Below are 288,358 nucleotides of genomic sequence, written 5' to 3'. Positions count from 1 at the left end.
CCAGGAATATCCGCAGTCGATCAAACAACTTGAAAATAACTTAACCAAACCTTTTGATGTAAGAAAAGCATCCAGTGAGGTGCTGCGCTGTGATGAGATTTCTTTAACATCGTTTTAGGAAGAATATTGCAGAGCTTCCACTTTAAAACTAAAGGCACTATCTCTCAAAAGCCTGTCCAATAATCGGAAGAACGCACGGTGATGTCAATAGTGCTTTTGTGATTATTGAAACACAATCGCTAAGATCAAACGAAGAATTACTTTTGCCAACCGCTGTTTTTGAGGGCTAAGAAAGCCATTGAGAAAGCTTTCTCTCGAGCAACCAAGTGTTTCACTTTAAAAGACCCTTATCATCCCGTCCTTCTATACTGTGCAGAAGCAGAAAGAAAAGTTGTTCGCGTATGCATGAAAGGTGAGTAGGGGATGATAAAAGGACGAGCTGTTCGGGCTGTTCAGCGGCTAAGGCTTCACCAGAAGGGTACAAGTTGAAACTAACTTCGCCTAAGTTAGAGTGTTCGACTGGAGACATCTAGCTAAAGACCGATCTAGGTGGAGAAGTTTTTTCGGTGAAGCGCTAGTGCACAGGACTCAAACGCCTCTTTAAGTAAGTAAGCAAGTTAAGACCCTATATTGCGTTTTCCAATAGGGACCTGACAATTTTAAGTTTGATTTGTGAATGCACCCTTTCACGAAAATCATCGAACTGTCATTTTGATATCAATTTTTTCAGAAAACTCAACTTCTTCATCAAGGTAAATTCCACGAATGAGGAACGTCTAAAAGTTATAATAATTTTCTACCAACATTCGGAGTCAGTGGCTGCAACTTTAAGGACATGAACTTCATTTTTAGATTTTATTTCTCATTCTAGCAGACAGGCTTAGTGCAAACATTTGAGTTTATATATTCGTTGTGTTAAGTTGCTGTGTCAGGGAGACAACGGGTTAGCTGCAGTGTGAAAAATATCGCTTGCGTTCAAACGTTGTTCGTAGCAAACGATACAAATCATTCAATTCCACGGCGTTATCAATTGGGTACAGCTAAGACCGCATTATGGTTTACACCAATACAGAATCAAGCTTACTTCGGAATTAAAGTCGATTAACCATCTCAAAAAAGATGATCCTCTAAACTGCACCAACTAAAGAGGAATCAGTCTACTTAGCATCGATTACAAAATCTTCTCTGCAGTAATATGTAAACGTCTAAAGCCCATCCTCAACAACCTGATAGGTCCTTATCAGTGTGGTTTTAGACCAGGAAAGTCCACAGTCGATCAAATATTCACATTACGGCAGATCCTGGAAAAAAATCCAAGAACACCAAATCGACACCCAACATTTTTTTATCAATTTTAAGGTTGCGTATGGCAGCATGTGTACAAAAATGGGTTTAACGGTTAATGAGGGAAAAACAAAGTACATGCTGTAGTCAAGAAAGGACCTAGAACACCGACGTCTTGGTCAAAACGTCACCATCAACAGACGTAACTTTGAGGTAGTCAAGGACTTCGTCTACTTAGGCTACGCTGTAAACGCTGAAAACAACACCAGCGCTGAGATCAAACGCAGAATAACTCGTGCTAACCGCTGCTTCTTTGGGCTTAGAAACAAATTGAGTGGTAAAGTCCCCTCTCGAAAGACCAAAGTGTTGCTATATAAGACCCTTATCATCCCCGTCCTGCTATACGGTGCTGAAGCATGGACTGTGACAAAAGCGGATGAAAGGACCTTGGGTCGGTTCGAGAGAAAAGTTTTTCGTGTGATCTACGGTCCCGTATGCATCGAAGGGGAGTGGAAGAGAAGCTGGAAAGACGAGCTGTATTGGCTGTTCAGTGACGCACGTAGATTTCGCCGTAAGGTTAAAAATACAACGACTAAGATGGTTGGGTCACGGAAGACCTGGATTCAAGTGGCACGCACAAGTGGAAAATGATCTCACCCAACTTGGAGCGCGAAACTGGAGACATCTAGCTAGGGACCGAGCTAGATGGAGAAGTTTGTTGGGTGAGGCCCTAGTTCGCACAGGACTGTAGGGCCTCCTTAAGAAAGTAAGCAAGTGAGAACTGTTTGAAGCAACGTTAGTTCTCCGATCAGACACTAAAGAAGATGTGTCAACATGACAAATGTCATCGCAAAATCATCTTCAGTGAGAATCTCCTTTTAGGCTGCAGCACCTATAAAATCGATTTATTTAAGAGACAGTTTTTAAGATTGACGAATGTTAGAAGAGCTCAGCAAGTATGTGTGGCCGACTGGAAGCTTGTCCCCCATTGCCATGAATAAAGTCGGGGTGTATAACTTGTTTATTTCCACCAAACTTGTTTTAAAACATTCATCTTGAAAGTTTTGCATTATTACCAATTCTAAAAATGACTTAAACATTTTAGTAATCATGAACAAATTTGGCAGAAGAAGTATTAAGTAGTATTATGGGGCTTTTGCCACATTACATTATCTTGTACATTTGAGACGATCTCCATTTCGGAGTATGATTTTGCCATCGTGTGTGTTAGATACAGTTTGTTTTCTAAACACTGATAGAAATTTCAAATTGAAGGTCCCGATGTATAGCTCCATTGTTGGAACATAAGTTTGTTCTGAATAGATACGTCAGAGTTCTTTCCTATTAACGACTATATTTTTTTGATCTCCAAGTGTAGCTCTTCCTTTTGTTATTGATCGGTTCTTTCTATATCTTTCCACCATCCAAAGTTATTCCAAGGTATTTGGAAGTATTGGAGTAAGTTAGTTCTGTACTCTTTTTAGAAATCGCAAAAATGACGTATCAAACTAAATTTGCATAACTTTCGCATCCACACACAAACTTTATCGACAGCATTTTGCTATTTTTAAGTAGCCTTTACAACGGAACAAGATTGGTCCAACGAAACTGCCTTGCGGTAGACCAGCATCTAGTTTCATTAGTTTTGAGTAATTTTGGCCATACTGGACTCTTGAGAGCTTCTTTTGTACCATAAGATTTCATAGTACTGCTACTACCTGGGAAGCTCCCCATACATTTTGTACTCAAGTCCCAAGTGTCAAATCTTGCCAAAGGGCTTGTTTTCTTTCCAGTACCTTTTCCATCATATCCGTAATTCGATGTACTTGGTATTTATAAAATGTTTATTTCTTAAACTAGATTGATGTTTTGGAATAAGTCTTCTTTCTAATATTATTTTACTGAGTATTTTCAGTAGTTGTTTTTCGAAAACTTTTATAATGATTTGGTTATGGTAATAAATTTAACGAATGTTCGTTGGGGAATTGAAAACAATTTAAGCATCTAAGAATGTACAAAAGAAGAAAGAAAGGTCGGATGTCGGGCTATTTATTCACACAGACAGATACAAATAAAAGACCTACTTAGCTACAAAATTAAAAAAATAATATGCACTGACAACTCGTGTGTCCATAAATTCAAACTGTTTTATTACATTACATCATCGCCATACTTTTACTTAAAGTACCTAATTAAAAGCATTTTAATGTCTTTAAAACTGTTCTCTAAATTAATCTAACAAAGCTTTATTGCCGAAGCTAATTCGTTGTGAGTTTTGACTGAGAAAAAAGTGAAATAAAATTTCTATTTTAGTAATAAAATAAAATATAAATATGGAAAACACTTATTTTTGTGTACCTGCATCCAAGTTTTTACAAAATATTTTATTTTTGGAAATTGGCAAATAGCAAAATTTGAAAATCGGGAATGTGTTAACTAAGACGTGCTGTAACTCTTTGCCCTGATTTGTATTTAGTGTTTATATAATTAGCACGCATAAATCTTTATTTTTAAAGTTTTAAGTGTTTTGGCATTTATTTTTAGGGTGAGTACCTACTTAGGGAAACTGAAGAAACGTGCGGAATATTTAAAAAAAAAAAAAACTGATATATTTTTCTACATTTTAAACAAACTTACTTACTTACTTACTTAAGGTGGCGCTACAGTCCGGGGTGGACCTGGGCCTCAACCAACATGCGTCTCCAGCCAGCTTGGTCCCTAGCTAGCTGTCTCCAGTTTCGCACGCAAAGTTGGTTGAGGTCCTCTCCCACCTGGGTGCGCCACCTGAGTTGCGGTCTTCCTCTACTGCGCCGTCCCTCAAGATTGGATTCGAAGACCTTCCGGGATGGAGCGTTGATGTCCATCCGCTCTACATGACCTAGCCATCTAAGCCGTTGGACTTTAATTCTGCTAACTAGGTCAGTGTCGCTGTACAGCCCGTACAGTTCGTCGTTATATCTTCTCCTCCATTCTCCATCTATGCGTACGGGACCAAAAATTACCCGAAAATTTTTTCTCTCGAAGCATCCTAAGACGCTCTCATCCTTCTTTGACAGGGTCCAGGCCTCAGCGCCATAAATGAGAACCGGGATGATGAGTTTCTTATAGATGGTAGTTTTAGATGCTCGAGAGAGGACTTTACTTCCCAATTGCCTTCTAAGTCCAAAGAAGCAGCGATTTGCCAGAGTTATTCTTCATTTGATTTCAGCGCTGGTGTCGTTGTCTGTATCAATAGCGGTAGACAAAGTCCTTAACTACCTCAAAGCTATAGCTGTCCATGGTGACGTTTTGTCCAAAACGTCGTTGTTCAGTGTCCTTTTTTGATGACAGCATATACTTCGTCTTGCCCTCATTGACCACTAAACCCATCTTCTTCGCTTCCGTGGCAATGTTCAAAAACGCTCCACTGACATCACGCTTTGATCTTCCAATTATGTCAATATCATCTGCGTATCCGAGTAATTGGATGGACCTTTGGAAGATTGTGCCTCTAGTGTTGACTGTTGAGTTTTGCGCTATTCTTTCCAGAACGATGTTGAAGAAGTCGCATGACAGTGCATCGCCTTGTCTAAAACCTTTTTTGACATCAAATGCATCGGTAAGATCTTTTCCGACCTTGATAGAGCAGCGCGCATTCTCCATCGTCATTCTGCACAAACGGATAAGTTTGACAGGGATGCCAAAACTAGACATTGCTCGGTAGAGCTCTTCCCTATAGATGCTGTCATACGCGGCTTTAAAATCGATAAAGAGATGGTGGGTATCGATTTGAAGCTCCTGCGTTTTTTCCAAGATCTGCCGTAGTGTGAATATTTGGTCGATAGTGGACTTTCCTGGTCTGAAGCCACAGTGCTAAGAACCAAACAGGTTCTTGACGAATGGCTTCAGACGTTCACATAATACGGCAGAGAGGATCTTATACACAATGTTAAGGAGACTGATGCCTCTGTAGTTGGCGCAATTTAGAGGAAGGATCTCTTTTCTTATGTATCGGGCATACTATGCTAAGATTCCACTCATCGGGCATGCTTTCTTCCGACCATATTTTGCAGATGAGTTGATGCATGCTCCCTACAAAGTCATCGCCTGCTGCTTTCAATAGTTCGGCGGTGATGCCGTGAGCTCCAGCAGCTTTGTTTGACTTCAGTTAAGATATAGCTATCTTCACTTCGTCGTGGTCGGGTAGACGGAATTGTTGATCTGCGTCGCCTAGGTTGAGTGGTTCTATCTCCCTTACAGCGGACTTCAGTTCGTCAGCGCTGTTATATAATTTGAAGAGGTGGTTTTTCCATGTTCTCAACATCGACTGCTGTTCTACTACGATGTTCCAATGATCGTCCTTACAGCCCCTTGGGAGGCTTTTTTTACCTTTGGGTAAAATTTACTAACCTCATTCCTGTTGAGACATCCCTCTATCTCCTCTATCGCGCGCTTCTCATGTTTTTTTTTTCCTTCTAAGAAGATGGTGTTCCTCTTTCATCTTCTGTTTGTAGAGCTCACGAGCAGCTCTAGTCCTTTTGTGCAGCGCCGTTTTGTATGCCTCTTGTTGCGCTGCGTGCGCTTGCCGGCATTCGTCGTCAAACCAGGGGTTTCGCTGTGGTGGCGGCCGTGTGAAACCTAGCACTTCAGAGACGGCATCTCTGATGGCTGCAAGGCAATGTTGCCACTGGTTTTCAATGCTTAATGCAGGCAGCATATTACTTCTTAAAAGGTTAGTAGAGACTCGATTGGAAAAGGACATGGCAGTCTCTTGCGATTGTAGCCGTCTAACGTCAAATCTTCTCACAGTACTTCCTTGTTTTGGCTTGGATCGGGATATCCGTATCCGTACCTTGGCTACAACGAGGTAGTGGTCCGAGTCAATGTTGGCCTCTCGGAATGTTCGGATATCCTGGATACTGGAGAAGTGTCGTGCGTCGATCGCAATGTGGTCAATCTGGTTGACGGTTAATTGATCAGGAGATTTCCATGTCCCCTTGTGGATATTAAGATGCGTGAACTGCGTACTAGCTACCAGAACGTCTCGCCCCGCAGCGAAATCGACCAGCCTGAATCCGTTGTCGGAGGTGGTGTCGTTCAGGCTGTATCTTCCGATTATGCCACCAAAGATGTCTTCTCTTCCTAGCTTATCATTAAAATCTCCTAAGACAATTTGAATGTCATAGCCATGGCACTGCTCATATGTCTTGTCCAAGAGCTCGAAGAATATGTCTTTGGTGTCTTCATCTTTCTCCTCTGTTTAGGCATGCGCGCATATTAGGCTTATGTTGGCGAATTTAGCCTTGATTCGAATTGTAGCAAATATGTATATATCGCAGTCTTTAGTTTGCGTTTGCCCGGTCCATCCCATTGTACTTCTTCCATGGCGGTAATATCTGCCTTGCAGCAGTTTAGGGCTTCTGCTAATTGTTCGGGTGCACGTGGTCGTAGATATATGAAGTTCGTTGTCCTTATTTCGTTTGCGTGAGTTGTCAACAGTGAATCCGTCCATATCCGAGGCTTGTTGGTGCTTCGCAACTACGTGGCCAGCAAGTAACCCTGACGGCACAACCTCTAACCTGGAGGGCCAGATCCTTAGTATAACTCCAAGGAAGCGGAGCCGGATAAACCGCTCCTTATAGGCCTTGGCTCCGAATATGTTGAAGAAGCCCTATAAGGTATTCACTAAGTAGTTCAACCTTACTAGAACTGTAGACGCCACCGTTGATTCCATCTCGAGAATTCGTCCGCTGCCGCCTGGATAAGGAGAGGTGCCTTAGTGGAAACATATCTCCCCCCTCTTCCTCGTTTGCTGCCCCAACAACTTTCCCCTGGGATTGGAACCCAATCTCCAATTGAGGTACTAGGAACCCGATGTTCACCGCTGGGAGGTGAGAGTAAGAGTTGATAGACAGAGGTGGGTTTTGAGAAAAACCTGTGAACGCTTGTGTCCTCTGAATGCACATGTCTACCATTGGAACCTTCAGCCACACATTTAAAATATCAAGGGGTTCTTTTAACAGTCTTTCACATTCCTGGGTTGAATCCACTTCAACAAATAATAGGGAATCTGCAAACAAAGCAAGCTCACAATTTTTAATAATTTTATTAATGTCATTTATGTAGCAGTTAAGCAGTAATGGCCCAAGTATTGATCCTTGCGGGACTCCCAGATTAATAGGTTCAGAATCTGATATATATGGCATTATTAACTTCCCATAGGAAGTTATTGTAATGGATCCGATTTTCCTAATTGAAAATTTTGACATTTCTCGATGTTTCAAGGTCCCTAGAGTCGAAATAAAAGATTTTTAGAAAGATGTCTGTGCGTGCGTGTGTACGTACGTTCGTACGTCCGTACGTTCGCGACGTCCATAGCTCTAGAACCAGAAAAGATATCGAATTCAAATAAATTTTGTTATACAGATAATAAGGCAGAAAGATGCAGAAAGGGCTCTCAAAAAAAATTGCGTGGGTGGTTTTTTTACCATAGCAGTTTGAAAAAAAGGTGAAAATTTTGGCTAATCCTAAATATCTTACGAACCAAAAACGCTAGAGACTTGAATTAAATTTTATATAATATATTGTAACGTGATACCGAAGAATTATATTTTTTGAAAAAAAATCCATTTAACGGTTATTTTTATAAATCTAAAAAACTGAAAAAAAAAAAATTTGTCACCACCAAAATCTTACGACTTAAATATGATTTCATTTCCAAAACAATTTTGTGAAACGAAGAATAATATTTTTTAAATCTGATAAAATTTTGAGAAAAATCGAATTGACAGTTATTCTACAAAAAATAAAAACCTAAAAAAAATGAATAAAAGTTGGTAAAAATTGATTTTCGACTCAAATATCTCTTTAATTTACACTTATCTTTAAAAAAATATTGTTGTTAACATTTAGTAAAATTTTGAAAAAAATCGAATTGATAGTTTTTGTACAAAAAATTAAAAACCTAAAAAAAAATTAACAAAAGTTGGTAAAAATTGATTTCCGACTCAAATATTTTTTCAAAAATTGTAGATATTGGCTTTAAACTACTTTTTTCTTTCAAAAATTATTTGCTTCAAACTTATTTTATTTCACAAAAATTATTGTTTTCGATATTCAGTAATTATTATATAAAAGTCCGTTTTTTCATAAAAAATAAAATCTACAAAAATAGTACGCAAATTTGGTAAAAATTGATACGAGTACATAAAGACAAACTTTTAAGCAAGACAAATGGACAAACGGGATGGGAAGTTATCAGTGTAGGTCGCATTCCAACCTCTTTTCTTTTTTATTGGAAATAATGCTGGATACCGGGATCGCTATATTATGTGGAACAACAGTCTTTAGAGAACCAGGGCCTAGTGACTACAGCTCTCAGCCATTCGAGGGGAGAAATACTCTTAGAAAATTCTAAAAAAAACACTTGGGCTGCACAGGCAGCGATCGAACCCAAGACCTCTGGCATGACAGTCCTATACGTACTAGCCATCACGCCACGAAAACTTATACTTCCTATGGGAAGTTAAAAATTTGTTTAAAACAAATGTAGCGAGGGTATAAAACAATTATAATATAACAAACAACATAATTTTATTAAACTAAATTTATTGATTCTCAAAAATTCAATTGTATTCGTATTTGTAATCCTTATTTTTTTTGATAGCAACAAAAAGCACCAATTCCAAATTCAAAACAACGTTTCCTATAAAAAGAATATTTTTGTATCACACTGTTGTACATCATTGTGCATCATTTCCGACAGACAGGAATTGATTTTTTAAAAAACTGACTTCAAATTATGTTTTTTTTTTCACGTAACGAACAAATGGTAGATATACAATACCATATCCCATCAGATCAGTACTATTCCAAAGAGCTGATTGAAATCCGTGTACATAGTATAGAACACGTTATTGATTGAATATGTCTTGTGTTCATACCAATGCTAAAAATGTATCCATTTGTAAAATAAACATGCCTCAAGGATAAAAGCACATGGAGCAGCAACCTTTGAACTTTTCTTTAATCTATTGTGTACCTATCGTGTATAGCTAACTTAAGAGTATTATGTCAATATGTTTACAAGGTTTTAAGACGAGATATGGTATGTACAATGCACATACGTGCTAACAAATTATCCTTAAAATGTTTATAATACAAAATGAATCTACATATATAATAAATAATACCGAAATATTGATGCTTGTACTGGTTTTGAATATCCTTAGATTGAATCATGGAATAATTGAACATTCGTGCGGTACGATTCAAGCATAAATATCTTCTCTACTTGAGAATTACTGGAACTAGAATTGGAAATTTGGAAATTTATAACAATGACAAGCCGATGAGGTGATAAAATACACTATAGTCATCCAATGAATAAGACCATTTCTCGAAATTACAGTTTCATGAAATTGAGTATTCATCAACTTGATAGTCCATCCGCTGTGTGTCCGTAAGCCAGCCTTGTCTGTCCTATTGAAAGTCCTGTCATTAATGTGATATAAATTTAATTGATAAAAGTTGACTGTCACGTGACTATCATTTCCTCATCAAAGAAAAAGGCAACAAAAAAGAAAATGACATCACTGGAATGAATATCAATAGAGGTTTTCATTGATGTGGGCAAATTTAGATTTAACTTTTTGGAATAGTGTAACTCCGTGTACGTGTAAGCAATCTGTCAGATCTGTCAAATTTCCAGATAATTTTTTGTTTTAATTGTATTGTAATTAAGCTACAATATGGTTTGTGCTCTAAAACATACACGCATTTGTCTTTATACCGAAGTCCAAATCTGTACAGAAATTCAACTTTTAACGAATTTGATGCTCTGTCTGACTCCATTCAAAGAATTGTTGCCCATTATCCTCACACTGAAATAGTCATTGCGAGCGATTTCAATGCACACAATTCTTCTTGGCTTCAATATTCTGGCCAGTCAATACCGGAAGACAAAGTTGAGATCTTAGCTGAGTTAAAACAATTAACTCAGCTTTTCGATGAGCTTACTCGAATCCCTGACGTTGCAGGTCAATCCGCTAACACCCTAGACTTGTTTCTTACCTCTGAAGTCTGACCCTAATAAATCTACAATCAGTGTATGACCGGTTCTAGGCACATCAAACCACTGTATCGTATCTACAAAATTCTCATGTCAAAAAACACAGTTAAAGAAAAAACTCCTATGAGAACCGTTTGGCAATATGAGAAAGCCAACTGGGACGGTCTCAATGAATTCTTCAGGAACTTTAACTGGTCACTATTCTTCCTCGATAGTGACGTGGATTCCAGCGCAGATATGGTAACAAATTTAATTCTTTGTGGAATGAGAAATTTTATCCCGAATTGGGTGAAATCTATCAAACCCAAAGAGAACTCATGGTTTGATTCCAGCTGTAAAGAGGGTATTAGGTTCAGAGGTGTAAGTTGCCGTTGTTTTAAAGCCAACCCGACTGAGGAAAAACGGAATAAGTTCAAACCAGCTAGAAAGACCTGTAATGGTCATATTCGACGAACCAAATTTTTGCATGATCAGAAATTAAGGCAAAAAATACTACAATGTCCCGAAGGTAGTAAAAATGTCTAGTCATTTGTTAAAAACGTAGGAAACACCACGTCATCCTCGGTTTCAACGCTCGTCCACAATGTCACTCCCTATGTAAGCCCGATTGATAAAGCCTATTTGCTTCCGGCACATTTTGCTGTTAATTCGACGCTACCAGAAAGTGTCATGAGTCTTCCTGTTCTTGAGAGCGTAAATGATTCTATGGGACGAATCTTCGAGTGGGAAACTCGTGCAGTCGCAAGAGTACTGAAAGACCTTGACATACACAAATCCCCTGGCCCATATAGTATTCCCCTTATTGTTCTAAAGAGGTGTTCTTCAACGCTGGCAAAACCACTGCGTAAGCTTATCCACCTGTCTTATTCCACACAAACTGCGTTTGTCCAGCCTGTCCCAAAAAAAGGCGAATCCTCCTCCCCCTCAAACTATCGTCCAATTTCACTTACGTCCCTTCTTTCCAAGGTCATGGAAACGCTGATTAATTTTTGGGTTAAGAAATATCTTGAAGAACGAAAGCTTCTTAAAGACCGACAGAATGGCTTTCGTAGCAATAGGTCCACTAGTGTTCTCATGGTTTATCTCACCGAACAGTGGAACAAATGTTTACATCATTTTGGAGAAAGTAAGATTATTGCACTTGATATTTCAAAAGCATTTGATAGAGTTTGGCACCAAGCTCTCTTATCGAAAATGAGTGCTTTTGGTATTGATGAATCTCTTCTTCGTTGGATTAGAAATTACCTTTCTTACCGTTCAATACAAGTTATATTAGATGGTTTCAAGTCTGAAATTCATAAAATAAATGTTGGTGTCCCCCAGGGCTCCGTTGTGTCTCAGACTCTCTTCCTTTTATTCATAAATGATCTCTTGTCCGTCACTCTAATCCATTAAACTGTTTCGTCGACGACAGTACCCTCAGCTTTTCATATTCGTTTCTAGATTCACATGCTTGTCCGTCGGATGTGGAACTTCAACGGCAGCGTATGATAAGCTCATTAAATTCTGATCTTGACAGCATTCCAATGGGGAATCTAAAACCGTGTAGAATTTAATGCTTCGAAAACTCAATGCTGTCTCCTGTCGTTAAAGCGTAACCCACCCCCGATGCCACTATCTATGAGTGGCACTTGCATCCAGGAAACGAATGAACTTTCAGTACTCAGTAAGTGTATTATGGAATAATCACATATTCGATAATGCCAAAAATGCTGCCAGGTGCTTAGGACTTCTCCGACGATGCAAGAAATTTTTCACCCCTTCTGATCTGGCTATAATCTACAAAGCATATCTGAGAAGGTGCCCCTAAAACAAGTATAAATCTCTTGGATAGAATTAAAAAAAGGGCTTTAAAAATTATAGGCGACAGAACTATAATTTAAACTTTTACATCGCTAGAACACCGTCGAAATGTTTCATGCCTTTCGTTGTTTTATCGATATTTTTACAAACAATGTTTTGTCGAATTAGCCAGTTGCATTCCACCCCTTAAACCTTTCATCCGTAATACTCGCACCTCTAGGAATGTTCATCATTTTACCCTTGAGCTCAATTTCGGGCGTACTGTCAAGTATAGAGATTTTTTCTTCAATCGCACATCGAGAATGTGGAATGCTTTAGCCAACTCTGTTTTTCCCTCCCATTTTGATGTTCAGAACTTTAAAACCAATGTGCACCGGTATCTCCTTTTAAATCCTTCCCTATTTTCCTAATACTCGCACTGTGTTTAAATACAAACATATAAAGGGTACTTATAACCCTTGAGTGCTTGTGAATTATAAAATAAAAGAATTATCACATATAGAGTGCTAAAACTGCGGAAAATTCCAGATCTGCAGATTTGATCCCAAATCAAAAATAAATCAATTTTTTTCCCATTGAATGCAAAACTAGGGAAATTTGTCTTTTGACAGATCTTTATCAAAATAAATTGATATAGTTTGCCAATGGAAAACCCCATAAGCATAAGTTTTTGTAAAAGAAATGGTATTATTTGACCTAAGAAATACCTACACTTTATCACTGAAAATAATCAACATTAACAGATTAACGATAATTAAGTTCCAATCACCGACTTGAAATTTATATTCTCATTTCATTACTTGCTAACATTCTTCATTCATGAACTTCACCATAACCTTCATATACTCTTTTTTACTTGGTATTTTGATATCAACATTTTGTTTAAAGGTGTGCTTACAGTGAAAGTTCAAAGTTGTCAATTATTCCCAATTTAATTTAAGTTAAATGTGCTTTAATTTAAGAAACTTAAGGAGAATATTTAAAGAGATGGAATCATATCCTAAGGACTCAAAAATACTCGCTAGCGAATGTAACCGGTGTTTTTTTTATAGAATTGTTAATACTTTTCATATTTTTGACAGATGTTACTTGATTATTGCTCTGTTTGGTTTGACATTTTACATTGAATAGACTTACTCCTGAACAACGTTTGAAAATCGTGCAAATTTATTACTAAAATAATTATTTAGTTAAAGTGACGCATTTAAACAATCAATTCATTGAAGGAAACTTTTGTTGAGCTCATTTTATCGAGTAGTGACCTTCAAAACTATGCGATTCAACAACGCGAAACAGTTTGTTGTATGATTATGTTAAATAAGTTACCTACTCAGATAAGCGCGAGACATTTTACGCCTTAGAAGATAATATTCGACGTGTTATTGCTGATATGTGTTTTGAAAAAAAATGTCGGAAATTGGGTTCCAGCTAGCAACGCCCCAAAATTTTCTGAAATCAGAATAGAAAACATAATGACAAACCCTTAACTCTATAATAGATCTGAATTCGTGGTCTTAACGAATTGGAATACTGCATTTAAGGCTTTATTTCTATTAAAATATCAAAATATTAAAGTTTTTGTCAGCCATGGTATACCAAAAAGCCTAAAATGTTCCGAAATAAGACAATCCCTTAATATGCTCAAATCTCTCTCTAATTATTTGTAAGCTGAATATCTTATAGTTCTGGAAAGGAATTCTTAAACTTGACTTGAAAAACTTTTGAAAATTCTTCAATATAAAAATGAAATCTGATGACTATCCAAGATAATTTAATTCTCCAGAAATTTTTAACGCTTTCAGCAATTTTTCATTGACATTCCCGTAAAAATAGATGTTCATTTTTAACTTTACTTGCGAGACTGTCCTACTACTACCTTCAAAAGTGTTTAAATGACTTTAAACAAAATCTTGCGTTACTTGGACTAACGTAAATATAATTGTTCTTCTGAAACTAAAAGAAATCGACAAATTTTCTTGAATTAATGGAAATCAGTAGAAGAATCTCTAAGCTCAGGAAAATTCCCAACCGTATGGAAGGCATTTATTAAATCAGTTTTTAAAAAGTGAAACAAGTCTGACGTTAATAATTACAGAACAATCTGTTAAGTATCCTGTATTCCTAGGCTTTTTCAATAAGATGATTTTGATAGCTTGCATTTTAACTGCTGAAATGTTACATGTTTTCCAAATCAACAATGTTCAACAGTTAATAATCTATTAGCATTTTTACATAAGTTGTGCTAAAATAGACTAGAAATTGGACAAGACAAAATAAATAAATTGGGTGGCGCAACAGTGCGTTTGAGAACTCCTGCCTAGTGACTGACAACTCTCAACCATTCATGTGTGCGAGTACTGTTGTCAGGGATGGAAGGGACTCACAGTTTTAAGCCGAATCCGAACGGCAAATTTGAGAAAGCATTTTTCATGCCAAGAATTACTCTCGGAGAATTTGTCAAGTCCTCGCAGGAGGCTGTACCCGTGAAAAAAAAATTTAAGGTGGCATAAGCAGGGATCGAATCCAAGACCTCTCGTATGACAGTCCAAAGCACTAGCCATCATGCCACGGGACAAGAGCTCAACAATATTTGAACTGATTTATTGTAAGGCTTTTGTCCAACTTTCTCATGATATCGTAACATTTAAGCTGAAGTCAATTGAGTCTCATCCTCAATCAATTAAATTTCTTTTTATCTTCAAAACAGGTCTTATCAAAGTTAAATTCAGAAGTTCTTTCTCAAACTTATTCCAAAATCAGGAGTTCCCATGGGTAGTCAGTTAGGGCCTCTACTCTTTATTTAAGCTATCAATAGAATCGTACCAGAGGCATTGACATTTTAATCTATGCGGATGATATGAAAATCATCTACTAAAGTTTTTTTAATTGGTAAAAAAAGATTGAGCTAAACCTTAACCTAATACTTAGATACTTTTAGCTTAATTGATTATAAAATATCGATCTGGAAATTCTTTTTAATTTCTCGTAAATTATTAGTAAAGCCAACTAAATGTTTGGTTTTGTTAATCGCTGGTATATAACACTTTGGTCCTTCCCCATATTGGATACGCATTCTAGGTGTGAAATACTTTTAACGAGATCCATAAGAATAGGATAAAATTTGTTCAATGCAACTTCATACGTTTCGCCTTAAGAGGGCTAAAACGCCCTGATCCTTACAACCTTCCTTCTTATGAATATTTGATAAAGCTTCTTTAAATGTAGGATTGGTGCAATTATATCAGAAGTCTTTTGTAATTCGGCTGGTATTTTTCCATCTGGTCCTGCAGCTTTAAATGGTTTGAAGCTGTTGAGAGCCCATTGTAGCTTATCCTTTGTGGTCAGACCTTGTGGATATGTTGTATTTGAACTTGAACGTATATAACTGTTGCAAGTTTCGGTAAGAGAACTACCAGGAAAGTGAGTGTCCAATAGTAAGTTCAGCGATTCATTACTTGAATTTGTCCAGGAGCCGTCTGTATTTTTCAAGCAGCTTGGCATAGCTGGATTAGTTGAAAGAATTTTCCGTAACCTAGATGCTCAGAAGTTTCTTCTATCATGCCACAGAAGGATCGCCAAGAAGATCGCTTGGATTTCCTTAGTGCCTTCTTGTAGATTCTTAGGGATTCTTTTTAGGAGTCCCAATGAGAGGCTAGTCTTGCAGCTTTAGTCCGGTTGAAAAGTTTCCTGCATTCCTTTCTGAGCGAGTCAAGCTCTGAGGCCCACCATTGTGGTTTCCTCTTTCCTCTTATGTGTATAAGTGGGCAAGCAATTCCTACCGATCTGTTCATAGCTGAGGTAAGGGCATTGACTTTGTTGTCAAGTTCATTAGCGTTAGAGGAAGGACTAGATAGTCCAGGTTCTAGTAAACTCTGTAATGTGTTCCTGTATGAAGCCCAGTCAGTTTTCCGATAGTTTCGAAAAGTCAATGGACTCGGGTTATCATCCACATTTATATTGAACTGGTTATATCTATGACCAGAGAACGAGTGTTCTTTAGATACTCTCCAGTCCAAGATCATATGGTGTACACTATCTGAGAAAAGAGTTATGTCTAAGACTTCTTGTCGAGTTTTAGTTATGAAGGTTGGTTCATTTCCAACATTACTTACTAAGAGGTTAGTACCAAGAATACAATCAAAAAGAGACTCAACATTGTCGTTGATACTCGTACTGCCCCATACAGTATGATGAGCGTTAGCATCGCTCCCAATAATTAGACGGATCCTTTGCCTTTCCGCTTCATCGACGACTTTTTCCAGGGTTTTTCCAGGGAGAAGGCCAAGGTAGTCATGCCAAAGATGCGCCGACACCAGTCAGAAACTTCCTTTGGTTGTTTCCAGCCTAGCTACGGTGGTATCTTTGTCACTGAAACGATGGAGTAAAAATACATTAATGCTACGTTTAACTAGTATGCAAGATCTAGGTTCACCTTTATCTGTCACACAAAGTGTGTAGTATCCAGGAGTCCTGAGTCCTCGAACAACGGATCCTACAATCCATGGCTCTTAGATCAGAACAATGTCTTCCCCGTTTCTCGCCAGACAGAGAAGAAGTGAGACCGAGGCCTTTATGGAGTGTTGGAGATTAATCTGTACTAACTGCAGCATTTTGGGTACAATTAGGCAGATCAACCGCCACCACGGTTTTGTTCTGATCCTCTGAGTCTGAGGATGAAGCCAAGAGTTCGTCCTCGCTCAGAAGGATCATGTTAAGGTCGTCCTCAGTCTTCATTAAGGATGGACTGTCTAAGACTTTTGTAGAGGGTGGAGTCGCGATTGGAGAGGACATGGGTGCATCGTCACCCTCTGTTAGGAGAGAAGAAGACGCGACGCACGTCCCAGGTTCACCAACCGCTAGTTCACCTTCGGTTGTTTTTGGAGGCCCGCTTTCCGCGTTAACCTCATCTTTTTTATATATTCGAATTTTAATGGTTTCGAAACCATAGTTTATGTAGCCCTCGTTTAGGGCTAGAGGAGCCAAGGATTCTTTATTGAGTACCACAAAGGCGCTCCTATAAAGACCCTTCACTTCCTCTAGCTTGGCTATTTTCCTGTTATGCGTCGGAAGGGACGGGTTGCACACTTTGACCATTTCGAGAATGTCCTCGATACCAGCAGGTTTGATTGGTATCCAGATGCGGACTCTAGGTCTGCTAGGAATGTCTTCCACAGCGACAACCTCGAGCTTCGCACCTGGCCACACTTCACCTAACCGGCTGACAGCAAGCTTGTAAAGGTCACAAGATCTCTGGTCGCCACAAACCATGAGTTTGAAATGGCCTTGATGCCAACCCATATCGCTTATGGAAGGAAGTGATCCTGGAAGCTCTCTCAAAATGTTCAAAAAGCCACCCGAGAGCTTAACCTTGACCAACTTCCAACGATCAGCCGATATTGTGCCATTATCATAGCTCCTTTCAATGACCGCAACCACGACTTTGCCCTTCGCGACGTCACTGAAACTCGATTGTTTCCTAATGGGATTGAGGGGGGTGCTGGTATTATGCACCTGAGGCCGTTTTGGTGTCGGTGCGGCCCCCTCAAGAGACCTTTCTCTTTTGGACGTAGAGTCCTTATTGGATCTTGTTGTAGCAGGTATGCTTTTGGCCCATTCGACGCTAGCGGTTTGCTGCGGTGTCTTTTCAGCCCCCGATGATGCACCAGAGGCCTTCAAGATTTTCGCCGCTTGCCGCCTTTGTCTATAAAGGCCTTTTGAGAGTTTTCCATTTCTGGAAGTATTCTCACTAGTAGTGGCAGGGCCATTTTTCACAACCCTGCCACTACTGAAATTAGGTATCGCTACCTTTTTATTCTCGTTGCTACCAACAACAGAGGAGGGTCCATGGTTAGCCACTACTCCCTTCTCTGTGTTGGCCGCAAGAGATACGACAGCAGGCTTTGACACCAAGCTGCCGCACGGTCCTGAAGAGATACCGGTCTCACATGTGTTATTGTTTTTGTTGTTTGTTTTGTTCATATTTGGTCCCACGAGACGCGAAGAAAAAAGGTCCTTCTGCACAGAGATTCGCATGTACAGATAAGGCTAGTTAATCCGGAGGTCGCCAGGTATCCGGATACTCCGTTAGAGACTGAGCTATTTTTGAATTGGGACCCTAGCCAGACTGATCATCGGCACGAGTCGTTTAACACCTTAGATCCAGCCCAATAATGATGAGAGGTGGTTGGGGAGGAAGAGAAAGGGTGGGGAGTCAGTTGATGTTAATTCATCATTCTGACGTGTAAGGAAAAGATTGGGATTCGGTAACAACAATTCAGCTAGGTTACCTAGAGTGAGAAGGAGTATAGGAGGTAGGACCGTTGCTAGCTTTTTCGCCATTACAAACGTGGGAGGTGGGATGGGAGTTGGTGACATGAGCGTAGGCTGGTATGCCTTGTTTATGTGGGAGTGGATGATGATTTTGGGAAGGTAGAGGGATAAGAACGTCCTTTAGTTTCAGGACTCATCTGGAGAAAATTCTCGAGAATCATTGACCTTACTTAGGTTATAGTATTCCAAAAACCATAGAGATTGATGGAAAAACAATTAAGCAAACATGAAGACTTTGTCGGGATCACCTCACAGATAAAAAAGATGATGAAATCTTACAAGTCATGACATGGCCACTACAATCATCGCATATTAACCCTATAAAGTTTTTGTGGGAGGAGCTAGTTAGAACGGTGCACGTTGACAATTCTTTGGTCGTCAAATATAGCTTTTTTAAGCTTTCTTACGCAAAGCATTCGTCTAAAAAAACACCCTCTACATTAAATCGTTTAAGTCATCAGAAAAATCTGATAAATCAAATTTAACTTGATGACTCAACCAAATCCTTATCTAAGAACAAAATACTCCTTCCATATCTTTTGGCAGTACGCAGCATCTAGGTAGGTACCTTTTTGGTAATCAAATTTTTTGAACATTTTGGTTTTTCCATTATCTTCTCTTATTGGTTTATGACTTTATCTAAAGTTCCGATCCTTAAAAATAAACGTTCACCCATTAGATACCCTTCGCATTTCTTATTTTCATATCAAATCCCATTAGCAGAGAAAAATCATCTTATACCTACAAAATCCCCAAAAGATTATGTTACGAAAGTTTCAAATTAATTTATCGAGTTGTAATTTTATCATTTCCTCGCATTAGAGCTTAAATTCTTCCCACTCACTCTAAAAGTCTGAATAATATGTAACTTACCTATTCCAAAAAAAAGAAAAAAACATTATCAAAATACCCACTCTTTCGTTTTGTATATAGTCCTTTGCCTTTCAATCCTCAATGACCCACCCCAACATTTCAAGCATAAATAAAATCAATAATAATCATCCCCCAACCCTTATATCAATCCAAATGGAAACGGGGTGGAATGTCTATATTATGGACTATACGGGATAGGGACTTACGCTCACAATTTACAAAAAGTGGTTGGTTAAGCCAAAAGTAAATATCTATCCAGGATCCAGAGGCTGAACAAAAATACACTAAACAATTGCTTCTTTTGTGCTCGTTTTCCCATTTGGGATAACATACCCATCATCAAGGGGTGACGACTGCCAACGCCGACAACGACGTCGACGAACGAGACGAACGAGACGAGACGATGGAGAGGCTATGAACAAAAAGAAGAAAAAAAGCTTTAATATTTGCAGCATGTTGGTGAACTTTGGTATACGACTATCTTCCGTTAGGCTTTGACTGGGCCTGGGGTGGTCCCAATGTGTCGGGTGAAGAAGAACCACCAACTTTTGTAAATAAATACGACACGTGTAACTGCTTTTTTTTGGCCAAGGGTTGGGGCTCTGGGGGGCTGTGACATTACTTTGTAGATTGCTATTGGGGGAAAAGATTAAACTTGATTCTTTTTTTGTTCGTTTTTTTTGTGCTCGATTTTCATCGAAACAAAATCAAAAAGTGAGGGTTAAAAGTTTACACAAAAAAATGTTTAACCCAAAAAATAAGAACGGAGACAAACAACGCAACGTGAGGAAGATTTAATGATTTGCCTTTAATACGAAAAGAATTTTTTGTGAAATAATCTGATCACCTGGCAGGAACTGCAACATGGCATTGCATCCATCCAGAATAAAAAGACATCTTAAAACAATAGTCTTCCATCCAGCCCCAAACAAGCGACAGTTGCACTTAAACAGGCTATAAGCTCCACAGCTCACACACATGTGCGAGAAGCAGTTGTTGCTTATTTGTGTATAATGTGCTTGGAATGTGATATGTTTCGTAAGAATTATAGAGCACGATATAAGTTGCTATGGTTGGTCCTAGAATACCACAAGTTTAAGTATGTATTAACATTTGATTTTCGTATGATACCGAACCAAATGTTATAAAACTTTTCACCAAATGTCATTTTTTTAAATTGACACATTCGAAAATTTGCTGTTTTTTATATTGTATTAATGAAGATGAAATGTTTGACTGTTAACAGTCGAATTGTTTTTTCCTGAACACCGTTTAATTTCATAAATATGATTTAAAATCATGAAAATGAATATAAAAATAAACCAGCATTGTGTTCGTATATGCGTTTCGGCCCGATTTAATATGCGTCAAGACAAGGTGTAATTGTCATCTTCTGATGAGCCCAACCATTACATCCAAAAACTAGCAGAAAAGTATGGATTGTCTGTTTCTGGTGTAAGGCAAAATTATTTTAATTTTGTACAACGAGTAACTGTTGTCAACTTTAAAAATTCTTGTGGAAGGAAAAGGAAGACTACAGCTGTTTATAACCGAAGAATAAAAATTAAGACTCGAAAAAATCTTCGGCCAGAAGCATCAAAGAAGACCTGGAGTTATCCATTACATCACCAAGGTCTGTTCAAAGACGACTGAATGAAAGTGGCTTAAGAAATTTTTTTGCGAAGAAAAAGCCTTTACTTCGGCCAATTAATATACAAAAACGGCATGAAAGTTTTGGGAGCACGTAATTTGGTCCCATGAGTCCAAATTTGAATTAAAAAATGTAAAAGCCAAAAAAAACGAGTTTGGTGCAAACCATCGGAAAGACTGAGCTAAAGGTGTATTTAAAAAACCGTCAAACATGGAGGAGGGTCGGTTATGGTCTGGGGATGTTTTTAATTTAGTCGATTGACACTAAATTAACGGGTTCTATTTACGTCAATATTGTAAGATTGCTTCTACTTCAAAAATGTCTTTGGGAAATTATTTTTTTCAACAAGATAATGACCCAAAGCATACAAGCAGAATTGCAAAAGATATTTTTGCTCAAAACAATAGTGACTTTCTAGAATGGCCACCTCAATCCCTAGACCTTAGCCCTATTGAGGACATTTGGTTCATTTTGGATGACAGGATACCTTTGGATGAGCGTCTTTTTGGGAGAGTATCCAAATGAATTGGAGAGAATTTTTTAAAAATCTTTATGCAGTATGCCCAAACGTCTTGTTGAAGTTATTCAAAATAAAGGCGGAGACACTCGTTATTAATTTTTATTTACTTCATCCAACTGTTTTTTGAATATTTTATAGTATTTAAGTACATATTTTGAATTTGCACTTTATTTTGTCTTTTTTTTAATTTTTCAATATCTTTTCTTTCTTAACTACAATTTTGTAAATAACTTATCATTTATTTATAAAATAGCATTAAAATCATGGTTTAACCAAATTTTGGAAGTAAAATTTAATATAATATATGTATTTAAATGATAATATTTCACGCCGACTTAAGATTTGGGATTTTCACTTTACTATTTTTGTTGCTCAATGTTTAATTTATTTAAATGACAAATAATTGCTTTTCGAGTGGCAACAAAAGGAATAATGAAAGTATTTGACGGTCGTTCGGAGTTTTGACAGCTGTCATATAAATATGCTCAATTTGGCCTTTTCATCGTCCATAGCTCAAGAACCAGTAGTGATATCGACTTCAAGTAAGTTTTGTTATGCAGATAAAAATGCAGAAAGGACTTTAAAAAAATTAAGTGGGTGGTTTTTTTACCATAAGGTGAACATTTTGGTTATTTATAAATCAAGAACACTGCAAAAAATATTTGTCACCTCCAATATTTTACGAACAAAATTAATTGTATCTCCAAAATAATTTTGTGCATCGAAGAACAACGTTTTTGATAAAATTAAAAAAAAAAAACGAATCAACAAAAAATAAAAGCCTAAACAAAACATTACTAACATTAATTTCTGACTCAAATATCTTTTCAAGAATTTAAGATTATGGCTTCAAATTAATTTTGTCTTATAACAAATCTTTTTTTTCAACATTCGGTAAAATTTTGAGAAAAATCGAATTCACAAAATGTTCTTACAAAAAATAAAAACCTAACTTACTTTCGACTCAAATATCCTTCCAAAAATAAAAAAATATGGGCTTCAAACTTATTTATCTCACAGAAAATATTATTTTCAACATTCAGTAAATTATTATTCTCATCAAGTTTTCAATCATTAGAACTCTTATTTAAATCTCAGATTGAGGTAAAACTTCAATTTATTAGACCCTCATAAGTGTGGGTCTAGGATATTAAAACTCGGTTTAGGAATGTTTTTATTTCTTCGAAATGCCTAATTTTTACATTTATTCCGGTTTTGGATTAAGTACTTCAAAGAAATTTTATGAGCAGTAGTTAAATATTTTTTGAAAATAAATAATCATAAACGGTTTGGCAAAAAGTCATAAATCGGAACTTCATAATGTTATATGTTGTTGACGCTGATAGTTTCATAAAGTGTAAAATTTGCATAACCCATTGAACTATTTACTTCTCGTGCGCTTTAAATTATAACTAAATAAAATGCACGACTGGGTCGGACGCACTCTCCTGAATGTAAAGAGTCTGTTTAAAAAAGTACCTATTTAAGATTTAAAAATATACCTGTTATATAAGTTTGTCTTGAAAGATTTAAATGTCATTTTATTTGTTAAAAAAAAAAGAGGCTGGGGTGCGACCCAAACTGATAACTTTCCATCCCGTCTGTCGATTTGTCTTGCTTACAAGTTTGTCTATATGTACTCATTATCAATTTTCACCAAATTTGCGTACTATTTTTTTGTAGATTTTATTTTTTTATGAAAAAACGGATTGTTGGATTTTTATATAAAAATTACTGAATAACGAAAACAATATTTTCTGTGAAATAAAATTAGTTTGAAGCCAATATTTTTAATTTTTGAAAAGCTATTTGAGTCGAAAATAAATTTTTACCAACTTTTATTTATTTATTTGATTCGAAAATCAATTTTTACCAACTTTTATACATATTTTTGTAGGTTCTTATTTTTTGTGAAAAAAACTGTCAATTCGATTACTCTCAAACTTTGTCATAGTGTTGGAAACAATATTTTTTATAAGTAAAAATTAATAAGAAACTATAATCTCAAATTTTTGAAAAGATGTTTAAGTCGAAAATCATTTTTTACCAACTTTTGTTAATTTTTGTCGGTTTTTAATTTTTTGTAAAAAAAACTTTCAATTCGACTTTTTTTCAAAATTTTATCAGATGTCAAAAACACTATTCTTCGTTGCACAAAATTATTTTGGAGATGAAATCATACTTAAGTCTTAAAATTTTGGATGTGACAAATTTTTTTTTCAGTTTTTTTGATTTATAAAAAAACCGTTAAATGGAATTTTTCCAAAAAATATACTTGTTTGATATCACATTACAGTTTATTATATAAAGTTTAATTCAAGGGCCCTATTATGACTTGCGAGTCGCAAGAAAAATTTAATAAATGTGACTATTTGGTATTACCGTTTGCGAATCGCCTAGTTGATATTCGCCTAAAATGTCAAAAAAATAGCGAATTGAAATCTCGCTCTATTACCACTAGCGAACGTTCGCTTTTATCTGTCAGAATCGGTCGAACTGTAATTCTTCGTGACTTGAAGAAATTTACTGTTAAATTTGAAATCGGTGGTTGTTTGTTTTTTTTATTTTGTTTTGAGAATAATTTTGGAAAATAAAGCAAAATGAGTTGCACTGGAAATAGAAAAAGGTAATGAATGCTTAAAATTAATGAATGCTTAACAATTGCAAAAATAATATAGAATTTTATTTGTATACCTAGCATAAAAAGAACCAACTCCAACCAATTTTCAAAGCTCGTTGAAATTATGGAGACAAACCCCGAAAATGTGAAAGGTATAGGATCTTTCGGATCTTCAAAAAAAAACCAAGCCTAGTATTTTTGAAAAAAAAAAATTGTTCTTAAAAATAGCCCATTTACTTCTTTACCTACGATTGGAATATATTCACACCTAGATATCTTGACCGCTCTCCATTCAACCACCAGCTTTCCAAAAGATCCTTTAATTCACTATGATTCCACACAAAAGAGTCATGTGTTGAACCTGGATATCTGGAATCAATAAATCTTATAATTCCATTATTGTCACAGGCCATGAAATGAAAAAAGTTTGAGTGAAATAATAAGAATCAATCTCTATGTATCTAACTAACCACCACTAACATTCAAACTATAAAATCCTTTTCTGTTTAAAAATTGATGTTGTAGCTGAACAGGAGCGATTATTCCAATGTGAGTCCCATCTACACAGCCCACTATTCCGGGTAATCTGGCCTTTCAAAAAAGTAATTTCTTGCTTCTTGTTTTTCAGAGGTAGACATGTCTGCCTTTATCCACACAGGACAAATTTTCACTTCAAGTAAATCAAGCACTTCACTTAGAACTACTGAAACTGTGAATGCGCGAGACCCAGCTCAAAGTCACTTCCCACACCATTTTGGTAGCTTCCACTGCCTAGAAAACGCAACGCACATGCAAGTTTTATATATGGTGGAATTGCAGAACTTTGAGTAGTTTTAAATCGTGGTGTAATGATGTTTAAAATATAACCAAATGCATGCTTATTAACGCGAAAATATGACACAAACCTATAAAAAGAACAATTTAATTAAACTGAAATAGAATTCACGATTTTATTCTTACAAATTATCTGGAAGTTGAAGTGGGTTGGAGTTGTCCCTTAAACTTCTTCGTAATCTACACACCAATACTTTCTCCGGTCTTTCGTTTTCATCTTCATCTTCAAAAAATATATCAACACTACTTATCATATTTTGTTTTATTTATTTTACTTTTTTCCAAATTGTAAACAATATATCATCAACAATAATTTTCAGTCTTTGACGTTTCACCGAGTCATGACATATTTCACTTCTTAAAGTTGGTAATATTGTTTTCAAAAGCGAACGTCGAAGTTCGCCTTTCATACGACTCGCGAGTCATAATAGGGCCCCAAGTCTCTAGCGTTTTTGGTTCGTAAGATATTTAGGGTTAACCAAAATTTTCACCTTTTTTCAAACTGCTATATAAAAAAACCACCCACACAATTTTCTTGAGAGCCCTTTCTGCATTTTTCTGCCTTATTATCTGTACAACAAAATTAATTTGAAATCGATATCTCTTCTGGTTCTTGAGCTATGGACAATGAAAAAAACGTCGCGAACGTACGGACGTACGGACGTACGAACGTACGTACGCACGCACGCACAGGCATCTTTCTAAAAATCTTTTATTTCGACTCTAGGGACCTTGAAGCGTCGAGAAATGTCAAAATTTTCAATTTGACAAATCGGACCCATTACAATAACTTCCTATGGGAAGTTAAAAAACCTCGTGATTCATCCCAAGACACAACTCATCCTAGGACAGTTCATGCAGGAAATGAAAAATACTTGTAAGCATACTTAACGAAAAAAAATTTTTGTGTATTCAACTAGTTCGTCCAAAGCTTTTTCCTTTATATAGCTTTATTAACTTCCCATAGGAAGTTATTGTAATGGGTCCGATTTGTCAAATTGAAAATTTTGACATTTCTCGACGTTTCAAGGTCCCTAGAGTCGAAATAAAAGATTTTTAGAAAGATGTCTGTGCGTGCGTGTGTACGTACGTTTGTACGTCCGTACGTCCGTACGTCCGTACGTCCGTACGTTCGCGACGTTTTTTTCGTTGTCCATAGCTCAAGAACCAGAAGAGATATCGACTTCAAATAAATTTTGTTATACAGATAATAAGGCAGAAAGATGCAGAAAGGGCTCTCAAGAAAATTGCGTGGGTGGTTTTTTTACTATAGCAGTTTGAAAAAATGGTGAAAATTTTGGTTAACCCTAAATATCTTACGAACCAAAAACGCTAAAGACTTGAATTAAATTCTATATAATAGATTGTAACGTGATACCAAACAGGTATATTTTTTGAAAAAAATCAATATAACGGTTTTTTTTTTTAATCAATAAAACTGAAAAAAAAACTTTGTCACCTCCAAAATTTTACGACTGAAATATGATTTTATCTCTAAAACAATTTTGTGCAACGAAGAATAATGTTTTTGACATCTGATGAAATTTTGAGAAAAATCTAATTGACAGTTTTTTTATAAAAAATAAAAATCTAAAAAAAAACATTATACAAAGTTCGTAAAAATTGAATATCGATTCAAATATCTTTTCAAAAACTTGAAATTAAGGCTTCAATTTTATTTTATCTTATAAGAAATATTGTTTTCAACATTCTGAAAAATTTTGAGAAAAATCGAATTGACAGTTTTTTTTACAAAAAATAAAAACCTAAACAAAAAATGTATAAAAGTTGGTAAAAATTGATTTTCGACTCAAATATCTTTTCAAAACTTTGAGATATTGGCTTTTATTTACTTTTATCTTTCAAAAAATCTTGTTGTCAACATTCAGTTAAAGTTTGAAAAAAATCGAATTGACAGTTTTTTTACAAAAAATAAAAACCTAAAAAAAATGTATAAAAGTTGGTAAAAATTGATTTTCGACTCGAATATCTTTTCAAAACTTTGAGATATTGGCTTTAATTTACTTTTATCTTTCAAAAAATTTTGTTGTCAACATACAATTAAAGTTTGAAAAAAATCGAATTGACAGTTTTTTTTACAAAAAATAAAAACCTAAACAAAAAATGTATAAAAGTTGGTAAAAATTGATTTTCGACTCAAATATCTTTTCAAAACTTTGAGATATTGGCTTTTATTTACTTTTATCTTTCAAAAAATCTTGTTGTCAACATTCAGTTAAAGTTTGAAAAAAATCGAATTGACAGTTTTTTTACAAAAAATAAAAACCTAAAAAAAAAATTATAAAAGTTGGTAAAAATTGATTTTCGACTCAAATATCTTTTCAAAACTTTGAGATATTGGCTTTAATTATCTTTTATCTTTAAAAAAATCTTGTTGTCAACATACAATTAAAGTTTGAAAAAAATCGGATTGATAGTTTTCTTTACAAAAACTAAAAACCTAAAAAAAATAATTTATAAAAGTTGGTAAAAATTGATTTTTGACTCAAATATCTTTTCAAAACTTTGAGATATTGGCTTTAATTATCTTTTAACTTTCAAAAAATCTTGTTGTCAACATACAATTAAAGTTTGAAAAAAATCGAATTGATAGTTTTTTTACAAAAAATAAAAACCTAAAAAAAATAATTTATAAAAGTTGGTAAAAATTGATTTTCGACTCAAATATCTTTTCAAAACTTTGAGATATTGGCTTTAATTTACTTTTATCTTTCAAAAAATCTTGCTGTCAACATTCAATTAAAGTTTGAAAAAAATCGAATTGACAGTTTTTTTACAAAAAATAAAAACCTAAAAAAAATGTATAAAAGTTGGTAAAAATTGATTTTCGACTCAAATATCTCTTTAAAAATTTTAAGTATTGGCTTTAAAGTAATTTTATCTCATAAGAAATATTGTTGGTAAAATTTTTAAAAAATCGAATTGACAGTTTTTTTTTACAAAAAATAAAACTCTAAAATAAAACAATACCAAGTTTTACTTGGTAAAAATTTACTTTCGGCTCAAACAGCTTTTCAAAACTTAAAAATATTGGCTTGAAACTTATTTTATTTCACAAAAAATATTGTTTTCGATATTCAGTAATTTTAATATAAAAATCCAACAGTCCGTTTTTTCATATAAAAAATAAAATCTACAAAAAGAGTACCCAAATTTGGTAAAAATTGATACGAGTACATAAAGACAAACTTTTAAGCAAGACATCGACAGACGGGATGGGAAGTTATCAGTGTGGGTCGCATCCCAGCCTCTTTTTTTAATTTCATATTAGAAGAACCAGGATGGAAAACAAATTATCTGAAGATAAGAAAGAGGCAGAACATGTAATATACCAATATTTAAATTGTAAAGCGGATAAACAATTGTTGATTGGCGTGCTCAGCTTTATGCAGATAGATATATAGACATGTTTATGTTGATAATGAAGGAATGTTCCTTCTTTTCTACAACTTTTCAGCTTAAACATGGAGTTATTACGTTCAGGTTCGTTAAATTTTGAAAGAAATAAGCATACGAACAAGTACAAGAAATTGCTATTCATGTGTTGTTTGCAGTCAGGCTCTTTTGCGTTTTGGACGTTTAGGTGTTACATTTAATGCAGTTGAAATAGTTTAAAAAAAATGTTAAGATTCAAAATTTTACCTGAAAAATAAGCTCGCCTTCAAAAATTAGTGTTTTTTTTTTTTAAATTATTTTTTTATATATACAATTTTTCAATTTTGTTCTAAAAAGAATTTGGTATGCAGTTCTTTAGTGATTTTAAATATACGCTCTACATTTGAATTTCGTAAATAAAAGTTGACCCGGTTTTAAGATATCGAATTAAAAAAGAAAAAAATTCAAAATTTTTTTAAAAATCCAAACAATACAAAATTGCACTTTTAATAATCAAATATTGTTAAGGCAATATAATAGCTTATTCAAAAAAAAATTTATTGAAATCAGTTCACAAGTTCCTGAGAAAATTAAAAAACAAAATAACGGTCCTATCAGCTGAACCTTTCCTGAGTCATACAAAAATATAATTTCTTATTAAAACGAGCCAAATTAAAAAATAAAATTTTAAAGAAAATTAAAAAAAAAAATCTATCGGTTTGTTTTTGAGAAAATACGACCGGACGGAATCGCGGGACGCACTTTTTTCATGTAGTTCCTATATGTTGCAAGTAAAAATTAAACACGAAAACACATTTTTTTTTCGAAAAAAGTGAGAATACCAAAAGCAAATCCAACAAAAACTAACAAGCATTTTTGCAAAAGTGTTTTTAAACCGAGCTTTGTGTGTATTGATGTAATGTATATATTGATGTTTGCCTAGACGTCGCGTCGCTTCGTTCGTTCCTCTTCATGATAGTAGTATTCCATTCCATATACAAAGGAACCGAGTTCTACAGACATGACTAGATGTGAAGATATGCTCGAGTTCTAAATATTTGAAAAATGAAGAAACTGTCAGAAATAAGAGAAATAAAAAAAAATTATTCGTCGCGAATAATTGTAATCTTATTGTAGCGAACTGTCAAACACAATTGGCGTTCCACATACGATCCACATTTCAGCGATGTAAATTTTTGATCAGCGCGTAATCTCAAGTCATGAGCCTGGGGCGTTACCTTCAAGATCACACGCCTTGGGGCTATGGTTAGTGCGTAGAGCTGTCATGTCACAGATCTTGGGTTCAATCCTTGCTTGTGCCATCTAAAGTAATGTTCATGTGTACTGCGAGGAATTGATAAATACTCCAAGAGTTATTGTTGTCATGTAAAGTACTTTCTCAACTAAGCCGTTAGAATTCGACTTAAAACTCTAGGTCCCCACCATCTCTTACAACATTAATCGCACACATAAGTGGTTGAGAGTTGTAAGTCACTATAGGACATAGTTCTCAACGAACTTTTGTAAAGTAAAGAGTATCGGAGACAAGACAGTTCTCTAGTGCAAACCAGCTTTTATTTTGTGTTCATCAGATTTCAAACCATCCAATACTACTTGAATGAGATACGAAAGGTTATTTTTAACCCAAAAGAGAATATCTACATTTATCAACATCAAATGCACCCATTTTCGAAACGGCAGCTTGATGCCAAAGTCTATCAAATGCCTTCCAAGTATAAAGAGCAATAATCCAGCTTTCTAAATATTTGTATCTTTATAACAGGAGGTTAGAATGCTTATAGTTGTTTATCCATCCCGTCGTCGTTGAATATCATTCCACATGAATCAAAGATAAACTTATAAGAATGTAACGAGACTTGACAAACACTTCTTCTAAAAAGCTTACTTCAGGTATTCATACTGTTAAATATCGTGATAAGACCACGGGTATTACCCACCAACTTTTTACCGAAACGTGCCTTCTTAATTCTTTCCCAACAGACTCATATTCATCGGTTTTATTTCTGCAGAATGTCAATGGAGAACACACGCCGCCGCTGCCGGCCGGCTAGCCGCTCACTTAACGAGTTCATGCGCCGTCATTAGACCATACTTTATTTATTTTCCGTATAAAGCTCGCACTTAACTTATTTAAGTATTTTTTTTTATAAAATGTCTCTTATTCTTAGTCCTTTTGTAGCAAGAAATCACAATACTTCATAATATCACAAGATATTTTTATGCGAAAACGCCTTATGTCTAACTAACGCCTATTTATTTTTAAGTGCAGACAAAATTGTCAATAAATGAAGCTTAGATTTAAAAGAAGTTAAGTTTATTCCTGTTAAAAGATCCCTTTTTCCGTCTCCTGTTATAGGTTTTTCTGTGGAACGAGGCATTGGAATAAGAGTGACAGGTATCTATAGATTTCTGATAGATATGTTGGTATGTACAATGCAAACCAAAGTCAAGATGGTTTTTGAAGGTCAATCAGGACAACCCCAACAAGGAGATGTTGTCATCGAGAAATGATTCAAAATATCAGTATTTCATGATTCTAATTTAACATAATTACACTTAATTCAACTTATAAGTTTAAAAAAAGCAAAACATCTTATTATTTACATATCTAATAATAGACAGTGCACATTTCCTAGGTCACGGCCTAAACAAAAAAATAATAAACAAAAGTCTTCCGAAATCAGAAGCCGTTTCAATGTTCTATTGTTGAAACAAAAATAGTAGTCTCAAAGTTTCTATAAACACGATATGCTCAACAGCACACATGCTATAAGCTCTGGCAACATTTCGTTAAAAGCACAAAACATGCGTCAACTTCCATATAATTTCATGTTAATGTCCAAAAGCGTTGCAAGCACAAATGTTTGACATTGGCTCTGTATCAATATACCGCTAAGCTTTCATTCACATCTGCCGTCTTTGTAGTTGCATTTCTCACATTACGCTACATACACTATACACATGTTTATTTTAGTATACATAAGTTAAATAAAGTATCTTACACGTGCGGCAGCAAAAAGTTATAAACTAAGAGCAACAACCAAACGAAAATGACACATCAAATAAAAATACGAAGAAGAGTTACGGCTTACGGCTTACGGGCGGCTACGGCATTATACGATACTATCATCAAGTCATGCTTTGACGCTTTTGAGAATCGCTTGTTTAGATTTTATAAAGTTCAATCTTCTGTAGGTTTTTGTTTTGTTTGTGTCTAAAAATGTATTTATCCCTGTCAAACTGTTGTAGTATTTATGTGTTTTAATTTGTGATAAGTATTAACGAAGATATAAATAACGGTTGCCACACTCTGTGCTTTGTTTCGAACAAAAGGTGAACTGGAGATATATAATTACATACAATTTTACGGTAGATATTAAAACATTCGACATTCTCTAGGTCGAGCTCTCACGCGAGGAATAATAAGTTTAGGAACCAATAGCGCTAGAGACTTGAATTAAATTTTATATTTTTAATTGTAATGTGATACCAAACAAATATATTTCGGCAAAAAAAATATTTGTCACCTTGAATATTTTGAGAACAAAATATGATTTTATCTCCAAGTTAAATTTAAAAAAAAAAATCAACACATAAAAAAAGATTAATAAAAGTTGGTAAAAATCGATTTTCGACTCAAATATCTGTTGAAAAATTTGAGATAAAGGCGCCATCTTAATTGTATCTTATGAAAAATGTTATTTTCAACATTCAGAAAAGTTTTGAGAAAAATCGAATTGAAAGTTTTTGTACAAAAAAATAAAATTTTAGAAAAAAATTACAAAATCTTAGTAAAAATTTACGTTCGACTCAGAAAATATTGTTTTCAAAATTCAGTAATTTTTTTTATAAAAATCCAACAGTCAGTTTTTTCATAAAAAATTAAGATCTACACAAAATTGTTAAGAACTCATGTTCGGTTTTCGATATCTCGTGAACAATAGAATATATTGACTTCAAATTAGTTTCATTCATTCAATTTATATTTGTTTATATTAGAAATGCAAACTTTTTAGAAATGCTACTATAAAATTGGTAACAATCAGGTTTCGACTAAAAATCTCGTTAGTTTATTGGTTCGTGAGATATGTAGGGTAAACCAAAATATTTTCACCTTTTTAAAAACTACTATGGTAAAAACAACACCCACTCAATTTTCTTGAGAGCCCTTTCTGCATCTTTCTGCCTTATTATCTGTATAACAAAATTTATTTGAAGTCGATATCTCTTCTGGTTCTTGAGTTATGGACTACGAAAAAACGTCGCAAACGCACGGTCGTACGAACGTTCGTATACACACACGCACCGACATTTTTCTAAAAATCTTTTATTTCGACTCTAGGGACGTTGAACCGTTGAGAAATGTCAAAATGTATAATTCGACCAATCGAACCCATTACACTTGCTATTGGAAGTTAATAAACAAAAAGTTCTTACTTCTATGGATCATTAATTAATTATTGTAATTCATTATAATATAATAATTTTCTCTGCAAAATTATTTTTAAAAAAATAGTAATTTTTTATTGATACGTATTTCATATTGGCTGAAGTATTCACATGTTGAATGACTTCTATTTTAAAAATACTGTTTTGAACCTCACCTGGCACATCTTTTGTCAATTCGAACGCTGTTTGCAATATTTCAATAACATTTTCGATATCATTCTTTTCTGACATTTCGATGTTTCGGTTTATTCATCAGCTTTCACTGCCGCCATCGTAAGCATCATCAGCATGAACTATTTCTTCCAAAATTGTTCCGCTATCCAGTATTTCTGTAGCTACAATACCGTCATGGACTTCAAAAATATTGCAATCAGTATAGTTAGTCAAGTCCTCTCCATTTAATATATCAGTTGGTTGAGCGGAATATCATCTTATCGTTCCAAATCTCGTCTTTGAAGCCGGCCATTTTAAAATAATTTTCAACTGTTAAAGAAGTTACATCCTGTAAACACGGCTTTAAAACTTGATGTACATAGTCGTAAAGTGTTATCTAATAGTCCTTTTTTGTGTTTTCCCAAACACTTAAGAACTTAATTAGTATACGGCGGGCGGCGCTGCGCGGCGTTTATAATAAACTTTCAAATTTTAAATAATGCCCGTGTATATTCGTTAAACGATGTTGGGGGGGGGGGGGGGTAAATACTCTAGTTTTACAAACTTGAATTTACCTTCGACTTGTTTTGGGTGAGCAGTTATCGTGAAAAATAATACCTTCCGCTTTGATCGTCCAAACTTTAAATTAAGCTTTAAAAGCCAAAAATCAAAAAGATCTGTTGTAATACAAGAATGTTGATGGCTATATAATCAACTGGCAAAGATTTTATTTTATTAAAACACCGAAGATTTTTGTTCTTTCCAAAGAATAAGAGCTTAAGATTATCTGAGCCTGTCATGTTGGACCCTACAAGCCATGTTACTCTTTATTTACTCTGCCTCTCTCCAAAAAATGTTCCCCTTTCGACATTAAAAATTTCTTCCTGCTTAAATCCTCGGGCAACTTCTATTGTTTCCATTAAACTTTTAATGATACTATGCCTGTTTTTATAACTGGCTAGCCACCCATAACTTGCATTAAAATTAGGAAATCCTAAGCTACCTGCAAATGTCAGCGCTTTATTTTCTAAGATTCGACAGCTTACATGTAAACTAATGCCATGCATACTTTCGAACCATTTGATAATAGACTTGTTAACACTTTCATGATCACAAACTTTATTCCGTTTAAGGTGAACACTAATATAAGCACAATTTTCTTAAGTTCTTAATTATTCTCTTTTAATCCATATCGAAGAACACTTTTGTAAAATTTAAATTTAATAATTTTCGTTTTGTTATGTGCAAACGGCTCATACAAAAAATCGACTTAGAGGGATTGAAAAAGTCCAAGAATATAAAGAGTTTTTTTCGAGTTAGAGGGAATTTCGACTTAGAGAAAGTTCGACTATATATTATATTGACTATCGAATAGGCTTAACGTGACAATAGGATTGCCATATTCTTCGCACTTATGTATTAACCAGAAAACTTTTGGTGTTGCATTTTTTGATAAAGCTAGAACCACCTTAAGCCGGGTAAACAAGCAACATCAAGCTTGAATCAATCGCTACAAGAAGTTGTCGAAAATGGAGCCTTTCCGCTGAAATTTATTCGAGCCAGCAACGAAGGGGTATTTCACAAAATCATTTTTAAAACATAATGGAAAACCCTTATCTTTATAAAAAGCTAAGTTCTTGACCATAACACTATTTATGAATGTAAGTTTCAAATGTTTGTCTTAAAACTTCGTTGGTTGAATAAGAATTATTTCCATAATTTGATAAAGACACATGTTGATGCAGTAAAGAACTATTTCATAGTTAAATTAACAAATCAAAACATTATTAACAAAAACATAACAATAAAAATAATATTAATTAACATACATACCTAAATCAACAACTATGTCGACTTTGAAATCTTTGATACAACTTATTGAACAATTTACATACAGTTAAAAATTAGAATAAAATAATAAAATATTACTTTTGACAAGTAAAATCGTTAATACTAGATGTGAATATATACAGTGTTTTGAAAAGTGTCAAGACGGTAAAAAAGGTCTGGCAAAAGCAATGGCGGATCCACGGGGGGGGGGTCGTAGGGGTCATGACCCCCCTGGGAGATAATTTGTTTGCTTTTTCATAGGAATTCCCTTCAATTCAAAATTAATCGTATTGCGTTAATGAATATGACCCCCATTATATTCCGAATTATTTATTTTTTGTATATGAAAACAACGTTTGTATTTTACTTCCTTAAACTTTGTTGCTAAAAGTACTACTTTTGCCTGAAGATTGGACCAAGAACATAATATGAATCGGATATTCAGCCCTATTCCAAAAACACAGCACAAATTCATTAATTTTTGATCAATTGACGATCCAGGGGGGGTCATATGAGCCAAAAAGCTTATACAGTTAAGTTGTCATGCTATAAATTATTTTCAAAAAAATTGTTTCTAAGAAAAAGAGCAAATATTCAGGTCCTTAAAAAGAAACCTTGAATAACAGATCATCAATTTTATATTAAGTTGCCTTTGAATTCCTTAAACAAGCCTTCAATTTTATCATTACATTTTTTTGACACACATAAATAGTGATTATTGACGTTATTTTTACTGCGACATATAGGAACTATATAGCAAGTTTTGCATTAGTAAACAATTTCAAACTAGAGTTTTTAATCAAATATGACATTACGAAGAAGTCGAACAAAGTGGGTACCTCGATTCCTTCCTTCCGTCTGTCTGTCTTTCCTGGCCCCTACAATCCAAACAATTGTGTTGATTGAAATTAAGATTTTTAGTTTATTAATGTAAGGAGTTTTTATCATTTTATTAATAAAAAAAATAACAACAGTCCCCACACAAATTTTTTGGTTCAAACATGTGATTTTTCTAAAACTTTCTCAAAATTTTGTGTTCTTAATTTGGTTTCTTTCTACAAGAAAACATATTTTCGTATTGCTCCATGGAACGATTTCAAAATTCTTCTTTTTCTGTGCAAGCTCTTGGCGATGATCAAATTGATGATGATTTTTTATGATCAAAAATTTATTTTTTTTATTTTTAATAAAATACTAATTTTGTTCACAAAACTCGATATCTCAGAAAGGGGACAACATTTTTTTACGAAATTTAAATGTTCATATATTTATAAGCTCTTCATTAAGTGCTTATACCAACAATATTTTTAATACAAAATTTAAAATGATCTTCGAAAAAAATAAGTTAATCTAGATTTTTTGACGAATAAAATGACATTTAAATTTTTGAGAAGAACTTATTTTGGAGGTACATTTTTAAATCTTAAAATATAGGCAATGTATTGAAAAATACTTTTTGAAAGAAATTATCAAGTTCTTGCGACCCATTCGTGCATTTTATTTCTTTCAAAATTGGTTTTCTGTTGAATATAAAAGATCTTAAAAAATTAAATAAATCTACTTTTGAAGTCAATTTGTTTGGATGCTCTAGAACCGAGATTCAAACACGAATTTCAATAAGACAAATGCCCCAAAAAATTAAGCGACACTTTTGTGAAACTAATGGCTAAGTGAAAAACATTATAAACGTTTCATATCTATTGATATAAAAGCTTTGAAACGTGTAATTTGTGAGTACTACAAAACTTTTCTTCCCAACTTATTTGTTTGCTTACCTTACTTTGTTTTAATTTATTTTTTTTAGAGAAATTATGTACTTAAATGCAACTATTTCCCTAAATTCAAGAACCAAACCTTTTTTTTCTCTATAATTTTTAAGTTTTGTTGACGCCATTATAAGATCAAAATACGAGTAAGCTGATTGATAACGATAGTAATAAGAGACTCCTGGAAATTTAGTTAAAAAAAAAACTACGTCAAAAAAAGCCCGACATTTTTACATACCAGATCCTTTCTCATTTTCTGAATTTTTAAATTTTTGCAGCGTTCTTCACATTAATAGAAATTAAAACAAGAAAAGTGTGTTTTGTTTTTTAAAAAGCAACGTTTCAAAACAATTTCAATCAATAAGGTATTGTATTTTAGCTCCTAAATATGGCACATTCAAAAAACAGTTGGAATCTTGGAATTCTTTCATATGAGTCTTCCAAATTGTTAGATCAAACCTTGCTTGACAACAGTGTTCTAAATAATTTGATAACTAAAGTTGTCATTTTAGAAATTAAAGAACATTTTTAAGCGGTGAGTAAAAACTCATCTAAGTGTGTGACCCCCCCCCCTGATGAAAAGTCTGGATCCGTCCTTGCGCAAAAGTAGTTATTATTGTGGCTAAGTTTGTGAATAACATGCATATACGACATACGTGTCTCAAATGCTAAATTTAACGTGATTGAAATAAGCATTTTAAGAAAACTTGAGTCGTGTGAAGGCTGTAGGGAGTTCCTGCCAGTCCATGCTAAATAATTGTTTAAGTAGATATGATGTTAAAATTTGTGTTTAACGAGCTTAGTGTTGCATTCGACAAAACAACATTGTATCATAGTTCATAAATGAGACAATTTTACAAATAAATAAATTTACCGATGTTTTGAGTCAGCTATGACTTCATCTTTTAAGAGCGTTACAAATTTTCAGCAATGAAACATTTTTGCCATTTTTTGCGTCATTTTTCAGATAAACACGGTCAAGTTTTTCAAGAAACAACGCTTTATCCACAGAAGATATAACTGGAGTATGGTGTAGTTTTTTACGATAATACCGTAGAGGTAGCATAAAGGCTATTTTTCGAGATTATACATTGTACATTTATGCTACAATTCATCTAGCAGGTGTACATTGAAAAACCCTATGTTAAAAAAATATTTCTAACGTGTCTTATACCTAGAATATTTCTAAAGAAATGTGTATTTATCGTTTTGGGCTTGGAACTTTTTATTTTCAACAGAATTTGGCACTTTGTATTGCTAGTTTTTCAGTGGAGTGGCAACCGTGCTCCCATCTCGTTATAGCTCTTAAAGGCAGTAGGTAGAGGCATTATTCGCAAAATTTTACACGACCATCTCCACCGCCATGACATGACACATATGTACATAGATGATGAGAGATGAAACATGCGAGTTAGAATTGAGGGTGAGCCGACGAACCGACGCATTCAAAAAAAAGAAAAAAACGCGAAAACAAAAGCTTTGACATTATCTGCACGTGTCGTCTTTCTTCTTTTCACACCCGCATCCGTCTTGTTCAGTTAAGTAAACACTAAGCAGTCAGTTCAGTCTTTGTCGTTCCCATCATTAATTTCTTCTATATTGCTAAACAGAGGCGGCGAGGCTGTCTGATTGTTCTTTATTTGTGCTTTTATTTTCAGGTCGAGTCACTTTTGTGTACAGACAAGAAACAGAGCTGTCGCGATAGTATAAAAATTTGGTTTGTAAAAAATTGAAAACAATTTTAAAACCATTTTATTTTTGTGAAGGTTTAAGATATTGGTAAACAATTTTATAAGTTCTGCGAAAATCAATCGTAACTTACTTCCTTCATCCAAATAAAATGACATTAAGCCATTTTTAACAATTTACTAAGCTTAAAAGATGATTTACCTTATTTAAAATATCTTACTATCTTTTAAAAATTTGAACAACTTAAAATCGCCGAACCGCTACATTAAGTTTTAGCAATTTGTTAAATCCATGTCATCTGTGAATTAATTTTATAAGAGATGCAATTCATTTTATAAGAGATGTGGATAAATTGATCTGGTCAACAAAATTGGAATTTCAACTAATTGGTCCGTTTAGGAGTGTTTGGTTTATCTATTTAGACGAACTGTCACTGTTAGACATGTGAATTAGCAGTTAACCAGTCGGCAAAACGAAAGAAAGATTTAAAATATTTTAGTATTTGTAGTAAGCTAGCAAACCCGGCAAACTCCGTTTTGCCACCAAAATTTGCAATTGAGTTGAACTTCTCTAAGTAAAAAATGGAAGTGAATCCAAAGTAAATACTGAGTCGAAGCGTTATAATTGTCCTCAAATTATCCGTTTCATTGAATTGCTCTTTGGTGAACCAGTGTACATCATTATTCTTTGCGGCGAGAATTGGTTGTTGACTTAATCAAGCATAATCCTGAGAATTCTCACTAATGTTTGCGAAAACATTTTCAATAAGAGCTGATTGAGAGTCTACAAATCAGCAAAAGTCGTTGGTAAGAGTAATTAATCCCGTTTTCGCATCAACTGCCTCTTTTCCATTTCCAAAAGTTAACAATTGTTTGGAAAATTGTGCAGCACTTTGATCATTTTAAAGTTGAACTCTCATTTTAGTGGTTAGCAATAATGTTTTTACGTTATTCCAAAAAAAAAATTGCACTTTAACTTTGATATTTTGATTATTATCTTCCTTTGCGACATTCACGCTTCTGACATTGCACCGAGTACATATAACAACGTGTGTCACCATAAACTCGATACTTAGTAAGCACATCCATAATAACCTTTAGTTTTTGCCAAAATACTCTGGCGATTATATCATGGCGATCTAGCGGTTTTTGGCCCGGGTCCAATTCGCGTTTAATTTCCGTCCACTTGGGATTCCATGTGAACGTAATAAATAAATCCGGAGTTCCAGATTTGATTTAGAATATAGGGTCCTTAAAACAAAAACTTAAAAAAAAATTCAATTCCCCAAATGGGAAGCTTAACGGAGTTGCCAGCTTTTGTGTTGAAATTTTTCCTGATTTTTGTCTGCTATAAACCTTACGGAGCCTAAGACCTTTCCAAAGAATGCAAACCCGTGGAAATCGGTTGGAGTTATAGCGTCAGGAAGGAAAACCCTACTTATTTTTATATTATAGATTGCTTAATATTTAGAAAATTGCTATTTAGTAAAATGTTAAGTTTTTAACAATAAATTGTTAAAAATGTTGCATTGCAAGAAAAGGGCGGGATGAACTCAAATAACTTATCAGCAAATCATTTACTCCTTTTACTTTTCATGCACCTTACAAGAATTTCATTTCATCAAATGAGGTTAGTGAGCATATGGATTTTATCAGAAATAAAAGAGAGCTACTCACTTCAAAGTTAGCAAAATTTACATGTCCTTAAATAAAGGGTGTTTTTAAAACATGTGGTTTGCGACGAAGAAATAAAACGCACATACATCTATATTTTTAATATTATTGCCAAGAATCTAGCTTTATTATAAGGATATGGGTCTTCTATTAGATATGTTTTAAAAATTACTTTTTGAAAGTGGCCACCGTGGCTAACTCGAATGTATACAATGTGAGAGGTCCAATGTAGTACCCGTGGCTTGATGATTAGTGCGTTGGACTGTCATGCGAGAGGTCTTGCGTTCGATTCCTGCCTATGCCACCTAAAGTTTTGGTCACGGGTACTGCCTCTTGCGAGGAATTGACAAATTCTTCAAGACTAATTCTTGTCATGAAAAAGTGCTTTCTCAAATTAGCCGTTCGGATTCGGCATCTAAGCTGTAGGTCCCCTCCATCCCTGTAATTACTCGCACACAGGAATGGTTGAGAGTTGTAAGTCACTAGACCCTGGTTCTGTACGGTTCTCTACGCCACGATTACATCAAGTGACAGCTGCCAAAAAGACCAACTCCGAAAAAGTACTGCCAGTTTAAAAACCATTCATCTACGTTATAATGAATGTTACACTAAAGATCTGTCCATTTAAAAATCTGCATTTTAAGATTTAAAAATGTACCTGCAAAAAAGTTTGCTTTCAAACCTTTTTTCAATTTTTTTGTAGTACAGACAAATTATTCAAATGAATTCATTAGCTCTTAAAAAAACTTAAAAACAAAGTAACGGTACTAAGGTTACCCGCCCTTACCAAGTAAAGAACACATTTTTAAAAGAGAATTTGATAAAAATCTATCTGTTCACTTTTAAGAAAATTCGATTTGTTTATTGTTGACCTAACAACTTGTATGAGTACTTCTGTTATTTTTGTCTTAAGATAATAAAAATAACAAACCCGACGCGAAGTTGTTTAAAAACCTTTTTCAAAATTTGAAGTCAACCAACAGATCAGGACAGACAGATAGACGGAATCGGGGCACTCACTTTTATCGACGTATCCAGCATCGTAATGTCATGTTTAATTAAAATTTTGATATAGACATTTTTTACGAATGCCCCTGCATTAACAATTCGGATCGCTTTTTGGGGTTCATATGCAGCTCCACCAACCTTTCAGAACCCCATTCACGCACTTAACAAAACAAAATAAATTTCAAAACAACAGAAACAGAAATATCATAGTCAAAACAGTGTTTTGAGGTTGAGAGATTTTGTTGTTTTTCGGATTTTTAATTTTTTTTAGGAAACATTTATTTCGAGGAAAGTTCACAATGAGTACAAAAAAGCTTTCCAAGTGAAATAAAATACCCCGGGAGATTCCCGATAGGACCCACTGTGAAAAAGTCTATAATACAATATGGAACACAAGACAATTTTGTTATATTTTTAATTAAGTTTGATCTTGAATATCCTATGAAATTGAAAATAAACAAATTGAACAAGTATTTATACGTTCGCAAATTTTGTTTTTTAAATGTTACGTATAGTCCGCACAGTGGCCCGTTTAGAACTTTTTGGTTGCAAAAATCATATCTCCTAAGCGAATAAAGATATTGCTTTAATTTTTTTTATCTTAAACGAAATTTCCAAGGCTATACAAATTGTGACTTTCAACAAAAAATAACTGTTTACAGGGTGTTTCAGAAATGTGTGTTAATATAAGAAGATTTAACAAAGGTCATAAACATAGCAGTATTTTAATGCGCAATCGTCAAAATCAATTTTTGAAGTAATCTGAGTTAATTGAAACAGTAGAGCAAAAAGAAAAAGGACCAATTCGAGTGAAACTGTGGGGAAAAAAAGTTTTTTTTTAATTTTAAGGATTTTTTTTAATTATCCAGTATTCAAGAGTACATAATGTATTTTGGTGATATATCAAAAGTCAAAAAGTAGAAAAAGAAATAAAGACAAAAGCAATTTAATATATAAAGAGTACTGAAAGACCTTGACATACACAAATCCGCTGGCCCGGATTGTATCTCCCCAATTGTTCTGAAGAGGTGTTCTTCATCGCTGGCAAAACCACTGCGTAAACTTTTCCATCTTTCCTACTCTACAGGTCTTTTTCCGAGCGGATGGAAAATAGCATTTGTCCAGCCTGTCCCTAAAAAAGGCGAATCCTCCTCTCCCTCTAACTATCGTCCAATAGCACTCAAGTTCCTTTCTTTCCAAGGTCATGGAAACGCTGATAATTTAACAGCTCAAGAAATATCTCGAAGAACGGAAGCTTGTTAATGACCGACAGTATGGTTTTCGTAGCAATAGGTCCACTGGTGATCTCATGGTCCATCTCACCGAACAGTGGAACAAATCTTTACATCGTTTTGGAGAAAGTAAGATTATTGCACTTGATATTTCAAAAGCATTTGATAGAGTTTGGCACCAAGCTCTCTTATCGAAAATGCGTGCTTTTGGTGTTGATGAATCTCTTCTTCGTTGGATTAGAAATTACCTTTCCAACCGTTCAATACAAGTTGTATTGGATGGTTACAAGTCTGAAATTCTTAAAATAAATGCTGGTGTTCCCCAGGGATCCGTTTTGTCTCCGACACTCTTTCTTATATTCATAAATGATCTTATGTCTGCCACTTCTAATCCATTAACCTGTTTCGCCGATGACAGTACCCTCAGCTTCTCATACTCGTTTATAGATTCACATCCTTGTCCTTCGGATGTGGAACTTCAACGGCAGCGTATGATAAGCTCATTAAATTCTGATCTTGACAGCATTGTACAATGGGGAAACAAAAACCGTGTAGAATTTAATGCTTCGAAAACTCAATGCTGTCTCCTGTCGTTAAAGCGTAACATACCCCCGATGCCACTATCTATGAGTGGCACTTGCATCCAAGAAACTAATCAACTGTCAGTACTTGGTATGTGTATCACAGATCACCTTTTATGGAACGATCATATATTTGATATTGCCAAAAATGCTGCCAGGTGCTTAGGATTTCTCCGACGGTGCAAGAAATTTTTCACCCCTTCTGATCTGGCTGTAATTTACAAAGCCTTCATCCGTCCAAAGCTTGAATATAATTCGCATATCTGGGCAGGTGCCCCCAAAACAAGTTTAAATCTCTTGGATAGAATACAAAAAAGGGCTTTAAAAATGATAGGCGATAGAACTATAATTGAAACATTTACATCGCTAAAACACCGCCGCAATGTTTCATGCCTTTCGTTGTTTTATCGATATTTTTACAAACAATGTTCTGTTGAACTAGCCAGTTGCATTCCACCCCTTAAACGATTCAGCCGTAATACTCGCACTTCCAGGAATGTTTACCCTTGAGCTCAATTTCGGGCGTACTGTCAAGTATAAAGATTCTTTCTTAAATCGCACATCGAGAATGTGGAATGCTTTAGCCAACTCTGTTTTTCCCTCCCATTTTGATGTTCAGAACTTTAAGACCAATGTGCACCGGTATCTCCTTTGTAATCCTTCCCTATTTTCCTAATGCTCGCACTGTGTTTAAATATAAACATATAAAGGGTATTAACAACCCCTTGAGTGATTGCAAATTATAAAAAAAAAAAAAAAAAAAAACACTAAATTTCTTTAAAACTATCATCTTAGTCTGGGTAAATGTGTAATAAACTCATCATTTCTGGAAAGTATCGTTCTTGCAGATCTTTTTAGCTTCTCATATGTCTGAAGGAAGAAATAAGTGGATCCGGAGAAGTTGCAAGCATGTTAAATAGGTCTTCATTCTACCGAATCCTTGAAACTTTACAAGTATTCTGATCGATATTAATTGTAATCTTCATTTTTGCATTCCTAGGATTCTTTTGACAGTTCTCCAAGTTGTAGTGATTGATATTCAATGATATTTTGACTATGAACCAATATTTTGTGTAGAGTAGGTGTGAGCAGTTTTTCAGGATACCTTAATTTTAAAAGCTCTGCTGTTTTCTTAGTATATTGCCCAAATTTAACTGCATTCACTACTTCTCTGCAATTCCAAACGTTCAATATTACTTTGATCCTTATTTTAAGTTCTTCATTAACTCCAGTTATAAACCTTGCTTTGGTTTATCCGCATCAAGACAAAGCTTATTGCGAAATCGCCTTTGGGTCTCTTGTTTTCTTCTTTTTTTCGCCTCCTTGGTTCCAACCGATTCATCAGTACCTTTTCCTTTATTTCGTTTAATACTTTTCCGTCATCATAGTTAAAAAGAACTCGTGATTCACAGTTATAGTTGTTCCTTCATTAAATTTGTATATTGTTGGTTGAATATCTGCTATTTGACTTTTGATAATTATTTACTGTGGTATTTATGATGTCACTAGTCTCTTTAACATATTGGAACATAATGAACAAATGCACTATTTAAAATTGTATTACAGGTGTAAAAAATTAGCCATAAATCTCTTGAAAATCTTAGGTAATAAACATAAAACAAAAATGATTCAATCTTTTTTAAATAAAATCATCTTTTTTTGAATCCACCACTTACAAAACAGACAAATCGTACTTTCAAAGAATTTTCCATGGAAAAAGAGGGGGGGGGGAATGAATGACTTCATCAATTGAAATCTGCCTGTTCGATGCAAAATGCCGCAGTTGCTCTTTTGGATTTATGTTAAGAAATATATTAGGAATCTGAATCAGTTAAGATCTTAGCGCAACTCGTTGAACCTTTTTTTCTATCCAATTTGAAGTCGAAAAAGTTTGCAAAAAGTAATGTTTCCAAAAATATTGATTTAAACAATTAGAACATACATATTTATTTTTTTTTAATTATCGATCAAAATAATGACACAGCATATTATGAAAACAAAAACGAAAAGCGTTTCGAAGCCCTTTTTCTAGTTTTTACATTCAAAGTGAAAAAAAATTATCATCATAAAAAATCTTCAACTTTGTCCTGCTCTATACACTATACAATAACCCGAAATGAATATGTTGTTTTTATTATAGACCCACTCGAAAAATGAATATTGCAAGCAGTCTTGCATTAACGGACCACTGTTCGCCGCACAGTGGGGCAGAAATGGCAATTTTATGATATCAATTATTTTTTAAGGTAAAAATGCTATTATGATGGCAGTTTGTGTTTTTATGACAAAGGTAGTAGTTTATTGAAACCTCTGCTACAGTTTTAAATTTCGGGAATATTGTATAAATTAACCTGGAATTGCTTATTTAAAAAGTTTTAATTGATTGGTCAAGGGTCAGGGAATTGAAAGTGTTAGAATGGTTATTCACAATTTTTTCAGTTGTATGGTCCAGGAGATTTTGTATAGGAACTTGAGCTTCAATTTCAATGACTTCTACGTTTTGTGGGTAGCAATTCTTGAACCTCTTGTTTTTGATTGGAACAGTATTTCGTAACTCTGCCGTGCGCTTTCATTTTGTCTGCTCACTACTGTTGGCAAAATCAAGTGCAGGGCGTCCAACGGATGGGAGATATTTTTTGAACGAAAAATTTTTACTGAGCCAACATTTTTCAGACGAAAAAAAAAAACGTTTTTTCATTCGGTATGAGCAATCCCATTTAATTATGAACTGGAATTAAAAATGTTTTAAAGCTACCTTTAAATTATTGCTCTGACTTGGGCTACAAAAACTTTTATTTTTTATGTAGGATTCAACATCTGAGAACTTATGATCAATGTTTCTTTGTTTGCTCAAAAAATAAATTTCGCCCAATTTTTTTCTTGAGCATTGGAAATTTTGGTCTTCAGAACCTTAAAACAAGTTGCAAAGTGCAAAATGATAAATGGTTTTCAAAAAAGTAAGTAGTAGGCAAAATAACATTTAATTTAGTGTAGATGTCAATTTACTTAATTTTTTTATTTAAGGCTCAAAATTGTATATAAAATGTTATAAATATAAAATATTTTTTTGGTAAAGTAAACATTTTTCACACCCTTTTTTCATTTAAATACTTGTTTGAAAAGTTCAAAAATATTGTTAACTTGCAATTTAGAACGGAAAAGGAGCAGAGAAATTGTATTGAAATACTATTCGTATAACAATTTGGAGATAATTTTTTTAAAACAAAAATTGAAACACTTAAAAACTATTTTAAAAAAAGAGGCTGGGATGCGACCCACACTAATAACTTCCCATCCGGTCTGTCGATTTGTCCTGCTTAAAAGTTTGTCTATATGTACTCGTATCAGTTTTATAAAAAAAACTGTTAATTCGATTTTTCTCAAAATTTTATCGAATGTTTAGAACAATATTTCTTATAAGATAAAATAAAATTGAAGCCAATATTTCAAATTTTTGAAAAGATATTTGAGTCGAAAATCAATTTTTACCAACTTTTATCCATTTTTTTTAGGTTTTTATTTTTTTTAAACTGTCAATTCGATTTTTCTCAACATTTTCAAAAATGTTGGAAACAATATTTTTTATAAGATAAAATAAGCTTGAAGCCCAAATTTAAAATTTTTGAAAAGATATTTGAATCGATATTCAATTTTTACGAACTTTGAGTAATGTTTTTTTTAGATTTTTATTTTTTATAAAAAAAACTGTCAATTCGATTTTTCTCAAAATTATACCATATGTCAAAAACATTATTCTTCGTTGCACAAAATTGTTTAGGAGATGAAATCATATTTCAGTCGTAAGATTTTGGAGGTGACAAATTGTTTTTTTCAGTTTTATTGATTTATAAAAAAAAACGTTATATTGATTTTTTTTCAAAAAATATACCTGTTTGGTATCACGTTACAATATATTATATAAAATTTAATTCAAGTCTCTAGCGTTTTTGGTTCGTAAGATATTTAGGGTTAACCAAAATTTTCACCTTTTTTCAAACTGCTATGGTAAAAAAACTACCCACACAATTTTTTTGAGACCCCTTTCTGCATCTTTCTGCCTTATTATCTGTATAACAAAATTTATTTGAAGTCGATATCTCTTCTGGTTCTTGAGCTATGGAGGACGAAAAAAACGTCGCGAACGTTCGGACGTACGAACGTACGAACACACGCACGCACAGACTTCTTTCTAAAAATTTTTTATTTCGACTCTAGGGACCTTGAAACGTCGAGAAATGTCAAAATTTTCAATTTGACAAACCGGACCCATTACAATAACAATAATAAGTTAATAAAATTTAGCTATCAGAATTTGTATAGTGTTCCCACAATTTTGTAAAATAAATTTTTAAAAAGAAGTAAACAATTTTTCTGCTTTTTAAATACTCTAACTTTATTTTAAAAAATTGAAAACAAATATTTGAGGCAAAAGTCAAGCACTTTTGTTTTTTTTTTTTGGTAGTATAGGTATATTGTTCCTAAAACTTTTCCCTTTTTCAGACCTGCTTGACTTTTGCCCCAACAGAAGTTATGAAGTGAAAAGTAAGAAAAGCCTTCACAATTTTTTTTCTTTTCATTTCAATTATTTCAACACAAAGATTTCTTTTTTATATTTTAAACTTCAATCATAATCTACATACCTTCATCTAGGTGTGACATTATTTGAAACTTTTTTCCGATCTTAATTTTGATTTTATGGATAAAACTAAAGTTAATCTTTTTTAGCACTTTTTAAATAAGCGATTTTTGCACATTAAAAGTCTACTTTGATGGGCTGTCTAGCCTTGTCTACGAGACATAAAAAAAAATCAAGCTCTTCGTATCAGATTTTCCCGGTACTTTAAGAGAGCGAACTTTATAATCCCGTTGCTTTAATTTTGAAAGGTGACCTTTTTATCATCACCATGTATGGAGCTGCCCCACTGTGCGCCGGTGTATACACTTCATAAATCAAACAACGGTGTTTGCTTTGACTTCATAATTTACTCTCATTGTTTTTTTCGATAGTTCGAGACCATCCATCGAACCAATGTAATGTAGTTAGGGATTAAGGGGACGTATAGTTTTCAAGCCGAATCAAAACGGCTAAATTGAGAAAGCACTTTTCATGACAAAAATTACTATTGGAGTTCAGATCCTCGCAAAAGACAATTCAATAGAAAAAACTTTAAATGGCACAGGCAGGGATTGAACCAAAGACCTCTGGCATGCCGCACTTACCATCAAGCTTGCTTCCTTGGACCCGAAATGATCTCGGCGTTAAAGTCTTGTCAAAATATACCGATGCCCTGTTATGGTGCATTGGTTCGATGGATGGTCTCGAACTATCGAAAAAAACAATGAGAGTAAATTATGAAGTCAAAGCAAACACCGTTGTTTGATTTATGAAGTGTATACAGAGTTCTAAATCACTAGGCCGTACTTCTCTATAGACTGTTTTGCTACCTACATTATTTTTTATAAAGGTCACATTTGTAGCGAAATTCGTAGTAAAAGACCCCAAAGTTAACTCCATTTTTCGGTTATAATTCTGAGTCTAGTAGATAGGAATTTTCAAACAAAATTGAAAGCCATATTGTATAATAAAAAGTAGAAAACAATACTTACGCTTCAGTTATTATGTACGGTCTAAACACTTAATTATCAACGGTTCATAATTGATTTAAAAAACTTTTTTAATATATATTTTATTATAATAATAATTATTTATATTTTTGGTAGATATAATTATTTTACGTCAATAAATAATAATAGTAATAATAATAAATTAATTTAAATTTTATAATTACGAATCGAAGAAGCTTCTAGATTGCTATTGTTGTGCGGTGTCTTTTGCCTTTTTGATTTTACCAGAAACCCGATGATTTACCTCCTGGAGGGTTTCGGACTTTTATACAAGATCGATTTCCAATCGTGTCTAACTCCTCTGTTACAATAAAAAAAACAAATAGAAACGTTAAATAACAGTTTGTTTTAGCATGTTTCTTAAAATAACTCACCACTAATGGAAAATGTAGATTCTTGCATATTTCTCTGTCCATCAATGCGATGGCCCCGACATGAGGGAGTACTGGCCAAAGAACCTTCACCACCTACCATGCCAGCACTTGCGGAAATCATGGCCCTTGTCAATGGTTCCTGGTACGGAATTTCGATTTCCAAGGCGTCACAAAGGTTAAGCTTTTTGGTACCATTAGTAATTTCTTCTTCATGGTGAGTTGTTTCTTCGTGCTTAACCTTACCCTCGAGAGCGTCATAGACAAATGCAGGACGTACCTCGCAAGGCACAAATTTACCATGCCCTTCGGCAACACGAACTATATCGTTTTCCACACAAATACGACCACGTACGATTACAACTTCAGGAACTCCATGGCAAACCATGCCTTCAAAAATATTGAAATCGCAAGCATGATGATGGGTGTCTTTGGAAATTTTGCGTGTCATATTTGGATCCCAGATAACTACATCAGCATCTGAGCCAGCAGCAATGCGACCTTTTTGAGGATACAAATTGAATATCTTAGCTGCGTTTGTACTGGTAACGGCAACAAAACGACATGGATCCAAAAGACCAGCATGAACACCCTTTTCCCAAACAATCGACATACGATCTTCGACGCCATTAACGCCATTTGGAATTTTCGAGAAGTTTCCTTTTCCGATTTCTTTTTGATTCTTGTTGAATGTGCAATTGTCACTGCCTGTTGTTTGGAGATCATCACTAAAGAATAAGGAAATTGTATGTGTTAATAAGGATTTTTAGTGTTAGGAATTTGTTAAGTAATAGATCTTGTTAATAAACGTTTTGTTGACAGTCACAAGAACAAAGATGTTATTGGGATGGTTAGTTGAATGTAAGTTTTGTTGATTATTTTAAGCCAAAAATTAAACTATTGTAAGATAAATGCTTATGACGTTTTCGACCCAACTTGCAAGCATTGCCTCGCTTAACCTAGAGATGTTAAATTTTGAGGAATAAGGATTTTAGATAAAGTCATTACAGTCATATTATTGAATCTACATCTGTCAAATTGTCTGTCATTTATTTAGTCGTATTGTAACAGGTGTCTTTTTTTAGACGTTTGGTTTTCAATACTTTGTTCGAAATTTGTGTTTTTGACAGCTGTCATTTAATTTATGCTCAGCTGCGATTTGCCATTTTAAAATGAAGCAATCAATTTATTGAAGAAACCTGGGGAGCGCAATACTTCGCATTGTGAGCCTGTGGAGTGGTCTTAAAATCGTCCGATTTGGGAATAATTTATGTTTGGTTTTATGAAATTTTTTGTTTACGCAGATAAGCCAAAACGATTGACGCCTTTGAAGAAAACGCGTTATTGCTCACGCATCGTCCAATCACTGCTTTAAGTAGTCGAAAACTAGCCCTGGACGTTGTATTTCTTCAACGTCTATGATTTATAGTGTTGAACAAGTAAATCAATTGTTTTATAATCGAATTTTTCCATAAAGTTTCCTTAAATTTTGCAATGATGTTACACAATCTCAAAATAAGTTGCTTTAAGGTTCCTTTTTTGTTTTCGTTTAAAATCCAGGTTTTGTCTTATGACAAGTTGTTATGTGATGCATTTAAACTGACAATTAGCAGGCTTAGACAACATAAGGGGCTCATTTGCAGTCAAGTGAATTCTTTTAACGTACATTTCGGGCACAACTAGTTAGGTTTTTAAAGGTAATATATTTTAAGTTTGGAACTTTACTTCACTAACCTTCAGTTAATCGTGCCAAAAACTATCGTTTTCTCTAAAACACATTATTTAGGCAAGCTACAAATCGACCATGACTTGTTATTTTTATAGTGAAAGAATATTACTCATTCCTTTTCCAATTCGACAAGAAACTCTTTTACACAAAACATTAAATGGAATTGTGCAGAAAATAAATAAATTACAGAGTTATAAAGTTCAGCTTTGAGTTGAAAGAAATAAAATGATCAGCTGTCATTTTGACATAAGTAGACTTGACTTGATAGTTAGGGAGATTTTTCTTAATTAACTTTCCAGTCAACTTTACAATAAAGTTGTTTTGATGAGAAGTCAGTTTTTTGGCAGCCAATCCTACACTAGAAACTTGGTATACTTTCAAGACCTTTATGTAGTCTAAACTTGCCCAGTAAAATTGATTTAAATCTCGCCACCTTGATTTTAGAAAGAATTGTTCCTAAAATTAATTAGAAACAAAAACTGTTTTATGCTTGTTAACAAAATACGTAATGAAAATAACTTGTTAAATGGTGGATGCAAAATAATACAAATCACATTGGTTGGATAAAGAGAGAAGTTCAAATATACTGACGTTTTCAAAAATGCAGATTATAGGAAATCGGATGAAGATTATAGTGAAGACGAGCATGTTTATTTTTATAGCATCTTCGTCTGCATCAGTGTTGCCAAAATTTTGCAAGTGTTACAAAAGCTTTATATTTCTTCTTATATTTTATTTGTTTTTCTAGCATTGGTTACATTTTCTTCATATTGCAATGTTTTTCTTCTATGCGGGGTCCGCCAAATAACTTCTTTTTTTTTAAATGCTATAAAAAACATCGAGCTTCGGCTTTGTGGCATGTAGTGCCGCCGGCCGCTGCGCCGCACCGTCCTGTTGAAACCAAATGCTGCCAATATCCTTCTCTTCAATTTTTGTCAACAAAAATTCGTTCAACATGACCCGATAAAGTATCTTGCACATGAGCTACGAACTGCGAACATGAGTTTTATTACTATTCGTATGCAGCGACGAATTGTCAATTATAAAATAATTACCCTTTTCAACAAACAAAACAAGTGGGGTATAATTTTGAGGTTAAGTTGAACGCGAACAATTTATTCGTTGCAGTGTGGATTGTATGTGGAACGCAAATAGAGTTTGACAGTTCGTAGCAAACACACTGCAATTCCTTACTGCCCAATTGTTTTGACAAAATGGTCTTATTATAGAGAACGAAATGCAAATTTTTTTATCCTAACATAATTGTCAATTGATTTCTTATAATTTAAATGTGCTTTTGTTTGAAATTTTTAAAATCACGTTTGTTCGTCCATTCGTTCATTAGTTGTTCGCTCTCATGTGCAAGGCCCTTAACTCCTTGTTTATTTTCGAAGAAAAATATCCCAATTATGCCTCTGGACCCAAGTCCGCGACAAACAGTGACTCGTTTTGGGTGCATCGGCTTTTCAATGAATGCGTGCGGGTTTCCTGTGCCCCAAATGTGACAATTTTGCTTTTTTACATACCCTCCAAGATCAAAACGAGCTTCATTCGAAAATATGATTTTTTTTTGGCAAAATCGGCATTTTCTCTTAGCGTTTTTCCCAGCGCTGTTCAAGCGTATGCACAACCATATTCGTTCAGCGGGAGGATACAACTAATTATCTGTCAAATCAGACATGAGCTAAGTGTTACCATTCACGAAATATGGCGGACCCGAAATTAGTGAGAAAATTTTCCAAGTTTTAATTCAAAGTATGTTTTAGCTCTCATTTTAAGACTATCGAAAAGCAATGGGTACCTCATTATCCACCTTATTTCTTTAAAAGCTATGATTTTTTTTTTTTTTATGTAGGTAAGGTACATATAAACTTTCGTTAAGGCACTGAAATGTCAAAAAGTTATAGTAATTTATAGGAAGTAAAAAAAGTTAAAATTAGGCGTTTTTTATTGGTAAATTTATACGCAGTGCAGAAAATCTTACACACTAAAGCCTAGTACATACTTCCTCGTGAAGTGAACGTTCGCCAGTGGAGAAAGTGAACTTTTGACATTGCTCACTGGTACACACTTGTGAGTACACGTTGTGAACATGAACAAACCAAATGTCAAAGCTTCACCAACAGTTCCCGTACATTTTGCACGTGAATTGCCCGTGAACGAAAACTCTCCACTTTGTTCTCCACTCAGCTTCACGAGCAAGTTCACGGGTGAACCAAAAACTGAAATTTGTATGGGTTCACGAGATGGTTCACAAGTATGTACTAGGCTTAAACAACAACAAGGAAATAGTGCGAATAAATAAGGCAGTAAAAATAGTGCATATAATGGCTGAAACGCATATACGCTTCAGCTTCGGGTTCGTCTCCGTTACGTTAGGCCTGCTCCGAGGTTGCTTTGAATGACATTTCTATTATTTCATCCCTCCAAAGAGAAAATATTTTGTTTGTTGACATTTTTTTTTCTGTCAAGCAAAGCAAATGATCAGATAATTGAACTAAAGCTTCCGTTTGGAGTCGCATTACGTTACATTACGTTCTTTTCCTTACGATTGTCAAATGAAACGTGAGGTCGAAGCTCCATTGTGATAGCATGCATTGAATTCCTATGGCTGAACTCGCAAACGTCAGGCGAAGCCGAAGCTGAAGCGTGTTTGTGTTTCAGCCATAAATAGTTCAGATAAAGTTTTGGAATGCTTGGAATAGAATGACATTTCATCCAGTTAAAGAAATATTTTTTACCTAAAGGTTGGCAGGATTTTTTCTTGTGCTCTGTTTTCACTAGAACAAAAATAAATTGGTTTGAAATATTAATCTACGATTAGACTGTCAACGTAAATATTTAATGCGTTGACTACTTGACATCACCCAAAAGTCATCAATAATCACAGTGCTATCTCTAAATTTTTTGATGTGTGAGTTAGGACTCGCCCAAATCAAAGCGAAAACAAATTTTCTTCATTGGTCGAGTTTAAAGGCTCTCCCAAACCAACGCGAAAGTGGCATATTCGCTGACGCGTCATTTTTGTTATTATTGTGATTGATTCGCCCTGATTCGCTTCGCGTCAGTTATGGCAGTGTAAGTTTATTTTGAGAAGAGAAAGTTTAATTGTGGCGCTGTATGTTTCACGTTGATTTGTTTCCTTTCACACAGGAAAACTGAGTTGTCAGCAACTGGGAGCTTGTAGGCAAGACAGGCTTATGTTCGTTGTGTCCATACGATGAAGAGAAAATCAATCTGCACATCCCTATCTCACACCCTTGAAATCTATCTATCTTTCACACATACAATACAAAATCTTTCAAGTTGAATCCAAGAATATTGTTTGCATTTGGGCTGTAATCTAACCATCTCTCTCTTTTTCACTCGCATATAATCTACCTGTCTCACTGCTTGCACCTAACATTACAAATTTAATGTGGACAGGCACTCTTATGTCATTTCAATCTTTCAATTCATACTTAACTCTATTCTGACTGGACCTGCATGTACACATTAACTTGAATTCTTATTCAACTTTACACAAAAACAACGAAGATACCAACTTGGAGATTTAAAATAAGAGTGCATATAATAGCCGCGTTTTATTATCACCGTGATCTGATCCGGATCAGATCATGATAATAAAACAGCATTGGATCATCATATTTTTTATTATTTAAAGTTTGGTAGCAGTGTCAAATTCGTTCTTTCAAAAGTGACATTTCGAAGCAAAAAAAAATTAAACAAATACCCAAAATGGAAGCTGCTGTGGTTGATCGAAGTATTCATTTTAATTTTTATTTCTTTTCTCTATTAAAAACTTTTATAATTTGCAGTTTTTATTTGAAAGTGATAAAAGCGAAGAATCAAACAATTCAATTTTATCCCTATTGAATCTTATCGATGATTATTCAAGTTCCAGTTGTAGCTCCACAACTTCTGAAAATGTGCAAATCACAAAAATCAAAAAATGTTGAAAATACTTTTACTTGGGAATTATTTGAAATCATTCTTTAAATTAAAAATGGTTGTAAGAAACACTTAGGTGACATAAATTAGAACTCAGAACCGTCTAAACCATCTCAATAAAGAGACTAGTTTTGAAATGACGACGGTGGGTTGTATGTAACACTTTTAAGAATTTTGTATGATTTTCTCTTGAAATTCTTGGAAGTGTTACATAGGTACAAACCACTGTCATTTCAAAACTAGTCTCTTTATTGAGATGGTTTAGACGGTTCTGAGTTCTAATTTATGTCACCTAAGTGTTTCTTACAACCATTTTTAATTTAAAGAATAATTTCAAAAAAATCCCATGTAAAAGTATTTTCAACATTTTTTTCTGCTGCAGCTTTCTCGATTTTATTTATGTTTTTTGACATTTAAAGCAGGGTTGCCCATAGAACATTTTGCTCAATGATTTTTTTTGTTCCTTTTTTTTGGGGGAAAATAATACCCATAAATTATGTCAAATATACATTTTTTTGGACTTAATTATTTGAATTTCACCAATTAATTAGTTTTGTTAAAATATCTAATTATTTCATGGATTATATACCAAATAAATAAATATAAAACTTCTCGCTGTTTATTTAAAAAAATATTTTATTTCAGTCAAATTAAAATGTTTATATGGCAATACAGGTTTTATTTAATTTGTTTGCAATGATACCAACATTTACATGTGAAATCACAATGATAGAACGCTCCTTGTTGTGAAAAAAAGAATTAAAATTTGGATCTCAAATTGAGATCCAAACACAAAGCAGGATCTTGTGTTGTTGTTGTAATGCATGTAAATCCAAGATCCGGATCAGATCATGGTGATAATAAAACGCGGCTAATAGTGAACATATGTTTTATTCACACTTTCCATTACTGCACTTATTTTCCATTACTGCACTAGCTATAATTTACCAATAAAATACGCTTATTGTTGTATTCTCTCCCACTTTTTGGTTTTGACATATTTGTCTAAAAAGTTTTGTTTAAGACGTTTTCTTAAGTGGGCACAGAACACGTTCAACTTAAATAAACATTGGATACTGAGTTTGAAAATTCAAATGTTTTCCTATAATTTGTTTCGCATGATGCAAGTTTTGCTTCAGCGGGCTACTTTTGTCACTTTATTAGGATCTAGTTAATTTTGTTTCTAAGCTGTGCTCACATTTAAATTTTAGATTCTGTATCCTAAATTTGCGATAAAATTAAGTTTTCCCTTGTTAAATACTTTTAATCATCAATAAACATTAAAAAAAATTTGAAATAAATTCCATCACCAACTGTCATTAATTTAAATTTGTTTAACAATTTGTATGCTTTCAAACATTCAAATTGGTTATAAAAAAAAATGTTTAAAAATCATATTCAGAAGGATTTAAAGGACATGAACATTTATACTTACTACGCCAGTGACTTCATTAATTGCCTTGGCGTTTCGGCTGGTTCTCGAATTGGAGGACTTGTTAAATAAATAGCTTGATCTGATTTGTGTACACCATTCATAGAACGTCCTATCGAACTGGCCAAAGTCTCCCCATACACACAATATCCACTACGACGAGCACGACCAATTATTTCGGCCGATGCTTTACATGTTACACAGGTTACATAAAGCGGAGCTTTCATCTATTTTGTGTTTTAAGTTTTTTTTAAAGTAATGTAAACAAAGAAAATGGAAGTTTGTTTTTTACGTATGGAATAAAGCTGATTATTTAGTTAATTGTATGATTAGTTGTTATTAATATAATTATTAGATATGTACAGCTTAGAGGCGACACAAAAATGTTATATACAAAGCAAGCAACACACACAAAAAGACTAAAATGGATTTTTCTTCAAACGATAATGCCATAATTTTGAACTTTCTGACATACTCACTTTGCCAATAATTGCATCATAAATTGTGGGGTTGTAGGATCTGGTCGCAATGGCGGACTTAAGATATGTGCGGCTGCATGATGCCAACATTCATTTAAACAATGTGTTCCATCTGTACCAAGAGCTGCTGCCAATGTTTCGCCATAGATTCCACGATTTTTATAACGGAATCTGGCACGGGCAAGCTCTATGCCAGCAGATTTACTCATCACATGCACTACGTACAGTGGACAATCAGCCTAATTCATATTATTTTTTGTATATATTTACATAGTGCAATAAATAAATCATAAAATAAATAATTAAAATAAGGATTTTAAACAAAACCAATAAGAACTTAAAAGAAAGTATCCATATTGCCATCACTAAAATTTCTTACACTATATGCATCTTTATACTGTACAAAAAGCTATATTTAAATTAGAGAAAAGTTTACGAAAATATTGAGCTACTGCAACACAAATTTAAGGTCCGTTTGTTTACCTTGACGATCCTCACGAAAAAGTAAAAACATAGCTGGTGACCTATAAGTTATCTGTCAAAAAATAAACTCTTAATTTTTTTCATACTCGCTCTTCAAGAAAGATCAGACCTCATTTCCTCTCGTTATAATGTGACAGAAGCTGTCAGAGAAATTTGTATCCTATTCAATCATGTCAATGAGGTGGTTAAAATATTGAATGGAATTTAAATTAATTTTCAAAAATGGGGCTTTTTTTGCAAAAATATCTGCATTGAAGTATGGTTTTACAATAAATACAAATAAAAACTTTTCATTCAGATAAAAGTAGAAGTTCTATTCAACTTCGGAAATTAATTTTGACGTTTTTCTCGATTATAAATGTTGGTGTAATTTTTAATTCTTGTGTGTATCAAAGGCATGTTCGTAGAGTAAAGGCCAAACTTTAATAGGCATATGGGCGAATAAGTAAACGTGCCAATACAAAAGAATCTCAATAGGAGTGAACATAATGGAGTCTAGCTCCGTTTCGTTCAATTTTTCTCAATTTCGTTAAATTAAGCAAACTTAAAGCATTATTCACATGAGCACGACCAACCACCAACGAATGAACGAATATTCGTCGATTTTGACATTTCTTTCACATGAGAGTTTTTAATTCGTCGCGAATAAAGCTTGACTTTGACCACTGAAACCAAAACAAGAGTGATTTGTTTAGGTTAAGTACGCGCGATTATTTTATTCGTTGCGAATGTGGATAATGTGGAACGCGAATAAAGTTTGACAGTTCGTATCAACTTAAATTTTTTTCGCGACCAATAAATTTGTTTTCTTAAATTTATTAATATATGATATTGAAAAGTAAAAGTATGCATCATAAATCAAGTAGAAACTATATTGCTATCGTTTTGTGAAGTATTTGTGTTGAAATATGTCTTCAAACGTATACAAACTCACATTTTGTAAGTCATTTGTCGTTCGTTTGTCGCGCTCATGTGAATGTTGCTTAAGGCCCAACTATAATAGATTTAACCGAAAGTAAGCTAATGTCAAAACCGAACGAAAAGTTATCGGAAGTTTTCGTCAAAACAAAAAATAACCATAATGGATTCAAGTAACTTAAGCAAATGCGTTTCAAATTTCACATTTGCTTAAGCTCGAGGCATTTAAATGGCTCTTGAGTAATTGCGCGAAAGTTAGGGAAATTTAGCGAAACTGAGCAAAAGCTCAGCTGGCTTAAGCTCGGTTAAGTCTATTATAGTTGAGCCTTTATGCAAGAGCATAAGTCTCTCGCCGCATAAGTAAAATCTGACATGTAGATACGTGAGCAAAATTGCATTATGGCTATCCGCAGTAATTTCACAAACTTAAGTGAATTTTCGTAATCGCAAAACACACGAGTAGGCATCGTCAGGTTAAATTTTAATAGAGATGTTATTCGCGTTTACCTATACTTATAGCCAAATAAGCATTCTTATTCATTATCTACTACATTAGGTTAGGTTAAAGTGGCTGCGGATTAAGAATCCACACACTTAGGCCAAAAGAAAAGGCCCATTTGATACCACATGAATCTAGAGAAATACTTCCCACTAGTCGAACCATTTTGAGCTTTTTATAAAGCGAAGGAGATATTTGATATCCTTGTTAGCTAGTACACTGGGATTATCAAAAGAGTATTCTCAAAGATGAAGTTGGTAAATTGTACCTTTTAGCAGAAGTTTACATGTAGCTTTCGGTATACCTATCTTCTCTCTTTCAGGTGAAATAGGTATGACGGTTCCATTTTTAGCGAGTTTATCTGCTCTGTGATGTCTCTGTGGCCCGACACCCAACAGAGGAGAATGTTAAATTGCTGCGCCATCTCCATAAGAGACGATCGACAATCAAGGGCCGTTAGAGATTTGGTTGAGACACCGTCAAGAGATTTGATAGCAGCCTGACTGTCTGAGAAGATGCGGATAACAGAAGTTGATATTGCGTTTTCTCTTAGCCAAGAGAGAACCTCTTTGATCGGTAAAATTTCCGCTTGGAAGACGCTACAATGATTAGGGAGGCGGAATAAGATGATTTGATTAAACTTTTCTGTTTACACACCACTACCAACTCCCTCAATTGTCTTGGATCCAACTCTATAAAAATGGATGCATTTGTCATCCAGGAGTTTTTTGTCTTCCCATTCATTTTTGGATGGAATGGATACCTTGAAGTTTTTTCCAAATTGGGGTTTTGGAATAGTGCAGTCTATGTACTTTGGTATAGAACCAAAGAGGTTCAAAATGATGGAGTGCCTTACATTGTTGTTGGTCCATTGAGATGAGGCGTTGAGTCTTATAGCTGTACTCGCTGACACTTGTTTGCTGAATATGTCGAGGGGTGTCAAATGGAGGAGAGTGTTTAACGCTGCTGAGGGTGTAGTTCTTAATGCCCCGCTTATGCAGAGACATGCAGTGAGTTGGACTCTGCTGAGTTTGTCGTAGTATGTGACTTTCTCCAGTGCAGTCCACCATACTGCAACCCCGTACATAAGTATTGGTTGGATGATCGATCTGTATTGCCAATAGGTTATGCGAGGTTGAAAACCCCATTTACTTCCTTCCTATGGCTTTCTTGCAAAGGAAAAGAGCTGCTGTAGCTTTTTTAACTCTAGTGAGCATATTGAGTGCATTTTGGAGGAGGTCTCTCAGTGTAGTAGGATGTTCCCCTGTGACGGCGATAGCAACATCATCGGCATACGCAACCACTCTGTAGCCTTCCCTCTCAGGGATATTAGTAGTTCGTTAATCACTATATGTTACACAGGAGAGGGGACAGAACACCACCTTGCGGAGTGCCTCTACGGACAGACCTTTTCGTACAAAAATCCCTCATCTTAGAATTGATATCTACTACATTAGCTATCAAAAAAAAACATTGAAGTGAAATTAAGCAAATGTGTGACCCTTTTTACCTGACAAATAGGTTTCTTTTTGTATGCTGTCAAAATGATGTCGTTCAGTTTTCCAACAATACAATTTAATCGAACGTTAGCTTTTAACCTGACTGTTAAAATGATTAATGGTATATCGAAACATTTAGAGCACAGTTAAATATTTAAATAAGCTTCAATTTTGATTATTGGTAAGGCTCAGAGTTCATGATAGTAGACCCCTTCCATTAAACTTCATGTTTACTACATCGTATTGAGTTGAGTTGTAAAACTAACCAAATATCAGAAAAGGAATAACCGCCTAAACACGATGGGTGAAGCTTAAAAAAACACTTGAATTAAAAGCTGTCATTAAGCAATAAGCGCGTATTTTGAAGCAAAGGACGTCCACAACAGTAAAGAATTGAAGTTTGAAGCTGTCAAAAAAAACAATCTATGAGTCAATTTTGTGCGGGAGTTTAGTTGTCGCGCTCTATTTGTTGAATAAATTAATTATTTTTATTGATTGTTTTACAGTTCAACTTGTGTTGAACTACAAAAATCTACACTACATCAAGTCAAGTGTGCTGTTCTAGTACTTTTCAATTTTGACAGTACCTAACACCAACTTTAACTTTTCCATTATGTAAGTAAATTCGAAAAACAACAAATAATAAGAAATGTCAAATATATGCACAAGACATTTATTTCACGTTGACCCATGAGTGTTGACTCTTTGATGCGCTCTTTTAACTCTTAGGGCAAGACTCAAATTTGACAGCGCTTTTTAGTTCAAATTTCATAAATTATAAAGTGTTTGTACTTGAAAGTAAATTTATTAAAAACGATTTTAAAAAAGAGTGAATTTCATAAAACCAAGTGCAAGGAAGCAAACTTTACTTCCACAAACATAAATTTAACAAATAAAATTAAGCATTTGAAATAGTGTTTTTTCACAAATTTATAGCTCAAAGGTATGTAAAAGTTGACCAAAAATTCGATCTCACCCTTTGGCATATGCCAAAGACGATATTAACTGAAACGGAATAGCAAAATAACAAATGCCCAAAAACAAAATGTCAAAATCAATGGTGTAACAAAAACATAGTTCGAAAAGAGTAGCGGCTCATAAGTCATCGTTTGCTAGTATTTATTTCTGTTTCATTCTTCTTTTCTCTTTCGCACTTCATTCATACAAGACTTAACATTCGCCGTGTAATGCCAGACTTGTTCAGCAGTTTTTTTATTTTCCAATAAGAGAGCTTATACGCCTTTTACTGCTTTTTGAGATTCATTGTTTTATCTGCAGGGCTGCGCTGTGGACAGCATTTGTCTTCATCTTCAAATTTGTTATAGGTAGGTCGAAATGGCGACCTCAAGGCAACCTAGCCTGAGACCCAATTAGCGCTATATTGCGCCGTTTTCATACCAAAAACTCGTTTGACCTGTGATTGAAAGGGATAGATTTATAGAGAAGCTTCATAGCGATTATGTAAGAGCCATTTTGTCGCATTGAGAAAAAAGATTAGGTCTCTAATCTTTGTCTCAGATAGCTTATCAAGTTCGTGAAAGAATGCTTTTCCAAAGTATTTCATTCTAGTGTTTGCCAAAGCAGGACATTTGCAGAGGAAATAGATTATCGTTTACTTTATCTTTGGTCACTACAACTACGGCTAAAGATACCCAACTTCTCTGCATGAACTCCTATAGGCCAATGTCCGGAGCAAACCACAACAATCCTGGCTATGTCTTGCCTTGGCCTGCATAGAAGATAGTTTTTACGGGTTTTATTATAGGTGGGCCATATCTTCCTAGATATAATGCATTTGGGTAAATTGCTCCACCTTCGGTTTGGTAGATAGAAAAGATTTTTCTCTTTATAGCACCAAGAGCAATGTTAACCATTTCCGCAAGTGAGCTATGAAGGGCTGATCCGTGCCTGGCTAGCTCGTCAGCCCGTTCATTTCCCACGATACCACTATGGCCCGGAACCCATATAAGGGTGACACCGAGGTTAATATTCAGGCTCGCAAGCTCATCGCGACATTGCTGGACCAATTTAGGATGTGGCCGAGTTTATGGCTATGACAGCTGCCTGAATGTCTGTAAAGATAGCCGCATTTCGGTTTTGGTTTGTGTTTTGTTTAAGTATCTTATACATGCCTCCCTTATTGCCAGCAGTTCAGCCTGAAAAACGCTAGCAAAGTCAGGAAGCCTAAAGGATTTGGCTACATTTAGGGACTCAGAAAAGATCCCAGAACCAACTCCGCACTCCATCTTTGGAGTTGGTAAAGATGGTTGTGTCGAAACCTATCGACGCGATGTCATCCTCCAAATTTTCTCTGGATGGGAAAATAACCTTAAAACCCTTACTAAGGCTCAAAGTAGGAGTGCAGCAGTCAGTGTCTACCCGGATAATATCTGAGGGAATCAATTTCGTTGTATTGTTGATTCCTTCAGCCTAATAGCGCTGCAGGAAACTATGTATTTAATAAAAAGGTCGATTAGTAGAAGATCCAAAATAACTTTTAAGGCGTCAGTTGCGTCCGACATTTCGGGTCTAAACATCTTATTAACCTTATTGTCAGCATTGGGGTTTTCATGTAGTTACGCTGATGCAACTTTACTTGAGTTGAAGAGGAAGACGCTCCAGCACCAATTGAGATGGTTAATGAACAACTAGAGTGTGAAGACATGGAATTAGAAGTAGTTGAATGTTACTCTGTCCGCGATGGGAACCGAAACAACGAGTAAAATGGTTCGGGATCTTCAAAACGAATAAAAGTGTAAATTTTTTGGTTGAACAAACACTTTTTTACATATATATGTACATATAATATATAGTAATAGAATTTAAACCTTCTTGTTTTTTAATAAATACATTGGTTAAAAAAAAATCATAAAAACTACAAAAATATATAAAAGATAATATCTCAGAGTCTATACGACCTAGCAAAACTTGTTTAGTCTTAAACTTTAGCTATTGACCTCAACTCCAAATGACAATATGCAAATATTGGCGTAGGATTTACCATTTACTTGCTATCAAGCAAAAACCGACTAAAAATCTGTACTTTCAACATTTTTGAGGAAAATTCTCAAAAGTCAAAGAGCTCTAGGTATCTCGGGAACTATTCGAGCTAGAAATCATTTTAGTCTCGAATTGTAGGTAATTTAATATATTTTAAAAAAGTTACACACTTTGTTTATCTCAAACCAATACTTAAGAAGATATTTTGAAAACACAGAAAAAAGTAAAAAAAAAATTTAGCAGTTTTTTTCAAGATGGCGGCGCCCGCGGTGGTGGGGTTAATTAGAAAACTTGGATTTTACAACAGCGAACCAACCTAAACAACATATCCAAAAATCGAAACTCCCCTAATTTATGTAACCATTCGGGTTTTATGGTGACAATTTGACAAATATCTCATTTAACTTTAAATGGAATCCCAAAAACACATGACTTATATCTTTACGAAAGAAGTAACTATAAGTTTAACTTTGAGAACAGTTTACAGGTCAACATACCTTTTCCGTTGAACTAATGCATCCAAGTTTATAAACGCGATGAACATCGCGAATAAAACGTTCTTGGACGTTCAAAATATTTAATTTTTTTTTTCCCCGTATTCCCCTATGTTTTACTTTTTTTGCTCAAAACACTTCAAAAGTGTCGGAAAGTATGGGCTACTAATTTCAAAGAATAAAATTTAACGAACACATTTTTAGTTTTAAAAACTATAAGAGAAGTGAGAATTGTCAACAATGCGTATTTTTTGACCTTTTTAATTTAACATCAACCATAACCAACATATAATTTGAAAATTTTACAATATCTTGCCTAATTAAATTATAAAACTTATTTTTGAATTAAAAAACCATTTTCACTAATACCATGCAATTATTTAATATGTATTTACATATTCATAAAACAAAAATGTATGAATTAATGTTTCACAACTTCTTTTTTGTTTGTAATTGTAGAAAAATCCAACGAACTATAGCTACTCTACATAAATCATATTTACCTAAAAATATATGCAAATAAAGATAAAAGTTTCTACAAAATAAACTAAAAACAAAAATCATAAACCAAAGTAAATAAATATGACTTTATGTAATAATGCAACCTACATAACCTACTTATATAATTTGCTAGCGTCCTGATTTTGTTTATATACAACAATACAATTTAACATTAACTACAAATAAAACCAAGTTAAGTTTACCTGATGAGCTAGGATACAGGCACGATTAACAGCTTCCGCTTCAACTTCTTCTTGGCGGGAAAGTTCATGCCCTTCCGGTCCAGTAACACCAGCTGAGAGAAGTTTTGTCACATTTTTCGCTATTATATCACCATTTTCTGCATGAACCTTTTTGAAAAAATAAGAAAATATTAATAAAAACTCTTATGTAAATATTTTTGCTAGACTTACTTGAGCAATGGCGCCCAACGAACGAATTCTTTCGAATGTTTCTAATAGCTCAGTATCGTTTAATTGATACAAACCCTTGTAAGCCATAAACATCTTAAACGAATTCACACCTAATTCGTCGCACATGATTTTCATTTCATCAGAAACCGATTTCGACCACCAAGTTATGCCCATATGGAGTCCATAATCACAGCAAACCTTTGGGTCAGCCCATGCACGCCACTTATCGTATGCCTCCACAAGGGATTCTCCTTTATCGGGCAAAACGAAGTCAACTATAAAAATAGAAAATAACAAACTTATATTAAAAGTGTTTGAGGAAATGAAAATAAAATTGATTACTAATAGTTGTTGTGCCACCGGCAACAGCTGCTTTAGTGCCATGGTAGAAATCGTCTACAGACACAGCTCCGCCAAATTTCAATTGGAAGTGAGTATGTGGATCAATGCCACCAGGAATAATTAATTTGCCAGCTGCATCAATAGTCTTGACTCCACCGGGTACGCCAATTTCAGAGGCGGGACCGACGAACCTGGAATGGGATAAATAGAAGTTGAAAAGTGCATGTAAACATTTTTTTTTATAATAATGGAAAATTTATATGAAATGTTCTGAAATCCCCGATGTTCAAATGGTAGACATGTGCATTCAAGAGGACACAAGCGTCCACAGGTTTTGTCTCAAAACCCACCTCTGTCTATCAACTACTACTCTCACCTCACCGCGGTGAACATCGGGTGCCTAGTACCTCAACTGGAGATTGGGTTCCAACCCCCGTGAAAAGTTGTTGGGGGCAGCAAACGAGAGAGGGGGGGAGAGGTGTTTCTACTAAGGCACCTCTCCTTATCCAGGCGGCAGCGGACGAATTCTCGAGATGGAATCAACGGTGGCGTCTACAGTTCCAGTAAGGTTGAACTACTTAGTGAACACCTTATAGGGCTTCTTCGACATATTCGGAGCCCAGGCCTGTAAGGAGCGGTTTATCCGGCTCCCCTTCCTTGGAGTTATACTAAGGATCTGGTTGGGGGTTGTGCCGTCGGGGTGACTTCCTGGTCACGTAAAAAATACCTTTAAATGCGGAGCACCAACAAGCCTCGGATATGGACGGATTCCCTTTTGACAACGAGCTTCGGATATGTACGTGGAATTTTAGGTCCCTTAACAGACCACGTGCTCCGAACAATTAGCGAAAGCCCTAAACTGCTGCAAGGCAGATATTACCGCCATCCAAGAAGTTCGATTGGATGGACCGGGCAAACGCAAACTAAAAGACTGTGATATATACTACGGCGACTGCTACCTAGAATTACACAGCGTCTATTTGTGTGTGGATTTGTTGTTGGAACTAGACTCAGGCAAAAAGTCTTGAGTTTCAACAGTGTGAGCGAGCGCATCACGACAATCCGCATCAAGGCTAAATACGCCAACATAAGCTTAATATGCGCGCATGCCCCAACAGAGGAGGAAGATGAAGACACCAAGGACATATTCTTCGAGCTCTTGGACAAGACATATGAGCAGTGCCCTGGCTATGACATTAAAACTGTCTTAGGAGATTTTAATGGCAAGATAGGAAGAGAAGACATCTTTGGTGGCATAATCGGAAGATACACCCTGCACAACACCACCTCCGACAATGGATTCAGGCTGGCCGATTTCACTGCGGGGTAAGACGTTCTGGTAGCTAGTACGCAGTTCACACAACTCAATACCCACAAGGGGACATGGAAATCTCCTGATCAATCAACTGTCAACCAGATTGACCACATTGCGATCGACGCACGACACTTCTCCAGTATACAGGATATCCGAACATTCCGAGAGCCCAACATTGACTCGGACCACTACCTCATTGTAGCCAAGGAAGTATTGTGAGAAGGTTCGACGTTAGACGGCTACAATCGCAAGAGACTGCCATGTCCTTTTCCAATCGAGTCTCTAATAACCTTTTAAGAAGTCCTATGCTGCCTGCATTAAGCATTGAAAACCAGTGGCAACATTGCTCTGCAGCCATCAGAGATGCCGCCTCTGAAGTGCTAGGTTTCACACGGCCACAACAGCGAAACCCCTGGTTTGACGACGAATGCCGGCAAGCGCACGCAGCGAAACAAGAGGCATACAAAACGGCGCTGCACGAAAGGACTAGAGCTGCTCGCGAGCTCTACGAGCAGAAGAGGAGAGAGGAACACCGCCTTCTTAGACGGAAAAAAAGAGAGCATGAGAAGCGCGCGATCGAGGAGATAGAGGGATGTCACAACAGGAATGAGGTTCGTAAATTTTACCAAAAGGTAATAAAAACCTCCCAAGGGTATCAGCCACGAACCGAAAGCCTGTAAAGACGATCAGGGGAACATAGTAGTAGAACCGCAGTCGATGTTGAGAATATGGAAAGATCACTTCTCCAAATTATATAAGGGCGATGACGAACCGGATTCCGCTGTACGGGAGATAGAACCACTCAACCTCGGCGACGCAGATCAACAATTCCGCCTACCCGACCTTGACGAAGTGAAGATAGCTATATCTAGACTTAAGTCAATCAAAGCTGCTGGAGCTGACGGCATCGCTGCCGAACTATTCAAAGCAGCAGGCAATGACTTGGTACGGAGCATGCACCAACTCATCTGCAAAATATGGTCGGAAGAAAGCATGCCCGATGAGTGGAATCTCAGCATAGTTTGCCCGATACATAAGAAAGGAGACCCTCTAAACTGCGCCAACTACAGAAGCATCAGTCTCCTTAACATTTCGTTTAAAATCCTCTCTGCCGTATTATGTGAACGCCTGAAGCCATTCGTCAACGACCTGATTGGTCCTTATCAGTGTGGCTTCAGACCAGGAGAGTCCACTATCGACCAAATATTCACAATACGGCAGATCTTGGAAAAAACCCAGGAGCTTCAAATCGATACCAACCATCTCTTTATCGATTTTAAAGCCGCGTATGACAGCATCTATAGGGAAGAGCTCCACCGAGCAATGTCTAGTTTTGGCATCCCTGTCAAACTTATCCGTTTGTGCAGAATGACGATGGAGAATCCATGCTTCTCTATCAAGGTCGGAATAGATCTTACCGATGCATTTGATGTCAAAAAGGTTTTATACAAGGCAATGCACTGTCATGCGACTTCTTCAACATCGTTCTGGAAAGAATTGTGCAAAACTCAACCGCCAACACTAGAGGCACAATCTTCCAAAGGTCTATCCAATTACTCGGATACGCAGATGATATTGACATAATTGGAAGATCAAAGCGTGATGTCAGTGGAGGGTTTTTGAGCATTGCGACGGAAGCGAAGAAGATGGGTTTAGCGGTCAATGAGGGCAAGACCAAGTATATGCTGTCATAAAAAAAGGACATTGAACAACGACATCATGGATAAAACGTCACCATGGGCAGCTAGTAGGTAGTTAGGACTTTGTCTACCTAGGCACCGCTATTAACACAGACGACACCAGCGCTGAAATCAAACGAAGAATTACTCTTGCAAATCGCTGCTTCTTTGGACTTAGAAGCCAATTGAGAAGTAAAGTCCTCTCTTGAGCATGTAAATTACCATCTATAAGGCACTCATCATCCCGGTTCTCATTTATGGCGCTGAGGCCTGGACCCTGTCAAAGAAAGATGAGACCGTCTTAGGATGCTTCGAGAGAAAAATTCTTCGGGTGATTTTTGGTCCCGTACGCATAGATGGAGAATGAAGGAGAAGATATAACGACGAACTGTACGGGCTGTACAGCGACACTGACCTAGTTAGCAGAATTAAAGTCCAACGGCTTAGATGGCTAGGTCATGTAGAGCGGATGGACATCAACGCTCCAGCCCGATAGGTCTTCAAATCTAATCCCGAGGGACGGCGCAGTAGAGGAAGACCACGACTCAGGTGGCGCACCCAGGTGGGAGAGGACCTCAACCAACTTGGCGTGCGAAACTGGAGACAGCTAGCTAGGGACCGAGCTGGCTGTAGACGGTTGTTGGTTGCGGCCCAGGTCCGCCCCGGACTGTAGCGCCACCTTAAGAAAGTAAGTAAGTAAGTTCTGAAATCCGGTCTTATTTCCAGAGATATAAACAAGAATGATATTTTTAGAAAGACAGGATGTTTCAATTTTCCCAAACTGCCCAAATGGTGTTCCACGCTACATTTTGTATTTTAGTTTTTGGTAGAAAATAGCACTTATGTACGTGAGAGTAAAATAATTTCACCAAATTTTGTATCTGTCAAAAGTCATATTGTGGTACGAAAATTGACCATTATTATCATCGTCCGTTTAGTTAACTTAGCATTGATTAAAATGGCAAGACATTTTTGCCAAAAAACCGTTCCATTCTTTTTTGGCAGTTTTCTCTTCAAAATGTGACAGACTAACAATTTCAGACCAAAAATCATGGGAACAAACCTATTCATTTAATTTTAAAACATATATTTTTGCTTATAATAATTTACTCTAGAAACAAAAGGTAGCAATCATTTCAGTTTACAAGAGGGCAATTGAGTTTAATTAGCTGAGTTTAAAAGTGTGTTTTATTTTCCTTAACTCCAGTTTTAGTAAATAATTCGATTTTATAAACTTACTTAATAATACCATCTTCGATGTAGACATCAGCTTTAAAGGTGCTGTCATGATTAACAACTTGGCCATTTTTTATGTAAACACGATTTTGAGCACTCTGAAAAAAAAACAAATGATATTATGAATTAATTTAAGGGCTTATTTAGCTATGAACCATATAAGTAATTTATTTTTGAAAATACACATATATGTTAAAAAATAAAATACAAGGGTTTTATATAAAATAACTTTTACAACTATTTAGGTAGTGTTTTCTTAGACGTTTGGTTTTTAGTCTGGCAATACTCATCACTGTCTTTTTGACAGGTGTATTTTGATTTATGCTCTGTTTGTTTCGGTTTTTCATAACGAATACACTTACTGGCTGAACACAATGGTTGCGTTCAATTTCGTGTTGGATAGCGTATCTTTGATAGGTGGATTTTTAGATACCTTGCTGAACGAGTTGGATAGCTGTATTGAGATTGCTGTCAAGGAATAAAAACAGCTTTCAGCTGTTCACAAAAAAAACAGAGAAACATTTAAGCTTCGAAGTCATAATTGTTGTAAGATAAAACATTTAATAGATAATCAACTGATTCGTCGGACGATGACGAATTGATAGGTGCGTAACAATTTAATAAATAAGATATAACGTCAATCTGTAATCTATGTATTGTAATATTCGGCTTGGTCCGACCATTAAAACTTATTCACACTTTTAAATAAAACACAATTTGACTTTATTTAAATTATTCCAAACTTATTTATTGAACACTTTCAATTAATACTTTTCAAACAGAGTCTTTACTTTCAATTATTACTTTTTAAACACAGTCTTTACTTCATTATGAGCGCCTATTTATATACCTCAAATCGGTTCGTGAAAATACTAGGTTGTTCTCGATGCTTTACGAATCTAGTTCTCCTCTTAATCACTAGATGTTGTTTGACCCGCCACGTCTACTGCAATCCTTTCGAAGGTTGCCCCGACATTTGGCTGTGGTTCTTTTTGTTCGGGCCTTTGGTGGCAGCACAGGTATCGCATTTTCGGCACCGCTTCTCGACATCTTCCCTTGCATATAGCCAGTAAAATCGTTGTCGAACCTTTTGCAGCGTCTTGTTCACTCCCAGATGGCCTCTCAAAACTCCATCATGCAACTCTCGCAGAACGTCCATAATCTTCGATCTCGGTAAGACTAGCTGCATTACATAAGACTTTCCATCTGCTGATTTCCATTTACGTCGAAGGACACCCTCTTGGACATGAAACGAGTCCCACTGAGCCCAAAAGGCCTTCAGAATCGGACTTCTATCGAAGATATAAGTCCATTCTGGTTTTTCCTGGTGTTCCTTTCATGCGAGGATGGGTTCGATATCTGAGTCTTCTTGTTGAGCTTTCCTCAACTTGTCGTTGCTCCAGCCATAAATAGGATCGGCTCTTGTTCGTTGAGCAGTAACCACTTCTTTTCCTTCTTGTCGTCTACAATGCTTACAATCTTGCCTATACGGTCTGCTTTTGTTGTCACGTTTCGTTTGGTAAACCTGGAGCCAATGGTACCAGAAACCTGCTTCTGCCCCTTAAAGTTGGTTCTTATTCGTTCTACCGGGTGGGAAACAACTTCGGAAGCAACGTTGTTGGTGTTAATTTGACCAATTAAATTATTTCTGTTTCCAAAGTGTTGCCATGAGGTTCGTCTTCGCGGTAATCTGCACTTTCGCTGTAGATGCCCTGTCTTATTGTAGTTCCAGCATCGTGCTTGTCCGCCTCACAGGCTCCTTTTACAGTAGCCTTCTGACAAGAGCATTCTTGGACTTCTAATTTTCTTACGCGATGCACGTTTTGGGAAGCTTGTTCTGCAGCTTCCATCGTCAGAACGAAAGCCAATGCTTCTGGTAGTGTTCGCTTTCCGGCAGTGCGTATAGCCCTTTGGAAATTTATGTCGCCCACAGCTCTCACAAAGGCTTCAACAGCAAGTTAATTTATTATTTCGTTACCAACTGTTGGGTACGCCAAGTGAACCAATCGCTCGATATCTGCCTGAAGTTGTTGCAGAGTTTCACCTCTTGTCTCTGTCCTATTGTAACTCGGAAGACTTCTGCCATGTGGCTATTCCCAAACCGCTGTTCGATTGCGTTTGCCAGAACTGCGAAGTCACCACTTTTTTCTGCTGGGATGGTTTGTAGCAGTTCAGCAGCAGATCCACTTAAAGCAAGTGTAAGAGCAATGTATTTTTCGTGATCGTCCCAGCCGTTTGTTAACGCTGATGCTTCAAACTGTTTCTTGTAGATTGACCACGAAATCTGACCATCAAAGCTTGGAGGATTCACTTCTCTCTTCCTTGGGCACTCACCAAAAGGTTCTCGAGCTTTCATCTTTTGCACTTTTTCTAGTTCATTTGTTAGGGTTTCTATTTGTTTTTTTTTATTTTCTCGAAACGTGCATTTTGTTTTTTGACGAGCTTTCGACAGTTTTGATTTTCTCTTCGAAGTCCGCGAACCTGCCTTCTTAAAGGTTTTTCTGTTCGTCGAACCGCTCTAAAATATTCTGCAGTTCTTGCTTTTGCTCACTTCTTTGGGCTTCTAGATGTTTCAGGACATCATTTTTATTTTCTTCAAATTTGGGTAAAAGAACTGACACCATGTTAAATAAGGCAACATTTGCATTTACCTCTTCTAATTCGAAAGCAAACGTAGCTAGGTCTTTATTTTGCTGCTCCAGATATTCCTGTAGCCGTTTAACGAGTTCGATTTTTACGCCTGTCTCACTTAAACCACGTTTGCTTAGTTCGGCCTTTAGCTCAGGGACAGTCTTTCAAAACATTACTGATTTTTTTTTTAATTTTTAATTTCACTACTTTACACAAAACAGTTTAATCACTGCTCACTGTTTTTGTTCTCAATAAGTTTTAATCCCATTTCTGACACCAATGTAATATTCGGCTTGGTCCGACAATTAAAACTTATTTACACTTTTAAATAAAATACAATTTTACTGTATTTAAATTTTTCCAAACTTGTTCTCGATGCTTAACGAATCTAGTTCCCCTCTTAATCACTAGATGTATGCGCTGAATGTTCTCGAAGCGAGTTCGCCTCTTAATCACTAGATGCTTAACGAAGCGAGTTCTCCTCTTAATCACTAGATGTTACCCCTTATTTTATTCTACTATAACACGATATTAAAAGAGATAAAGAGTTTATACATATTACAGTATATTAAATTTACTCTTAGCTCTTTGCGAAATCTCCGGTTTTAAATGATTTACGTTTAACAGAAGCGAGGACTATTATGAAGTGACAATACCTAGGTATAGTTAAATTCCTAGGTATTGCCTCTAAAATTCGGAGGCAAACAGCTTCTTCATCGTCTATTATGTACAGAAAATCTCAGCTGTTTTTGATCAGCTGTTATTTAACACGTTAAACACTAACAAAAAGCTATCCGGATACCCTATCTGTTTGAGATTGAATGCAGCCAATAGTGAACCTGAAGCTGTGGTACATTTGACTTGATGCTATGCAGACTTTTGACATTTCAATGGGTTCGTTCAACACAATTATCTTCATTTACGTTTCGAAAAGAACTCGCTTTGGGATTGTAAAATGTGTTTCAGAACTTATGCTATGTGAACGGAGGACAAACCGATATGGGGTTAACTTACTTAAAGGACAGGCCGATTGGCATTTGGCATGATGATGTTTTGCGTTCACACACATCAAACGATTTTCATAAAGCCTATTTTCCAGCGAAATTAAATTAAATTAATTAAATTAAATATTTATATGCCGGATTAAATATGTTTTGCCGGATTTATACGAGTTATACGAGGAAAAACTTCAAACTGCAATTCTTGTCGCGCTTCACTTAAAAATGCGCGTTTTCAATGACAGCTTCTGATTCAAGCATTTTTTTAAGCTCCAAGCTTTACCCATTGTGTTCAGGCGGTTACTCCTGAGCAAAGCTTGCAAAATCTTGTAAATTTATTACTACGAGACGGCGTTACATGCCACACAGCCAACGATCAATTTATTGAAGGAAACCTTTAGTGAACTCACTATCTTGTGTTGAGGGGACTGTAAAGATGCCGCCAGGATTGTGCGATTAGACACCGTTGGACTATTTTTATGGGGTCGTAGGAAGTCACTTTTCTACGCAGATAAGCCCGAGACGACTGACACCCTGGAACAGAATATTGCTGACATACGGCCGAGCCATGGCGGTCATTTCCCCAAAATCATAATTAAAACATATTGGCAACCCATATCTCTTTAATAAAGCAATATTCTTGGCCACACCATTTTATTATAGGTATGCGTTTTATTTCTACTTGAAAAGTACACGATTTTGCGAAACAACACTTCAAACTGAATACTCTTCCCTTCTTTAAATAACTCTTTGAGATTTTGAGAATAATGTCGACAGACAATGTGTCCCCAAGAATAATTTTATTTGGGTTTTTGGGTAACCACATGCATTTAGTCGCATTCTAAAGCTGTCTCGTCTCCCTGAAATTTAATGTGCCACAATCAGACATACTAGCGCACATTCGGTGCACACAAAAGATATTTGAATTTTGTACTTATTTTAGGTCAATTTAAATTTAATTAAATTACTTCTCTAAAATCTTTTTAAAAAAAATCACAAAGATTACGGAGTGCAATGAATATACTGCTTTGGGAATCATTACGCTAATTTTGTTATTTCTACCACAGTAAAAGTGTCACTCAAAAAATAATAACAAGTGTCAATGTCAATACCATATTGTTTTTCAAAAATAAAAACATGACAATTCCCACAAATGAGTTCTTGATAATGTAACTTCATGAATTTTATTTTTTAGGCTTTGAAACGATTGTATAGTATTGGCAAGTAGCAAAGTTGGATTTTTGCCGGTGTCTACAAGTTAGTTGTTCCGTTTCAGTTGAAAAGTAGTTTTGTGTTCTTGAACGGATTTGGGTTTTCCCAGATCGAAAACAGTGCATTGAGGACTTGTTTGACGACAATTTCGGGCGGCCCACTTTTAGAGCTATTATATGTCTAAAGAGACCTTCCAAAACATTACGAAAGTTATACGTTTTGACAATCCAACCAGCCGGATACAAAATCAAATGACAGCAATTGATAAACTTGCACCGATTCACAATCCATGGGACAAATGAACCGCTACTAGGTTTCCTTGGTGGATGCCCATTTAGGCAGTACATGCCCAACTAAGTCAGAAAAATATGGCTCGAAGTTTTTGGCTTGCACTTGCACTGAAACATCATACGGCTTGAGGATTCAGCCGTACCTAGGAAAACCAGTTGGTGGTGAAGCTGAAAAAATCAAGGTCAGTTCGTGGTTCTAGACCTAGTCGAAGGATTGAAGGGCCACCATATTCCCATAGATAACTTTCTTTCCTCATACTAACTGGGAAAAAATTGTCCAGAAGAATCTGACCATGGTCGGCACAATGCGAAAAAATAAAAGAAGTGTACCACCGAACTGTAGTACCCGTGGCATGATGGTAAGTGCGATGGACTGTCATGCGAGAGGTCTTAAGTTCGATCCCTGCCTATGCCTCTTGCGAGGAATTGACAAACTCTCCAAGAGTAATTCTTGCATGAAAAGTGCTTTCTCATATTTGCCGTTCGGATTCGACTTAATACTGTAGGTCCCTTTCATCCCTGACAACAGTTCTCACACACAGGAATGGTTGAGAGTTATCAGTCACTAGTCCCTAGGTCTCAAACGAACTGTTGCGATACCCAATTTATTTATTTTTATACCACCGAACTTTTTATTAGAAAAAAAAACGACCACTTTTTTAAGCACTATGCACAACAGCGTTTAACTGGGACCTGAACCCAAAATGATGCCGGGAATTTTCGAACATTATGGCATTAAATGCTTTTATAATTTGTACACAAATCGATCCCGATTATTAGACATCTCGTGGCCTGAAGAAGTTTTTGCACGACCTTGGTCAGATCAAGACCACTTCGGTCTTCATATTTGATTACTCCCCAGACAACTATGAACAATGAAAGTGAAAATTTCAATCCAGTAGCCAAAAAGCAAAGATTTTCTTCTCCCCAGTCAAAAAGCGTGGTAGATGTTTTTTTTGGTATTCCATAGATAGTACAGTTAGAAATTGCCAACAAAATGATCCGCTGTAGCCACATTTTTGTATTTAAAAAGTGGTACAACTGAAAGAAGAACTGTCAGAATAATAATAAAATAATCCACACAAATAGAACAAAGTATTGCGAAAATCAAATGTTTAAATTAAATTAAATTAAAACTAATAAAATGGACAATTTTCAAGAAGAAATGATAAACAAACATGTGGAAATTGAGATTCTATAAAAAAAGTTCATTTAACAATTGCTTCAAGGTGGAGGTTTGTTCGTAGACTACTACATTACCATGTGGTGTTGAAGCTAGCTTGAAGATCGCCTCAATTCTTTATATACCTGAATCGAGTTGAAATGAGCTTGATTTGACTCGATTCCCGTCAGAAATCGGAGTAGAGTCAAAATTTGAAAAGAAAAACTTGTGTGGAGGATTTGATTTAACAGATAATGCATTATGTTCTGTTTATTTACTAAATGTTTGTTTACTAAAAATATAGTTTTGTTTAAATCAAATTCATACTTAATCATTTTTAAATCTTTTTGTAAGGTGTAAACACCAAAAAGATTTATCAAATCTAAACTGAGATAAACCTTTGGTGGAAACATAGCAAAACTTCATTATCTTTTCAATTGTTTTCTTTGCAAAATAAGCCTAGTTAGTACATTTTGACTAACAAAACTAAATAGTAACAGATTGATTTTTTTCCCCAATGGAAAACACATACATAATTCCATTGTACAACTACTCAACAAACACAGCCATCGAGATACAAATGCAATATCAATCGTACCAAACATTTTAGAACGAAATCACATAAGTTCCATTCGTGACTCGTGCAAATGTTAAAAACCCATCCATTGTAAGATTGATTAGATGTTCAAATGGTAGACATGTGCATTCAAGAGGACACAAGCGTCCACAGGTTTTTCTCAAAACCAACCTCTGTCTATCAACTCCTACTCTCAACTCCCCGTGGTGAACATCGGGTGCCTAGTACCTCAACTGGAGATTGGGTTCCAAGCCCAGTGGAAAGTTGTTGGGGGCAGCAAAACGAGACAGGTGGGGAGAGGTGTTTCCACTAAGGCACCTCTCATTATCCAGACGGCAGCGGAGGAATTCCCGAGATGGAATCAACGGTGGCGTCTACAGTTCCAGTAAGGTTGAACTACTTAGTAAACACCTCATAGGGCTTCTTCGACTTATTCGGAGCCCAGGGCTGTAAGGAGCGGTTTTATCCGGCTCCCCATCCTTGGAGTTATACTTAGGATCTGGCCCTCCAGGTTGGAGGTTGTGCGTCGGGGTGACTTCCTGGCCACGTAAAAGCTTTCAAAGTTGCGAAGCACCAACAAGCCTCGGATACGGACGGATTTACTGTTGACAACCAACGCAAACGAATAAAGGACAACGAACTTCGGATATGCACGTGGAATGTTAGGTCCCTTAACAGACCACGTGCGGCCGAAGAATTAGCGGAGGCCCTAGACCGCTATAAAGCAGATATCACCGCCATCCAGGAAATACGATGGGATGGGCCGGTCAAAAAGAGGATGAAAAACTGCGATATTTACTATGGTGACTGCTGCCACGAAAACAAACAGCGCTTATTTGGATGCGGCTTCGTCATTGGAGCCAGACTAAGGCAAGAAGTCTTGAGCTATAGGTGCATCAATGAGCGCCTCATAACCATACGCATCAAGGCTAAATTCGGCAACATTAGCCTGATATGCGCGCAACGCCCCCACAGAAGAGAAAGACGAAAACACCAAAGATATGTTCGTCGAGCTTCTAGACAAAAAATATGAGCAATGTCCTAGCTACGATATTAAAATAGTCCTGGGCGATTTTAATGCCAAGCTAGGAAGGGAAGACATCTTTGGTGGAACAATCGGGAAGAACAGCCTTCACGACAACACTTCCGACAATGCATTCAGGCTCATAGATTTTGCTGGGGGGCGAAACGTCATGGTAGCCAGTACGCGTTTTCCACACCTCAACATCCACAAAGGAACTTGGACTTCTCCAGATCAATCTACCGTCAATCAGATTGACCATATTGCGTTCGACGCCAGACAAGCTTCCAGCATCATGGATGTACGTACTTTCCGAGGAGCTAACATCGACTCGGACCACTACCTCGTTGTAGCCATGGTAGCTCTTCGGGTTTCCAGACCCAAGGCAAAACAGGGAGGTGCTGGGAGAAGGTACAACGTAGAACGGCTACAATCACCAGAGATCGCCAAATCCTTTTCCGACCGAGTTACAAGTAACCTCTCTCGAAGTTCTCTGCCGCCAACACAATGTATCGAAAACCAGTGGCAACATTGCCAAGATATAATCAGAGAAGCCGCCTCCGATGTGCTGGGATACTGAAAAAAGGAGACCCTCCAAACTGCACCAACTATAGAGGAATCAGTCTACTTAACATCGCCTATAAAATCTTCTCTGCTGTAATATGTGACCGTCTAAAGCCCATCGTCAACAACCTGATAGGTCCTTATCAGTGTGGTTTTAGACCAGGAAAGTCCACAGTTGATCAAATATTCACATTTCGGCAGATCCTGGAAAAAACCCAAGAACACCGATCTTTTCATCGATTTCAAGGCCGCATATGACAGCATATACAGGGACGAGTTGTATATAGCCATGTCTAGTTTTGGCATCCCTGCCAAACTTGTCGGTTTGTGCAGGATGACCATGGAGAATTCACACTGCTCCATAAAGGTTGGAAACAACTTAACAGAACCTTTCGATGTCAAAAAAGGTTTTAGACAAGGTGATGCGCTGTCATGCGATTTTTTTAACATCGTGCTTGAAAGAAAAGTGCAGAGCTCACCTGTCAACACTAGAGGCACTATCTTTCAAAAGTCTATCCAATTACTGGCATATGCTGATAACATTGACATAATCAGCGTGTTGTCAATGGGGCTTTTGTGAGTATTGAGGCAGAGGCGGAAAAAATGGGTTTACTGGTTAATGAGGGCAAAACAAAGTACATGCTGACGTCTAGAAAGGACATACAACACCGACGTCTTGGTCAAAACGTCACAATCGAAAGACGTAACTTTAAGGTAGTCAAGGACTTCGTCTACCTAGGCTCCGCTGTAAACGCAGAAAACAACATCAGCGCTGAGATCAAACGAAGAATAACTCTTCCTAACCGCTGTTTCTTTGGACTAAGAAAGCAATTGAGTGGTAAAGTCCTCTCTCGAGGGAACAAAGTGTTGTTATATAAGACCCTTATCATCCCCGTCCTGCTATACGGTGCAGAAGCATGGACCATGACAAAAGCGGATGAAAGCACCTTGGGTCGCTTCGAGAGAAAAGTTCTTCGTGTGATCTACGGTCCCGTATGCATCGAAGGGGAGTGGAGGAGAAGATGGAACGACGAGCTGTACGGGCTGTACAGCGACGTAGACTCAGCCAGAATGGTAAAAGTCCAACGACTAAGATTGCTGGGTCGCGTAGAGCGCATGGAAACAAATGTTCCGGCCCGGAAAGTCTTCGAATCCGCACCCACAGGACAGCGCAGTAGAGGAAGACCGCGGATCAGGTGGCGCCCACAAGTGGAATGTGACCGCACCCAACTTGGAGCGCGAAACTGGAGACATCTAGCTAGGGACCGAACTAGATGGAGAAGTTTGTTAGGTGAGGCCCTAGTTCACACAGGACTGTAGCGCCACCTTATGTAAGTAAGTAAGTATTGTAAGATTATACTCTAACTTTTATCGGTGTTATTCATACTATGGATATTGTTTTTGTTATTCGTGTAAAATCCTACTATACTATGGACAGATTTTCCAACAAAACACGGGTTGTATTGAATAAAATTCAAAAGTTTCCATTATAAGAAATATTAATTTTTTATGTGAATACCTTATTACATATTTTTTTTAACGGAGGTCTACTTTTAAGGGTGTCAAAAGACGACAGTTTCAAAATCGACAGCTGCCTAAAAGCATAGTATTCAATACAAAACTCGTTATTTGAAAGCCCTATATATATACTAATTTATTGACTATAATTCGATATAATTTCACATATTACCTACAAAGTCAAACAACATTAATAATTTTAGTTTTTCTATTTACCTTTATCAACAAAAAACTAATTGTATAAATTGAATAAAATATACCCTGGTAAGCTTTATCCATAACACACAATTTTTAAAGGACTATAATTATGGCATTAAAGCTAAAACAGTATTTATTCGTATGATAGATATACATCGCCCGATGTGATGACTAACCACCTGCAATTAGTCACATCCCAAAGCTTTACACCCTAACCCCTTAGTGCCACATATATTAATTGAAACACAACCACCAGCAGAAAACCATCGAACATGCTGATGGTGGTATTTTGTGAATTGAATACAGACTTTATTGAAATAAACTACCCTCCTCAAATCCATGAAAGAACATTAAGTGCACCACTAGATTGCATGAACTTGCTGCTGTCGCTGTGCGATGGTGGTCAAAAGATGAATACATTTACTTTTTAAATAATCTTTAATTTTGTATATATAATAAAATCCGTAAAACCATAAAATGAGTTATTCTAGGAATAACCAAAAACAAGACAATTTTGGCAAGCCATAGGTCTTGAGTTAAATCCCTGTCTGTGCCACGTAAAGTTTTTTAAACGGGTACTGCCTCAAGCGAGGAATTGAAAAATCCTTTAAGAGTGATTCTTGTCATGAAAAGTGCTTTCTCAAATTAGTCGTTCGGATCCGGCATGTAAACTGTAGGTCCCCTCTATTACTGCTATAATCCGCACACAAGAATGGTTGAGAGCTGTAAGTCACTAGACCATGATTCTCTAAGGAATGTTGTGTTACCTAATTTATTAATATATTTAATAACTTTCTGCTAAAGAACAAATCTGACACGCAATATTCTAATGTTAATATTTAATTCGTATTTTCATTTGAAATAATTTTGAATTTCAATTGAGGCACCATTAGGAATTGACAAAACCATTAGTTTTACAGACGAAACAATTGCACATGACATGGTTTCTACTTAAGCATGTATCTATTATATGTAAGTACATAAGCTCTTAAAAACATCGTTGATACTGCAAAAGTTTTGGATTGAAGATTTTTGAATGGTTCAATGTCTTTTAAACTTTATGTTCTTGTTCCTACACATAAATGCAGTATGTATTTATACATATGTACATAATTTGTTATAAAAATAACTGTATGAAAACTTAATGGACACAAAATCTAACGATTGCAGAATGTCGTTTCTAACAAAATATACAGACTATACTAGGATCGAATTTTTAAACGTTAACAAATCTTAAACATGGATATGTAACTTTATCCAAGTTTTACAAATCGATATCATGTTAAACAGATTTTTATAGTTGCCAAGACCAAAAACGACGTGACAAAAATCTGAGTTTTTTTTTTTATAATAAGCGCACACTCAAGGGGATATATTACCCTTATTATGTAGACACAGTGTGAGCACTAGGAAAAGGAGAGAGGGGTTGAAAGGAGATGTCGGTGCACATTGGTTTTGAATTCCTGAATATTGCAATAGCTTGGAAAGACAGAGTGTGCCAAGGCATTCCACATTCGCATAGTACGGCTAAAGAACGAATCTCTGTACTTGACGATACGACCGAAGATGGGCTCGAGGGTATATTGATGAGCATTCCTAGAAGCGCGAGTATTACGGTTGAACTGTTTAAGGGGAGGAATGCAGCTGGCTATTTCTCTAGAGCATAAACCATTAAAATAACGGTAAAAAAGCGTGAGACAAGAAACATTTCAACGATGTTCAAGTGACGTAAATGATCTTATGATGGTAATATCACCAATCAATCTAAATGCTCTACGTTCAATACTATCCAAGAGGCTTAAGTAAGTTGCAGGAGCACCAGCCCAGATAGGGGAGTTATACTCAAGCTTTGGACGTATATAAGTCTTGTAAATAACAGCCAGATCAGAGGGGAGAAAAACTTCTTGCATCGCCTTAGAAAACCCAAACATCTTGCGGCATTTTTGGCGACATCGCGTATGTGATCGTTCCACAAAAGGTGTTTGGTGATGCACATACCAAGAATATCGAGATGTTCAGTTTCCTCGATGCAAGTGCCATTTATGGATAATGGCAGTGGGGGTATATTTCGCTTTAACGATACAAGACAGCATTGCGTTTTCGAAGCATTAAATTCCACGCGGTTTCTTATTCCCCATTGTACAATGCTGTTTAGTCGGAATTTAATGAGCTTATCATATTTTGTCGTTGCAGTTCCACATCCGAAGAAGAGGGGTGTGAATCTGAAAACGAATATGAAAAGCTAAGAGTACTATCGTCAGCGAAACAATGTATTGGATTAGATGTTGCAGACAGGAGATCATTAATAAAAATGAGAAAGAGTGTTGGAGATAGAACAGAGGCCTGGGGCACACCAGCATTTATTTTGTGGTTTTCAGACTTGAATCCATCCAATACAACTTGTATTGAACGATTCGAAAGGTAATTACTAATCCAATGAAGGAGGGATTCATGCAAACCGAAAGCACGCATTTTCGATAAGAGAGCCTGATGCCAAACCCTATCAAATGCTTTTGAAATATCTAGTGCAATAATCTTACTTTCTCCAAAACTATGTAAAGATTTGTTCCACTGTTCGGTGAGATGAACCATGAGATCACCAGTGGACCTATTGCTACGAAAGCCATACTGTCGGTCATTAAGAAGCTTCCGTTCTTAAAGATATTTCTTGAGCTGATAATTAATCAGCGTTTCCATGACCTTGGAAAGAAGGGACGTAAGTGCAATCGGTCGATAATTAGACGGTGAGGAAGATTCGCCTTTTTTGGAAATAGGTTGGACAAATGCGGTTTTCCATCCGCTCGGAACGAGACCTGAGGAGTAGGACAGATGAAAAAGCTTACGCAGTGGTTTTGCCAGCGATGAAGAACACCTCTTCAGAACAATAGCGGGGATACCATCCGGACCAGCAGATTTGTGTATGTTAAGATCTTTTAGGACTCTCGCTACAGTACAAGTGCGAAAAAAGATTTGCCCCATAGAATCATTAACTCGCTCAAGTACAGGCGGAGTCATAACACTCACTGGCAGAGTTGAATTGGCGGCGAACTGCCTAGCAAAGAGATTTGCTTTCTCTTGTTGGAGCAGATATTTATAATAATGAACGAATAATGATTATCGGAGATTTAAATAAGTCGTATAAGTGACTATCAGAATTCGGTCTTAAATAATTTCCACTTTTCTAGCGAAAGAAAATCTTTTGACAATTGTCTAAATCAAAATGGGAAACTTTTATTAGAATTGGTTGAAGACTTTGGTTTTTTCGTTTTAAATGGAACGTCTCAAAGTGACTCAAACGGAAACTTTACTTTCGTGTCTGCTCAGGGTTGCTCTGTAATCGATTACTGTCTTATTAAAGGTGAATGGCTAAGTACAATTGATGACTTTGAGACCTATCCAGCTAATTATTCGTCTCATCTCCCTATAATTGTCTTTTGCAAATTAGAAAATCTATTAGTAAATCTACAAACAACCGGAAATGATAAATTAAAATGGAATGAAAGACATGCAAATAGATATTAAATTAAACTTAATCATCAGCTAGTTGCGATGCCAAGTGTGACATCTAACTCTATAGACTCTATAACTAACATAGTTTCTTCAGTAATTAGACAGTCTGCAGAACCTGCAGAACTTTCTTCCCAATGTAGACATACCTTTCAATCTGTATGGTACGACGAAGAATGCAAAAAAAGTAGGAGAAAATCTTTTGATTTCTTAAAACTATATAGACAAACAAATAGCGCAGTTTTTAAATCACTGTATTTACAATCAAACCAAGAATACAAAAGGTTATGCAATCTCAAAAAAGAACTTTATTTAAAAAACACTGCTTCTAAGTTCGTTGAATGCAAGGACTCGAAATCTTTTTGGAAGATAGTACAAGTGTTGAGTGGGCGGAATAGGAGGGTATTGTTCACAATTGATGAAAATCTACTTGCTAATTATTTTGAAACTCTACTTCTGCCTGACCCTAATCTAAACACCATGAGCTCTGCATTCCCCAATGTCATTATTCCTGAACTGGATTTCAATCTCACAATGGATGAACTAGTATAGCTGCTTTAAAAAAATGAAAAATAACAAAGTTTTATAAACATGCTGCTCCTGAGTTTTTGGAATATCTATTAGAACTTTTCAATAGAATATTCATTGAAGAGATAGTGCCTGAAAATTTTCGTCTGTCTCGAATTACAGCCATTTTTAAAAAAGGTAACCGTGATTTGCCAAAGAACTATAGAGGAATTGCTGTGCTTAACTCATTAAGAAAAGTGTTTACACAAATACTCTATACTAGACTTTCAAGCTGGTTTTCGAGTCAACCTTTCAGCTATTGATCAAATTTTTGTACTCAGCACCACTGCTAGGCGTTTTATTGATAAAAAAAAGAACTTATATGCCTTTTTCGTTGATTCAAAAGTGGCTTTAGACTCTATTAATAGGAGGTCCTTACTCTATAAGCTCTCAGCAATTGGCCTACCTACTAAATTTATCAGAGTCTACTAAAAAATTCTCGAAAACATGATGGCATCTGTTCAGTATGGTGGAAAAGTATCTAGAGAATTTAGTTATGAAGCAGGTGTCCCTCAAGGATGTGTTCTAAGCCCTATCATGTTTGTACTGTATATGTATCTCAAAATTCAAAGTCTTCAATGCCACCGTGAATACTTGTTTTTGCTATGGTAATGAAGTATATGGTTTCGAACAGTTGGAGGAAATGGAAAATATACAGAGGTATTTTTTCAAGCGAATTTTTAGGTTTCCTATCAACACTCCTAATTATGCTATCCACATAGAGTCAGGCTTACCTTAAATTTTTTTGAAAAGCTTAAAGGCTAACGCCGATTTTATGATCAATGTTATGAAGCGATCTGACCAAAACTTGCATGAAAGACTCATTCAAATTTGTTTTAGTTGTGGATATAGTCCGGTCAAAAACTGGTATGATCTTACTGTAGCACATAACCTTTCAATTTCATTGCCAGTGGACAATGTGGAAGCAATAAAAATGCACTATATGAATGTATCTCTGTTATAGATGACTCGATGTATAGGCTTTGTGTTGCGATAGGGACTGCATCAACATCGAGGAATACATACAGACAACTTAATCTGAAACTTGGTGAAAGAAACTACTTTAGAGAAGAGTTTACAGTTTCTGAAATGAGCTTGATCTTCAAGATAAGAACGGAAATGCTCGATTTGAATTACAGACCACATAGAACAGACTTAAGCCCTGTGTGTTCCCTTTGCAACCTTGGTCAAAACGAAGATGTTTTGCATTTTTTAGCACTTTGTCCAATATTACAGGAAATCCGAAGGCTCTACTTTTATTCTAGTTTTCTTTCCCAAGAGGAATGTGTCGGTGTAATAAACGGAGATCGTCGATGAAAGCCTCTTATACGCTATGTCTCACATGCAAGAAAATATTGAAACGAGTGTTTGAGTTAAAGTGATTGTATATTCTCCTTTTTTAACCAAATTAAAAGCCCTTAAAATTGAAAAATTAAACAAAAACTTGAGAAATATGCAGTTCTTCTTCCTACTTTTTGCTTTTTTTTCTCACTTACAAACACATTATGAAAATAATAATTTGAAAAAAAATGTTTTCTTTAATATTTATATTTACATTTTTTTTTAAACTATGAATCTTATTTTGTGAAATATTCTCTCTTTTAACTTATATATTGTTTTTTTTTTGGTTGTTTGTTTAATTAGTTTTTTTTTTGGTAGACGGCTTATAAAGTCATGCTTTGTATAAAAATAATAATAATAATGACCCTCAAACTGTCTCTCTAACATACTTGGCAAGGTTGTACTATAAAAGACTCATTTAATTGAGCTCAATTCAAAGATTGCATTACTTTTTGTCTGTTTTGTTGAATTTGCTTCAAATGTTGAGTGCACCCATTCCTTTACATAAATAGGCTTTTCACAGCAAACCCAAAACCCGGTTTTCGCGAAAATATCGGTTTTGGCCGAAAACCTACATCGAAAACTCAAGTTTTCCCATAAATTTTTTGGTAAACCACAAGTTTTGTATAAAACCTCTCAAAAACTAGTAGAAATTCAAAGTTGAACTAAACAAACAAACCTTTCGGAACATTCAGTGCTAAAATTAATGTAAACAAAACAGCTGATGGCTGCCGTCAAAACAAATATTTTTAACTTCCCATAAGAAGTTATTGTGGGTCCGATTTGTCAAATTGAAAATTTTCATATTTTTTGACGTTTCAAGGTCCCTAGAGTCGAATTTTATATAATATATTGTAACGTGACATCAAAAAAGTATATTTTTTGAAAAAAATCCATTTAACAGTTTTTTTTATAAATTAAAAAAACTGAACAAAAAATTTGTCACCACCAAAATTTTACGACTAAAATATGATTTCATTTCCAAAATAATTTTGTGCAACGAAGAATAATGTTTTTGACATCTGATAAAATTTTGAAAAAAATCGAATTGACAGTTTTTTTAAAAAAATTAAAAATTTGAAAAAAACATTACTCAAAGTTGGTAAAAATTGAATATCGATTCAAATATCTTTTCAAAAACTTGAAATTTAGGCTTCAAACTTATTTTATCTTATACAAAATACTGTTTTCAACATTCTGCAAAATGTTGAGAGAAATCGAATTGGCAGTTTTTTTACAAAAAATAAAAACCTAAACAAAAATTAATAAAAGTTGGTAAAAAATGATTTTCGACTCAAATATTTTTTCAAAAATTTAAGATAATAGCTTCTAACTAAGTTTTACTTATAAGAAATATTCTTGTCAACATTAGGACAAATTTGGATAAAAATCGAATTGACAATTTTTTGTACAAAAAAAAAATACTAAAACTTGGTAAAAATTTTCTATCGACTCAAATAGCTTTTCAAAAATTAAAAATATTGGCTTCAAACTTATTTTATTTCACAAAAAATATTGTTTTCGATATTCAGTAATTTTTATATAAAAATCCAACAGTCCGTTTTGTCATAAAAAATAAAATCTACAAAAAATAGTACGCAAATTAGACAAACTTTTAATCAAGACAAATCGACAGACGGGATGGGAAGTTATCAGTGTGGGTCGCATCCCACACGATCTGTCGATTGGTCTTGCTTAAAAGGTTTATAGTTTTTCGTGTTTTGTTAAATAAGTTGAGACTTGAATTATTCTTAAAAATATCTACAATATTTTTCATATAATGAAATAGTTTGATTTCAAAATCTATTTTTGTTAACGCGATTTTTTAGTCGTTAACTAATTTTTACCAATTTTAGTAGCATTGCTTAAGAGTTTTTATTTCTTATAAAGGGTGATTTTTTGAGGTTAGGATTTTCATGCATTAGTATTTGACAGATCACGCGGGATTTCAGACATGGTGTCAAAGAGAAAGATGCTCAGTATGCTTTGACATTTCATCATGAATAGACTTACTAACGAGCAACGCTTGCAAATCATTGAATTTTATTACCAAAATCAGTGTTCGGTTCGAAATGTGTTCAGTGTTCAAATTTTGTTCAGCGATGAGGCTCATTTCTGGTTGAATGGCTACGTAAATAAGCAAAATTGCCGCATTTGGAGTGAAAAGCAACCAGAAACCGTTCAAGAACTGCCCATGCATCCCGAAAAATGCACTGTTTGGTGTGGTTTGTACGCTGGTGGAATCATTGGACCGTATTTTTTCAAAGATGCTGTTGGACGCAACGTTACGGTGAATGGCGATCGCTATCGTTCAATGCTAACAAACTTTTTGTTGCCAAAAATGGAAGAACTGAACTTGGTTGACATGTGGTTTCAACAAGATGGCGCTACATGCCACACAGCTCGCGATTCTATGGACATTTTGAGGGAAAACTTCGGAGAACAATTCATCTCAAGGAATGGATCGGTAAGTTGGCCACCAAGTTCATGCGATTTGACGCCTTTAGACTATTTTTTGTGGGGCTACGTCAAGTCTAAAGTCTACACAAATAAGCCAGCAACTATTCCAGCTTTGGAAGACAACATTTCCGAAAATTCGGGCTATTCCGGGCGAAATGCTCGAAAAAGTTACCCAAAATTGGACTTTCCGAATGGACCACCTAAGACGCAGCCGCGGTCAACATTTAAATGAAATTATCTTCAAAAAGTAAATGTCATGGACCAATCTAATGTTTCAAATAAAGAATCGATGAGATTTTGCAAATTTTATGCGTTTTTTTTTTTTAAAGTTCTCAAGCTTTTAAAAAATCACCGTTTACAATATCCTTACAAAATAAGAATTATTGAATTTTCTTTTTGATTTACAGAATATGGAAAATTTGCCAACGTCGAGAACAAAAGCCCCGGTGACTATTTGCGGCACTGGCGGATCTTTTATGATCCTCCAGAGTTTCAAACGCTCTTTGTTAAGCCAGGAACCGGAATTCACTATGGCTACTCGCGTGACGACCCCAATGTCGAAGCAGACTTGCTCATAGTTCGTAATAACGTTTCCAAAGGTTGAGTCTTAATATTTATTAATATTTATTTATAACCACAACAGTGGGCTATCGCCCCTTGATGGACAGCGATTCCAACATCAAGATCCTCAGTGCTTTGGACAAGCCAGGCGAGTGTGATTTTGGTACGAATCTGGAACCAGGAATTGACCTTTTCTGCTCCGGCCATAGGGACCTACACGAAATCGTTCAGAATCTTCTCAACCCCGGCTATAAGCTGCTTGGACGGCCACAATACATGGCGATTATGAAGGCACTTTTGGCCAGAAGAAGAAATAGTAATTAGCAGTATTTTGGATTGAATTTGTTGTGAAAGAAAAAAGAAAATGTTTTAAATAAAATTAATTTAAGTGGAACAGTTTTGTTTTTTATTGATTTGATCGTATATTTTGTACACAATAAGATTCTCTTTGGTAAATTGTTCTGACCGGTTGAAGTGAACGAGGATAGCTGAAGCCAAGCGAGCTTCTAGTTCTTGTTGGTTCATGTCGAGAGCCCATTCCACCCGTCCACAGAACTTCAGTTGAAACTCTTCTTCGAGACGAACTAGTGTTAGGGCCTTGTCTGCGCTGATATGCTGCTCTATGACAGCACAGGAAAGGATTATCGACTTATGGGTGTCGACGGAAAGACAAATCCTTAGAAGATTGCTTACACTTCAAGAAATTTCAAAAATTGAATCTTGAGAGAATAAATATCATATAGAAGATATTAACTTGGTGAAAGTAAGTACTTGGATATTTTCATTTTATCCGCATCCCAGACGTTGGGTGGTGATATGCTGGGTGTTTTTTATGTTCTTATCGAAACGTTAGTCAAACCACTCAATGACGGGATCTCGAAAATCAACTTGATAAGTAACTACATAAGGCTAAAGTTTGTATCAATTTCAGTTGGTTACTTACTTAAGGTGGCGCTATACAGTCATGTGTGAACTAGGACCTCACCCAACAAACTTCTCCATCTAGCTCAGTCCCTAGCTATATGTCTCCAATTTCGCGCTTCAAGTTGGGTGAGGTCACCTTCCACTTGTGCGCCCACAAGTCATCCGCGGTCTTCCTCTACTGCGCTGTCCTGTGGGTGTATATTCGAAGACTTTCCGGGCCGGAGCATTGGTTTCCATGCGCTCTGCGTGACCCAGCCATCTTAGTCGTTAGGCTTTTACTCTTTTGGCTAAGTCTACTTCGCTGTACAGCCCCCACAGCTCGTCGTTCCATCTTCTCCTCCACTCCCCTTTGATGCTCAAGGAAACAGCGGTTAGCAAGAATTATTCTTCATTTGATCTCAGCGCTGGTGTTGTTTTCTGCGTTTACAGTGTAACCTAGGTAGACGAAGTCCTTGATTACCTCAAAATTACGACAGCATGTACTTTGTTTTGCCCTCATTAACCGTTAAACCCATTTTTGCCGCTTCTGCCTCAATACTCACAAAAGCCCAATTGACATCACGCTGAGTTCTTCCGATTATGTCAATGTCATCAGCATATGCCAGTAATTGGACAGACTTTTGAAAGATAGTGCCTCTAGTGTTGACGTGTGAGCTCTGCACTATTCTTTCAAGCACGATGTTAAAAAAATCACATGACAGCGCATCACCTTGTCTAAAACCTTTTTTGACATCAAAAGGTTCTGTTAAGTTGTTTCGAACCTTTATGGAGGTGAATTCTCCATGGTCATCCTGCACAAACTAGACATGGCTCTATAAAGCTCGTCCCTGTATATGCTGTCATATGTGGCCTTGAAATCGATGAAAAGATGGTGGGTGCCGATTTGGTGTTCTGGGGTTTTTTTCCAGGATCTGCCGTAATGTGAATATTTGATCAACTGTGGACTTTCCTGGTCTAAAACCACAGTAACAAGGATCTGTCAGGTTGTTGACGATGGGCTTTTTTTTGTTAGAATTCATTTTATTTTCACAAATAAACAAAACAAAACTTTTTACTCACACATTTTTTCATCAATACCTACAAAATTTGACAGTCGGTGTCAAACAAATTTAAATGTCAAATGAAAACGTGTAAATGTTCGGTGTGAACGATTTTCGGGTTTTCGAAAAATGTTTGCCTGGTTTGGTGTGAAAAGCCTATTATACTTAAAGTTTTTGGTTAATTTGCTAAATCATATCGATTAAAGAATTTTAAGAATTTTACTCTCGGTGAGGCCCGCTGGCCTTTCGCATAACTTAAGGTGGATTTACATGCATTTCCATTTTGAATGAAATTACACTAGTTGGATAGAGAGAGAAGATCAAACATGACGACGTCTTCAAAAATGCACATTATAAGAAATCGGTGAAAACAGACATCTTCTTCTGCATCGTAACGAAAGCTTTATATTTCTTCTTTATTTTTAAATTTTGTTAATATGTTATTTTGTTTACGTTTTTTAACACCTTCTTTCAAGAGTTTCATTAAAATTTCCTTTACTTCCTTGCATTATGCAGATGCAGATACATACGTGTAAATCCACTTTTATTTATAAAATTTGTCGGATGAACTAATTCGTCGATTCATGAGACTACCTTATCTTTTCTGGGCTTGCCTATCGACGCTGTCAGTTTCCAGAGACTCTGTTTATGTTTTGGTTTCTCTGTTCTTTTGCTTTTAATTTGCCTCTTTTGTGGTCTCTAAGATAAAAATGTCAAGCAACCAAAAGAAGAGAATCCTAATAAAATGCATATACGATCCGATGGAGACAACAAACATTTTTTTGAATATGAAAAAACACTTAAGCATTTATTATGATGAACAATTAACTTATATTTTTAAACTTTTCACTGTTTATTTTTGTTTTGTTATCAATTAACTAAAAAATCACTTCAGATTCGCCGCGAAATTGGCGCCAATGACAGATTATGGAAATTGTATGGAGTGTGAAAATGTCGGTTGTGCAGGGCATGTTACCGACATTCGTTCAAAATTCTTTCGTTTAAATGGTAATTACAACATTTTGGAAAAAAAATTGAAACTGTCACTTAAGTTTCTTCGACGAATTTTGTATAAAAAATGCATTAACTTTAAAACAATGAAATATGTCCTGAAGGGCTTTTTAATCAAAGAACAATACTGTAGTTCTGTTAAATGCAGAATAAATGTGTAAACACAATAATAAATTATTCATTATCACATTAATGTATGCCAACGGCCCAAAAAATATACAAAGGTTTTTCATGATAAGCATACAAAGAATAATATTAATAGTAATAATAATACGTTTAATTGATAAAAAAGACCAAAGAAATGAAACAAATATATAAATGATAAACAAAAGGTCGATAACTTACCTGTAAATGAATTGGGACTTTCTTAACTGGCTTTGGACTGGACGCCATTTTATTATAAGTTTTTTTTTGGTTTTTCGAGGTTACAAATTACTGACAAGCAAAACAGTTATTAATATTTTTATCTGCAAAAAATGAAAAAGTTGAATGTTAAAATTTAATGTTTTGTATGAGGGTTTTTCAAATATAGTAATTGTTATAGGTACAATTAAGTTATGGTTATGACTTATGAGTTAGATATAGGGGCTCTATCAATGAGGGAAGATAAGAAACTTGCTTTGCCCTGCCGGAGCCGATGCGACCTCAATTTATGTTGACCTGACTTTTAATGAAACGAGATATACAAAATTCTTTGTGTTAAAATTTTAGCGAACAAATCTTATCATCAAAATTAAATTGATTTGTTTAATAATGAAAGAAGAGCGATAACAGAACATTTATAATTTGCTCTGAACCATTTATTTATTATTGGTCTGATAAGAGTAGGTGTACCAGTGTATCTACCTTTTGTCAGAAATTAAATATTAATGCAATTTATGATACAATTGAATTTAGTATTGGTACATTTTGATATTAATAAAAAAAAGCAAAAGAAAAGATTAAAAATTGATTGTTTTTGTGTTGGTGTCTTGGTACCTCAAGCCTCAGGAAAATTCTCTCAAAAAGTCCAACAATACCCAGTGCTTTACAGACAGAAATAGGCACGTGGACTATCACAGATGAAGTATCTCTTAATTTGTTATTAGATACCCACTTTCCAGGTAGCTCTAACATGCTCAAGGACTTAACATCAGAGTCTTTAGCTCTTACAAGCGGTAAAAACTGCAATAGGCCATAGACAGCTTTGATCCATATAAATCTCCAGGACCAGACGGAATCATTACGGCCAAACTACAAAAATGCTCAGACATGATCATTCCACCATTGGAAATCATTCTGACAAGCTGTTTAAGTTTGAGATATATTCCCAAAGCCTGGAGAATGCAAAAGTAGTCTTCATTCCTAAAGCAGGGAAACCATCACACGTTAACCCTAAAGATCTACGACCAATCAGCCTATCATCCTTCCTTCTTAAAACCCTGGAAATATTGATTGAAATTTACATCAAACATAACTTAAAACCATGTCTCATTTCCACAGTTCAACATGCTTACTCTAAGGGAAAATCAGTAGAATCAGCACTTCACTCACTGGTACGTACTATTGAACATTCCCTCGAATATAAAGAATATAACCTGGTAGCGTTCCTAGATATTGAAGGAGCTTTCAACAACGTCAGTTACCAGGAGATCACAACAGCAATGGATAAGCTGAAATTAGAGAAGTCACTCATAGATCTTATAAGTCTCATGCTCAAAACCAGAACAATAATTTCTAGCATGAGAAGTTTTACTACCACCAGATCGGTGAATCGAGGCACTCCCCAAGGTGGTCTCCTTTCGCCTCTTTTATGAACATGGTAGTAAACGACCTACTTACATCAAAGGAAGCAGAGGGTTTCAAGGTGATTGCCTATGCTGACGACGTTGCAATATCCGTATCTGGGAAGCACACCCAAGTTCTCTCGGAACTCCAACAAAATGCCTTAAATAGGCTAACAAAATCGGCTAAGCAATGTGGATTGGCCATCAATCCACATAAAACAGAATTAATACTCTTTTCGAGAAGATATAAAATTCCTCAGATTAACCCACCCAAGATTAGAGGAATACCATTAAGCTTTTCCGACCAAGCTAAATATTTAGGCCTCATTTTAGACAAAAACTAAATTGGAAGGCAAATATTGATGAAAGAGTAAAAAAGGCTACTGTAACGCTTTTTACTTGTAAAAAGGCCATAGGATCAAAATGGGGCTTCTCGGTAATCAGACCAATACTCATTTATGGAGCTGTCGTATGGTGGACCGCACTGGACAAGATGGTAAATATAAATAAGCTCATCAAAGTCCAGCGGTCACTTCGCTCAACACCAACCGCAGCACTGGAAGTACTTTTAAATCTAACACCTCTTGACATCTTCTCCAAAATGGTGGCAGCAAACTCATGTGTAAGGCTTAGAGCCACCTCTCAATGGACCAGTAACAATACTGGACATTCTACTATTCTAGGCAGTTTCAGATCTATCCCAGATCGCTTAGACTATACCACCCGAAAAATGGTATTCGGTAACAGCTTCCATGTGTCCATCCCTTCAAGATCCTCCTGGGAAGAAGAGAGACCTCTGGAAGACGATGCGGTACACTTCTATACAGATGGTTCAAAGACCGATCACGGAGTTGGAAGTGGTATCTTTTCGGAACAACTGAATCTCAGTCTATCCTATAGATTTCCCAATCAATGCAGTGTATTCCAAGCAGAAGTAATGGCGATTAAAGAAGCACTATCGTTATATCTTGTAAGGATATTCGAATCTTCTCAGACAGCCAAGCCGCTCTTAAATCTCTCGCGTCTGTCTCCACAAACTCTCAAACAGTCCACGATTGTCGATCATCTCTGAATGAGAAGACGGAACAATTTAATATTCACCTCATTTGGGTGCCGGGCCACAGAGACATTCCGGGAAATTTTAAAGCCGATGAGGTCGCCAAAAACGGAACCCTTCTGCCTAATGTTAGACAAAAACATAACATAGGAACAAAACTTTCTACATGCAAATATCTTCTCAATCAATATGCTCTAGAAACAACAAATGCTAGATGGTCACAGAGTACCACGTGCCTAGCAACCAAGCAAATAAGGCCAAGTATAGACTTAAAACGGTCAAAAGGCTTGATATCAGTGAGCAGACAAAGTATAAGCTCTACAATTGGAGTAATAACAGGACACTGCCTCATAGGAAGACATGCTCTGAGGCTAGGGGTCTACACAAATGACTTCTGTAGAAGCTGCATGGACGAGGAGGAAGAGGAAACAGTCCAACAACTTCTATGTACATGTCCAGCGCTCTCCATTAGAAGAAATAACTTTCTCGGTAATCCCTTCTTCGATAACACCAGTGAACTGGCAACGAAGTACGAAATGGTTTGTTTAAGTTCATTACTCTCCCATGAGTAACCTCATTAGTGGTATCACAATGGAACCTTGAGGTCTACGTGCGTCAATGACATCTGGACAGCCACTCCAACCTAACCTAACCCTGTGTTGGTGTTATTTTTTTAAGGTAGAGTTAGTTTCGGTGTGGCTGTCAAAATGGTATCCAAATCAATTTTGTTTGTTTATTAAAAACTGTCAATTTATTAAAAAATTGTTTCTTTACTTGTATAAGAATTACTTCTTGTACAAAGTACATCTTAAATATCGTGAAAATATTTCTTACAAGAAGATTTATCCAATCAAAAATCACCATAATGAAACTGACACTTGAATATTTTATTGACGTTTGTGTAAGAGGCAATTAACACAAATTTGATCCTGTCAAACCTAAGGTAAATTTTCTATCTAACTACATGAAATTTTACCATAATAATATTTTTAATTGAAAAATTACACATTCTTATTTGAAAATGAAAAAGCTTAATGAAAAAATACCAAAATTTGATCCATCAACCAAGAACATACATAAGAACAATTTTTTTTCAAACATCTCGATGAAATGAAATAAGTGAAATTTTTTTGATTTAGTTATTTTGGGGGTGTTAAAAACATTAATATAAACATTAATAGTGCATACATTAAAAAAAAAGTATTAACCAATATGAAATATTAGGCGATGACAATTAAATTTGTATCTGTCAAAACAATTTATACGAGTCTGAAAGTCTTATTACGTTAGTGTATCCAATCGAAAAAGTGTCGTTCTTTACTTTCGATTTGTTAAAAAGAATTTACACAAAAGATTTACCAAATGATAAACTTAACCAGATGGTAAACTTAATTAGTGTTTTAGACCCATGTGTGAGAACCAAGTTTTTTATAGGGATATCATCCTAGTTTTAAAGTTAAACTCGAGTTTGTCAGTCTTTCATAATCCCGTAGTTTACTTTGAGTAAACCCTTTAAATTCGGTAAGTTAACTCTGGTTTAAATACAAATGTTTTAATATTTTTGACAGATCTTATTCAAAAAAAAAAAATAATTTCCTATATTCATTGTGAATAATAAAAAAACAACAACTATTGGCTGTCAACCAAAATGTCAATTTCGATAGTTTTTTTGACAACTGAATCGATAACTTTTTTGATGTTCGAATGGTAGACATGTGCATTCAAGAGGACACAAGCGTCCACAGGTTTTTCTCAAAACCAACCTCTGTCTATCAACTCCTACTCTCACCTCAACATCGGGTGCCTAGGTACCTAACCTTATCCAGACGGCAGCAGAGGAATTCCCGACGGTGGGGTCTACAGTTCCAGTAAGGTCGAACTACTTAGTGAACACCTTATAGAGCTTCTTCGACTCATTCGGTGCCCAAGCCTAAAAGGAGCGGTTTTATTCGGCTCCCCATCCTTGGAGTTATACTTATGATCTGGCCCGCCAGGTTAGGGGTTGTGCTTTCATATTGACTTCCTGGCCACGTAAAAGCTTTCATAGTTGCGAAGCACCAACAAGTCTGGGATACGGACGGATTTACTGTTGACAACCAACGCAAACGAATTAAGGACAACGAATTTCGGATACGCACGTCGAATGTTAGGTCACTTAACAGACCACGTGCGGCCAAGGAATTAGCTTAATTAGAATTAGACCGCTATAAAGAAGACATCACCGCCATCCAGAAAATACGATGGATGGGCCGGGCAAAAAAAAAGGATGAAAAACTGCAATATTTACTATGGTGACTGCTACCACGAAAACAAACAGCGCTTATTTGGATGTGGCTTCGTCATTGGAGCCAGTCTTATGCAAGAAGTCTTGAGCTATAGGTGCATCAATTAGCGCCTCGTGACCATACGCATCAAGGCTAAATTCGGCAACATTACCCTGATATGCGCGCACGCCCCACAGAAGAGAAAGACGACAACACCAAAGATATGTTCTTCGAGCTCCTAGACAAAACATATGAGCAGTGTCCTCGCTACGATATTAAAATAGTCCTGGGCGATTTTAATGCCAAGCTAGAAAGGGAAGACATCTTTGGTGGAATAATCGGGAAGAACAGCCTTCACAACAACGGATTCAGGCTCATAGATTTTGCTGCGGGGCGAAACGTCATGGTGACAGTACGCGTTTTCCACACCTCAACATCCACAAAGGAACTTGCACTTCTCCAGATCAATCTACCGTCAACCAGATTGACCATATTGGGATCGACGCAAGACACGCTTCCAGCATCATGGATGTACGTACTTTCCGAGGAGCTAACATCGACTCGGACCACAAGGTAGCTCTTCGGATTTCCAGACCCAAGGCAAAACAGGGAGGTGCTAGGAGAAGGTACAACGTCGAACGGCTACAATCACCAGAGATCGCCAAATCCTTTTCCGACCGAGTTACAAGTAACCTCTCTCGAAGTTTTCTGCCGCCAACTGATGTGCTGGGTTTCAAACAGCGACCAACAATGAACCCCTGGTTTGATGAGGAATGTCAGCAGGCAAATGCAGCCAAACAACAGGCACGCTGCATAAAAGGACGAGAGCTGCTCATGAGCTCTATGAGCAGAAGAGGCGAGAGGAACGCCGACTTCTCAGAAGGAAAAAGAGAGGGCATGAGAAGCGTGCGGTCGAAGATGTTGAGAGGTTTAAAAGCAGGAATGAAGTTCGAAAGTTTTATGAACAGGTGAAACGAAATTCACAGGTACGTAAACCTAGAACTGAAGGCTGCAAAGACGAAAGTGGAAACATCATAGTGCAACCGCAGTCAATGCTGAGGATATGGAAGGACCACTTCTGCAGACTGTCAGGCAGGATGATCCATTCAACACAGCCGACGAAAGCCAACAATCCCGTCCTCCCGACTTAGACGAAGTAAAGATTGCCATATCTAAGCTGAAGTCTAATAAAGCCGCTGGAGCGGATGGCTTGAATGCCGAGCTCTTTTAAGCAACTAGAGATAAGTTGGTTAGTAGCATGCACTAACTTATCTATAAGATATGGTCGGAAGAAAGCATGCCCGATGCATCAACTATAGACTATATATACGGTAGATCCTGGAAAAAACTCAAGAACACCAAATCGACACCCACCATCTTTTCACCGATTTCAAGGCCCCATATGACAGCATCTACAGGGACGAGCTGCATATAGCCATGTCTAGTTTAGGCATCCCTGCCAAACTTGTCGGTTTGTGCATAATGACCATGGAGAATTCACGCTGAAACAACTTAACAGAACCTTTGGATGCCAAAAGGTGCTTGAAAGAATAGTGCAGAGCTCACACGTCAGCAGTAGAGGCACTATCTTTCAAAAGTCTGTCCAATTACTGGCATATGCTGAAGATATTGACATAATCGGAAGAACTCAGCGTGATGTCAATGGGGCATTTGTGAGTATTGAGGCAGAGGCGGCAAAAATGGGTTTAACGGTTAATGAGGGCAAAACAAAGTACATGATGTCGTCAAAAAAGGACATACAGTGAGTGTGAGTCGCATCTCGCATTTCAGCTCATTTTTCAAATTTCTATTCCATAGTCGTCGGCGTAGTCGAATCAAAAATATAAAACATCATCTTTCAATGAATTTCAATACAAGACATTTTTTTAAAAAATTGTTTGAAATAGAGTATGGTTGTTTGTGCAAAAAGTTAAAACCCACACCTAGTTTTGTAAAGGGTGTTTTTTAGACTTGGGTTTTTAAGAGGAAATAAAACGCAAAAAATCTAACGTTATGAATTTATTTTTATTATAAAGATAAGGGTTTGTCTTACAATTTTCGACATTTTTGGCAGCAATTGGGGCCTTAGAAAAATTGATAGTTCCATTGGATGGCCTTGCTGAAATAAATGAATATTCAATTTCGAAAAGGGCACATGACGGATTTGTCAAATACGTTTTTTTATACCAATGTGACGTAAATGGTTGTTTACACCCATTAAGATCGAAAACAGCACATCTTTGGTGTTAATTCTGCTATAACTGTCATCGCCTGTAAGTAAACGCATAAGTAAACGTGCGAATACAAAGAATCTTAATACGAGTGAACATAATGGAGTCTAGCTCCGTTTCGTTCAATTTTTCTCAGTTTCGTTAACTTAAGCAAACTTAATCAAGAGCGATCCCAGTCGCTCGCCGCATAAGTAAAATCTGACATGTAGATCCGTGAGCAAAATTGCATTATGGCTATCGGCAGTAATTTCACAAACTTAAGTGAATTTTCGTTGGGTTTTTAACATAAGCTTATGTTTGCTTATGCCTATTATAGTTGGGCCTTTAGTCTATTCATAATCAAACAGCATACCAAACACAGCATAAAACAAGTGACAGCTTTCAAAAAGACCAACTCCGAAAAAAGTATTGCCAGATTGAAAACCACATATCTAAGAAAATACCCGTTATTATTAATAATTGAGAACTTCAAAATCTCTAGTTGTAATCAAAACACCCTTTAAAAAAGTGTTGAGTTTCTATTTTAAATTAAGTTAATAGGAAAATTATGCAAAATGTACAATTGGAAGTGTTGCTCTATTGTAGGACTGTGTTCATTGTGCAATGGCAAAATGCATGCATACGTGAAACATAAATTTATAATGCTTTTAAATTTAGGTCACTAGAAATAGAATTACAGCAATTTCATAATACATTTTTAAGGTAGGTACACATTGTTCTTCTATATGCATAAACAGTAACCTTGACTTTGGTCAATATAATTAAGGTTAGAATGAACCTATGATAGAGTATTAATATTATATTTTATAATTTTATTATGAGACAATAGTATAACTTATATACTTTTATTTATGGTAAAGTGCAACACGTGTTGTAAAGGTAAATATCAAAGTGGTAACCGTATAATGCACAATAACAAAACAGGTTAGTTGTTATTTATTTTGTTTTTTTTTTTAAATTTCTCTTGATATAGATTCAGAACAAAAAATATACTGAGACTTACTGCTGCTATACCTAACTTCTATAACCCTTCTCACCAACGAAGTGCAACATCTCAATTTCTTCTTTTTTTGTTTATTTATTGCAATTAGTAGCGAGTGAGTGAGTGAGTGAATGTGTCTGCGGATGTTCTCATTAATGACGTCTGTTAATGTGCTTCTTACTTAATGTGGGGAAATTTGAGTTCACAGCTTAATTAAATGCAATATGCCAGCCAAATAGTTTGAAAAGTCTTACATTTCACAAAACAAATTAAAATATTTGTTTTTCTCTTTTTTACAGTTTTGTATTCAAAATAAAATGCAAGACTGCGTTGAAAAGAACACACAATAAAAAAAAACGTGGAGGCTTTTCTTATTTCTGCATCAGAGAATATGAAAAATAGTTGACGTAATCTATTTATCATCAGAGACGGAAGGATGATCTACAGATGTACGCAATTCTTTCGGTTTTATAAACAGCTCTTTTTTTATTTAATGTCGAGTGTAACCGAAGGTTTAGTGTGGAACTGGGTTCTTTTGTTTGATTGATTAAGTTAAACGGAATGAAACTCTATCCCGATGATGGGATTATTAGGTGAATGAGTTATCACCAGTGCTGCCAAGTTGACCTGTTGTTTAATGTCAAATTTGGCAAGATTTAATCGCTGTTGACATGAAATGAAATACAAATCTTGTCAAAAGTGTTTTGACTTTATTTAAAAATTCAATATGCAACTTAACTTTTTGTTAAAATATTTTAAAATACATTTCAACTTTAGTGTAGGCCGAGTGTAATGTGTATATAATATGGCCTAACAAAAACCATTCCCAAATCCCAATCTTATGCTGTCACTCTGCTTAAGCTACAAGGTGCACAAAACAACTGGCTGTGGTTTAATATTTGAGACAGTATGCTATATAAGTTCATAAATAATGGTCACAAACCTTTAAAAATCACCCAGTTGTGCCCAACTAGATGGCTATCGATCGAATCCGCTGTTTCAAGAGTACATAAGCAATATTTAGAACTTAAGACCTATTTTGCAATTACCGAAAACTCTTTTAAGATAACTAGTTTAAGTGATATATACAGTAAGGAAATAAATTATGCTTGTACATATGTATATGTTTTTTTTTAACCTATACTACAAGATCTTCAAAGAGTAAATAAAATATTTGAAAGTGAAACAATGGATTTTGTAAACGTGTTAGGGGATTTAGAGTTTCTTATAAACGGTGATTTTTTAAGAGCGTGAGAACTTTAAAAAAAAACGCATACAATTTGCAAAATCTCATCGATTCTTTATTTGAAACGTTAGATTGGTCCATGACATTTACTTTTTGAAGATAATTTCATTTAAATGTTGACCGCGGCTGCGTCTTAGGTGGTCCATTCGGAAAGTCCAATTTTGGGTAACTTTTTCGAGCATTTCGGCCGGAAAAGCCCGAATTTCTTCGGAAATGTTGTCTTCCAAAGCTGGAATAGTTGCTGGCTTATTTGTGTAGACTTTAGACTTGACGTAGCCCAACAAAAAATAGTCTAAAGGCGTCAAATCGTATGATCTTGGTGGGCAACTTACCGGTCCATTCCTTGAGATGAATTGTTCTCCGAAGTTTTCCCTCAAAATGGCCATAGAATCGCGAGCTGTGTGGCATGTAGCGCTATCTTGTTGAAACCACATGTCAACCAAGTTCAGTTCTTCCATTTTTGGCAACAAAAAGTTTGTTAGCATTGAACGATAGCGATCGCCATTCACCGTAACGTTGCGTCCAACAGCATCTTTGAAAAAATACGGTCCAATGATTCCACCAGCGTACAAACCACACCAAACAGTGCATTTTTCGGGATGCATGGGCAGTTCTTGAACGGCTTCTGGTTGCTCTTCACTCCAAATGCGGCGATTTTGCTTATTTACGTAGCCATTCAACCAGAAATGAGCCTCATCGCTGAACAAAATTTGTCGATAAAAAAACGGATTTTCTGCCAACTTTTCTAGGGCCCATTCACTGAGCACGAGCTGTATTTTATACGGTTTTACACCAAGATCTTTGCGTAAAATCTTCCATGTGGTCGAATAACACAAACCCAATTGCTGCGAACGGCGACGAATCGACATTTCACGGTCTTCAGCAACACTCTCAGAAACAGACGCAATATTCTCTTCTGTACGCACTGTACGCATTCGTGTGGTTGGTTTAATGTCCAATAAAGTAAACTGAGTGCGAAACTTGGTCACAATCGCATTAATTGTTTGCTTACTTGGTCGATTATGTAGACCATAAATCGGACGTAAAGCGCGAAACACATTTCGAACCGAACACTGATTTTGGTAATAAAATTCAATGATTTGCAAGCGTTGCTCGTTAGTAAGTCTATTCATGATGAAATGCCAAAGCATACTGAGCATCTTTCTCTTTGACACCATGTCTGAAATCCCGCGTGATCTGTCAAATACTAATGCATGAAAATCCTAACCTCAAAAAAATCACCCTTTATTAATTTTTATAAAAAAAATTGTAAAACCTCAATCAGATTTTGATGCTGATTCGAATTTGAAAGACTTAGAGTTACAAACTAATCCTTATCTAGGATCAGAGTGCGAGGAAAAACTTAACGAATTGAAGATCAATTCGGAAGTTACCGACGAAGACATTCATATTTTTAGAAAAAATGGCAAGAGTTTTATTATCAAGCTTATACAAGAATTACTGCAGAGAGTGCCAAAAAATTTAAAAATTCTCAAACAGATCAGCATGCTTTCTGTCGACACCAATGGCGGATCCAAGGGGGGGGGGGGGTCATTTTCATAAAAATTGTTTCTAAGAAAAAGAGCAAATTTTCAGGTTCTTAAGAAGAAACCTTGAATAAGAGATCATGAATTTTATAAACTCGCCTTTAATTTTATTTTTACATTTTTTTGACACACATAAATAGTGATGATTGAAGTGTTTATTCCTGCGACATATAGGAATTATATAGCAAGTTTTGCATAAGTAAACAATTTCAAACTAGAGTTTTTAATTAAATATGACATTACGGCGGTAGCGATCCGAAAAAAGTGGGTACCCCGATTCTATTCGTCTGTCTGTCTTTCCTATTCCCAACAGTCTAAGCAATTGTGTTGATTGAAATTAAGATTTTTAGTGTAAGGAGTTTTTTTTCATTTTATTAATACGAAAAATAACAGCAGTTCTCAAACAAATTGTTCGGTTCAAGAAGTGATTTTTCTAAAACTTTCTCTAAATTTTGTGTTCTTAATTTGGCTTCATTCTACAATAAAAACATATTTTCGTATTGCTCCAGATGGGTACCATTCAAAAAACCTTAATTTTGTTTTTAAGTTTTCTCAAGAACTTATGAAACGATTTAAAAGTCTTTTCTTTCTGTGCAAGCTCTTGTCAATGATCAAATTGATAATGATTTTTATGATCAAAAATGTATTTTTTTTGATTTTTAATAAAATACTAATTTTGTTTACAAAACTCGATATTTCAGAAAGGGGACAACATTTTTTGACGAAATTTTAATGTAAAATGTTCATATATTTATAAGCTCTTTACTTAGCACTTATACCAAAAATATTTTTAAGACAAAATTAAAAATGATTTTCGAAAAAAAATATGTTAATCTACTTTTTTTGACAAATAAAAGGGCATTTAAATTTTGGAGAAAAACTTATTTTGCAGGTTCATTTTTAAATCTTAAAACATAGGAAATATTTTTAAACAGACTTTTTGGAAGAAATTATCAAGTTCTAGCGACCCAGTTGAGAAAGTCTCCAAAAGTTTTAGCTTTACGACTTAAATTTGGGGATATGGGCTTAAAATAACAATTTGGAGTTTCGCGAATTAAGGAGCCCAAAAATAGCACTTAATTACCCCATCATTAGTTTTTTAAAATTTTGTTTGGTTTAGAAAGTCTCCAAAAACTTCAACTTTGTGACTCATTTTAGGGGGTAAAGGGTGGATATACTAATTTGGAGTTTCGCTAACTTAGGAGCCCAAAAAGAGCCATAAATTACCTCATCATCAGTTTTTTGAAATTATGAACCTAAAGGTGTGGTGTTTCCAGCTTGACGTCAAGCTGGGAACACCACAAGTTTGAGGGGGAAGGGATTTTTGAACCAAGTCGGGATTAGAGCACTAAATTAGCCCAAAAAGAGCCCTAAATCACCCCATCATTAGAATTTCGAAATTCGATTGTGGTGTTTCCATCTTTACGGACTTAAAACTGAGATTCAAATACGAATTTCAATAATACAAATGTCCAAAAAAAATCAAGTGATACTTTAGTTAAATGAATGGCTAAGTGAAAAACAAATAAATGTTTCATATCTATTGATATAAACGCTTAGAAAAGTGTAATTTGTGAGTACTACAAAACTTTTCTTCCCAACTTATTTGTTTACTTACCTTACTTTGTTTTAATCTAATTTTTTAGAGAAATTATGTACTTAAATGCAGCTATTTCCTTGAATTCAAAAATCAAACCTTTTTGTCTCTACAATTTTTAAGTTTTTTTGACGCCTTTATAAGATCAAAATAAAAGTAAGCAGACTGATAACGAGAGTATTAAGAGACTCCCGGAAATTGATTTCGAAAAAACTACATCAAAAAAAGCATGACATTTTTACATATCAGATCCTCTCACATTTTCTGGATTTTTAAATTTTTGCAGTGTTCTTAGCATTAATAGAAATTAATACAAGAAAAGTGTGTTTTGTTTTTGGAAAAAAGCAACATTTCAAAACAATTTGCTAGATTTCTGCGCGAAATGCACCAAAAACCCTCGTATTTTAGCTCTTAAATATGGCATATTTGTAAAACTGTTGGAATCTTGCGAGTGCTTTCATATGAGTCATCCAAATTAAATAGTAAGACCATACCTTGCTGGACAGCAGTGTTCTAAATAATTTGGTAACTAAAGTTGTCATTTTAGCAATTATAAAAAAAAAAATGTTGTTAGCATCCTTTACAAAACATTAAAGAACATTTTTAAGCGGTGTGTAAAAACTCATCTAAGTGTGTGACCCCCCCCCCCCTGATGAAAATTCTGGATCCGCCCTTGGTCGACACATGTCTTTCCCAAAATAAAAGCTCATTGCTTCCAGTTCTGGAAGAGATGAAGCTTGACCCTGATTCAAAAGAAAAGATTTTAAGCCAATGGAGCAATCTTTGTTTCATAAAATAGAAAAACATAAAAGAGACGGTGGCTTTCTGGTGCGAAGTTTATTCGCATAAGGATGCCAGTGGAGAAAATCCATTTAAGGAGGTGGCAAAGTTTTCTTTATCAATATTGGTTTTACCAATTTCGAAAGCAGAAGTAGAAAGAATTTTTAGTCAATTAAGTTTGATTAAAACGAAACAAAGAAACAGAATGCAGCTGTTGTTAGCTAATTCTCTTTTGACGATAACAAATCATTTGCGCAATAAAAACTGTTCCAATAACTTTGCAATTCCTGCAGAAGTAACAAAAAAAAGTTGGAACTTATGCTATACACAAAAATATAGATATAAGCAATGAAATTAAATCTGATAGCTCAGATTTTGAAGATCTTTAACTTTATGTACCTTTACCTTAACTTAAGTACATAGGTACCTATTTTTATATAATAATAATTTATGAAATATTATTTGTTTAAATTAGCTCGTTCAATTGAAGTTGAAATCCTTTTTTTGTTTTGTTTATAAATAATAAAATATGTTTATGTTATCATTAATATTTGGTGTTTTGATATTTGACTTTTTTTACTAGAAACCAAATTTTCAAATACTCGACTTTTTTTTGACTTGATTTGGAAGGGACAGATAAAGTCAACAAATCAGAATTGACTTTATTTAGAATTTCGACTTGGCAATACTGGTTAACAAGTGTTTTGTTTCGAACAATGAATTTAGATACTGACCTACGTAACCGTCGAAACGCTACGATTTTCGTATACTAAATCAGGCCTATCTCGTATTTCATTGTAATCGAAAACTTTTACGAATCCCGAAAAAAACTAAAGGGTTGTCCATTTTACGGTTCCAAAAGTATAGGGCTGGAATTCGACTGAGTTGTTAAACCAATTTTTTCATTTGAGTGTCTGACATTTACGAAAATGGATTGCTTAACTGTCGCACAATGCATAAAAATGATGATTCTGCCACAGAGATATATCGTGCTTTAAGAGGAGACTATGGTTTACATAATATAATACAAATTGTGAAGAAATTTGATGAGACTGGATTGGTTACGGATAGTGTAAGGCCTTTGCATCATCGTTTCGCTCATACCGTTGAAAATATCGCTGCTGTAATTGAAATTGTTGCCGAAGACCCGCATGTGTCGATTCTTCAACTTACAGTCTTCCATTCACCGATCTAGGTAGACTGAAACAAGATATACCTACATACGTAGTCCTGCCAAAAGATCTGTCGCTGACTTTTAGGACGCCAAACACCAGTTGTATGGATCTATTGTTTTCCCCAAAATACAGTATTGTGCAAAACCTAAGCAACCATTTCGACATTGCGTTTCAATATTGTTTTTCCCATGCTTTGGATAATAAAAGAGTTGTCTTTTTATCTTTATATAAAAATAATAACATTACAAACATTTTCTAAAAATGAACTTTTCAATACTTTGTATAGTTTCCCTTATTTCTTAGGACTTCAGCACATCTTCTCGGCATAGAAGCTATTAAATAAGAGATGACATCTCGTGGTATGTTTTTTCATTGTTCTTGTAAAGATTTAAAGAGCACCGCCTTGGATTAAAAGCGTTGCCCAGCGACTCGATTTTTGAGAATCCCAAAAAGATTTTCAAAGGGATTCAAGTCTGGTGATTGTGCCGGCCAATCAAGAACTTGAATCCCATTGTCTTCAATCCACTTTTTAATTAGCTTCGATGTGTGTTTCGGGTCGTTGCCGTGTTGAAACACCCATCGAAGCGGCATATTCCAATCGAAATATGGTAACATCTGCGTTTCCAGGATACGTTTATATTCAAATTTGTCCACACTGCCACCCCCATGTTAAAGTGACATTGCAGTATCTTGGATTGAGCCGTTGACCCTTACTTCTTCGCACGTGACATATTCCATCAGACTGTATCAAATTAAACTTTGATTCATCGCTGAAAAGTACCGTTTTCTATTTCTCAACGGACCATTGGTGATACTTTTTTGCAAAATCTAATCTAATTATTTTAAATAAGCTAAATGTTTAATTGAATACTTAAATTGAGTTAATATCATAAGACTGAAACACAACCTTTATTTTAAATGTTTTTTTTTTTTGTAAGCAACGGTTTTTTGCACCTTCGAAGGTCATTTTGTAGGACACGTCTAACGGAGTGCTTGCATCAATATTAAGATTAAATGAGTGTACTACTTCCTTTGAGCTGATGAACGGTTTTTTTGTATTATGTTACAAATTTGTTCATCGGTTCTTCTTGTTGTTTTACGCGGTCGACCTCCAAAATTTTGATTTTCGACGCTTCCCGTAGTTTCAAGTTTTGTAATCAACAGTGAAATAATTGACTTATTAATGTTATATTTCTTGGAAAGTAAAATTTGTGATGCCCCACGATTATACTCATTAATTATTTTGAATCGTACTTATTTCGGGACATATCGAAAAACAAACCGAAGCTGGGCCTTAATCGATCCAAACTAATAAATGACATTTTTCACACTCTTGTTGATTGCATTCTGTGCCAAATTTTACTGTAAAAGCCCCGTTATCAAAAATTCTCTTACAGTGGAAACGAAGTTGCTTACATTTCGCACATTAAAATTTAACAATTTTTTTCTATTTTTATTTTTTTTTTAATTTGAGAATGTATATTTTTATAAAAAAGATAAAAATACAATAGATGAACATAAACCTATAATATCACATAAATTGCGTAATTTAATATCGAAAGAATCGAAAACCCAATTTTGAAATGTAAAAACAAAATGGTTGCTTAGGTTTTGCACAATGTACAACTGTATATATTGTTGTACAGTTAAATGAAATACGTGAAAGGATAAACATCGAAATACTGCACAAATGCAGTTAAACTTCCACTAAGATTTTCGAATTGCTGAAACCACTCAAAATGTCGAAAAAAATTCATCTATCGCGCTATAAAATTATGGCTCGAGAAACGAAAATATCCGCAGGAACGATGTCGCGTCTCATAAAACAAGACCTTAGGCTTGGCGCTTAGTGAAGAAGTACTGGATAACGCCTGGCTGAGAATCTACTCAAGATAAAAGCGACAAGTTTGAAGGTGTTACTTAAAAGACACGCAAACGGAGGACACAAACATATTCTTTTCACAGATGAGAAAATTTTCAAAATCGACCAGAAATTTAATGACCAAAGCAACAGGATTTATTTAGATACAAGGAAACCGGTGAAAAGGTTGGAAAAGTCCAAAGAGGCCATCATTCAGATTCAGTGATAATAAAAATTTGCAATTTTATGAGCAGCGAGTAATAACACGTGCTTCCAAATATCAAAGAGATTGTGAATCTTTATGTAACACCTTATTTGCGGGCAAGCGCTTGATTTTTCAGCAAGACTCTGGCCCAGCTCACAACGGAAAAACCGCCCAACTTTGGCTTTAGGACAATTTACTGTAGCTTATAGGCCGCAGAAGATTGGCCCTCGCTCAGGCAGCTCGGATTTTAAACCGCTGAACTACCGTTTATTGATTTCTTTCATAAAAGACAGCAGCAAACACTTTTAAGTGGCTATAAAACTCGAAAAAAAAACCAATCAAAATAAGGTTTTAATTCATTTGATAAAAAAAGGGGCTGGCATGCGACCCACATTGATAACTTCAAATCCCGTCTGTCGATTTTTCTTGCTTAAAAGTTTGTAGGTTTTCGTGTTGGGTTAAAAAAGTTTTTAGTTGAATTATTCTTACAAATTTTTAAATTTCCAATAATATTTTTCATATAAAGAAATAGTTTAGTTTGAAAATCTAGTTTTTTTAAATAGATTTTAAGTCGAAAACAAATTTTAACCAATTTTAGTAGCATTTCTTAAATTTTTACAAATTGGTTGCATGAAATTAATTTGAGAGATATAAAGAACCGAACATCAATTTTTACCAAATCTGCGCACTTATTTCTTGCAGATTTTATTTTCTTATGAAAAAATGGACTGTTGGATTTTTATAAAAAAAAACTGCTGAATATCGAAAACAATATTTTCTGTTAAATAAAAAGAGCTTAAAGACAATATGTTAAATTTTTGAAAAGCTATTTGAGTCGAAAGTAAATTTTTACTAAGTTTTAGTATTGTTTTTTTGTTTGGTTTTTATTTTTTGTAAAAAAAAAAAAGATTTTTCTTAAATTTTTACTGAATGTTGAAAACAATATTTTTTAAAAGAAAAAAGTAGTTTAAATCAAAAATCTCAAAGTTTTGAAAAGATATTTGAGTCGAAAATCAATTTTTTACCAACTTTGAGCAATGTTTTTCTTAGGTTTTTATTTTTTATAAAAAAAACTTACTATTAGATTTTTCTCAAAATTTTACCAAATGTACGAACGTTATTTTTCGTTGGGAAAAATTGTTTTGGAGATAAAATCATTTTGTATTCGCAAAATTTTCGAGGTAAAACACTTTTTGTTCAGTTTTTTTTATTTATAAAAAAAACCGTTAATTAGATTTTTTTCAAAAAATATACTTGTTTGGTATCACGTTACAATATATTATATAAAATTTAATTCAAGTCTCTAGTGTTTTTGGTTCGTACGATATTTAGGGTTAACCAACATTTTCCCTTTTTTTTAAACTGCTATGGTAAGAAAACCACCCACGCAATTTTCTTGAGAGTTCTAAAAATCTTTCATTTCGACTCTAGGGACCTTGAAACGTCGAGAAATGTCAAAATGTTCAATTTGACAAATCGGCCGAATTGTAATAACTTCCTATATGGGAAGTTGATAAATTAATATACCAACATCTGCACGTTCAACATAAAAGCGTTAAACTTTAAATTTTAAGGATTGACTTGTTCAGGAATTCTTTTAACTAATTTTTCAATTAATTGGTGTTGAGCACAGGCCCACTCAGTGTGAATCCTAGTCCAAGGTTAGCCAAAAGTTTTCAGTGAATGATTGCACCGCCCCAGTCTTATTTTCAAAAGAGTCCATACATTTTCTTTATTGGTTAGGTCTGGACTTTTGCACTGGAAAAGTCTGCCTACCGTGAAAATTTTTTACGAACTTAGTGACATGCTCCATTATGTTGAAACAAAACTTCTTCTTGTTGATATATGTTTTCGTTCACAAAGCCTGGAAAATATCTTATTTATTAATCTTATTTCTTCATTACTCCATTAATTTTCACTAAAGGTCCGACATTCCACCAAGTGAAGTAGCCCCAAACTTATTACCTTCCTCCGCCTTGTTTCGTTGTTTATTTCAGCTAGTGCTTTTGAATGGTTTCATATGGTCGGTGCCAATAGTATTGGAATCGGATATTTTGGTTCCAACAAATCACTCTTTTCCAGTCTTCTACGCTCCAATTCCTATCCTCTTTGTCAAATTTCAGGCGAAAGGCTACATTTCTGGTTGAAAATGATTTTTTTGTTTTACTGCCGATGTCAGACCGAATATCTGAAGTGCTCTACGAACTGTCCATTAGCTTCCATTTTTGTAAATCAATATTGAAGCTTCTTAAGGTGTGGTCACTTGCATAGTTGCCATCGGCCACTCCACTTTCGGGTCTCTCTGTCGGTAAACTATATCGTTCGTAATTTTTTTTACATCAGGCGCGCTTACATTACTTAAAGCACTGCTCGATTGGAAATATGTAACTCTGCAGCTATTTTACGAGCTGAATAATTCTTTTCTGTCATTTTAACAATTTGGTTGATTGACAAAATTAATGTTACGAAAATGTGTTCAGAAATAACCTCCCAAGTGAAACACCTTTAAACCAATGATGATTGATAAATTTTACTTTTACTTAAAATATGTTTTCAATTTTTTGTTTCTTAATAATCAAAGGATCAACATTTTAAACGATTTAGTAAAATATTAAAGCCATTTACTAAGCTTAAAAGAGGATATTTTAAACAATCTTTTAACGATTTGCTACTAGTACTTTAACTTTTGGCAATTTGCTCAATCCATATGACAACTGTAAAATCGTTCTTATGAAAGCAGTGGATAGAATGGTCCAGTCAACAGTTGGGAGTTCCAATTAAAAGGTCGATTTAATCGTATTTGCTTTGTTTATTTTCACGAACTGTCACTCTTTAGACATTAGACGTTTTTAAATGGAAGGCAATCAGCAATTTAATAGTTAACTAAACGATAAGAAAGGTTTAAAATGTTGGATTCTGTTAGTATATTGCTAAATATTAAGCAAATCGCTAATTACTGAAGTGTTAAACCCTTAACAATATGTTTTTAAAAACTTTGCACCAAAGAGTTTAAACTGAAACAAAATGTTTATGGCTTTATTTTTGCGAACTTAAAACCCCTTTAAAGTCAATTTTTAGCATTATGTATCCACATAATGCTCGCCGCTGCAAATGTCTGGTTTCACAGTTCAATTACAGATGTGTCTTATTTTATTTACATTCCTTTGAAGTTATGATACTCGTTTGTGATACTCATATCACGGCTATAAAATGCTTAAGATCACAATATAAAGTTAATTGGCTTCAGATATAATTTTTTGGTTTAGAAATTTCATTTCTTCTTTTTTATATTAACTTGTTTGTCGTTTTTTTCCATGAACTATAAATGGTTGTGGTTATACTTCGTCTGGAATGCGTGTGGTTTATAGTGATATCTTATAATGATCTTTCACAGCTCGTGTAATAAATATAAACCAACGGAAAATTTTGATAACGCATTTTGAGTAGGACATAAATGGTCTGGTAACTTTTTTTTATAGAAAGTTGTTCTTGTTATTTTCGTTCAGTTAAAGGACTTCAGACATAACATAGCTTCACGATGTTATTTAATATTTAAATTATATGATTGAAGTATAAGGTTTTTAAGAATACAGGGTTTTTGATGATTGATGATGACTTCAACGACGACTTTGGTTTTCACAAAACAGACACAAATTAAAGATTTCATAACAACTTACCACTTACCAAGCAAATTTGACAGATGTGATTGTACTACATCCTGTCGTTAGTGGGTAAATAAGTTTTCAAATTGATTCGATCGGCCACATTAAACATTCAGAAACGGAAAGTTTTGAATTGTTTGATATCATGACACGATACAACTCATAAAATATTTTTGATAATGATGCATACAAAAAATCTTCCATTCCCAAAAATTTCTTTTAAAGTAATAAAATTGTTATTCAATTAACAATTAATGAAAAGATTTAACATAAATCACTGAAATGTAACAACATTATTATCTATTCGAATTTCTTATGAATAGTTTGGGTAGCAAACAAAAAAAACTATGTTTTTGTTTTTCTATTGTTTTTACGGGCCATAAATTCACACTTTATTAGGAGCTCCTTTTCAAGACATATCTTTCTATCTAACGTTGCTTTATTGATATTGTTCATGAAGTGACAAATTATGTAACATTTATTATGTTTATATACATACATAAGTTATATACATATGTAAACCATGATAAAGCCTTTTATTTTAGCCGATTGTAATCTATAACAACAAACACTTTACCTCTAAATGAAAAAGAAAAACCTACAAAGTTCTGGAAATCGTTCTCGACCAGGATCTTTTTTGACAAATGATAACTGAGTGTGACTGGTTAGATGTTAGTGCCAGTTATTTCATTATAGAAATCGAATTTTGGAAAAAGTCAATGCTGCGTTACGAGAAAAAGCTACTAGCTCTATTTTCAGGAAGCCCATTCTGAAAATCGGTTGAAAATTGTCTTTCTTTAATTCAAAGACTTAACTTGAATAACAAAAGGTTTTTTAAAAAGGAATTGACAACTTTAAAAAAAAAAACTCAAAACCATTTAAATTATTTCAAAAACTTTTATATCAGCTTGAAGTATAAACAAAAGATTTTATGAACAGAACTCAACTTCGTTGATGTGGCCAACACCCAATTTCCTATTATTCGGTCACGTTTTGATCCAAACGGCCGCTATTTCGGCGATGAAAAAGTTTGACAAACTGCACCCAAAAGTTAATATTTGCGGATGAAGTGGTGATTCATGAATAAAATCTGAATTTTTTGCTTATTGGCGTACTTTAGGTTAAGTTAGGTTGGAGTGGCTGTCCAGATGTCATTGACGCACGTAGACCTCAAGGGTCCATTGTGATACCACTAATGAGGTGGGAGAGTAATGAACTTAAACAAACCATTTCGTACTTTTTATAAAGTTAGAGAGACGTTTTGTGTCAATCGTTGCCAGTTCACTTGTGTTATCGAAGAAGGGATTACCGAGAAAGTTATTTCTTCTAATGGAGAGTGCTGGACATGTACATAGAAGTTTTTGGACTGTTTCCTCTTCCTCCTCGTCCATGCAGCTTCTACAGAAGTCATTTGTGTAGACCCCTAGCCTCAGAGCATGTCTTCCTATTAGGCAGTGTCCCGTTATTACTCCAATTGTAGAGCTTATACTTTGTCTGCTCACTGATATCAAGCCTTTTGACCGTTTTAAATCAATACTTGGCCATATTTGCTTGGTTGCTAGGCAGGTGGAACTCTGTGACCATCTAGCATTTGTTGTTTCTAGAGCATATTGCTAGAGAAGATATTTGCATGTAGCAAGTGGTGTTCCTATGTTATGTTTTTGTCTAACATTAGGCAGAAGTGTTCCGTTTTTGGCGAGCTCATCGGCTTTGAAATTTCCCGGAATGTCTCTGTGGCCCGGCACCCAAATGAGGTGAATGTTAAACTGCCCGTTCTCATTCAGAGATGATCGACAATCGTGGACTGTTTAAGAGTTTGTGGAGACAGACGCGAGATATTTGAGAGCGGCTTGGCTGTCTGAGAAGATTCGTATATCCTTACAAGATATAACGTTTTCCTTGAGCCAGGATAGTGCTGCTTTAATCGCCATTACTTCTGGACACATGGAGCTTTTACCGAATACCATTTTTGGGGTGGTATAGTCTAAGCGATCTGGGATAGATCTGAAACTGTCTAGAATAGTAGTATGTCCAGTATTGTTACTGGTCCATTGAGAGGTGGCTCTAAGCCTCACACATGAGTTGGCTGCCACCATTTTGGAGAAGATGTCAAGAGGTGTTAGGTTTAAAAGCACTTCCAGTGCTGCGGTTGGTGTTGAGCGAAGTGCTCCTGTAATGCACATACCTGCTGACCGCTGGACTTTGATGAGCTTATTTAGATTTACCATCTTGTCCAGTGCGTTTCACCATACGACAATATGGTACAATATAGTTGGCGTACTTTACAACGATGAAAATGTTAAGTTTACTTAATAAATTGACAATAATAGTTCGATGACTAGTGAAAGGATGCGTTCACAAATTCAATTCAGAATCAAACTCGGGGCTTTCTATAAAAATGTGTCTCAATTTTGTTTTTCATTAACGCGAAAATGGCAGAAACAATAATTTTATGAAAGAATTAAATTCAGTAGTCCGTAATACAACGTTGGTTAGAGTGAAGGATAACCAACAATGAAACTTTTCAATTCAATTTAATTTCAATCAAGAAGAGAGTCGGAGACACAACGGAGCCATTGGGGACACCAGCATTTTGTTTATGAATTTCAGACTTGATCTAATCTAATCTAATATAACTTGTAATTAGAAAGGTAATTTCTAATCCAACGAAGAAGAGTTTCATCAACACCAAAAGCAACATTTTCGATAAGAGAGCTTGGTGCCAAACTCTATCAAATGCTTTTGAAATATCAAGTGCAAGATATTTCTTAATCTGAAAATTAATCAACGTTTCCATTACCTTGGAAAGAAGGGACGTAAGTGCAATTGGACGATAGTTTGGGGGGGAGGACGATTCTACTTTTTTAGGGACAGGCTGGACAAATGCAGTTTTCCATCCACTCGGGAAGAGACCTGTAGAATAGGACAGATGAAAAAGCTTACGCAGTGGTTTTGCCAGCGTTACACCTTTTTAGAACAATAAGGGGAATACTATCCAGGCCAGCGGATTTGTGTAGGTCAAGGTCTTGCAGTATTCTTGCGACTGCACGAGTTTCTCACTCGAAGATTCGTCCCATAGAATCATTTACGCTCTCAAGAACAGGAGGACACATGACACTTTCCAGTAGCGTCGTTTTAACAGGGAAATGTGCTGCAAGCAAATAAGCTTTATCAATCGAGCTTACATGGGGAGTATCATTGTGGACGAGCGTTGGAACCGAGGATGACGTGGTCTTTTGTACGTTTTTAACAAAAGACCAGAAATGTTTACTACCTTTGGGACATTGTAGTATTTTTTGCCTTAATTTCTGATAATGCAAAAATTTTGTTCGTCTAATATGACCATTAAAGGTCTTTCTAGCTTGTTTGAACTTATTCCGGTTTTCCTCAGTCGGGTTGGCTTTATAACAACGGAAACTAACATCTCTAAACTTAGTACCTAACCTTTTTTTTACAGCTCTAATCAAATCATGAGTTCTCTTTGTGTTTGATAGATTTCACCCTATTCGGGATAAAATTTCTTATTCCACAAAGAATTAAATTTGTTACCATATCTGCGCTGGAATCCACGTCACTATCGAGGAAGAATAGTGACCAGTTAAAGTTCCTGAAGAATTCATTGAGACCGTCCCAGTTGGCTTTTCTCATATTGCCAAACAGTTTTCATAGGAGTTTTTTCTTTAACTGAGTTTTTTGACATGAGAATTTTGCAGATACGATACAATGGTCTGATGTTCCTAGAGGCGGTAATACACATATTGTGTATTAATTAGGGCCAGAGGTAAGAAAGAAGTCTAGGGTGTTGGCAGATTGACCTGCAACGTCAGGGATTCGAGTTTGGCTCATCGACAAGCTGAGTTAATTGATTAAACTCAGCAAAGATCTCAACATACCTTTCTTCCGGTGTTGACTGGCCAGAATAACGAAGCTAAGAAGAAATGTGTACATGGAAATCGCCGCAATGACTATTACAGTTTGAGGATAATGGGCAACAATTCTTTGAATGGAGTCAGACAGAGCATCAAATTCGTTAAAAATTAAATTTCTGTCCAGATTTGGACTTCGATATAAAAAAAATGCGTGGATGATGAGCTTATTCACCGTAAATTTTAACCACATGAAACTGAAGTTTGTATGTTAGAGCACAAACCTAGCTGAAGTTGGTACGCAATATAATTTCTTATACATTGTATATTGCTAACGGTTCTTGACATTGTAAGAAGAAAGGGTATTTCGCACACACATAATTTTCTTTAAAAACCTTATACATATTTTGATTCTATAAACCTTGAAACGTCAGAAATGTCAAAAATTTAATTTGAAAAATCGGACCCATTGAAATAACTTCTTTTGTAAAATTATTAGGAAACAATCTAGTTTTCGAAAGAAACTTACGTCATTGGAATGCGGCGGACCTGAATATTGAACGTCTCAACCTTGAATGCATTCGAGTCAGTCGCGGTGACCACTTGCCCGAAATTATTTTAAAAACACAACAAATTCCAGGCCATAACATTAAATTATATTCGTTTTATTTCTGCTTAAAAACCACACGTCTAAAAACACTCCCTTTACCTATCCGGCTTTTAAATTTGTTTAGTTTTCACAAAATGAAAACAATCGATCGTGTCTTGCGTACAGAACATACAAAAAAGCAGCCAATTCGGCACGTGTCAAAATGCAACTTATTTCAGTCTATATCTACTCGTACTGATAAGAAATATTGAGTTCAAAATTAAGTTTGCCGGTATTTGTTTTTGTATAGTAAATCACACCGGCTATTAATTGATTAACCTGAGGTATTGCTTCGACATGTGTTAAAAGTATCATAAATTGTATTCTCCGAACGACCGGCAAACATTTTACACCAGATTTCAATTAATATCTACTCCATTTTTAAAAATTAGTTAACTGTAGATTTTGTGATTAAGTTTTGAATTTATATTCCAGAACAGGTTAAGCTAAACTAGCACCTTTAAGCTTTTGAAGACAAATGACTAAAATTTTAATTTACTTATTATTTTCCACATTTATTTAAAAAAAAAAAAGAAGACTTACAAAAATCAGAAGTACTCCATATTTTTCATAAAAACATTTTTTCTCGACTCTTTTGTTTTAACATATTCTTAAATAAACTCGCAACTTTTTACAAAATTAAGACACCGTTTTGTCAACATATGTCTGTACATACGTACAAATTACTTAAATTCTTTAAATTTAAAATTTTAGTAAAAATTAAATCCCTAAAGCTACATAAAAAAAGTGTTTTAATTTCTCGATTAATTATTCTTCATACAAAAACGCTAAATATATTTAAGAGAAATCTGTAATATTCTCACGCGCAACGCATCTATAGACGAAAAACATAAAAGTATACAAAATAACCATAGAGACGAAAAATTGCCAAGAAATAATATCGATTTTGCTCTGTGTACCTATTTTTTTGCGTTGCGGAAAATCAATATTAGGTAACTAGCCTTTATTTCTTCAGACTTATGCATTTTTTTGTTTCCAAAACTGACAGATTTCCGGTACCTCGGGGTTGCTCTAATTTAAAAAATCCCCCTTTTAAGTTAATTTACTCTCCTCAATATAAACAATAAATTCAATTGTCATAACTCAAATCACGCTGGCAATCCGAATTGGATAATTTGATTTTCTTATGCATATACATGTGTCTTTACAAGAAACCCAAAAAAGATTTTTAAAAAATCTATTTTTGCTGCAACATTTAATGCACGTAGTCTTGAACTCATATAAAAACATAAATTAAGAAGCATACACTTTTGAAGATTAAAAAACAAAACAAAAAAAAAAAACAAAAAAGTCTACACTGCGATGTTAATAATAATTTAAATAAATCAATTTTTTACGTTTCTTCTCTTTTGTAGGTATATTTTTGAAACACAGAAAACTAATTCAGTGTGGGGGTGTTTTGAATTGTATCTACTAAAACTAAAACTCACTAAAAATACAAAATGTATTTCCATCATTCTTCGTTCTACCTAAAATAACCCGCATGTCTATTTTCGAAAAAAATAATATGTTAACTGCATTAATATATGGACGCGCACAACTTCCGTCCCAAATCAAATTAGCGGTAACAGTTTCTTTTTTGCGTTCCCATATCCCATTAATCCATAAAAGGGGTGTGTTCGTTAAATTGTATTTTTAATTTTTATTTGGTTAAGAACTTTGTACTTTAATGTTGTACTTACCTAACTAATATATTTAAAATATAACAAAGTTCCACAAAATATTCTGAACTAGATAATTTGGTTTGTATTTAAAAGTTAAGTTTATTTGTAAGAGAAAATGCTAATTCTTTTCTTTTGTAAGACACAGTTTTTTTTTTAATTTTATTCGGTATAATTTTCTTAATGATTTTTCCCGCACACGCAATAATCCCCACTCTAAGATGACTAGCCTGAAAGCGATGAGAAACTCCACTGAATTGTATGTTAAAAGAAAATTCACCCCAACATCGACGCGACTATAAGAAGAGAGATGAGTTGAGCATTAGGCGAAAAGAAAAACAGTTGTCAGTTCACTCACAGTTGGACTTGTACCGTGTAGTCTAGGTACGTTGTACGCTTGCTTGCACCTAGTTAGAGTGATGTCATGTAATTTATAGGTATGTAGATGTAGGTATATTTTTGTTCTACATGCAAGAAATACAACTTTCTCAAGTTGCCACTTGCTTTTGCTATTGGCATCAAATTCGTATTCGGGTTTATTTTATTTGGGTTTGTTCTCTGTCATTGCGCACTATCGTCCATTTTTGTTTAACTCAAAATGTAGCATCCAGTGTTACCAAAGTAAAATCGTACACAACAATATGTTGATATGTATTTAAGACGTCAAACATTAAGACTCAACGAAAAAGGTGATATTTGTCGTTTTTCTTTTTTAGTTCAGAGCAGAGCTCGAACTGTCAAAAGAATAATTGTGTTTCTTTTTGAGCTCTGATCGTTCAGAGGTTCGAATTCGTGTTTCTTTTTTAGTTCTGAACATGTTCAGAGCACGCTCTGTGAGATCAGAATAAAAAAAGAGGCTGGGATGCGACCCACACTGATAACTTCCCATCCCGTCTGTCAATTTGTCTTGCTTAAAAGTTTGTCTATATGTACTGGTATCAATTTTAACCAAATTTGCGTACTATTTTTTGTAGATTTTATTTTTTATGAAAAAACGGACTGTTGAATTTTTATATAAAAATTACTGATTATTGAAAACAATATTTTCTGTGAAATAAAATAAGTTTGAAGCCAATATTTTTAATTTTTGAAAAGCTATTTGAGCCGAAAGTAAATTTTTACCAAGTTTTAGTATTGTTTTTTTAGAGTTTTATTTTTTGTAAAAAAACTGTCAATTCGAATTTTTTAAAAATTTTACCATTTTTTACATTTTTTTTAGGTTTTTATTTTTTATAAAAAAAAACTGTAAATTCGATTTTTCTCAAAATTTGTCCTAATGTTGAAAACAATATTTCTTATAAGAAAACATAAGTTGGAAGCTATTATCTCAAAGTTTTTAAAAGATATTCGAGTCGAAAATAATTTTTACCAACTTTTGTTAATTTTTTTCGGTTTTTATTTTTTTGTACAAAAACTGTCACTTCGACTTCTTTCAAAATTTTACTGAATGTTGACAACAAGATTTTTTGAAAGAAAAAAGTAAATTAAAGCCAATATCTCAGAGTTTTGAAAAGATATTTGAGTCGAAAATCATTTTTTAAGAACTTTTGTTAATTCTTTTTTCGGTTTTTATTTTTTTGTAAAAAAAACTGTTAATTCGATTTTTTTCAAAATTTTACTGAATGTTAACAACAATAGGTTTTAAAAGATAAAAGTAAATTAAAGCTAATATCTCAGAATTTTGAAAAGATATTTGAGTCAAAAGTCAATTTTTACCAACTTTTATACATTTTTTTTTAGGTTTTTATTTTTTGTAAAAAAAATTGTCAATTAGATTTTTTTCAAAATTTTATCAGATGTCAAAAACATTATTCGTCATTGCACAAAATTGTTTTAGAGATGAAATCATATTTCAGTCGTAAAATTTTGGAGGTTACAATTTTTTTTTTTAGTTTTTTGGATTTATAAAAAAACCGTTACATTGATTTTTTTCAAAAAATATACCTGTTTGGTATCACGTTACAATATATTATATAAAATTTAATTCAAGTCTTTAGCGTTTTTGGTTCGTAAGATATTTAGGGTTAACCAAAATTTTCACCTTTTTTTAAACTGCTATGGTAAAAAAAACACCCACGCAATTGTGTTGAGAGCCCTTTCTGCATCTTTCTGCCTTATTATCTGTATAACAAAATTTATTTGAAGTCGATATCTCTTCCGGTTCTTGAGCTATGGACGACGAAAAAAACGTCGCGAACGTACGGACGTACGAACGTACGTACACACGCACGCACAGACATCTTTCTAAAAATCTTTTATTTCGACTCTAGGGACCTTGAAACGTCGAGAAATGTCAAAATTTTCAATTTGACAAATCGGACCCATTACAATAACTTCCTATGGGAAGTTAATAACAGAGTAAACGGAGTAAAATGCTGAACACAAACAATTTGATATTTGAAAGCCGGGAAATTCAAAAAAAAATATCGTCAAAAAAATAAAAATGGTGGAAGAGGCCAGTCGCTTTAGAGCAGAAGGAAAGATAATTTAGAAAAAACTATTTGCATATATCATTTTTATGAAACTAAATTTATTTCAGGAGTCAAATGGACCAACTCTATGACTGTTTTATTAATTAATTTGATTAAAGAAAATTTTGAACGCCTTCAAACAGACGACATTTAAAATCATGACAGTTTAGTGCTCAAGTTGTTTCATAGAGTCCTATTATGTAAGACAACAAAGTTGAGTTGTAATCCGGCAATCGGTAGGTATTACCGATCACAACTAGTTGACTGTCACAAGTCAACCAGTAGTCAACTAAAAAATGGTTGACTTTTTAAGTGTGTTCGGGGTATTATGTAAGCCAGTTGAGTTGTCTCTCAGTTGTGATTGCTGTCAAAATTCAGCAAATGATATTTACTAGTTGTGTAGTGCATTTGTGTGTACAAAAAAATAACGGTAGGCATCAACAGTTCATTGAAAACCATTTTTTTTAAGAAAATGGAGAAAAAAATGTAAGTTTTACAAATAATAATATAAACATCTGTAAGGAAATATTTTTTTTAGATTAGCATTGGACCACCATCAAGAACAGCGAAAGAATGGCAAAGAGTAAGTTTAACTAAATCCAAAAGCCATCATTTTTTTACAAAGTATATACATATATACAGGTATGGATCCATTACAAGGGAAATTTAAAAAGAAAGCTTGCCAACAACAAGCTAAATTTGAAAATCACAGGGGGTGGTACATCACAGCATATAAGTTTAACCAATCTGGAAGAGAGCGTGGTTGGGTTGATTGAACTGCAAAAATCAGTGAATCCAACAGGAACCGGATGTGTACTGAACACTTTAGGATCCTCATCCTCACCTTATCTGTGCAACAACGGTGACGATGATAACTTTTCACCACCAGAAGAGGAAAATGTCTCAGCATCATTTTGATGAAAAATTCATCTCATCATTTGTCATACGAGCCTTAATCCATTGTGGACAGATACGTTCTTCTACTACGTCTAGCACTTCTTTTAACACTACCGAAACTGTTGGCTGAGCAAGGCCTAAATTAAAATCATTACCACTGCACTTTTGGTAACTTCCTTCTGCCATGAAACGTAGGGCAGCGCAGAGTTTTGAGAATTGGTGGGATTGCGGAGGAACGCTGTGGTTGTATCAAATGATCTTTGATTTCGTCTTGCGTCTTTGTTGAGTCTAAAATAATTATAAATCTGAAACAAAACGAAGACATTAAAATCAACACTCATCAAAATTTTGAAATTCCTACGTATTTTACTTTACACAGCTGATTTTGACACAAAACAAGCACATAGAAGTAGGCAACGTATTTGGTCTACTCAACTGAAAAAAGTTGTCTCCCATAATAAGTTTTTTTTTTGCAGCTGTCTTCAAATTGAGTTGTCTTGATTAGTTGAGTTGTGATCCATAATAGGCCCTATAATTAAATCAGAGAGCTCTGAACATACTCTGCTCAGAACTCTACTCTACTCTGCTCGCTCAGACTCTGCTCAGAGCTCAGCTCTGAACTAAAAAAAAAACGCCAATTCACTCACTGGTGGAAATCTTGTTCGTTAAATGAAAAGTAATAAACAACGGTATTTGTTTATTTATCTCATGAATAACAATTATACTAGTCCCAAGTCAGGTATAATTTACTAAGGGAGTCTTTTATTCCCTTTTCTAGCTAGTAAATTTCTTATTGTCTTTTATTAAAAAACCGACATCAAAACATGTGTAAAAAGTGACAATTCGTGAAAATAAACAAAGCAAATAAGCTCAAACAGATCTATTAATAACCCTGACTGGCTGAACAGAATGGGGTAGCTGTAGCTGTTGCCTGTAGCACTGTCAAAGTTAAAAGATACGAAAATACTATACATCGACACAATGAGAAGCTGTAGCTGTAGCTGCAGCGCAAGTTGACTCAACTTTAACTTTTGGCAGCGCTACAAGCTACATTTGAGATGACAGATGGGAGAAACTCATTTCATTGTTTGACTTTTAACTTTTTTTTTGGGAACGTTCAATGCATTTGAGAATTTTTTCTGGTTTTGTAACTTTTTTATAGTATGCTACCATACAAATTCAGTTCAAATATAGATTTCATATGCGTTGAACATGCCCGAATGCTACACCATTGTAGGCGACCTTTGCTACATTAGTGAGCGTTTTTATTGACAGCTTATACTACAGCGATTTTTTTAGCTACAGCTGCATCTCATTCTGTTCAAGGGGTGAGGCTCCACAAGAGTAAAATCCAATCCAGGTGAAGAATCGGCTAAGGTGATTTTTGATTGTCACCTTTGTGATCAAAATAATTTTTGCGTCTGTGTAGTGTAAGGTGATCACCAAGTTTTGTTTATAGTTTGGTATCACTTTAAAAGAAATTCACTGACGTTTGTTACATTTTCAGTGGTTGTATTCAAAAACCCATCTGGAGCTATCCGGATAAGTTTTTGTTGTTGTAATACTATGTAAAAACACAGCTGTTGCAATAACAACTCAAAGGAATCTGAAATTTTTTAGATGCGGATAGCATATGTAAATCAATCGCGAACGTAGGCATTTATTACCGTTTGTGTCTGCCGGCAAATAGATTTGTGTTGTCTAGTTGATAAGGGTTTAAAAAAATACAAAAATGTAAGTGAAAATAATATTTTACACTTAACTCATAAATTAGTTATTTAAAAATGTGAAATTTGTATCAATAGGCTTCCAGTGTTGACCGAATTCAAGCTGACAAATCCAGAAGCGGTAGGATATGTAAAAATGTTTCCTTGTTTAATCGAAAGTTTTTTAAGAATCTATTTAATTCAGAATATTAATTATAAATAAAAAAAAAAACAAGTTATAATAAATGGGTATTTATATGTGAACAAATATAATATAGAACATATGCGTACTTACTTTGGACCTGGAAGACCAAGAATGTTTATTTTATTGCGGAGGTTAATCCTCAAGAGCCGGACATTTCTATTATGATTAATATTTTCATTTTCAACATTTTCAGAAGGTTAAATCAAAGGCACAAACACATTCATATTGTCTTGATATTTCAGCAACTAAAAATAAAAATCAATTTCCAATGAAAGTGACAACTAAAGAGCTGTCACCAGAGAAAATTACCAAATCGTGATTGTCACCGATGACTATCACCTTACACAGATCGAATTTGTTGATTGTGACTGCCATCTATCACAAATCACCTTACCCGATTCCACCCCAGCTTTTCTTCCGCAATCCATTGTTTTTTTTAATGGGCAACTTCAAATGTCATATTTGACATTAGAAACGGTTAATCTGTTGTTTATTTTTTTTATTTACCTTTAGTGTCAGTAGTTATTGGTTTTAGGTGAATCAATTTCTCGAAGTAAGAGAACTTCATCGACTAACTATGAGAGGACGGTGCAGGCTATAAGAATTTTCGTAGGATGTCGGCCGACAGCTTTGAAGCTGTTCTGTGCCTAGTAAAGATAATTTTGAGTTAATGATTTTAGGCACTCAACGACAATTTAAACGAAAAGAAATTTTAATTTCAAAAAGACTGTGGAAAATGGACGCTCACCAATACATACAACACAAACGTCAAATTTGATGACAGGATTTTGATCCGCTCAAAAAATCCAAACTGCGATTACCGGATCATGGACTAGATGCTGGATTGTTGGTCTCTATTGGATTAACTGATGCAAGCCGATAATCCAACTTTGGCAAATTTTTAAAAGATAGTAAGATGTTAAAATCGTTTGAAATTAGCTAAATCACCTTTTTAACCTAGTAAATTGCTAAAATGGATTAAACATTAAATGTACAAACAGATTTTGTATCCCCAGTTATAACCATCATTGATTTTAGTTTACTAATAGCTATAACCGCTCCCTTTTAGAATCAGTTATAGCTAAAATTGGTTTTGATCATTTAAAACGATTTTTTGACAATTTGGTTATAGTTTTCATTGAAAATGTCTGTCATTGGACATACATTTCCTCATTGAAATTTAGCACTTCCTAATAGTTGAACGTAAAACTGACAGGAAAGAAAACAAAGAAAATGGAACGCTTTCAGTAGAATGATTACTTTCGAAATGTCAAATCAACAATCAGCTGTTTTTGGAAAACGATTTCATAATTAAAAAATTAATGAATTAAAAGAAAAGTGTTGAGTTAGATAAATTGTTTTTTACTACTCAAGAATAATCCTACAATTCATTGACTTTATTTTAATACCAAAAATAACAAAGTTAACTTTCTTAATCGCTATTAAATCTTGAACAACCAATGATGGCGATAACTAGAACCTTAAGATCCCTAAATGGTCAGTTTATTTTTATCATTGAAACCAATCGTTGGAATTTTTTGACAGTTTGGTTAAAGCTTTTATTAAAAATGTATGTCTGTGGACCGATTATGTTGTGAAATCCGCAATCATGGACAAGCCAAATAGTGTTATTAATTTAATTATTTGTTACTTAAATTTTGTTAAATTCCATTAATTTTTTTGTGTGCTAACACAGTTTTAAGAAAAGTTCAAACAAAAATTGGTGTTTAAATGTTCTCTACATTAATTAGAAGAACCATCTTGTGTATTTTATTACCCATTCTAATTTCAATATCAAAACTTTATTTTGTTCAAATAAATATTTGTGATTTGTTTGTTTTTCCACATATTATTTATGTCACTTTAATCTTGTCTTTTTGACAGCGAATGTAGTAGATTAGATATGAAGGAATTCATAAAACTCGTGAGAAAGTAGTCAAAATTTAACTGGATCCGGAACTGTCATATTAATGACAAATATATAAAATCAAAACCATTTGTGTTTTGAGAACTTTAAATAATAATTTGTTTTGTTTTTAAATTCAATAAAATCAAAAATAAGATATAACATGAGTAACTTACATATCTGCATATCTGTGACCTTACCAAGCTGCTGATTGTGAAACGTCAAAATTAGTATCCACTAACTTTGTAGCCAGAATTTGTACACTACATCGAAGGCGAAATTTTAACTCTTTTTATATTTGCATTTAGTCTGCGTAGTCAGCAGGTTATTGAATGCCTCCAATGTAATATAAGTCCATTTAGTAAAAAACATGTTTATTTTGATTACAAATATAACAATTTAATTCGCAATTAAAATTTAACCCAACTATGTTTAATCGTATATTTAAGGATTTATTATTGGTAAGGCTCTTTGTGTATAAAACCTATAGTACTAAGATAAGAAGGCTCTATAGGTGGCAGCATCTAGTGCATAGGGCGACATTTATTGATAGTGTTTTTGGGCTCAGCTTTATCAACGCCACATTGCGGCTACTGCGAACAAAGCAAATTGCTCAATAAAAAATTCTTTAAATTGCGTATGTAAAGGTTTCGTTGAATCATACAGTTTTAAAAAGCAATTAGGTTGAGAAAAGGTCTTGGTTTTTTATTCGCTTCTGATTTGGAGATGCCTGCTTTCATTGAGGAACGATCTGATCACCCTATGTAATTTACTTTACTTTTAATTTTTGTACGTGCATTTGAGTGATTTTCAGTGAAAAACATATTGTCAAAAACGACTTAAAAATACATAACTGAAATTTTTAAAAACCAAATTAAAATACAAACAAGAGCACTAGAGGCCTCTTTCATGGCAATTACATTTTTTCGTTTTTGTTTGTTGATAAATTAATGGTTTTCGCGAACTCGACGATCCAATTCATGCCATTGGGTTAAATTCTGAAATTGTGGAAGTATTTGGATAACTTTTGGAGAGTTATACAGAAGCCATTCCCTTACAACATACGCTTTGTGCTTCGGGTCATTGTCCAGGTAAAATTTAAAATTCTTTAAAATGCCCATTTTCTCAGCACCTACCTTACATCTTCTTTTAGGATCCTCAAATAGTATTCCTTTTTCAATACACCGTCGATGAATACTAAATTTCCCATGTCTCTTGCTGAAATGCACCCCCAAACCATGATGTTTGCTTTGTGTTTCTGCTTTTAAGCTCTTCATTTGGCTTGCGCCACACCATAACTCTTCATCCGATCCAAAGAGGTTGTACTTACTTTCGTCAGCAAATATTACATCATCCCACTAAGTTGCATCCTTATTTTTGTGTTACCTCGCAAATTTGATCCGAATTTGCCTGTTGCGCATATTGATAAATGTTTTTTTTTGGACAACACGACCATTGTCTTTATGGTTCGGCGTACCGTTGATGCAAATATTTTCTTTCTGCATTTCATTAACACTTATTGCACAATTTTTTTGTACATTTAAACGAGGATTTTTCTTACTATAAGCCGTTCTTCTTTCATTGTTACTGCGGGTAGCCATAACGCAATTTTGCTCACGTATCTACATGTCAGATTTTACTTATTCGACGAGCGACTGGAATCGCTCTTGCTTAAGTGTGCTTAAGTTAACGAAACTGAGAAAAATTGAACGAAACAGAGCTAGACTCCATTATGTTCACTCGAATTGAGATTCTTTGTATTCGCACGTTTACTTATGCCCGCATATGCTAGCTTATGCCTATTATAGTTGGGCCTTTGCACTAAATCGTTTTAAAAATGTATGCAAACGTCTACTCAACATTTTAATTAAACGGTACTCTTGAATAGACAAACTGTTAATTGGAGCAAATGTCAAACTCAGCAAAGGAAACAAAAAAACGAATATGTGTCCTTTTTGCGTTGTTTATCGTTTATCTTAATGCAGTTAAGTGATTGCAAAAATTGTTTTAAGGAAATATTTAGGGAATGATATACTAATTTATAAAATAACCAAATAATAAAAATAAATTCAACTTTTACTACGAAAAAAACAACAAAATCATTTTTAAGAATAAAAACCGAATCTTAATGACACTCAATATACATTCACTTTTAGGCTTGATTACTTTTCCTCAAGCTAAAATTCTTAAATAAACATTTCCAAACCCAAATCTCCAAAAGACAAAATCCAAATTTAGGCAAAATTGAAATAAAGCAAATGTCCTATTATTTTGTTTCTTTCATATTATGGTTTTACCATTTACCTGCAACCAAATAAGTTCTTGAAAAGAAAATTTAATTAAAAATTATTTTAATTTTTTCGTTTGACTACGTCGCCATGTGTAAATCTTGCTCTTCATAAACAAGAATTATTTGACACTAATGGTTATTGGGAACTCCATATGGGCATACACCCTTAGTTGAAGTTTACCACGAAGTGACTTATCTATTTTCTACTAGTCTCTGTTTGACATATTAGCCGGTTCAAAATATTTAGGGCGCTTAGTGTTAGTGGCGAATTTTGGCAGAAATTAAAAACAATACAAACGTTTTAAAAGGTTTGTCAACAAAATCTGTGAAAATTAATTATTTTTTTTATTTTAATCACACATCGCACACTATGGATGGACTTCCAATAGTTAACAATAATAATCTTCTTGAAGAATTCTCTTCCGAAGAAGCCACTTTTAAAAAACCAAACAATTTAAAACGAAATCTTGATATTGATCAGCTTTCTTCGCCTCCTAAAAAGCCTAAATACGACAAATGTGAAAATCTTTTAAAGCCTCATACAAGTCCAAAAAAACGAATAAATATTGGTCTTCCTGTTCAAGAATCTAAAAACAAATTTATATATGGGAACTATACTCGCTATTATGGTTATCGCAATCCTAAAGATTTCCACGATGTCCGGTTAGATATATTCCAAGCAAATAAAGATATTTTTACCGGCAAAGAAGTGCTTGACATCGGTTGCAACAGTGGTCTAGTCACGATGGAAATAGCTAAGAAGCTACAGATCAAACACATAACTGGAATCGATATCGACAAGGGACTTGTTAACAAAACAACAAAGGCGATTTCTAAGTTAAGAAAATCTTCACCAAGTGCTGAAAGGAAAGATTTTCCTTTCAATGTGAGTTTTGTGCATGGGAATTATGTACTCCGGGACGATGTTCTTTTGGAAATCGAAGAGCCAAATTTTGATGTGATACTGTGTCTTTCGGTAACCAAATGGATACATTTGAATTTCGGGGATAGTTCCCTAAAGCAAGCGTTTAAAAGAATGTATGCTCAACTGCGACTTGGCGGTTGCTTAATTCTAGAACCACAACCATGGGATGGATATAAGCGAAGAAAGAAACTTACGGTAAGTTGTTTGTTTGTCATCTGAATTGTTCTAATTTGTGGTGTTTTATTACAGCCCGAAATATTTAAGAACTATCAAGAGATTCAATTCAAACCGAAGAGTTTCACCGACTATCTGTTGAGCAGTGAAGTTGGATTTAAGTCTGTTACACTACTTGCTGTACCTGATCATCAAGCTGAGGGATTCCGAAGGCCAATACAATTGTTTTTAAAATAAATTTGTTTTTTATCTAGAAATTAATGAAGTTTCAATTTAGGTATTCGTTTGTTTACTAAATACTTTTGCAAAATAGCAGAACGAGTGGTTTCTCAAGCGCCTCAGGCCTAATCCTTTCTAGAGTTGCTTCATTCGATGGAGATGGAGGAAGAAGTTTGTTTTGATTTTTCCAAAGATTTCTTACTTGAAGCTGCAGGGCCAGTTCATATGTCTGAGCCATATAACAGACAATAAGTTGTGTCCCACAATAAGCACCGTAGTCAGTAAGGTATGTCAAAATAATTCTCATGCCAAAAAATTGGCTAGTTTATATTTCAAAGATTTCGGAGATGTTTGCATTCTTAGAAAATTATAAATTATAGAACTTGTGTGTTTCTATTACCCAAGAATTTTCTTCCGCACAATACAAAAACAAAGAAAAGAAGTGCAAACCTAATTTGGTTGCTAGGTGAGAAGGAACAGTGAATTGTGTTTATGTTTTCAATTTTTAGGAATTTAATTTCAAAAAAGATCTTCAAAAATTAAAGCATTGATACATTAGGGCCAGTTGTACAATTTGAGAGCTGAACCAAGGATCACCTGATCCCGAGTTCATCACTGAACCAGGTGCAACTTCGATTGTGTTGCATAGTTAACTAAATTTAATTTAATTGTTATTTAAACAATGTCACAGCTGTCAGTCTTAAACTTTCTTAGCCGTTGTGCTTAAATCTAAAAACGCATACTTTTAGTTCTACAAATTCAATTTCATTTATACGAATATAATGACTAAAGTCGAACATTAGTAAAAAATAAAAAAAAAAATTCGATTTAAAAATTCCCTAGGTATTTATTTATAACTAAAACATATTTTGTTCATTAATAGAATTTGATTTGTTACTTTCGTTAGCATTTTCATTTAAAACTATATCATTTTAATCTGTTATGAGTACAAAGGTAATATATTCTTCCTAAACACATTTTACATAGTCGAACTTATAACTAACGACGTTTAAAAATGTTTGTCTGACAGCTCCACAGCTGTAAAAAAAGTCAACAAACAAAATACATTTGATTTTGGAGGGATTCCCATTGGTTATTGTAGAAATGTCATTCAAAGCAACCTCGAAGCAGGCCCTTCGTAAAGCAAACGAAGCCGAAGCTGAAAGTTCCAAAATTTTTGGAATAAACATGAACAAAATTATACTTAAATACTTTTTTTACTTACTTTATTTACTTTCATTTCAAAGAAACAATTCACATTTCCTAAATTACTTCCCTTGTTTGTATATAACTTGCAATAATTTAACTTCTCGCAATTTTGTATTACGAGTTCTTCTTTAAGGTATTTGATTTGATGTTTGGTCTCTTTCTTAAACTTGCTCCTTCTCCAATCCTTAGTTTTGGTTTGGCTTATAGAGCAACTTGTCTCTCGTTCTACTTCACCTCCTGCCCGATTTTTCAAATTTTCTTTTAGCAATCGTCTGTTCTTCATAATGTTTCCGTTTTTAATAAAATATGAAAATCAATTTAAAGCCAATTTATATTGAAAGAGTTTTGAACATATTTAACCGAGGATGTTGAATATTGAAGTGGAATTTAATTTTCAGTCGTTTATGTTCCTTTATCTGAAATTCCAATTTTGATATTTTTTCTTGCCAATTCCTTGTTTAAGTCGCCGATGTGACCTATTGGCCTGTGAGTCCGAGTGTGCGAGAAAATGCTAATAACTTTTTTCTCCGTTATTGTTTTTTTGTTGAATTTGAATATGTGTATTGCAATAAAAGAGCTTCTGTTGATTTAATATCATTGTTTCATTGTCAAGAAGCATATATTTAAAAAAAAATTACGAAATATTCAGTTCACATTTCGAAAAATCTTCAGTTGAAAACCCCGGTCCATGAGACCGGCGTAACCGTTGATCAAAGGCAAATTTGTATCACCAATGGCGGATTAACATCATCATGATAGAGATGGAAGTACAATTATTCGTGGTCCCAATAATTTAATTTTTTGTGAAAACATTTCTTTGCTATATAAACATACAAAGAGGGACAGTAAACATGCTTTCATGGTCAGTTTTCTCGCATTATATCCTATTTGTATGTGTTTCTATTATTTTAAGCAATAACTCTTCCTCCTGCTTCGAAAAATGCAATTTTTCCTTTAGTTTATTTGTTCAATTTTGTTTTGTCTATACTTTTTTCCCGACATATTTTAAATTATGATTAGCGTTATTAATAGATGTTCTTTCAGTATTTTTTTCACCGACCCATTTGGAAACGGTCTAAATAAACACGATCCAAACTTGGTGGGCATATACGACAGACCCGCACCCACTTGGACCGATTGTTTTCTTTTTACAACAAACAAAAAATGTGAATCTAGATAATAACCAACTGGACGAATTTGGATTGGGTCTGAATGATTTGGACCCAGTCGGTTCTGTCGTATATTTACAGCTTTTATCTGTGTTTACCCTTTTGTAGGTTAGGTGGAAAAAATTATAATGAATTTTCAAACACCTTCTGTTGTATCTTTGCTTCAAACAGCTTGTGAACTGAAAATTACCAAAATCATCTAAGGTCATGGTAGGTAGGTAGAAATGGCGATCTCAAGGCAATCTAGCCTGAGATGCAATTAGCGCTGTAGTGCGCCGTTATGATACCAGTAACTCATTTCAGCTCGTTTGTCTCAGGTAGCTCATCAAGTTCGTGAAAGAATGTATTTCATTCTAGAGTTTGCCAAAGCAGATCATTTGCAGAGGAAATGGATTATCGTTTCACTTTCTCTTTGGTCACTACAACTACGGCAAAAGGTTTTGTAAAAGATACCTAACTTTTTTGCATAAACTCCTATAGGCCAGTTCCGGTACAAACCGCAACAATCCTGGCTATGTCTTGCCTGGACCTGGATAGAAGATCGTTTGTACGGGTTTTATTATAAGTGGGCCATATTTTCCTAGATATAATGTAGTTGGGTAAATTGCTCCACTTTCGGTTTGATTTAGTTTGGTAGATAGAAATGATTTTACCCTTCATAGCACCAAGAGGAATGTTAACCATTTCCGCAAGTGAGCTATGAAGAGCCAATCCTTGCCTGTCTAGCTCGTCAGCCCGTTTATTTCCCACGATACCACTATGGCCCGGAACCCAGATCAGGGTGACACCAAGGTTAATATTCAGGCTCGCAAGCTCATCGCGACATTGCTGGACCAATTTAGATGAGGATGTGGCCGAGTTAATGGCTTTGACAGCTGCCTGACTGTCTGTATAGATAGCCGCATTTCGGTTTTGGTTTGGGCTTTGTTTAAGTATCTTACATGCCTCCATTATTGCCAGCAGTTCAGCCTGAAAAACACTAGCAAAGTCAGGAAGCCTAAAGGATTTTGCTACACTTAGGGACTCAGAAAAGATCCCAGAACCAACTCCGTACTCCATCTTTGAGCCGTCAGTAAAGATGGTTGTGTCGAAACCTATCGACACGATGTCATCCTCTCAATCTTCTCTGGATGGGAAAATAACCTTAAAACCCTTACTAAGGCTCAAAGTAGGAGTGCAGTAGTCACTGTCTACCGAGATAATATCCGAGGGAATCAATTTCGTTCTGTTGCTGTGACCATAAGGTTTTGACAACCAGCTGTTTGATTCCTTCAGCCTAATAGCGCTGCAGGAAACTATGTATTTAATAAAAAGGTAAATTGGTAGAAGATCCAAAATAACGTTTAAGGCGTCCGTTGGGCAAGTACGTATGGCCCCTGTGGTACCCACGCAAGCTGTTCTCTGATCATTCTTTAACTTATCAATATTATAGGCTTTGCTAAGAGCTGGCCACCACACAATCGAACCATTATTAAGATTGGACGTACTACAGCTGTATCCGTCCATAAAATCATCTTCGACTGAAGTCCCCACTTTTTGCCGAAAGTTTTGCTGCAAGAGTAGAAGGCAACACAGGCTTCAATATTTAGTTTCCAGTTTAGTTTCGGGTCGAGTATAACTCACAAATATTTTGCACTGGAAGACAATGATAGGATTTGACCGTTAAGTCGAGGTAGCGTGGAGGGCGAGGGCGGTACTTTAGTTTTGGTGGTAAAGAGCAACAGTTCAGTTTTATTTTGGTTAACTCCTAGTCCACAACTCGTGACCCAGCTGCTAACTTTCTTCAAAGCTGGCTCCGTGATTTCACTAATCACAGAGGTGTTCTTTTCTGACACCAATAGCACCAAATCATCCGCATAGGCTACCGCCTTCACTCTACATCTCTCTAATATAACGAGAATTGTATCCATGACCAGAAGCCATATAAGAGGCGAAAGGACACCACCCTGGGGTGTTCCCCTTCTCACGTATTTTGTTGCGATTGTATTGCCTAGAGTGGCTCGAATCTTCCTACCACTGAGCATGGAAATAATCCATTTTCGAATGAAGTCTTCTACACCGAACTTAACTAGCGATTCCTCTATGGATTCGGTAAGAACGTTGTTAGAAGCACCTTCTTTGTCTAGGAAGGTGGCAAGAGTAAATTCTTTATAATGGATTGTTTGTTCTACAGTACGCACTACCTCATGGAGGGCAGTCTCCGTAGATTTGCCCTTGAGATAAGCATGCTGCGAACTTTCGAGGGTTCGTCCAACAAGGATTTCTCTAATATGGTAATCAAGGTAATCAAGAATGCACTCCAAGGTTTTAAGCACAAAAGATGTTTAGCTTATTGGTCTGAAAAACAACTTTGACCTGTCTCCATGACATGGGCACATGTTTGAGAAGGACACATCCTTTGAAAATTTGTTCCAACCATGGAGCTGCCACATCATGCAACTTTTGAAGCATAACTGGCAGTATGCCATCATGCCTGGGGATTTATATGGAGAAAAAGTATTGATGGCCCACAAAATATTTTCTCTGTTTATAACGGAATTAACTTGCTCCACATGAGCTACGTTTAGCTCTGTGGTTTCAAGCGATTCGGGGTTATCACTTTGGCAACCCAGAAAGTGCGTCTTCATCAGTAGCTCAAGAGATTCGGCTGGAGAGGCTGTCCAGGTTCCATCAGGCTTTTTTAGAAATGAAGAATTACAATGTTTCTTCGATAAAGCTTTGCTGAGCCTTGTGGAGTCCTTTATATCTTCGATTGATTGACAGCTAAGGTCATTGTTCGATTTGTATTTTGTTAATCAATAGTTATCTTTTTCACCGCGGTTTCTGTTTGTATTATTTCGAACTAAATTGGACTCAGTATTTTTCAAACACGTAATTTAATTTGAAAAGAAGGAAGTAGAAAGAGAATATTAGTTTTTGTTTCTTTTCAACATCTGACGTTGACATTTTTGCTTGATTTTGTTTCAAAAATGTTCATGAAGCAGCACTGCTCAACACTACTCTACACTATTAACTAGTTGAACAACCTGATATCAGATTCATTGAAGTGTTGACAAATCGCCTAGCATATGATTTGTTTTACACTAAAAAGGTTTGGATGTGTAAACGAACGCGACGCTCTTTTTTATGAACTAGCCTAAAACAATTTCTCTAAAATATAAAACACCCTATGTTCGATGACGGCTCTTTTGCCAAATGTCATTTTAAAGGTGTCTTTTCTTGACCGGTTCTTATTATTTTCTCGGTTTACTAAACAAAATGGGTAAAGTAAATTTAGTATTTTAAAAACTTTTATTTTTTCTTTTAATGTAAATTAAGTTTGTATAATTTTCATTTCAAATGACTGGGTCGGGACATTTTAAATAGTAGAATGTTGGAAACAATAAGGCCGGTCGATATCAGAAGAATTTGTTTGCTTGAGTGAACTGCAGAAAACATTTTCATTCTTCATCTGCTTAGTTTATGTTGATTCTTTCTCAGATATATAGCAATAGTAAAAGTGGGTTTTAACAAAATTGCTGTATAAAAAAATGCTCAGTTTTGCGGTGGAGAACTTCACTTTTAAACTATCTAGTCAAACTTAACTTAATATGTATCTAAGGTTCAATTCGCTACATATCTAGGATAGTATATTAAGTTAAGACCTTCTGGCTTTAGATCTGAAAAGAGGCTGTATCCATTTGTATCAAAGTAGCAGGACTTTTTAAGGATAACTTTGGAAACTGTCCAAAAATGTCACCAAAAGCAAAATCTTAAAAGTTTCGGCAAAGCCGTCTTCTAAAGTAAAGTTCCTATAAAGCTATGAGTGAAAGTTATGGATATTCCAAATATTTCAATTATTTACTACTGCAACGAACTTATTAAGGGGTGGATGATTAAACTAACATAATATTCTAATTTTTATTTAAATTTCAGCTCCACAAAATTCATTCGTCTCATTTGTTATATCGTCTATACTTGTTGTCGTTCTTCTCGCCACATTGCGCTTTTACAATCCATGGTTCAATGAATCACCACAAAATACTGTCGTAGGTGGTTTTCTCGGATCATGGTTATTTATTTTCACACTTACATCAGTGTCAAATATTGAAATGATAACATTTGGTAACAATTTCCAAGCTAAATTCATTCCAGAGATATTATTTTGTTTGACAACATCTGTAATAGCTTGTGGTGTGGTGCATCGAGTTTGTGCAACAACTTGGTAAGTTTTTTCCTGTTTTATTTCTTTTTGTAATTTTTACTATTTAATTGTTGTTTTATATTTTCAGTATTCTCTTTTCGATTGTTAGTCTTTTCTTTTTGAATAAAATTTCACAGAAATATCATAATGCAGGATCAACTGTCGTCGAACAAGTTTCCTTCCGTAAAGCTGGTGGACGGAAAAATAAATAAACTCAAAAGTGACTATTTGATTAAGATTAGTTATTTGTAATGCATTTTATGAAAGTATTTTACACAAAAAAAATAACGTAAAGGTTTACTTAAATACTTTTCTTTTGTTTCATTCGACCACTACAAGTATTTTTTTATAATAACTCCAGTAATTCTATAAACACAAGTAAATAAAAATATTAAAAATTTAGCTTAATAAATAGAAATGTTTTGTTTGTGTCGATAGTCAGGAGGGTTTTAAAATTTTTAAATTATAATGTCTAGGACACTGTTTTAACGTTATAACTTTGATCAATTGCATAAGATAGTCAGAAGTCGTGGATTGAATTTGGATTTTGTTTTATCGAGATATGGTTGTGTCGCCAATATACAAAGGAAGGACTTCAAATTACTTGCATAATGTTAACTTTGAAGGTAAATTTATTGACAAAATATAAAGTGGTTAAGAGCTTTTTTGATTCAGTGAAAGGTATAAGTTTAAACTCGATGTACCTTTTAATGTATAAAGCCATTAAAAAAAGGGATCGGGTTAATTTATAGCTATGGATTGATTTTACATTTTCCAAAGAATATCCATTTATTCCCCAACACCAAAGAACCAACAGCAAAAAAAGAATAGAGTGGATGACTTCTTAACAAAGCAATTGAAAAGTTCTTTTTCAAGCAATTTTAAATCTTTTTGAAATCTAAGATGTGAGAAGGTGAAGTAGAAATGTCTATAAAGAAAAAATAGGAGATGGAGATAAGCAAAATTGCAAACGATTTAAATTACTGGAATTCAACTGCAGTTATATTTACAGTTACTCACAAAATTATTGTAGCAAAACTTATATTTTAAAACAATAGTCCATACAAAATTAACACTCAGAATTAAGTGCAACCGGTTTGCATTTTATTTCGTTGCTTGCACTATTGCGATTTTAAATGTGTTGAAAATAGTTCTTTTCGTTCTTTAATTTACCGTTACCTTACTCAATGACCTTCACTATAAGAAAAACAACATCACACAATGGGCAGGTTCAGACTACATAAGGGACTTGAAATTAAGGCAAGTTTCTAGCATCTGATTGGCCAGCTGGCAAAAACTTGTGGAGTAAAGATCTGTTTTTATCCCGAAAGTGGGTAGGCGAGGTCTCGAACCGCGAAGGATTTCAGACCTATAAGCTTAACATCTTTTGTGCTTAAAACCTTGGAGCGCATTCTTGATTACCATATTAGAGAAATCCTAGTTAGACGACTTCTCGAAAGCTCTCGGCATGCATATCTTAAGGGCAAATCTACGGAGACTGCCCTCCATGAGGTAGTGCGTACTGTAAAACAAACAATCCATTATAAAGAATTTACTCTTGCCACCTTCCTAGACACAGAAGGTGCTTTTAACAACGTCCTTACCGAATCCAAAGAAGAATCGCTCGTTAAGTTCGATGTAGAAGACTTTATTCGAGAATGGATTATTTCCATGCTCAGTGGTAAAAAAAATTCGAGCCACTCAATACAATCGCAACAAAACACGTGAGAAGGGGAACACCCCAGGGTGGTGTCCTTTCGCCTCTTCTATGGCTTCTGGTCATGGATACAATTCTCGTTAAATTAGAGAGATGTGGAGTAAAGGCTGTAGCCTACGCAGATGATTTGGTGCTATTGGTGTCAGGAAAGTACACCTCTGTGATTAGTGAAATCACGGAGTCAGCTTTGAAGAAAGTTAGCAACTGGGCCACGAGTTGTGGACTAGGAGTTAACCAAAGTAAAACTGAACTGTTGCTCTTTACCACCAAAACTAAAGTACCGCCCTTCACGCTACCTCGACTCAACGGTCAAATGCTATCATTGTCTTCCAGTGCAAAATATTTGGGAGTTATACTCGACCCTAAACTAAACTGGAAACTAAATATTGAAGTACGGGTTAAGAAGGCCTGTTTTGCCTTCTACGCCTGCAGAAAAACTTATGGCTTGCATGGGCACCACAGGGGCCATGCGTACGTGCCCAACGGACGCCTTAAACTTTATTTTGGATCTTCTACCAATTGACCTTTTTATTAAATACATAGTTTCCTCCAGCGCTATTAGGCTGAAGGAATCAAACAGCTGGTTGTCAAAACCTTATGGTCACAGCAACACAACGAAATTGATTCCCTCAGATATTATCTCGGTAGACACTGACTACTGCACTCCTACTTTGAGCCTTAGTAAGGGTTTTAAGGTTATTTTCCAATCCAGAGAAGATTGGGAGGATGACATCGTGTCGATAGGTTTCGACACATACATCTTTACTGACGGCAAGGATCGGCCCTTCATAGCTCACTTGCGGGAATGGTTAACATTCCTCTTGGTGCTATGAAAGGTAAAATCTTTTCTATTTACCAAACTGAATCAAACCGAAGGTGGAGCAATTTACCCAACTGCATTATATATAGGAAGATATGGCCCACTTATAATAAAACCCGTACAAACGATCTTCTATGCAGGCCAAGTAAGACATAGCCAGGATTGTTGCGGTTTGTACCGGACATTGGCCTATAGGAGTTCATGCAGAGAAGTTGGGTATCTCTTACAACACCTTTTGCCGTAGTTGTAGTGACCAAAGAGAAAGTGAAACGATAATCCATTTCCTCTGAAAATGTCCTGCTTTGGCAAACACTAGAATGAAATACTTTGGAAAAGCATTCTTTCAAGAACTTGATGAGCTATCTGAGACAAAGATTAGGGACCTAATCTTTTTTCTCAACGCGACAAAATGGCTCTAACATAATCGATATGAAGCTTCTCTATAAATGTATTCCTTTCAATCAAAGGTCAAACGAGTTTTTGGTATGAAAACGGCGCACTACAGCGCTAATTGGATCTCAGGCTAAGTTGCCTTGAGATCGCCATTTCTACCTACCTACCTAAAGATCTGAATCAAAAATACTCCATTTAATGGAGTAATGCAGTATTTTTGATCTGAATTTGAAATTCATGACATTTGAAAAACAAACTAGTTGCAAAATTTACGTTTAAAGAATGAAGTTGACTGCAAATGAAGTCCCTTATGTTGTCTGAATCTGCCCAATTATTGGGTCAAGTATTCATTCGTATATTTGACAGCATCAAGTGAGGATAACAAATTGAGCGCAGGAAAAAAAAAACAATTGTATAGATTTTTTTTTTTTTTTAGATTTTTTATTTGATCATATTTCAAAAGTTTAACAATATTAGTTGTGTTACCCACGAAGGTTTTGCTTATCTGTAGGTGGTTGAAGTTACAAAGTATTTGAATTGATTGGATTTGAATATTAAACATAATTTATATTAATTAAAGAAAAAAGAAAAAAAAATATATAAATTCATTAGTGGTTTAGTTTAAAAAAAGGTACCTACATAACAAATTTTAATTTCCTTTTATCAGTGCATGGTGTTTAAAATTTAATTTAAATAGAAACATTTTAATTTTTTTTTACGTTTTTTAAAGTCACGAATATTTTTAAGATTTGTAGGAAGTTGGTTCATAATTGATGGTATCGTATAGTTAAGTTGTCGTTTTCCATAGTTGTTGTATATCATCGGTATTTCAAGCAGACCTTGCGCTCGTCTTCTCGTGTTTACACCATGTGAAATAGGTCGCTGGAATCTTAAATCATCGTAGTATTCAAGAACTGCTGACATCCTAAATATATTTTCAACATTCAGGCACTTCAAATGTAGATGGTTTTTATTAATCATGTTTACAATTCTCCTCTGTAGATTAAGAAGTTTATCTGTATGAGTTTTTGCGGCATTTCCCCAAGCTAATACTCCATATCTTAATCGAGATTCAACAAGTGAATAGTAAACCTGTTTTTGAACATCTTTTGTTGAATATCTTTCCAGATGAAATAACGCAAACATAGCACTCCTCATACTTTTCCTTACGATTGTAATATGCTCGTGCCACAGAAAGTGTTCATCTATTGTAACTCCGAGGTATTTGATTGATTGAACTAACTCAATGGCATCACTTTTTCTTGAAGTCGGACACTCAGGGTTTTGAAAGAAAATGTTGACTGTCTCTTTTTGTTTGTTTGGTGCACGAATGTGCATAATTTTCGTTTTGGTTGCGTTGATGACTAATCCAAAATCGTGACACCATCGTGTGACTTCATCAAACTCCTGTTGCATCGTAGAAATCGCGGTTTCAAGACACATGTGTCTGACAACAATAGCTATATCGTCTGCATATGCGAAAGCTGTGCTTTTCTTAAAAATTCGTAGGAGTGCATCTGTAAAAAGTATGAAAAGGACCGGACCCAGTTTTGAACCTTGTGGTACACCATGTGTGCAACTTCTTTCTTTGCTCCATGAACTTCCAACTTTTACTCTAAATGTTCTTCCTATGAGATAGCTCTCCATCCATTTATATAGAGTTCCCCTAATGCCAATTCTGTAAAGGACATCCAAAAGCTTAGTGTGACTCAACGTGTCAAATGCCTTGCTGAAGTCGACGAACATAACCAATACGTGATGGTTTTTATTGAGACTCATGTTAATAGTATTACAAAATTCACCAAGAAGTCTTCCCGTATTTTTATCTTTTTGAAAACCATATTGATTGGATTGCAGCAAGCAGTGTTTCTCAATAAACTTGTTTAATCGTCTTAAGACAACTTCTTCAATACATTTTTCAACAACTGACAAAATCGAAATTGGCCTATAGTTGAGAATTTCACTTTTTTTTTCTCCTTTATAGATGGGACGAATAACTGAAGTTTTCAAAATTTTCGGTACACACCCTTGTGTTAAACTTCTGTTTACTATTTGTTGAATCAATGGTGCCAGCAGATTTGCATTGAGTTTAATGTCGCATCCCCTTATTCCGTCAGCACCTGGACTTTTATTAGGATTCAGATTTCGAAGTATATTATAAATTTCGATTTCATCAGCTTCTTCTACATATATTGATTGAAGTCGTTGTTGACAAGGCTGTCTTGATGTTTTAGCATTGCATACGTGTACAATCTTCGTTGCTTGTGCTGAGAAACACTCAGCAAGTTCTTCAATAATGTCAGAAACTTTAGACGTTTTACAAAGATTGTGTTGTACAATTTCATCCACAGACGCTTTATTCCTACCCAATATTTCATTTATTATTCTCCAAGTTTTTTTCGGATCACGTTTTGCGCTCAGTATTTCATTTTTATAGAAGTTACGTTTTTTCATTTGTATTTGTTTATTTACATAATTTCTCATTTTTTTGTATTCAAATTTGTAACTTTCATTTTGAAGATTATTCTTCCATCTTCTATACATTGTATCTCTCCTTTTACACAGCTCAATTATTTCCGGGGTTATCCAACTCTTGATTTGACGTTTTTTTTTAATATAATTTTCAGACGAATCAGCGTATATAGTTTCCATTTTTAAAAGAAAATTGTTGTATATTTTATTAACGTCATTTTCTATTTCATATAGTGCATTCCAGTTCGTTTGTTGCATAAGTCGGTTGACTTTTTCTTGATTAATTTTTGATTGTGATTTGCAATATGTGTTGACCTTTTCTGTATTGTGTTTAATACCGTAAAATGTTGCAAAGTGATCAGATATATCAGTTTCTATAACAGCTGATATTATGCAGTTTTTCGAAAATGAAACAAATATGGGATCAATTAAAGTACCCGTACCAGTTAACATGTTAATTCGAGTACTTTTTTTGATAACATTCATTAGGCCGTTCGAAGGCATAACATCAAGAAATTTATTGGTGATCGTGTTATTAAAATCTTGAGTATCAATATTTATATCACCATGTACAACTAGATCCAATTCATTGCGAGTATTTTCAACAAATTCAGTAATAAAATTATTTTTGTTTAGCGATGGTGATCTATAAATTGCATAAATATTATTACTTCCCTTTATATCTACCATTTTTATATGTAAGCTGTCATAATTTAAAGTTTTCGAGGAGAGTCTTTCATAGCTGACATTTTTTTTTATATACATAGCAATTCCACCTAACCCCGAATCGTTTCTATGCATAAATTCCATATTAAAACCATCAATGTGATAAAGGGAGTTTTCTTCTTCAAAAATATTTATTTCTGTCAAAACTATAATACTTAAGTATTGTAAAAAGTTTTGAATTTCTGCAATAAGATGTTTAGGTCCGTTATATTAGTCGATTGAATTAATTTGTTTGTATTTTTTAAACACGCATTTTCTGCAGTATGGGACAAAAATACTTCACTACACTACTACAAGATGCAACTTGTTATTTTTAATGATGCCAAAGGTAAGAGAAATCGTTGATTTGTTGAAAATTTCAAAGAGCACTGTGGGAAATATCATCCGTAGCCGGAGGTCAAAAAATGAAAGTAGGATAGATTTTAAGCCCAATACTGGACGTAAAAGAATTTTAAATGAACATGACCAAAGGTGGATTCTGCTGAACCTAAGGGGAAACCTCACTATTAGCGCCCCAAAAATGGCAACTGAAGTGGATAATTATTGCGGAAAAACAGTTGATCCAAAAACCATACGCCGCGTTCTTAGAAAAAATGGCTATAACGGTAGAGTGAATAGAAAAAAAACACTCATAAAGGAAAAAAATAGAAAAAAAAGGTTAGAATTTGCTAAAACCATTAAAAACAAGCCATTGGATTTCTGGAAAACAGTCATATTTGCTGATGAGAGCAAATACAATGCATTCGGATCGGACGGACGGCCGTGGTAAAATAAGGCGCAAGGTAAATACCGAACTAAAGAAAGAAAACCTTTTACCAACCGTAAAACATAGTGGAGGTTCGGTGATGGTACGGGGCTGTATGTCGCATGCGGGGGTTGGTAATTTGGTATTTATTGAAGGGATAATGGATCGAATGGTGTATTTAGGCCTTCAAAAGCAAAATATACGACAGAGCGCCGAAAAAATGTGTATTCCAAGAACTTTTCAGTTCTATCAAGATAATGACCCAAAACATAAATCCAGCGTCGTACAGGAGTGGTTGCTTTATAATTGCCCTAAAGTCATCCAAACACCACCTCAGAACCCTGACTTAAACCTCATAGAACATTTATGGTAAATTTTGGATTGTGGAGTCAGGAAGCACATCATACAAAGCAAAACCGATCTCAAGAAAGTACTTTTGGAAGAAAGGGAAATAAGTAGTGCTTCAACCACCCAAAAGTTAGTCGAATCTATGGGAAGGCGTATAAAAGGGGTTATCGAACAGAAGGGATACCCAGCTATGTACTGAATTGAAATATTTTGTTTGTATTTATTTAACAAAACTTAACAGAATTGAATGGATATAATTATTCGTAAACAATTCATCACTAATACAATCGCAGGCAGGTTCCAACTTTAGATTTATTGTGGCACAAAAGCTGACAATATAATCGTCCTCAAAAAATGTTATGAAAATGCCAACCATAACAAAAAAGTGATACTAATAATTTAATAATCACCTTACCTAATGCAAATACATGTATTTTGATGATCAACTATCGCCTTACTCGTGGCGCATAGGAATATCACTAAGGACGGCCTACATATGCAAGTAAGTAAGAGCTACATAAAACAAGAATACAAACCTTAAAAATCTCAAAAAATCTCAGTTATCCAGTATTTTCTTTTGTAGCGGTTATTGTGTGACAAGTTGTACTTTTTAAATTACATACCTTTATGAATATGAAGTTGAACTCAATAATTTAAGCACTATATTTAGCTTAATCCAACATTAAAAAACTTATAAATATGATTGTATTGATTACTCATTTGAATATGAACATTTCCAATATTTGAAATTTTCTAATTTGACTTATAAAATGGTAAACGATTTTAAAACGAATTCCTTTTTTGTTAAAATGTTTTTTTATTTAAACTTTACAAGCTAAAACTTGAACGCATAAATATCATAGCTCAAAGCTTAATGGATAACACTGCAGGTTTGGGCATTGAAAAAAAAAATATAAAACTAAGGCGCAAACTACATTAATACCCTCCTTTCCAAGGATTTTTGTTCATAATAAAGTATAAATAATTTGTTTGTTTTTCTCTTTTAAATAATTTCTAGATAACATCGGTTTGATAAATATTGCGTGGCTTTGGTTTTGGTGATGTTCCAAGTTGATGGTAAAGTTCTATTAGTATTTCACTTTTAACTCCCGAGTATTTCTCGTATCTATCAAAGGCTGTCACGAGTAGATTTTCAACGAGATAAGTTTTGTTTTTCATAACAAAATTTGGCTAAAAGAAGAAGAGAGACAAAATAAAATACTTATTATTATCTTTTTAAAACTGGACGCATCATTTGGATTTAACTTAAACCAACGTACAATTCATACACAATAAAGAAAAAATTTTCACATTTCAAATATGTTTAACAAAATTTCAGAATTAATAAAAGTTTAGGGGTCATATTTCAAAAATTGACGGTTCAAAAAAAAAAACACTACTAAAAAAAACTTAGTAGTCATAGATTTTACTACTAGCTAAAGCTAGACAGTTTTAAAGTAAGTTGTGTTTCAAATGAAAAAGGCGTTTAAAGCCAAGGTTTTATACCGTATTCAGAATCTCCGAGAATTATATCATTTTCCTGCGTATTCTCGTTCATATATGAATATATTGTTGATCTTATCAATACCCGCGAGTCATGATCTGAGACTGACCACAGTTCATCTACAGTTATGAATTATTCAGATGCATTAATTGTTGCTTCTATATTAAGGTTAAAGAAACCTTTTCGGTTGATGTATACATCAGGAAAGCTTAAAGTTTTAAAGATAACCTTCAATATCTCGAAAAGATAAAAACAAATGAGTATTTTTTCCGATCATTTAGACTTTTCTGCTTTGATTATATGAATATGAGTCCTAGCAATAATTGTATTGGCCTAGTAGTTAATGGTTTTGCACACTTCAGTGCTTTCAACTCCAAAACATGTCCTATACCAAACTAGGTAGTGAACCGTCACTAAAAATCGACAAGAAGTTTTAGATTTGACTCTTGTCTCGTTAAATCTCTCAAACAAAATATTGAATTGGAGAGTATCAAAGAAGAACTCGTTCTCCGATCATAGATACATCCAATTCACACTTATTAAAGGGACCCCGAAATCGATCCAATTCCTGAATTATAGGAAAACAGATTTGCGACTGTGAAAAATCTGATTAAACCAGAACTTTCAGATCCGCTCTTGTGCGCTAGATCAAAAGGTCGATGAGCTTAAAGCAACCCTCAATAAAGCCGTGGAAACTGCCTGCCCCTCACTACAGTGCGGGAAAGGAAGAAACCATATTGGTGGGCTGCTGAACTAGATATACTCAGGAAAGGTTGTAGAAAGCTTTTCAATCGAGCAAAAAAGACTAGACATCCCCAAGATTGGGACTCATATAAAGAATCCCTCAAAAAGCATAAACTAGAATTGAGAATAGCCAAAAGATCCTCATGGAGATCCTTCTGTAACTCCATAGAAGAATCCTCGGAGGCATCAAGGATAAGGAAGATTCTCTCGACAAATCCAACCATGCCTAGTTGTCTTAAAAACTCAGAAGGTACATGGACTACACTATGGACTACCCACTTCCCGGATAGCTCCCAATCCGTTAATACAACAAACAGTCCTGGGTCGGGTATTAACTTAATTTTTCCTAAAGGTCTGGTTACAAAAGAAAAATTGGCATGGGCTCTGAATAGTTTCAAACCTTACAAATCTCCAGGTCTGATCAAATCGTACCAGCTGAGCTACAATATAACATTGATATAACATTGCCCATCATTGAGATGATCTTCAAAAGTTGTATAAATCTGGTCTATATACCTCAGCGATGGAGAGATGTAAAGGTAGTTTTCATTCCCAAGGCGGGCAAATGTTCGCATGTCAACCCTAAAGACCTAAGACCTATTAGCCTATCATCTTTCATTCTCAAAACTCTAAAACGATTGATCGATATCCATATATGTAACAGCATTGGTTAGAGACTATCAATGTCTCAGCATGCTTACTGCAAAGGGAAATCGGTAGAAACAGTCTTGCACACTTTGGTAAGAACTATCGAATGCTCCCTAGAGCAAAACAAAAGGAATATACTATGGTGGCCTTCCTGGATATTGAGGGCGCTTTCAACAACGTTGACACATCCGCTATCACTTCTGCTATGACTACCTTAAACGTCGAATATTCAATCTGTGAGTTGATTAATCTAATGCTTAAAAGCAGGATCATCAACTCTAGTTTGGGAGATTTTTGAACAAAAAGGTCAGTCAGTAGAGGTACTCCGCAAGGTGGTGTTCTGTCCCCTCTCCTGTGGAACATAGTGGTTAACGAACTACTAATATCCCTTGAGAGGGAAAGCTACAGAGTAGTTGCGTATGCCGATGATGTTCCTATCGCCGTTACAGGGGAACATCCTAATACACTGAAAGACCTCCTCCAAAATGCACTCAATATGCTCACTAGATGAGCTGATCACTACGGACTTAGTATTAATCCTCAAAAAACAGACCTCGTCCTTTTCACACGGAAAAACAAGATCCCAGTAATTGTACCTCCTTTAGTAAAAGGTGTACCACTAATTTTTACCAATGAAGCCAAATACCTTGGACATTGGACAAAAAATTAAGTTAGAAATCTAATATACAGGAAAGACTTAAAAAAGCTACAGCAACTCTTTTCCTTTGCAAGAAAGCCATAGGAAGCAAATGGGGTTTTCAACCTCCCATAACCTACTGGCTATACACATCGGTCATCCGACCAACACTTATGTACGGGATTGCAGTATGGTGGACTGCACTGGAGAAAGTCACATACTACGACAAACTCAGCAGAGTGCAACGCACTGCAGGTCTCTGAGAACCAAACCCTCAGCAGCGTTAGACACTCTCCTCCATCTGAAACCCCTCGATATCTTTAGTAAACAAGTGGCAGCGAGAACAGAGATAAGACTCGACGCCTCATCTCAATGGGCCAACAACAATGTGGGGCACTCCATCATTTTGAACCTCTTTGGTTGTATACCAAAGTACATAGACTACACTATTCCTAAACCCCTATTTGGAAAAAAACTTCCAGGTATCCATTCCATCCAGAGATGAATGGGAAGACAAAAAACTCCTGGATAACAAAAGCATTCATTTTTATACAGATTGATCCAAGACAAATGAGGGAGTTGTTAGTGGTGTGTACTCAGAAAAGCTTAATCTAAGCATCTCATTCCGCCTCCCTAATCATTGTAGCGTCTTTCAAGCGGAAATTTTAGCGATTCTCCTGGCTAAGAGAAAACGTGATATCAACTTCTGATATCCGCATCTTCTCTGACAGTCAGGCTGCTATTAAATCTCTTGATGATGTCTTAACCAAATCTCAAACGGCCCTCGATTGTCGATCGTCTCTTATGGAGATGGCGGAGCAATTTAACATTCACCTATGTTGGGTGTCGGGCCACATAGACGTCACGGGAAATTGTAGAGCCGACGACCTCGCTAAAAATGGAACCGTTATACCAATTTCACCTGAAAGAGAGAAGATAGGTAGATACCAACATTCGCAGCCACAGAACTCATATGGCCTTCACTGGACCTAAAACGCTCTAAAGACTTGTTATCTCAAAGCAGACTTCATATTAGCTCCCTAATAGGTGTCCTTACGGGACACTGTCTTATAGGCAGACAGGCAATATGAATTGGTGCAGCCTCAAATGACTTCTGTAGGAGCTGTATGGACGAAGAAGAAGAGGAAACAATCTCTCACCTCCTCTGCACTTGCCCTGCTCTTTCACTCAGACGCAAACTTCATCTGGGGGGCTAAAAAAAGGATTAACAAATATCTCCTTCGCTTTATAAAAAGCTCAAACCGGTTTGACTAGTGGGAAGAAACTCTCTAGATTCATGTGTTATCACAATTATTCTTTTGGCCTAAGCGTGTGGATTCTAATCATATTCCAAACTATAAATCCGGGACCACTCCAACATATCCGCATCATCTGCTCAGTCGAATTGTTTTTTCCTGAACACCGTTTATTTTAATAAATATGATTTAAAATCACGAACATAAATATAAACCCGCATAAAAGTGTTCATATATGCGTTTCGCCCCAATATAATGGTTGGGCTCCTCAGAAGATGACCATTACACCTTGTCTTGACGCATATTTTCCCGAATAAATCGAAATTCCATATAATTCGAACTACATAGAGCAAGGCAATAAAAATAGCTACAATTTATCTTCTTTGAAGACTTGTTGCAACTATATAATTCGCAGTTGCTCTCACCAAGGCAAGATATCATTAGTTATTTCCAAACATTCTTTATAAAACTTTTGACTTTCGCACGCATATAAATTCTGTCATTAGTTTAAGCTTGTATTAATCGCACAATTTAGAGCTTAGGATGGAAAAGAAGTAAAAACCACATGAATCTTGCTTAAGCTAAAATATCTATTACTAGAAAACATATTTTAGTTTCTCACTGAGCCTTGTTTTTGATCGCTCTAAACTTAGCTTTTACACAATTGAATTGTTAAATTGTTTTTTTTTTTTTTCTTAAGGTGAACATTTTAGTCTTTTCAGAATAAAAAATTGTAATATAAAAGCTTATACTTACATCAACTGTAATATCATATGCCGGTTTAATAGCATGCTGACCAATAAACAAATCCCTTAAGAGCATTTCTACACTAAGTCTCAGTGTTTCATTTTTAGCCAAAATTCCACAACTCTCAGTGAGACTTAGAAAATGTCGACAGAAGTTCACAGTTGATTGTGTTAGATTAACAAATGTGTCGCCCGTGATTTGGGATTTCATATTTATCCCCAGCTTATCCATGTCTCTTAGAAATTTTTTCACATTCGGTTTGCTTTGTAAATTATGTGGAGTCCATGTATCTTCTGTGCGTCCAATAGTTTCAAGTAGTCGCATCCGTGAATCTTCGATTATTTGATCAAGAGTATTGCGCAGCAGACCCTCGACATGATAAGACAAATCCAATCCAATTTCGGTTAGCTGATTGGAATCAAAGGAAGATTGAAATAAAAATGAAATATTTAAATAGTACAACAATCTATCTCACTATGGAACAAGGTTCTCTTATGCTTTCAACAATTTTAGCAACATTTTCCAGAAGAACACCCTTTATAAGGTAATGTTTGATTAATTGACCTGCAAAATATTGCAGCTCAGCATTGCACCAAACTATCAGAGCTGAAAATATATCAACATTTTAGATAAATGTAGAAGAATAAACAAAAACAAATTACTAACAACTAACACAAGCTGATTGCTCTCCAAAGGCTTTTAAGAACTCCGTCACTACATGCGCCATGTCGCGAAAGAAAATCTGTGAGATGTCCTGGTTTCCTCGTCTTGTTTCACGTTGCGAAGCACGTATGGTGACGGTACTTACTCTCAACAACGTTGCACAAGCTTGCCTTTCACGGCGCATTTCTACAAGTAGCTTTAATGGCTTACCAGACAATAACAACGCCAATGGCAATGATCGATTTTGACAATTGGATAGATCCTGAAGGAGCACATTAACTAAATTGGTTCGTAATTTTTTTATTTTTGCAGATATTTCGGCACAATTCCAAAACGTGTCATCTTTCTTTATGTGCTGTTCAGACTTTTGGAGGAGTGCCAAGGCATCTTCGAAATGTCGCTGAACAATGAATGCCTCAATCTCGTCTGGAGCCGATGACAGCCAATCAGGACCCCAATTTTCTTCGATGTTATTTATATTTTCGCTTGGACTTAATTTGCTGTCAACAGATTTTGTACTAAGAGATGAACTTTGTTTCTGAAGCTTTGGTGGCTGTGGAGCTGGACCTTTTTTATGAAGCTTGTTGTTGGGATTGTATTTGAAAGCAGCCTCAAATTTTTCAATCCATTCATTCTGTTTTGGTAACATAAAAGAATAGTATAAAGATTGAAATTCAATTGGGACTAAGAGAACAACTAAACAGAATCATCTTATAGTGAAGATTTTTAAGAAATACAAACCTTTCCAGCGAGTGTCACGCATTGTATTATCTTGGATCCGTCAGGCGTTATTATATTTATAGCATTTTTAACACCTTCGAGGTCTTTTATATTAATCACTGCTACTTTCCTTGGGTCATATTGAGTTACAAATTCTAGTCTCCTAGCATAGTAATTGTTAAATGGGTATTTTCAAACTTTTGTTTTTTAATTTCAATGCAATTTTATCTCACCTGTCATGTTTTACTTTGCATACAATAAGAGTATCATTAAATAGAAAGAAAAATACTCTTTGTATAGGCCTGTAGTCATTTGAATCTAATTCGATTAAGGCTCCTTCGTGCAGGAACACATTTCCTTCGAGATCACCTTTGAAGCCCTGAACTATTTCCTTAATTGTTCTAGCTGCTTGTTGACTCTTGGCATCTTCGTTATCATCGTTCAAGGCAATAGGTTCTTTGCCGCTTGACTTTTCAGCTGAACCTTCGATTAAGGATCCCAAGATATTTCTTTGTGCCAGCAGAATATGGGAAAGTTGATACATTTCCGACTCCAAATCTAATTATTAAAAGACCAAACTTATTTTTTTCGCAGAATTCAACAAAAGTAACTTCTTTTGAAGGCAAACTTACGAGAAATCTCCTTGGCAGTGTTAATAAACTGCATATAATTGGCGTAGACATGTTTTTTGAGGGTGGACGATGTCTTATCACTGTAGGCTTGAATTTTAGCTTTCCTACCTTGAAGTTCGGAAGCACCTACTGATTCTCGCACTAATGAATTTACATCTGAAATAGAAAAAAAAAATAGAACGATTGAAAAAAACAAATAATTATTATATTTAGTGAAACTTTACATTTTTCAACAATAAATTCTTTTTTATCAAATTCTCTTAAATTTGTATCCGTCATGTTTTTGTTGATTCTAAGTGGTAATGCAAAATTGCAAAATGACAAGTGGCCCAACCTCTTATTAACAAAAACAAATTTGGTGTGTTTAGAAACTTGAAACTCGCTGTCAAAAAATGTAGGGGGAAAATAGACTTGTGAAATTTGAATTTGCCAAACATGTTAACTTCATTAAAAGATTGAAAGCGCTTTCCAAATTCCATCAGAAAGATGTTATTAAGGGTATTTATGCAATATGATGAGTTTTTGTTTTTGGCAGAATGGTATAATTTGTGTTTAGACGTTTTTTAATAAATGCTAAAGTTATGTTATTTTTATATCATTCTTCAATTTTTAATTCACTTGTATTTTTGCTGTAAAATGTCAAACTAAAGTCAAAAATAACTTTTCTGAGTATGTCGGGACTACTATTCTACTATCTGCATCAAATTTATATAAATATATATTCTTTGCAAAAAATGTTTTCATGCAAATGTTGACATTTTTCACTTTTTTATATAATAAGCGCACACTCAAGGGGATAATACTACCCTTATTATGTAGACACAGTGTGAGCACTAGGAAATTAAGATGTCAAAATGGCTTTTCCCCCACTTTTATGTGAAATACCAATTACACAGTTGCATCATAATTACCTTGGGGTTTATCATCAACGAATGGATGAGAAGAGAGATTACTTGTTTGCAAGTCCAAAATCAAATTTATTTTCTTACTTAAGCTAGCCGCATGTACTCCTAGATTGAATACAAGGCATTTGAACTACGTACAATGGTTTAAACAGATACTATACAAATATGGCCGAATCACAGATTCATACTATGACAAATTCCAAATGTTACATTATTGATAGATATGAAAATAAAAATTGAATGCATTAAATCAAAAACAGCCAGCCTGAAAAAGAATAGTTTACACGAATAGGCATTAATTTTGTTTTATTTCAATGTTTGATGCATGTCATTATTTTATTACAATTTTTTATAAACGATTCTCTTTTGTAATTGACAGTAGCTCGTAGAGAACCATGACCTAGTGACACCTTTTAACAATTTCTGTGTCCGATGAAAGTCAAAGATGGAAGGGATAGTTCCTATGTCGATTCACAACGGCTAGTTTGAGAAGCACCTTTTTTCGTGGCAAAAATTACTCTTGAAATATTTGTCGATTCCTCGCAAGAGGCACTACGTTATCTATATAAAACTTCCAATGCTACGGGAAACGTAAAAAAAAAAAACAGCTCCATCATAATACGATAGATTTGTATATAAAGTTGACAATAGAATATATCAAAGGTGGAAAAGAGATATTTTGTCTTGCTTTAATATTTGTATGAATAGGTCCAGTGCAGTAAGGTCCGTTGCATGATAATTATATAGGGCGTTAGACTGTCATACCAGAGGTATTAAGGTCAATCGCTGTATATTCCATCTAGAGTTTTTCCACGGGTATTGCGTCTTGTGAGGAATTGACAAGTTCTTAAAGAGTAATTCTTGTCATGAAAAGTACTTTCTCAAATAAGCCATTCAGATTCAGTTTAAAATTGTAGGTCCTCCATCCCTGACAACAGTACCAGCACACAGGAATAGTTGAGAGTTGTAAGTGACTAGATCCTAGACTTCAACGGACTGTTGCCCCTAATTTATTTATTCTTAAATCCAGTTTTGAGGATAGTACGCAGCTGGAGCTAAAATTCAGTTTTTTTTTCTTTAAACTTTTTTTTCTTTAAACTTCAGCTAAATTTTGACAAAAGACCCTTATTCTGAAAAACGCAATTGTTCTTCTGAAAACTATCCTTCAACTTCCAAATTAAGGAATGTTGCCTCACAAGCATCATCCAATTCTTTTTCTCATCAGAACTCAATTGTTTCCTAATTTTTTTTTCGTCTGCAAAAAACTCCTCTATATCCATTTTATTTAGACACTGCACAAAATAGACACACAAAATATAATTTATTTCATGACAAAATCCTTTTAGAATGAAAACACAGTTCCACTCTAACCTAATTGAACGTAGCTATTGAAAATTTTAAGAGGGGGCTGTTTTGAGACTAATTTTGTTTTAAAGAAATCACTATTTGAAATACGTTTTTTTATTTTTTTAGCAAATAGTATATAATAAGTATATTATGTATTGTCATTTAAATTCGAAATATCATTTTTATTATTAAAACAAATTTTAAAAATACATTTTAAAGAATTTATTATTACCATACAAAACAAATGCATCACATAATAATAATAATTTAACTTTATATTTTCAACATTCCTGACAACATTACTCGCACACAGGAATGGTTGAGAGTTGTAAGTCACTAGGACCTAGTTCTCAACGGACTGCTGGGCTACCCAAATTATTTATTTATTATTATATATTTATATGTATATATATATGTTCATATATTTTTTGCTTTAAATACTCTTTCTGCATTTACAGATGATGTTTTTATTTGGTTCCGAATTTCCCAAGTTTTTACCCATTTTTAATAAATTTAGTGCAGCTATCATTTGATCGCAAGTCTCAATGTTCAGTCAATTTTATATTATCTTTAATTTTGAAAAAAAAAAACTTTTTCGGCTGAGGCACTGCTATGGGGCAAAGTAAAACAAACTTCTGTATGTTAAACTTTTTAAAAAGTAGAGGACTAAGGCGCCGAATCTTAACAGATTGGCCATTTGTCTTAAAGTTATCCCAATCTAAACATCCTCACTGCAAGTCATTTTTCCAGTTTATATTTCTTAGATCTCAGATTTCCTTGTTCTCAGATATATGTATAAACCAAATTCTCACTTTTGCTGTCAGAAATTTGATTGCTAGGTGCTAGTGAATAGTGTTGATATTTCTTTCTCATGCTACGTCAATCCGTAAGCGAGCATTCTTAAAAACATAAACTGTTCAATTAATTCGTGAGAAATTTCTGCTTTGAGGTTTAGATCTGATGGACACAGGGCTTAAGAAAAAAACCAATACAATTGTATCATAAACCGAAATGGTAGCTCTGCTTTCGAGTTCAATTCGTGTCGTGGCGTTGTCCGTTGTGTCGCAAAGTTGCACTAAAAAATAAAATTTGCTCCTCTGTCCTCCGTCTGTTCTGTCTTCTGTGTAAATTCTTCGCACCGTCGAATGGAACATACATACATTTTTTTCGCAACGAAAAAATAATTCTTTTTATATATTTTCAGTCTTTAATTTTGTTAGTGATATTTAATTTTATACTCTTAAATGCATTACAATGCAAGTTTTTAAGTTGAAATGGAAAATAGAAGCATACAATAGCTCGGTGCAGTGTTCAAAAATAATATTTTTGTGAATGTACCTATTTGATGAATTATTGTGACAGAAAAGAAAATAGAAAGTAGAAAAGTCCTGCTGCTTACTTGCTCCGAATGGTATAAAATATATGTAAAGTTCAAATAGCAGAACTGCAACAACATTAAATTTTCTTTTTTTTTATTGAAATAATTGTAAAATTTTTGAAGGCGTTGGATTTTAATTTTTCTTTTTCATTTTTATTCCTGGAAATGCAAAGAAAAAAGGTGTCATTGGTGATGTGAGTGAGAGTGAGAGCAAGAAGCAAGAGGGAGACAAAAGACACAAGAAATCATTGAATTTTGGAAGAGTACATACGTACATTCTTGAAGTGTCATCGTCGTGAAATCGGAGTGGTTGTGTTTGCGTGCGTGTGTACTTTTTGGTGGTGAGTGAGTGTGAAGAAAGTTCAAAGTAGTAGATTGGTCGCACGACAAGGAAGACACTATAACAATCGTGTGTGCGGTTTATGCAGTTGAAGCGAGGTAATAAATAATAAGAAAAAGAGTAAATCTTTTACCTGTGCTTAAAGAGGGAGAAAAAATGATGAAAATGGAGACTGATAAAATAATGGATGAAACTAATTCAAATTCACAGCCCGTAAGTAATTGCCCATGTTTTATTTTCTTTTATTTCTTAAACAGGATATTTTCACTTTTGATTTAAAAAATATATAATTTTTCAAACATAAAATGTTTTAAATTTAATGTAAAAACTTTCTTTGATAAATTCATGATGAGACTTGTTCATTATTCAGTTTCTTTTTTGTTTTAAACAAAGGAGTTGTTCGCTTAAATTGCTATGGGTTTACCTTTATTAGTCAGAGTTGAGAGTAAAAAAATGAATTTATGTAACAAAAAGAAAAGTAAGAAGAAATATTGAGGAACCAATAAATGATTCAGTGGAGCTGAGGTGGGTAGGTGGTACCTACTACAGTACATACCATGAACTTTGGTAGGTACCTACTTACAAAGAAAAGTCACAAAAAGCTGAATGCCAGCCACAGGCCATAGCCAGCCTCATGACTTGACTACCTATCTACCCATCACATATAATGTTTTAAGGCATACACTCATGAGCCACTAATTTTTGAAAGTGGCCTTATTCCAGTTTCTTGAACAAAATCAAATCAAATAAAGAGTAGAGTTGAGTGTACCATCTTTAATTAATTTTTTGTTTTGTCATTTCTGAAGTATAAATATTCTGAATAGGATTTTGAATTTGTCATTCAAAAAATTTTCCATTTCTTAATTTTATTATTTATGTTTTAAATGACGTTTGTACAATCTCATTGAAAGTTATAAAAATAGGAACAAACTCAGGGACAATCCAAGATCATAAACGTGAGTAAACGTATTTACTATAGGTAGGTAGGTATAAAAAATGCGTTCAATATATGCACCTACTTACATTTTATTTATTGCTTAAACATTATTGTATGTACCTACGTGTGTAGGTATTTATGGTTAATGGAGGTCATTGTTTTATGCGTTTAAGCGAGGGGGCAGATTTCTGGAAAATTAAATACATTTCAACAACAATGAAATGTTGCTGAGGTTTTTTACCTTAAACAAGTCACAATATTCTCAAAGGTGTCTGAACAATAAATATATAAGGTTTTGTTTTGTGATGCACTGCTATTGGTGCACACAAAATTTACTAAACTAAAAAAGTTGTGAAACGTGACTCGATACAAAGAAATTCTATTTGTCATGTTGGTGTTCACTCTTACTTCAGAACTCATAAGCTTTTCTTTAAAACGGATATTAAAGATAGGTAAAAAAATGTATTTAGTAAAATCGAATACAAAAAATAAGCTAACTGGAAAATGGAAGTCTTCGAATTGGACGCATTTCATTTCAAACTACCTACTTACTTCAGTTTTTATGGCTTTAAATAAATGCATACTATCCGAACACTATTTTTTATTTGTTTAAAATTTCTTTCAATGGCGATTGAAATTTGGCTGAATTGTTGCAACATAATCCGCACTTACTCCATTGAAAGTTAAAGATATTAGCTCTGGCAAGTTAAATAATTAAATTAATAATTGGTAAGTTCCTAGGAACTGTCAGGTTTACTATAAATCCCAATTTGTAACTTTCAAAAACCTGTTCCATAACCTACCTATTACGTAGATTATAATTTACGAGTCGTAGGACCATAAAATACATAAATACTAAGGATTATTTTAAGGAATCACAATGGAAGCAATTTCTGCTACATAATTGAGTATTATAATCAACTGTCCGCGCGGAAGACAAAACTATATAAAAACACATACAAATATATGATCATAAAGTTATTTTGGAATGTTTCTTAAGGGAATGTTTATGACATTCAAAATATTTTGTATTAGTCCATTTAAATAAGGGGTTTGTACTGCGAATGAGAAAAAGTCAGTTGGAAACACATTTATACCATTTTTCTTTGTTCTAAACATTGTTCTTCTGTGCGCCGTAAGTTACTGACCGCAAAAATTTTCTTTTCGTTATTTTCTCCGTTTCTCCAATGATGTTCTCACCTTTTCCAAAATTGCCAAACACAAAATTTGTTACGTTTCCTTATTCGCTCAATCATTTCAAAGTTGAGACTCAAGAATTATTTTTTAAATAAAATTAATTTACAATCACATAATGTTTTAAATGGTTATCCAAACCCCATTAGCATATATGAGCCGTTTATTCTAAAAGTGGCATAAGTCACTTTTGTTTTAAGTCGAAATATTTAAGATATTTGTTATACCGTTAATTACCAATACTTCTCTCTAAGAAATCTCAATAGTTTTCAACTTATTGTGTGCTAATTTTTAAAAAATGAAAAGATACCGTTCAATTGTATTAAGTGTTGCCATTAACTCGATTTTTTTTTTTTTAAGTGACTTATGCCACTTTCAAAATAAACGGCTCATATCTTGTGTACCTATATGATTTAAACCAAATAAGGAGTCATTTGCTTCAAATTCAATTTCTCAGTAGCTTAAGGTGCATTGCAATTGCAACCCCATTATTAGATGTGTTTTTTTTTGTAGGATTTCATATACCTATAGTGCAAAAAAGGTCCACAATAGCCCGTGTTTTCTTTTTCAATAAAATGTCTAGAAATTCGTTCTGAGCCACCTAGCCATATTTCTGGTATGTTAAATAATGTCATAACCATTCCAATATTTAATTATATACAGGATTTAAATAATACTTGGGTTTATAAGAAGAGATTTTATGAGGCTTATGCAATGCATGTTTAGAACAATAAGAGAATCTAGTTCCCTAAATAGTTAGCTCTGTAGTTCTGCGATTGACCTATTTAACTTTACTCGTTTATATCAACTTATGTGTCGTCAAATTCAGAATAATTCAAAATTTTCAGACGGATAAAATGAGAACTAAAAAAATTAATAGGCTTATTGTATAGGTATGTTTCTCTTTTTGGCCAAAGATGTGACACAATTATTTTGGACATTTACCAACATATCTCAACCAAAGATATATTCTATTTGTTGTTTTTGACCAGAACAATTTTGTAATTTTGTTACACCCCAATGGAGGTAACTGATCGGAAAGAATTTCCAAGGGTAAAAAACTGTTCGATTGACAGTTTTTTTACTTCAAAGAATTGAAATTTTCGAAAAACCTAATGATTTTTAGACCAAAGTCAGTCTTGTACTCAAATATCCGAAGATAAAATTTCTTCGGACATAAGTACATAATTCAACAAAATGTTATTAGGAGAGTATAAGAATTAAATTCAAGTCACATTAAATATCTGGGTACTTTTCGATTTTATGAGAACCTTTGCAAAAAAAAAGAGAACAATTCCTAAAATTGTTTACTTTTATATGAAATTTCACATAAATTGGTACAAAACATCGTAGGTATTAATTTTTGAAAGTTAAGTAACAGACCTAAAATATTTTATTTTCTAACAATTAATTAAAAGTTTATGATTATAAAGATTACATAATGTATGTTATAAATTAGAATTCCAAACAAACTTTATAGCTTACAAAAAAAAATATGTATGTAAGTTTTGTTTCCTTTAATTCAATTGTTTACTCTTCTTTGCAGTTCACAGCAACAATGCTATATGATCCTGTTCGTAAGAAAGAATCATCACCATCATTTCAAACCGAACGAGATACCTGCTTAACATACTTCTCACAATGGAACGAAGCAGATCAAGTTGATTTTGTTGAGCAATTATTATCTCGGATGTGTCACTATCAACATGGCCACATTAATGCGTATTTGAAGCCGATGCTGCAGAGGGATTTTATATCTCTTTTGCCCAGTAAGTTATTTTATATCAAATTAAAATTAAAATACAAGCTAGTCTGGCCTTGAACTATTGGATCATCTCTTATAAAGCCTAATAAACGGCAGAAGGAAGAATTATTAGGAAAAATTCCCCAACGGACTACTTACATTTTCGTGCAATGCAAAACTCAAATGCAACTAAAAGTTTCCAATTGAGCACATATTTTTCTAATTTTAAATTTATTTTTTTCCTAATGAAAATGTTTGTTTTTCACATGTTTTTTATAAGATAGAAATCTCTTTGGTATTGGCGTGTTGTTTTATGCAAAGGACTTGACCCATTGAGTTTAATCCTTGCCTGTGCCGCCTAAAGTTTTGTTTACGGGTACTGCTGCTTGTGAGGTCCCTTTCATTAATAAAATGCCTTCCACACAAGAATGGTTGATAGTTGTAAGTTTATAGACTCTGTGCCAACTGTTGCGCCACTTAATTTTGTCGAATCATCTTTGACAATAACATGTGGAGTGGTGGAAAAATAATTGCAAACAATGAACAATGAAAAAAAAAAAACGGGACTTTAGCTTCAATTACAGTGTGACATCTGTTGGACATTGAGTCTTATAACCGGCGGCATCAGTCAATTGAAATTTGTACCACTCCTGTTGAACCATCCTCCACAGTTCGGCTTTATTTGTTGTTAAATGTTTCCCTACCTCTTATTTTAAATTTCACCAAAATGTTCTTTAAGTCAGGCTATTGGGATGGTCACTCCAATATGATGATTTTTTGGTCTTTAAAATACTTTTGAACAGATTTGGATATGTGTTTAGGGTCGTTGTCCTACTGTAGAACACATTTGAGAGGCATGTTCTCGTCCGCATAAAGCAGCATCGTATCCTTTATAATATTCACCTTCATATTTTGATCACTCCAAATTTATTGGTCCAGAGCCATACCAAGAAAATTAACCCCAAAGTATGATACTGCTGCCACCATTCTTGACCGTTTTCTGGATGTTTTTGGGAATTAGTTCTTTCAAAGGATGTCTTCTAACGGTTTTGTCTGCCATCACCTTCATTTATCTTTGTTTCGTCCATCCAGAAAACATTCGTCCACTTTTTGCCTCCCTAGGCCCACTCCAATTAAAATGATCGTGGGCGAACTCATACCGCGTTATTATATTTTTTGTTTTCTTAAAAAGAGCACCATTCTTGCGATCCTTCTGAGCAAGTTATCTTTAATAAGTCTTCTACGAACAGTTCTGGAAGTTATTGGAAGCTGTAGTTTGATTTTATCTCCCTTGAAGACTTGTAAGGATCTATTTGTTCCCAGCTGTTTCGTGGCTCTAAGTGGTCAAATGGCTTTTGCAATCAACTTGAGATATCTGCTCATTATACCTCAAAGATGTTGCCACATTTCGTAGAACTAAAATGAAAGCTTTCTCTTGTAGGGAACAATGCTTACCGCGGCCAATGTTTTCCTAAAAATGAATTGTAATATTATTTAAATAACTTAAATTTACTTCTTAAAGTGAACTTATTGTTTTATAAAAGTAAAACAATTAATTAAAAAAATAAAATTTTTGATACTAGTTAAATATTAAGGTCTGTGTTTCAATGTCCACCAAAAACACAGTCTAGCCTAAGGGACGGTTCATTTCCAAACAAAAAAATAGAACTACTTCTAATGCATGTTTTTGTTTGAATTTTATTTTACTCTACGCAACTGTGTCTATTTCAATGTCTATATCTGTATTTGACTATATATGAAGTATTCAGCAAACCTTGATTTTCATACCTTTGAAAAATACGTTTTGGAATTAATTTTTAGTGCTGATTTCGATTTTGATTTGATTTTAACTCTCCGCTCAAGTTTTCAAAATATCCATTTACAACATTATTTTAATTTGAAGAATTCTTTAAATTAAAAAATGTAAATTTCTCCCAATTCGTCTTGCTTTTTCTTATATACAGTGGTGGAAAGCTAAAAGTCTTAAACTCAAATTTGGCACTCCCCAAGCCAAGCCTTGAATGATTTGGCCTAATGCTTTGGGACATGGACAAATTTGTAGTATTGTAAAATATCCCTCTACTAATGCAGATCCATCCTGCAATATACTCTTACAATTTGCAAGGTGTTGGCCACAAAAATGCTGCCCAAACCATAACCTTGCATCTACCATGTTGGATCGTCTACGTTGTGTATTTAGGATTAACTTTCTGGACTACGAAAGTAGGTTTTACAATTGGAGCTGAACCTTTTGAACTTTGATTCGTCACTATAGAGCAATTTTTTTAAAAAGACTAGTGGCTTTTGCCGATGTTGCATTGCAAAAGCTACACGTTTCTTTAAGTTTGTTGGTGTTTTCAAATGTTTCTTCTGGCATAATAAACCGTTTGTTTAGAGCATTCCAACATTTTCTAAAATTCTAAAATCGTTTTTTTTTTTTGCAAAACAAAATTATTGATTTCATTGAACATAATAAGAAACGAGTTCAATTTTGTTAATTATCTTCAACTTTAATGAGTGATGGATTCGAAAAATTCTTAATTTATCTTTTTGATTGATAAACTTATACATATCTCCAGAAATACGTTAGCTCATTGTGCAGAAATAAACGGTGATTTTTTAAGAGCTTGAGAACTTTAAAAAAAAAATGTATAAAATTTGCAAAATCTCATCGATTCTTTATTTGAAACGTTAGATTGGTCCATGACATTTACTTTTTGAAGATAATTTCATTTAAATGTTGATCGCGGCTGCGTCTTAGGTGGTCCATTCGGAAAGTCCAATTTTGGGTAACTTTTTCGAGCATTTCGGCCGGAATAGCCCGAATTTCTTCGGAAATGTTGTCTTCCAAAGCTGGAATAGTTGCTGGCTTATTTGTGTAGACTTTAGACTTGACGTAGCCCCACAAAAAATAGTCTAAAGGCGTCAAATCGCATGATCTTGGTGGCCAACTTACCGGTCCATTCCTTGAGATGAATTGTTCTCCGAAGTTTTCCCTCAAAGTGGCCATAGAATCGCGAGCTGTGTGGCATGTAGCGCCATCTTGTTGAAACCACATGTCAACCAAGTTCAGTTCTTCCATTTTTGGCAACAAAAAGTTTGTTAGCATTGAACGATAGCGATCTTCATTCACCGTAACGTTGCGTCCAACATCATCTTTGAAAAAATACGGTCCAATGATTCCACCAGCGTACAAACCACACCAAACAGCGCATTTTTCGGGATGCATGGGCAGTTCTTGAACGGCTTCTGGTTGCTCTTCACTCCAAATGCGGCAATTTTGCTTATTTACGTAGCCATTCAACCAGAAATGAGCCTCATCGCTCAACAAAATTTGTCGATAAAAACGCGGATTTTCTGCCAACTTTTCTAGGGCCCATTCACTGAAAATTCGACGTTGTGGCAGATCGTTCGGCTTCAGTTCTTGCACGAGCTGTATTTTATACGGTTTTACACCAAGATCTTTGCGTAAAATCTTCCATGTGGTCGAATAACACAAACCCACTCTCAGAAACAGACGCAATATTCTCTTCTGTACGCACTGTACGCATTCGTGTGGTTGGTTTAATGTCCAATAAAGTAAACTGAGTGCGAAACTTGGTCACAATCGCATTAATTGTTTGCTCACTTGGTCGATTATGTAGACCATAAATCGGACGTAAAGCGCGAACCACATTTCGAACCGAACACTGATTTTGGTAATAAAATTCAATGATTTGCAAGCGTTGCTCGTAAGTTAGTCTATTCATGATGAAATGTCAAAGCATACTGAGCATCTTTCTCTTTGACACCATGTCTGAAATCCCGCGTGATCTGTCAAATACTAATGCATGAAAATCCTAACCTCAAAAAATCACCCTTTACTATTCAGCGATACTTTTCAAAGAAACCATTACAATCCTTTTAAAATGCTGAAAGAATATGGTACATATGGCATAGAGAGGTATTGTTGGCCAAGAACCAAGCGTTAAACAAAAAAATCTTAAACTTCTATTGGCCTTTCCGCGAGAACATTTGGAAAAATCGTTCTCGTTTTGGAAAAAAAAATCTTATGGAGCGATGAATCCAATGTATATCATATTTGGAACAGAGGTGGATCTATACAAGAATTGATGGACGACGTATGGATCAATTGCATTACAAAAATATTTCGGAAAATGTGACCGAGCCGTATGTGTTTGAAAATTTGTCTGTTTCCTACATTTTCAACAGCACAACAATTACGTATACTAAATTCATTAAGTTTTCGGTTGAATAGAATAGAAATAGATAGAAAATTAATGGGAATATAAAGGGAAGATTGATGGTTAGTGCGTTGGACTGTCAGGCCAGAGGTCTTGGGTTCGATGTCTGCCTGTGCCATCTAAACTTTTTTCCACGGGTACTGCTTCTTGTGAGGAATTGAAAAATTCTCCAATAGTAGTTCTTGTAATGAATAGTGCTTTCTCAAATAAGCCGTTCGCATTCAGCTTAAAACTGTAGGTCCCTTCCATCCCTGACAACCAACCAACTTAACCGTTCATATACACAAATCGAAAAAAACTGCCTAAATAATTTTATGAACGTTTCAGAATTTTTGTTTGCGAATATCCCGAAGAAAAGAAGTCAATTAGTGTACTCGTATAATCATGTTATGACCGTGCAAGTCAATTGGCATCGCCACGACGTGAGATCACGGCCATTGATTTTCTTACGCAAAAGAACCTTTGTTTCGTTGCCAGTAAAAAAAAGTAGAACTGTACTGTTGGAAGCACATATTGTCCAGCTCTATGTCCGCAATTATTATATCTGGCCAAAAAAATTGTTATCATCACCATTGACGGTAATTGCTTAGTTTTCCTTATGCACCAAAAAGTCAGTCTTTGTAGATGCATTGGTTTTTCAACAATCACTTGTGGATTCTCATTTGCTAAACTCCTAATTTTAATAATGCGCTGCTCAATTTTTGAATAAGGCAGGTTACCAGAAAGAATTTTTTGAATTACTATAAACGACCATTAGGATAGAAATATTCAATTTTATGTTGTTTCAGGAAGCGCAATACAAAAACTAAAAACCTAATGTTCTTTTCACCCACATATGTATATCGTGGGGTTGATTTTGATTAAACCGTTGCTTTGAAACCAAAACCTTTTTTCCTCTAAATTTTTCTACATCATATAACTTTGCCGTACATTTATAAACTTTGTCTAACTTGTATATACTTTTATTTTCTCCATTCCAGAAAAGGGATTGGATCACATAGCTGAAAACATACTATCGTATCTCGATGCGGATTCGCTTAAAGCAGCCGAATTGGTTTGTAAAGAATGGCTACGCGTTCTATCGGAGGGTATGCTGTGGAAAAAATTAATTGAACGTAAAGTTCGAACGGATTCGCTGTGGCGTGGTTTAGCCGAACGACGTGGCTGGATACAATATCTATTTAAACCGCGCCCAGGATCAACACATCGGCCACATTCTTTCTATCGTGAACTTTTTCCGAAAATCATGAATGTATGTTATTTATTATATTTTATAATCGCTAAAAAATAGAACACATTTTTATTAACAATTAAAAACAAACAAAAAACATTAACTTTATGATTGGAAATTATAAACTCTAGCTGAATATTACAAACTTCATAATTAGAATACCGAAACAAAGAAATTTAAATCAAAAATTTAAAAAAACTAGGTGTTTCTTTGAAAACCAAGCCAAACAAGTGAACAGACTTGCCCTCTTCTACCAAAACGTAACGGGACTTCGTAGTTAGACTGCTGACATTTTTCTCAACTCCCAATCATTTCCACATGACGTATTCGTTTTGACAGAAACTTGTCTTAATTCAAGCTTTTCCGACACAGAACTTTTCACCCAAGATTTCGAAGTTTACAGAAATGATCGTCATGTTGGTAATGCAAAGGATTAAGGTGGAGATGTTCTCATAGCGGTAAAAAATACATAATTCTCTTCTTCTGTATATTTTCCATTTGAATTGTCAATTAAACTGGTATGTTTAAATATAATGGTACACATCAAGACTATTTTCATTTTAAACGTTTATATTCCTCCAAAAAGTTTAGAGTCTGTTTATAGCGAACTCTCCTTAGCATTAGACTTTGTTATCAGTTTGTCCTGCGCTGACACCAATATTTTACTTCTAGGTGATTTTAATTTATAACACATTAATTTATAACACATTAACTGGCATCGGAAGAAGAATCTTGTCTTGAAGCCTCTCCTTCTTCTTCACAAATGGAACTATCTCTTCTCGATAAAGTCCTTCTTACTGACTTACAGCAAACCATCTGTATTAAAAACTCAAAAAATCGAATTCTCGATTTAGTCTTTTCTTCTGACGCTATTAGTACTCTTGTTCTAGAATCTAGATAAGGAATTACTAATGTTGATAAATATCACCCCCCCTTTTATATGACTTAAGTAATCACCTTACTAAACACAGTAATTCCTTAGGTTGCTTATATAATTTTGACTTCAGAAGAGCTAATTTCCAGTTGTTGTCTGAAGATTTAACCATTTCTGGAATTGCTGATACTTTAGCATTTTTTAATATTGACGAAGCAGTTTCAATTTTGTATAAGATCCTTAATAATTAAATAATCAAGAAATACTAACTTTAACCACGCTGGGAACACGAAAGAATTGCATTTACTTCGAAACAAAATAAATAAGGCATGGAAAACTTATCTCAAAACTTATCAACTTCTCTGTTTATGTTGAACTCTTTAACCAATTTAAGTCTTTTTTTAATTTTTATACGATTGTTATGAAGTATATTTTCATAATCTTCACTCCTTTTCGCAAACTAGCTGTAGTCACATACCTGTGCTACAGAGTACGGTCCTTGATCTTTTATCTGCGTTGAATGATGACTGCTCAGCCGATCCCGATGGTATTCCCCGATAGTTACTACTAAGTGTAGTAATGCTTTAGTTGAACCTCTTAAGTTCTTATTCAAACTTTCTCCAAAAACAGGCAAATTTCCCAGTGTAGGGAAGAAGTCATTACTAACACCAAGTTTCAAGAAAGGTAACAAGGCGGATTTAAAAAACTACAGGCCTATTGCAAAGCTTTCATGCTTTCCTAAATGGTTTGAACAAGTTCCTTGTGAAAGTGTCGCATTTTTTAGTAAAAATCTCATTTGCGAACAGCAACATGGTTTTGTGAAAAAAAGATCAACCGTTACTAATCTCCTCACATTCTCAAACATATGTTCAAACGCTTTAGAACAAGGTTGAGGTAAAATTTAGAAATTGTCTTTCAGAACCTTTTGTTGCTCAATCTGGTGTTCCTCAGGGAAGCCACCTTGGCCCTTTTCTGTTCATCATGTCTATTAATGACGTATCGTCATGTCTACTTTCAAGTGAAGTTCTCATTTTTGCTGATATCATAAACATTTTTAAGATTATAAAGTCCACCCATGATCGTATTCTTTTACAAGCCGACATTGATAGTTTCACATGTTGGTGTGGAAAAATTGGCCTTTCCTTTTACTAAAAAACGAATCCTTAGTGTATTTGATTATTGTATATCACAGCAAAAACTCTGTCGCGTCACCACATTTAAGGATTTAGGTGTTTATTTCCAACTTCAAGTTTACACATCACATTAATTGTATTGTTAATAAGGCAAGTTCTATGCTTGGTTTTATAAAACGCTGGGCAAAGGAGTTCAATGATCCCTATGTTACTCTTTTTTTGTACAATTGCCATGTTCGTTCTCATCTTGAATATGCTTCGCAGGTATGGACTCCCTTTTACGAAATTCATAGAAAACGTATTGAATCAATTCAACATAATTTCATTCGCCATTCCCTAAAGGGTCTTCCTCGGGAAGACCCACTTTCCACTATCGTAAACGTCTTTATTTTATCTTTTGTTGTTCTGTATTAATTTATGTTAATGTTAATTATGTTTTGTATTTTGTGCGTGTGTTAGCTTTAATTGTGTTATTATATTACTAACAACTAACTTACTTATGATGAGCCTATGAACGTGGTTTGAAGCTTGCTATAAGCTAACTCCTTTTTGGAATTCTGAAGTTGTAAAAAAAAAGCTTGAGGTCTGACTGAACGATCGTGTTTTATAAGTTCTTCCATGAAACGTTGCTCTTTTCCAAAATAAAAAGCAGTTTCCCAATTGAAATAGCTTTCTTAAAAACTTAGTTTAAAACAAAAATCAGAAATGCTAACGTCCAACTTCTTCAAAACGTTTTAATCAGCAAAACTTGGTTTATCGACAAATTAGAACTCGATTGATTTCCTACTCATTTCTTTATCAAGTTCTCAAACTCCAAAACTCTGATTTAGATCTCAGTTAAAAATAAAACTTTGATTTCGGAGTCCAGGAAATAAGAACTGGCTTTAGCAATAATGTTACTTCTATAAACGACTTGAATAATATTAATAAAAAGAACATCCCAACGAAAAAATAACAGTCACTTCCAAAATTGAGCGCACACCTATATGAAATTAGGTTTGACGTTTTTGACAAATTCTTTGAACAAATCTGGAGAATCAATATCTATAATGGCCCTGTCGACACATCCAAAAGCAGGGATTCTTAATTGAGAACAAAATTGGATCTATGTTGGAACAATTTTGTGCCCAGCATTTGATGACGGACGGTTGCTTTGCTTATTCTGTGTACAGATGCAACATCGTGATATTGGGTTCAATTATAAACCACGACCCAGAGCTCATTGATATTTCCTTATTTTATTGGAACACCCATATTTGAGTGGCATCTCACCGCCTGCGTATCGAAGCATAAGGTTTTATAGTTTTTGTTTACATTTAGGTTCTGATCCATGATATTTTAGAGCCAAATACTTAATAAGAAAAACAGCTCCTTATCATAACAGTACATCCACCATATTTGGTTGGGAAGCATCGAACTTATTAACAAGAGCCCTTTTCTCTAAATAAATTTTTTAAAAATGTTTATGAAATGAAAATTAGAAAATTAAAAGAAATTAAACAACAAATTTTATTACAACTTTTTAAAACAAACTTATTTGCAAATGAGAGAATTTCTCTTTACATATTTCTGAAAAGGTTTTGCAAAATTCTAAATATAATTTGCAAAGTTTATTGTTTAATGAATGAATAAATGAAAAAAGAAAAAATATAGACGTATTTTGGAAAGAGGAAAGCTTAATTCAATAATTCTTTTTTGCAAATTCGCGTTTGGTGAAACGTAATTAAAAGTGCAAAGTGTAAGTGTTTTGTTATATAGGCTAAAGATAACATCGTTTTTTGTGAAGAACTGGTGAAGCTCAAGACCTCAATACGATTGAACATGTTCAAATAAAACAAACGAATGCTCCAGAACTGTAATTCAAGCAACACAAATCAATTGCAAACGAAGGCCAATAAAATTTAGGAGAAATCTGCTAATTTTATCACACTTCAGCATTTCTACACTCTCTAAGGGCGTTTTTCTTTTTTAGTTCAGAGCTGAGCTCTGAGCATACTCTGAGCGAACAGAGTAGAGTAGAGTAGAGTTCTGAGCAGAGTATGTTCAGACTTCAGAGCTCTCTGATTTAATTATGAAACAACTTGAGCACTAAACTGTCATATAGTTTTTTTATGTTAGTTTGAAGGCGTTCAAAATTCTCCTTAATCAAATTAATCAGAAAAACAGTCATATCGTTGGTCCATTTGACGCCTGAAATAAATTTGATTCATAAAAATGCTATATGCAATTAGTTTTTCCAAAATTATCTTACCTTCTACACCAGAGCAACCAGCCTCTTCCGCCATTTTTATTGTTTTGATGATGATTTTTTTTTTATTTCCCGGCTTTCAGATATCAAATTGTGTGTGCTCAGCATTTTACTCCGTTTACTCTGTTATTTTATTCTGAGCTCACAGAGCGCGCTCTGAACATGTTCAGAACTAAAAAAGAAACACGAATTTGAAGCTCTGAACGCTCAGAGCTCAAAAAGAAACACAATTATTTTTTTGACAGTTCGAGCTCTGCTCTGAACTAAAAAAGAAAAACGCCCTAAGTGTACGCTTCACTTTTACCATGTCTTTAAACAATTTTTAGTGTTTTTAGTTGTTATTCTATTTTGTTAATTGTGTTTAAGGATTTTTCTTTTGTTTATATAACATACAATATTAAATAAAGGAAAATTGAAACAAAAGATTCAGTATAGCTTTTAGCAATAGGTGCACTGTTGATCTCATGGTTTATCTTAACGAACTGCGGAACAAATCCTTATATCATTTTGGAGTACATTTTTATACTTATTTCAAAAACATTTGATAGAAAAGGCATTAAGCTCTCTTATCGCAAATACACGCATTTGTTATTGATGGTTCTCTTCTATGTTGTGTTAGAAATTACCTTTCGGACCATTCAATTTAAGTTTTATTGGACTGGTGTTTAGGGTTGCTACGATGTTGCAAGAAGCTTTTTACCCCTTATGATCTGGCTATAATTAACACAGCTTTAATTCGTTCAAAACTCCAATATAATCCTCATGGCTGGTGACCCAATAACGTACTTCCGATGGAATTTAAAATATAGCCCTTACGTTGATAGACGATCATTCTCTTACTGAGAGAATCTCTCAGTAATGTTCTACCGAAGTAGCCAGATGCATTCCTAAAACAATTCAACTGTAATACCCGTAGTTCTGCGAATGCTTACCAGTTTACTCTTGAGCACAATTTCGGACGTACTGTTAAGTACAGAGATTCTTTCCTTATCCGCACTACACGGTTATGAAATGGTTTACCAGGCTTTGGCTCTCATTGCAATGCGTAGACATTCAAACCAAGTCTCAAAGGTAAACCGAGAGTTACTATAACGAGTCTTAAATTAATTTTTGGACTTTATCAAGGAGTTGTTTGTAAGACCGATCTATTTTTTTTAAATTGTTTTTGATGTAATATTTTGTGTTTTTTGATTTTTTACTTAACTTATAAAACTAAGATTTAATGCATTTTTTCAGGATATTGAAAGCATAGAAAACAACTGGAGAACCGGACGTCACATGCTACGCCGAATAAACTGTCGATCGGAAAATTCGAAAGGTGTTTATTGTTTACAGTATGATGATGTTAAAATTGTCTCCGGTCTTAGGGATAATACGATTAAAATTTGGGACAGAACGGATCTGCAGTGTGTTAAGGTAAATATACAATTACTCTTTCCTTCCTTAAAACATGGAATTAACTAACATTTTGTTTTTCTTTTTTTTATAATTTTATAGACTCTTACTGGTCATACAGGATCTGTTCTGTGTTTGCAGTACGATGACAAAGTTATAATTAGCGGTTCAAGTGATTCCACAGTTCGCGTCTGGGACGTAAATACTGGTGAAATGGTCAACACCTTGATTCATCACTGCGAAGCAGTTTTACATTTACGTTTCAATAATGGTATGATGGTTACCTGCTCGAAGGATCGTTCGATTGCAGTTTGGGATATGACATCGCCAAGTGAAATAACATTGAGACGTGTTCTTGTTGGTCATCGAGCAGCTGTTAATGTTGTTGATTTTGATGAAAAATATATTGTTTCGGCAAGTGGCGATCGAACTATAAAAGTTTGGTCAACATCAAGCTGTGAATTTGTACGTACACTAAATGGTCATAAACGTGGTATTGCTTGCCTTCAGTACCGTGATCGTTTGGTTGTCAGTGGTAGCTCGGATAATTCTATAAGGTTTGTTTATTTTTTTGTCATACTTATCATTCTTAAGAAAAATAATTTTTTATCATGATTTTTTATGTAGATTATGGGACATTGAATGCGGAGCTTGCCTGCGCGTCCTTGAAGGACACGAAGAACTAGTACGTTGCATACGATTCGATTCGAAAAGAATCGTTAGTGGTGCTTACGATGGTAAAATCAAAGTGTGGGATCTTGTTGCCGCGCTAGATCCACGTGCTCAAGCGAATGCACTTTGCCTTAACACATTGGTGGTAAGCTTTAATTTCTTGCTGACATAACATATTTTCATTTTTTTTTCTGAGGGGTTTGGTAAAAATGATAACTGTCGAAAAAAGATCAATTTACTCAGGAAAATACGTCTATAATAATTTTTATTTTTATTCATTTTATTTATTTCGATATGGCTATACACATTAAGATATAATATCTTATAAACTAGTGATAACCTATTAAGTTTAACAATGAAAGCAGTGAAATAAAAAAAGAGAAAACAAAGATAAAGTTGTAGGCAAAAATTATACAATATTTATAATAAAATTTAATGATTGTTTGGAAATAAAGGAGAAAATGAGAGAAAGAAGAGATAGGAAGAAAGCAGGAAGAGGTGGAGAAGAAGAGAAAAAAAGAAGCTATAACGGTTTAGACAGGAGAGGGAAGAAAAAAAAATTAAGATACTGATAAAAATTGACGTATTGGGATATAAAATTTGTAATGTTGTTTATTCTCTTGATATGGCGAGGCAAAGAAGAAGAGCCCTTCATATTCTCACAAAAAATTATGAATAGGTGTATATTTTTCCTGCCGGAGAAAATTGCAAACAAAAGTTCTGAAACGTTCATCCAATTGTTCAGGCAGTTTCTTTGATTTGTGTATATGAACGGTTAATTTGGTTCAAAATTCATAAATTTCTTACGAATTGTGGAAAATTGCTCTCCGCTCGGTTAGTTTGATAGGAGTGAGTTTGTTCAAGCCCTAGCTAAGAGGGGTTTGGCGTTAATTGAAATGGAGGTTTCATACACCACATACCTAATATTTGTCTTAGTAAAGTAGTAAGTAAAGGGTGATTTTTTTGAGGTTAGGATTTTCATGCATTAGTATTTGACAGATCACGCGGGATTTCTTTGACATTTCATCATGAATAGACTTACTAACGAGCAACGCTTGCAAATCTTTGAATTTTATTACCAAAATCAGTGTTCGGTTCGAAATGTGTTTCTCGCTTTACGTCCGATTTATGGTCTACATAATCGACCAAGTGAGCAAACAATTAATGCGCTTGTGACCAAGTTTCGCACTCAGTTTACTTATTGGACAACCAACCACACGAATGCGTAAAGTGCGTACAGAAGAGAATATTGCGTCTGTTTCTGAGAGTGTTGCTGAAGACCGTGAAATGTCGATTCGTCGCCGTTCGCAGCAATTGGGTTTGTGTTATTCGACCACATGGAAGATTTTACGCAAAGATATTGGTGTAAAACCGTATAAAATACAGCTCGTGCAAGAACTGAAGCCGAACGATCTGCCACAACGTCGAATTTTCAGTGAATGGGCCCTAGAAAAGTTGGCAGAAAATCCGCTTTTTTATCGACAAATTTTGTTCAGCGATGAGGCTCATTTCTGGTTGAATGGCTACGTAAATAAGCAAAATTGCTGCATTTGGAGTGAAGAGCAACCAGAAGCCGTTCAAGAACTGCCCATGCATCCCGAAAAATGCACTGTTTGGTGTGGTTTGTACGCTGGTGGAATCATTGGACCGTATTTTTTCAAAGATGCTGTTGGACGCAACGTTACGGTGAATAGCGGTCGCTATCGTTCAATGCTAACAAACTTTTTGTTGCCAAAAATGGAAGAACTGAACTTGGTTGTGGTGGTTTCAACAAGCTCGCGATTCTATGGCCATTTTGAGGGAAAACTTCGGAGAACAATTCATCTCAAGGAATGGACCGGTAAGTTGGCCACCAAGATCATGCGATTTGACGCCTTTAGACTATTTTTTGTGGGGCTACGTCAAGTCTAAAGTCTACACAAATAAGCCAGCAACTATTCGAGCTTTGGAAGACAACATTTCCGAAGAAATTCGGGCTATTCCGGCCGAAATGCTCGAAAAAGTTACCCAAAATTGGACTTTCCGAATGGACCACCTAAGACGCAGCCGCGGTCAAAATTTAAATGAAATTATCTTCAAAAAGTAAATGTCATGGACCAATCTAACGTTTCAAATAAAGAATCGATGAGATTTTGCAAGTTTTACGCGTTTTTTTTTTTTAAAAAAAGTTCTCAAGCTCTTAAAAAATCACCGTTTAGTTTTCAAGGTAAAATAAAACACATATTATATAATTTTATGTCTTAACAATAACGTATTATTATAAACAAAAAGGTTTCCTTAATTAAATTACTGTCCGCTGAGAACTAGGGCCTAGTGATTTAGAAATCTCAACCATTCATGTGAGAACTGTCGTCAGGGATGGAGGGGACCTACAGTTGAATCCGAACGGCTAATTTGAGAAAGCACTTTTCATGACAAGAATTACTCTTGAAGGAATTGTCAATTCCTCGCAAGAGGCAGTACTCGAAAAAAAACTTTAGATGGCACAGGCAGGATTTGAACCCAAGACCTCTGGTATAAAAATACTAAACATCATGGCACGGGTTTCCTTTATGACTTTCAAAAATGTTCGACAGAAGGTCGCCGCGGCTGGCTCGAGAGTCCCAATCACGAGCTTTTTGTAGCATTTTTTTTTTCCAAGGCATTAATATTCTCGGTCTTATCTGCATAGAGAAGCGAAATAAATAACCTCGCAAAAAATAGTCAAGCAATTTTTGATCGCACGATATTGGAGACACCGCTAGGCTCACGACGCAACTAGAGATAATGCGTTCACCAAAAGTTCTCTTCAATAAATTGATTGTTTCGTTGGCTGTATGGCTAAAAGCGCCGCTTGATAAAACCAAAGGTCCACATCAACATCCTTCAAATCAATCACCAAAATGATTCCTTCTGCCCATAGAGCACACCAAACAGTGACTTAGGGGTGTAATGGAGGCGTCACAATAATGCAATGTTGATCAAGATCACTTCAAATTGTCTTATTAACGTACGCACGCGCATTCTACTAAATATTAGCGAAAGAAATTTTCTTGTAGAGATCGAGGGCCATTACATACTTGGGCCAATTCTCCGAACGTGCGATGTAATGTGTAGATTTCGTGGCGTTTACTGTGTGGCACGTGACGCCGTCGCGACGCGTCGTCTTGCTGGAACAAGATACATTTGATTCAATCTGGCTTTAAAAAAGTAGATGTTGTCGTTACGTAGCGCTCGCTGTTGACGGTGACCGCCTCATTGACGTCGTTTTTAAAAAAGTACAGCCAATTACGCCGCCGCCGGTACAAAATCCACACCAAACGGTTTTTTTTGTTTATGGTGAACCTCGTGTGGGTTGGTGTCGTCTTATATACTGCAATGTTGCTTGTCAATTTTTCGACCAAAATTCCAAACGATTCAGTCAGCGAACAAACGGGGTTGCCTATGGTCATGAACTTTCAGCTCCTGGGTCAGTTGGATCTTGTACGAGTGTAGGCCCAAGTCCCGACACAAAGTTCACCAAGTTTAAGTCTAAAAGCAGAGTTCTTGTGCACGGCAAGGATAGACTGCCTCGGGTTCTGCTGTACACTTTCACGGACCGCGACGATGTTCTCGGCCGATGTTGGGTTCCTTGAACGTATGGGTGTTGTGTGTTTGTTTACTGAACCGGTATTAAACTTGAAGACTCGACTGTAAAGTGCCAGCACGTCTACCGTAAAATGGGCGCAATGCGCGCAACGTTTGCGTTAACGAACACTCATTTTGATAATAAAGTTTTATCATTTGAACATGCTGTTCAATTGTAATAATGATTTGGCATGAACAATTGAACAATAAAAAAATATTTCACAGATGTCACCAAAACAAAATGGTGGATGTGTACATCTCAAATCATTGCTCGCGATGGCAGATAGACTCATTCGGGTCTTCTTCGATACTCTGTATCAATAATGTCTTTGGTGCGCTGGGAATATTGGACGCAGCGTTGCCATTATTTTGATAATAAATTATCACGATGTGCAAACGTTGTTCAAGAGTAAGTCCATTCATTAGGTAAACCACACTCAGCCTAAATCAAGTGACAACTCCCAAAAAGATCATCACCAACAAATTAATTGGCAGATTGAAAACTACACGTCTAAAAAAAACACCTGTTATACATTTCTGTTTTTTAAATTTACTTCAGGGCATTTTTCCAAATAAATATAAAAGTTTCACCTTTCCCTCAAAATCCGGAAAAATGGTTAGGTTAGATAAAAGTGTTTGCTAAATACAAAACCAAAGACACTTAGTCCAATAGTTGGTTCGTTGATGTATAGTGATTTTTGGAAGCGTGTGAAAATGTATATCAGAATTTGTTAGATAACAAGTATTGTTTTAGTAAAATTCGCCTAGATGAAGACTTCTGTTTCTGACTTTTAAAATATGTATATAGGTGTATAGAGGTGTGTAAAGTATATCTTCCAGGAGAAATAAATACTTAATTATTAGAAACAAAATAAAGCTATATTTTATTATTTTTAAACTCTGGAACTACAAATGAATAATCGTTTAAAAATCACATTCTCTTAAGGAGCACACTGGTCGGGTATTCCGTTTACAATTCGATGAATTCCAAATTGTAAGCAGCTCTCACGATGACACAATATTGATTTGGGATTTCCTCAATTTTACGCCCAATGAAACCGCAACATGCCGGACTCCATCACGTAAATAAATCAAATCTTTAATTTTCTAACATAATTTTAATCAAAATTTTTCTTTTATTTCTATTCAACAGCCGCTCTAATGGAACACTAATAACGAACAAAAAATGTAATACATAAAACATAGATGTCTACCAACAATTTAAAATATACGCAAAAAGAGATCAACGAGACGCGCAATACACGAAAAGAATTTCAAAAACAAAACAAATACAAAAACAAACAAAAAAATCAATTAATCGTAAAAAATAAACAAAATTAAACAAAACAAAAATCTCTTACAGGCTTAGACCACACTAGAATTTTCAGCTTAGTTCTTTCCGCGTAGTTTGTAACAAACGGAAATTATTAATGTAGATCTCAAGAAATTACCTAATTCTGATGGAGACCTAGAAAAATGTATTTATTTATAGAGGCCTTGGTGGATCTCTGCTAAGACCTCAGTAATATAAAAAAAAAGAATTATTATTCAAGCGTTTCCAATTGTAGAAAAAGAAATTGTAGATTATTTATTACATTTTGACATGCGGAAAATACAGTTTTTTGTTTTCGTATATAAATATTTTAGGTATAAAGAGAAGAAATGAAATAATAAAATTCCATTCGAACAAAAATGTCTTGGCTTTATATATTATGTATTATATAAGTAAATTTACATTTTACATGGAGGTAAGATAGCATTACAGTTTTCAGTACAAGTATAAAAAGTAAACTGAAAATGCTGATGTGGTTTAAGCCTTTTTTATTCTTTTTTGGTCAAATATTAGGAGTCTATTATTATTTTATATGCAAGTAGTTACAAAATAATTTCTTTCTTGAACACCTATTTGACTATGACCACTGGAGGACTAAAAGAAGTTGAATTTCCAAAAATTAATATTGGGAACCCCTAACATTATCATAATAGTCTAAGATGGGATTCCGTATGAGTTCTATATAAATTCTCCTCACACATGCATTAAAAAAATAAGTGAACACTTCAACAAAATCTTTTCAAATGCTGCCATCTCCTCCTCTTTCAAGAAGACGGTAATTTGTCCAATACAAAAAGGGTCCCTTAGACATCGCTGAAAATTACCGAGATATATCGTTTTTGAATGTGTTAACAAAAATATTCTGCGGTATAGTAGTAGAGAGACTTGAAAAATGGGTCGAAAGGAAAAACATTCTGTCGAATCTCCAAGCCGAATTTAGATAAAACTTTTCAACAATAGACAGATCTTCACTCTTTCATTAATCATAAAAGCTTTTCAAGCAAGGAACAAAAAAGTTTATTCTTTCATTGTGGATATTGAAGTAGCTTAAGACCTTGTAAACAGAAGCGCGCTCTTCTATAAGCACTCACAATTAGGTTTTTGAAAGTAATTAAAGCGATGTTTACTGGAACTAATGCAGCAGTCTGGGATGGGAAGATATTTTCAGAATAGTTCGAAACATGTACCGGAGTAAAACAAGGTTTTTCACTCAGTGCCTTCTTGTTTTTGCTGTGACATAGAGGAAGCCTTTCCTGAAGGAATACGAATATCCGATTCTGTTATAAATGTGGTACTGTACGCTGATGACCTTCTCCTGTTGTCGGAATCACCAGAAAGCCTATAGTTGAGGATAAATTGCTTAGCAAATTACTATTGTATGTGGGGATTATCTATTAATACAGACAAGTCAAAAATAATGATCTCACGATTCTCACGAAACCTCATCGGAAATAGATGGTATTTTAATGGAAATCTTTTAGAAATATCCAAGGAAATTAAATATTTAGGTGTAAAGCTAAATACAACCCTAAATTTCAACAAACACCTTTTGGAAAAACGCAGCACTTCTCAATGCTTGTTGAATTTATCATGGACATTTTTTTTTTTTCAACGACACAATAATCCTTTCAGCCAAATATAAAATTTTTGATGCCGTTGTGAAATCAACTCTCTGCTACGCTTCTCAGGTCTGGGGTGCAGATGAGTACGAAGTTATAGAAATATTTCAAAGGAATTTTTTGAGAAAACTCTTTAACTTACCGCAAAATACACCGATTTATGTATTCACGAGCACACTCAAGGCGCAGGTTGATTACATTATTAAAACTTGTACCTACCAGGAGAACAGAGTGTCACCGATACACCGATTTATGTATTCACGAGCACACTCAAGGCGCAGGTTGATTACATTATTAAAACTTGTACCTACCAGGAGAACAGAGTGTCGAAAAAAATGCTTTTGTACGAACTGAGGAATAAAGATTGGTGGATGGAAAATAGCAAGACATCGGTAATACTTGTGGAGAGATACTGTATGTATATAGATTTCAACAACTTAAAGGAGCAACTTTACAGGATTATACAGAAGAATGAAGACTTAGTTCGAGAATCCTTTGATAAAGATCGCGAATCAGATAGAGTACTATACTCTCAGCTCATCTATAACTTACTTAGCTACAAGGACATTTCATTCACTTTTAAAGCAAGATGTGAACTTATTAGTTTAATTGCTAGACCCTATAACTGCAGCTTGAATCAATTTTGTACGTTATGCAATTTAAAATCAAAGTATCACTTCATAAGTGTATGTTCAATATTTTATCAACAGAGGCTAGTGTTTTTTTGGTAAAAATACATTAATCATGCAAGAAACACTCCAAATTTTGAACGAATGTGATTGGAAGACCTTATCCAACTTTTTAAAAGCCTTATTTAAGTATAGATTTCTACTAATGACAGAATATGTTTGATTTTTATTCGAAAAAGGTCATCATTCCGATTTTGAGGTCGAAATGATAACCAAAAGGGTGGTACATCAAAAAATCTGAAAAAATAAAAATGTGTCCAAGATGTTTTACTTTCAGTCTTCTGCTTGTCAGATACACTTAAATAGTTTTTCAAATGCGTTTTTCAACATAAAACCCAAAAAACATTTATGCTATATGAGAAAACTTTTAATGATTAGAATTCGCATCATAGACGATCTCAGGGATGCATCTTTAATTTTAAGCATAACCAATAAATATAAACATCACACAACATCATAAAATTGAATGAAAACCAAACATTTAGCTTGAAAATCCTTCATTGGATGAAATATTCTAAGTAATGATTTCACTACCAATGCCTTCACTTTCATTTTCATTTACATAGAAGTTTTCAAAGGTTTCTGGAGTCGCAATTCCCTTAAAAACAATGAAAGGGGGAAAGCTTTATGCCTATATCCATTGCCGGATATTTCCAAATTTGGCATATACATAGATAAAATGTTTAAGCATATACTTTACAATTAAATTAATTTTTTTCCGAAGTTGGCTTCCAATTTTTAGTAAAACAACTCATATCGTGCTTCATTTAATTTAAGGGCATTTGTTTTATATAATGTCCAAACAAATTCTTGATGTTTAACCTAACCACCTTATAGAAAACGCTATCGGGGTTTGAAGTTAAAAAATGCATTGAAGCTTAAAATGCGTCTGGATGAAAATAGAACTTCTTGGATACACATTTTTCTAATTGGAAGATACATCGAAAGTATCACTCAAGTGGATTTTATTTCGACCTCAAAATTGGAATAATGACTATTTTCGAACGCTTTACCCAGGCCACGCTTGAAAAAAATCCTACCCGGCGCACATTCACATCAAGGAATATTGGTTATGACTCTTCGTCCAAAATTTGCTGGCGGCTCCAGGTCTATGAGCAGTTCTTACAAATTTGTGAATGTCAGATTGTTTTTTTTAGACTTAAAAAATTATAACAGGTTATGAATGTTCCAAGAACCCGTGGTTTATATCGTTCTGTGACGTTCACTGTACATAAGTGTGTTTTTAATTGTATTATAGGTTACACTGGTAGACATTATTACGTTTAGTTTTTGTTGCACAAACAATACAATACTTTTGTAAGTAATTGAGAAGTCCTGTATGAATCTTGGCATTATATTTTTTTGACATGAGTTTTAAAAATACTAAGGACAACGAAAACCGGTGGTTTTAAGGCTAATATAAAATACAACTTCCTTAGCAATAAATTAAATGATGATTTTGCAAAGAACAAATCTTTTTCTTCTATATACATTTTAAACGAAATTAGTATGTTACTTAATTTCTGGTAATTCTCATTATGTTTGACTCTTTATATTATTATTCCAAGCTTTATTCACTCATTAATACTTTAAAATTTACAATAATTTTATAATTTCCATTTGATTAAATATATTTACATTACATGTAAACAAGTACGTGTACGTAAAATTAATTAAATTACAAGAAACAAATAATTCAATGAAGGTTTAAAACTAATTTAAATATATACGTTATTTGAGAAGAGAGGTATAGTTTTAGGTTATCTGAGCATAAGCCTCCCCCAGACTTCGCCATCTTCTTCTATCTAGTGCTTCTCTCCAATAAAGTGGGCATATTTGGATGTCATCCTTCCAGCGTTTATGTTGTCCACCTACGCTTTTTTTGCTTTCTAAGGGTATCCATTCGGTTACTAATTTTGTCCATCGATTATCAGGTGTACGTATTACATGTCCTGCCCATTCCCATTTGAGTTTCTTAAGCCTGTGTCTAACGTCTTCAAAATTAGTTTGACTTCTTATATTCTGATGGTTAATTTGCTGGGCAATATGAACGTTCAAAATAGCTCTCTCCATTGCTCTCTGACATGATTGGATTTTCATTTCAGTGTTTTTCGTGACTTGTCAAGTTTGGCACCCATAGGTGAGGACTGGAAGAACTGTTGAGTCAAACACATATTTCCTTTCGAAATATTCAATGTAAGAAGATGCTTAACGTTCCAGAACTGCCTCCAAGCGTTCGTCATTCACTGCTCTATATCCTTTTTTTCCTTGTCTTTGAATGAGAGAATCTGACCAACGTACATGTGTGTAGTCTTCAACGTATTCTAATATATTGTTATTAACACTAACTGGATCATAAGCACCATTTGTCATAATTTTAGTTTTCTGTTGATTTGTTGACAACCCAATATTTCCGCATTCCGAGCACAGTTCGTTCAGCATCGTTTGAAGTTCTTCACTGCTGTTTGCGATAATTATAATGTCATCGGCAAATCGGAGGTTTGAGAGACATTTGCCATTTATCTTCAATCCTTTGTCTTCCCAGTCTAGCTTTCTAAATACTCCTTCTAAGGCTGCGGAAAAGAGTGCTGGTGAAATTGGATCTCCTTGTCTTACACCTCGCGATATTTTAAAATCTGGTCCCATGCATTCCGTTTTTATGTGGGATGTGCTCCTGTCATACATTTTCTTTAAGATTCGAACTATTTTTTCGTCTAAAAATTGATTGAGAAGCGCCTTCCAAATAAATCTCTGCTCTACTGTGTCAAACGCTTTTGCAAAATCGATGAAGGCAAAGTATATTGTGATGTTATATTCTTTGCATTTTTCTATTATTTGATTAACGGTTTGTAGAAGATCTATTGTTGAAAAACCTGATCTAAAACCGGCTTGTTCAAAAGGTTGATTTAAATTAAGAGTGGTTTTCATTCTCTCAAATAAACACTTCGCAAAAACCTAGTATATCGATGATATTATGCTTATCAGGCGATAATTGTTGATATCGTCCCTGTTCCCTTTTGTATGTATGAGAATTATTTCCGATTTCGTCCATTGGTCTGGGACTTCCTCGCTGACCAAAACCTGATTGAAAATAGTAGTCAACCAGTTGGCCAATGAAAAGTTGCCGAACTTTAGGTATTCAGCTTATATCCCATCGTTTCCTTTGCTTTTTTTTATATAACTCAGTTTGAAATTTTGAACAAACCTGAAATTTAATACTTTTATAGATTTGAAAAATACGGCTTGAAATTATTCTTTAGTGTTGATTTCCAAACCCTTTGATTTCATTTAGACAGAGCATAAGACAATCAACATTCGCTTAGGTCCATGTACTTCGCTTACATCCATATACTTCGCTTACGTTAATGTACTTCGCTTACGTCCATGTACTTTGCTTACGTCCATATACTTCGCTTACGTTCGTGTACTTCGCTTACGTCCATGTACTTCAAAGTACAATCAGGCCAGACTAAAATAAATTTGAAAAAATATACTATGGACATTGAACCGCAGAAGCCCCTACGCGAATGTCAAGTTGTTTCATGAAACTTTATATTTCTGACCTAATATCCATCCAATTAAGGAGGAAAATATTTTTGAGCATGGTTTTGTAGTGCTCATCGACTTAATAAGACCCGTTGAGGCCTCCACCTTAAACCTAACATCATATAGTAACTTTGAGCAGTACGTGGGTTATACTAAGCTCAGTGAAGGAACTAAAAAGTGAGATTTTTTAAAACATGATATTACTTATTTATTTTTTCATAATTTTAAATCTTTAAAGGTTTAAGTTGGCATGATTTTTAAAATGATAAGAGTATTCGAACTGAAACAAGCGATAAAGTGGGATTTTTCCTTAAAGGTCTTGAATGCTTAGGTACCCAAGCAAGTGGGAAAAATTGATGCTTGAGAGAAATAGAGGTATTTTTATCGAACATAATTTTCCTGTATTTATTAAAACGCTAAATGTATGTCATCTATATAGGATGGACATATTTCCATATTGCCACATTTCGTTCATCAATAATTTCGTTTTGGCATAAACGTATAAAAGAAAAATATTGTTATGTTGTGTGTATTTATTTTAAATTGAAACCAACGGCTTTTTGGTTACTTTTGATATGAAAATAACCCATTCTGGAGGGGAAATAAATACCGGTTAAGAATTGAACATTCGCGACGTCTAAAGTCCATCGTCAGCAACATGATAGGTGTTTATCAGTGTGGCTTTAGACCAGGAAAGGCATCGTCCTCCCACGTCAACACTAGAGACAATATCTTTTAAAATTCTTTCCAATTACTATAATATCCTGAATACATTGTTAAAACCAAAAGAACTCAGCGCGATGTCATGCTATACGGTGCAGAAGCATGGACTACGACAAAAGCTGATGTAAGTATATTGGTTGTTTCGAGGGAAAATTTCTTCGCGTGATCCACGGTCCTGTGTGCATAGAAAGTGAGTGGAGTAAAGGACATCGAGATGGAGAAGTTTGTTGGAATATTTTCACTTTAATCAACATATTGACCAAGTGATGATAAAAGAAACTGAAAGCTGTTTACGAATTGTGATCAACGATAATTTTCAATTTTTTACTTATGCAGGGATTTGAATTAAAATTTGTTTTATTAAAATATTGATTTGGATATTTTATTTTATAATTTTTATTATATCTGTATAATAGTTATTATTTTGTTTGGTTGTTGTTAAACTAATTCTTAAAATTAAAAGTAAGACTCAATAACACATAAAAGCAAAATACACGCTCATAAAATGATTTCATATTCAAGAAATAAAAAATAATAATTATTATAAAAGTGGGGCACATAACAACATGCGTGTTATAAAAATGTATTAATCCATTTTTATTAAATAATAAATGAAAATCAAATAAGGCATGTTTTTCAAGGCTCGACAGTCGACAGCATGTATGATATCTATTTATTATTTTTTGCAAGTTATAAATGCCCCACACTACTCGCAACCATTCACAAAAAATAGCCTTTACTTATCCAAGAATTGCCTATTTAATTCCTAAACGAATTGTGTGTTCCTATGGTATTCAGGGCTGACATTGACAAAATTTGACATGCTGAAATATTGTCCACTGTTTCTGACCAAAAATTTAAGGAAATCATTAAGATGGCCAAGCAGCATTTGCAAAGACTTCTCATCTAATGTGGTAAAGGCCAACATGGATCCTAGTTTGACGAACAATCTTAAGAGATGGAATGCACCATATAACTTTGACATTGGCACATCAACGTTTTGCCTAAGTATTTCGGCATATTGAGGTCTTTCGAACTTGTAAAGCAGCTGAGATCCTAACATTACGTTGAAATATTCAACTAAACCGTTAGCAACATCATTAACGGCCACTTCTTTAGAGGGATTTGATGACTTTGATGCTTTCTTGAATGCAATATATGAGTCTATTATGTCTTGAACTGATATTTTTGCTGGTATGTCAAGTAATTTGTGTTGGCGGGTAACTGCGTCCCAGTCGTCCACAAGACATGGTTTAAGTTCATCTGGGATTTTGATTTTGACCTCGACTTTCGAGAGGAACTGCTCTTCATTTTCAACAGAAACGTCAATTCGTAAACGTTTCTTTTTATTGGATTCAAAATCAGTTCCGGATGAAACGATTGGTATTTGTGTAGCAGGAGTGTTATTATTTGTTCCCGTGGATAATGGTGTTGTTGCATTACTGCTGACAGAAGGCGTGGGTCCAGGTGCAGGTGTATTTGTGGTTGTACTTGTGGCTGCAGTTGTTGCTGCTGCGGGTTTTGAACGTCTACTTGAAGTTGAGGGGGCTGCTAGCGGAGTGCTTACATCTTTGGATGGTGTGGAGGCTCTTGATTCGCTTCCGTCTTTTGGTGTACAGGCACCTGAACTGCTGCTTACTACAGCACCATTGTCGCTCTTCTTTCCCTTTGGTGTTGCTAAAATAAGAAAGAAAACGTAGTTTTTTGTATTCAAAACAATATTGAAACTAAGTTAAGCAGGTATAGGTGCAATGAAGAAAGAAGCAAGTATGTTTCAGTGTCTTATAAGTGGATAATAACCTAAGAAACTTCTAAGACCTTGATATGTTTTTTTTTTCATTATCAGATATCACATTTGAACAAGAGGAACGACCTTAAGCGCATTTGAGAGAAATGTCTTACGGAAAATTGTTAGCCTACATGAGAAAGGATAAAATGACAAGCGGCAAGGCTACGTTGATGGGAAAAAAGGGACCTTACTAAAAAAATACACAACCAGAGGTGGATCTGTTTTGCTAAAATTTACAATGACTTACTTCAGGCTAACCGGCTGACCGTCTTTCCGCATTACTCGTAGAAATAAAATGAAAAAAATCAAATCAAAAATCAAATAGAACAATAATCAAACAAAAAAATCGCGACATGCCTGCCAATGCGGTCACATCTCCTGAAAAGGCTGTCGAGCCAACTCAGGGGTGTGAATGGGTTGTCAACCCTGTGGTTGCCACTAGTAGCGGGAGTCTTTCTCCCTCTACTAGCAGCAACCTTTACTTGAAAGAATTACCCGTCAGTGGAACAGCTGTGACGCTCGGCTGTCCCAAGGGCGGCAATTCCACACCTCACCTCTTCCCCGCTCCTGCTAGAACCTTGCAAGCGACCCCAAGAAGGGACACCCCATTCGGAGAGACACATTTTGCGACATGTGGAATTGACTCGAACGGTGAGGGCACATCCCGATTGGTATCGGTTTCCACAGTTCAACCTGCTTACTCTAAGGGAAAATCAGTAGAATCAGCACTTCATTCGCTGGTAAGTATTATTGAATATTCCCTCGAATACAAAGAATAGGGTTCCTAGATATTGAAGGAGCTTCCAACAACGTTAGTAACCAGGCGATCACAACAGCAATGGATAAGCTGAAGTTAGAGAAATCACTCATAGATCTTATAAGTCTCATGCTCAAAAGCAGGACAATAACTTCTAGCATGAGAAGTTTTACTACCACCAGATCGGTGAGTTGAGGCACCCCCCAAGTTGGGGTGCTTTCGCCTCTTTTATGGAACATGGTAGGAAACGACCTACTTACATCATTGGAAGCAGAGGGTTTCAGGGTGATTTCCTATGCTGACGACGTTGCAATATAGTCTAACAAAATGGGCTAAGCAATGTGGCTTGCTCAATCCACATAAAACAGAATTAATACTCTTTTCAAGAAGATATAAAATTTCTCAGATTAGCCCACCCAAGATTAAAGGAATACCATTAAGCTTTTCCGAACAAGCTAAATATTTAGGCTCATTTTAGACAAAAAACTAAATTGAAAGGCAAATATTGATGAAAGAGTAAAAAAAGGCTACTGTAGCGCTTTTTACTTGTAAAAAGGCCATAGGATCAATATGGGGCTTCTCCCCAAAAATAACCCACTGGCTATACACTTCGGTAATCAGACCGATACTCATTTATGGAGCTGTCGTATGGTGAACCGCACTGGACAAGATGGTAAATCAAAATAATATCATCAAAGTCCAGCGGTCAGCAGGTATGTGCATCACAGGAGCACTTCGCTCAACACCAACCGCACCACTGGAAGTGCTTTTAAACCTAAAACCTCTTGACATCTTCTCCAAAATGGTGGCAGCCAACTCATGTGTGAGGCTTAGAGCCACCTCTCAATTGAACAGTAACAATACTGGACATTCTACTATTCTAGACAGTTTTAGATCTATCCCAGATCGCTTAGACTATACCACCCTAAAAATGTTATTCGGTAAAAGCTTCCATGTATCCATTCCTTCAAGATCCTCCTGGGAAGAAGAGAGACCCCTGGAAGACGATGCGGTACACTTCTATGCAGACGGTTCAAAGACCACGGAGTTGGTAGTGGTATCTTTTCGGAACAACTGAATCTCAGTCTAACCTATAGACTTCCCAATCAATGTAGAGTATTCCAGGCAGAAGTAATGGCGATTAAAGAAGCACTATCCTGGCTCAAAGAAAACGTTATATCTTGCAAGGACGAATCTTCTCGGACAGCCAAGCCGCTCTTAAATCTCTCGCGTCTGTATCCACAAACTCTTAAATAGTCCACGATTGTCGATCATCTCTGAATGAGATCACGGAACAGTTTAACATTCACCTCATTTGGGTGCCGGCCCACAGAGACATTCCGGGAAATTGCAAAGCCGATGAGCTCGTCAAAAACGGAACACTTCTGCCTAATGTTAGACAAAAACATAACATAGGAACACCACTTGCTACACGCAAATATCTTCTCAAGCAATATGCTTTAGAAACAACAATGCTAGATGGTCACAAGAACCACCTGCCTGGCAACCAAGCAAATATGGCCAAGTATTGACTTAAAACGGTCAAAAGGCTTGATATCCCTGAGCAGACAAAGTATAAGCTCTACAATTGGAGTAATAACAGGACACTGCCTAATAGGTAGACATGCTCTGCGGCTAGGGGTCTATACAAATGACTTTTGTAGAAGCTGCATGGACGAGGAGGAGGGCGAAACAGTCCAACACCTTCCATGTACATTTCCAACACTCTCCATTAGAAGAAATAACTTTCTCGGTAATCCATTCTTCGATAATACTAGTGAACTGGCAACGATTGACACAAAACGTCGCTCTAACTTTATTAAAAGTACGAAATGGTTTGTTTAAGTTCATTACTCTCCCATGAGAAACTTCATTAGTGGTATCACAATGGATCCTTGAGGTCTACGTGCGTCAATGACATCTGGACAGCCACTCAAACCTAACCTTACCTACTTCAGGCTAAGAAGCTTCGAAGCGACAAAACTAGAGTAAATTTATTCGGAATGGATGGTACAATCCGCAAAAATTATCCGTGTACAAAACTAACTAAAATAATGTAACTCGATTCTACTTTTGATTTTATGGTACTACGTATAAATAGAATCGAATCCCGGTTATACCAACTTGTTTTCAAACACATTTCTATTTACTTTCGAACGAGTATCGAGTCGTTTGACAGTTAAAAAAACAAAAAAAACATCAAACTTTTGGACAAGAATAATTATAACAAAACTGGACACCGTTGGAATTTGGTTTAATTAGCAAGAAAATGAAGAACGGTACGAGCAAACTGAACGCAGAATGGCGATTGTTATCGGGCCATGTTGAACGATTTTTTGTGAAAAAAAGGAGGTGGAGGATATTGGAAAAATTTAAGTTTCAACACAGCCGAAGTTACATTCCATGTTTTTATAGCATTTTCAAAAAAAAGGTATTTTGAGGACGCTTTATATATGTATACGATAGAATATTTGAACGTTTTCTTAATGAAAAATATATACTTTTGTTTTAGTTTTGTTAAGAACTATCGTCTTTCTAAAAACGGATTTATGTTCTTACTTAACGCCATATCATACGACATGACTTCTCGCAGAAGACAAAATGCTATTCCGATGATCATTAAGTCATAAGCAGCATTGAAGTTTTTGGCAAGAAGAGGTTACCAAAACCAAATCGGTGATTACAAGAATGCTGGTTGTGCACAGCAAACCATGTGAAAAATACTTGCCGAAGTTGTGACTACAATCGAAAGTGTCCTGTGCCCGCTGATGATGAATTTTGAAATGAATCAGGAAGAGAAACGAAAGTCATATTTTTGGCAAAAATCAGGAATTCCCGGTGTAGTTGGTATGGTAGGAGGGGCGTTCAATATATTCTTGGTATCGGGGTGAAGCTGTGGTTATATATATAAATTGACTTATTTATCAAGTAATACTATTATTTTAGTGCATTCATGTAAAATTTCATATAAATGTGATTATTATTTACCGTTAAATCTCTATTTAAACAGAATCATAATGGCAACTGAGACGATGATGTTGAAAATTGAGCATCGCGCTGTAATTATATTTTTCTCTAAGCAAGGAAAAAGTCAAAAAAACTATTCACGAAGAAATGGTGGCAGTTTACCAGGGTTCCGCACCTTCATTATCAACTGTGCAAAAGTGGTCAAGTGAGTTCAAGAGAGGCAGAGAGAGCATTGAAGACGACCCCCGCTCCGGCGCCCCGGCTATCGCTTGTACGGGAGAAAGCCTCAAAGGAGTCGAAAAACTTGTTCTCGAGGATGCCCGAATAAAGGTGAAAATGATGGCAGAGATCACCAAGCTTTCGACTGGTACCATTCACACCATCCTTCATGACCATCTTAACCTTTCAAAGGTCAGTGCAAGGTGGGTGCCACGAATGCTCACAGCGCCTCAGAAAAAAGTGAGAATCGCATGCTGTAGAGAGCTTTTGGAGATGTGTAGTGAGAACGCGGACGGTTTTATGCATCGGATTGTTACAGGGGACGAAACATGGGTTCACCACTATGACCCTAAAAGCAAACAAGAGTCCATGCACTGGCATACAAAAGGAACAGACCCCCCGAAGAAGTTCAAAGTTACTCCGTCTGCCGGGAAGCTCATGGCCACAGTTTTTTTGGACTCAAAGGGAATCTTACTCAGTGAGTACAAAAAAAGGTGAAACCATCAACGCAAAATCCTACGCTTCCACTTTGCATAATTTGCGGGAGGAAATTAAAAGAAAAGACGGGGTAAACTCGCAGCGGGTGTGTTGCTTCTTCATGACAACGCTCCTGTTCATACGGCGCGAGTTTCCAAGGCTGCTGTGCGAGATTGTGGTTTTGAAGAAATTCAACATCCACCCTATAGTCCAGACCTTGCCCCTAGTGATTACTTCCTGTTTCCGGATTTGAAAAAATGTCTTCGTGGAAAAAGATTTTCGGGTGATGAAGAACTCAAGTCGGTAATAAATGGGTATTTTGCAGGGAAAGATGAAACTTATTTTTTTGAGTGTTTAAAAAAGCTTATCTCAAGATGTAACAAATGCATTGATGTAAGGGGAGATTATACTGAAAAACAAAAACAATTTAAATTGAATTTGCATTTTCCTTCATATCGATACCGAGAATATATTGAACGCCCCTCATAAAATAATAAAACACAAAACGTTGAATGAAAAACTTTCAAATTCAAATTTAATATTAATAATTTATAATATTTTACTTACAATTTGACAAAAATCTTCGCTCGCAAACACATTTGATATAAAGTGATTATTTTCGATTTTGCCTTGTTTTGAATTCTACTTTCGAGTTACGTAGTTCCTCGTTTATTCGAAAGTTAATAAGAATATAGGTGGCACTACTAGAACTGTTCGATTCTCGTACCAATTTTTCGAATTCGAACAATTTCATTGTAGAATCGAGTTAGATAGTTTGCAGGGATCTGAAGATTGAGGTTAGTAAGCAGAAACCTTACAACAAAACGAGTTCATGGAAAACTGTACAAGAATTTTGGTATTCGATTCCACAAGAAAAGTGCCAAATGGAATAAATGCAGTGTTAAAAAATAAAGGTCTTTCAACAAAATATTGAATTTAAATTTATAATAAAATAAAAAATTATATTGGTTTCTAAAAATGTCTTGTTTTGTGTAAAATTTATTGAGTTTTATTTTTTTTTAAACAGCTTTTTGCAATGCCTATGTTTTAAGAACACACAGCTGAGTTCAAAATAATAGGAGTGCTTTTACAAAATTTGCTCAAGTGTTTTTTTTTACCATGTGTATACTGATAATCAGCCCATTTCTCTAACGGTAAGTATAACGGGACATTAAAGATGATAAAACAATGAACTGGTTTGCAATTCATAACCGTTTACATTTGTAACCAGAGATCAAATGATCTTTACTCTCAATCAGGCTATTCAAAATAATAAGAGTGTGAGTTTATTGTACGTAAAAAAAAATCAGAAACTTAAAAAAATAAACAGTAAGTAACTAAATTAAAATAGGAATATTAAATAGTTGGAATATCGAATATCTAGTGGGTCGAGGAGAGCACTGCACCGACGAAAAACGGGAAATCATACAAAAGTTGCGAAATGAAGGAAAAACGTATAAGAATATAAAATTGATATTGGAGTGCTCTGACCAAATGATCGCCAATGCTGTAAAATATGAAAAAAAAAGTCGAAACCCGGGGACGGAAATGAGAAACGAGTGAAAATGACGATCGTCGTATTGTTCGCTACAGCCGAAAGGATCCTTTTTTGCGTCCTCTAAGATGATCCAGGAAGATCTCGGACAGTCCACGAAAAGTGCCGATGCTTACAAAAAAACAAGTAGCCGCTCGTTTGAAATTTGCAAGAAGCCATGCTAATTGGCCTGCAGAGAAATGGCGGAACATTTTGTGGACTGACGAGACCAAAATTGTTTTATTCGGTGGAACTGGCTCTAGGCAATACGTCCGACGGCCAGAAAATTCAGAGTTTAAGCCTCGGTACACCATTAAAACGGTAAAGCATGGAGGTGCTAAAGTGATGGCATGGGGCAGTTTCTCATATGCTGGTGTTGGCCCCATACATCAAATCATTGGCACGATGGACGCGTTTATGTGGATATAATGTCCAGTGTGATGCTGCTTTATGCGAGTTGGAATATGCCGATTAAATGGGTATTTCAACAAGACAACGACCCGAAACACACCAGTAAGTCTGCCAAGGAATTTGTCGGGTCAATGGGGTTGAGGTCATGGACTGGCCAGCTTAGTCGCCTGCCATAGAAAATGTATGGGCATATGTGAAAAAGGGTGTTTCTCGACGATGACCCTTGAATTCGAGGCAGTTGTGGGACGCAGTCGAGGAACATGGAACCAAATTCCAGTTGAGCGTTGTCAGGCCCTTGTGAACTCTATGCCACGCAGATGTGTAGCAATTATAAAAAACAAAGGATTTTCCACAAAATACTGACAAAAGAATCTTAATATTGAATATTTTTTTTTGTTTTTTATACTTTATTTTGTTTACACCTATTATTTTGATAAAATTCATGTTTTTACTACCTTATTTGTTTTAAACAAAGTAGTCCTTAAGCATAATAATAAAAGACTGGATTACCTATTTTGTACAAAAGAAAAAATAAATTTAAAAAAGTTATACAACTTTTGAGTCACGATTTAATCTAAAAAGAACAGGCACTCCTATTTTTTTTAACACAACTGTACCTCTAATATGAAAAAACTAACAATTTTAACTAACTACCAATTCTAATTAATTTAATATTTGCCTAGTAAAAGTAGTACACATAATGCTACCAAAAATTAGGCATTGTTACTATTATTTTGAAGATAGCTATACATAATAAGCTAGGTACGTTTGATATGTTTATTTTCAAAACGTTTGCAGACAGTTTGGAGTGAATGAAAAATGTACAAATAGATGTAATCAAGTCGAGTCAAACGAGATTTGGAATGATCGAAATCAATTGACTTTTGTATATTTTATGGTTGTATATTTTATGGTTTCGATCAAAAGTAGATTTCGATGATCAAATTAAAAAGAAAGAAATTGTTCATGATTTACTAATTTCAAAGGCACTTTTCATAAAAAGAAATACTTATGGACTTGCAACCAATCAATAAGTCTCTAGTATCAATTCCCCCCAAAATTGTGTTAAGGGCATGTCGCATGCAAGAAAATTGATTGGTGCTTTGCGCTTAGCTTTGTAGCGTTCACATTTTTTTAAATATTTAAACGAAATAAACGGGTTTTGATTGAAAATATATTGGGCTAAATATGTATTAAGGAATAAAAAATTAAAAAAAATTGTTTGTTCCTTAACAGCACTAGAATCACTAAAAAAATCATTAAATTCAGGTAGTTACTTGCGAAAATCAATGGGGCAGTGTGTAAAATATAATTTTTTATTTTTTTTTATATTTTTTTCCAAAAAACAATAAATTTTTATAAATAGCATCGATTTCCTTTTTTTTTAAATTTATTTCTTTATTCCAAGAAAAATTGTAGAAAACTATGAAAAATAGGGCAAATTTGCATTGTGGCATAGGTGCAAAATTTGATAAAACTTCCAAAGTATAACATCTAGCTAAGTCAATTTAACTTTTTTTCAAATTCTAAATATATGTTCAGATATTTGCTTTTAAATTATTTTTTTAAAAATAGTTATAGTAACGTTTTTAGACAAAAAATCCAAAATGCATTCTTTTTTTTCCAATATTTTTTGCGAATTCATGGGGCGAGCTGATTTTTTTTTTTTAGTTTTAATTTTTTTTTTAAAAAAAAAAGGACCATATATATTACTCTTACTATCGATTTTGAAAAAAAAAAATATTTGTCGCAACATAATTAAAAATGCATTTCAATATAACAACATTTGTGGTGCAATTGTGGGGGATTGGGAGCTTATATAATTGCAAAATATTTTTTTTATTTTTTTGGCATTTTGTTTATTCTATTTAAAAAAGTAAAAAGTTCTTGCGTCTACTGCTTATTTAATTTAATTTTTATAAAAGAGGTCTATTTTGCATTTTTTAACAACAAATTTCCTTGTAAACGCACACAATGAAGTTTCCAGTTCCCAAGAATGCCACTGCATCTCAGCGCTCAAGAAGAGAATTCTTTGCAAAAGAATTTCGCCCGCCCATCCTCTCTCAGATTTTTGTTGTTGTTGGTCTCATGGCTCATTTAGTTTTTGTATTCTTTGTTTTGCTTGCGGTGTACAATAACAGAAAATACAACAAAAAAAAAGACTTTTCTTAGAAATATTTTTTTATTTCTAGTATGTGGTATGATGTAAGGTCATGGACTCGTGATTTGGGTGTTACGTAGTCAATCGTATACGCAGAATTTGATTTTTGGTTCAACTTTCGGCAAGTTTTGTGGTTGCACATTGTAGTGTAGGTATAAAAAAGGGTAAAGAGGTATTGTAGGTATCGTGAATTCGCTGTCATATATTTTGTTTTCTTGATTTTTTTTGCGTACTATAACTTCCCATAGGAATTATTATAATGGGTCCGATTTGTCAAATTGAAAATTTTGACATTTCTCGACGTTTCAAGGTCCCTAGAGTCGAAATAAAAGATTTTTAGAAAGATGTCTATGCGTGCGTGTGTACGTAGGTTCTATGGAAGACGAAAAAAACGTCGCGAACGTACGGACGTACGAACGTTCGTACACACGCACGCACAGACATCTTTTTTTTTATTTCATCTCTAGGGACCTTGAAACCTCTAGAAATGTCAAAATTTTCAATTTGACAAATCGGACCCATTACAATAACTTCCAATGGGAAGTTAAAAAATATTAAAATAAAATAGGTATTTTCAATAATTAGAAAATGTCGCCCAAAAAAAGAAATTCAAGAAAAAAACATCTCCTTCGATAGCAAAATACCCACTTGCTTTATAAAATTCGAACCATATGCAAAAGACAACAACAAATCTACCTAACTAGCCATACAAAAAAAAACGGTTTATCATGCAACGTTGTTCTATTTCTTATTTCTTTGATTGGCTGCTTGTGCGGAAATATATCCCTCGCTCTGAGAGACAAAAAAGATCAAGAGGCAAATATAGAGTAATTGGAAATTCAAATTTTGAATTTGATAATGAAGAGAGTAACGATCTTTCACTAATACATTCAAATTCATTTACATGAGTTCTGAGTTCGCTTCTGCGGGAGACATACCCTTAAGGTACGAATACAAATAAATTTATATCGTAAGTTCCGAATGAAATCGAAAAAGTATTGGCACACAGAAATATAAATTTCGGACTAATTCTGCTCGTTTGTGTCAAGATGTAAACAAATAAGTAAATGTTCACCATTTGATTTTTTTTAGTTTAAAATGAAGACCGTTGGTGTTGCAATTATGCAATGAATAAAGAAAATACGCGAAATCCAACATTAAAAATTTGTGTTGCAAATATATTTGTGTCATTTACATTTTGCACAAATGGATTTTGTTTTCGAAATGAAAGTAAAAGTGAAACCCCTGTGAAACAAAGGGTTTAAGAACTTGTGAAATTATATGATTGACGCAAAATAGTTGAAAGACGCTTTGGAAAACTTCTCCCACTAACGACAAAATCTGATGATCAAAACATTGGCGAGTTGACCAACTTCATAATGTTGATTAGACTCTTAAGGCTTCAAAGAATTTTTGACTTCAAATGATTGTCTTTTATTCTTTTTGAAATTTCAATGCCATTCAGTCTTATAACACCTTCTCGAGGTTGGTTTCTAAAGAATTGCAGTTTATGCTCCGCTCCGCATTTTCTCCCAATATATTCTTTCTATCTTTCCACACTTAAAATTTCAATGAAATTGTAGTTAATAACGTTAAAACTATACAAATTAATTTACTTTTCTTCAGGGGGAGGGTGGTATTTTTTGTATGCTCTTCATAACACCAATGAAGAAAAAATACGTGGCGATTGCTTAAAACCATTATAACCTATTTCAGTCTGTCAAATCCTTTAAGTCTAGAAACCTTAACATAACTTCCAACTGCTGCTGTACAGCACGATTGTGCTGCCACTACAAAAATATGGATTCAAGACCAGTGTGCTTAGGAAAAGGCAGTCCGACCTCTTTCTGCGTTCAAAAGAAAACTCTTGCGGACAATTGTTGCTCCCTTATGTGAGGAACAAAGATTCCAAAGACACTACAATCATGACCTGTATGTATCTACCTCAAAGCTGATATTGTGACAAAAATGAATCTCGGTTCACTGAGGTGTTCTGGACACCTATAGCTCGAATGAGCAAAGAGGAACCAGCTTCGAAAGTACTTTGTAGTTAATTTTAGATGTAGACACCCGAAGCCTTGGAGTGCGCAACTGAAAGACGTCGGCTCGCGATTGGGATAGATGGAGAGACTTGTTATACGAGGCCATTTCCACAACCCGGTAGCCGATGAATTGTATTTTTGCATTTTTGTAAGTTGAACTGCAAACAATAAAACTGCCAAAAATACCTATTCATTGGGAAACTACAGACAATTTTGTTCAGGAGTTTGTACTGCGAATCTATTACGACGGAACCTGTGATAAGAATACTTATGTTTTAAAGACCCTACCATAGACCATAAAGGCCGCAGTGCTAAAAAAAAAATTGTATTATTTAAATCAAATCAACGGGAAACAGTTCGTCAAAACAATTCATATTAGAACACCTTACACCGAAGTAGACTAGATCTCAAATACAATCCTAAAATAAAGAAAACTCAAATGGGGAAGATAGGTGAGATACCTTTATATTTGTGGGCCAAAGCCTTCGGTGGGATAGAAAGACCATCATAAAAGTTGACAAAAAATGACAATAAAATGCATATAATAGCAGTTTCGGTTCAATAAGGAACCAAATAGTTTAAGACATAAATGCAGCTAGCTGCTTTTGATTAAAAGCGGAACAACTGGTCATCTTGACACAAATTGTAGTCTATAAGTCAAAACTTTAACACCTTACCTTTCTTATTCCGTCCAGCGGACGAGGAGTGCTGTTTTGATACCTCCTTCTGCCTTTGTACATTTGCTTCATTGTATTTCAGAACTCGGTTCTCAGGCACCCATTCGTCCCAACTAAATATCAACATAGAACAAAAACATTTGTGATGATTTATGTTTAATTACATTTATGCTAACAGGTGTTTAGCATTAATAACTTACTTTTTATTCCACCCGGCATAGTGAATGTAATATTTTACTTGTTTATCTTTTGTGATTGTGCTCTTAAGAGCCTTTGCTTCATAGATGAGTGGTCCATGAAAACACAGCACTTTTTCACCTGAAGAAAACAAATTTTTATATATATTTTATTAAGAGTATTTTTCTCTTCTCGTTATTTACCTTCGGAAAATTTCAATTTTGGTGTCATATCACTGATAGATGTTTTATCAAATATTTTGTTTTGTATCGATGACAAAAAATAAACGAAAACTTGATGATAAACTTCTTTAGAATCGAAAATTTTTCTCCCATAAATGAAAATTGTGACAAAAATAATTTGGCGCTGTACTGGAAATTGTTTGTTTATATAACTATCTCTTTTTGTCTGAAAATTTCCCTACAATATGCGGGGATGCCACTTTAGGGGATAATATTAACCATAAAAAGTGATAAGGTTGTTTTTAGAGAAAAATGCCCGTCATCATAAATTTTAAAGTTTACCATTTCTGACAACTGTTGTGTTTGCAGAACAAAATCTTTTTACATAATACTCAAGAGAAATCTTAAAACATTTCATATTTGTATATAAAATCTACAGTACTATCATGGAGCTGTTTTCTTACGTTCACCGTAACCTAAGGCAGTATTCACATGAGCGCGACCAACGAACGACGAATGAATTACAAAATGTGAGTTTATACATTTGAAGACATATTTCCACACAAATTCTTAACAAAACGATAGCAATACCGTTTCTATTTGATTAATAAAGCATACTTTTACTTTTCAATATCATATATTAATAAATTTAAGAAAACAAATGTATTCGTTGCGAAAAAAAATGTTAGTTGATACGAGCTGTCAAACTTTATTCACGTTTCACATTGTCCACACCCGCAATGAAAAAGAAATCGCGCGTAATTAACCTAAAATAATCATTCTTGTTCATTCATTCGCGACTAATTTAAAACACTCATGTGAAAGAAATGTCAAAATCGACGAATATTCGTTGGTCGTGCTCATGTAAATAATGCTTACAGGTGGCTTTGGAAGTAGGATTTACATATATAAATTGAGTTAAAATAAATATTTATGAGCAATGCTTGAATTTCAACTTACTCCCTGAGAGAACTCACAAGTGATACGAACAAAAACAAGAGTTAATTATTAATCAACGTTGCAGTTGTAATTTTGACGTTATGTGGAATAAACATATGTAGAATCCAACAAAAAAATACAACTTTGTCCTTTCTTGTTTTTCTTTCCATGTTTTCCGATGTTTCTTTTCACTTTTTTAATCGAAAACATCCGTTTTGAACTACAGTTTAAGTTTCATTAGCTCATTAGCAAATTAAGTTATAATTTTGTTATAAAAACTACATATTAAAATCATTTTATTGTAATAAATTTAATTATTAATAGCAAACAGAATTGAATTTTTCAAATTTCAGAACTCATTTCAGAAAATTGTTTTAAGGGTGTGTTTGGTAAATAATTAAACGTAAGGTGAGGAAACGATTTGTAGTCGTAGTGTTGTTAAATAAATAATAGCTTTCCTAGATTCAGTCCATATTATATCAAGAAAATCAATAAGTTTTTGAAAAACAAGGAAGATTTTTGTCAACACATATTTTTACAATTTGTTTAATTCTCGGCGACCCGAATTGTTTGCGGAAAGCTGGGCCGTCGCCAGAAAACAAAAGGAGATTTAAAAGCAAAACAGATAATTTAGAAGACAAGATTGTTTAAAAAAAAAAGAAGGATTAAAATTGAAGTAAAAGAAGAAATAAAAATAAAGGAAAATAAAAGGTTATAATAATATACTTGTGGAAAGTTTCGCAAATCCATAAATCCGAAAAAGTTGAAGGTGACTCAAGATAGCGGTAGAGGCAGCAATCGCTAATAAATACCTCTACTAATAAATACATACCATTTGGATTTTGTTTTGTTATTGTCCTATAATTAAGTTTGTGCTAGCGTTAAAGAACTAGTACGTGTAATACACTTACCCTTGTTCTAAATATTCTCGGCGTTGAAGTTGCTTTGTTTTAGTTCTCAATTTATTTGATTTTTTTTGTTTGTTGTTATTTGATTTATAAATATATTTTTTGTGAGGTACCAAAACTCGATAAGCGGTTGTATCGCTTCCCGTCACAGGGTGTATTTTTAGTCTTACCTCCACAGATCTCTATAGGGATAACTAGGGCATCCTCGTTACTTGTTTCCTATGAAAAAAAAGAAAGATAACACAAAGGGTATTAAACTTAATATTTGAACTCGGCTTTCAGTACCAACTACTTTTTTGTATCTGTTTAATAGTTTAATAATTATAATTTTAACATAATGATGTGAAGAAACTTCCGCAAAACGTTCACAAAAAGGAACAAAAATAGTGTTTTGCTTTTGTTGTTTCGCCCCCCCCGAAGCAATGTCGTTGATTTTTTCTTTCAGGGGTGTCGAGGCTAGCGGAGTGGACATGGAGCTAAGATGACCTCAACCCGATCATCGACCATCAATATTGGGGTATCCAACACTGGCCGCGGATACCTAAAGGTACGGTGGGTAATGGCCTCACTGCACTAACATCCGCAGTGCCCTGATGTGCCAATAGTCAGTCCGTTTATGATTCCTTCCTTTTCCTCATTCCTTGGCCTGATTTATGATTTTGCTTGCAGGCGAGGTTTAGTTTCGGGGGCAACATCCCCTCCGTCCGACGAGCTGACGCCGTGCACCGCAAGCCCACCTAACCCTTTCCAAATCTTCCTACCTCATCCTTATCCTACCCTTCCACTTCACCCCCTTCTTACCTTCTCTTGCCACGCAACAAATTATATAAATAAGAAACTTATGTAAATTAAATATTATATCTTATAAAAGTATAAAAGCAGTCCTTGAGCAGAGCTGAGCCTTGTCTCGTTGATTTTTGACGTGATATAAATCCAAATAGATCGACAGAGCCAAATCGAGCAATCTTATCAATCAAATTTTGATATTTCCACCCAAGTAAAAATGTCAACGAATTGTTCTGTATCCTCCAGCTACTGTAATCTGTAATTCTGTAATCGGAATAGAATTTGTACTCCTTAATAAACATTAATTACCCCTAGGCTGATGTTGTTTTGGAACACACCCATGATTTTTTTTAAAAGAAACAATTCATTGGTCGGATGAATACGAGAATGTGTTCGGTTTTTGGATGGTTGTACGACCACTTTGTGATCATTTGAATGGGTTAAAGTCCATAAATGCATTATAAAATTAAAACCCACAAAAGTGGTAAAAATCCCGAAAAATGGATCGTTAGATGATAATTTTGATAGGAAATTCGTTCAAACGTCAAACAAACAACTTGTTTGTGTAGTTAAGAAAACAAATTTAAAAGTATCAATAAAAAACATATTAGAGGAAGGTCAAATTTTATAACAACTTCCGGAAATTACACCAGATTTGTTTTCAAAAAAGAAACAGACTATTAAGAAAATAAGCCAAAAAGGTTGAAAGTTGTGACAGAAATAAAAAGAAAGCCAGAAAGCAAAGTGGAAACTAGGCCTGTACTTATTTTTGACACTTTCGCTACAGTAGAAATGTCAATTTCCACATCAATATAACTCAACTTTAAACTGAACTCCTTTGCATATAAACATGGAATTAGTTTTCTTAAACATAATTTCCCTGCGTTGAAGTGTAAATGATCCCACTTGATTTTTGGTATGTGGTTTTGACATTGACAGCTGGTGACAATTGTAAATTATAAAATCGTTTTCTTTTTGGCATATAAAACATGTCTTTTGTAAATAAATTCCAGAAAATATCAAAAAGAAATTCTTTTAAGTATGGATTACCATTTCTTATATGTATTGTGGGTGGATCATTCGGTCTTAAAGAGTTTACACAATTAAGGTAAAACACAAACAATAAAAATCTCCATAGAAGTTATTCATAATTTTGGTTTAATAAACACCAACAGGTACCAATATTCAAGAAAACAACCCGTGAGTCCTGAAGAAATGAAAAAATTCGGTGTATCAATGAAAGCACCTAAGGAAGTAACAATCGAAACCGAATATGAAAAAATAAAATCGCTTGACATTGATCATTGGGAAAATAAGCGCGGTCCAAGACCATGGGAAGAATAATCGAATTGCGGGTTTAGTACTTCTGATAGCGAGTTATATAACTACATAGATAAGGTTTATTGTGATAAATTAGTAATAAAAACAATAAAAAAGTACCTGCTAGTTATTACGCATGATATTTATTTATACAAGGTAGTTAGGATAGCATTGCATATCACTCACTCCTGCTCGAATTCCATCACAATCCAAAAACGTGCGAATCCCGAAACTAACGTATTACCAAATTTGTTACTGATGTAAAATTGTAGGTGCATAATATGAGATTTTCCACAGGAAGCTTGCGAATGCATTTAGTCAAAGTATTTTAATTCGTAAATGTTGTCACATTCCAAACTCCAAAAGTGGACATATTATTGTAATTAAATAAATACCATCAAGTTCCTTTGAAGAAAATGATCAAATGCAACAACTGGGCTTATATCTGGAATCCTTGTCAACAAAATTTATCTGATAGAATACAGAGAGTTCAGAATCGCTTTACAAGATATGTATTTTACAAAATGCGTTGGAATTTCTATCCTTGTTCCCAAGCTAGGCAAAGCTTTTTAGGATTGCAATCTCTGAGAGCCAGAAGAACAACTCACGATATTGTTTTTGTGCGGGATATTCTTTGCTGCCACATAAGATGTCCAGAATTACTCTCATTTATATGTATATATGCTCCAACGAGGCCATTGAGGGAAAGATCTCTTCTTTTTGAGACCAGACATAGAACGAACTACGGAAGTAACGAACCAATTTCAAGGTCAATTAGAGAGTTCAATAAAATTTATGATTCTGTTGACTTATATCTCTCCAGAGAAAAATTTAAGAATGTATTATACTATTTATTCTTAAGATATTAAGTATTTGTTATTTATTGTTAAGTACATTTATAATATTTATTTTTGACTGAAATGTAATCTGTTAAGCTTTAAGCTTGTAGATGAAATAAATAAATAAATATAGCTCAGTTTCTATTTTGAGCGATTCAAAGGGGTATAATTTTGGATGCTTAAGGAACTGACCAATTTATTGGCCTTAACTAAAGTTCAATAATATTTTTTTGCAGCATATGTTTGTGTGTCGACCAAATTGCAAATAATAAGTTGCATAGATATATTTAAAATGTAGGGGTTTTATGTTAAGCTTAAGCTCAAAACTTAATGCCATAAAAATTGGTTATTTTAGTGGCTTTAAATAAAAAAATAAAATGGAGAAACCAATATTTAGTGTCATAAAGTTCTTAGCTCAACATAAAACCTTTAACGTCCTCTTTGTAATTAAAAACTAAACAGAGTTAAGTTAGAATGTCATTTTTTGTATTATATTCTTATTATTATTACTTATGCCTACTAATTTAAGACGCTTGAAGGATTTTTCAATTTTTATCGAAGCAGTACCCGATCAATCTTAAGGACAAATTTAATTAGTTACATCTGCAAATGTGTGAATTGGCCATGGAATTGTCATAGCAGTGTCTGATATTTACAGTAAAATAAACATCAATTGATTTTACTCAAAAAATAATAGTGTTTTTTAGTATCAAAATGGAACCTCTTATTGCAAGCCCATATGCTAACAAAGCAACACCCTTTTAAGTTGGACTCATTTCCCATATCACAAAATTGAATATAGATTATCTTTGAACTACACAAAATTACCAAAATCAGTATGACCAATAAATAATTATTAAAAACATAGTTTAAGTATCAATTGCCTTTTTAAAATTTTATTAAATTTGCTTTACTATCGGATTGGATTGAAATTTTACATATTTCTAAGTGCATTCGAAATGCAAAGCTAATTTGATTGCTGGGTGAGAATTGGTTATTTTAAAGGTAAAGAAGGAGCTAAGAATACACGCTTGGAAGGTCTTCCAATATTCGACGGAGTGTCAGAAGTTTTCCAATAGCATCAAATTAGTTGACAATTGTCCGGTTATACGGTTGGTCGTTTTGATCCAAATATAGGACAATTTTTGGTAGTAAATCGGGTGACGAATGCTAACAATTCTGTATCTTAAAATAAATTACTGTCTTTTTAAACATTTGGAAGATTTGGAAACAATAGAATTGGTAGACTTAATGGACAATTTTCTCGAAAGATGACAAAGAATATGAACATTTATTTTAGAAGTGAAAACAACGCGTCGTGCAAAAACATCTAAAAAAGAGGCTGGGGTGCGACCCACAATGATAACTTCCTATTCCGTCTGTCGATTTGTCTTGCTTAAAACTTTAACAAAATGTCTATAACAATGTTTTGTGTGTGTGTGAGATAAATAATTTAAAGTCAATATTCTTCTTTATTTCCATCATATGTACTTAAGTAGGTTTGTAGGTTTTCGTGTTTTGTTAAAAAAGTTGTCAGTTTAATTTTTCTAAGAAGTAAACTAAAAACTACCAACAATATTTTGCATAATTATGTATAAAATTCTATTTTTGCTAATGAGATTTTTAGTCGAAAACCAATTTCCAGCAATTTTATTACCATTTCTATTTCTTATGTAAACAAATACAGATTGGAGTTTTCTAAGAAAATTAAGGACAGAATGAAATCATTTTGGAGTTGATACCTTTATTTATTCTGTTTTTACCAATTTGGGTACTATTTTTTGTAAATTTTAATTTTTATAAAAAAAGACGTGCGTTTTTATAAAAATTGTACTGAATGTCGAAAATGACATTCCACTCTTTTTTTTTGACAGTCCTTTCTGCATTATTATCTTTATACAAAAATTTATTTTAAGTCAATGGGCAGGTCATAGAGAAAATATATTATAATAATAATATATTTCCTCTATGGGGCAGGTTTAGACGACATATTTGATTGGCCAGCTGCCAAAAAATTACCTTCCAGTTAAGGCAACTTTAATGGAAAATTGAAGGGAAAGATAGTCAACAAAAATCTTCCTAACTATCAAGTCAAGTCTACTTCTATTTAAATGGCACTTGATGATATTTTTTAAACTGAAAGCTGAACTTTATTACTCTGTGAATTATTTATTTTCTGCACAACTTTATTTAATGTTTTCTGTAAAAGAATTCCTTGTCAACAAAATACAAATCGTGGTAGACTTGCAGCTTGCCTGAGGAGTGTTTTGAATGTTTTTCGTAGTTTTTGTACTATTTTTTTTTAATTCATTTTTATAAATTTATTCTTAAACCTATCTTAAAGCTAGACAAAAATTCATAAAACTAGCCTAATTATCCATAACTTACAACAAACTTAATGGTCCCATACCGATGCTCTAAGTTGAACAATAATACTTAATTCGAATGCCTTTCGGTCCTAAGATCTATTTTACTTCAATTTAAATTTCCTTTATTTTTTGTATTTATTAGAAAATTTTGAAAAAATTCTAATATCAAGATCCTTTTTTATTTTTACTTAAAAACTACTTAAAATAAGGTCCTTAATATAAAACTTAAAGCTAACTTAAACTACCTATTCTACCTACCTATAAACTACTTCAAACTAGAACAAACACAGCAGCAAATCTAACGTTTTTTTTTCTTATATTTTACTGTCTTTTTTTTATATTCCATGTTTTTTTATTTTTATTTTTTAACTAGCTTTTTACCCGCGGCTTCACCCGCAGTGGGGAAATTAAATAAGTATGAGAGATAAAGGGTAAGGGTATAATAATAGAAATGATTCAATATAATAACTACATTTTATTGCTTTGCTGAGATCAACAATTTTTAAAAATTACTACAGACAATGAAGTTTCAACACCTTAATATAATGCTTATTAAATTGCAACAAAAAATGTTAAAATATATTTCACCGTAACAAAAATAAATAATTCTGAATTCTAAAGAAAGAAGAGTCCACCACTGCCGGAGTCTATTTTACGTAAAACTTGATGGAACACATGATTTTGTTTTGGAAGTAATTGAGGGACTAATTCTGACACTTGATGTTACAGTGCTATAAAATCATAATCTAGCTCTCGTGCAATTTCATTATCAAAATCATCCACATTGTTTCTTCGAGGGCTGGACATTCCAAAATAATCTAATTTTTTTCCAACCATCGTAAAAACCTTGTTTTCGATTATAAAATTAGCGTTTTATTGTAGATATGTTCATTGAAAGTAATGTCTATGTACTTGCTGCAGTTGATGTAAAATATCTTCAGCCATGTATTCTTTGTACTTATTCCAAAGAGTTTGAGGGTTAGAAAGACCGCAGAAGATAAAAGCGTAGCGTAAAGTTCCCTGATTTTATCTGGCGATCGGCATTGTACAGCTTCCTCCATAGTTTCATCCCAATGATTGTCATTTTCTAACAGTCGCCGAGCTTCACATGCTTCTCGGTAGGTTTGACATTCCTAACCATTGACAATTTTAAGTTCTGTAAAGCTAATTGGACCTCTAATATGATGCAACAACATGCGCAGACAAAAGCATTCAAAATTCGTAACATGTACGGTAAATATAGAAAAAATAGAAACAGTTGAAACTATATTCAATTGGATTAGATATTGAATTAGATATTGTCGTCACCGTCGGTAATACAGTGGGTTGGTATGACAGTATTCAGGGTTGAAACTTCATTACTATGATGCTAGATGGCGTTGAAGTAGCTAAATTTGACGATATTTTGACAAACAATTTTCTTATTTTTCGTAAGTTTTTTATTTTTTTTAATAAAAAGTAAACACTGCCGCTCGAACACGCGAAACTTCTACATCTTGGAAGGGGCAACGTTGAACCACACAGGACAACCATAAACGATCATCGGCCGTATGAGGGCCATGTAGCAAATTACCTTTACTCTGGGGTCAAGTCGACTGCTAAAAAACAGCCGTTTCGTCAGAGCGAAGGCTCCTCTGGCCCTGGTCAGTCTGTCGAAATATAAATACTGATCTAACCAGATACCGAGGTACTTCACAACACTTTTGCTCGCTAATGGCTGCCCGTGAAGATCAACGAAGACCATCTTGGGCCAATTCTTACATGTATCCCTCGTGACCCAGCCAACGGAGTCCGGAACAGAATTGTCTCCGACTTCTGGACATTTATTTTCAGTTTCCAGTCGTCGCAATATCGCTGAATCTAGTCGAAATCACGCTGCAAAAGAATACTAATAACCTCAACCTTTCGGGCCGTTCTGTACGCAATTAGATCGTCGGCGTACGCAATTGCCCTTTTAAGACTACCTATCAGATCGCTGGTGTAAATGCTGAAGAGAATCGGCGAATTCACCGTTCCCTGTTGAAGACCATTTTTAATTGAGAATGTTGTGGTAGAAGTTACATTGCCACTTTTGACTACAAACTTTCTACCGTTAAGCATATCATAAAGTATATACAACAATGGCTTGCTTATACCAAGCCTGCTCAGTTTTAGGTAAAGAACCATACGGTGTCAAAGGCCTTTTCCAAATCAACCAGAACAGCACCTGTGCATTGTTGTTTTGATTTATTCCATTGGATATCAGAAACGAGTTTAGACGCTGCATGAATTGTGTCATGACCCGCCTTGAACATGAACTGTTTATCATGATCTGATCCGGATCAGATTATGATAATAAAATAGCATTGGATCATCATATTTTTTATTATTTAAAGTTTGGTAGCAGTGTCGAATTCGTTCTTTCAAAAGTGACATTTCGAAGCAAAAAAAAATACAAACACATTTATCGATGATGATGATTCAAGTTCCAGTTCTAGCTCACAACTTTTGAAAATGTTTCTGTAAATCACCAAAGAAAACTTTTTTTTAAATAATTCAAAGCTATTCCCATAGAGGAAATATATTTCCTCTATGGCTATTCCCTGCTATTCCGATGTAGACTTCAAAAAAACAATTTATTACAATTTATTTGTATTTTCTATCATTTGCAGCTTTCTCGATTTTATTTATATTTTTTGACATTTAAAGCAGTGCTGCCAGAAGAATATTTTGCTCAATGATTTTTTTTATTTTTTTTTTGGGAAAAATAATACACATGAATTAAGTCAAATATAAATTTTTTGAACTTAATATTTTGAATTTGATAGAAAATTGGTTAAAATGTTTTGCGAAAAATCTGTCATTATTGCAAGATCTTTCAATCGTGTATACTTAGCTTAGGATCTCATAGATTTCAGCACTATCACAAGCATTGACATACTATACATGGACTGCTAGTAGCCAACTTCACGATGGTTCCACTTTTAACGGACAAAACACTAGCGCAAAGAGGGCTATGCGGAAAAATTGTGTAACATTTAATACTCACATCCACTGCTGTCGTTTTTACTACTATAGTAGTATTTTACTATTTTCAGAGTCAACTGCTACTCTACCCACGGACGAAAGCTACTCCCCCAAAAACTGCAACAGCAGAAAGAAAATTTTCAGATATAAGCCTTATAAAAGATAAAAAAGAAATTCACTCAGGGTAGAAACGGTAAATGCCCTACTAACTGCTAAGGAACTCCTTAAAAACAATTTCACAGAAAAATGGGAGCCATCGAAAACTTTAATCGAGAATAACAAATCATTGTATAAGGTGCCAGTTATAGCTATCATTGGTTTTCATCATTGAAAACAAACATTAGAATTTTCTTGGCAGGTCGTTTATAGCTATCCTTAAACATTTCTGTCATTGAAAAAATTTCCCGATTGAAATCCACCGACAAAATTTTACTGATAGAAATCTATCATTGGAATTGTGTGAAATTGGAACACAAATCAGTAGAACGATTCGTTTCACCTTTGAACATAGAGTATCAGCTGTTCAGGAAAATGAATTTCCGTCAGTTGTAGAGAAAAATAAATGCGCAATTACACTTTTTTCTCAAAAAACAAATTCTTTGTGTGATTTTCGATGGATGATTATATAATTTTCATTTCTAATCAAAGGGAAACACCGTCTTGATCGATTTCAATGGTAGCTATAATTGACCCCTTAATGATTGTAACTGAAAATATGAAACATCGAATTTACAATAATGACTTTAATTTATTCTTGAATATTTAAACATGTATGTTGATGTAAAATATAATTTCAATTGTCAATTTCTTATTTGATAAAAAAAGTTATGAATTTAAATTATTTATTTCAACTATATTATTTTAAAATGTTGGCCTTTAAGCAGTGAAAGCAAAAATTTGGTACGACATTATATCCTTCTATTTGTATGTTTTCGGAACATTCACCTTAGTAATAGGCCAATTAACTTCGAATTTGGACATTTTTATTTTCAGTTTTTAATTTTGTTCATGGGCCAAGCATGTGTTTGTTGTTTTTTGTTTCACTCCTCAATTTAAGAAAATGCTCCCCAAAATGATAGAAAAATACTACTCTTGAAATTTTCAAAACGACAGCACTGCTCACAGCAAAAAAAACATGGCATCGTTTGTCTTCAACAAATTATACTAGATGTCAGTACTTTCTATGTCAGAAAAAGCTTATCTCAACTAAATACAAACAGATGTCGCTAAATATTTCATAACTTTTTTTGCCACTGTACCTGAAAGGGCTAGTGTAGCTAATTTAAAGTGGAACCATTTTTATTCAAATTTTGTATGGAAAATTCACACCACTAGCAGTCCATGTATAGTATGTCAATGATCACAAGCATAAACAAATGTTAGAAATTTCCCACTTTTAGTATCAGAAACCTGGGAATTGAATTTGTATGATTCGACTAAAAAATAAATAAAAAAAAAACTGAGGAAATTCTCAGGAAATTGGTCAGTGATTTCGTTTTATATTTCGTATTCAAATTATTAAAATTATTTTAATAATTTTGGCATTTGTCGATTCCAATCCTGTTTTCGGTTTCTTTTCAACCAAAAAATGTCAAATTCATATGATTTGGAATCTTAAATATTATTTGACCAGTTTATGTTTCGAAGATCTCATAACCGTATTTAAAGAAATATGCACTAATTTTCTCTGTAATAATATGTTGCGAGGCAAGAGGAGGTGTGGAGGTGGGTAAAGTGGAAGGGTAGGATAAGGATGAGGTAGGAAAAAGAGATAGGAAAATTTGGAATAGGTTAGGTGGGATTGTTGAGATCCGGGGGACGCGGCCTGCTTGCGGTGCACGGCGTCAGCTCGTCGGACGGGGGGGGATCTTGCCCCCGAAACCCAACCTCGCCTGCAGACAAAAACATAAATCAGGCCAAGGAATGAGGAAAAGGAAGGAAACATAAACGGACGGACTATTGGCACATCAGGGCACTGCGGATGTTAGTGCAGTGAGGCCATTACCCACCCTACCTTTAGGTATCCGCGGCCAGTTTTGGATACCCCCAATATTGCGGTCGATGATCGGCTTCAGGTCATCCTAGGTCCAAGTCCACTCCGCTACCCTTGACACCCCTGAAAAAATAAGACTCAAGCTTTCATGGTTTCGCTTGGGCGAAACATAAAAAAACTTTGTAACTCTATTGCCGGCGTTTCAGTCGGAAGTTTTATTTTTATTTAATTGACAGCTTCATCATCAGATTTACAAACAAAATAAATTTACAAAAAAATTAACATCAAAAAACAAGAAAAAAAACTGGTAACAAAAAAAGTCAGGTTGGTAGTCCTAAGTCTTTATTTGCTTCTACCTTTGCGTAGAAGTACCCTTTTGGGGTATATTCTATTTTTATTAAGCGGATACGATTATCGGCGCCCTAATTCCTTACCCCTAAAGAGCTCTGTGGAGGTATCTTTTAGGACCCTATACAACAAAAAAAATTATGGGACCGAACACGAAATTAGCACCAACCTTTTTTTTCACACCTCACAATTAAATATAACGAAAAAAAGAACAAGATTATGGAAATAAACAAAAAAATAACTTCCACGCCGATGAATTAATTTGGTAAATTTCAAAAAAAAACTTAAATATAGGACAATCACAAACACAAAAAGATCCACTGGTTAGGTACGAAGAAATATATGTATGATATGGAGATGTACGCATATGTTGCGGGCCAAATTTACTTTCTTTATAGTCCCTTTTTCTTTTCCATAATTTATAAATTGATTGTTTCTTTTTTCTTCTTAATTTGGTTCACGTCTAAATTTCTTTTCTTTCAAGTTTTTATTTTTTTTTTAAATTTCCTTTTATTTCCAATTTTTCTTCATTGGGTTTTTTTTTCAGTTTTTAAATTTTATTTTATTACAACTTTGTATTCAAAATTTTTTTTTTGAATTTTATTTAATTTCAAATTTTTTCTGTTTTTGAATTTTATTAAATTTCAAAAATTTTGTTTTTTTTTTTTTGGGCGGCGGCCCCGCTCTCCATAATTTAATTCGGGCCGCCGGGAATCAAACTATTATAAAAAAAAATAATCCTAAGTAAATTCCTATTCTTCGCTAAATTAACAGACTCACCACCTTTACTCGTTGTTTGCTGGGTTCTTTTGTTTTTCCAAAATTGTTGGCACCAATTAACAATTCACTTATTTCACTTTCTTAAATATCTTTTCTTTCCTATAAAGAATTAATTTTTAACATTCGCCTTTTAAATCAAATCAAATAAAAAACTAACTTTGCTGGTCCAACTGTTTCTTTTTCGGATATTTGAATTTAATTTTACCACTATCACTCTTTTTATAATCCACTGTGTGGTAGATGGCCAAATGAGGGAGTGCTGAAATTATCATCCCACCCACACCGGCAAAAAAAATATTCCGATGATGTATTCTATCTCTAACAGGAACACATCATCCGATCCACCTATCCATACATATACCCCCAACCAACATCATCACACCCAAATAGTGGGAAACCACTTAGGTATTAGAACACTTCCAACAGAATAGGGGTATCAGTGTCCCAAGACTAAGGGAGTGTTCCACGGTCGAAATCGGAGAGACCTGTAACACAGAACCACATGAAACCAGAACATTTAAAAAAAAACCATACACATAATAACCAAGTAACCACAAAACGTATGAATACGAACCACCTAACCACTGCAATGACATGCATTAACCGTCAATACTGAAAACTAAACACGGACATAAAACAAAGTTTCATTCACATGCAACTTAACAATTCAACCAACTTAAAGCCTAGTACATACTTGTGAACCATCTCGTGAACCCATACAAATTTCAATTTTTGGTTCACCCGTGAACTTGTTCGTGAAGCTGAGTGGAGAACAAAGTGGAGAGTTTTCGTTCACGGGCAATTCACGTGCAAAATGTACGGGAACTGTTGGTGAAGCTTTGACATTTGGTTTCCGCATGTTTACAACGTGTACTCACAAGTGTGTACCAGTGAGCAATGTCAAAAGTTCACTTTCTCCACTGGCGAACGTTCACTTCACGAGGAAGTATGTACTAGGCTTAAACGACAATACACCAAACCCAGATCTCTTCCGGAACGCACCCATTGCTTTCCCATGGAATTTCTCTCCACTGAGTTATGGAGAGTTTCCATGGAGACCAACAATGAGGCAAGTGACAGCTACAACACAAAATAAACAACATCCAACGAGTCAACAAGTTTTGGGTAAGTATGAGATTTATTTGTTTCTTATTTAACTATTCTTTTTTTATTTTACTACCTTAGGATTGAGGATGCGGTTAATGGAAGGCATCCACAACAAAATTTGCTGTTTATTGAGATATACTCTCAATAAAAAGCAAAAAACAAGGATTCTGGATGCCTGGGAAATGGAATGGGATTCGGATGAAGGCGAGGAACTGGTGGTACAAGGGATGCTGAGATGGGTGAGTGTTTGAAATACACAATTGGTTTTATTGGATTTTATTTGCTTGATTTTTCTTTCCTAGATTAAGGGAGTTTTTTGATAATTGTGGGGAAAAACCCACGATTTAGGCCGGGCAAACTTTTGTACTACCATTAAGTAGAGGTTAGTATTAATTTTATAAAATTAAGTCGGCTTCCATTTTGTTTTTTCTTCCTATAGTTAGAAGGTCAATGACCCCAACAATAACCAGCGTAGGTTGCCGACCTACCTCAACGTTAGTCAAAGGCAAAACGAATTACTTTTTATTTATACCTAATTAGTAATTAATCAACTAGACACCTGAAATTACACATATATACGTAACTATCTACACATTTAACAATAAGCATTCCTTTCTCAGGATTTTGTTGAAACCCCTATCTGCTGGAGCGTCTGGTGTACCAAAGTTAAGGATGCTGGGAGGTACACTTCTAGATATGTGGATCGGAGGTGCTCGTCAGAGATTTGCGAGAAAAAACCGAGCTAGTACCTATGTCCTCTATTAAGCCTAAAGTGTATACAAAAAAATTATCTACCTATATTTAATTGGGAGTACCTACTAATTTAAATGTATTTTGTTTTTCAGGAATCCTGCTATGCAACGAATCAACACTTATCATTAATGTCCCCCATCTCTATCCGCCACCACTACGAATTTCTACGTTACATCATACAAGTGATTGTTGGTGAGTGATCTTTTTGATAACTTTATTTTGGATTGGTTAGATTATAGTTAAACATACAAATTAATAAATAAGTTAATAAATAAATAAATAGATACATTATTAAAATCAGTAACTTTTGTAAATATCACAGATCGTAGTTTTCAATCATTGCGGATAGTATTTAAGTTAGTAAAATTAGTAAATTAAGTATCACAAGTTTTAAAAGATAAGTTACTTAAGCTAAAATAAAAAAGAAAATATAAATATCACAGATGAAAAAAAAATTAAAGCTATCAGTCTTAGTAGGATTAATAAAGTTAGTTAAAAGTATCACAGATGGAATGGTCAACCCATTTTATCACAGATAAAGAACAATTTTAAAAGCTTTAGGCTAAGTAAAATTAATAAAGTGAGTAAAAATATCACAGATGGGATGGTTTAACCATTTTATCACAGAAAAAGAAAAATTTAAAAGCTATTAGCCTTAGTAAAATTAATAAAATGAGTAAAAATATCACAGATGGGATGGTTGAACCATTTTATCACAAATGTTTAATAAAATAAGTTAAAATCCTAATAAATAAATAAGAACATTTAACATAAAGTAACATTTAGAACATAAGGCATGCAATGAATATAATAAATACATATATACTTAAAATATCAGTGTTTGTTAAACAGTTCCAGGTACTTTTAGTTTTTGTTATTGGTTGTATCGGTTTTTTTTTCTTTTTCAAACTGTTGCTAAATAAATATAATAAGTTATACTCACGGATAATTTAATAAATTAACAAATAACAAACAGAAACGATACGAGTAGCAACAATGATTACTAAGAAAAAAGACTTGTATTTAAAACAAACAAACAAACGTGTTTTTGAAGCATTCTACTTATTGTTTTAAATCTTTTGCGTGATATATTCCAAGTCTTTTTCCGGTTAAGTTTTCTAACTCATACATTTGATTTCCTATTCGTTTAACTACGCGGCATTTAATATACTTGGGTGAGAGTTTCGCTGATAACCCTTTCGACGAATCGCTCATCACAAAATTTTTCCGATACACCTCTTGTCCGGGTGAAAATTGAACGTTTTTAGTACGGACATTATAAATTTTTGAGGATTTATCGTTGGCTTTAATTATGTTTTCGCGAATTTGATTTCGTATGCACCGCAATCGACCATGTCGGGGAAGAGTTAACAGCTCGCTATCGTCCAGCGCATGCAACTTCTTGGCAAGTTCGTAACTGCTACCGTGCGTCATCATGTTAGTGCCAAATAATGCATAATAAGGTGACACACCGGTAGAGCTATGAACTGCGCTTCTTAACGCACACGCGATGTCGCTAAGGTGCGTATCCCAATACCTTTGATCGTCTTTTAGGTACGATCGAATAGCAGCCAACAAGGAGCGGTTCACCCTCTCCGACGCGTTCGATTGCGGTGCATAGTGAGCGGTTTTAAAATGCCTTATACCGTATTTAGTTATCATCGATTCGAATTCTTTGGATACAAATTGTTTTCCATTGTCGGAATGGATGATATTGGGTACTCCAAAAATGTTAAAGACGTCTTCTTTTAAAAATTTAATGACGCTTGAAGTACTTGCTTTTCGTAACGCTTTCAACAACACAAATTTGGACAAATGATCTAAGACAACAAACACGTATACATTTCCTAATTTTGACCTTGGATATGGTCCTAAAAAGTCAATGTATATTTTTTCAAACGGACGATTACTACAATATGACGTAACAATAGGAGGACGAGATACTTGATTCGACGCTTTACTTTGTTTACACACACTACAATTAGAGACGTATTCACGAACATGCACGGTCATATTAGGCCAGTAGAAATAATTTCTAAGTTTAGCTAGAGTTTTAGCTATGCCGCCGTGTGCGGATTTAGGAGGATCATGAACCTTCTTTATAATTTCCTCGGTTAAACCTGATGGTACCCAAAGGAGCCAAGAATGTTCCCACATTTCTTCTTCGCCTAATTTTTTAAAAACTTTTTTATAGACATATCCGTCTTCGTATTTTAAGTCGGGAAGCTCGTCTTTATTGTTGTAAACCGTCTCGATGAGGTCTAAATATTCATCGGAAAGGAATTCCGCTGACTTCAAGTCAATCAACGGGGCAACGTCCTCGATAGTCAGAGAGTCCACATGTACCCGAGAAAGAGTATCCGGTACTACGTGTTGACTTCCTTTACGGTGCTGTATGTCGAAGGTATAGGACTGTAACGAAAGACTCCACCTGGCAAGCTTGCCACTAAGGTCCTTCATGCTCATCAGCCATTTAAGGCTGGAATGGTCGGTTATAATCGTAAAGTCCATACCCTCAACATACGGCCTGAATTTCTTCACAGCCATCACCGCGGCCATACACTCCTTCTCGGTGACACTGTAGTTTCTCTGACTTTTATTAAATTTTTGTGAGAAAAACGCGATCGGTACCTCCTCTCCTTCCTCGTCCAACTGAACCAGTACAGCACCGATCCCGGCGTCAGAGGCATCACATTGGATGTAAAATCTTTTTGTGAACTCCGGGCGCGAAAGAACCGGCGCTGAGATCAACGCTTTCTTCAGATTCTCGAAAGCCACCAGCGCTTCATCCGTCATGAAGAACTTCTCGCTTCTCTTCTTCAACAGGTCAGTCAAAGGAGCAGTCAAAGTTGAAAAGTCCTTTATGAACTTCCGATACCAGCCTGCCATTCCAAGCAGCCTACGGATCTGCCTAGGGGTTTTCGGGATCGGGAAATCCACGATTGCCTCTACTTTCGCCGGATCCGTTTTAAATTTCCCACCACCAACTATGAAGCCCAAGTATTTTAACTCTTTGAAGCAAAACCTTGATTTCTTCATGTTGATGGTGAGATTGGCTTTACGTAAGCATTCGGCTACTTCGCTTAGCAGGTTGATATGGGTATCAAAATCCGGTGCCATGATAAGCAAGTCATCGAGGTACACAAAAACGCGCTCCCTAAGTCGTGCAGGAATTACCTTGTCCATCAACTGGCTCAACCGTTGAGCTGCATTGCACAACCCAAACGGCATCACAGTGAACTGGTACAAGGGTCTTCCCGGTACCGCAAAGGCAGTCTTTTCTCTACTCTGTTTCTCCAGCGGAATTTGCCAAAAGGCCTCTTTAAGATCGATGCTACTCATGTAAATCGCGTCGGGAAATCGGCTGGTGAGTCCTTCAATGTGAGGAAGAGGGTTCGCATTTTTCTTCGTCAGTGCGTTCACCTTACGGGAATCCAAACAGAGTCGGTTTTTGCCGGGTTTCCGTAAGAGTACCACTGGCGAACACCACGGGCTTTCACTCTCTTCAATCACACCGAGTTTCAGCATCCGATCCAACTCATCGTACAACAGTGTTTGTATCGCTGGAGAGACAGGGTAATGACGCTGTTTCACAGGGAGAGCATCTCCTGTATCGATGACATGTTCCATCATGGTAGTCTTTCCAAGACCATCGCGCTCGAAACTTAAAAATGTATCTTTGACGGCATCCAGCCTGGCCTGTTGATCCGAGGTTAACTGGTGAGCATTTGGAGAATCTGATTGTTCGTCAACCGAGATACTACTTATAATTCCCGGAGCTAGCTGAAACACTCTCCAAAAGTCAACTCCAAGATAGATCTCCTGATCCAAGCTGGGAACGAGGAAGAAGGTCAACACCTCTTCTTTATCCTTATACGTGACTCTGATTGAAATTTTGCCCACAATTGATTGTCTTTTTCCGTCAGCGGTCCTAACTCCTGAACTGAAGGGGGTAATGGGACAACCAAGTTGTTCAATCAACTGTTCGCAATTTTTTCCTAATATGCTTACACTAGCACCGCTGTCTAGTAAGCCTAAAAACTCTCTCGAACCTATTTTAATTTTGGCATAAGGCCGAGGGTCGGATTTTAAATTTAAAATGGTCGAAGATATCTTCTTCGAAGTATCTTTTCGGGCCTTGTATCTCGCCCTTGCCTTTAAAATATTTTTCGAAGGTGTGCTAATTGCACTGTTAAAAATTCTTGCCCGAGCTTTCTCGTATTCCTGAAGACGGACATGTAACGGTTTGATTTTGTATAAATTTCTTTCATTTACTTCTTTTATAATTTCTCCTTTTTCTTTTCGCTTTAAAATTTGTATTTTTATCTCACCCTCTTGCAAGAGAGGGGTTTCCATCACTCCATCAGCGGAGGTGGAATTTTTAAAATCTATTGGGGGTTCTGATTTGGATTGGCACGCGATTCCCCCGTACCCTTCGCGTCCCGAAACCGGTTTCCCTGATTGCATCGTGGGCAACGTGGAGTTATTACACCTTCTTGACCACACTTGTAGCAAAACACGTTTCGCACATCAGACTCACAATCAAAGTAAGTATGGCCCTGCACTCTGCAGTTCCAACATTCTAATTTTGTAGGGTCCGCGTATTTGCGAGGCGAAATTTTTGGTCGAGCCGTACCAAACTGATAAGCAGCAAGCTGTTCATCCGTCGGTTGGTACTCCTCTTCCAATTCCAGTTCATTGACCGGATATTTGCCTGGTGGTTTGGCAAAGGTTTTTGGCAATTCCTTCCTCGGAAATGCCACTTCTGCATCCTTGCACGCAGTCCTCAGCTGATCCGAGGTAAAGATGGCCTGTGGGTAAACTAATTTCCCTATCCTTTCATTGAGATTTCTTTTCAGAATTCGGACCATCTCTACATCCGGTATTGGGACCCTTAATTGGAATTTCATCCTGTTTATTGCCATGAAGAAATCTTCACTACTCTCCCAGGAATGCTGCTTGCGATCCATGATGTCTCGGATTATCTCGAAGTCTGAGCGAGTATTCCTATACTGACGCAGCAAGGCATCCTTCAAAGCTGGCCAGTCATGACGGTAATTTGTCCGCTGAAACTGCCAGTACCACTCGGTGGCATTTCCTGAGAGAAGTAGATGAAAATCCCTTAACACTTCGCCCCAGGAACATCTATGCTTGTTCCGCTGGATCTCAACCCGAAGAACAAAATCCTCAGCGGTCATAGTCGTTGGTTGGCCATCGAACTTCAAGCCCCATCTATCCAATCTTATTGGACCCTGGGGTCTCGGATGCTGAGTTGGACCATAGTACTCCGGTTGGTAGCCGTATGGGTTAGGAGTTCGCATAGGGTAAGAGTTGGCATACGGATCTGACGGGATTTCCTCATACCCAGCGGGAAGATTACCCCTATCTTGAGGTCTTCTCGTCGGGTCATGTATTCGGCGACTCGGTTGATTAACCGGTACAAAAGCGCTTTCACCCGGATCAACTGGAGGATACTGCTGCACTGGTGGCTGGGTCGCCGGCACGGGTCTAGGCATCTGATCGGTAGAAGATTGATTCGTTGGCCCAATGTTTAAATTCCTAAGGAATTCACCAAGTTGATTTTGGATTTCACTCTTTAAGGTATTGGTCATTTCCCTTTGCATAACTTGGCGGGTAGTAGACAAACCTTCTACCATTGCCAAGTTAATATAAGCTTTTATATCTTCTGGTAGTAATCTTTTTTCTTTTACTTTTGTTACAGAAGGAGGTGGTCTTTGAGCTAGGCTCTCTAAAATGTTCCTGGTACTACCTGAGCCAACTGCCTGGACTGATACTGGCCTATTACTAGTATCAGGCACAAAACCTGTCGCTGGTCGCACAGTATCGTTCATCGACCCGATACTTTCCCTACTATGCACATTCTCCTCTCTCATCCCACTAAGTTGACTAAACGGGGGAGGAGAAACTGAATCGACCGTGCTATAGGTTTCATCGCGAGCCAGAGGAATACTAGCCCTAGCTGGTTGGTTGGATTCTGCTCGGATTTGCCTATCGGAAATTAGAGGAGAATACATCATCTGCTGTCTAGAGGTATGGTCTAACCCTTGACTTGCCGACCTGGTTAATCTTGGTTGATTTATTTCAGCATTCCTTATAAGGCGGTTTATGCGATCTTCTTCCTCTTTACTGGAGTAAGCCATAGTTTATCTGTTCAACAATCAACAAAGAAAATAGATAACAACAAAACAAAGGTGGTGAGTTTGCAAATAAAGTAAGTACTTTATCTAAGAAACTGAATTTCTTCACTAATACAAAAAAAAATTAATCTTTTTAGAAACACACCTATTGGTATTTGCAACCTAATTTTATATAACGAATCTTACGAAAACGAAAATGTCAAAAAAAATAAATGAATAATGTAACGATGGAAAAAATGTGAATTTATAGAAACTATAATAAGAAAAAAAAATGAAAAAGATAAATTGAAAAAACTAAATTAAGAAAAATAAATTAATCAAACAAAAAAAAACAAAATGTAAACCTATCGAAAACTGTATACAAAAAAAATAAATAAGATAGATAAACTGTAAACTGTAAACTTGAACTAAACAAAACCTAATATTGAAACAAAAAGATATATAAATAACAAAAAAGTTTAATAATTAACTACAAAAAAATAATAAATAACTAAAGAAATGTTTAATAAATAACGAAAACTAGTAAATAAATAAGTTAAACAAAAAAAACTGAGAAAATTATTGTAAATAAATAACTAATTTCTCAAAACCTGTACTTAAACTTACAAAAAAAAACTATAACTATTTACCTTTTAATAAATAAGAAACGATAAGAAAAAAATAATAACAATAATAGAAAAATGAAAATGAAAAACGAAAAACAAAAAAACAATAGATAACCTCTTAACAAATGTAATTCTAAAAAAAACTGTTTTAGAAAACTTTGTAAAGTTATCCTTATATTTTTATATCTTACCAAAAAAATTAAATTAGTCTTCTATTATGAAAACAAATCAACTCTATAAAGTAAGAAAAATTATCAAGAACAAACTTAACAAACTAAGAAAACAAAAAAAAATTAAGAAAAATATAAAATTTCAATAATTTTGTAATAAATAACACTCAAACAATTAACACACAAAAAATTAACGAAAAATAAAATCAAAAAAAATCAGAATAACTTTGAAAAATGTACAAAAAAATAAATCAAAGAAAAATATGTAATAAAGGTAATAATATTAAACAAAAAGATTTAAGCGATTTCAACACTTGCAATTATAATTTCAGTTTTCCAAAAACTTGCGGGGTGCTTTAGGTAGCTTATGAGCGACGTGATACGACCCTACTAACGACATCGCTGCAAAAAAAAGACATCAGACGGACAGAATAAACTTCCCCTGATGTGACGATAATGGGATAGGAAAACTACTAGAAACACAAACAATTTACATTACAAAGTTTTTTCCCTACCGTTCCCGCGATCCTAGACAGTCTCAAGGGACCTTGCTAGAAGACATGAAACGGCAGGATAAAACTTACAAAAATTTTGGAACGATGATGTCGGACTACACGTCTCGCACATTCAATCGTCCAAGTAGAAAGTGACGAAACTAGGAAAAGAAAATTGAAAAATTAGAAAGAAAGAAAAAAAAGTTAGGATGGGAATAGGTAAAAGACAAAACGCAAAATGTACTGACTGACCTTACTCAAGCTTTCGCAAAGGAACGTCGCGATACACCTAGGTTCGCCTGTGGCCTTCCTGGTGCAGACATACGCCCTTTGCAAAAACTCCAGTAATTTCAGAAAAAACATTACATTCATTAACCGCGGTCACTGTGAATTTTCAAACACTCGTCGCGATACGACTAGGTACGCCTGTGGCCTTCCTGACGCAGACATACGAGGTTTAAAAATCCACAGCAAGTTTGGTTAGGACAATACAACATAAAAAAACTGAAACTAGTACCACATAAACTAATTCGCCAAAAAAAATGTTCCAACTGGGTTGGAACACCCTTTAATGACGTTGGGCGCCATTTTGTTGCGAGGCAAGAGGAGGTGTGGAGGTGGGTAAAGTGGAAGGGTAGGATAAGGATGAGGTAGGAAAAAGAGATAGGAAAATTTGGAATAGGTTAGGTGGGATTGTTGAGATCCGGGGGACGCGGCCTGCTTGCGGTGCACGGCGTCAGCTCGTCGGACGGGGGGGGATCTTGCCCCCGAAACCCAACCTCGCCTGCAGACAAAAACATAAATCAGGCCAAGGAATGAGGAAAAGGAAGGAAACATAAACGGACGGACTATTGGCACATCAGGGCACTGCGGATGTTAGTGCAGTGAGGCCATTACCCACCCTACCTTTAGGTATCCGCGGCCAGTTTTGGATACCCCCAATATTGCGGTCGATGATCGGCTTCAGGTCATCCTAGGTCCAAGTCCACTCCGCTACCCTTGACACCCCTGAAAAAATAAGACTCAAGCTTTCATGGTTTCGCTTGGGCGAAACATAAAAAAACTTTGTAACTCTATTGCCGGCGTTTCAGTCGGAAGTTTTATTTTTATTTAATTGACAGCTTCATCATCAGATTTACAAACAAAATAAATTTACAAAAAAATTAACATCAAAAAACAAGAAAAAAAACTGGTAACAAAAAAAGTCAGGTTGGTAGTCCTAAGTCTTTATTTGCTTCTACCTTTGCGTAGAAGTACCCTTTTGGGGTATATTCTATTTTTATTAAGCGGATACGATTATCGGCGCCCTAATTCCTTACCCCTAAAGAGCTCTGTGGAGGTATCTTTTAGGACCCTATACAACAAAAAAAATTATGGGACCGAACACGAAATTAGCACCAACCTTTTTTTTCACACCTCACAATTAAATATAACGAAAAAAAGAACAAGATTATGGAAATAAACAAAAAAATAACTTCCACGCCGATGAATTAATTTGGTAAATTTCAAAAAAAAACTTAAATATAGGACAATCACAAACACAAAAAGATCCACTGGTTAGGTACGAAGAAATATATGTATGATATGGAGATGTACGCATATGTTGCGGGCCAAATTTACTTTCTTTATAGTCCCTTTTTCTTTTCCATAATTTATAAATTGATTGTTTCTTTTTTCTTCTTAATTTGGTTCACGTCTAAATTTCTTTTCTTTCAAGTTTTTATTTTTTTTTTAAATTTCCTTTTATTTCCAATTTTTCTTCATTGGGTTTTTTTTTCAGTTTTTAAATTTTATTTTATTACAACTTTGTATTCAAAATTTTTTTTTTGAATTTTATTTAATTTCAAATTTTTTCTGTTTTTGAATTTTATTAAATTTCAAAAATTTTGTTTTTTTTTTTTTGGGCGGCGGCCCCGCTCTCCATAATTTAATTCGGGCCGCCGGGAATCAAACTATTATAAAAAAAAATAATCCTAAGTAAATTCCTATTCTTCGCTAAATTAACAGACTCACCACCTTTACTCGTTGTTTGCTGGGTTCTTTTGTTTTTCCAAAATTGTTGGCACCAATTAACAATTCACTTATTTCACTTTCTTAAATATCTTTTCTTTCCTATAAAGAATTAATTTTTAACATTCGCCTTTTAAATCAAATCAAATAAAAAACTAACTTTGCTGGTCCAACTGTTTCTTTTTCGGATATTTGAATTTAATTTTACCACTATCACTCTTTTTATAATCCACTGTGTGGTAGATGGCCAAATGAGGGAGTGCTGAAATTATCATCCCACCCACACCGGCAAAAAAAATATTCCGATGATGTATTCTATCTCTAACAGGAACACATCATCCGATCCACCTATCCATACATATACCCCCAACCAACATCATCACACCCAAATAGTGGGAAACCACTTAGGTATTAGAACACTTCCAACAGAATAGGGGTATCAGTGTCCCAAGACTAAGGGAGTGTTCCACGGTCGAAATCGGAGAGACCTGTAACACAGAACCACATGAAACCAGAACATTTAAAAAAAAACCATACACATAATAACCAAGTAACCACAAAACGTATGAATACGAACCACCTAACCACTGCAATGACATGCATTAACCGTCAATACTGAAAACTAAACACGGACATAAAACAAAGTTTCATTCACATGCAACTTAACAATTCAACCAACTTAAACGACAATACACCAAACCCAGATCTCTTCCGGAACGCACCCATTGCTTTCCCATGGAATTTCTCTCCACTGAGTTATGGAGAGTTTCCATGGAGACCAACAATGAGGCAAGTGACAGCTACAACACAAAATAAACAACATCCAACGAGTCAACAAGTTTTGGGTAAGTATGAGATTTATTTGTTTCTTATTTAACTATTCTTTTTTTATTTTACTACCTTAGGATTGAGGATGCGGTTAATGGAAGGCATCCACAACAAATAATAAAAAAACATGAAAATAAATACAAAGCTAATTTGATTGCTAAGTGAGAATAAATAGTAAATTGCGTTTATATTTTTTATTCTCCTGCTCAGACGGAGCACGACGAAAATGGCCAATTTAAAATAAAAACATTCTACTTGACAGTTATTTTCGTATAACAAATCTATAGTATTATCAAGGAGCAGTTATTTTTACGTTCGCCGTAGGCACAAGGTGGCGTTGGAAGATTGTATATACAAAGATATTATTACAAATTTGGGTGGCGCAACAGGCCCAGTGACTTACAGGCCTAGAGACCTTCAGTTTTAATCCGAATCCGAGAAAGCATTTTTTATGACAAGTATTACTCTTGGAGAATTTGTCAATTTCTCTCAAGAGTCAGTGACCGTAAAAAAACTTGTTAGGTTGCACATGCAGGGATTGAACCCAAGACCTAGGCACTAACCATCAACACACGCTTACTACTACTACTACAAATATATCATTAGAAAATCTAAAATGTAATTAAATAATTTTGCTCCAACTCGAACTGGCTTTTAATCTGATTTAAGTTCACAGTTTTAAAAATTCCAATTCAATGAACGAACCCAATCGAACGCCTTCAAAACTCACTAAACTGTCATCTCATCTGTCGTCATGTGACATAAAATACACACAAACACATCTTCAGCCCGATACATTATAAATTTTCAACAATAAATTTCTGTTTTTGAAAAAAAAAACATTTAACTTAACTTAAAAAAGATGCCTCAAAAATTAATACGCGATGACTATAAAGAGCTAAGTCTTTCCGAGGTTCACGAACATCTTGATGATTTGTATTTGGAACTCCTAAGTCTAGTCGAACAGTTGGTACAATGCAAAGTAACTATTGAAAAAGTCACAAACGAAGGAAGAATCAATTGTGCAAAAGCTCGCTATATTCAAGGACCTAAAACAGTTGGAATATCAAAACTACCCACCGACGAAAGTCAAGAATTCAATGCTCTTGTACGTGTCGAACAAATCCAATCGGAGAGTGCTTGTGCTGAAAAGGAATTCCAGCTCAAACGCTATCCAATTGATAAGGAAGCTAAATTTATTGATCCAATTCGATGGTTTGGAGTTCTAGTTCCCAGGCCTTTACAAGTGACTAAAGAGAAATTCCAAAATTCACTTGAATTAATTATTGAAGCTGCCAATATTCAGATGCAAATGGATAATATTATGGTGTCTATACAAAAATTAAAAGAACAAAAAAGTATTTTGTGTGCCTAGGTCTAAGTATAAATTTATTAAAAAACTACTTTAAATTAATAAATTCTTTTTCTGTATGATTTGGATAACTTTTGAAGCACTAAAAGTTAGGGATGAAATAAAAATCTGGGTAAGGTATCATATTGTTATTGTTGTTGTTATTGACAAACTGCGCTATAAAACGTTGAAACCTCTTCAAAAGGACTATTCATTTAATATCCCAATAGCTGTTAAGAGCCGTCCTTCAAGTGCAAATATGGTCCACTAGGCCAACGTCTACAAAGTCTAGCTAACCTGTAAGCAGCGGTATATATTAAGCTGAATTTATATCGTAATAAAGGGTACGAACAGCAACTTTTAAGTTGCGGGAATGTCAGTAGTTTATTACGAATTGGAAAACCTCCAGAATTTTTTCTCAAAAACTGAAAGACTCCTTGGATTAGCGGAGCAGCTCTGCTCGTTTGTTCCTAGTGATGAAAATGTCTAATGTTCAGCCGTTTAATTTGAGAAACAACACTAATCTGAGACCGGATGTCGACGCAGAAAGCACATATAGGTATATCTTGAGGTCATAAGTAGAACAAAAAGGCCGAAATGGAGCTGGACACGCCAAGATGAAGTGACTGGACATCAACATGATTTGTTAGCTCGGATAACTTCAGCTATGCATTTTCTAAATTTATTACAAACACTTAAAGAACAGTATTTTCTTTTGAAATGCATGTATAAGTTCCTTTTTATCCTCAAATGTATGAGTTAGGGGCAGGCTACTGAAGGATAACTTTCTTGCATGCCATCATTCTATATATTCTTGCATTAAGATTGTGCAACCCGCACCTGGACATTAACAACATCCGCATCATCTCGAGTGAGTTACTGTTGTCGTCGTTATTTGTTGTCTAGGTGTAGTCCATGTTGCAATACTAATCGTGGAATTGTTATTGGACCGCTCTATTTTTGTGTTTCTTCCAATGTCTTTCTATAAGTTTTGTGCAATGCTTTCCACCCAGACTTTGTTGACTAGTTAAACTCAATGTTAAAGAGTTCTGTCCACTTATGTACCTAATAAATCCGCTTTCTTACAACGACATCTAAAAGATTATTCGGTTATCTGTTTTCCGGAAGGGTTCCAACTCTTTGGATGTACCTCGACTTTTTGGATGAAAATCAACAGTTGAAAGGAAGACTTTTGGAAGCTCTGTTTCTAGGTTAAACACTCTCTTGATAAAAAACCTTTCAACTTTGGAGTTGAATAATCCCAAACTTGGGCACAGTTGTTCATCACTGATTTTGAAGCAGCTTCATAAATATTTTGTACTTACCTAAGTGCTTCATATTTCGCCCACGGTTTCGAAAAATCAAAACTTCTAATTTTCTTAAAATCGCAAGCAAATTCCATTTTAAACTGACTTTCCCAAAAGTGTCAGTTTGTGCAATAAGGCGTCTCTGATCATAAAAGAATTGAAAATGTTGTTCACAATTAAGCAGATTTGTCCGCATGCGGCTTGGAATTCATTCAAAATTTGATTTTCTGCCACTCATCAATTATGTAGATTTAAAATATCAGCTTGTATATAGCATCCCTACAACATCTTTGATAAAATTCTATGAATCATTTTAAAATATTCGAAAGGAACACTAACGACGCCAGGGCTTTGTTGTCCTTAGCTAAGTGAACCTCTTCCATTCTGATTCTTCACCAAGAAGAGGCAATGGATATAGGCATCAAAAGTATATTCGTATGATTCAATCTCTTTCCGAGCTTTTCAAGGCTACTCATAACCAAAGTATTAATTTGTCCTAATGAAAGATACCATTAGATAACGAAAACAATTAAACCATCTTTTCCCCTTACGGAGAGCCAAAGTAAATAACAACAACTTAATCCAACCACTTTCGCATTTATGAAAATTCCACGACACGGCCTTGTTATTCAGAGTTAGTATCAGAATAGATGACACGCCAACACCACTGATTGCCCTAAAATAGATTTTCAAACTCAAATAGCTTCTTCATCATCAACCTTGAAAAAATGTATATATCAACAAGCTGCACCATAATTAAAAAATAAAATGAATATCCATTTTAATAATGTGGTTTATTATAAGTAAAAAAAATCGTTACATATTCCGATTCTTAAGCGCTTAGAACTTCATACGATGGGGGTATTGTGTGGAACGCAGGCAGAACATATTTTGCAAATACTTCTTCAAGAATTTGCCATCTGGACTGGCCTTGATTGCCTTCAGTACAAGTGTATCGACGGCCTTCTGGTCTTCCTTGCGCTGCTCAGTTGGAACGTACTTCTCCTTCTTGGGAGCAAAGATATCTCCTTCGCCGGACTTCTTCTCCTTCTTGGCCTTAATGCGTCTGAAGTATGTGTCATTGATGTGCTCGGGTACAGTGAATTTACCCAAATCAATGCGGGTTTGGCATCCAATAACATAACGCTGTGAAACGCGACGCAATGGGCATGAGTTGATGCCGAATGGACCGGTAACCAACAAGAGTCCAGAGGCCAAAACCTTAAGGAGAACAACACGTTTGCCTTGATGACGACCAGCCAAAAGGATCAACACGCGTCCAGGTTTCATGTTCTTGCGAGTGTTGCGGACATGTTTACTGAAGACACCACGAGCTGGGCGCTTCTTGACTACCTTCTTAGTTGGGTAGTTGGCCTTTGGCTTCTTCAAGTAAACAACACGTTCACCTCCGTTCTTGGGACCTCCAATCTTCTTAACCTTCTTAATTGGGATTTTCTCCTTCTTAACAACTGGGCGTTTTGTTGACTTTAGGCGCCATTGAGCACGGCGTTTGTACATCTGAGGACAAAGATTTCAAAATTTAAGTGAACTAAGTTTGACATATTTTAACAATTTCACAAGGATGTTATGATTGCAAAGTAAAGTTTTAGTGCATTTCAAGAATCAAAGAATCCCAATTAGTTTGGTTCGGATGGATGGAAATCACATTTTTCTTTTGTCGATTTTGGACGCACTAACAAATTCACTTTTTTAGGACGAAATTCATGAATTTTTACCTGGCTTTTGGAGTAACGCATAATTCCACCCCCAAGGTAGGAATTTAGGGGGTGTTTGTTGACTTTTTTGCCAGTTTTGGCTGATTTTTTAACTTTTTCTACGGGTGCCATTTTTAAAAACACGTGTACACAGCACAGAAATTGGTGCTAAAAGGAAGGTTATGCTGTGTTGAGTTGTCAAATTCTGACACAAGTGGCGCTAGTGTCGGTTGAGAGAATTTGAACCGGTTGTTATGTTCGTTTCGGGTTGATGATTTAGGAGTATGTTCGTAGATATACTTACTAACGCCGACGCCACTGGAGGGATTAGTTATTCTATTTTATTTATACATAAATGTCAATGCAATGGGAATAGCTAAAATATTTCTATTGGAATAATATATTTAATGAAAGGCTTAATTTATTAAAAAATGTTTCATATGCAGAGCTTGGAAAAGTACTGCATAGTAGGAATTCTGAGAAGTCGTTGACAATTTTTATATGTGTATTTTTTTTGAGCAGAAGACCTAAATTATGGCTACTTTCTTTTTTTCAGGTTGATTTAGATATTTTTCATTGACTTATAAAGATCAGCTTTCGATGGGATGTATAAAATGAATAAGCAATAAATACAATTGTTTTCTGAGGCTAATTAAAGAATAAAGAAGTTTTATTCATTTGGTTAACACTTGTTAAGAAAATTGAAGTTGCTTTCAGCTTTGTATTTAAAATCTATAAGACTTTTTACGAAAGTGCCACCTTACCTAAGGCAACATTAGCTATTTGAATTTTTTAAAACTTAACTTCTTATAAATATTAAACTTTGAATAACATCGACACGTTTCAGGTCATGACACTTTGCTTACACTAGATTTAAAGCGCTCAAAGTGCGCTCGGTTTCAAAACCTGGTATACTGTCTAATAGGAAAGCACGCCACGCGGCTTGGCGTATTCTCAAATGACTTTAGCAGGACTTGTATAGATAAGGAAGACGAGGAAACAGTTCTTGAGCTCCTCTGTACATGCACCGCTCTAGCTTGAAAACGCAAGACTTACCTTCAAGAATTCTTCTATAACACTCTAATAAAGACATATATCCTCGGTAGCTAAAGCGAACAGCTGATTCATAAAGTAATTCAAATATACTTCACGTTTCCCTTAAAAATTGTGACATTTGTGCCAAAACTCACTAGTTAATTCTATGTATGCGTAAAACAATCCAGATTTGTTTGTTGAAATTCACATCTTTTCATGGAAATTACAAATAAGCTAAGAAAAAAAAAATAAACGGTTTTAGAGGGTGATAGGTACGAAGGATTTATATTTTCATATTGAGTGTTTTTGGCCTCAAGATTTATGTGGTAGCACAATGGGTCATTAAACTGGCCTAAATGTGTCCTACTTCATCATGGACAACCATTTAATCTCACCTAACGTATATAAGACTTCCAACGTCACCTTGAGGCTACGGTGAACAAAATTCTTAAAATGTACATACAATTAAGAATTCTACAAAATTACCCGAAGTTGCCTAGCGGGTGATGGAAATCAAATAAGTTGCTCGATGTTAGACCGATTTTCCAAATACTTTAAGTTTTTGTCAACTTTGTAGCATATGGACGTCAGGGTAATTTTTGTGCTCTTTTTCCAAAGTAGTAGTAAAATATTACAAAGAATAAGTTATTATATATTTTATAAAACCTTAAGTACTTTATCGATGTTGAAATGGTAGACATGTACATTAAAAATCCACCTCTGTCTCTCAACTTCTACTCTTACCTCCCCGCGGGGAACATCGGGTGCCTAGTACCTCAGCTGGAGATTGGGTTCTAACCCCAGTGGAAAGTTGTTGAGGGCAGCAAACGAGAGAGAGGTGTTTCCACTAAGGCATCTCTCTTTATCCAGACGGCAGCGGACGAATTTTCGAGATGGGTTCAACAGTGGCGTCTACCTTTAGTTGCGTAGCACTACCAAGCCTCGGATACGGACGGATTCACTGTTAACAACCCACACAAAAAACGAAGTAAGGACAACGAACTTCGGATCTGTACGTGGAATAAGAGGTCAACGTGTATTTGGGTGTGGATTTGTTGTTGGAATTAGACTCAGACAAAAAGTCTTGAGTTTCAACAGTGTGAGCGAGCACATCACGACAAATTCGGCGACGTAAGCCTAATATGCGCGCATGCCCCAACAGAGGAGAAAGATGAAGACACCAAAGACATATTTTTCGACCTCTTGGACAAGACATATGAGCAGTGCCCTGGCTATGACATTAAAATTGTCTTGGGAGATTTTAATGCCAAGGTAGGAAGAGAAGACATCTTTGGTGGCACAATCGGGAGATACAGCCTGCAAGACACCACCTACGGCAACGGATTCAGGCTGATCAATTTCGCTGCGGGGCGAGTAGCTAGTACGCAGTTCGCACATCTCAGCATCCACAAGGGGACATGGAAATCTCCTTATCAATCAACCGTCAACTAGATTGACCACTTTGCGATCGACGCACGACACTTCTCCAGTATACAGGATATCTGAACATTCCGAGAGGCCAACATTGACTCGGACCACTACCTCGTTGTAGCCAAGGTACGGCTACGGATATCCCGATCCAAGGCGAAACAAGGAAGTACTGTGAGAAAATTCGACGTTAGACGGCTACAATCGCAAGAGACTGCCATAACCTCTTAAGGAGTCCTATGCTGCCTACATTAAGCATTGAAAACCAGTGGCAACATTACCTTGCAGACATTAGAGATGCCGCCTACAAAGTGCTAGGTTTCACACGGCCACCACAACGAAACCTCTGGTTTGACTACGAATTTTACCAAAAGGTAAAAAAACATCCCAAGGGTACAAACCACGAACCGAAGCCTGTAATGACGATCAGGGGAACATAGTAGTAGAACCGCAGTCTATGTTGAGAATATGGAAAGACCACTTCTCCAAATTATGACGAACCGAATTCCGCTGTAAGGGAGATAGAACCACTCAACCTCGGCGACGCAGATCAACAATTCCGCCTACCCGACCTTGACGAAGTGAAGATACCTATATCTAAACTTAAGTCAAACAAAGCTGCTGGAGCTGACGGCATCGCTGCCGAACTATTCAAAGCAGCAGACAGTGACTTGGTAGGGAGCATGCACCAACTTATCTGTAAAATATGGTCGGAAGAAAGCATGCCCGATGAGTGGAATCTCAACATAGTTTGCCCAATCATAAAAAAGGAGACCCTCTAAATTGCGCCAACTACAGAGGCATTAGTCTTTTTAACATTGCATATAAGATCCTTTCTGCCGTATAATGTAAAAGTCTGAAGCCGTTCGTCAACAACCTGATAGGTCCTTATCAGTGTGGCTTCATACCAGGAAAGCCCACTATCGACCAAATTTTCACACTACTGCAGATCTTGGAAAAAAAACCAGGAGCTTCAAATCGATACCCAACATCTCTTTATCGATTTTAAAGCCGCGTATGACATCATCCATAGGGAAGAGCTCCACAGAGCTATGTCTAGTTTTGGCATCCTTGTCAAACTTATCCGTTTTTGCAGAATACACGCTGCTCTATCAAGGTTGGAAAAGATCTTACCGATGCATGCCAAAAAAGGTTTTAGACAAGGCGATGCACTATCATGCGACTTCTTCAACATCGTTCTGGAAAGAATCACCATGGACAGCTATAACTTTGAGGTATTTAAGGACTTTGTCTACCTAGGCACCGCGCTGAAATCAAACGAAGAATAACTCTTGCAAATCACTGCTTCTTTGGACTTAGAAGGCAATTGAGAAGTAAAGTCCTCTCTCGAGCATGTAAAATCACCATCTATAAGACACTCATCATTCTGGTTCTCATTTATGGCGCTGAGGCCTGGACCCTGTAAAAGAAAGATGAGAGCCTCTTAGGATCCTTCGAGAGAAAAATTCTTCTGGTAATTTTTGGTCCCGTACGAATAGATGGAGAATGGAGGAGAAGATATAACGACGAACTGTACGGGCTGTACAGCGACACGGACCTAGTTAGCAGAATTAAAGTCCAACGGCTTAGAAGGCTAGGTCATGTAGAGCGGATGGACATCAACGCTCCAGCCCGGAAGGTCTTCGAATCCAATCCCGAGGGACGGCGCGGAAAACCGCGACTCAGGTGGCGCACCCAGGTGGGAGACGACCTCAACCAACTTGGCGTGCGAAACTGGAGACAGCTAGCTATAGAGACCGAGCTGGCTGGAGACGCTTGTTGGTTGAGGCCCAGGTCCATCCGGATTGTAGCGCCACCTTAAGTAAGTAAGTAAGTACTTTAAATCCTGTGATTCATTAAAGCACGAGTAGTTTCATAATAATTTGGCGGAAAGATTTCGACTCTTCGAAAGAGAATAAAACTATGAAGATCCAATTCATACAAGTATTACATAACTAACTTGTTTTCACATTTGTTCACTCCTTTAGTACCCGTGGCATTATGGTTAGTGTGTTGGACTTTCATGGACTGATATAACCAAAGTTTATTTCAAGGATACTGCCTCTTGCGAGGAATTAAAAAATTCTAAAAAAGTAATTCTTGTCATGAAAAGTGCTTTCTTAAATTAGCCGTTTCAATTCTGATTAAAACAACAGGTCCCCTTAATACCTGACAACAGGAATGGTTTAGAGTTGTAAGTCACTAGGCCCTAGTTCTCAATTGACTGTTGTTCCACCAATTTTGTGTATTTATAAACATTATATAAGAAGAACAAACAAATATGAAGTTTTTATTAATTTTGTAAAATAAAAAGATATTGGAAAATTGGGTTTGCAAGGATTATCATATTAGGCCAACTATTTCGTATAGTTGGTATAAAATTTGTTGTGTTGTTTATTACTTTTTCACTAATAAACAATTTTATTTTAATAAATTAATTAATCATTTAAAGAATAAGTCTACATAAAATATTAAGCCACCATTTTATTCTTCTTCATCGTATTTGGTTTTGATTAGAGTGAAAAATTGGTATGAAGTTGTTCCCAGCTGCAAGAAATAAGTATTTATTAAAAAAAAGCAAAACTAACAAGTGCGTATTAATTCTTACACTTTTAAAACTTTCCATCGAAACTATGAAGAATTTAAAAGCTGTCAAAAAAGCTGGCTTATGTGAACGCGCCAACAATAGAGGTAAAGATTTCTTATATTTATTATTTGCCATATACCACCTATGAGAAAAAACTGCATCTGCTATATTACCGCTCTAAAATTAAAAAAAAAAATACTTTTAATATTGTTAAATATGCACCATTAAGGAAATACAAACCACATCTAATAAATTCGAACCGAAAGAACAAATAAAATATACATGAACCAAAGAAGATATCAAAAATGCAAAAAACTTAAGCATATCGAGAATTTCCGAACCAGCTGTGATTTGGAATCCAATCATACAAATTACTCCGCATGAAGCAATGTAGTTCATCAAAATGGATACTTTGAATACTTCGTTAATTTTGAAACTTAAGCTGAAAAACGTTAAAAATTAATGTTATTAAAAAAGATATCAATTATGATCAGCGTTGCCAATTGTCTTAATTTTCTAAATACTTTTATACTATTTACACCAGGTGGCGCAAAATCAATCATCCTCTCGGAGGATGCCATAATGTCTGAAAATGACGTCTAACGTCAATTATATTTGAAATTTAAAAAAAGATACCTTTAGAATATTTATGAAAAAAAAAAACAATGAACCGCTATACTCCCTTAGGAGCGTGGAATAATTGCGTCTATTTTTGTAACTCAAAACCTGTCAGTAGTTTTAGGGCACCGTGAATGTCAAATACGATTTTCTTTTTTGAGTCACGCCAACTCCGCAAACACTACGGGCTTAACTTTAAGACTCGAACAGACTGGAACCACAAGGAAATGTGTGGAGTTTGGCTACCAACGGGCTAGTCATTCGGTTAAGAATATCATGACGGTGACTGCCAGTGTTCTTGAGAACAAAGAAATATCAGCCAAACGAAGGGCCACGAATTTTCAGTTGACTGTGAATCACTGTCGAGCCCTCCTCAATCTCAACAACTAAGAAGACGATTTTGTGTCGAAAACCATCATGAGCGAAAAGGCTCTTTTCCACTTAAGCTATTACATCAATAATAAAAATCTTCGTTTCTTGGGCATTAAAAATCCACAATGGATGCACAAAGAGCAATTGCATCAACTCAAAACCACTATGCTCACGCGGTAGAAGTAATTAGGCCGGTTTTTAGGGCGCCTTTGACAATACGGTCACTGTTACTGGTGAACGCTAGAGGGCCATGTTAAACGACTTTGTGGGGCTTGGTGAACATACTGTTCCTAGCCGAGTAGTTTTTCGATTTAGTGACTTGAAATAGCCAGCGAGATCGTCTCATCTAACCATCGCAACCTTTATCCATTGCGGCTACTTGAAGTCGAGGGCTTATGTCAAAAAAAAACACAATTTATGTAAAATACAAATTTTTGTTTTGGAAAAATTTTACCAATTTTAATATTTTCTATAAATCTACATCTACAAATTTTCAGAGAATTTGCAACGTCACTTGTCACCTTTGGTTAAGGTGACCATTTATTAATGAATTAATTTCGATGAAGACTTATATGGTAATTTATGAAACTACTCACCTTAAAGTGTCATCATGATATTTAACAAACTTCCCTAAATCTATAAGATCTCTGTCCGTGCCAGTGGGTTCAAAATCTGTAATTTTTTTCCCCAAGTAATCAAAATGCATACAAGCTAAGTGCACAATCGACACAAGTAACAAATCAGAACCCAAAAAGAAACACGACAAAATATACGCCGCCATTATCTGATAAAAATATGCAAACAGAAATATCGGAAATTGCTTCTCATTTCCCGGATAAACCAAAATAAATGGAAATCTATAAACAAAATCTTCGCCAGTTATAATTTTCTCCACTATTGATTGAATTAAGGGGAAAAAATTGAACATTGTGGTTGTCGAAAAGTGATAAATAGTCAACGTTCTCATGTAGAATTCAATTTTTTTATAATACTCATCCAGACGGTATTGAATTATATCTTCCTCAGTTTTTGGAAAAATTTCCTCCATTTTGACAAGAACTTCCTTTAAGAAAAATCGACCACACCAAACCGCTATAATTTTGCAAAGTGAGTTAATGACAAAGCCTGCGTAGCAAGCAAAAGCTGTCAATTCAATTGGATCTTCAAACTTGTGATAAAATGGGACAGCGTTTTTGAGAAAAAAATGAATTGTCAAATTTAGAATAGCCATTGAGAAAGCTATTTTTTCTTTAAGAGGTTGCTTTTCGTCGGGATCGTATTTATAGACCCTGATTCCAACTAATCGATAAATATCAAAGGGAATTTTTGTAAAGTCACTTAGTTGAAGATTTCTTCCAAGTTTTTCCATTTTTGTTAGCAAGAAAATTGAATCTACACTTAGAAGTTTTAAAGCTCTTTCATTCCTTTATAAACTCGAACATGCGAAGTATATTTGCTTAGCGAATAGTTTTGCGGTTAAAAAAGCTAATTAATTTCAATTAAAGTTCGATTGATTGTTGAGAAATTTTGCACTTGAAGTCATTATGTTTGTTTTCATTCGAGTAAATGTGAAGCAAGGTAGTTTATAACAATTATATGATGACCACTGTAGTGATTTTCTTTTACTTACTTAATGTGGCGCTACAGTCCTGTGGGCACTAGGGCCTCACCCAACAAACTTCTCCATGTAGCTCGGTCCCTAGCTAGATGTCTTATAGTTTCGCGCTCCAAGTTGGGTGAGGTCACCTTCTACTTGTACGCGCCACCTGATTCGCGGTCTTACTCTACTGCGCAGTCCTGTGGGTGTGCATTCGAAGACTTTCCGGGCCGGAGGATTGGTTTCCATAAGCTCTACGTGACCCAGCCATCTTAAGCACTATTCACATGAGCACGACCAACGACCAACGAATGAACGTATATTCGTCGATTTTGGCGTTTCTTTCACATGAGAGTTTTTAATTCGTCGCGAATAAAGCCACAGCCAAACACCATTCACCACCGAAACCAAAACAAGAATGATTTTTTAGGTTAAGTACTTATATTCGTTGCGGGTGTGGATAATGTGGAACGCGAATAAAGTTTGACCGTTCGTATCAACTATAATTTTTTTCGCGACGAATAAATTTGTTTTCTTAAATTTATTAATATATTATATTGAAAAGTAAAAGTTTGTATCGTTAATCAAATAGAAACTATATTGCTATCGTTTTGTTAAGAATTTGTGTGGAAATATGTCTTCAAACGTATATAAACTCACATTTTGTAATTCATTCGTCGTTCGTTGGTCGCGCTCATGTGAATACTACTTTAGTCGTTGGACTTTTACCCTTCTGGATAAGTTAACGTCGCTGTACAGCCCGTTCAGCTCGTCGTTCCATCTTCTCCTCCACTCCCATTCGATGCATACGGGACCGTAGATCACACAAAAAACTTTTCTCTCGAAGCGACCCAAGGTGCTTTCATCCGCTTTTGTCATAGTCCATGCTTCTGCACCGTATAGCAGGACGGGGATGATAAGGGTCTTATATAGCAACACTCAATTGCTTTCTTAGTCCAAAGAAACAGCGGTTAGCAAGAGTTATTGTGCGTCATTGACATCACGCTGAGTTCTTCCGATTATGTCAATGTTATCAGCATATGCCAATAACTGGACAGACTTTTGAAAGATAGTGCCTCTAGTGTTGACGTGTGAGCTCTGCACTATTCTTTCAAGCACGATGTTAAAAAAATCACATGACAGCGCATCACCTTGTCTAAAACCTTTTTTGACATCGAAAGGTTCTGTTAAGTTGTTTCCAACATTTATGGAGCAGCGTGAATTCTCCAGTTTGGCAGGGATGCCAAAACTAGACATGGCTCTGTACAGCTCGTCCCTGTAGATGCTGTCATATGCGGCCTTGAAATCGATGAAAAGATGGTGGGTGTCGATCCGCGGTCTTCCTCTACTGCGTTGTTCTGTGGGTGTGGATTCGAAGACTTTCCGGGCCGGAGCATTGGTTTCCATGCGCTCTACGTGACCCAGCCATCTTAGTCGTTGGACTTTTACCCTTCTGGCTAAGTCTACGTCGCTGTACAGTCCGTACAGTTCGTCGTTCCATCTTCTCCTCCACTCCCCTTCGATGCATACGGGACCGTAGATCACACGAAGAACTTTTCTCTCGAAGCGACCCAAGGTGCTTTCATTCGCTTTTGTCATGGTCCATGCTTCTGCACCGTATAGCAGGACGGGGATTATAGGGGTCTTATATAGCAACACTCAATTGCTTTCTTAGTCCAAAGAAACAGCGGTTAGCAAGAGTTATTGTGCGTTTGATCTCAGAGCTAGTGTTGTTTTCTGCGTTAACAGTGGAGCCTAGGTAGACGAAGTCCTTGACTACCTCAAAGTTACGTCTGTCGATTGTGACGTTTTGACCAAGACGTCAGTGTTGTATGTCCTTTCTTGACGACAGCATGTACTTTGTTTTGCCTCATTAACCGTTAAACCCATTTTGCCGCCTCTGCCTCAATACTCACAAAAGCCCCATTGACATCACGCTGAGTTCTTCCGATTATGTCAATGTCATCAGCATATGCCAGTAATTGGACAGACTTTTGAAAGATAGTGCCTCTAGTGTTGACGTGTGAGCTCTGCACTATTCCTTCAAGCACGATGTTAAAAAAATCACAGGACAGCGCATCACCTTGTCTAAAACCTTTTTTGACATCGAAAGGTTCTGTTAAGTTGTTTCCAACATTTATGGAGCAGCGTGAATTCTCCAGTTTGGCAGGGATGCCAAAGCTAGACATGGCTCTATACAGCTCGTCCCTGTAAATGCTGTCATATGCGGCCTTGAAATCGATGAAAAGATGGTGGGTGTCGATTTGGTGTTCCTGGTTTTTTTCTAGGATCTGCCGTAATGTGAATATTTGATCAATTGTGGACTTTCCTGGTCTAAAACCACACTGATCCTTATCCTATCAGGTTGTTGACGATGGGCTTTAGACGTTGACATATTACGGCAGAGAAGATTTTACAGGCGATGTTAAGTAGACTCCTTTTTTCCATTCATCGGGCATGCTTTCTTACGACCATATCTTACAGATAAGTTGGTGCATGCTCCTAACCAACTTATCTCCAGCTGCTTTAAGGAGCTCGGAGTTCAAGTCATCCGCTTTATTAGACTTCAGCTTAGATATGGCAATCTTTACTTCGTCTAAGTCAGGTGGACGGGATTGTTGGCTTTCGTCGTCTATGTTGAATGGATCATCCTGCCTGATAGCGGAATTCAGTTCGACGTCGCCGTTATACAGTCTGTAAAAGTGGTCCTTCCATATCATCCGCATTGACTGCGGTTCCACTATGATGTTTCCACTTTCCTTTTTGCAGCCTTCGGTCTGGAAATCCGAAGTGCTACCTTGGCTACAACGAGGTAGTGGCTCCTCGGCAAGTTCGTACATCCATAATGCTGGAAGCGTGCCTGGCGTCGATCGCAATATGGTCAATCTGCTTGACGGTAGATTGATCTGGAGAAGTCCAAGTTCCTTCGTGGATGTTGATGTGTGGAAAACGGGTACTGGCTACCATGAAATTTCGCCCCGCAGCAAAATCTATGAGCCTGAATCCGTTGTCGGAAGTGTTGTCGTGCAGGCTGTTCTTCCCGATTATTCCACCAAAGATGTCTTCCCTTCCTAGCTTTTCATTACAATCGCCCAGGACTATTTTAATATCGTAGCTAGGGTACTGCTCATATGTTTTGTCTAGGAGCTCGAAGAACATATCTTTAGTGTTGTCGTCTTTCTCTTCTGTGCGCGCATATCAGGCTAATGTTGCCGAATTTAGCCTTGATGCGTATGGTCATGAGGCGCTCATTGATGCACCTATAGCTCAAGACTTCTTACCTAAGTGTGGCTCCAATGACGAAGCCGCATCGAAATAAGCGCTGTTGGTTTTCGTGGTTTTTCATCCTCTTTTTGCCCGGCCCATCCCATCATATTTCCTAGGGCCTCCGTTAATTCCTCGGCCGCACGTGGTCTGTTAAGGGACCTAACATTCCACGTACATATCCAAAGTTCGTTGTCCTTTATTCGTTTGCGTTGGTTGTCAACAGTAAATCCGTCCGTATCCGAGGCTTGTTGTTGCTTCGCAACTATGAAATCTATTACGTGGCCAGGAAATCACCCCGACGGCACAATCCCCAACCTGGAGGGCCAGATCCTTAGTACAACTCCAAAGATGGGGAGCTGGATAAAACCGCTCCTTATAGGCCGAATAAGTCGAAGAAGCCCTATAAGGTGTTCACTACGTAGTTCAATCTTACAGGAACGGTAGACGCCACCGTTGATTCCATCTCGGGAATTCCTCCGCTGCCGTTTGGATAAGGAGAGGTGCCTTAGTGGAAACACCTCTCCCTACCTCTCTTGTTTGCTGCCCCAACAACTTTCCACTGGGGTTGGAACCCAATCTCCAGTTGAGATACTAGGCACCCGATGTTCACCACGGGGAGGTGAGAGTAGGGGTTTATAGACAGAGGTTGGTTTTGAGGAAAACCTGTGGACGCTTGTGTCCTCTTGAATGCACATGTCTACCATTTGATTTTCTTATTAACTTATAAAGCTGTTGATTTAATTAGTAAATATTTAAATCATGTAGTAAATATTTTATGTACATAAGTTGCAACATTGATTTTCAGTGAATGCTTTGCCATTGACAGATTTTTTCGATTGGTCCAAGGGTGCGTTCACAGAGACATTTTAAAAGTTTTCCAGTCTCATTTGAAAAACTGTTTATATTTTCTTCCGTGTAGGTTAAAGTTTATTTATAAATAAAAAAATAGGTGGCAAATGTTTGCAATTTAGGTCAGGGATGGAGAGCTCCTACAGATTTATACTGAATCCGAACGGCTAATTTAAGTAAGCACTTTTCATGACACGAACTACTCTTTTAGAATTTGTGTATTTATCGCAAGAGCCTGGTATTGATCCAAAGACCTCAGGCATCACAAACAAATTTCATAATATTGAAATTACTTTAAAAACATTAATTTTATCATGAATTGCTTATCAACCAAAAATATTAACTATTAATAACCAAATTAACTGAAGTTTTCTAATATATTTTAAGTGGATTTACATGTGTCTGCATTTGAAAACATGAAAGTGGGAGAGAATACACCGATAGTAACTATTTTTACTTCCTATAAATAAAACAAAAACCCTAACAAAAGCTGTAAAATAACCACAAAATAAACAAAGATTGCTATAATTTTGCAATAGTGCTTTTCCATAGTCTCAAAATAATACTCGTAGTTAGAAGGTACTTATAAGTCTTCATAAAGTAAAAAAGCGTAAAAATTAAAGTTTTTTCTTACTATAGTCTTCATCCGATTTCCTATAATTTGTATTTTTGAAGACGTCACCATTTTTAATCTTCTCTCTCTTTCCAACCAGTGCGATTTGATTGTTTTGGATCCTCTTTGTCTGGAGACTTCAAAGTGCAGATACACGTTTATCCACCATTAGTTTCCGACAGGATGTGTTCAGCTTACTGGCATAACGTTATTGGATTATAAAAACTGTCCATTGTTTTGTTTTAGAATAATTTCGTTTATAAAATTAAGGCAAACACATTTAATGAAGGGATTAAGCTTTATTCAGGAACAACTTTAGTACAATGTGATATTTTGTTTCCATATTAATAAAACGACAGTTGAAAATCTTATTTTTAAATTATAATTATTTAACATTTATTTTTATGTCTTAATATATTGATGCGTTCTTGTTTTGTTTTTTGTATCTTTTTAATTTGTTTAGCTTATAAGTATTCGTAAAACACTATCCAATAAGTTATATTGAGAAACGCAAATAGTGCTGGAAATAGTACTCTTGCAGTTCGATCAATGTAGATGGCGCGTTTGAGGCGTTCTTGTTGCGGGGTAAGCTTTGGTTTTTCTTCCGGTGGTGGTGGTGGAGGAGGTGCAATGATACCAGGTGTTAATATTATGCGACTCTCCTGTCGAGGAATCCAAGGTCCATCGGATGTATCAGGGCGAGGGATGCGACGAACATTTACGGACTAAAATAATAAAAATCAATTATTATTAAAAAAAAGGATAATTAAAAATAAATAGTAAAGAAAAACAGTTTTATAAAAAAATACAACTTTGGTGTTAATTTGATGTACATTTTAGCCCTCCACCTTAGGAACTTAACTATATTAGAAAATGTTAGTTTTTTACTCAACCACATTAAGATAGTTTTATTAATTTTTTAAAGACGTCCGTCTCTAAAGGTTATTATTTTAAAGTTTCTGGATTTAAATAAAGCTTGTTTTGGCAAAACTTGAAAGTTAATATAAGTTTTTGCTGCTTGTGTGTTACCACAAATATGTATGTGCAGCACAGGCCTCATAAAATCACAAGCTCTTTTTTATAGCTAAACCACAAACAAGCGTTAGGTTGGTTGACTTTTGACAGGCTTCTTACCGACTTTACGATCATAAAACGTGGCCTAAAAATTTGCATATCGTAATGTAGCTTCAAACCTTGCGCGTTGAGAAGAAACTTTACAAGTTTACTTAAATTTTTTTGATTTATTTATGTGTTTCTTTTATTTTGTTTATAAATTTAACAACAGATGGAGGCACTGCTTCTGCACACAGATTCTGAAATTAAATAAACAAAATGGCAATGCCAATACAGCTGTCAGCCCAAAAAAAGAAAATAGACCAATAGGTACATTTCAGATTGTCTCATAAGATTCCATTGTTTCTATTCAATATGTTAAAGACGGTACGACCGAACGCGTGGTTATGACGAAAATAAGTCACAGAAACCCAATTGGGATCTATGTCAGACGGGGCGTTTTAACAAGCTATGCCATTTGATTTAAATCCTAAAACTTAGCATGTCTTACCTTTCGCTTTGTCATTTCATCAAATATTTTTTCTATTTTCTCGATTTTTTCGTCCTTTGGACGTGGAGGTGGTTCCTCCTTTTTTGGTGCTGCTTCCGGAACTGGTTTGGGTGGATAGGCAATAGGCTTTGGTATTGGAGTATCACTCAAAACAATATTTATCAAGCAATATTCCATGAGAGCCATGAACACGAAAACCGTACACACTGACATGAATGCATCCACAGCCTTTAAATACGACACAGGCGGCAGCGAAGCTTGCGATTTCGCATGTTGCGTTGAAAGTGTAAGCAGTGAAGTAACACCCAATGTCACACGAGCTGGAGCTGCCTCTGGCTTAATCCAAAACGATACCCAGGACATAATAACAATCATGCAAGTTGGAATGTATGTATTGAAAACATAGTAAACTAAACGACGCTTAAGTGTAAATATAACTTCTAAGCAGGTGAAGTTGCCAGTCGAATAAACTTGGGTACAATCCGCTGTGACATTATGAATTAGTGCTACTTGTGGCAACTCGATATTTTCGTCGACAACTAACGGAGTTGTTGGATCCCACTGAAAGATCATATCATCTGTTGTATGTGAAACTGGAATTCAAAAAAAGATTGGTTCAAAACCTTCATTGATTAGTTAATAGACTACACGTTTTATAACTTACGGCTTTCCATTTGAAGCTTACATTCTTGTGTATCATGAGGATATATGGCAAAATTCATGATGCATGATAATTTAAGAGTCAACTTTACCATATACAGAATTGTTTTATCTCTATACAACCACATATAATGATTAGGAATTGTCATTGTTTGAAAGGTGACAGATTTAGCGTTTTTAAAAAACGAATCAGGACGCCACATATTCTTGAGCCAGTCAACTTCTAACAAACGATATTCGGTAGTCATGTTCTCGGGAAGTCTTAATCGATGATCCTTCCAGGTTTGGGCAAAGAAGACATCAGCAACATAGGTCATGGAGTTTTCATCAATTGAATCTAAGCCCATAACTGTTACGTGAAAGAAAACAATTGTTGCCTGGCCATCCTTTTTGGGAGGTCTCATTTTATCATATCGTTTTGTGTCCTCCGGCAGGATGTCCGTAAAAGCCAAACTTTGCCTAAATGAAAAAGAGTTAATAAAATCAAGTAACTCGTATACTATCAACAATAAAAACTCACTGATATTCGGCAGAAATGGTTTTTTGCTGACATATCGATATGATAACTAAAAGGAAAAGTCGGGGATCCATCATCACTGAAACAAAAATTTGAAAAAATAACCAGATCATTATGTAATAATAATAAATTTAAAACTTGAATACACAAAAATAATAGATTAAGGGCTGAATAATATGCAGTTATTTTAAATAATATTAAAATTAACGTATTAACATTTAACTAAGGAACTTCAAACAAAAAAGTACGTAAAAGGCCGATTAGCCAATTTCGTATTTTATTTTTGGAAACATAGTTAGATTTTGCATGAAGTCTTTGGCTAGCCTACCTCTCATCTTTAAATACACTTCGATAATCGTTAAAAAAATTATATTCCATTTGAATATCTGTCTTAGATCTTAATATTATGCAAGCAAATTAGAAATTTGGCAGCCAAAAATTGAACAAAAGTCAAAAGATTCGGCAGCAAAAAACAGATGAAAATACCAATTTTCATTTCTATTAATATTAAAATCAATTGCAACATCATATTCATTAAAATCCTTACAAGCTCTTGTGGTAGGATTATACTTAGCATAGCTACTAGGTTAGGTTAGGTTAGGTTATAGTGGCTGTCCAAGATGGAAACGGACACACTTAGGCCAGTTTAATGGCCCATTGTTATACTACATAAATCTTGAGGCTTCCTCCTAAGCTCAATGGAACCAGCTTGAGTCCCTTACGAAACGTGAGAGGCTGATTGTACCGATATGATTTAGATCGTTTAGATTGTTAAAGAAGAATTCTCCTAGGTAATTCTTGCGTTTTCGAGCTAGAGCAGGGCATGTGCAGAGAAGATGGAGAACCGTTTCTTCCTCGTCCATACAGCTTCTGCAAAAGTCATTTGTGTGCTTCTCTATAAGACAGTGTCCGGTTATGACACCTATTATCGAGCTTATATGCGATCTGCTTAGAGAGAGCCAGCACCTTGAACGTTTAAATCCAGTGTTGGCCAGATGTTTTTTGTGGCTTGACATGTGGTGATGTTGTCCCACCTGGTGCCTGCCCTCCTCACAGCGTCTTGCATAAGCAGCAGTTTACAAGTAGCGCTTGGTATGCCAGTACTTGCCAAACGTGGTAGGATGGGCTGTACTGTACCATTCCTGGCGAGTTCATCTGCCTTACAGTTACCTGGAATTTCTCAATGGTCCGGCACCCAGCAAAGGTGAATATTAAACTGTTGCGCCATCTCCATTATAGATGATCGACAGTTATGGACTGTTATAGAGTTTGTAGAGACAGAGTCCAGAGATTTGATAGCGGCCTGGCTGTCAGAGAAAATACGGATATCAGATGTTGATATCACGTTTTCTTTGAGCCAAGACAAGACTTCTTTAAACACGCTACAATGATTGGAAAGGCGGAATGAGAGACTTAATTTCAGTCGTTCAGAGTACACACCTCCACCAACCCCTTCTTTGGTTTTTAACCCATCTGTGTAAAAATGGATTGACTCATCCTCCAAGAATGTCCTATCCTCCCAAAAAGATCTGGTAGGTATAGAAATCTGGAAGTTTCTGTCGAATTGCAGTTGGGGGATGGTGCAGTCTGTGTGCTTTGGAATTGATTCTACGTACCTTAGAATTACGGAGTGGCCAATGTTGTTGTTAGTCCACTGCGACGAAGCAGGCTGAACGTTGGACTTTATTTAACTTACCCTGTTTTTACCTTTCTCTAAAGCAGTCCACCATACTGCCACACCGTACGTTAAAATCGGTCTGATTACCGATGTGTATAGCCAATGCGTGATTCTGGGTTGTAAACCCTATTTATTACCAATAGCTTTTTTGCAAGAAAAGAGAGCTATAGTAGCTTTTTTGACTCTTTCCTGTACGTTGCGTTTCCAATTTAGTTTTTTGTCTAAGACAAGACCTAGGTATTTAGCCTCGTCTGAGAATTTTAATTGGATTCCTTTAATGTAAGGAGGGTTGACAAATGGAATTTTGTATCTCCTCGAAAACAAGACCAGATTGGTTTTGTGTGGGTTAAAACTCAGTTCACACCGATTAGCCCAAAGTATTAGTCTGTCTAAGGCATTTTGTAAGAGTTCTTTTAGGATATTAAGATGCTTTCCTGAAACTGCTATAGCAACGTCGTCCGCATAGGCTATCACTCTGAAACCCTCCGCATCCAGACTAGTTAGGATTTTATTCACCACTAGGTTCCTGAGGAGAGGGGATAGAACACCACCTTGAGGCGTCCTCTTCTAACGAATCGTCTGCTAGAAGGTTTGCCCAGTTTTGAGTTAATTATTATTCTTCTAGAAAACATTAAATGTAGTACCCGTGGTGTGATGGTTAGTGCGTTGGACTGTCATGCAAGGGGTCTTGGGTTCAATCCCTGCCTGTGCCACCTTAATTTAAAACAAATAATTTTCGCGGGTACTACCTCTTGCGAGGAATTGACAAATCCTTCAAGAGTAATTCTTTTCATGAAAAAGTGCTTCCTCAAACTAGCCGTTCGGATTCGGCCTAAAACTGTAGGTCCCTTCCATTCCTGACAACAGTACTTGCACACAGGAATGGTTGAGAGTTGTAAGTCACTAGGTCCTGGTTCATAACGGACTGTTGCGCCACCCAATTTATTTATTTATTTTTAAGCATTAAATGAATTAACTCCCGAAGCGAACTCTCTACATTTAGAGATGTCAGTGCAGATGTGGTTATAGATGTGTCCACGTTGTTAAAGGCACCTTCGATGTCAAGGAAAGCAACCATAGTGAACTCTTTATGATGGAGGGTATATTCGATGGTGCGTACTAAAGTGTGTAACGCTGTTTCCACCGATTTACCTTTCCAGTAGGCATGTTGAGACGAAGACAGGAGTCTTGTATCGATACGTGCCCTTAAATGGATATCAATCAATCTTTCCAAGGTCTTAAGAAGGAATGATGATAGACTTATAGGTTGTAGATTTTTAGGATTGACTTGGGAGCATTTACCTGCATTAGGTATAAAAACAACTTTAACCTCTCTCCATGCCGAGGGAACATGGACCAGGTAAAGACAGCTGGTAAAAATTGCCTTAAGGACTGGTGCAATTATATCACAAGCCTTTTGTAATTCGGCTGGTATTATTCCAACTGGTCCTGCAGATTTAAATGGCTGTTGAGAGCCCATTGTAGCTAATCCTTTGTGATCAGACCTTGTGGATATGTTGTATTTGGACTTGAACGTATAAAACTGTTGCAAGTTTCGGTAAGAGAACTACAAGAAAAGTGAGTGTCCAATAGTAAGTTCAGCGATTCATTACTTGAATAAGTCCAGGAGCCGTCTGTATTTTTCAAGCAGCTTGGCATAGCTGGACTAGTTGAAAGAATTTTCCGTAACCTAGAGGCTTTTTGTCTGCAAATTTATTTATTAAATCTTCCATACCTGAAGAAGATTTCAGTTTTTCAATATTATCTGCTTCTATTGATAAAAGTGATAAATCTGACAACCTCTTCTGTCCCATTGAAGTTCTGAGATAATTTTTTATTATTTTCAGCTTGGAAAAAGATCTTTCAGCTGTTGCTGTGGTGACCGGAAGAGGCAAAAAGAGAAAGCATGCTGTTATTACTTCAGAAAAACCAAAAGCAAGACTATTAAATTCGATGAGTAATAATTTAGCAAGTTCTTTTATGGAATGAATTTTGAGGATTTCGGATTTAAGGCATGTTTTTAGAGCAATTAGTTGATTGCGGAAATCACCAGATATGTCTATATTGTACTTTTCCACCAGCTTTTTTGAACCTTGATTTATTTCATCATTTGAGAACGATTAAAGCTTATCCGGTTCCAACACTTCAAACATACTACTAAGACTATGAAAGCTTTGAAATCTTTGCTGAGTTTGTCCAATCAAAATGTCCAAGCAGGATTAGTAAATATTGACTTTGAAGTAAATTTCCGGATCAAAAATTCTATGATCTTCTGCCAACTCATCAAAAAACCGCTTCGTTATTTTCCTCCTTTTATTTTTGAAGACAGGCGTCACTCCCCAATCGTTGGCTAAATCCTTAGACTTTTTAAGTAGATCACTGAATTTCTTTTGATTTCTTTCTTTTTCTAGGCCGTCTAAAAAATTTTGAAGCAAAATACTTGCTTTTTGTAAATCATTTTCCTCATCTTGAAGGGCTTTGGAAACTGGACTTATAATATCAAACAGCGAAGAAAAAAATGACATCAACACAATAAAGTCGGACGTCTCTAAAATGTTTATAACATTTTTACATTCGTCTCGTTCGTCTTTTTTTGTTGAGGTCAAATTGATTTGGTGTAAGGTTTTCATTATCAATGTATAGTTTGATCTTATTCCACATAGTGCATCATTTCGTGATGACCATCTCGTAGGACAAACGTTTTTAAGGGTAATTTTATATTTTTCGAATGAATCGTTGTGCAGCAAAGACCAGCGCTTCATACTGTTACCAAAAATGTATATATTTTCTCTAAACTATCGAAGAATGTTGATACTTCAAGTATATTTTTACACACGTCTTGTTCTCTATATCTTTGGGGGCCCCTATATCTCAAGGGCCCTGTTACATGGATACAGCTGATACAGCGGTAGCTACGTCACTGTGTATAGTTATAAAAAAAGACTTAAAGAAAGATTGAAAGAAAATAATAATTATATTATTTCTCTGGTGCTTACCTTATACAAAATACATAGATAAGTATTCGGATTTTGATTCGACTATATGTACGAGTAGCTCTGGTTAAAAATAAAATAAACAAATTCATAACAATTTTTTTTTATTGAAAAAAAATTATCTTCATTTCAAAAACGTAAATTTAATAAACATTTCAGGAAAAGAAGAAGTTATTCATTAAAAACACAATAATTTGTTCGTTAAGAAATTAAAACGTGGTCAAAATAACAAATTTAAACTTATTTAGGACTTGATTGTAACAATTTTTGATTGCTCATCAAAAATGTCAACAAGCCAACATTTTCTGGCAACAGACTTGATCTTTTAGGTGTAAAAATGTTACCTGCAGCAGAAAAACAGCGTTCCGAGGATACCGATATCGCTGGTATACATAAATACTTTTTGGCCAGCAGTTCTAGGTTTGGATATTTTGCCTCATTATTTTCCCACAATTTCAAAGGCTCCAAAACATTGTAGTTTATCTGTGGTTCCCTCAGATACATATCAAACTCGTTGAAATTTTCACAATCAGATTTCGCATCTAATAAGAAGTTCATGGCACTTCGCTTCCCATAAACAATTTCTCTATTCTCATTCGGCAAAGAATTTTCTGTTAGATGCCGCACGTGGTTTCTTATAACATCTTTCATATGTTCAGCCTCGACGTCTAAGTTTTTGTGTTGGATCCAAAAATGATGAAATTTGTTCCGTGAGAACTTCTTCGAAATCACACCTAAAACCCATTTTAAACCTCTGCTGCAAACTTTCTCTTATCGTTTCCACGAATTTGATAGTATTTTCGTCATCTCCGACGTTCGAAGTTAGGTGTTTATAATTGAGTCCATTGATAATCGATCGAAGACCAGAAATGGTGATATTTTCTTGGCATAAAATTGTAGTTGCAACCTGAAATGGTTTTAGAGTTTTGGTCATAGCTTATCATAGTGCCCATTTCTTCTCGCTTATTTCTAGCTTGAGTGCCAGTTTTGAAGAAGGTATACTTCTGTCCGGCAAAACCGCAACGACAGCTGCTCGATTTACTATAAGCCTTTCACACATGAGATACGATGAACTCCATCTTGTAGGGCAAATTTTACCTAATTCAGAAGCAGCCATATTAAAGTGGTGACCTACTAAAGTGCTTGCTTTTTTTAGTGCAAGTTGGTATGCTTCTACTGATTGCAAGGCATGTTTAACGCAGATTTGCAACGTGTGTGCAGCACAGCAAGTTTTCTGCAGTGTGCCTTTCTTCCATGTGTTCTGCACATAATACGTAATTTTTCCCACTTATCATTAACAAAATGCACAGTAATTGATACGAATGAGTCCTGTGCTCTGGACGACCCTATCGTATTTTTAATTTTTTCATAAACCTGATTATATAATAGCTGTAACGTGGATAAAATAGTTGAAGCTGCTGGAATTTCATAGTTGGGTTCAACAACAGGCATAAAATGTTTAAATCCATCACTTTCCACGAATGAAATCGGCAGCCCATTTGCAGATATCATGAAGGCGGTTGCCTGTGAAATTTGTTCTTGTCGCTTAGCGTTGCAAGTTTCGTCATTTCGGCGTCTTTTTTTTCTTGGAGGATCTGCACTACTGCTGTTCCTGCTATTCATAACTGTGGAACTGTTCCATGAAGAAGGCGTAGAACCCGTATTTTCGGGATCGGGACAAAAACAAGTGCAATCAAACAAAATAAATTTCTTAAAACAATGCCATCATTTTAAAAATATTGTATTAGGTGTGACAAAAAGCTAGATCGATGTCGGTTGAGTTAAGACAAGAAAAAAATCGAATTGGAGGGGGTCTTTTCCCCGTAGGGAGGGGAAATTTTATTGAAACTTCATTTAGTTTAAAGAAAATCCCATTTCGATTTTTCTTTTATTTTGTATTAGCCTTGGACTGGCTCGAACTGTTACCTTCCAAGTAACGTTTTTTTTATCTGGATTTTCTATTTTGTCTCAAAATATTGATTTACTGCTGGGCAGGGATTAATTATTATTGAGAAATTATTTGGATTCTGGATATTTCTTTTTATAGAAAAGAACGTAAAATTGAAGTTCTAAGAGAAATGTGAAGGAAATTAGTCAAAACTTATTCACATCAGTATTCTTTCAATAAAATTTAAGTACAACATGATGCTTATGGATATAAAAATCACATTTCATTGCTTCTCTGCTTCCTCTTCTTGTGAAATATTATTTCATAAGCAATTGTAGCGTTTTTGAGTACTGGGTACCCGTAACACGATATTGTCGGGTACCCGCCAGTTGACATCTTCCGGGTACCCGCAAATTTGGGTAATACCCGCAATACCCGGGTACCCGGATTTTTGCTGAAATGGGTATTACCCGGGTAAAATCAAGAGCCCTATATGGAACTGAATATTTTCAAATCGTCAGCAAATAGGAGACAATGAGAAAAAGTAATATGTAATGGTAAGTCGTTAATAAAAGTGATGAAAAGAGGTGGTCCAAGGTGACTACCTTGAGGAACACCCGAAAAATTTATAATTTTCTTTAGATAAGGCATTATTAATTTTTACCACCTGTTTTCTACCTACTAAATAGCTAAGTGAAATCCATATATAGGTATTTCTATTTTTTTTTAAGTAAACACTATGTTGAACGGGGTCGTAAGCCTTTGAAAAATCAGTGTAAATAGTGTCAACTTGAGAACGCTTTGAAAATATTGACAAATTTGTAGTACTGGATCTACGAGCTTCGTACCTTTTAAGAAACCATGTTGGTAAACTGAAATGTTATTGTGAATAAGATTATACAATTTGTCTGCAATTTTCAATAGAACTTTTTGTACCTGATTTATGAAGGAGAGTTATTAAAGAGTTTTTCCATTCATCTAAGAACTCACCATTACTTAAAGAAAGGTTAAATATTATACAAAGTGGTGAATCAAGTATATTAGCACAAGTATTTAAAAGAATTGGTGGAATATTGCTTGGTGAAATAGACAAACTTTATTCAAGAGATAAAAGTACTTGTAAGACATCGTCAACAGATAACTTTTTTGTTGAAGGAACGTAAGAAGAAACCGCTGAATCTAAAATGTTCCGAAACAAAGTAAAAGTTTGTTTAGTATCTTTACTACTTAAGATATGTTGCCAATCTACTGTGTTTAAATAAGTTTTTATGGAACCATAATCAGCTTTTTTGAAATCATACAATTATGAATTTTTAACTTCCCATAGGAAGTTATTGTAATGGGTCCGATTTGTCAAATTGAAAATTTTGACATTTCTCTACGTTTCAAGGTCCCTAGAGTCGAAATAAAATATTTTTAGAAAGATGTCTGTGCGTGCGTGTGTAAGTACATTCGTACGTCCGTACGTCCTTACGTCCGTACGGCCGTACGTCTGTACGTTCGCGACGTTTTTTCGTCGTTCATAGCTCAAGAACCAGAAGAGATATCGACTTCAAACAAATTTTGTTATACAGATAATAAGGCAGAAAGATGCAGAAAGGGCTCTCAAGAAAATTGCGTGGGTGAAATTTTTTTTAGCCCTAAATATCTTACGAACCAAAAACGCTAGAGACTTGAATTAAATTTTATATAATATATTGTAACGTGATACCAAACAGCTATATTTTTTGAAAAAAATCAATATAACGGTTTTTTTTATATATCAATAAAACTGAAAAAAAAAATGTTCACCTCCAAAATTTTACGACTGAAATATGATTTCATCTCAAAAACAATTTTGTGCAACGAAGAATAATGTTTTCGACATCTGATAGAATTTTGAGAAAAATCTAATTGACAGTTTTTTTTATAAAAAATAAAAATCTAAGAAAAACATTATTCAAAGTTCGTAAAAATTAAATATCGATTCCAATATCTTTTCAAAAACTTGAAATTTAGGCTTCAAGCTTATTTTATCTTATAAGAAATACTGTTTTTAACATTTTGAAAAATGTTTTTTACAAAAAATAAAAACCTAAAAAAATATTAATAAAAGTTGGTAAAAAATTGATTTTCGACTCAAATATCTTTTCAAAACTTTGCGATATTGGCTTTAATTTACTTTTATCTTTCAAAAAATTTTGTTGTCAACATTCAGTTAAAGTTTGAAAAAAATCAAATTTACAGTTTTTTTTACAAAAAATTTAAAAACCGAAAAAAAAAATTAACAAAAGTTGGTAAAAAATGATTTTCGACTCAAATATCTTTTAAAAACTTTGAGATAATAGCTTCTAACTAATTATTTCTTATAAGATATATTGTTTTCAACATTTTGAAGAATTTTGAGAAAAATCGAATTGACAGTTATTTTTACAAAAAAAAAAACCTAAACAAAAATGTATAAAAGTTGGTAAAAATTGATTGTCGATTCAAATATCTCTTCAAAAATTTTGTATATTGGCTTCAAACTAATATTATCTTATAAGAAATATTGTTTTTAACATTTGGTAATATTTTTAAAAAATTCGAATTGACAGTTTTTTTACAAAAAATAAAACTATAAAAAAAAAAACAATACTAAAACTTGGTAAAAATTTACTTTCGGCTCAAATAGCTTTTCAAAAATTAAAAATATTGGCTTCAAACTTATATTATTTCACAGAAAATATTGTTTTCGATATTCAGTAATTTTTATACAAAAATCCAACAGTCCGTTTTTTCGTACAAAATAAAATCTACAAAAAATAGTACGCAAATTTGGTAAAAATTGATACGAGTACATATAGACAAACTTTTAAGCAAGACAAATCGACAGACGGGATGGGAAGTTATCAGTGTGGGTCGCATCCCAGCCTCTTTTTTTCGATTTAGATTCATTCAAAATGGAAAAATTAAAAAACCGTTATAACTGCATTGTGATGAATGCTATTTTCTAACATTTTATAAGATGGTTCATTAAATTGAGCTTCAAGACAATTATCAACGAAAATTAAATTCAAAATACGACCAATAGAATTAGAAATATTGTTCATTTGATACATACATATTTAAGGCTGATAAACTATCAATAACATTATATTCATAATCTTTGATAACATTATAAGGAAACATTTGCTTTTCATCGTCTGACAATTTCCAATTATTATTAGTCAAGTTAAAATCACCAACAACTACAAAATAACAATTTTCATCTTTATCATTAGCAATATCTACAATATTTTTAATGTGAGAATCATACAAAAGAATTTGAGATGAAGGTGGGATATAAATGAATACATTGAAAAAATTGAATAAATAGATCTACACAAACACAAATCTGATCAATTTCGAAAGAATTATAAGGTAGTCTAATTTCTCTACTTGTAAAATTTGATTGAGCCAATAAAGCTCCTCCTCTAGTTTGACCAGTTTGACGATCTTTGCGAAAGACGTTGTATTCGGGAAACATATTTACCATTCAAAAAGTTATCATTTAAGCAAGTTTCAGTCAAAGCTTAAATGTCGTATGGACTGTCCTGGGCAGCAATAAGGAAATCATGCGATTTGGTTCTCATACCGCTCGCATTATGATAAAAGATGGAAAAACACTTTTCGAAGCTAAAGATTTTAAGATCTTTTATTATGTTGACGTTGGATTTTGTTTTTGGCCTATTCCGCTTTTTGAATATTTCAAAAACTGCTTTACTTGTACACCAGTTGGCCATAAAATTGATTGAAGAACAGCATAGAAAGATCTCGAAGGTACACTAAGTTTAAAATTTATAAAACGCAGTTGAGAAATATCTTCATCTTTCTTCACCAATTTAGCGCAAACAAGGTTCTCTGCTGGGAGATTTAACATTTGTGCTACAAATTTCGTAATGTCGTTTTCATTGACAGTTTTTAAGACGAGAAACATGTATAAAGCGTAGTTTAGGTACAGAAGGAAGAACGGAGGCTGCGAGAACATCGCTGCCAATTAAATGTTTTTGTTTCCTACACTTACTTATACCTGCAACGGATGGGGTCTACAGTTCCAGTACGGTTGAACTACTAAGTGAACACCTTATAGGGCTTCTTCGACATATTCGGTGCCCAGGCCTGTAAGGAGCGGTTTATCCGGCTCCCTTTCCTTGGAGTTATACTAAGGATCTGGCCCTCCAGATTGGAGGTTGTGCCGTCGGGGTCACTTCCTGGCCACGTAAAAAGTACGAAGCACCAACAAGCCTCGGATACGGACGGATTCACTGTTTACAACCCACGCAAATGAAATAAGGACAACGAACTTCGGATATGTACGTGGAATGTTAGGTCCCTTAACAGACCACGTGCAGCCGAACAATTAGCGGAAGCCCTTAACTGCTGGAAGGCAGATATTACCGCCATCCAAGAAGTGCGATGGGACCGGGAAAACGGAAACTAAAAGACTGCAATATATACTACGGCGACTGCTACCGAGAACAAAGACAGCGTCAATTTGGGTGTGGATTTGTTGTTGGAACTAGACTCAGGCAAAAAGTCTTGAGTTTCAACAGTTTGAGCGAGCGCATCACGACAATCCGCATCAAGGCTAAATTCGCCAACATAAGCCTAATATGCGCGAATGCCCCAACAGAGGAGAAAGATGAAGACACCAAAGACATATTCTTCTTCTATCAGGAGATTTTAATGCCAAGCTAGGAAGAGAAGACATCTTTGGTGGCATAATCGGGAGATACAGCCTGCACGACAACACCTCCGACAACGGATTCAGGCTGGTCGATTTCGCTGCGGGGCGAGAAGTTCTGGTAGCTAGTACGCAGTTCACGCATCTTAATATATACAAGGGGACATGGAAATCTCCTGATCAATCAACCGTTAACCAGATTGACCACATTGCGATCGACGCACGACACTTCTCCAGTATCCAGGAAATCCGAATATTCCGAGAGGCCAACATTGACTAGGACCACTACCTCGTTGTAGCCAAGGTACGGCTACGGATATCCCGATTCAAGCCAAAACAAGGAAGTACTGTGGGAAGATTTGACGTTAGAAGGCTACAATCGCCAAAGACTGCCATGTTCTATTCCGATCGAGTATCTAATTACCTCTTAAGGAGTCCTACGCTGCCTGCATTAAGCATTGAAAACCAGTGGCATTGCCTTGCAGCCATCAGAGATGCCGCCTCTGAAGTGCTAGGTTTTACACGGCCACCACAGCGAAACCCCTGGTTTGACGACAAATGCCGGCAAGCGCACGCAGCGAAACAAGAGGCATACAAAACGGCGCTGCACAAAAGGACTAGAGCTGCTCGCGAGCTCTACGAGCAGAAGAGGAGAGAGGAACACCGGTAAAAGGTAAAAAAAAACCTCCCAAGGGTACCAGCCACGAACCGAATCCTGTAAAGACGATCAGGGGAACATCGTAGTAGAACCGCAGTCGATGCTGAGAATATGGAAAGATCACTTCTCCAAATTGTATAACGGCAATGACGAACCGAATAACGCTGTAAGGGAGATAGAACTACTCAACCTCGGCGACGCAGATCAACAATTCCGCCTACCCGACCTTGACGGAATAAAGATAGCTATATCTAAACTTAAGTCGAAGAAAGCATGCCCGATGAGTGGAATCTCAGCATAGTGTGCTTGTTACATAAGAAAGGAGACCATCTAAACTGCGCCAACTACAGAGGCATCCGTCTCCTTAACATTGCATATAAGATCCTCTCTGCCGTATTATGTGAACGTCTGAAGCCATTCGTCAACAACCTGATTGGTCCTAATCAGTGTGGCTTCAGACCAAATATTCACACAACGGCAGATCTTGGAAAAAACCCAGGAGGTCCGCCCCGGACTGTAGCGCCACCTTAAGTAAGTAAGTAAATAACATTATTGCTAATAACAGCGTCAGAAACACAATCATCAACCGCAACAGATTTTTGGTAAAACCTGGAGGCCAAATCCCAAAATTATCAAACGGATGTTTCCAGCGTTAGAATAGTACTAACATATGGCAGCAGGGTCTAGTGCAATGCATAAGACAAAGACAGCAACCTTGGAACCATGACCAAGATGCCAAGAATGGCATGGATTGGTATCATAGGGGCCAGCCATAAGAACTCCTTCCACGACATGAAGCTCCTAGACTTATATATACAAGAATCAGCGGCTAATAGAAAATTTCGGCAAAACCAAACTGATTGCTGTAAGTCCAACATCATTGATGAGGACTACAAGCCATTTACAATCTATTTTTCCTGCGAAGCGACGGTAGCGGAATACACCGACGGCTCCAAGATAGATACTAGTGTTGATGCAGGTTTCTATTCAGAAATTCTTGGACTAGGCAGCTCATTCAGCCTTCATTATTTCAGCAGTTTCTTCAATTTGCTGAGATCTCGGCAGTGGCAGGATACAAGTGTTGAGGCAGGTATGCAGAAACTCTTAAATTAGCCAGCTCATTCAGACTACCTAACTTCAGCAGTTTCTTCCATAAGTTAAGGTCTTGGCAGTGAGGAAAACTGCTAGACATATCTCAATGATCGCAATACCACAGACTTGTATGATTACCTTTTTATTGATAGCCAATCGCAAATAAAAACAATTCCACCTAAATCAAAGTTTGTGACATTCTGTCGCAAAGAGCAAAAATATCCTGGTAGAGAGCAAAACTTAAGCTTCTATTAAATCAGGCGGAAACAACCATTTAGATTCTGCCATGCAATCTAAAATAGGTAATCGATGGTAAAATCCTTTACCTAGCAAACACGAGATGAAACTCACTTCATACCTGTGAAACATAAAGTCAATAGCACACAAAGACAGCTCTCTAAAAAAGATTGTAGGGACCTTGAAACGTCGACTAATGTCAAAACTTTCAATTCGATAAATCGAACCGATTAAAATAACTTCCTTGGGAAGTTAATACAAAATTAAATAATAAAATATAATTCACGTATAAATTAGAATTTGAATAAACTCATTAGTTAATATCTCATATATAAGAAGTAAAAATGCTAAAAATTAGTGCTTCAGTTTTGTATAGATTTTTTTTAAAACAATGTCGTGCTATCGTAAACGTCAGACCAAAACGCCAAGCTAAAGCAAAACTAAATCTATTTTCTATTCAGTCGCGTATTTGACAGTTCATCGTTAGCCATTTTGTTCTAAAAGTTGGAAATTGAAGTAAAATAAGAAGGAACTAAATGGAAGTTATTCTTTTTTGTAAATAATTAAACCATAAAAGGTGTTGTTTATTTTTAATAAAGTCATTATATTGTAACATAATTGAAAAACAACTGGCAGTGCCAATATACACTAATCAGTAACACATTTGTTTCCAAAATTGCAATTAAGTAGGGCCCATTTTTTCAAAGATGTCATATAAATGTAAACCAACGCTCAAGGAGCAATGATTTCGTTTTAAAAATAGGCAGGTTCAGGACACATTAAAAGTAATTCAAGTTTCTGGAATTTGATTGGCCGGCTGCCAAAAAATTGATTTCCAATAAGCTATTGGAAAATTGACCGGAAAGTTAGTCAAGAAAAATCTTCCTAATGAAGTCAAAACGACAGCTAATCATGTCTTTTCATTCAACTGAAAGCTGAACTTTATTTTTCTGTGATTTATTTTTTAGCTGCACAATTCCAATTGATGTTTTATATAAAAAGGTTCCCTGTCAAATAGAAAAAGGAATAAGTTATATTTCTTTAAAATACAAAATTCAAGTCGGGATGGACTTGTAACTTTTCTGAGGATTGTTTTGTAGAAAACTGAAGGTAGAGGTTAGTGACGTAAAGTTCCGAGTTTGAAGTTTATGACACTAACAAAACTTACTAGTTGCCTCCGTCAAAATTAACGTTCAAAGAAAGCAGTTGGAGGCAGTTGTAAATGAAGTTTCTTGTGTTGTCTGAACCTGCCCATTGCTACCTAGATGCAAATAAAATGTATAAGCGAATATGCAAAAATAAACAAAAAACTTTTATGGCAGGTTTAGCAGTAGGTTTATCAAAATGTAAAGACTCAAAATCATTTTGGTCTAAAGTGAGATTGTTAGGTGGCGTTAAAAATGTTTCAGCAGTTACAATAAATGTAGAGTTACTAGCAAACCATTTCAAGAAACTTCTTAACGCCTCAACAAACTCACAACTATTTCAATATGCTTCACCCTCAATCACTATCTCAGACCTAGACGACCCTATTACAATAAATGAATTGCAAGCAACCCTTAAAAACATGAAAAACAACAAGGCAGCCGGGCTAGATGGAATTCCAGCACCAGCTGAATTTTATAAAAACTCATCCCCGTCTTTCATAAATCTTCTTCTTGATTTTTTTAATAAGCTTCTAGAAAAAGAAGAAATACCTCAGTCATTTTTAATGTCACAAATTTGTCCAATTTTTAAAAAAGGAGATCCTAGCTCACCAGCAAACTATAGGGGCATTTCGATTCTTCCTTGTTTGAGAAAAATATTTACCCAAATTCTATACTACAGGCTTATGAGGTGGGTAGAAGAAAACAAATTGCTCAGCACTTTCCAAGCTGGTTTCCGCTCTGGTCTCTCAACTGTGGATCAAATCTTCGCACTCTCCAATATAGCAAAACGTTTCATCGATAGCAAACAAAAACTTTATGTCTTTTTCATTGATTTTAGGGCAGCATTTGATACTATCAACCGGAATTCACTAATTTATAAATTATCGAATTTTGGTAAGACTCTAAATTTTTAAGACTCTATAAACTTCTCCTCACAAATACTTGCGCTACTGTGTCAAATGGGAGTTCCATATCCAGCTTCTTTAACACTGATTGCGGTGTGCCCCAAGGTTGCCCCTTAAGCCCGATTATGTTCGCCCTTTTCATTGACGATGTCTCCCGTGATTTTCCTGGGGGTGTTAGGTTTGGAAATATACTTATTAAGGTACTACTTTATGCTGACGACCTTGTTGTTTTGTCGGACAACCCCACCACATTACAGTTACAAATTAATAGACTTAAAAACTTTTGTGATAAATGGGACCTGAATATAAACACCTCAAAATCAAAAATTATGATTTTTGAAAGCACCCGTCGAAGGAGAAACCCGCTAGAAGCATGGTCATTGGATCGTGAACCTATAGAGGTTGTTAACCAATTTAAGTATTTAGGTGTTCTATTTTGTAGCAATCTAGATTTCAGGCCCCATGTTAAGGAAAAATGCTTATCGGCAAAAACTGCAATAAACCTTATATGGAACAAAATCTTCTGCAATAAGTACATAGACATCTCAGCAAAATTTAGAGTTTTTGAAGCTACTATAAACTCATGCTTATGCTATGCCAGTCAAGTTTTTGGTTACCAAGATCTTGATGAATTTGAGACAGTGCAACGCTTCTTTTTTAAACGAATATTTAAACTTCCAAACTATACACCAACTTACGCTATACATGTGGAATCAGGGATCCCTCCGATTTTTCTAAAAAATCTTAAATTTAATGCCGATTACATAATAAAAGTAATGCAAAGGTCAAATGAAAATCTTCATAAACAAATGATGGATTTCGCATTCCGAAGGAATTTATCGCCGTTTAAAGAATGGTATGAAATAGCAAATGCGCACGAATTTAATCTAAACCTTGGTACAACTTCTCTTGACAATTGGAAAGGTAGGTTTTATGAATGTATTGCGTTGGTTGATGATTCATTGTATCTCAAGTTCTTGAATAGGGCTCGAACCTCTCCAAGCAGATTGGTCTATAAGCAACTCAATCACACTTTGTTTGTAAACAATTATTTTAATAGTAATCTTTCTGCAAATCAAATAGGTACTTTGTTTAAAGCAAGAACTGAGATGCTAAATCTGAATTACAAACCTCACAGAAATGATAATCCCAGGTGTAACCTCTGCAATCGAAATGAAATCGAAGATGTCAACCACTTTTTAGCCGTTTGTCCAATTCTACAAGAACTCCGAAAACTTTATTTTTCAAAAAGCTTTCTCAATCACCAGGAAGCGAAACAAATTTTAAACGGAGAGTGGGGTTGGAAGGAACTTTACAGTTTTATTGGTCATGCCTTAGATTACCGAAACAGTTTTTTAGAGTAATTTTAAATTTTTTAATATACGTATATTTATGTACCATTATCTAAGATGTACCGAGGAAATATATATTATAAACTTGAATATTATGCTTATTTAAATTCAATTTATTTATTCAATTGTCTATGTAATCTATTTATAAACTTACTATAATCTTAAACTTTCTTTTTTTTTAATTCTCGATAAATGTCAATTTTCAGGCAGACGGCAAATATATTTTTTGCCATGCTAATGTTCTTATTTAATTTTTCAAATGTATTTCGAGTTTTGTTTAAATAAAGAATTTATAATAATAATAATAATAATAATAATAATAAGTCCATTAACGACGGATCAACTCGAGGTTGTATGTATATTGGTTATTAGGATGTTTATAAAACTTCAAACAGTTAAGCTTTGCATTAGTGGCAATCATAAATAAATTAATTTTTCAAACATTTGGCCCTTTCTCACCCATCATAATCCTTAATAAGAACTTGTTGTTCTTGAATATGAGACATTTAAGGTCAAATTGTTTTAACGAAATTAAAATACCACAAAGATGATTCAATTGCAGCCAATCTAAATTTGATTACGTGAGGATAAACGCGGTTTTTTAATGTTAAAAACCAACTTATCTCTGCAGTTGAATTCAAATTTGAAATCTATTACAACTATATAATATTTAAATATTAAATAAAGTATGTTTATTTTAGTTTGCTTTGATCATAATCATCAAAGGTTTTTTAAATAATAACATCATAATATCACAATGACTCCTCAATTTATTACTATAAAGATTTAACCAAGAGTTTTGTGCTAGTATTATTGAATTAGCATTTTTTTGTTCAAATAATAACCCAAGAATTGTATAAAAGGTGATCTCTAATCTCAGAGCAAGCTACGATTTTCTTTATGAATCTGTTTAAGAAGTACATTCTTGTTAGCGAAACACTTAAGCAATTTATTTCTGTTGTCGCATTTTCAAGAGATTATGGAAATTAAAATTAGTTCTCTTTTTAAATTAGTTCGCAATCAAATTATATCGCAGTACGTTTGCCTTTTTTAGTAGAATGCTTTGCTTTGGAAAATCAACTGAAACTCACGCTCTGTTTACCAAACTTATAGAGCAATTTTATCTTCAAATCATCTTGACGCTCATTGTTAAAGTCAACGAAAAAACGAGTTGCCGTGACCTCTGCGGAACACCTCTATCCAAACTCTTTTCTTTCAAATAACCCTAAAGAAAAAAATTCCATTGGAGGTAAAATCATATAATCTTGGCGGCCAATTTGAAAAGAATACGGCCCGATGATGCCGCCTGCCCACAATCCACACCAAACAGTCACTATTTTTGCGTGCATTGGCTTTCCGATTATTGCTCTTGGATTATCATTCGCCGAAATGCGGCAATTTTCCTTATTGACGAATCCACTGAGGTCATAATGTGCCTCATCACTAAAGATGATTTTCTTTGAATTTTGGTAATCTGCTGTTGCATTTCTTGCCATTATTCTTACCATTGACGACACTTGAAATGGTTAAGAGAATTTAGTTTTAGAGCCAATTGCACCTTATAAGCGTGTAAGAGAAAGTTTTTATGACCGAAAAAGTCACGAATTACACCTAGTACCTCAACTAGAGATTGGGTTCTAACCCCAGTGGAAAGTTGTTGGGGGCAGCAAACGAGAGAGGTTTGAGAGTTGTTTCCCCTAAGGCTCTTCTCCTTATTCAGACGGCAGCGGACGAATTCTCAAGATGGAATCAACGGTAGCGTCTACAGTTCCAGTAAGGTTGAACTACTTAGTAAACATTTTATAAGGCTTCTACGACATATTCGGAGCCCAGGCCTATAAGAAGCGGTTTATTCCGCTTCCCGTCCTTGAAGTTATGCTAACGATCTGGCCCTCCAGTTTGGGAGTTGTGCCATCGGGGTGGCTTTCTGACCACCTTAGTTGCGAAGCACCAACAAGTCTCAGATACGGACGTCTTTTGGACAAAACGTCACCATGGAAAGCTATAACTTTGAGGTAGTTGAAGACTTTGTCTACCTAGGCACCGTTACAAACTCATCAAACGAAGAATAACTCTTGGAAATCGTTGCTTCTTTGGACTTAGATGGCAATTGAGTAGTAAAGTCCTTTCTCGAACATCTAACATCACCATTTATAAGACACTCATCATCCCGGTTCTAATTTATGGCTCTGAGGCCTGGACCCTGTCAAAGAAAGATAAGTGCGTGTCAAGCGGTTTTTGGTCCCGTTTGCATAGATGGAGAATGGAGGAGAAGATATAACGACGAACTGTATGGGCTGTACAGCGATACTGACCTAGTTAACAGAATTAAAGTCCAACGACTTAGATGGCTAGGTCATGTAGAGCGCTCGAGTCCGAATGGTCTTTGAATACAATCCCGAGAGACGGCGCAGTAGACCGTGACTCAGCTAGCTAGAGACCGTGCTGGCTGGAGAGGCCCAGGCTGGTTGGTTGAGGCCCAGGTCCGTAAAGCTAGAAACTGGTGTAGAAAGAAAATATCAGCGCCTTAGTGAGGTTTGTAAAGCGTTTGCAGATTAAAAAGTTTTAAACGATATTCATAAGGTGGAAAGAATAGATAACTACCCCTTGAGAGTGTGTAGTGAGACTTCTAATGGGGGAACCAGACTTAACTAGCACATTCAAGGAGAGGTCTAACAAAGGTGATGAATAGGGATTTAGTGATATATGGCTTTTAATGTTAATATATTGGTAGAAGCGCCTTTGATCCGTAATCAGGCTATCTCGCATTATGTCAATAATAAATATTAGAGTTATAGTTTAAGATGTCAATAACGGACCTGGCTTTTAAATATGATTTCCACGGGAGCCTATCAGAATCCCGCTTTCTCAAATCCCGCTTTCAAAAAATTCCAAAAAAAAGTTATAAAATACCGATTTTTTAAAATCCCGTCTTTTAAAATCTAGCTTATTCAAAATCCGGATCAATTAGAATCCCGATATTTAAAATCCCGAAAAATCGAGATAATGTCGTTTTTTTATTTCAATAAAAGTCAAAGGTTTGAGTGTTAAATTAAGAAGCGTTTTGGAATTCCTCTTTTTACAATAAGGGTTTTTTGCGTCGTGTAGCCTACAGTTCAACTAAAATAATTATGAAAACAGTACTTTGAAAACAGTATACTTTTGTTAATTGATTATAGTTTGTTTTTTATTTTGTTTTAAAAGAATACTACTTTACTTTATATTATTATTTTTTGATATCTTATATTTGTTAAAGGTTACAATTAAATAAATTTAAAAAATGTTTCATTTTATTAATATTAATAAACAATAATTTTACAATTTCAAAACTTGTTGTTTAATTTTGAAAAAATCGCGAGGGAGAGTCAAAAACGGGATGAAAAAATGGTATTATAAGAAACGGGATTAGAAAAAGTGGGATTATAAAAAGCAGGATTTAAAAAAACTAAATTTCGAAATCGGGATTTTAAGAAACGGGAATATACAAACTTTGATATCGAACCCAATCCGTTTTCCACAATGTACTTTTGACGGAAGCGTATCGGAATTCCGCTTTTTAAAATCCCTAAAACAAGTTGTTTAATTTTAAAAAACCCCGATTTTTTTAAAAATTAAACTACTTTTGATTGCAAAATCGGGATAATAAAAAATGGGATTATAAAAAACGGGATTACAAAAAGCGGGATTATAAAAAGCAGGATTTTAAAATCGGCATTTTATGAAACGGGAATATAAAAACCGGAATATCGAACCCAACCCATTTTCCACAAGGTATTTTTGACATTTTAAAGGGTCCCTAGATCCTTATTATACGAGTATACATTCCGTTTTCCAGACTGTCATCGAAGTGGTTGGCGGTTGAGAACAGCCATAAGGCAATGAATTCAAAATAAAACAGGATTGAATTGCAAAGATTTGTTTCGATTTATGCGAAGATATCATAGGGAAGTTTTTGGGAATTAATGAATAGACAAATTGGTCGGTTTTTTTAGGTTAGTGAGTGCTTTAGAGGTGGGAAACGCGTTCAGAGCTGATGTGGGAGGCATTGGCATTCAGGTCTTTTATGACTGTAGTAGAAGAAATATTAGAACCTTTTTGGAAAAGGCTTTGTCTTTTACTTAGGTTTTGTCATATGAATAAGCAATGCAAAGACGAACAGTATCAAAGAGTTTTTTACCCTTCTAACGTGACGTCATATAACAGTCTTCCAAATCGAGTCAAGTGAAGAACAGATGTTAAGTATTGATGTTAGGTTGATCATAAGATGATGATGGTGTTAATGGTCACGCATTAGGGTTAAAGTCATGAGAGTGAATAAATTTTAGAAAGTTGGGAGAAATATAGCTGGATGAAAGAGAGGTTTTAGAAAAGGGATCCTTCCTAAGTTTAATAAAAGAGTATATTTGGAAATTGTCGATAATTTTAGTTCGATACTTTTATATTTTAAATTATTATAAAAAATATTATTGAGGAGCTTATTTACATATCCAAGATGCCATGACGAAATAGAAAGCTTGATTTCTTAAAATTTCGTTTTTCAGTCCGTGTGATTCAATCTTCAATGGCCCAAGTTACATCAAAACAATGTATGTATTGTATTATTGGTCGACAAATTATCAGCCGTAGCAACTGTGGTTGAAGGTTAGAAAGGTTCTACGTTAGAAGATGAAATGGGAAGTTGGAGCACATCATGAATTAATACATTTGATGAAGATGATGGCATATAATCCTCTGAAATTATTTCAGCATAAAGAATAGCTCCATTTGTGGCTTTTACAGCACCTATCAACTCATCAAGGCTTGTGACTCTTATCATTCGTTGCACTAATTATGTTGTTGTTGCATTTAATTGCAAGAAGAATGTGGGACAACGATATTTCTCTACGTCACAATAAAGCACAAATAGGGAAGTTAATACAACTAGATGATTCAATGCTCTTTAACTGATACCAATGCAATTTGGGTGGAAGAGCTTATCGCAGAGACCGGCACAATAAGCAACGCGATCGACATTAACGTCGATATTACAAACACACATCACTTTGACGACATTTTTTATTTATGTTTGAAATTAGGGTTGGATTGAAAAACAAAATTGAAAAGGTCAGTTTTTTGTTTGATACAAAAAGAGGAGGTACAGGGTTATTGTGTTAAGCAATTTAATTGTTTTATAGAAGGAGGCAAACAAAAACACATCTTTACTTGATGGTAGCAGGTTGTATTTTATTATTTTTTTTTTATTAAGTGATTGCTTTTGATGTTGTCTTTAGAGGTTTGCGACTATTGGCATAAAACTGCGAAATAAGAAAGCTTCACAAGAAAAAGTTTAAAGATGTCAAATCACACGTTCTTGGTGGGCAATTCATGTCACCTCGGTACAAGATAACCATGTAATGAAACCGCTCCTCAGGATATCGATTGTGTCTTGAGCTGTGTAGCACGTAGAAACCATACGTTTTCGGAGTTCATTGATCCATAGCGAACGCCGTTCACGGTGATGGCCTTTCCAGCCAGAATCATTTTCGAAGAAGTACTGAACGATGACGCCTCAAGCTCAAAATCCACACAAAACCATAACATTATTTGGGTGAATTGACAGTAGTCTACGTGGAAGGACGTCAATGTACCCCAAAATGGCCGCCACATGCTGTCAAAATCAACACGTAACTATCGTAAAAATCCTTCACATAAAAGATACAAGGTTGGTCCTACTACAATTACTTGCGGTACACCACCTTCGAATGGCGGATCCACGGGGGGGGGGGGGGGTCGTAGGGGTCATGACCCCCCCTGGGAGATAATTTGTTTGCTTTTTCATAGGAATTCTCTTCAATTCAAAACTAATCGTATTGCGTTAATGAATATGACCCCCATTATATTTTGAATTATTTATTTTTTGTATATGGAAACAACATTTGTATTTTACTTCCTTAAACTTTGTTGCTAAAAGTACTACTTTTGACTGAAGATTGGACCAAGAACATAATATGAATCGGATATTCAGCCCTATTCCAAAAACACAGCACAAATTCATCAACTTTTGACCAATTGACGCTCTAGGGGGGGGGTCATATGAGCAAAAAAGCTTATACAATTAAGTTGTATAAGTAAAGATTTCATTTAAAGATTTATTAGTAATTTAACAACATTCACCCAAAAGTGGTTTTCTGTAAAAAACAACTCAAATTTTGATTTTCGCTCAATTTAGAATTTGAAAAAAACTTTAGTCATGCTATAAATTATTTTCATAAAAATTGTTTTTAAGAAAAAGAGCAAATATTCAGGTTCTTAAAAAGAAACTTTGAATAAGAGATCATCAATTTTTATATTAGGGGAATTCACGATCGGGTGCAAATGGTCTTGCATCAGTGCATGTGCATATTTTTTGTGCATACAGATGCTCTACACTAACAAAATATATAAATATGCACATGCTTTACTAATGCAAATTTACTTCGCTGAAACCCTAAAGTATACAAATGCACAAGCATGAGCAACAGTGTTTTGACAGCAATAAATCAGCTGATATTTAAATAATCAACATTGCTGATCTAATTAAAATAAATAAAAAAGAGTAAAACCGAATAAAAAGTGGCCAATTGACGAAATTAAAATAGTTTTAAACTATATACGGGATAATCCGGACTTGGATATAATATAAATCAACAATATTTAACATTTGTTTACAAGTATTTGCTGTTTTTTGTAGCTACCAACAGCACAACTTTATTATAAAAAAATAATAATCAGCTGTTCTCACAACTGTCAACAATCGTTGCAAGAACACCTTGCTTTTTTATTCGCTTTTCGGGCGTTCACTATGTTGTGCATATATTTACACTCAAATGCAATTCCCAGACTAAATGCACTAGATCGTGAATTCCCCTATTAAGTTGCCCTTGAATTTCTTAAACTAGCCTTCAAGTTTATTATTACATTTTTTTGACACACATAAATAGTGATTATTGACGTGATTTTTACTGCGACATATAGGAACTATATAGCAAGTTTTGCATTAGTAAACAATTTCAAACTAGAGTTTTTAATCAAATATGACATTACGAAGAAGTCGAACAAAGTGGGTACCTCGATTCCTTCCTTCCGTCTGTCTGTCTTTCCTGGCCCCTACAATCCAAACAATTGTGTTGACTGAAATTAAGATTTTCAGTTTATTAATGTAAGGAGTTTTTATCATTTTATTAATAAAAAAATAACAGCAGTCCCTACACAAATTTTTTGGTTCAAACATGTGATTTTTCTAAAAGTTTCTCAAAATTTTGTGTTCTTAATTTGGCTTCTTTCTACAAGAAAAACATATTTTCGTATTGCTCCAGAAGGGTACCCCTCAAAAAAATCTTTATTTTGTTTTTAAGTTTTCTCAAGAACTAATGGAAAGATTTCAAAATTCTTCTTTTTCTGTGCAAGCTCTTGGCAATGATCAAATTGATGATGATTTTTTATGATCAAAAATGTATTTTTTTAATATTTAATAAAATACTAATTTTGTTTACAAAACTCGATATCAGAAAGATGACAACTTTTTTTACGAAATTTAAATGTTCATATATTTATAAGCTCTTTATTAAGTGCTTATACCAAAAATATTTTTAATACAAAATTTAAAATGTATTTTGGAGGTACATTTTTAAATCTTAAAATATAGGCAATATTTTTAAAAAGACTTTTTGGAAGAAATTATCAAATTCTTGCGACCCAGTCGTGCATTTTATTTCTGTCAAAATTGGTTTTCTGTTGAATATAAAAGATCTTAAAAAATAAATAGATCTACTTTTGAAGTCAATTTGCTTGGAACCGAGATTAAAACACGAATTTCAATAATATAAATGCCCCAAAAAATTAAGCGACACTTTTGTGAAACTAACGGCTAAGTGAAAAACACAATAAACATTTCATATCTATTGATATAAAAGCTTTGAAACGTGTAATTTGTGAGTACTACAAAACTTTTCTTCCCAACTTATTTGTTTACTTACCTTACTTTGTTTTAATTTATTTTTGTTTTAGAGAAATTATGTTCTTAAATACAACTATTTCCTTAAATTCAAGAACCAAACCTTTTTGTTTCTACAATATTTAAGTTTTGTTGACGCCTTTATAAGATCCAAATACGAGTAAGCAGATTGATAACGATAGTAATAAGAGACTCCCGGAAATTGAGTTCAAAAAAACTACGTCAAAAAGAGCCCGACATTTTAACATATCAGATCCTCTCTCATTTTCTGCATTTTTAAATTTTTCCAGCGTTCTTCGCATTAATAGAAATGAAAACAAGAAAAGTGTGTTTTGTTTTTGGAAAAATGCAACGTTTCAAAACAATTTCCTACATTTCTGCGCGAAATGAACCAAAAACCCTCTAAGCTATTGTATTTTAGCTCTTAAATATGGCATATTTAGACAACTGTTCAAATCTTGGAATACTTTCATATGAGTCATCCAAATTAAATAGTTGGACCATAACTTGCTGGACAACAGTGTTCTAAATAATTTGATAACTAAGCAATTACAAAATTTTGTTAGCATCCTTTAAAAACATTAAAGAACATTTTTAAGCGGTGAGTAAAAACTCATCTAAATGTGTGACCCCCCCCCTGATGAAAAGTCTGGATCCGCCCTTGCCACCTTCTGTTTTCTTTAGTTTCGAGTAATTTTGTTCGTATCGTACTCTAAAGTGGCCCATAGACACCACACTTGTGTTGGAGTGGGAAAATGTGTGTTGTTGTAGGCTGGAGCAGGCACCGATTTTCGTTGTCAGACACGGAGAAAGTGAAATCAAAAGTTTGTATTTTCTTTGTCGCTGTTTCGATTGGTGTAATGTGTATGGGAAGGTGAGGCACATTTACCTTTAGTTGAATCTCTGTACTCGTGTTGAGGGCGGTGCATCTGAAGTTGTTTTAATAAAATGGCAATTCGAGAAGCTTCCAGAAATCTGGCAAATAAAATCCATTAAGTACAAAAATCGCAAATATAACTCCTGTGTGAAAGGTCTGGTGTGTAGCCGAATGCCACAACGTTCGTCAGCACACCGGTGTGCTCACAAGTGTGGTGTCTATGAGCTGCTTGAGGATTCGGTTTGTGTCTTATGTTCAGTCTTTCGTGAGTACTTTTTAAAGTCTGCTTATAATTATGCTTAATTTGATTTTATCTTACTGCCAATTATCTATAAACCATTTATCTACTTAAGGTTCCGTTTAATACAATTACACGCCCGATTCAAGTTAAAATCGTATTGAAATCCTTAAAAAACACCTTTTTTGGTCAACTTCATGCAAAAAAAAGTGACGAAATAAAGAATACGCAATTTTGTAATGTTCTCATATTCTCTTTTCTATACAAAACTGTTTCATTATAAAATAGACAATAAATTGTTAAGCATATTTTAAAACGGATTTTGTCTCAAGGTACTATTCACAATGTGCATATATTTGCTTCAAGGTTTCATATTTTAATCCAGGTAAGCAAGGTAATCATCTTCGTTCTATATTGCTTCTGTATTGAATTAACTCATAAGTGAATTTTTTGTTTGCTATTTTTGAACGTAATCATCATGTTAAAAGCATTAAACAATAGCAAGATAATTGCTGAAGAATATAACCCTTGGAATACGACGCAGACTGTATACCATCACGATGGACAACAACTGCAATCCTTCCTGTAAAAAGTATTCAAAGTCGATTTTGCAATGTAAATGGGTACTTAAGTTTTTTTTTCTTATTTGTTTTATTTTATTTTAAACGTCCTTTTATTTGGATTTTCTGAAGCCTTTTATTTGTACAGTATATTTTTTTCTTAAGGTAGTAAGGTACACAATACACATTAATCATTTAAGAAGAAATCTGACTGCATTTACTTTATTTTCAGGTCTGATATTTCTTAAAACAGTTCCTTTTGCAACCTGCTTATACAAAATCAAGGAAATTTCCACGAAATAGTGTTAATGTTGATTCAGTGTATTTTTGTTTTCTATTTTATAAGAAATTAAAAATTGAATAAAATATATTTTTAAGATTAAGGAAAGGAAAGAATAATTGATCAGAGTTAAATAACAGCAAATTACAAAAACAAAACTTTGATTTATTAATGTTTTCTACAAACATTTAATTATTTTAAAACGTATTTACTTATTGCAAACTGCTATATAAATTTATATGAAAAATGTTTAAAGTCATTCAAAGCAACAACAAGAACTATGTCAAAATTTAAAAAAAAAAATCAAACTATTTTTTTGTCTCCCATTTCATAATTAATTCATTAATTTTAAATTAAATAAATGTATTGTTTAGATGTCCAGTCTTTTACTTACACAAGATTCATTTCAAATAAAAAGTAACTATGCTTTTAACAGAATTTAAAAATTACAAAAAGTTTACAGAATTTTTTTTAATTAATTACACTGGTCCACAACGTTTTGCTTCAAATTGCACACTTTTCAAAGGGTTTTGATGGCCTTAATTCAAATCCGACTTTAAAATTATTCTATCGCGTAGGGTATTTGAAATATTAATTTTTAAAACTCGGTTAAAAAGACAAGGCTTTTTGAGGCTTGTGATGGGGTAGTACCCCATGATGGTTAGTGCTTTGGGCTGCCGTTCCAGAGGTATTGGGTTAGATCCCTGTCTATGCCATCTAAAGTGTTTTGCACGGGTACTGCTTTCTCAAATTTGCCGTTCCATCACTGAAAACAGTACTAGCACACAGAATTGGTTGAGAGTTGTGAGATGGGTTGCAAACGGACATTTTTAAAATTTGAAATGAAAGTAAAAATTAAAGGATAAGCAATGAGCACTAAAAGTTAACACAAAATTTTATTTTTTTAAAACTATGAACGCATTGAATTTAAGTTTTACTTAAATAGAGTCAAATAAAGACTAATAATTGATATTAATGAGAATTTCCTAAAACTACGTAAAATACTAAAATCATTTTATCTTTAAGACAAAGATTTGTATTCTTTAAAATCATTACAAACGGTGATTTTTTAAGAGCTTGAGAACTTTAAAAAAAAAGAGGCTGGGATGCGACCCACACTGATAACTTCCCATCCCGTCTGTCGATTTGTCTTGCTTAAAAGTTTGTCTATATGTACTCATACCAATTTTTATCTCAAAGTTTTGAAAAGATATTTGAGTCGAAAATCAATTTTTACCAACTTTTATAAATTTTTTTTTTAGGTTTTTATTTTTTGTAAAAAAAATGTAAATTCGATTTTCTTCAAAATTTTTCAAAATGTTGAAAACAATATTCCTCATAAGATAAAATAAGTTTGAATCCTAAATTTTAAGTTTTTGAAAAGACATTTGAATCGATATTCAATTTTTACCAACTTTGAGTAATGTTTTTTTTATATTTTTATTTTTTATAAAAAAAACTGTCAATTAGATTTTTTTCAAAATTTTATCAGATATCAAAAACATTATTATTCGTTGCACAAAATTGTTTTGGAGATGAAATCATATTTCAGTCGTAAAATTTTGGAGGTGACAAATTTATTTTTTCAGTTTTATTGATTTAAAAAAAAACCGTTATATTATTTTTTTTCAAAAAATATACTTGTTTGGTATCACGTTACAATATATTATATAAAATTTAATTCAAGTCTCTAGCGTTTTTGGTTCGTAAGATATTTAGGGTTAACCAAAATTTGCACCTTTTTTTCAAACTGCTATGGTAAAAAAACCACCCACGCAATTTTCTTGAGAGCCCTTTCTGCATCTTTCTGCCTTATTATCTGTATAACAAAATTTATTTGAAGTCGATATCTCTTCTGGTTCTTGAGCTATGGACGACGAAAAAAACGTCGCGAACGTACGGACGTACGGACGTACAGACGTACGGACGTACGGACGTACGGACGTACGGACGTACGAACGTACGTACACACGCACGCACAGACATCTTTCTAAAAATCTTTTATTTCGACTCTAGGTACCTTGAAACGTCGAGAAATGTCAAAATTTTCAATTTGACAAATCGGACCCATTACAATAACTTCCTATGGGAAGTTAAAAAAACGCATACAATTTGCAAAATCTCATCCATTCTTTATTTGAAACGTAAGATTGGTCCATGACATTTACTTTTTGAAGATAATTTCATTTAAATGTTGACCGCGGCTGCGTCTTAGGTGTTCCATTCGGAAAGTCCAATTTTGGGTAACTTTTTAGAGCATTTCGGCCGGAATAGCCCGAATTTCTTCGGAAATGTTGTCTTCCAAAGCTGGAATAGTTGCTGGCTTATTTGTGTAGACTTTAGACTTGACGTATCCCCAAACAAAATAGTCTTAAGGCGTCAAATCGCATGATCTTGGTGGCCAACTTACCGGTCCATTCCTTGAGATGAATTGTTCTCCGAAGTTTTCCCTCAAAATGGCCATAGAATCGCGAGCTGTGTGGCATGTAGCGCCATCTTGTTGAAACCACATGTCAACCAAGTTCAGTTCTTCCATTTTTGGCAACACAAAGTTTGTTAGCATTGAACGATAGCGATCGCCATTCACCGTAACGTTGCGTCCAACAGCATCTTTGAAAAAATACGGTCCAATGATTCCACCAGCGTACAAACCACACCAAACAGTGCATTTTTCGGGATGCATGGGCAGTTCTTGAACGGCTTCTGATTGCTCTTCACTCCAAATGCGTCAATTTTGCTTATTTACGTAGCCATTCAACCAGAAATGAGCCTCATCGCTGAACAAAATTTGTCGATAAAAAAGCGGATTTTCTGCCAACTTTTCTAGGGCCCATTCACTGAAAATTCGACGTTGTGGCAGATCGTTCGGCTTCAGTTCTTGCACGAGCTGTATTTTATACGGTTTTACACCAAGATCTTTGCGTAAAATCTTCCATGTGGTCGAATAACACAAACCCAATTGCTGCGAACGGCGACGAATCGACATTTCACGGTCTTCAGCAACACTCTCAGAAACAGACGCAATATTCTCTTCTGTACGCACTGTACGCATTCGTGTGGTTGGTTTAATGTCCAATAAAGTAAACTGAGTGCGAAACTTGGTCACAATCGCATTAATTGTTTGCTCACTTGGTCGATTATGTAGACCATAAATCGGACGTAAAGCGCGAAACACATTTCGAACCGAATACTGATTTTGGTAATAAAATTCAATGATTTGCAAGCATTGCTCGTTAGTAAGTCTATTTATGATGGAATGTCAAAGCATACTGAGCATCTTTCTCTTTGACACCATGTCTGAAATCCCGCGTGATCTGTCAAATACTAATGCATGAAAATCCTAACCTAAAAAAAATCACCCTTTACAAATTTTTGTTAGGTTGTGTTTAGCCGTAAAATTCTAGTGTTTGGTTGTCTTTAACATTTTTAAAGTTACATACATATTTTACAGAGAGATTCAAATTAGAACAACTTAAACTTATATAAAAAGTATTATTTTTTTCTTGTGTAATCGACGAAAAACGGCATTTTTTTTTAACCAGTGTTATTTTTGAATTGCGATAAGAAGTATTAAGAATGTTTTTGCAAACCAAAAATTAGTTTAAGTTGAAAAAAAATTCAAATTGAGAACTTGATACTTCGAGTATATCTGATTGAAATGTGATGAAATTAAGTATTTGTTTTAAAAATGGAAAAATAAATATATTTGAAAAAGGTTTTGATGTCCTTAATTCCAATTTATTTTTTAATTTCACTATCAGCTTGTTTCTTGAAATTGATTTTGATTCAACATAAAAATATATGTTCCGAAATTCACTTTAATCAAATGCGATTTAATTTTTTTCGAACTCAAAACGAAGTGAACTTACATGTTCTATGTTTCGATTTAGGGAAATGACCCTTAATTTTTGTATGTAATGCACTTGATGGGTTCCTATTTGGAGTGTTTTGCAGCAAGCCAAATGTCTTCTCCGTAACATTTCTGTTAAAAAAGAGGCTGGGATGTGATCCACAATGATAACTTCCCACCCGTCTTTCGATTTGTCTTACATACAAGTTTGTAAGTTCTTAAAAATTTGAAAATTAAATCAATATTTTTCATATAAAGAAATAGTTTAGTTTCAAAATTAAGTTTTGTTAAATAGATTTCTAGTAGAAAACAAATTTTTACCAATTTTAGTAGCATTTTTTTTAATTTTTACGAATTGGATGAATTAAATTAATTTGAGAGATATCAAGAACCGAACATCAATTTTTTCTAAATTTGTGAGTTAAAATTAGCTGGAAGTCAAGATCTCAAAGTTTTGAAAAGATATTTGAGCCGAAAATCAATTTTTACCAGCTTTTATTAATTTTTTTGTTTAGGTTTTTATTTTCTCAACATTTAACTGAATATTGAAAAAAAATATTTTTTAAAAGATAAAAGTAGCTTAAAGCCAATATCTCAAAGTTTTGAAAAGATATTTGAGACGAAAATCAATTTTTACCAGCTTTTATTATTTTTTTTGTAAAAAAACTGTCAATTTAATTTTTCTAAAAATTTTTCCAAATGTTGAAAACAATATTTCTTATAAGTGAAATCAGTTGAAAACCATAAGCTTAAATTCTTGAAAAGATGTTTGAGTCGAAATTAAATTTTTACCAACTTTGAGTAATATTTTTTTTTAGGTTTTTATTTATGTATATAAAAAAACTGTCTATTCGATTTTTCACAAATTTTTATCAGGTGTTAAAAAATTTTTTTTTCCTTGCACAAAATTGTTTTGGAGAAAAAATCATTTTGTATTTGTAAAATTTTCAAACTAACAATTTTTTTTCAGATTTTTTGATTTATAGAAAAATCGTTAATATTTGGTTAACCCTTAATATCTCATAAACCAATGATGCTAGAGACTTGAATAAACTTGTATATTTCATGCAAAACAAGTACATTTTTGGGAAAAATACAATTAACGGTTTTTTTATACATCAAAAAACTGAAAACAAAATTTGTCACTTCGAAAATTTTACGACTAAAATGTAATACAAAAATATATAATAAAAATTTCTTTTCAAAAACTTGAGATTATGGCTTCAAACTTGTTTTATCTAATTAGAAATATTCTTTTCAACATTCGGAAAAATTTTGAGAAAAATCGAATTGACAGTTTTTTTACAAAAAATAGAAACCTAAGAAAAAAATTACTAAAACTTGGTAAAAATTGACTTTTGACACAAATATCTTTTCAAAACTTTGAGATATTGGCTTAAAACTACTTTTATCTTTCAAAAAATATTGTTGTCAACATTCAATTTTGAAAAAAATCGAATTGACATTTTTTAACAAAAAATTAATAAAAGTTTGTAAAAATTGATTTTCGACTCAAAATAGCTTTTCAAAAATTAAAAGTTTTGGCTTCAAACTCATTTTATTTCACAGAAAATATTATTTAAAATAAAATCTACAAAAAATAGTACGCAAATTTGGAAAAAATTGATACTAGTACATATAGACAAACTTTTAAGCCAGACAAATTGACAGACGGAATGGGAAGTTATCAGTGTGGGTCGCATCCCAGCCTCTTTTTTTATATTCAAAGAAACCAAATTAAGAAAAAAATGTATACAACATTTTAAAAATCTATCGATCTGTTTTTGAGAAAATTCGAATTTTCGGTTTTTGACCAACAATTAAAAAAAAAACGCCTTAACGCGAATATCCAAATTTAAAGTCAATCGCCCCAATGCTTTGGGTTGTAGCGGTCAGGACAGCCAGACAAACAGACGTACGGAATCTTAACCATCGTGAAATGTTGAGATTAAGATGTCAAGTTCGAATTTTTCTACGAATAGTTCATACATTTAGCAAGTAAAAAACGTGATCACACATTTTGAGGTTATATTCTAATTCAGGAGTTCCCTTAAAAAAATATTGTGTTAACCGCGATGCAGAAAAAAAATGTGTTTCAAAGAATTTTACACAGAACAGTATATACCTACGAAAATATTGATCTTAGGCCCGAAAGGCATTAGTTTTAATTGTTATAGTTTAACTTAGAGTGTCCGTATGGGACCATAAAGTTAGTTGTAAGTTATGGATAATTAGGCTAGTTTTATGAATTTTTGTCTAGCTTTAAGAATGAATTAATAAAAATAAATTATAAAAAAAACCTACGAAAATACCATTTTGATATTTATAGTTCGTTTTTCTTGATTTAGATTGAAATTTATATATATGTATATAGATAGATAGGTCTTTATTATAACTGAAATTCTTATAATTTAAACCTAGATTGCACAATTTACAGATGTATGGTGTCTTACATTCTACCTTACTACTGAAAATACTATAACAAGCATTCAATTTATATCATAGATTTATTACATTTTGAAGGAAAAGTTACTAAAAAAACCTTCATTAGATATTAGAATTTTTTCATAGGAAGAGAGAAGTGGGGAGCAGAAAACTGTCTTAAGATGTTGTTTACATTTATGTATCACAAAAAAAAGTATATTAATAAATAAGAATGAATAAATTAAAGAATAAATAAATAAATACATAAATAAATAAATACATAAATAAATACAAAAAAATAAGTAAATAAATCATCAAGAGAATAACAAATAATTAAATACAAACGAGAAAATAAATAAATTAATGAAAAAATGGACAATAAGTAATGAATTAATAAATAAATAAATAAGAAATAATTAAACACGAATAAACAATTTTAATAAATAATGAACAAGTGAACAAATAAATGCAGAGATTAATAAATAAATATTTTAATAAATTAAAAACCATTAAATAAATTACCTACACAAATAAATAAATAACAAGAAACAAATAGAGAAAACAAAATCAGTATATAAATAAATAATAATTAATTAGATAAATGTAACATTCATTTATTAATAAATAAATGAAGAGAAAACAAAAATTTACTAACACCGTAAGCAGCTAAGTTTTAGATTAAATTGTTATCCGAACAATTACACGATAACATATAACGGTCTTGTAACTTCGAAATTCTTACAGGAACCTCATCAATATTTGCTGTTCTATGAAGATATTTTGTAGAAGAGTACCAGTGCAGATTAAGCATAATTTTTAATATTTTATTTTGCATTATTTGTAATTTTTGTACATGAGTTTTGGCACATTTTCCCCAGACAGGGGAACCATAGAAAATTATACTTTAAAAAATAGACTTACATATCATTAGCTTGTTTTCTGCACTCATTTTAGACTTGCGATTTATAAAAGGATAAAGTGTTTTTACCACAATATTCAGCTTATTTAATGTTTGCTGAATGTGCAAGTTAAACGTCAATGTTTTATCCAGGTGTACCCCAAGATACTTAGCACTTGACTTCCACTCAATTTGCTCTCCGTCCAATTGAAGGTTATTGTATGGCAGTAAACAAGGTTTCCTTTTTTTCGAAAAAAAAGAGCCTATGTCTTTGATGCATTTATTTTTATTTTCCAATTATTGAAATAAATCTGAATAGTATTCAGAGCAGATTGCAAGTAGGTTTCAATGCAAAAACCAGTTGAATCTGATGAATAAACCCAAGTGTCATCAGCAAATATTGCAGTTTAACAATTTGAAGTTCAGGGAAATCGAAAGTATATATTTACGTAAAATACTAAAATCATTTATCTATAAGATAAAGATTTGTATTCTTTTAAATCGTCATACATTTTTTTTAGGTTGTGTTTAGCCTTAAAAGCCTCGTGTTTGGTTGTCTTTAATATTTTTAAAGTTACCTATATATTTTACAGAGAGATTTAAATTCAGGACAACTTAATCTTATAAAAAAGTATTATTTTTTTTCTTGTGTGACCGACGAAAAACGTAATTTTTTTCAACCAGTGTTATTTTTGAATTGCGCTAAGAAGTTTTAAGAATGTTTTTTGCAAACCAACAATTTTTTTTAAGTTGAAAAAAAATTCAAATTGAGAACTTGATACTTCGAGTATATCTAATTGAAATGTGAAGAAATTAAGTTTTTGTTTTTTTTTTGTTTCAAAAATGGAAAAATAAATACACTTGAAAAAGGTTTTTATGTCCTTAATTCGAATATGATTTTTTAATTTCAATATCAGCAAGTTTAAAATTGATTCAAAATAAAAATGTAGGTTAAGAAATTCACTTTGATCAAATCCAATTTAATTTTTTTCGAACTAAAAACGAAGTGAACTACATTTCGATTTAAGTAATGCACTTGATTCGTTCCTATTTGGAGTGTTTTGCAGCACGCCAAATGTCTTCTCCATAAAATTTCTGTTAAGACAATGTCCTTTCAAAAAATTTCGAGATACATTCAAAAACTATGCTTCGACACAAGATTCTTTCTAAACCCATATTTATTAACTTCCCATAGGAAGTTATTGTAATGGGTCCGATTTGTCAAATTGAAAATTTTGACATTTCTCGACGTTTCAAGGTCCCTAGAGTCGAAATAAAAGATTTTTAGAAAGATGTCTGTGGGTGCGTGTGTACGTACGTTTGTACGTCCGTACGTCCGTACGTTCGCGACGTTTTTTTCGTCGTCCATAGCTCAAGAACCAGAAGAGATATCGACTTCAAATAAATTTTGTTATACAGATAATAAGACAGAAAGATGCAGAAAGGGCTCTCAAGAAAATTGCGTGGGTGGTTTTTTTACCATAGCAGTTTGAAAAAAAGTTGAAAATTTTGGTTAACCTTAAATATCTTACGAACCAAAAACGATAGAGACTTGAATTAAATTGTATATAATATATTGTAACGTGATACCAAACAAGTATATTTTTTGAAAAAAATCAATATAACAGTTTTTTTTTTAAATCAATAAAACTGAAAAAAAAATTTGTCACCTCCAAAATTTTACAACTGAAATATGATTTCATCTCCAAAACAATTTTGTGCAACGAAGAATAATGTTTTTGACATCTGATAAAATTTTGAGAAAAATCTTATTGACAGTTTTTTTTACAATAAATAAAAACCTAAAAAAAAATGTATAAAAGTTGATAAAAATTGATTTTCGACTCAAATATCTTTTCAAAACTTTGAGATATTGGCTTTAATTTACTTTTATCTTTCAAAACATCTTATTGTCAACATTCAGTTAAAGTTTTAAAAAAATTGATTTGACAGTTTTTGTACAAAAAATTAAAAACCGAAAAAAAATTAGCAAAAGTTCGTAAAAAATGATTTTCGACTCAAATATCTTTTAAAAACTTTGAGATAATAGGTTCTTACTAATTTTTTCTTATTAGAAATATTGTTTTTAACATTAGGACAAATTGGCTTTAATTTACTTTTATCTTTCAAAACATCTTATTGTCAACATTCAGTTAAAGTTTTAAAAAAATCGAATTGACAATTTTTTTACAAAAAATAAAAACCTAAAAAAAAATTTATAAAAGTTGGTAAAAATTGATTTTCGACTCAAATATCTCTTTAAAAATTTTAAATATTGGCTTCAAACTTATTTTATTTCAGAGAAAATATTGTTTTTAATATTCAGTAATTTTTATATAAAAATCCAACAGTATGTTTTTTTCATAAAAAATAAAATCTACAAAAAATAGTGCGCAAATTTGGTAAAAATACATATAGACAAACTTTTAAGGAAGACAAATCGACAGACGTGATTTGAAGTTATCAGTGTGGGTCGCATCCCAGCCTCTTTTTTGTAATAAAGCTGGCCGCCATATGCATCAACACAATGTAAATAAAATAAAATGCATGAATGGGTCACACGAACTTGCTCATGTATCCAAAAAGTCTGTTTATAAATGTTTTTAGTATTTTAAGATCTAAAAATTTACCCGCAAAAAAACTTAAATTTTTCAAATTTTCAATTTTTTTAAATTAATTTTGTATATGTATGTATATACAATAATAATTCTTCAATCTAAGTTTAAAAAATATTGTTCAAATGCAGTTATTAAGAACTTAAGAATTAACGTTTTAAATTTCAATTTCATAAAAAAAATTATGACCTATTTTTAAGATAGCTAATTTCAGAAAAAAATATATATATTTTTTAGTCAAAAATAAAAGCACTTACATTTTTTATTATAAAATATTATGGAGACATTATTAGAGCTTGTTGATTAGTTCTTGATAAAGTTTAAGAACAAAATAACGGTTCTATGAGAGCAATACAAACATATTTTTAACTTTCCATAGGAAGTTATTGTGATGGGTCCGATTTGTCAAAATGCAAATTTTTACATTTCTCGACGTTTCAAAGTCCCTAGGGTCGAAATAAAAGATTTTTAGAAAGAAGTCTGTGGACGCGTGTGTACGTAAGTTCGTAAGTCCGTACGTTGGCGACGTTTTTCGTTGTCCATAGATAGCTCAAGAACCAGAAGAGATATCGACTTCAAATAAATTTTGTTATACAGATAATAAGACAGAAAGATGCATAAAGCGCTCTCAAGAAAATTGCGTGGACGGTTTTTTTACCATAGCAGTTTAAAAAAAAGGTGAACATTTTGGTTAAGACTTGAATAAAATTGTATATTATATCTTGTAGCGTGATACAAAACAAGTACATTTTTAGACAAAAATTCAATTAACGTTTTTTTTTTTAATCAAAAAACTGAAGAAAAAAAATTGTCACCTCAAAAATTTTACGACTAAATATTATTTTATCTCCAAAACAATTTTGTGCAACGAAGATTGATGTTTTTGTCATCTGATAAAATTTTAAGAAAAATATAATTGACAATTTTTGTATAAAAACTAAAAATTACTCAAAGTTGGTAAAATTGAATTTCGACTCAAATATCTTTTCAAAACTTTCAGATATTGGCTTTAAAATACTTTTTTCTTTCAAAAAATATTGTTGTCAGCATTCAGTAAAATTTTGAAGAAAATCGAATTGACAGTTTTTTTTACAAAAAATTAAAAACCGAATAAAAACTAACAAAAGTTGGTAAAAATTGATTTTCAACTCAAATATCTTTCAAAACTTTGAGATATTGGCTTAAAACTACTTTAATGTTTCAAAAAAGATTGTTGTCAACATTCAGTCAAATTTAAAAAAAAAAATCGAATTGCCAGCTTTTGTACAAAAAATTGAAAACCTAAAAAAAATGTAACAAAATTTGGTAAAAATTAATTTCGACTCAAATATTTTTACTTACTAATTTTAGCTTATTAAAAATATTGTTTTCAACATTCGATAAAATTTTGAAAAAAATCGAATTGAAAGTTTTTTTTTTACAATAAAAATTGGTACGGGATTGGAAGTTATCAGTGTGGGTCGCATACCAGTCTCTTTTTAATTAACGTTATAAATTTCAATTTCATAAAAAAAGAATGACGTATTTTCAAGATATCGAATTTAAAAAAAAAATAATATCTAAAATAAAAGCAAGGACATTTTTAATTATAAAATATTATGGAGACATTATAAGAGCTTGTGCAGAAAATTTATTGAAATCGGTTGATTAGTTCTTGAGAACTACTGGAGCAATACAAACATATTTTTTATATTGAAAGAAATCAAATTAAGAAAAAAATATATACAAAATTTTAAAAATCTATTGATTTCTTTTTGAGAAAATTCGAATTTTCGGTTTTTGACCAAAAATTTTTACGAAGACTGCTGTTATTCTTAGTCTTACAAAAAATTAAAAAAAAAATCTTAGGTGAATTGGCTAAAAACCTTAATACCCAAATTTAAAGTCAATTACCCTAATGCTTTGAGTTTTAGGGGTCAGGACAGCAGACGTACGGAATCTCAACCAGCGTAATATCATGTTTGATTAAAATGTCGAGTTCGAATTTTTTTACGAATACAAAACTTACGAGTTTCTAAATGTCGCAAGTAAAAAACGTGATCTAATACACGCATTTTCAGGAAAACGAGTTGAAAAAACGAAACTTGAAAAATTATTGTGTTAACCGCCATACATTATTTTGTTGACCAGTATTATTTATTAAAAAATGTGTTTCAAAGGCTTTTACACAGAACAGAATCTATGAAAGTACCATTTTCATATTTTTAGTTCTTTTTTCGTAATTTAGATAGAACACAGTCTTATTGACAAAAATTCCAAAACGATTCAATTTATATTTTGCTGACATTGCAATGCAATTATAATATTTATTGATTTAATAAATGAATAGTATTTGACAGAACAGTCGAATTGAAACAGCAAACAAATATTGAAATCTTAATATTTAATAAAGATGTAAAAATACGAGTAGTCTTAAGTTTCTTTAAACTTTTTAAATATACAAGCCAAAAAATAGTTGTTTTCGTAATCAATTAGTTACACCTGTCTTAAAAAGACAACCAAAAATTGTATTGATAATTTTGCCAAGAAGAGAAATATTTATTTTCTACAGTTTAAATAATTTAAGTATCTAACTTAGTTTTCGTAATTTCTCATTCGTTTTCAGATGTCTAATGGGTCATCATTTAAATCTTTCTAAAGTTTTTGAATGTAATTCCTCTATGTTTTTGAATAATTCGTTTTAGAATTAATTTTTTAATTAATTTTAATACATGTGGTCAAACTAAAAAAATCCCGTTTTCAACACTATTTTTTATAAATTTTTAAGTATAGTCCAAAAACTTGGTATTGTAACTTTTAGACTCGGAATTCATAATCAGCTCAAAAATTGCTTTGATATCATTTTAGTTCAAATCTTAGGGTTTTTTAAGGGGTATGTATGGCAAAAGAAGACTTATAGACTTACAGCTAATGAGGAGTTTTTGAAGTAAAGTGTAAATTTGGAAAATTATCTCAAAATTTTATTAACAAAGATTTGCCATGAATTTACGTAACCTTAAAGCGCCTAATATTAAGGCTTATAAAAGATTGGTTCTCTAAAACTTGACGTGTTAGATTGATTTTAAAGTCAGATTCGAACTGAAGCCATCAAAAACCTTAGTAAAATTATATTTTTTTTGTCGACCTTGTTCACTAGTTTTATTAATTTTGGATTGTCCTATATTATTATTCGTATTATAACACAGAAATTGTCTTGAATTTCCTTTTTTTTATGAAACATAAATTATATATGTTTAAAAAACATAAATTTTAATTTGTTTCCAAATATTAGAGAATTTGTTTTTTAAAGCTAAATTTGTCCATTTAAATTAAATCGTAATCCCTAAAATTTACAAGTGCATTAACTAAACTAATATTTAATTTATTTAAATATATTGAAATACAAGCTCACCGAATTCATTCAAACGATATTCTGTTTATCTAATTTTTAATCCAATATGTGTTAGCTCATTAAACAGCATAGATATTTTTACACTCACTATCATTTAAATTTGTTTAAGAATTATTATTATTATTACTACAATTTTCAAATTTTCTTTTGAATTCACTTTTGATTATTATAGGTGCACTTAAGATTTTGAATTTGTTTCATATGATAACACTTAATTCTTTTATTCATAAGTTAAAATTATTTACATTTATATTTTTTAATATTAACAAAAAAAAAAGAAAAACCAAATCAGCTTAATTTGAATTAATCCTTTTCACAATCCTCTAACATATAACGGTGATGATGACGGTATCCGTGTAGCCGCGGTGACATATTCCAACGAACTAATCCAAGTGAACATAAATTTTAAACTGCAACGGATGTAAGTTCGTTGTGATCTTAAATAGAGATGCAATGTTCGATGCACGAGTAGTACAATTTTTATAAGAGTCTATGTGAGGGTGGTTTCGGTGTGAATTTGAAAGCTTTTAGTTGTGCTTTTTTATTAAATACTGAAGAGACATAAGTTTATTGTTATATTGTTGGTTGTAGGCTGTTGGATGACGGATGGATGAGTGATGCAGTTTTGACATTGTAACTTTTAGTTGTAACTAACGCGCAGCTACAAAAAATTCTGTTTTGATTCTGTCTCTGGTTTACTTTGTGGTTTCCTTAAAGCTTGTAGTTGTCGGTGGTGAAAGTTCAATACAGATGTTATATCATAACCCATAATTTGTAGAATCCTTCTTAAGCGTTTATCAGCATTTCAAAATCAACCAGTGAAGGGTAGGTGACAGTATAGTGGTGATAGTGACATTGGAGCAATCAGATTTTGGAAAACAAAATGTCAAAAAAAATATTTCACCTTATTGTTTCAAAAAGAACTATTTATGATGTCTTCGGGGCTTAGCATGACATTTTTTTGAGAATTTCGGAGTGTAGTATTTGGTACTGCTTTCTATTGATATAAGGGAAAATTGTTTACATATACCCGTTATTACACATGTGATATAGGTAAACTACCCTTAATGCTTGAGTTTAGGGATTATAATTTATTATCAACCTATAATGTACATTGTACATACCTTATCTAAGAAATTTTACCTAGAAACAAACAAACATTTTAATCAATTAACGAATTAACAATTTCCGAATACTGAAATAATTCATTATTACACTTTATTTTTTACACTTTTAATTAAAAAAAAAGGTTGGGATGCGAGCCACACTGCTAACTTCCCATCCCGTCTGTCAATTTTTCTTGCTTAAAAGTTTGTCTATATGTACTCCTATCAATTTTTACCAAATTTGCGTACTATTTTTTGTAGATTTTATTTTTATGATAAAACGGACAGTTGGATTTTTATATAAAAATTACTGAATATCGAAAACAATATTTTCTGTGAAATAAAATAAGTTTGAAGCCAATATTTTTAATTTTTGAAAAGTTATTTGAGTCGAAAGTAAATTTTTACCAAGTTTTAGTACTGTTTTTTTTTAGAGTTTTATTTTTTGTAAAAAAAACTGTCAATTCGATTTTTTTCAAAATTTTATCGAATATTGAAAACAATATTTCTTATAAGATAAAATTAGTTTGAAGAAAATATTTCAAATTTTTGAAAATATATTTGAGTCAAAAATAAATTTTCAACAACTTTTGGTAATTTTTTTTAGGTTTTTAATTTTTTGCACAAAAACTGTCAATTCGATTTTTTCAAAATTTTACTGAATGTTAACAAAAATATTTTTTGAAAGATAAAAGTAATTTAAACCTATATCTACAATTTTTGGAAAGATATTTGAGTCGAAAATCAATTTTTACCAATTTTTATACATTTTTTTTTAGGTTTATATTTTTTGTAAAAAAATTGTCAATTCGATTTTTCTTAAAATTTGTCCTAATGTTGAAAACAATATTTCTTATAAGTTAAAATTAGTTAGAAGCTATTATCTAAAATTTTTTAAAAGTTATTTGAGTCGAAAATCATTTTTTAACCAACTTGTGTTAATTTTTTTTTCGGTTTTTATTTTTTTGTAAAAAAAATGTCTATTCGATTTTTTTCAAACTTTTACTGAATGTTGACAACAACATTTTTTGAAAGATAAAATTAAGTTAAACCCAATATCTCAAAGTTTTGAAAAGATATTTGAGTCGAAAATCAATTTTTACCAACTTGTATTAATTTTTGTTTAGGTTTTTATTTTTACTGAAATTCGATTTTTCTCAACATTTTTCAGAATGTTGAAAACAATATTTCTTATAAGATAAAATAAGTTTGAAGCCTAAATTTCAAGTTTTTGAAAAGATATTTGAATTGATATTCAATTTTTACCAACTTTGAATAATGTTTTTTTTTTAGATTTTTATTTTAAATAAAGAAAACTGTCAACTCGATTTTTCTCAAAATTTTATCAGGTGTCAAAAACATTATTTTTCGTTGCACAAAATTGTTTTGGAGATGAAATCATATTTTAGTCGTAAAATTGTGGAGGTGACACATTTTTTTTAATTTATAATAAAAAACGTTAAATTGATTTTTTTTTCAAAAAATAAAATTCTTTGATATCACGTTACAATATATTATATAAAATTTAATTCAAGTCTCTAGCGTTTTTGGTTCGTAAGATATTTAGGGTTAACCAAAATTTTCACCTTTTTTCAAACTGCTTTGTTAAAAAAAACCACCCACGCAATTTTTTTGAGAGCCCTTTCTGCATCTTTCTGCCTTATTATCTGTATAACAAAATTTATTCGAAATCGGTATCTCTTCTGGTTCTTGAGGTATGGAAGACGAAAAAAACGTCGCGAACGTACACACGCACGTACAGACATCTTTCTAAAAATATTTTATTTCGACTCTAGGGACCTTGAAACGTCGAGAAATGTCAAAATTTTCAATTTGACAAATCGGACCCATTGCAATAACTTCCTATGGGAAGTTAATAAATCCAAAACGATGGTGTTTAGAGGAGGTGGGTTCTACACTAGGAATGAGAAGTGGTTTTTTGATGGACAGGAATTAGAAACAGTAAAGTCATATAAATACTTTGGAATAAATATCTGCTGCAACATGAACATGGAACAACACTTTTAGGAGAAGCTATCTTCTAAATCAGCTATAAGTGCCGCATGGAAAACTGTCTGGAAGATAAACATATATCGATGAGAATCAAATACCAATTATTCGAGGCAGTTTCCAAATCAATAATGCTATATGAAGCTCAAATACAAATAATACGATACAGTTGAAAAACTGCTCCGATTTTTCTTAAAGCGAATTTTTAAGCTCCCACAATCCTCACCAAAAAGGAATCTCACCACTATTCATAGAAACATTGCGACTTCATTGCAAAAACTATGGTACTGGACGGGGAAAGGTTGACCAAACGAATAGCAAGTTACGTGGTAGAGAAGAGAATATTGTTTTATGAACATTGGAAAGCACTCGCAGAGTTCGCGGGTCAGACTTTAAGGATTACTATGGATAATATCCGTCAATGGAAGAAGAGTTCGATAATCTAATTAAAGCGGTGGATGAAAAAATGCGAGCGAAAAGCATTGATAAAGCACTAACTTCAACCCATCGTGAAATATATACCAGCTTAAACCATAATCTTTGCGAAAACAACTATTTTAATGAAAAATACTCAACTGACACAATATCTACTGTTTTTAAGGCCAAACGAGAAATTATGGACCTTAACTTTATAATCCACAGAGAAGATTTGCAAATTTTCTGCACTATTTGTAATATGCGTGAAAGGTAATACATTTATCATTTCCTGGGAAGATGTCCTGTCATAAGGAAGTTCAAAATTCATTTTTTTTGGGAAACTCATTATTGGTGGAACCAGTAATGAAAATGATTTTAAATGGCGCTGACCAGAAAAAATTGCACAACTATTGTCAACAAGCATCGAAATATAGAAGAGCTATAATTGAAGTAAATTTTTAACATACCTCTTTGAATACTTTATTATGTACATTTTGTTAAACTCGGGCAAACGGCTTTTATAATCATGTCTTAAAATTAAAGAATAATACTTTTTTTTTAAACTTAAATTTAGAAAATAAACAATAAATCTATCTATCTAACTAACAATTACCAAAAATATTTTTCATATGATGAAATAGTTTGATCACAAAACCAATTTTTAGCAATTTTTCTATCCATTTGCGTAATATTTTTTGTAGATTTAATGTGTTTTATAAAAAAACTAACTACTGGTTAATTACTGAATTTTTTTTTTTTAATGGGGTGGCGCAACAGTCCGTTGTGAACCAGGGCCTAGTGACTTACAACTCTCAACCATTCCTGTGTGCGAGTACTGTTGTCAGGAATGGAAGGGACCTACAATTTAAGGCCGAATCCGAACGGCTAGTTTGAGAAAGCACTTTTTCATGACAAGAATTACTCTTGAAGGATTTGTCAATTCCTCGCAAGAGGCAGTACCCCCGAAAATTAATTTTTTTTTTTTTTTTTTTTAAATTAAGGTGGCACAGGCAGGGATTGAACCCTAGACCTTTTGCATGACAGTCCAACGCGTGAGATAAAATTAGTTTGAAGCCAATATTTTTAATTTTTGAAAAGATATTTGGATCGAAAGTAAAGAGTTTTTATTTTTTGTAAAAAAAAACTGTCAATTCGATATAAAATATATAAAAGAAAAAATTAATTTGACTCAAAAAATTGAGTCGAAAATCAATGTTTACAAACTTTTAGTACTGTTTTTTTTAGGTTTTTATTTTTGGAAGAAAAGTATTAATTCAATTTTTTTTTTAAATCTTACTGAACGTTGAAAACAATATTTTCCATTTTTAACAACTACTTTTAGTTATGTTTTTTTAGGTTTTTATTTTTTATAAAAAAATGGTCCAATCGATTTATCTCAAAATTTAACAAGATGTCGAAAACGTTTTTCTTTGTTGCACACATTTTTTTTAGATAAAAAACTTTTTGTTCGAAAAATATTTCAGATGTTTTGATTTATAAAAAATATCGTTAATTGGATTTTTTTGTTTGGTATCACATTACAATAAAAAATGTAATACTTAATTCAAGTCTTTAGCGTTATTGGTTCGTGAGATATTTTGGGTAAAGCAAAATTTGCATTTTTTTTAGCATCCTATAGGAAGTTACTGTAATGGGTCCGATTTGTCAAATTGAAAATTTTGACAACACTCAGTCAAATTTTGAGGAAAATCTATTTTTTTTACAAAAAATAAAAACCTAACAAAAAAAAAACAATACTAAAACTTAGTAAAAAATTTACTTACTACTCAAAAAGCTTTCAGAAATGAACAATATTGTGTTCTAACTCTTTTTGTTTCATATACAATATTGTTTTCGATATGATTAGTTTTTTTTTTATAAAAATCCAACAGTCCGTTTGTTCATACAAAAATAAAATCGACAAGAAATAGTACTTGGTAAAAATTGATGTTCGGTTCTTGATATCTCTTAAATTAATTTCATTCATCCAATTTGTAAGAATTTAAGAAGTGCTACTGAAATTGGTAAAAAAATGTGTTCGACTAAAAATCTAATTAACAAAACTAGATTCTCAAACTAAACTATTTATTTATATGAAAAATATTGTTGGTAATTTTAAAATTTTTAAGAATAATTCAACTGATAACTTTTTTAACCCAACACTAAAACCTACAAACTTTTAAGCAAAACAAATCGACAGACGGGATGGGAAATTATCAGTGTGGGTCGCACCCCAGCCTCTTTTTTAAATTGCTATGTTAAAAAACCATCCACGCAATTTTTTTGAGAGCCCTTTCTGCATTTTTGTATAATAAAATTCATTTGAAGTCGATATCTCTTCTGGTTCTTGAGCTATAGACAACGAAAAAAACGTCGCGAAAGTACTGACGAACGGACGTATGAACGTACGTACACACGCACGCACAGACATCTTTCTAGAAATCTTTTATTTCGACTATAGGGACCTCGGAACGTCGAGAAATGTCAACATTATTTACCAGACGTCAAAAACGTTATTTTGCGATGTTAATTATTTTGGATTTAATAACAATTTCAAAGTTTTTAATTTTAAAATGGACGACTCCATTAACTTCCATGGGTGTTTTAAGACTTATTGTTAAATTAAAGGGGTTGACCCAGCTACTTCGGGAGCTACTATGTATTATTTTTTAAGGCAGGCAGTATGCGGTATATGTTGTCTTAGGAAATGAGATTATTTTGTAAAGTGAAATTTGTTGCAATCATATTTAAGACGATTCTGAAATCTTAAAGTTTAAAGACAGAAGTATTTTATGTGTTAGTAAAGTAGTCAGATTTGAATCCTTATATTTATCAATACCCCTGTTTTTTTCGGAAAATCAATCGGTAATGAAGTTAACATTTAAATAAAAAACATACAATATCTGAAGTTGAATCACTGCCGGTAAAAGATTTAATTTAAATCCTTCTTCGGATAGAGATTTATTCGAATATCGAGGTTTTCATTTATTTCGTTGGTTCTTTTGCCACTTGATGACTTGGATTTTAGACATAGAGCAGTGTACAACAAACAAAACACTAGATGTCTAAACTAAAATATGAACTTTAATATTTTGGAAAAAACTTATTTTCAATTTAATAATTTAATTTATTTTAATTAATTTTAAATAACTTTTAATCATTTTGTTTTACTTTTATAATTATTAATTTAATAATTACTTTTCTATTTGTGTGTGTTTTTTCCAATCATCTGATTTATGAACGTATCATTAATATTTTTTGTATTCTCGATTCCTACAAAATTTTGTATGGATTGTTGATTCCGTATGGATTGTTGCACCACTACTTATCAGAATCCAATCTATAAAGTATCTTGTTTAGACCTGCGAAAAAGATACTGATACAAAATTTAAATCATACATCGTAGTTTCATTGTAGGTACTCAACTTAAGTTGTAACAACTTTCAAATATAAAATTGTACTACTGCGGATCGTTCCGTTTTGGCAGTTTCTCAATAAACTCAAAGAGTTTTTAAATAGATACAGATTGATTTTGACAACTCTTGGCGGCCATATTGTTTCTTTTGCTTTCTGTCAAAATATCTTCTTTAAAAAGTAACTAAAGACAAAATTACATCGTCAAACAACACGTACACGTGCATAAATAATAAAACTTGTGGCCTTTTTAAGGGGTACATAGACGTCCTTTCAAGTCGACTATAAAACGTTTGGTGGCCTAGTTCGAGTTGTAACGAGTTTATTCTCTGTTGAGGTCATTGCTGGCACACAAAATATCCCTCGCTAGCTCAGGAGTGGATCCTTTGACCTCCTCGTTATCAAAAAAATATGCCAGGCTTTGCATCTAGCTGTCAATGATGCGCGAGATAATCTTTACCCACCCTACCTGGTTGTTTCCTCGCTAAACAACCCCTTTAAAAACAACGTTCCTCTTCCTCCGCCCTTCTACCTCGGTTTCCTCATCACCTCATCTTCCCCTTTCTAATTAAAAATCTAGAGATTCATAATTTTTTCTCTACTGGACGACAAATTTTATTAACAATTTCATTTTTATAAAAAAAATATCTCACATTGAAATTAACTTTTTAAAATAATTAAAATTTGAAAGTAAAAAAATTTAAGTAAAATTTGAAAGCTTGAGTAAAGAAAATGTAGGGTATATTTATAGATTAGCACTATTATACTCTACGGATGTACTGGGCAGTATTTATATTTGAAATTGTCTCAATAGGACTAGTTAACAAAAATATCACTCACCCCAAAATATCGATGTAGTGGCCACTCCCTCGATGAATCGTGGTTCGATGTGGCGATCTTTAGTACGCCTTGTTTTTTTGAATTTTTATTTGAAATCATATATAAATATTACCACTTCACCCAAAAGAAATATAATTTGCACTATGGTAATTCAACACTTATATATATATATATGTATATGAATATATATATATATATGTATAATGTAGGTATGTATATACACCACTTTCTTATTTTATAAAAATTAATCTTTCAATTTGAATGTTAAAAAAAAAATTTAAGGTTTCACTGTACAAAAAAAATCTTAAATTGAACAATAAAAAGATTAAAGTTGTTTAAATTTTTGAATTTAAAAAAAGTAAAAAAAAAAGCACTTTTATAATTGTATATATGTATGTATGATGACTCTTTGGTTTTCCTTTGTTTGGCGTTAATTGGCGAGACGATTTTAGGGTTTTTTTTGGGATTTCCCGCACATTAATTTCCTGTTTCTGTTTCCTTTAAAAACACAGATTTGAGGCCGTGAAAAGAGAATTTTTTTACGGCCTCAGTAACCAATTTGTAGACGTATATATATATATATATATGTATATACATATAAAAATATATCTTTCTTTAAAGTTTTATATTATAAGAAGGTACATCCTATCTCGATGTGACCAAAATCAGCGCTGGCGGTTATATGAATTGAGATAATTCTCGAACTAGGTTCCTTGAGCGGTCGGTTGGCGGTACCTTCTTCAAATTCTTCTAAGCTTCCTTATTCAAGGGTAGATAATTTTGAAAAGAAGGTACTTGCCGACGGCATTTGCTCAAGAACCCTAGCTCTACCTATCTCACTAACACTACCTAACCAGGATTTTCCAGCCTTTGTCTCGTTTTACACCCACTAGATTACGCATTATTACATTAATGTTATAACGCCATTATTAATCTTTTTATGTGGGTGTGAACATTGGTGGGTGTGATTTACGCACTTGTTGCAAACGTCTTTTGGATGCGAGTCGGATTCATATATGTCATGACACCGATCGCATCCTAATTGTGTCACGCAACAGAGGTGAGTTTCTCCACCTTCGCAACATTCCCTTTAAACATTCTCACATTATGGGAACTTGCTGACAATCACTCAATTGTGATTCGTATGTCAGCCATAACTCTTACTGCCCAGAAGGAGAATCGTTTGTCACTCAGCTTACCCCTGTAGAGGGGGAGCGAGTTAGCATTGCTGTACTTTTTCGTAATATAAACAACTGCAGTAGCAGTTGAGTCGTCGTCGTCGGTCTTGTCCTAGTTGGTGGTGTTTTTTTTTCGTTTGTTTTGTTTACTTTTATTTTGAATTTCTTTTATTTGCATTTAATAATTTTTAACTGTCTAAACACAGCCCATTCGGTTACAGGGCTTCGCGTTTTCCATATAAAACTTATATGGAATATGCGAACTGAACCCACCATTCTTTTTCGCGCGGCCGGGTAGTGCATTGTGACAAGTGATTGAAGTGAAATTCAAAATTGCCGGAATAAGTTCAGCTCAGGCGAAGCTTTTTTATTGTAAGTGTTTTTTTGTGATAAAAAGCCTTTGTCAAGGAAAAAAATCCAAAATAAATAAATAGTGTGAACAAAATAAAAAAAGTGTTAACGGTAAAAAAATCAGGAATTCGCAATTTGCTTGTCGGTTGTTTTTAATATTGTGCGACGAAGACAACCATACTAGCCGCGAGTGAGATGCCAAAAAAAAACATCCGCTACATTAGGTAAACATAAACATGTTGCTAAAATCCAAGAAAAACAGAGGTCGTTCACCTCAAACATCTGTTGCTATTTGTGGCAAAAAAAATATTCTTGTTGTTAATCGCGATGCGTGTTGTTTTGCCGACGGGGTTTTAAAATTAAAATTTTCTTCAGAGTTTCTTAAGAAAAAAAAATCGTGTCAAAGTTAATTAATTTTACAAATTAATTCGGATTAATTTTTTAAAATGTTCGAGCTTTTTTGTGTGTCAGCTGCTGTGTTAAACGTGGGGCGCGAACCCACTTATCAAAACAATAGGATGACGTCAGATAAGTTAAAAAAATTGGATTTATTTTTTTGAAACGATACTTTGTGTTCTTTTTTTTCTTTTTGCTTCAGTTGTCTGGTTATTGACGAATGTCTTTGGCATGGAAAATGCCTAGAGTTTTACCAGATCGGGATTCTAGCTCATACATGCAGTTGCCCACCACCTTTTTTACACGGGATTTTAAAAATTTTGGAAGCAATTTGGCATTGATTCCTTGAGCGAAATTACTCTGGGCGAAGTTCCTATGGAATACCTCTTGACCTTCACGGTAAGTGACATTTTTAGATCTTTTATTATAAGTGTTTCTCGACTTAACGTATGCCCT

At 34.5% G+C, this 288,358-nt stretch overlaps 12 protein-coding genes and 1 long non-coding RNA gene across 21 annotated transcripts; 6 read left to right on the top strand and 7 right to left on the bottom strand.

The window, feature by feature from the left end:
- Nucleotides 1–24,269: 24,269 nt before the first annotated feature.
- LOC129942681 (uncharacterized) lies at nt 24,270–25,209 on the bottom strand. The gene is made up of 2 exons (XR_008781077.1): nt 25,091–25,209; nt 24,270–25,035 (listed from the first exon to the last, which is right to left on the bottom strand). It is a non-coding gene; the product is annotated as an uncharacterized LOC129942681 (long non-coding RNA).
- Nucleotides 25,210–48,419: 23,210 nt separating this feature from the next.
- LOC129938338 (dihydropyrimidinase) lies at nt 48,420–117,177 on the bottom strand. 2 transcript variants are annotated; one of them, XM_056045819.1, is made up of 9 exons: nt 116,902–117,177; nt 90,656–90,777; nt 68,732–68,826; nt 64,499–64,689; nt 64,157–64,431; nt 63,947–64,093; nt 55,874–56,097; nt 48,762–49,486; nt 48,420–48,688 (listed from the first exon to the last, which is right to left on the bottom strand). In XM_056045819.1, the coding sequence occupies exons 2-9, from the start codon at nt 90,701–90,703 to the stop codon at nt 48,609–48,611; spliced, it is 1,785 nt and encodes a 594-aa protein (XP_055901794.1). In that variant the 5' UTR covers nt 90,704–90,777; nt 116,902–117,177; the 3' UTR covers nt 48,420–48,608. The 2 variants fall into 2 exon arrangements, with proteins under 2 accessions (XP_055901794.1, XP_055901793.1); XM_056045818.1 differs by lacking the exon at nt 55,874–56,097 and adding an exon at nt 56,350–56,588 and having other exon boundaries at nt 116,902–117,176.
- Nucleotides 117,178–126,621: 9,444 nt separating this feature from the next.
- LOC129940196 (probable RNA methyltransferase CG1239) lies at nt 126,622–127,704 on the top strand. The gene is made up of 2 exons (XM_056048457.1): nt 126,622–127,475; nt 127,530–127,704. Exons 1-2 carry the CDS (start codon nt 126,726–126,728, stop codon nt 127,689–127,691), a joined length of 912 nt encoding a protein of 303 aa, XP_055904432.1. The 5' UTR covers nt 126,622–126,725; the 3' UTR covers nt 127,692–127,704.
- Nucleotides 127,705–133,225: 5,521 nt separating this feature from the next.
- LOC129939733 (protein KRTCAP2 homolog) lies at nt 133,226–134,542 on the top strand. Its single transcript, XM_056047849.1, has 3 exons — nt 133,226–133,313; nt 133,967–134,255; nt 134,323–134,542. The coding sequence occupies exons 1-3, from the start codon at nt 133,310–133,312 to the stop codon at nt 134,444–134,446; spliced, it is 417 nt and encodes a 138-aa protein (XP_055903824.1). The 5' UTR covers nt 133,226–133,309; the 3' UTR covers nt 134,447–134,542.
- A 7,845-nt stretch (nt 134,543–142,387) lies between these two features.
- Nucleotides 142,388–149,346, bottom strand: LOC129941653 (exocyst complex component 8). The gene is made up of 8 exons (XM_056050345.1): nt 149,231–149,346; nt 149,007–149,162; nt 148,608–148,932; nt 148,396–148,537; nt 147,658–148,288; nt 147,467–147,597; nt 147,001–147,399; nt 142,388–142,646 (listed from the first exon to the last, which is right to left on the bottom strand). Exons 1-8 carry the CDS (start codon nt 149,283–149,285, stop codon nt 142,470–142,472), a joined length of 2,016 nt encoding a protein of 671 aa, XP_055906320.1. The 5' UTR covers nt 149,286–149,346; the 3' UTR covers nt 142,388–142,469.
- Nucleotides 149,347–152,352: 3,006 nt separating this feature from the next.
- LOC129939178 (F-box/WD repeat-containing protein 11) lies at nt 152,353–173,947 on the top strand. 3 transcript variants are annotated; one of them, XM_056047082.1, is made up of 9 exons: nt 152,355–152,669; nt 152,810–153,189; nt 156,654–156,876; nt 162,076–162,347; nt 167,818–167,997; nt 168,079–168,533; nt 168,604–168,793; nt 173,201–173,336; nt 173,408–173,947. In XM_056047082.1, the coding sequence occupies exons 2-9, from the start codon at nt 153,133–153,135 to the stop codon at nt 173,425–173,427; spliced, it is 1,533 nt and encodes a 510-aa protein (XP_055903057.1). In that variant the 5' UTR covers nt 152,355–152,669; nt 152,810–153,132; the 3' UTR covers nt 173,428–173,947. The 3 variants fall into 3 exon arrangements, with proteins under 3 accessions (XP_055903059.1, XP_055903057.1, XP_055903058.1); XM_056047083.1 differs by having other exon boundaries at nt 152,355–152,682; XM_056047084.1 differs by having other exon boundaries at nt 152,353–153,189; nt 173,204–173,336.
- Nucleotides 173,948–180,532: 6,585 nt separating this feature from the next.
- LOC129941369 (nuA4 complex subunit EAF3 homolog) lies at nt 180,533–193,744 on the bottom strand. The gene is made up of 4 exons (XM_056049983.1): nt 193,579–193,744; nt 193,399–193,516; nt 193,199–193,311; nt 180,533–181,841 (listed from the first exon to the last, which is right to left on the bottom strand). Exons 1-4 carry the CDS (start codon nt 193,604–193,606, stop codon nt 180,931–180,933), a joined length of 1,170 nt encoding a protein of 389 aa, XP_055905958.1. The 5' UTR covers nt 193,607–193,744; the 3' UTR covers nt 180,533–180,930.
- Nucleotides 193,745–197,138: 3,394 nt separating this feature from the next.
- On the top strand, nt 197,139–197,643 carry LOC129940171 (cytochrome c oxidase assembly protein COX16 homolog, mitochondrial). The gene is made up of 2 exons (XM_056048426.1): nt 197,139–197,298; nt 197,366–197,643. The coding sequence occupies exons 1-2, from the start codon at nt 197,180–197,182 to the stop codon at nt 197,532–197,534; spliced, it is 288 nt and encodes a 95-aa protein (XP_055904401.1). The 5' UTR covers nt 197,139–197,179; the 3' UTR covers nt 197,535–197,643.
- A 9,949-nt stretch (nt 197,644–207,592) lies between these two features.
- Nucleotides 207,593–215,306, top strand: LOC129941298 (uncharacterized). Of its 6 annotated transcripts, none has more exons than XR_008780844.1 (10): nt 207,916–207,970; nt 208,031–208,191; nt 208,255–208,334; nt 208,573–208,726; nt 208,798–208,897; nt 213,048–213,252; nt 213,300–214,306; nt 214,428–214,756; nt 214,812–214,937; nt 215,001–215,302. XR_008780844.1 is itself a non-coding variant. In XM_056049893.1 (4 exons), the coding sequence occupies exons 1-3, from the start codon at nt 207,703–207,705 to the stop codon at nt 208,270–208,272; spliced, it is 447 nt and encodes a 148-aa protein (XP_055905868.1). In that variant the 5' UTR covers nt 207,593–207,702; the 3' UTR covers nt 208,273–208,334; nt 208,392–208,463. The 6 variants fall into 6 exon arrangements, 1 of the variants encoding a protein (XP_055905868.1); XR_008780843.1 differs by having other exon boundaries at nt 213,048–213,505; nt 213,565–214,306; XR_008780845.1 differs by having other exon boundaries at nt 213,048–213,759; nt 213,845–214,306.
- Nucleotides 215,307–219,762: 4,456 nt separating this feature from the next.
- LOC129939747 (coiled-coil domain-containing protein 115) lies at nt 219,763–220,373 on the top strand. The gene has a single exon (XM_056047867.1). It carries the CDS (start codon nt 219,833–219,835, stop codon nt 220,343–220,345), a length of 513 nt encoding a protein of 170 aa, XP_055903842.1. The 5' UTR covers nt 219,763–219,832; the 3' UTR covers nt 220,346–220,373.
- A 2,030-nt stretch (nt 220,374–222,403) lies between these two features.
- Nucleotides 222,404–223,536, bottom strand: LOC129939746 (60S ribosomal protein L6). The gene is made up of 2 exons (XM_056047866.1): nt 223,365–223,536; nt 222,404–223,146 (listed from the first exon to the last, which is right to left on the bottom strand). The coding sequence occupies exons 1-2, from the start codon at nt 223,473–223,475 to the stop codon at nt 222,469–222,471; spliced, it is 789 nt and encodes a 262-aa protein (XP_055903841.1). The 5' UTR covers nt 223,476–223,536; the 3' UTR covers nt 222,404–222,468.
- Nucleotides 223,537–228,275: 4,739 nt separating this feature from the next.
- On the bottom strand, nt 228,276–230,765 carry LOC129939745 (odorant receptor 85c-like). Its single transcript, XM_056047865.1, has 4 exons — nt 229,980–230,765; nt 228,634–228,835; nt 228,415–228,570; nt 228,276–228,353 (listed from the first exon to the last, which is right to left on the bottom strand). Exons 1-4 carry the CDS (start codon nt 230,750–230,752, stop codon nt 228,291–228,293), a joined length of 1,194 nt encoding a protein of 397 aa, XP_055903840.1. The 5' UTR covers nt 230,753–230,765; the 3' UTR covers nt 228,276–228,290.
- Nucleotides 230,766–236,077: 5,312 nt separating this feature from the next.
- Nucleotides 236,078–278,448, bottom strand: LOC129942821 (glycine receptor subunit alpha-2). Its single transcript, XM_056051903.1, has 5 exons — nt 278,191–278,448; nt 238,454–238,529; nt 237,938–238,392; nt 237,274–237,866; nt 236,078–236,434 (listed from the first exon to the last, which is right to left on the bottom strand). The coding sequence occupies exons 2-5, from the start codon at nt 238,525–238,527 to the stop codon at nt 236,174–236,176; spliced, it is 1,383 nt and encodes a 460-aa protein (XP_055907878.1). The 5' UTR covers nt 238,528–238,529; nt 278,191–278,448; the 3' UTR covers nt 236,078–236,173.
- Nucleotides 278,449–288,358: the final 9,910 nt, after the last annotated feature.

The sequence above is a fragment of the Eupeodes corollae genome, chromosome 1 (assembly GCF_945859685.1).
Source record: "Eupeodes corollae chromosome 1, idEupCoro1.1, whole genome shotgun sequence".
Taxonomy (NCBI): Eukaryota; Metazoa; Arthropoda; class Insecta; order Diptera; family Syrphidae; genus Eupeodes; species Eupeodes corollae.
The sequence above is the reverse complement of the archived record's forward strand: the minus strand, read 5'-3'. Positions and strand labels throughout refer to the sequence as shown.

What these genes read in the sequence shown, in the direction of transcription:
- LOC129941298 (XM_056049893.1), top strand. Translation starts at nt 207,703, where the DNA reads ATGTTTACAACGTGTACTCACAAGTGTGTACCAGTGAGCAATGTCAAA. An exon ending in AACGAGTCAACAAGTTTTGG is followed by an intron (nt 207,971 to 208,030) that starts GTAAGTATGAGA and finishes TTACTACCTTAG; the next exon opens with GATTGAGGATGCGGTTAATG.
- LOC129940196 (XM_056048457.1), top strand. Translation starts at nt 126,726, where the DNA reads ATGGATGGACTTCCAATAGTTAACAATAATAATCTTCTTGAAGAATTC. An exon ending in AGCGAAGAAAGAAACTTACG is followed by an intron (nt 127,476 to 127,529) that starts GTAAGTTGTTTG and finishes GTTTTATTACAG; the next exon opens with CCCGAAATATTTAAGAACTA.
- LOC129939733 (XM_056047849.1), top strand. An exon ending in CGAGTTTGTGCAACAACTTG is followed by an intron (nt 134,256 to 134,322) that starts GTAAGTTTTTTC and finishes TTATATTTTCAG; the next exon opens with TATTCTCTTTTCGATTGTTA.
- LOC129941653 (XM_056050345.1), bottom strand. Translation starts at nt 149,285, where the DNA reads ATGACGGATACAAATTTAAGAGAATTTGATAAAAAAGAATTTATTGTT. An exon ending in GCAATCAGCTTGTGTTAGTT is followed by an intron (nt 147,598 to 147,657) that starts GTTAGTAATTTG and finishes ATATATTTTCAG; the next exon opens with CTCTGATAGTTTGGTGCAAT. An exon ending in TAAGAGAACCTTGTTCCATA is followed by an intron (nt 147,400 to 147,466) that starts GTGAGATAGATT and finishes GATTCCAATCAG; the next exon opens with CTAACCGAAATTGGATTGGA.
- LOC129940171 (XM_056048426.1), top strand. Translation starts at nt 197,180, where the DNA reads ATGTCTTTTGTAAATAAATTCCAGAAAATATCAAAAAGAAATTCTTTT. An exon ending in AAAGAGTTTACACAATTAAG is followed by an intron (nt 197,299 to 197,365) that starts GTAAAACACAAA and finishes AAACACCAACAG; the next exon opens with GTACCAATATTCAAGAAAAC.
- LOC129942821 (XM_056051903.1), bottom strand. Translation starts at nt 238,527, where the DNA reads ATGATGGATCCCCGACTTTTCCTTTTAGTTATCATATCGATATGTCAG. An exon ending in ACCATTTCTGCCGAATATCA is followed by an intron (nt 238,393 to 238,453) that starts GTGAGTTTTTAT and finishes TTTTTCATTTAG; the next exon opens with GCAAAGTTTGGCTTTTACGG. An exon ending in ATGAAATGACAAAGCGAAAG is followed by an intron (nt 236,435 to 237,273) that starts GTAAGACATGCT and finishes TTATTATTTTAG; the next exon opens with TCCGTAAATGTTCGTCGCAT.
- LOC129939178 (XM_056047082.1), top strand. Translation starts at nt 153,133, where the DNA reads ATGATGAAAATGGAGACTGATAAAATAATGGATGAAACTAATTCAAAT. An exon ending in CTAATTCAAATTCACAGCCC is followed by an intron (nt 153,190 to 156,653) that starts GTAAGTAATTGC and finishes TCTTCTTTGCAG; the next exon opens with TTCACAGCAACAATGCTATA. An exon ending in AGCTCGGATAATTCTATAAG is followed by an intron (nt 168,534 to 168,603) that starts GTTTGTTTATTT and finishes TTTTTTATGTAG; the next exon opens with ATTATGGGACATTGAATGCG.
- LOC129941369 (XM_056049983.1), bottom strand. Translation starts at nt 193,606, where the DNA reads ATGACACCAAAATTGAAATTTTCCGAAG. An exon ending in AAAATTGAAATTTTCCGAAG is followed by an intron (nt 193,517 to 193,578) that starts GTAAATAACGAG and finishes TGTTTTCTTCAG; the next exon opens with GTGAAAAAGTGCTGTGTTTT. An exon ending in TATGCCGGGTGGAATAAAAA is followed by an intron (nt 193,312 to 193,398) that starts GTAAGTTATTAA and finishes GTTGATATTTAG; the next exon opens with TTGGGACGAATGGGTGCCTG.
- LOC129939746 (XM_056047866.1), bottom strand. Translation starts at nt 223,475, where the DNA reads ATGGCACCCGTAGAAAAAGTTAAAAAATCAGCCAAAACTGGCAAAAAA. An exon ending in TGCGTTACTCCAAAAGCCAG is followed by an intron (nt 223,147 to 223,364) that starts GTAAAAATTCAT and finishes CTTTGTCCTCAG; the next exon opens with ATGTACAAACGCCGTGCTCA.
- LOC129938338 (XM_056045818.1), bottom strand. Translation starts at nt 90,703, where the DNA reads ATGGCGTCCAGTCCAAAGCCAGTTAAGAAAGTCCCAATTCATTTACAG. An exon ending in AAGTCCCAATTCATTTACAG is followed by an intron (nt 68,827 to 90,655) that starts GTAAGTTATCGA and finishes TTTTTTTTTCAG; the next exon opens with AGTGCTCAAAATCGTGTTTA. An exon ending in CCTGTATCCTAGCTCATCAG is followed by an intron (nt 56,589 to 63,946) that starts GTAAACTTAACT and finishes AATATGAATTAG; the next exon opens with GCTGATTGTCCACTGTACGT.
- LOC129939745 (XM_056047865.1), bottom strand. Translation starts at nt 230,752, where the DNA reads ATGGAAAAACTTGGAAGAAATCTTCAACTAAGTGACTTTACAAAAATT. An exon ending in TATCATGATGACACTTTAAG is followed by an intron (nt 228,836 to 229,979) that starts GTGAGTAGTTTC and finishes AACGTTTTTCAG; the next exon opens with CTTAAGTTTCAAAATTAACG. An exon ending in GTTCGAATTTATTAGATGTG is followed by an intron (nt 228,571 to 228,633) that starts GTTTGTATTTCC and finishes TTTTAATTTTAG; the next exon opens with AGCGGTAATATAGCAGATGC.
- LOC129939747 (XM_056047867.1), top strand. Translation starts at nt 219,833, where the DNA reads ATGCCTCAAAAATTAATACGCGATGACTATAAAGAGCTAAGTCTTTCC.